Raw genomic sequence first — 288,358 nt, forward strand, 5'->3', positions numbered from 1 at the left:
CTTAGAACTGTTTTGCTGCATCCCATAGGTTTTGGGTCATCGTGTTTTCATTGTCATTTGTTTCTAAGTATTTTTTGATTTCCTCTTTGATTTCTTAAGTGATCTCTTGGTTATTGAGTAGTGTATTGTTTACCCTCCATGTGTTTGTACTTTTTACAGATATTTTCCTGTAATTGATATCTAGTCTTATAGCATTGTGGTCAGAAAAGTTACTTGATACAATTTCAATTTTCTTAAGTTTAGCAAGGCTTGGTTTGTCACCCAAGATATAATCTATCCTGGAGAATGTTCCATGAGCACTTGAGAAGAAAGCGTACTCTGTTGTTTTTGGATTGAATGTCCTATAAATAGCAATTAAGTCCATCTTGTTAATGTATCGTTTAAAGCTTGTGGTTCCTTACTTATTTTTATTTTGGATGATCTGTCCATTGTTGAAAGTGAGGTGTTAAAGTCCCCTACTATGATTGTGTTACTGTTGATTTCTCCTTTTATTGCTGTTAGCATTTGCCTTATTATATACTGAGGTGCTCCCATGTTGGGTGCATAAATATTTATAATTGTTATATCTTTGTCTTGGATTCATCCCTTCATCATTATATAGTTTCCTTCTTTGTCTCTTGTAATAGTCTTTATCTTATAGTCTATTTGATCTGATATGAGAATTGTTACTCCAGCTTTCTTTTGATTTCCATTTGCATGGAATATCTTTTTCCATCCCCTCACTTTCAGTCTGTATGTGTCCCTAGGTCTGAAGTGGGTCTCTTGTAGACAGCATATATATGGGTCTAGTTTTTGTATCCATTCAGCCAGTCTATGTCTTTTGGTTGGAGCATCTAATCCACTTACATTTAACGTAATTATCAATATGTATGTTCTTATACCATTTTCTTAATTGTTTTGGGTTTGTTATTGTAGGTCTTTTCCTTCTCTTGTGTTTCCTGCCTAGAGGAGTTCCTTTAGCATTTGTTGTAAAGCTGGTTTGGTGGTGCTGAATTCTCTTAGCTTTTGCTTGTCTGTAAAGGCTTAATTTCTCCATCAAATCTGAATGAGATCCTTGCTGAGTAGAGTAATCCTGGTCATAGGTTTTTCTCCTTCATCACTTTAAATATATCCTGCCAGTCCCTTCTGGCTTGCCAAGTTTCTGCTGAAAGATTAGCTGTTAACCTTATGGGGATTCCCTTGTGTGTTATTTGTTGTTTTTCCCTTGCTGCTTTTAATATTTTTTCTTTGTATTTAATTATTGATAGTTTGATTAATATATGTCTTGGTGTGTTTCTCCTTGGATTTATCATGTATGGTACTCTCTGCACTTCCTTGACTTGATTGACTATTTCATTTCCCATAATAGGGAAATTTCAACTATAATCACTTCAAATATTTTCTCAGTCCCTTTCTTTTTCTTCTTCTGGGACCCCTATAATTTGATTGTTGGTTCATTTAATGTTGTCCCAGATGTTTCTGAGACTGTCCTTAATTATTTTCATTCTTTTTTCTTTTTTCTGCTCTGCAGTAGTTATTTCCACTATCTTTTCTTCCTGGTCACATATCCGTTCTTCTGCCTCAGTTATTCTGCTGTTGATTCCTTCTAGAGAATCTTTCATTTCATTTATTGTGTTGTTCATCATTGCTTGTTTGCTCTTTAGTTCTTGTAGGTTCTTGTTAAACGTTTCTTGAATTTTCTCCATTCTATTTCCAAGATTTTATATCATCTTTACTATCATTACTCTGAATTCTTTTTCAGGGAGACTGCCTTTTTCCTCTTCATTTTTTTGGTCTGGTATGTTTTTACCTTGCTCCTTTATCTGCTGTGTGTTTCTCTCTCTTCTCATTTTGCTTAACTTACTGTGTTTGGTGTCTCCTTTTTGCAGGCTGCAAGTTCGTAGTTCCCGTTGTTTTTGGTGTCTGTCCCCAGTGAGTAAGGTTGGTTCAGTGGGTTGGGTAGGTTTCATGGTGGAGGGGATTAGTGCCTGTGTTCTGGTGGATGAGGCTGGATCTTGTCTTTCTGGTGGGCAGGACCACATCCGGTGGTGTGTTTTGGGGTGTCTGTAACCTTATTATGATTTTAGGCATCCTCTCTGCTAATGAGTGTGGTTGCATTCCTGTCTTGCTAGTTGTATGGCATATGTTGTCCAGCACTGCAGCTTGCTGGTCATTGAGTGGAGCTGGGTCTTAGCACTGAGGTGGCGATCTCTGGGAGAGCTGTCGCTGTTTGATATTATGTGGAGCCAGGAGGTCTCTGGTGCACCAGTGTCCTGAACTCAGCTTTCCCACCTCAGATGCACTGGCTTGACGCCCAGCCGGAGCACCAAAACTGTCATCCACACAGCTCAGAAGAAAATGGAGAATAAAAGAAAGAAAAAATAAAATAAAATAAAATATTAAAATAAAAAAATTAAAATGTAATTTAAGAAAAGAAAAAAGAAAGAAGAGAGCAACCAAACCAAAAAAGAAATCCACCAATGATAACAAGTGCTAAAAGCTATATTTTAAAAAACGGACAGAGAGAACCCTCGGATAAATCACACAAAGAAGCATACACATCACACTCAGAAAAAGGGAAAAAGGAAAAAAAAAACATATATATATATATATATATATACATTTAAAAAAAAATGGAAGAGAGAAACCAAATCAATAAACAAATCTACCAATGATAATAAACTCTAAATACTAAACTAAGATAAACATAAAAGCAGAAACAAATTAGATGCAGAAAGCAAACCCCAAATCTACAGTTGCTCCCAAAGTTCAAGGCCTCAATTTTCAGATGATGTGTTGTCTATTCAGGTATTCCACAGATGCAGGGTACATCATGTTGATTGTGGAGTTTTAACCCGCTGCTCCTGAGGCTGCTGGGAGAAATTTCCCTTTCTCTTCTTTGTTTGCACAGCTCCTGGGGTTCAGCTTTGGATTTGGCCTCGTCTCTGCATGTAGCTTGCCTGAGGGCGTCTGTTCTTCGTTCAGAAAGGGCGGGATTAAAGTAGCAGCTGATTAGGGAGCTCTGGCTCACTCCGGCCAGGGGGAGGGAGGGTTACAGAACGCAGGGCAAACCTGTGGTGGCTGAGGCTGGCGTGATATTGCAACAGCCTGAGGCGCGTCATGTGTTCTCCCAGGGAAGTTGTCCCTTGATCACAGGACCCTGGCAGTGGCAGTCTGCACAGCTCCCAGGAGGAGAGGTGTGGATAGTGATCTGTGCTTACACACAGGCTTCTTGGTGGCTGCAGCAAGAACCTTAGCATTTCATGCCCGTTTCCGGTGTCCCTGCTGATAACCGTGGCTTGCGCCTGTCTCTGGAGCTCGTTTAGGTGGTGCTCTGAATCCCCTCTCCTCGTGCACCCTGAAACAGTTGTCTCTTGCCTCTTAGGCAGGTCCAGAGTTCTTCCCAGTCTCCCTCCCGGCTAGCTGTGGCACACTAGCCCCCTTCCAGCTGTGTTCACGCAGCCAACCCCAGTCCTCTCTCTGGGATCTGACCTCTGAAGACGGAGCCTCAGCTCTGAGCCACTACCCATCCAGCGGGTGAGCAGACAAGCCTCTCAGGCTGGTGAGTGCTGGTCGGCACTGATCCCCTGTGCGGGTATTTCTCCACTTTGCCCTCTGCACCCCTATTGCTGCACTCTCCTCCATGGCTCTGAAGCTCCCCCCACCACCCCCCATCTCTGCCAGTGAAGGGGCTTCCTGGGGCGTGGAAAACTTTCTCCTTCACAGCTCCCTCCCAGAGGTGCAGGTCTCATCCGTATTCTTTTTTCTCTGTTTTTTCTTTTGCCCAGGTACGTGGGGAGTTTCTTGCCTTTTGGGAAGTCTGAGGTCTTCTGCCAGCATTCAGCAGGCATTCTGTAGTTGTTCCACATGTAGATGTATTTCTGATGTATTTGTGGGGAGGAAGGTGATCTCTGGTTTTTACTCCTCTGCCATTTTGATGGTCTCTGCAAGATATATTTTGAAGGTAGAGGCATTGGGATTTCCTTACAAAATGAATATAGGGTATTAAATGAATAAAACAATCGGTAATGTCTCCAAGGTTTTTTTTTTTTTTTTTTTTTTTTTTTTGCCTGACTAAATGGAGAGATATAATTGCTATCAATTGAGAGGGAGGACACTGAAGTTGGAGCAAGTTTGGGGCATAGAAGTAGCAGTTCATTTGAACAGGTGAAGGGTGAGATGCTATAAATTATCCAAATGGAGATGTTGAGGACACAGTCGGGTATACAGAGTCAGAGCTTGGGAAACAAATTTGGTAACCATCAGCATAAAGTTGGTATTTAAACCTATGAGACTAGACGAGATCATTAAGGGAGTGAGTGAAGATAGAGAAGAGAAGATCAAGGACTGAGCCCTGGGTTCTTCCATGTTATCAGTCTGGAAAAGAGGAAGCCCAGCTAATGACACTAACCAAGAGTAACCTATGAACTACAAGGAAAACCAAGATATAGAAATGTGAGCATTATTAAGGAATATATAGTTAATATTCTCTTTGGGAACATTGACATGCTTTTTTTTCTTTTGCCATTTTGTAAAGATTTTTATTATGAGCAGAGAGCTATGGTTTTTGTTTTACAAGAAAGTACATGAACTGTTAAGAACAAGGTCCTGAATAAAATTGAAAAATTTACCTCTAACCAACTATGTGATGCTGAGCAAGTGCTGTATATGTCTTTAACCCTCCATTTTTCATCTGCAAATATAAATAATGGATATGTAAAATGTGTGCATATAAGAAACTTTACTTTTATCAAGTTGACATAAAATATCTTATATTTTTCATTTCCCCTACATGCTATGAATAATTCCAATGTTTCTTCATATTTTGACTTGCTTGTTGTAGTAGGAAAAATTATATGATTAATATGTTTTATAATTTCATAATACATGTTTAACTTCTAGGGAAACTGTGCTTTCTCTTATTTAACAGAAAAAAGTGTTTTGGTTCTTTACCCAAAGCCTTACATTTTCAGTTCTTACCTGTTCTGGCATATTATAATTTGTATAGTTTGTAACAGGTCTCTCTCTTTTGTTTTGAACGGAAATCAACCGTTGTTGTGAAACATTTACAGACCTAGATTTCTTAGTTTCTCAAAGTCCACTTGTGTACTAACAATCTGTAAATCACTGAGCCTTAGAAGAGAGCTTCCCCAGGAAGGAAAACATAAAACATCAGAGGCATGAGATCTGAAATCTTTTTGTATCAACACCCAGTGTTTAGATCTGGTTCTGTTTAACGTTTGATTGGTAGAATCCTGTATCCTAGAAGAGTAGGTAGTCACCTCCTTCCCTTTTCCTCTCTCTGCCTCCATGCCCTACATAAACAAAACTAATATATTTCCTTCAAATCTCGTATATTGGAGCTTCACCCATCCTTTAATGTCTGACAAAAATACCACTCTTTCTATAAAAATGTTCTTATCTCAATCATTTGGAAATTTCTGATTATCACCATTTTATAATTATTATTATTTTTAATGGGGATATAGGTATAATTATTTTTATAAATAGATTTTCTTGGACCATTTTATTAGATACTCAAAGGTAGAGACTAGGCCTTATGTATACACTTACCTCATATAATTTAAATTTAGTGGTTACTCAAATATATGGGTTGATACAACAATAGCAGAATACACTTTTTTTTTTTTCGGTACGCGGGCCTCTCACTGTTGTGGCCTCTCCCGTTGCAGAACACAGGCTCCGGACACGCAGGCTCAGCGGCCATGGCTCACAGGCGCAGCCGCTCCGTGGCATGTGGGATCTTCCTAGACTGGGGCACGAACCTGCGTCCCCTGCATCGGCAGGCAGACTCTCAACCACTGCGCCACCAGGGAAGCCCAGAATACACTTTTTTTAAAGCACTATGGAATATTCACTAAGATAAACCATATCCTGGGTCATAAAACAAACCTCAACAAATGTAAGATACTTGTAATTTTTATAGTATGTTCTATGAAAATAATAGAATCAAACTAGAAATTAGTCTAGTCTCTATACTTAGAAATAGCCTAAATAATCCTTGGGTCAAGGAAGAAATCTCAAAGTAAATTAAAAATTCATAGAACTAAATAAAAATGAAAATACAACATATTAAAATATGTGAGGTTCACCTAAAGCCTCTAATCAATAACATAAAAAAAATTTTTTAAAGAATGACAAAAAAATAGGAAAAGAATAACAAAATATACCCAAAGCAAGAATAAGGAAGAAATAATAAAGACACAAGTAGAAATCAATGCAATTGAAAACAGGAAAACAATAGAGAAAATCAATGAAAAAGTTGTTTCTTTGGGAAAAAAATAAAATTGATAATGCTCTACTAAGGCTGACAAAGAAAACAACTAGCAAAGACATAAATTACTAATATTAAGAATGAAACAAGAAACATCACTACAGATCTTGTAGTCATTGAAAGCATAAGAGGAGACTACTATAAACAATTCTGCAGTCATAAATTCAATTTAGAAGAAATGGACAAATTCCTCAAAACCCACAAACTACTAAGGCTCAGTAAAGATGAAATAGTCAAATGAAATAATCTTATTACCTTTAAAGAAATTGAATTTGTAGTTTAAAAGCTCTCCAAAATGAAACCAGACCCAGGTGTTTCACTGAAGATTTCTACCAAACAGTTAAAGAATACAACAATTTTACATAATCTCTTCCAGAATATAAAAGTGTGCAAAACATTTTCCAACACATTCTATAAGGCTAGTATCAACATGATATCAAAACCAAACAAGGACAGTACAAAATAAAAAGGAAAGAAAGAGGAAAAACATCTACAGACCAGTATCTCCATGAGCTTACACATAAAAACTGTCAACAAAATATTAGAAAATTGAATCCAGAAAGGTATAAAAAAAACATAATTACCAAGTGAAATCTATAACAGGTATGGAAGACTGCTTCAACATTTGAAAATCAATCAGTTTAATTCACCATATCTATAAGCTGAAAAAGAAAAATCAAATGACATATCAATTGACAAAGAAAAAGCATTTTAGAAAATCCAACATTAATTAATGATAAAAACTCTAAGTATATTAGTAATAAAGTGGAATTACCTCAACCTGATGAAGAGCATCTACCAAAATTTCCAGCTATCACCATGCATCAAGAGTGAAAGACTGTCTCCAGTATAAATCACATGCTGGGCCACAAAGCAAACCTTGGTAGATTTAAGAAAATTGAAATCATATGAAGCATCTTTTATGACCACAACACTATGAGATTAAAAATCAACTACAAGAAAAAAAAAACAAAACAGAAAAAACACAACCACATGGAGGCTGAATAATATGTTACTAAACAGCCAATGGATCACTGAAGAAATCAAAGAGGAAGTTAAAAAAAAAAAACCTAGAGACAAGTGAAAATGAAAACAAGATGATCTAAAACCTATGGGGCACACTAAAAGCAGTTCTAAGAGGGAAGTTTATAGTGATACAAGCTTACCTTAGGAACAAGAAAAATCTCAAATGAACAACTTAAACTTACACCTAAAGCAAGTAGAGAAAGAAGAACAAACAAAACCCCGTTAGTTAAAGGAAAGAAATCATAAAGATCAGAGCAGAAATAAATGAAAGACAGACTAAGAAAAATCAATGAACCCCAAAACTGATTGTTTGCAAAGATAAATAAAATTGATAAACCTTTATCCAGAATCATCAAAAAAAGGGAGAGGGCCCAAATCAATAAAATCAGAACTGAAAAAAAAGTTACTACAACCAGCACCACAGAAATACAGAGAATCATAAGAGACTATTATGATCAACTATACACTGATAGAATGGGAAACCTAAAAGAAATGGACAAATTCTTAGAAAGGTACAATCTCCTAAGACTGAATCAGAAAGAAATAGAAAGTATGAACAGACCAATTACCAGGACTGAAATTGAATCAGTAATTTAAAAAATCCCAACAAGCAAAAGTCCAGGATCAGATATATATATCATATATATATGTATATATATATGATATATATATAACTGAATCACTTTGCTGGACACCTGAAAGTAACACAATACTGTAAATCAAATATACTTCAATAAAATTAAATTAATTAAAAACAGAGTGAGCTACCTGTGTTCTTCAGTTGGGCTAATGGCTGACTCTGGGAGGGCTCATGCTAAGGAGTACTTCCCAGAACTTCTGCTGCCAGTGTCCTTGTCCTCATGGTGAGACAGAGCCACCCACCACCTCTGCAGGAGACCCTCCAATACTAGCAGCCTCAAGACATTCAGAAGACAATATTAAAGGGAATCATTAACAGCCTGTTACAAGAATGGAAAAGTCCATGAACAAAAGGTTATCTTAGAGCATATTTTATACTTTTACAGAGTCCTCAATTTAATAACACATCTACATATGTCATCTATGCTCACTTGCTACAACAGATAGCTACGTTAGTAGAAGCTGACCATCATTTCCTAGTTCACTGGTTTAAAAAATTATCCCAGAAGAGGTTCAAATAATTGGTAGAGAGATTGCTGCAGTTTATTTCTTTACACCTGTTTCCTGCAAAGCCTGAAGAATTTCCACCTATATCAAAGTGTTCCTGGTGGATCCCATCATCATCTAAAGTGTTGGCTTTACTTAATACTGCAAACAATTTGGTTCTTCCTCCCCTTATTCCTTATACTGATTTCTATAATTCTACATTGGATCATATTGATCTCATGGAAGAATACCACACCTGGCAGAGCTTTGGAAATTCTCACAGCAAAGTCTGGTGGATAAAGTATCTAGAAGAGAGAGACCTGATATGAATATGTTATTTCTAAATATGAAAGTAAGGTGGACGTATCTGGTCAGGGATTCTCTTGATGAGTTAACCTGGAAAAGAGCAGACTTGGAAAAAGCAGTTGAAAGTTACCTTTGTAGGGGAAGCTGGTTTGGGTATGGGCGTCTTGACTAAAGAATGGTTCCTTCTTCTAATTCGCCAAATTTTTCATCCAGATTATGGCATGTTTACGTATCATAAGTATTTATACTGCCATTGGTTTAGCAGCTTTAAATGTGACAACTATTCTGAATTCCGATTGGTTGGAATTCTTATGGGACTAGCTGTTTATAACAGCATTGCTTTGGATATTCGTTTCCCCTGCTGCTGCTACAAGAAATTATTGAGCCCTCCCATCGTTCCTAATGACCAAAATATGCCAGTAGGCATCTGCAGTGTTACCACTGACGACCTGAGTCAAATTATGCCTGAGCTGGACCATGGATCAAGTGAACTCCGGTCATATGAAGGCAATGTTGAAGAAGATTTCTATTCAATATTTCAGGTGTTTCAAGAAGAATTCGGAATAATTAAGTCCTATAATTTAAAGCCAGGTGGTGATAAAATTCCAGTTACCAATCAAAATAGGAAAGAATATGTACAGCTTTATATTGACTTTCTTTTCAACAAATCCATCTATAAGCAGTTTGCTGCATTTTGTTATGGATTTCACAGTGTGTTTGCTTCAAATTTCCTAATGCTGCTTCGTCCAGAAGAGGTTGAAATTCTGGTCTGTGGAAGTCCTGAACTGGATATGCACGCCCTGCAGAGAAGTACTCAGTATGATGTCTATGCAAAAACCGACTTGACTATACAATACTTTTGGGATGTTGTGCTTGGATTTCCTCTTGATCTTCAAAAGAAGTTGCTGCATTTTACCACAGGAAGTGACAGAGTACCTGTAGGAGGAATGGCTGACTTGAACTTTAAAATCTCAAAGAATGAAACTTCAACTAACTGGTTGCCTGTGGCCCACACCTGCTTCAATCAACTTTGCCTTCCCCCCTGCAAGAACAAAAAGGACCTGAAACAGAAATTGATTATTGGAATTTCAAATTCAGAAGGTTTTGGACTTGAGTAACCTAGAAGACTTGAAATATATTTTATATGTAGCATTCACTTCCCTCTCATTGTGCCTTTAAGCTTTTCATGTTTCTGTCTCAAAACACCTTGACAAAACTCACCAACTTTAAAATACTGATATTTTAAAAATCAAATATGAAGTATGTTCAGTAGAGGCATGGTTTTCTAAAAATACAACACTGCTTGAGTGAGAAAAAGACCAGATGGCAGAGACAGGTGTGGGTCCAGTCCCTCTTTTTTATAGCACTTTATCATTCTCCATAAGTAGTTTGTCACAGGTGTTCCACTGGGAAAGCATTGTGCAGTAAAGAATGCACTGATGACAGAGTGGAGACCAGTGGCAGCTTGTGTGCTTCTAGCACACCGTAGCAACACAGATAGCTACATTGTCATTAATGTAAGGCATGTAGCCATATTTTCATATAGCTGTTAAACAACAGTATAATTGCAAATGCAATTTACAGAGTTTTTTGATATACTGGCTTTTGTTCTCTAAGATTCTTTTCAACCATTGCTGAAAAGCATGTAAATAACTACATAATAGCCTGAGAATAATGGGATTTTGATAGTGCCATTTATTGCTAAAGATTTATTTTTACAAAGTAAATTCAGGGTTTTAGGTGTGTATACAGCTTTTACAAATCAATAAAGATGATTGTATAAGGGTGTAAAAAAAAAACAGTGAAAAACTGAATATTTTCCCTCTAAAATTGGGATAAGGTGAGGATGTCTGTACTCACTACTCTTATTAAACTAGAAGTTCTAGTCAGTGCAATAGGGTGAGAAAAACATTAAAGAAATAAATTGGCTCTATTTCCATATGATACGATTGTTTACATCGAAAATCTCAAGGAATATACAAAAAATTCTTAGAACTATTAAGAGATTTCAACACAGTTGCAAGATTTATGAGTCACACATAAAAATCAATTATATTTGTATATACTAAGAAGCAATCCCACTACTGGGTATATACCCAGAGAAAACCATAACTCAAAAAGATACATGCACCCCGATGTTCATTGCAGCACTATTTACAATAGTCAGGTCATGGAAGCAACCTAAATGCCCATCGACAGATGAATGGATAAAGAAGATGTGGTACATATATACAGTGGAATATTACTCAGCCATACAAAGGAATGAAACGGAGTCATTTATAGAGACATGGATGGACATAGAGACTGTCATACAGAGTGAAGTAAGTCAGAAAGAGAAAAACAAATATCATATATTAATGCATATATGTGGAATCTAGAAAAATGGTACAGATGAACCTGTTTGCAAGGCAGAAATAGAGACACAGACGTAGAGAACAAACATATGGGCACCAAGGGGGAAAAGGGGTGTGGGATGAATTGGAAAATTGATGACAAATACACACTAATATGTATAAAATAGATAACTAATGAGAACCCACTGTATAGCACAGGGGGCTCCACTTCGTTGTACAGTAGAAACTAATGCAACATTGTAAAACAACTATATCCCAATTAAAAAAAAATAAAAATCAAAAGAAACATGTAGAAATCAAAATTTTTTTTAAAAAATTACAATTGTTTCCCCAAAATAAAATACTCACGTATAACTGTAATAATACATGTAAAGGACTTTTATCCTAAAAATCACAAAATGTTGATGAAAGAAATCAAAGAAGACCCTAATGGATTCATGATTCACAATTCACGTTCATGGATTGTAACACTGGACATTATAAAGATGTCAATTCTCTTTAAATTGTTCTATAGGTTTAACACAATTCTGTAAAAAAAATGTGTCAAAGACATACTTGATCTTAGCCAATTTATACATTGTCCATATATACAGAGATTGACATTTTATCAGTATTTACAGGCATAAATTTTCACAATTTAACTCTCTTAATGTCATTAAATTTCTTCTCCCATTTCACATTGATATGGTCTAAAAATTACTTTTAATTAACCTTTTGCTGGGTAGAAAGTGTTAAATGTCATTTGGGATTAAGAAGCCTATAGATTTTGACTGATTTCCAATTTACAGCATTTTAAAAACTGTTATATAATATTTTCAATGCATAGATTTGTACACTTATTTCTTCAGCTTTTTAATTTAACAATAGTATGATCTACAAAAATGGGAGAAAGTTGTGAGCACTGAGAAGGTTCTTAGTTTTATTCCCAGCTTCAGAGAGCAAATCTTGCAGTCATCTTCATGTGCTTTTATTCCACAGATGCTAAAGCTGTTTATTTTTAAATGTTTAGAATCACGTCTTCTTCTGATCTTTAAAACTCACAATGATTAGGGAATCTAGATTTTGAAATAAAGTACGTCCAAAGATATGTCAATGGCATTAAATAAAATCTGAAACTGAGTTTTTTTAGGATGACATCTCCTTACTCAGATAAGGATTTACTTCATTTTTTTTTTCTCCCTGTATTTGGTAGAATTGAAAGTATTATTTCTTCTTGGCTTGAATGAGGGAATGACTTACATTTATCTAATACAATTTATTCTTACAAATGGTCTCAAAAGTGAGGTAATCAGACATTGAGGCAAAGGAAAAGAGTTATTATCATAATAAATTTACAAATTTATGTGCATTCTTTCTCTCCTTTATAAGTCTGTGAGGTCCTTGATACCATGCCTTACATGTGAGACCTCTCAGTTTCCAGATCAATGTTTTATTTTATGCTTCAATATATCAGAGGATACTTTCATACTCAAACCAGTTCAAGCAAAAATTTTATTATTTTACATAACTGAAAAGTCCAGGGACAAATTTGGCTTTCAGGAAAATTGAATCAAAGATGCCATCATAATTCTGTCTCTGTCCCTTGATTCTGCTTTCCTGTGTTCTGGCTTCATCCTCAGGGAGATTCTCCCCACAGAGCAGTGTGAAAGCTTCACACTTATATTCTATAGCACTTTAAACCTAGTGGAAAGAGTGCTCCTCCCTTTTATATGTCCATTTAAATTTTGAAGATTGAATGATAAGCCTGGAGTAAGTCATGTGTTGATCCCTAAACCATTTATTGTGGACAGCACATGTGCTGCTCTGATCAGATATGTATGCATCAACCCCACCCAAAGTCAGAGATGGAGTGCAGCACTGGGTGTTTTCTTGATGGAAATTGAGAATTTATTATTAGAAAATAGTAAATAGGTGCTGAACTGGCATAAATGAGATATCCAAACAATACACATCCAATACAAATGCCTGAAATAAAATAATTAAAGCAATTAAATAATAAAAGTAAAACACGAATTAAAGAACGCTCTGAGATTTACATTTGAAAGAACAGTGTTGGAAGTATGGTTCTGGCACTTTCAAGTCCTGTGGACTTAAGTAAATGATAAATACTCTGTGGGCTTTACTTTCCTTGTTTTTTTTTAATTTTTGAGGAATAAACAAAATGTTTATAATCCACTAATGAGATAATTGTGTGCAGAGAAAAATTCAAAAGCATTTGAAAAATAAAATAATGTAACAATTCAGCAGGTTTGTTGGAACTTAACAGATATCATAAAAATAAACCCTAACTTTATGCTTTAATAAATGGTTCAACACTGAAATTAAAAAATATACTATCTAAAATGCTAACAAAAATATAAAGCATTCAAGAAAAATGCCCCACAAATACGTATGAGACCTCCATAAAAAAAGAAATTAAAACAATTAAGTCTGGTTTATTAGGCTATAATTTATATGCAATAAATTTTTCTTTTTTCCCGGTACAGTTCTATGATTTTTAACAATGCACGCAGATGTGTAACCACTAGCACACTAAAGATAGTGAACATTTGCATCACCCCCGCAAAATTCTCAAATGTTCCTTTGTCAACCTACTTTTCCCACATCCAGCCCATGGTTACCACTGTTCTTTTTTTGTTAGATAGATATACACATCAAAGCCTTCCAGTATTCCTTACAAGCTTGAAAAGGTGAAATGTTATTTTATCAGCAAGGTATTAAAATGCATTTATAAATTCTTCTTGGCTTCAATCATGAATAAATATTTGCTGTTAGCAATTAAAAAAAAAACTTACAGTTTTGACTTTTCCAGAACATCATGTTAATGGAATAATACAATTTGTGGCTTTTTGAATCTGGCTTCTTTCACTTAGCGTCATGTATTTGCTAGTCATCCATGTATTGCATACATCAGTAAATCCTTCCATTTTATTGCTGCATAGAATTCCTTTCCATGGTGTTCCACAGTTTGTTTATCCATTTAACAGTTGATTGACATTTGCGTTGTTTCTAGTTTTTGGCAATTATCAACATGCAATAAAATTTCCCATACAGTATTTTTTGTGAACACGTATTTTCTTTCTCCTGAGTAAATACACAGGAGTGAGATTTCTGAGTCAAATGATAAGTATCTAACTTTGTGAGAAAACTGATTTCTAACATGTCTATACTAGTTTGCATTCCCACCAACAATGTATAAATATTCCAGCTGCTCCACATTCTTGCCAGTACCTGGTACTGTCTGTTCTACTTTAGTCATTCTAATACATGTGTAATAATATTTCATTGTGATTTTAATTTGCATTTCCTTAATGACTAATGGTAGTGAGCATCTTTTCATGTTTTTGCTTACTACCTATGCATCATCTTTGATGAAGTTTCTGCTCAAATCTTCTGCACATTTTTAATTTAGTTATTTTCTTGTTAAGTTAAAACAGGTCTTTATATATTCTGAATACAAGTCCCTCATCAGAGAATTATTTTGTATATATTGTCTCCTAGTCTTAAGTTATCCTGTCATTTTCTAAAGAGTGCCTTTTGAAATGCAAAAGTTTTAATTTTGAGGAAGTCCAATTTATCAATTTTTTCAAAACATCATGGTTCATGACTTTTATGTTGTAGCTAAGAAAATTCTTGTTTGACCCAAGGCCACAAGGATTTTCTTCTATGTTTTATTCTAATATTTATAATTTTAAGTTTGATATTTATGTTTATCACTCATTTCAACTTAATTAATCTTTGTATAGTGCAAGGTGGGATTGAGAGTTCTTTTGTAGAAAAATATCTCATAGTTTTGGCATTATTTGTTTAAATTACTATCTTGAATTTCCTTGGCTTCCTTGATGAAAATTGGTTAACCATATATGTGATCCTATGTCTGGAATCTATTATTATTTACAGGTCTATCCTTTAACCAATATCATACTGTGGTAGATTAAACAGATAGATAGTAATGATATAAATATATGTATAAGATAATTATATATAAATATATACATATTTATGCTATTTTTATCATTTAGTATTTATATAATTGGTATATATTGTATATAATTATATTATATGTATGCCAGAAAGAGAATATAAATTCTTTTCAAGCATACATGGAGTATATTTGTCAGGATCAATGAAATAATTTTAAAAACTCTTAAATGCTTGCTAGCAGACAAAACACATTCTATAATCAAAACCAAGAAAAACTGAACACAAATGAGCTAAAAATTTGAATCAAGAAGCCAGAAACAGAACCATAGAAGAAGTCTAAAGTACATAGAAGGGAGAACAGATAAAAGCATAAATTAATAAAATAAAATTGTATAATATTTCTTATAGTAAATATTGCAGAGAATCAAAAAAGGGACTTTGTACAACTAATTTTATAAACCTGGTGAACTATGAAATCAGTGATAAGGACAATATAAAAATTATAGAACATTCTTACATATGAACATAAACTATAAATATATTAAATAAGTAAATCTAATACAACTGTGTGTGTGTGTGTGTGTGTGTGTGTGTGTATGTATGAATTATATCATCAATCAGTGGGATTTATCATGAAAGAAATTATACTCAAATAGAAAAGTAATTGATTTACTTATATATTTTAACATTAAATTTGAGAAATATTCAGATTAGCTTAATAAATAAAAAATTAGTAAAATTAAAAATTTGTTGATAACTAAAAATAATAACAATAATGTTTTAGCAAAGTAGGAATCAAGAAAATTCCCTCAAACTGATTAGTGAGATAACTACTAAAAGTCAACCATAATCATCATGTTCTATGATGAAACTTTAGGTGCATTTTTAAAAATTAATTAATTAATTTTTTTTTTTTTGGTATGCGGGCCTCTCACTGTTGTGGCCTCTCCCGTTGCAGAGCACAGGCTCTGGACGCGCAGGCTCAGTGGCCATGGCTCACAGGACCAGTCGCTCCACGGCATGGGGGATCTTCCCAGACCGGGACATGAACCCATGTCCCCTGCATCGGCAGGCGGACTCTTAACCACTGCACCACCAAGGAAGCCCTAGGTGCATTTTAATTAATCTAATTAAGGAGACCTTCAGGATGGTGGGGGAGTAAGACATGGAGATCACCTTCCTCCCCACAACTACATCAGAAATACATCTACATGTGGAACAACTCCTACAAAACAGCTACTGAATGCTGGCAGAAGACCTCAGACTTCCCAAAAGCTGTGTGGCTGACAGGGTCTTTGTGCTCCTGCCAGGTGTCAGGCCTATGCCTCTGAGGTGGGAGAGCCTAGTTCAGGGCTTTAGACCACCAGGGACCTCCCGGCTCCACGTATATAAAAAGGAGAAAGCTCTCCCAGAGATCCCCATCTCAACACTAACACACAGCTCCACACAACGACCAGAATATACTGTGCTGGACACCCTATCTCAGACAATTTGCAAGAAAGGAACACAACCCCACCCATTAGCAGAGAGGATGCCTAAAATCATAATAAGGTCATAGACACCCTGAAACATACCACTGGACGTGGTCCTGCCCACCAGAAAGACAAGATCCAGCCTCATCCACCAGAACACAGGCACTAATCCCCTCCACCAGGAAGCCTACACAACCTACTGAACCAACCTTACCCACTGGGGGCAGACACCAAAAACAACGGAAACTACAAACCTGCAGCCTGCAAAAAGGAGACCTCAAACACAATAAGTTAAGCAGAATGAGAAGACAGAGAAACACACAGAATATGAAGGAGCAAGGTAAAAACCCACCAGACAAAACAAATAAAGAGGAAATAGGCAGTCTACCAGAAAAGAATTGAGAGTAATGATAGTAAAGGTGATACAAAATCTTGGAAATAGAATGGAGAAAATTCAAGAACATTTAACACAGACCTAGAAGAACTAAAGAACAAACAAACAATGATGAGCAACACAATAAGTGAAATGAAAAATTCTCTAGAAGGAATCAATAGCAGAATAACTGAGGCAGAAGAATGGATAAGTGACCAGGAAGGTAAAATAGTGGAAACAACTACTGCAGAACAGAATAAAGAAAAAAGAAGAATGAAGAGAATTGAGGACAGTCTTAGAGACCTCTGGGACAACATTAAATGCATCAACATTTGAATTATAGGGGTCCCAGAAGAAGAAGCAAAAAAAAGGGACTGAGAAAATATTTGAAGAGATTATAGTTGAAAAATTCCCTAATATGGGAAAGGTAAAAGTTAATCAAGTCCGGGAAGAGCAGAGAGTCCTATACAGGATAAGTCCAAGGAGAAACACACAAAGACACAGATTTATCAAACTATCAAAAATTAAATACAAAGAAAAAAATATTAAAAGCAGCAAGGGAAAAACAACAAATAATGTACAAGGGAATCCCTATAACGTTAACAGCTGATGTTTCAGCAGAAACTCTGCAAGCCAGAAGGGAGTGGCAGGACATATTTAAAGTGATGAAAAGGAAAAACCTACAACCAAGATTACTGTACCCAGCAAGGATCTCATTCAGATTGGATGTAAAATTTAAAAACTTTACAGACAAGCAAAGGCTAAGAGAATTCAGCACCACCAAACCAGCTTTACAACAAATGTTAAAGGAACTTCTCTAAGCAGGAAACACAAGAGAAGGAAAAGACCTACAATAACAAACCCAAAACAATTAAGAAAATGGAAATAGGAACATACATATTGATAATCACCTTAAATGTAAATGGATTAAATGCTCCCACCAAAAGGCATAGACTGGCTGAATGGATACAACAACAAGACCTGTATCTATGCTGTCTACAAGAGTCTCACTTCAGACCTAGGGACACATACAGACTGAAAGTGAGGGGTTGGAAAAGATATTCCATGCAAATGGAAATCAAAAGACAGCTGGAGTAGCAATTCTCATAGCAGACTAAATAGACTTTAAAGACTATTACAGGAGACAAAGAAGGACACTACAGAATGATCAAGGGATCAACCCAAGAAGAAGATATGACAATTGTAAATATTTATGCACCCAAAATAGGAGCACCTCAAAACATAAGGCAAATACTGATAGACATAGAAGGGGAAATTGACAGTAACACAATAATAGTAGGGGACTTTAACACCCCACTTTCACCAATGGACAGATCATCCAAAATGCAAATAAATAATGAAAAACAAGCTTTAAATGATACATTAAACAAAATGGACATAATTGATATTTATAGGACATTCCATCAGAAAACAACAGAATACACTTTTTTCTCAAGTGCTCATGAAACATTCTCCAGCATAGATCCTATCTTGGGTCACAAATTCAGCAATGGTAAATTTAAGAAAATTGAAATCATATCAAGTATCTTTTCTGATCACAACACGATGAGACTAGGTATCAATTACAGGAAAAAATCTGTAAAAAAACACAAACACATGGAGACTAAACAATACACTACTTAATGACCAAGATATCACTGAAGAAATCAAAGAGGAAATAAAAAAATATGTAGAAACATATGACAATGAAAATACGATGACCCAAAACCTATGGGGTGCAGCAAAAGCAGTTCTAAGAGGGAAGTTTATAGCAATACAATCCTACCTCAAGAAACAAGAAACATCTCAAATAAACAACCTAAAGCAATTAGAGAAAAAAGAACCAAAAAACCCCCAAAGTTAGCAGAAGGAAAGAAATTATAAATATCAGATCAGAAGTAAATGAAAAAGAGATGAAGGAAACGATAGCAAACATCAATAAAGCTAAAAGCTGGTCTTTGAGAAGATAAACAAAATTGATAAACTATTAGCCAGATTCATGAAGAAAAAAAAGGGAAATCAACAGAACTAGAAATGAAAAATGAGAAGTAACAACGGACACTGCAGAAATACAAAGGATCATGAAAGTTTACTACAAGTAACTATTTGCAATAAAATGGACAGCCTGGAAGAAATGGACAAATTCTTAGAAAAGCACAACTTCCGAGACTGAACCAGGAAGAAATAGAAAATATAAACAGACCAATCAGAAGCACTGAAATTGAGACTGTGATTAAAAATCTTCCAACAAACAAAAGTCCAGGACCAGATGGCTTCTCAGGCGAATTCTATCAAACATTTTGAGAAGAGCTAACACCTATCCTTCTCAAACTCTTCCAAAATATAGCAGAGGAAGGAACACTCCCAAACTCCTTCTATGAGCCCACCATCACACTGATAGCAAAACCGGACAAATATGTCACAAAGAAAGTAAACTACAGGCCAATATCACTGATGAACATAGATGCAAAATCCTCAACAAAATACTGGCAAACAGAATCCAACAGCACATTAAAAGGATCATACACCATGATCAAGTGCAGTTTATCCCAGGAATGCAAGGATCCTTCAATATACAAAAATCAATCAATGTAATAAACCATATTAAAAAATTGAAGAAGAAAAACCATATGATCATCTCAATAGATGCAGAAAAAGCTTTTGAAAAATTCAACACCAATTTATTATAAAAGCTCTCCAGAAAGTATGCATAGAGGGAACTTACCTCAACACAATAAAGGCCATATATGACAAACCTACAGCCAAAATCATTCTCAATGGTTAAAAACTGATATCATTTCTTCTAAGATTAGGAACAAGACAAGGTTATCCACTCTTACCACTATTATTCAACATAGTTTTGAAATTTTTCGCCACAACAATCAGAGAAGAAAAAGAAATTAAAGTATTGCAAAATGGAAAAGAAGAAGTAAAGATGTGACTGTTTGCAGATGACATGATTCCATACATAGAGAAGTCTAAAGGTGCTTCCAGAAAACTACTAGAACTAATCAATTAATTTGGTAAAGTAGCAGGATACAAAATTAATGCACAGAAATCCCTGGCATTCCTATACACTAATGATGAAAAATCTGAAAGAGAAATTAAGGAAACACTCCCATTTACCATTGCAACAAAAAGAATAAAATACCTAGCAATAAACCTACCTAAGGAGACAAAAGACCTGTATGCAGAAAATTATAAGACATTGATGAAAGAAATTAAAGATGATGCAAACAGATGGAGAGATATAGCATGTTCTTGAATTGGAAGAATCAACATTGTGAAAATTACTATACTACCTAAAGCAATCTACAGATTCAGTGCAATCCCTATCAAACTACCAATGGCATTTTTCACAGCACTAGAACAAAAAATTTCACAATTTGCATGGAAACACAAAAGACCCTGAACAGCCAAAGCAATTTTGAGAAAGAAAAATGGAGCTGGAGGAATCAGGCTCCAGGACTTCAGACTATATTACAAAGCTACAGTAATCAAGACAGTCTGGTACAGGCACAAAAACAGAAATATAGATCAATGGAACAGGATAGAAAGCCCAGAGTTAACCATGCACATATTGTTACCTTACTTTTGATAAAAGATGCAAGAATATACAATGAAGAAAAGACAACCTCTTCAATAAGTAGTGCTGGGAAAACTGGACAGCTACCTATAAAACAATGAAATTAGAACACTCCCTAACACCATACACAAAAATAAACTCAAAATGGAATAAAGACCTACATGTAAGGTCAGACAATGTAAAACTCTTAGAGGAAAACATAGGCCAAACACTCTATGGCATAAATCACAGCAAGATCCTTTTTTACCCACCTCCTAGAGAAATGGAAATTTAAAAATAAATAAATAAATAAATGGGACCGAATGAAACTTCAAAGCGTTTGCACAGCAAAGGAAACCATAAACAAGACCAAAAGACAACACTCAGAATGGGAGAAAATATTTGCAAACGAAGCAACTGACAAATGATCAATCTCCAAAATTTACAAGCAGATCATGCTGCTCAATATCAGAAAAACAAACAACCCAATCCAAAAAATGGGCAGAAGACCTAAATAGACATTTCTCCAAAGAAGATATACAAATTACCAACAAACACATGAAAGAATGCTCAACATCTCTTATCATTAGAGATAGGCAAGTCAAAACTGCAATGAGTTATCACCTCACACCAGTCAGAATGGCCATCATCAAAAAAATCTATAAACAATAAATGCTGGAGAGGGTGTGGAAAAAAGAGAACCCTCTTGCACTGCTGGTGGGAATGTAAACTGATACAGCCACTATGCAGAACAGTAGGGACGTTCCTTAAAAAACTAACAATAGAACTACAATACTACCCAGCAATACCACTACTGGGCATATACCCTGAGAAAACCATAATTCAAAAAGTGTCATGTACCACAATGTTCATTGCAGTTCTATTTACAGTAGCCAGGACATGGAAGCAACCTAAGTGTACATCGACAGATGAATGGACAAAGAAGATGTGGCACATATATACAATGGAATATTACTCAGCCATAGAAAGGAACAAAATTGAGTTGTTTGTAGTGAGGTGGATGGACCTAGAGTCTGTAATGTAGAGTGAAGTAAGTCAGAAAGAGGAAAACAGATACCGTATGCTAACATATATATATGGAATCTAAAAAAAAAAAAACAAACTGGTTCTGAAGAACCTAGGGGCAGGATAGGAATAAAGACCCAGACGTAGAGAATGGACTTGAGGATACAGGGAGGGGGAAGGGTAAGCTGGGAAGAAGTGAGAGAGTGGCATGTACTTATATATACAACCAAATGTAAACTAGATAGCTAGTGGAAAGCAGCCACATAGTACAGGGAGATCAGCTCTGTGCTTTGTGACCACCTAGAGGGGTGGGATAGGGAGGGTGGTAGGGAGACACAAGAGGGAGGGAATATGGGGATATATGTATATGTATAGTTGATTCACTTTGTGATACAGCAGAAACTGACACACCATTGTAAAGCAATCATACTCCAATAGAGATGTTAAAAAAATCTTTCAATATTTTCACCATCAAGTAATTGGTAATTATTAGTGAATAACAAACCAGTGACCAACTTACAAGTGCCCAGAAAATATGACAACAACAAAGTGAAGGGACCAGATGGAAGTGGGAGTGTAAATGTGGAGATATGCATGTCTCTTCAATGGTCCACACCAGGCTTAGCTTGCTGTCGACCCTCAGTAAATGTTAAGCAACAATAATAATAATAGGTACCATCTGGATGCCAAATTTAGAGTGGTAGAAACATACAGGCCAGACTTCCCTTACTGATTATTCCCAATGCGTACAGCACTTTTCTTAGCTCAGTTAATAGGGTAAATATTCTTTCAGTCACTCAGGCAAAAAGTCACCTTTATCTTTAACTCTCCCTGCTTCACCATCACTCACAAACCCTCTCAGAAATCTTCCTGTCTTCAGTCTCCTTCTCTTCTAAACCAGACATAGCATTGCTGTCATTGTTTCCATAAAAAATGCAAGTCTATATTACTAGCTCAGAAAACCTCTGATCATGTTCTGTTACCTAAGAGGATAAAATCATAATATTTTAACTTGGTATATAAGACTTTTTAATTTCCTCAACTCATGTTTCCAACATAATATCATGCTACGTCACTTGAAAATCTTCTCTTGCATTCTATTTGCCTCACATATGAGGCTAATGAATATTTTTCAAAAGATACCAAAAAAGAACCCTCATGTATTTCTAAGTACTCACACTTTTCTCATACGGAATGATCTTCTTATCTCTACCTGTTCTTCAAAGGTCAACTTAAAGTCATCTCTTGTGTGAGAACATCACTGTTCATCCCATGAGAATCTAAATTCTCTCTTTCATCTTCCTTTAATATATTGTTTGTGATCTTCATACCATATTATAGTCTGCTTTTTCTTAATAATTATAGCTAAAATTTATTAAACCCTTATCATGCATCATATATTCTTCTAAGTTCTTTTATTATTATAGTAATAATATTATATATTAACACACAATCTTCACAACAATCCTAGAAGAGCATTATTAACCATTTTACAGATGAGAGAATTAAGGTATAGAGCCATCAACTAATTTGAGCAGAGATAGAAAGTGACAGAGCTGAGATTTGAACCCAGAGTGCCTGCTCTCAACTGCTAGACTTGTGTTGAGCTACCTGTCTTGCTACTAGATTCTGAGCTACTTGAGAGCATATGATTCTCTTAACACCACTTCATCAAGTTCTACCTTGATCCCATCCCCCATCCCACATAAATATCCAATTCCTCACAGCACCTAACAGCTTCTTATAGCTGGCAAATAATTATGCTATGGAAAGGAAAAAGAAAAAAATGATTCAACTGGTATCAATTAAAGACGTTATTATCACTATTATTATTATTAAAATATTATTATCTCAGCAAAGAAAAATTAAAGCATCTCTCATTTATTCTACCCTTTACCCTCCAAGAATAGAGACTAAGTAGGCTCTGGAGTTATTTAGCTCTAGGCTATCTTCCCCACTAGGAGTAATTAATAGTATTTTGTGTTTTATGTACTCCAGCTGGAATTGGAGTTGCTCTGAAGACATTCGCAACATGCACAGGTTCTGGAAGGCTTAGGCCCTTGAGGGAATTAGGTCGAATTATTCACAAGGAAGCTCTATGGACTAGACAAGAGGAGAGTGCTATGGATTGAAGGTTTGTGATCCCACCAAAATTCATCTGTTGAAATCCTAACCTTCATTGTGATGGTATTAAGAGGTTGTGTCTTTGGGATGTAATTGGTCATTAGGATGGAGACCACATGAATGGGATTAGTTCTCTTATAAGAAGAGATAGAAGATTTTGCTCCCTCTCTCTCTGCTTTCTACCATATGAGGATACAGCCATCTGCAAATGAGAAAGCAGGATTTTACCAGACACTGGATCTGCCAGCACCTTGATCTTAGACTTCCCAGGCTCCAGAACCATAAGAAATAAGTGTTTGTTGTTTAAACTACCAAGTTTGTTGTAATATGTTATAGCTGCCAGAGCTGACTAAAACAGAGAGTAACCCTGGAAACTGGCTAGGCATGATCTCCCTAAAAACTGGATAGAAAACAGCCATTTAGGTTCCTTTAGCAGCTATGCTCAAACAATTTCAGCTCTAGGGGAATGTTGAGGATCTCTGTGTTCCAGGAACACTAAAACCATGAAACTCGTAGTTCACAACACACTGCCTGAAAAACCAAAGGAAACAATGATACTGATGAAAATAACCAGACTCTTAAGACTTCTCTAAATGTACCTATTTGTTAGGACCATGTAAGTGCCAAAGAAGGAAATCTGTCCTTTAAACATTGATAATCAACTTCTTGACAATCCTACTGAGCTGGGAGTATATAGGAAATTTTAATTTAATTTATAAAAATAAGGAAATGTTGTGGAACAATTAATACCTATTAGAGTTCTTGAGTGAGTTGATCAATCAAACCACAGTTTGGAAGCCACTTGTAAAATAAAGGTTTATTGAGAATAGACAATATTTTTGCTTGGCTTGATTTTGATAGATCATAAAATCCATTGGTAGAGAAATAACAGTGACAATAAACTTTTATGAAATTACATAATTAAATAAGAAATTATAAGAAAATGAATAGACTATCATTTTTCTTTCTTAAAAGAATCACACAAAAATGGAAGAATTTACAATTTATTTTGAAATATCCCTACTTGACTAAATCTTAATCTTGTCAATTCTTCCTACAGGAATAATGCCAGAGAAGTAAAAGCTGTATGTGAAAAGATGTCCATCACAGTATTATTTATAAAATAATAAAGTTAACCAAAATTATATAATTTATTCAAATTGGGCCACTATTTAGAGAGAAAGATAGCACTAAAAATGAACAGGCCCAGTCATTGATCTATAACAGTCATAAATTAGGACTACCTTTTGAAGACTGGAAACTATGGTTACATCAATAATGAATTTAGTTAAGTAAATTACAGTCCACTCATTTAAAATAATGGTTATGGAGACTATGCTTAAAATTCATGTTCAATTCAACTCAATAAATATGTATTACACAATGAGTATATAGCAGTGAACATGTTCCTTGTCCTTATGGAACTGAAATTTTATTGGCTTATGAAACTGTATGTATAGTGTGACTTCCCCATATAAATATTCTTAGCATATATATACTAATAATTAAAAAAATAAGAATTTGTGCCTGACTTTTAAGGTGATGAATAAAATTGTGGGTGTTTTTTTACCTTTTATTTGTGTTATTTCTACAATATTGTTTAGACAATACATTTAGAGATGATGAACTTGAATATTCAATCCACTGGCATTAAAAATTAGAGTTAATTGGTAAATATTTATTGAGCTCTACTAGGTAATAGGTATTGTGATAAATGTTTCACTTATATTTCTTCCTCTAATTCTTACAATAACTGCATGTGATGAGCTTGAGGTTTAGAGGAATTAAGTGATTTGCCAATGGTCAAACACATGATAACTAGCTAAATCCAGCATCAAAAGCTTGATTCTGAAATCTGGGTTCTTAAGCACTATTGCTCACCCACTGGAGAAGGCCCTGTTCTGTGGATGTTCCACACCTCACTTAATTTCCTATTGGTTTCAAGCTTAACATTAAGCACTCAAAATAACAGCCTTAAATCTGGCTGTGACCCAATGCAAGGTCTCCTAGGAGATTGCTGGCCTGGTATCAGAGATCCCAGATGGGAAAGCCATATAAGCCACTTTCCTAAGCTTACTTTGACAACCAGATGGAAACTGCAAGTGAACAAAACCAAACTGTACAGCTCAAATATGCAGGACTGATTCAACTCAAGGTCTTTTATTTTAAGTTAAATTTTTTTTAAAGTTAAAATCATGGGATGGATAACTGTTTAATTAGAATTTTTTAATGTTGTCTTTTGACTATAAAATGTAGCCCTCTTAATCATAGTGAGGAATTGGAAAGATAATGCCTTTCTTCAATACATTTTACCCTTTTGATAAGCAGCTTTCATGGCTTTTCCCTTAGGTCTTTGTGTTTTCCTCATGTTTTTTTATCCAGCTTTCACTTAACCATATTTGATAGATCAGGTACTCATCATCTGATAAGAAGGCAAAAGGTTTCTTCCCTCTCAATAATGGGGTAGGGAATTTTCTGGTGGTCCAGTGGTTAGAACTCGGCGTTTTCACTGCCAGGGACCCAGGTTTGATCCCTGGTCGGGGAGCTAAGATCCCACAAGCTGCAGGGGAAAGCCAAAATAATAATAATAATAATGGGGTAAACCCAGATGCCATTGGAAATAAGATTATTTATAGTTTAACCTTAGTTGTAAAGCTTAGATTCTCCCTCATCCAGCTCTGCTGCTCAAACATTTCTAGGATAAGGTATTAATATCAGCACTTAGAAAATGTTCCCTCTTCCATAAATTCAAAGGACATACTTCTTACCATAAATATGTTCTAGGCTAAATTTTTTTTTTTTTTTTTGCGGTACGCGGGTCTCTCACTGTTGTGGCCTCTCCCGTTGCGGAGCATAGGCTCCGGACGCGCAGGCTCAGCGGCCATGGCTCACGGGCCCTGCCGCTCCGCGGCATGTGGGATCCTCCCGGACCGGGGCACGAACCCGTGTCCCCTGCATCGGCAGGTGGACTCTCAACCACTGCACCACCAGGGAAGCCCTAGGCTAAATCTTTATTCCATCAGTCATCAAGCTGTGTAAGCTTGGACAATTTATGTAATCTCTCTGACTTTCAATATCAGTGAGTAAGGGAACTAAAGGTGAAGATGGTTTGGTGGATAGAAGTCAGCTTATAAATTTTTTCTATTAAGGCAATATCTCAGATTTTATTCTGCAGTAGAAATATAATTTCTGTGGTAGGTATTGTTTTTCTTCTATAAGCCCTGACATTAATGGCTGTGTGTATGTGATGTGTTGTGTCTGCGATGACTATATGAAGTTCTTCGTTTTTCTACCATGAGTTTTCTGTGTCTGTGTCTATGGTCTATATTGTCTTTGGTGATTGCCCACTTTTTTGATACTGAATGATCTCTTTTAGCTCAAAAATGTCTCACTTTGCAGTTTAAATTTTATCAAATGAAAAATGCACCTCTGTTGAACAGAAATTTGAGTATATAATATAAAATGAATTTAAAATCCCCCCTCTATCTCATGGGGCTCCACCCCAAAGTGCAGGATGTCTTCTAGTTTTAATGCAGTTCCATGTAATTACTTTATGTTAGAGATCATGTGTGAATGACTACTGAGTGTGGAAAACAAAAATTACCAAGTATAAAATGGAAGAGTTTATTAGTCATATTTTAAGAAAAGTCACCAAAGGCTACCTTTAAGAGACATTTTTCAAAATATGTAAAAGGCGTACTACTGTTTTTAAAACCTATTTAAGCAATCTTTCCTCCCCTGCACTCCATACTTTTACAGAAAAGATTAGAAGCATCTTACAATAAAAGCCACTTTATGCTGTAAAGCTATATATTAAAATAATTTGGGGGAATGGACTTGGGCTAGGGGAAAAAATAAAGTTATAGAAAGACTAAATTAACAATAGTTACTGTAATTGAACATTAAGTATAGCTCACAAACATTTTATGGGGAAGATATAGAAACTTTTGTGTCAAGTCTTCCATTGAAATTATAATGTCTGATTCTTTTCTACCATTTAGGGAAAATTAATAACTTCTCTGGATTTTAATTGTTGAAGAGCAACCCTATCGGGGTCTCTGAGGAAGAAATTATGCCAAAGTTTCACAAAAGGGGAAGAAAGGGAAGAGACAATTATTTGGTCAGTGAGTGAGATACAGCTAGACCTGGAAGGAAAAGTTGGATTCTCTATGGGTAGAGTGTGGAAGTGTCAGAGGACTCAGGGGTGATGGCAACTTGCACTCTACCCCACATAGAGAATGGGCTGGATATCTGTGAGACGGTCAGGCCAATGTATGTGCAGGATGGCTTTTCAGTACCACTCCTTGTGAGTAACAGTAGTTGTGCCACTGGGCATAGTCTTTGAGCAAAAAAGGGCAAAAGGCTAACATTCAAAAGCTACACCTTATAGCAGAGGGAGCAGAGCTAACCATGTGACCACAGTAGCAGAAGGACCCTGCAGGTTCTCACTATCCTGACACCAAATAAGCTTGATGAACACCATCATGAGTAACACAAGATACTCTGCTAGCATGGGTGATAGGGTCTCAGAGCTGGGTTTAAGTCAATCTGGGAAAAAATGCAAATGTGGTGTTTCTCACACACAGGTTTTATAGAATAAATGCATAATGCTACATGTAAAATGAGTTATATCATCATAAGAATTTCCTACTGAAAATACCATGTGTCATCTATGAAAATGTTAAATCTCTGCCATCTGCAGATCTGTTTAAATATTTTTGAAAACAAGCTTCTTTGAAAGGTTTACAAAGTAAAGGCTTTAAGTAGAGATCTTGTTTCCAAAGATGAGGTATTTTCAGTTTTGGATATTCAGCAAAAGGTATGTGACGTCTTGTGAGGGAAAGATTGAAAAGAATATGGACATTAATTTAAATTCAACAGCTTTTTCAGGTGGATGTATGGATATCTTTGATGCATGGCAAAGCATTTGCAGAACCTCCCACCCACTCAACTACTGGGATTAAATCCCATCATACTTCCAGTTAAACAAATTTTCAGACGACTTTTCTTCAAATCTTGACATCTTGCAGCTGTCAAGACAGTTTGGTACTAGACATCTAAATGGAAAAGATATGAATTCCAGGAATCCCTCAGCTAGTACTTTTGTATAATTCATCATGAATATTAATTATCTCTTTTCAGCTGAAAAGTAGTAGTAAAAAGATTAATGATTTTTTTTTTGGACAAACTAAATGTCTCCTTGATTTTTTTTTCTTTTTGGCAATAATAAAGAGATGTAAATATTTAAGTAGATGTATTTTGAGTGTGCTGCATGTGAAATTTCACCAAAATATTTTTTACACATTTTTATTGTATAGTTAGAAACAAACCCCACAATCAATATCTGTACTTTTGAGACCTATAAAAGATACCTCTTAATGTGCTACTTCAAAGCTTCTTGGCCTCATTTGTTTCCTGTTTTACTCTCTGCTATGAGTACCAGCTTTGCATGGGTTATGACAGCACTGTCCCTGGCACCTATGTCACATATCTCGTTTTCTGCTCCCTGTTAATTGGAAGGCTTGAGTAGCTAAGCACCCATGAAGCACAACTGAGAATTGTCCATCCTTGGGTGAAACATTGATAAATGGGAAACAGAAACTAGTGAGTAATTCTCCTTCCCCACCACCCCCAAGATTGGCTCTCCTGGGATGAAGTTTATGCATCTTACTGGTGGCTGGGATATCAGCAATCAATTGCATTTTGTAGCAGCCAAATCAATAGCATGTCATAGTAATTGGCTTTTTGTTTTTGTCTGCTTCACTCACCTTTTCCCTCGCTGCTGCCACCTGGTATTATACTTCCCAGTAACATGGTTTCAGATAAGCCCTTTAGCTCAGGTTCTTCTTTCTGTGGAACTCAGACTGAAACAAGACTCTCTATATATTTCTCTGTCAGTTTTTAATTCAATTATTATATATTGTTAAAATACAAAATGTATTCAATCTTTTCTTAATTTTGAAAAGAATGCTGTATATTTACTTTGAAAAATAAAAGATTATTTAATTAAAAGTAAATGTGTCATATTTTTTATTTTAAATTTATTCATATATAATCATGATGTGGGCTTCTATAAATAAGGATTCTGTTTTTAAAAAGTGTAATTTTTGAGTGAACTGATGAGGAAGATTATAATTTTTGTGACTGAATAAAAAAAATAAAAAAACAACTATAACAGAAAAAAAAGTGTATAATTTTTTTTAAAGGATTCAATGCAAAAAAATGAACAGCAAAACCTAGGTAAAACATTACAAAATGGAAAATGAGCAGACAATTGATTACTTGTATTAAACGTTATTGATGATTCTAGTCCAAAATTTCAACATAGGAGGCTTCTGAGCTCACCTACTCCCGTGGACACACCAAATCTACAGCTACACAAGGGGCAGTTCCCTCTGAAAAAAATCCAGAAGCTAGCTGAGTGACTTCTATACATTGAGCAACAAGAAAATACTCAAAATGAAATGGAAGGAAAGGCTGAGACACATTCTGGCCATCAACCTCAGTCTTACCACAGCAACATGTAATTGGGAGGGAATTCACAACTCACAGTTTCTCTCTGAGGGGCAATTGGTTTGGACCCAACATCAAGTGCCCCAAGTTTTAAGAATTCCACCTGAAAGATAGAACCCCAAAACACCAATGGGGTTTGAGTCCACAAGATCCACAAGATTACAGCAAATGAAGAAAGAGTTCTTAACAGGCTCAAGAGGACTTGCTGTAGCTATCTCCAAATGCCTTTAGGTCAGCCTTCTAATTTAATTTCTATCTAAGGGCTCTAATGGAAACAGTAGACAACATGTAAGAGCACATGGATAATGTAACCAGAGAGAATTTTCAAGAAAGCATCAAAAAGAAATTTCAGAGATCAAAAATGTTCTTTATTTAGAAATAAAGAAGGTATTTGATGGGCTCTGGACATGACAGTAGACTGGACATGGCTGAGGAAGGAATCTCTGAGCTAGAGAATGTAACAACAGAATCTTCAAAAACATAGAATTCCTTTATTCCTTTTTAATTTCCATGGAATCTGTAGTGATGTTCCTCTTTTCTTCCTAACATTAGTAACTGTATCTATCTCCTTTTTTTCTTAGCTTAGCTATAGGCTTATTCATTTTATCAATCTTTTCAAAGAATCAGCTTTTGATTTCATTGATTCTATTGACTGAGCATTTAATAGGATTCCACTTTCTTTCCTTTCTTAGCATATCAGTTATATCAATACTTTGTTTACTTTCTTTAGTGACTGCCCTTGAGTTTGCAATATACATTTACAGCAAATCTAAGTCCGCTTTCAAATAATATTATATCGCTTCATATGTAGTGCAAGTACATTATTATAACAAATAATTCTAATTCCTCCCTGCCATCCCCTGTAACATTGCTGTCATTCATTTCGGTTACACACAAGCTATAATCATTGAATACATTGTTGTTTTTATTATTTTCAACAGACTCTTTTCTTTGATCAATTAAAAATAAGACAAATAAAAGTTTCTATATTACTTTCACTCTTTTCTTTTTGTAGATCTGAGTTTCCGACCTATATTATTTTCCTTATCTCTAAAGAACTTCTTTTAACATTTCTTGCAAAGCAAGAAATTCCCTCAATTTTTATTTGTCTGAGAAAATCTTTATTTCTCCTTCACTTCTAAAGTATAGTTTTGCAGGGTAAAAATTTGGTTTCAGATTGACCAAATGCAAATTTTTTGTAAACTGTGAAGTATCAGGTAAGTTATTTAAAATAAATCTCTCTCTCCCTCTCCCCCACCACCTTTCTCTCGTCCTCCCTCCCTCTCTCTTGAGCCTACTGGATCTCTTTCTCTGCAGAACTCTAATACAGGGACATATATTAAAAAATCACAGGTGGCCTCTAGAAGCTGGCAAAAACAAGGAAACATATTCTCCTCTGGAGCCTCCAGAAGGAACCAGCTGTGCTGACACATTGAATTTAGCCCAGTGAATCTAACTTTGGACTTCCGGTTACCAGAATTGTGAAAGAATACACTTGTGTTATTATAAGCCACCAAGTTTGTGGTAATTTTTACAGCAGCCCTAGGAAACTAAGGCAGGACCTTATCCTCACTTAATTAGTAAATTATTCCTGTTCTAATGTATGTTCTTTTAGATAACAATACTTCTCCTCTTATCTAAATGACAAGTATAACTGACTCAACATGTGTCTCCCTTTACGTTATTTCAGCTTCCCTTTTTATTTCAGTTTTTGTTGTGTCAACCTACTGTGTGCAAGTGTCATCCAAGTGTAAGTCACTTCACCTCAGCTGTATGGAATAACTCCATTTATTTTCCTGAGCTTTTCTTCCACTGCCTGAGGTATAATGGCCAGCAAATCATCAGCCATTCTGACATGGAAAAAGTCTCAAATTTTGAGGGAGTTAAACCTTGCATAGCTGCTTTTAACCAATGAGGGATGGAAACCAATGGAAAAATACCTTCCTTCTTCTGCAATTCAGCGGAAATAAATAAGTACTCTCCACCTGGTTCCTCCAGGGAACCAGATCTCTCTATCTCTAGCTACTCACCGTGGTGATTAACATGAAAATTTACATCCTTCCCACTACCACTCCTACTTCTTGGGATCACGTTCAAAAATAAACTATTTGCATGGAGGCCCATAATTCATGCCTGCCTTTTGGAGAAACCAGTCTAAGTTGGTTGGTAACAGAAAAGACACTGGAAAGCACACCATCAGATTAGGATTTTAAACTAGAGCACTCACCAGTCAGATAGCAGTGATGACTACATTGCTGGTGGTAAGTGGGATGATGATAACTCTTGCACGCCATAGCCTTATATTTACTAAGAATCTTACCAATGATAGATTAAAGTAAGGTATAGACAGGGCTTCCCTGGTGGCGCAGTGGTTGGGGGTCCACCTGCCGATGCGGGGGACGCGGGTTCGTGCCCCGGTCCGGGAAGATCCCACATGCCGTGGAGCGGCTGGGCCCGTGAGCCATGGCCGCTGAGCCTGCGCTTCCGGAGCCTGTGCTCTGCGGCGGGAGAGGCCGCAGCGGTGAGAGGCCCGCGTACCACACACATACACACACAAAAAGGTATAGACGGAAGAATAAACTTTAGCTTCTGAGGCAGTTTTAAAGGGTTGATATTTAAATATCACATAGGGGCAATAGTAGTTCTAAAGACTGTCATTTGGCTGGCTTTTATTTACAGCTTCAAAAGCTTTAAAATATAAAGTGATAGACTCAGATAGTTGTACTTTGAAACTAAAAAGAAAGCCTCCATGGCAACATATATAAAGACCCTCATCTCCTGCAGCTAAGGCAGAGGCCCAATTTTTAATTATAAAGATAGCCCAGTTACAACTAATTCTATAACCTTAATAGGTCTCTTATGTCAAAGACAAAGTGCTAATAGAAAAACAATGAGACTCGCAGGCCTGTAGTGGGACCATTTGATTGAACGAGCTTAGAACTTCTAACTTCTGGATTCTCCTGAGTAGTCTGACCCAGCAGAGGCAGTTTCCTTTCCCTTGTAACAAAAAAGATGCCTCTCGTTCCCTGGAGTTTCTGTAAAGACATCTGATATTTTTGCTTTGCAACATCATATTTGATTTCATCAAAAATGCCCTTGCTTCCCTTTATTGTCTCCACAATAATAAATACAGTTGGCTTGAACAGGAAAATAAAGCCCTTATTTCAGGAGGAGGTAGACGGAGAGAGAGAGGGAGAGAGAGGATCACCAAGCAAATGGGATAAAATGCTAACAATTGATGAATTGGGGTTAAATTTTTATGGATGTTCTTTGTTCTTCTTTTATTTTTGCAACTCTTTTTAAGTTGAAATTATTTCCAAATAAAAGTTTTAAAAGTGTATATCCTCCAAACTGCGCTTTAAAGAAATGAGAAAAAATAAGGTTTTTCCTCAAGAGATTCCTAAATGCCACATCTCTAAGGAGAGCAAAAGTTAGACAAATATTCTTTGACTTTAAGATATTAAAGGGGGCTAAAATATTTTAAAATTCACACACAATATCCCCAAACACATTTCAGGAATAAGTCTTACATGATTAGTTGGATGAGTAGCTTTTTATATCTAATAAAACCACTTTCCTTAGACATGCCAGAGCAGGAGATTGTGAAATTGGTATGAGTTGGTTCAAAAGTAATCCGAGTCCTTGCTTGCATTCCAAACAAGGAAGATCAAAAAGTAAGCCCAAGGAGCGAGTTGTTCCTTAAATATTTGATTTCTTTGACCCTAAGAAATACCTGAATTTTAAGGGACAAAATAATATCCATGAAATTGAATTTCCTAAGACCTTAAAATGTAAGATGCAATGTAAATGTCCAAAATGAATACCTTCCTAACTTTAGCTAATAACTATTAGAAAAGTATCTTGCATTTTTTTGAGTTTATATTATATGATAGTGAAAATAATTTTAAAAAATCGGTCTGAGATTGTTTTATTATTCCATATGATGAAATATTTTCATGCACTTCTATAATTTAATGTCCAACTTACAAATGGAAAATGCTTCAACTAATATATAATGTCATTGTATTGGAAATATTTAGGATGAGTGATTCTTTATTTCTCTAATCTAACCACTGCTTGTCTGCCTCTTCACTGCAAAATTGGCATTCTACTTATATTGTGAAACAAAAGAGACATTTAAAACCTCTTTTTGTGAGATAAGTATCATAAGGCTTGGCATGCAGAGATGAAAACATGTCTCTCATTGCAGAGATAATAATTCCTAGGGAGAGTCTTAACAGCTCTTTCTCCTTTCTCTCACTTTCCAGAAGCAGCAGTTTAGGGCTTAACTGCTTAATCAGTTCAAGCTCCCATATTTGGTGAGCTACAACAGTAAATTAAGACTTCTAAGTTGTGCTAAAAATATCAGGTGATTCTCTACTCTGGGATAGGCAAACTATATTTGTCCTACAGGTCATACTTTCAATAACTAAATTTTATTTTAACCCACTTACTTTACATCAAAATAAATTGTGGCCTAGACAGGGGAGGTAACTTGTCCAAAGATGAGCTGGAATTAGCACCCAGGCATCCTGTTTCAGTCTAACATTATATGCATCACACCTAGAAAACTGTTTTTGTTTGCTCTGGATTTACCCTACTGATGACTTCAGCCTGAACATAAGGAGAAAGTTCAGACTCCTTGTGTTGACGACGATACTTGAATGATTGTCTATATATTAGTTTTAATGTGGAACAGGATTGTTCCCATGTGAAATCTAACTGGGTCTGCAGAGTTCAAACTGGTTGTAACTTTTTGGGTGGTTGATGCTCGACTTTAGCTTAAGCCTTCAACATATATTGTTTTTGCTTTTAAAAATGGAATTTTAATATTTCAAGGTAAAATAGAGACTAGAAAAACAATAGAAAATATGAACAAAACTAAATGTTGGTTTTTTGAAAAGATGAAGTGCATTGACAACCCTTTAGCTAGCCAAACCCAAAAAAAGAGAAAAAAGACTCAAATAAACAAGATTGTGAATGAAAGAGGAGGCATTACAACTGATACTATAGAAATTCAAAGAATCATACTAATATGAACAATTATATACCAAAAAATTTGGATAACATAGACGAAATGGATGAATTCTTAGAAACATAAACTTACCAAGACTGAATCATAAAGAAACAGACAATCTGAACAGACTAATAGCAAGTAATGATGTTGAAGCAATAATCATAAACCTCCCACCTGTTCATCATAAACATCCTACTTGTGAATTTTACTAAACATTTTAAAAAGAATTAACACCAATCTTTCTCAAACTCTTCCAAAAAATTAGAGAGGAAGGAACACCTTAGGATTGTAAACTCTTGTTCTGAGAAATACCCATGGAAAATTTTGAGGCCTACATTGATGTTGTATTCTTCCAAAGAGAATTTGTGTTTTCTTCTGCCACATGACTGGGTATGCTATCAACTTGGGATCTTTTTAAATAAAATTCTGAGCTTAAGTTTTGTTGGATCAATTAGGTACATAACCCTGAGTTACATAACCATATGAGAATCAGCTTATGTTTGTAGGGCAATTATGGAATCTGAACTGACATTGGATCTAAAACATGGGTTCACAAATGCATTGTATACCCCTTAATAGGATGAGGACTTATGGAAACCAGGTGATAAATGGAATTATGGTTCAAATATATCCTACTATATGTGAAACAGGTCCTTGGACACATCCTCAGGTCATTCCCTGATCCCCAGTACATAACTGAAATGCATATATTCAGGTGATAGTAGAACCCTCATCTTGACTGCAGAGTGAATTGATATTATGGTAAGAAATTCCAAGTGAAAACTGAAACTTCCCCTCACACTGCCAGAATAGTAAGTCATCTGCATTACCACATGCCAGAAGGAATTGCAGAGGTAAATGTAATCATCAAAAATATAAAATATGCTGGGGTGGTGACCCCTCATTCAATTCAGCAATACCATGCCTGAAAACTCTTATGGATAATGACAACTAACAGAAATACGGTAACTCTCACCAAATGACAGTATTCATTGCAGCTCTACCAGCTGTGGATCCTTATTGGAATAGGTCAAGACAGTCTCTGACCCTTGGTATGCAGCTGTTGAGCTGGAGAATGTATTTTTATCAATTCTCATCAGTAAAGGAAAAATGAGTTTGTTTTATATGAGATAGACAGCAGTACGCATTTACCGTTTTGACCCTGAGCTATGTTAATTCTCTTGATCTTTATCACAATAGTTGGCAGGTACTCTGATTATCTTAAAATTCTACATAATATTATACTAGTCCACTACATTGCTCCACCATGCTAATTGGACTTGGTAAGGAGGAAATTTCAAGTACTTTGTGTAATTTTTCTATGACTTCAAAAATTATAAAATATTATGGCTTCAGAAAACTAATTGCATTTTTTTGATGTATCTAACTCTTTAATCTAACCTTATATAACTTTAGTCTATTTTGAGAAGTTAAATTTTTTTTCTAATTTTCTAAACATTTATTTTTCTTATTAAATAAGACCCAAGCTCATTATTGATTTGCAAATGTCTTCAAAATATGTTACATTCATTGGCAGTCTATTCGATTGCCTATTTTCTATTTTGCACATCTATTTTATCAAGTACAATATTTTTTAATTTATAGAAATACTTAAACTATGTCCATTTTTACCTTTAAAATATTCTTTGATATTCTTACCTGTTTATGCTTCCAGATAATGTCTATTGTCTCATTATAGAGGTCCAAGAAAAAACTTGATAGGTTTAGTAGTGAAATTATGTTAACTCTACTAATTAATTTGGGAAAATTGAAATCTTTACAATTATTAGACTTCTTATCCATAATAAAAGTTTCTGCACTTATTTATTCAATACATTGTTACTGTTTTATATAAAATATGCATATTTTCATTGGGTTAGTCACTAAAAGGAAATTTTGTATTATTCCCTTTGTAAACACAATCTACATTAATAAATATTTTATTAAGAAACATCAATGAATAAAGCAAACCAGGAAATAAACCCTGAAAAAAATGTGTTTTACTTTCTGTGTAAATCTAAGCCTTATAAATGTAGATATACTTTAGTGTGTGGAAAAGGAAACAATAATAGTGAAGAGTCCGCGGCATCACATGGAGAATTAATTGAAAAGTAACAGTATTTAACCTATATAGATGAGAAGTTATAAGTTAATTCTATTGGAAAGTTTTTCATGTGGACAGAATAGATACATTTGTCGTCAAAAGAAATATAATTATACCATGGATAGAAATCTCAAGGCAACAGATTTTGACAAAGTATTTTAATAAATTCAGTTATAGATAACTTAGGCTACCCTAGATGGGAATGAGGTAGTTCCCTGCCCTTGCAGAAGCTGATGCCACTTGGAAGGGTACCTGTGAAACAGATAAGATATTAAACAGTGATATTTTGAATTTGTTTCAAATGGTAAGTCTTTGATAGCATGGAACTTACGGTATAGTTTATTCTTCATTCCAATGGTCTTCTAATCCCACGCACAAAATTTATGATCTTAAAAAAAATATGGTAGATCATCATTCCCATGACTATTGCTTCAGTTCTTAGTTCAGTAGGCATTTTTTGGCAGATGTAAAATGGCACCTGTGATGTAGGATATCGTTTAAGGACATAGCTCTTATTTAAATTCCTTCATGGTTCATTTTAAAGTTAATGGTTTCAGCTGATGTGTTGGATTTGATTCACATTGTTAAATGCTTTAATACAAGTTGGAAAAGCCAACTTTACATTCTTTTGCTTGTGAGTAGAATAAATCCTCTAAGACAAAAACCAAGAAGGATGATTGACCTAACTCAGCTTTTGTGCCTTTATTTGTTAAGGAAGTCAAAAGTGCCATGAGATTGATTAAATCAAATAAATAGGTTGGGGTTGACACTTGGGTAATTTGTACAATTCTCTTTGTTTGGTCCCCCTTCTAAGTATTGCCAAGCCTGTTGCCATGTGGGCAAACATGACCGTTTACTGGTAAATTATCACTTTTGGAAACTGAGCTAACAATAATTCTTCATTTAAAAAAAAAAAAAAAAGATTGTTAAGTCTAGTGTAAATACCTAACAGCCCACCCCTGTTTGTGTTTCGGTTGGGTGGCTTAAATGGTTTGTGAATTTTGTGTTCCTCACATACAAAATCAGCTGATTTCTTAGCCCCCAACTCGAAACTGACAACTTCTGCTCCTTTGAACACAAATAGAACAGTTTTGAATCTCTGGGAATAGATTTTAAGAAAACATTTATTTTTATTACCATTAACCTATACATTTTCAAGCATTTCTGAGTGGCACAGTGAGTGAAACAAAGTACTTATCAGCTTTGTTCAGTGAGACTGAGGCATCTGTTGGATCCTACTGTACTCCAGGACCTATGGGGGCTTCTAAGGAAAGAGAATGAACCCAGTTTCTTGCATAGAGTTGCTTATGAAGTAGTAGGGGAGGAAAGAAAGAAGCATAATTCATTATCGCTCAAAACAAAACCTAAGTGGCACGAGAAAGGGATTAAGTGCCATAAGGTTTCCTGCACAAGAATAAGCACCTTCCATTGGGAAAGATTTTGTGAGCTCAAAGGTGAACAGAATTTGAACCAGGAAAACAAAAAAGAAGAGGAATTGAGGCCCAATAATAGGTAAGTAATCTGCTTTCTAAGTGAATCAAATAATTCACTAAAGTATTTTAAAAGGCATATGCTTTAGTCTACGGTAAGGTGAATATTGCCCTTTACGGCAATTATTTTTATAACCAAATTAGGACATCCAGAAAGGCTTGATTTTTCAGGGACATTGGAAGCATACATCACTATAAAACCTCCAGAGAAGCCTGACCTGATACTGCATGTAATTGAGACATTCCTGCTTCCTTCAGGGAGTAAATCAGTTGATTTTCAACTCTTTTATTCACCTCTAATTTAAGTGTCCTCTTTCTAAACGGTAATTTGACCCAGAACATCTCTGAAATGTCTGAGACGTTTAGCAATCCCTCAAGGGGCTATTACACCTGTGAGTTATGATGAATTCAGAAGTTGGAACAAGTTAATGACTTTTGAAAAAAAAAATGTATTTGATGTGGTAGGATTCACTTCCAGGAAATCACTTAGCATAAAACTAAAGGTCAGGAGGATGGAAAGTAGAAACATGATTGCCAAACACCATTTACTTTAATGTTAAATAAGGAAAATTTCTGAGTACTTATCAGAAGAGATGCTTTTATAAACTGACATCAGAAAGGCAGCGTGATATTGTTGAAAGAGGACTGGGGTAGGAATTGGGAGACCTGGAATCAGTTCTGATTTTGATACAAATTTCTTGTGCAACTCTAATCATATACTTCTCCTCCTGGGGCCCCAACTTCCTCCTGTACCTGTCTGATGAAAGAGTTGGAGAAGATCAACTTTAAGGTCATTTCTAGTTCTGACAGTGTTATCTTACCTTATCATGTGTTTGATCCTTTCATACTTTTAAGAGTGAGAATTAAGATGGAGACCTGGTTTGAGTTTACAGGCTTGAAAATTTGGAAACTATTCTAGTAGTGAATTGTACAAAGTCAAATCACACCTAGACTTACGTTAGAAATGAAGCTGAGAAGTTTAGGAATACATCACTTGGCCATAAACCAGTGTCTAAGAATCTGGTGTTAAAAGAAACAGAATATATTAATAAGTAATAGTTTGAGGTTTTGCATTACATTTGAGGCTCAGTTTGAAAGTCTTAAAATAGCAAGTGTTTGCAAAATCTTAGGCCCACCAGTGACTACTAGGAAATTAATTGAACAAAAGGATAGAGTGAACCCTGTCAGTTCAGTGGTTAAGACACTGTGCTTTCACTGCCGAGGGCCTGGGTTCGATCCCTGGTTGGGGAACTAAGATCCCACAAGCCGTACCACACAGCCAAAAAAAATGGAGTGACTAATTTTCTGATTCTAATGATAAAAAAATAGGTTGATTATATTTAAATGGCAGCCTAGAAAACCAGTTCAGAAACTGGAAATATCAGGATTGGATAAGGCTTTTCAGGCTGACACACTCATTTTATAGATAGAGAAACTGAGGCATCAGAGAGATTTGTCTAAGAGAAAGAGAGCAAAGAAAAAATGGAAAATAAAGCACAACTGACTAATGTATATACATATATATCAAATATTTTACATATATATATCCATGCAAGACCCTGTGGGGACTTCCTGGGGAGAGCTCCACCCTCCAAATGTCCCCTGCTTCTTGTTTGTAGAAAACCTTTAGCCTCCTAGGCCTTCCCCAAGTTCCAAAGAGCAGATTTAATCAGCGAAGTGAGAAAGTGTGGAAACAAAGGAAAAATTCAAGGAGGACAAAATAATAAATGTTTAGCCATAAAACAAAGTCAAGGACATTTAGTTCCTCCTCAAGGGCTATAGATAATATTCTGAGCCATATCCTTGAGTTGTTTTGCAGCTACTAAAACCCACACGCCACCAGGTGGAAAAAGTTAACTGTATTCTGACTACCAGCAGGTAGACTCCACACTCCAGACTGGTTGGAACGAGAAGGTTGGTGATTTTAACTCCTGAAACATCACCCTGTTACCTTACCACCAACCAATTAGAGAGATGCCCATGAGCTGATCACACACCCTTTGACCCTCTCCGTCACCTTGCCTTTAAAAACCCTTCCCTGAAAGCCTTTAGGGCATTTGGGTCTTTTGATCATGAGCTGCCCATTCTCCTTGCTTGGCCCTATGTTGGACACCCTGCAGTAAATGCTGTACTTTCCTTCATCACAACCTGGTGTCAGTAGATTGGCTTTACTGCTCAAGGACAAGCAGATCCAAGTTTGGGTTGGTTATATATACATATATAGAGGGGGGGGGAAGAGAGAGTGACACCTTGTACTCAGATATGTAGATCTGACAAATTTAAAAGGTCTAGAAAAACATTTAACAACAGAAAATATCAGAGACTAGCTCTCTGATTTGAATATTATTGAATAGAAATATTTGTCTTCTTGGTTTTAAATTGAGCAAATGTAAATTTATTGTAAACTGTGAAGTGTTAGGTAAATTCCAGGGATGTTGTTAATATATTAGCTCTTCTAAAGTTATCTGTGTTTTAGAAGGAAATTCCTGCAGTTGTAATGACCTTACTTTAAAAGACTGATAGATTCAGAAATATTGGAAATGTCTTCAAAATATGTTACAGAAATATTGGGCTCAGTGGCAAGAACTGGACTTTGAGTCATACTCTGAAATTTTAGAGGGATAATTCAGGGAAGTTTCACAGACGTGATACCGAGAATTGGTTTGCATTCTGATTATGACTTGACTAGGCATAAAAATGAAGAAGGACCTCCCCAGAGAAAAGAGTAGCATGTGGGAAGATACAACTTGTTTAAAGAGCCTGACGTATTTGAAAAAAGAGTGGGGAGAGTGGTTGCAGATGGACCTGGAGATGTAAGTTGAGGCAAAATGAAGAAAGAGCTTCGTTTGCTGAGGTGTTTGGATTTTATCTTGTAAGCAACAGGATGTCAAAAGAGGTTTTTAAGCATGGTAAATAGATATCAAATCTGCTTTTTAGGAAGGTAGTTCTGGAGAAAAAACAGATAGTAAGGAAAAAAAGTATCTGAAATTCAATATAATGTTCTTTGGCAGAAGTACAGGTGAGAAATGATTTTTTTCAAGTGAATCAATGAAAGTAAGAATAAAGAAGAACAGAATTCCTAAAAATATAATAAGTCTGATTCTGTGCCATTTGCAACAAATCTCTTTGGATTTGGATATAGAGCCTGAGAAGAGCAAGCAAATGACCTTGAATTTTCTAGTTTGGAAAACAAGTGGATTAGACACCATTATTCAAGAGTGAGACAACTTGACTTATGATTCTGAACAATCAAATTTGCACAGTACATTATCTGTTTACTTTTATTGGTTTTATTTATCCCTGTTTTATGCCAACAGGTACCTGTATGGCTGCAGATATTTCTCTACCCTTTGAAACTTTCAGTCTACTTAGGGAGTTGGACATGGATCCAGTGACATAAGAAAGAATGTGATAAGAATTATGAGATCATAGTACTAGGTAGTGCCAAAGGAGAAAGACACTGATTCTGACTGCTCATGCACTGGGTCTGTGTCTCTGCAGTTAAATTGCAAGCTCCTTGAGGTCAGGAGCTGGGTATTATTCATCTTTGGATTTGTGAACCTAGCACAGTGTCTTGACCCCTAGTTGACATCCAGAAAATGTTTATTGATTGGAATTGGTTGTAAATATATTAACAGAGAAGTTTTTTGTACACAAAACTTCAGTAAAGAGTACTTGTTAATCTCTCAGTTTCTTATAGTCCAATAGAGAAAAAAGATAAGTGAAAACAAATTCAGTTTTGAAAGAAGCTGGGCAAAACTAATTCAGAAGATATGTATTTTTGTATGGATAAATCTTCTGTGAAATGAAGAGCTGGTTTAACTGGGCACGTCTCTGGGACCTTACCTCAAACTTTTCAGTCAGAGTTTTTAGGGGCAGGGACTTGCCTCCCACCCTTTATTATTTTGTTTCACAGGTAATCCTCATATATCTTACCTAGCTGAAAACAAGGGTCCAATGTAATACGTTGGTGGGTAAGACAGAATCACATTCTCATTTATACAAACAAACAAAACACAATGATAAGATTCACTGTCTCTAGCTACCTGGTCATCTCTTCTCTAGGGTATGTCTCAAGTTTTGATGATTCTGTCTCTCATTAACTTCAAATAAGCAAACATATACTTAGAGTTTTTCTTGTAAAGGTAAACTCCCTACCTCATCGTGACACCTGCAATTTTTATAAGATTGAATTAGCTCATAGGAAAAATACTCCAAAGAACTTGATGAAACCAGAGCAATTCATTTTTCAAAGTGAGATACCCTCTGATACTTTTGCCTACCAGTTATTAGCTGGACTTTTCTTCATCTATATCTTTAAGCTGTCTGTAAAGTTTTCTCTGCCCCCATATTTTTGAGCTGAATTGTAGCTCCTAAACACACAGCATGGACCCCAGTGTGTGTGACTGTCAGCAATGCTTAATCCTGTTAAAGCACTTCTCTAACCACAAACCCTGGAGCACCCAAATATCACCTGCTGCCTCCCAGGCTATCCTTCAGAAGAAAGTTGGAATTCTTTCCTTAATTAATATCTTCAATATCTCTAGTCATTTTCACATTATGTACTCCTCAAGAGTCTTAAATGAAGTCACGCATTTCAGTTGTGATGGTTGCTCATGAAGACAGGCTGCCAAATCCCTGGATTGTGAAGATGTGATTGTTGGGATGTCCAGTCAAGCAACTGACTCACACTCCCTTTGTCTGCACACAATTCAGAAGCATTCAGTTTTGAACAAGTAGCGCTGTAAAAATACTAGCCCTAGAGTTCTAAGGCTCAACTCTAATTCTTGAAATAACGGGATTTCTGAGCAGGTGGTAAAACATAGGTAAAACACTTTAGACTTCTGAGGTAAGTTTCTGTTAGGGGCCATGTTTTCACTGGGCTAGATTCTCCTTTTGAATCTAAAGCAGTTTCCTTTCAAATAAGAAAGGAAACTCTCTCCCTGAATATACATACATTTCTTCCTGACTTCTTCCAACCCAATAGGTATACATTTGTTCTGAGTCACTCTTGATTTCCTTTGCATGAAAAGAATAACTGCTCCATCCTACTTTATAACATCCTCAAGAAAATATGTAGGTAAAAAATATTTCTTACTAGGTAATAAGCAATACTCAGAAAAAAAAATGATTTTATAAGGTTTAAAAAATTTTGCAGGGTGACCATTCTTGAAATATCATAACAACATTATCAAAATTACTATTACTGTCATTGTAATGCTCATGGTAGCAGTTGTAATAGTATTATTAATTTTTTCTCGAGGTGAATAGCTTGCATTCAGATGAATGATTCCTTCTTGGTAAGGGAAAACTGGGTTGAAGTTTCAAGTTTAAGAGAAAGTCCATAAAATTTTGAAGATACTTTATTTCAGAACTGTTGCTGTTTTACTTAGAACACTGTACCATCATCTTTTTAAGAACAAACACCTGAAGGAGTTACTGTATCTCCCTCAAATCATTAGTTTATTCTCTGCAAAGTGTCATTATCATCATCATTCCTTGAATATGAAAATTTTAGTAATGTATATTTTAGATCAATGTTCATTTAACATTCATGAAAACTCTGTTAGGCAGATACTACTATTCTTATTTTACACATGGGGAACTAAGGCCAAAGATGACATGTGATTTGCCCCATACAACAGAGTATTAAGCAGTGGAGGCAGAACTAAGACATTAGATTTCTGACTTGAGTGCATTTATTAAGAAGAACTTATCCAAAGCAAATAAAATTGTACAATGGGGATAGGTAAATAGCATCAAATAAAATCACCCACTTTGACCTAGTTAACTGTCTGACACCAAAGCTGCCAAGACCATTTATCGTACGGTCACTATATGTCTCCTGAGACTCCACAACTCTTTACAACACAAAAGGCTATTTCAACCTTAGACTGTTTTTTTTTATGAACTGGATATTTTCATTCCAGGGCGAGGAACTCTTAGATAGCAATGTAATGTCCCAGGATGAAAGAGAAATCACAGACTTAGGACTGAAGGTAGAAATAAGAATGCAAAACTTGTTTCTTGAAGAATCACAATATGCTATGGTCAGAAGAGACCATATACAGCTATTATTTACTCAAGGTTACACAGAAAGCTGTCAACAGTGTCAGGACTTCTAATCAATTTCAGCTCTCCAGATGAAGAATAGTGCTTCTTCTACCGTCCTGCTCTACAGCATTGTCCTCTTTCCCACTGCCCTAGTATACAACTGAGATCTCCATATTATACTGGTCCATAGCCCCCTGAACTCCAAGAGTTCGACTGAAAACACTCCTGTTAACTTCAAGCTGAAATGAGAAAGTGAACCCTACCAGCAGAAACAGTATTGGGATTGCAATTCTTTTTGGCCATATGAAGTTAGTTTCCACCTTCACTTTTGTGAGAAGGCATCCAAAAAATACCAGTTATTCACCATATGACACTAGTACAAATACATCACTTACTGAAAATGCCAAAGCTCAAAACACGGTCTTTAAGAGAAAGGACTACTTGTGATTTTGCAAATAATAAGCTTGTGCTAGCTGGCTATAGTTCCAGTAATTGTATACATCATTATATTTACATTTCTATAATTGGTTGCAACGATTTGGGTCTCTAGTTTAATGCAGTCATTATTATCAGTTAGTAAATAATAAGCTTGAATTCTACTGATATGTTTGGAAAGCATTAATTTTAAAAGAATACCTTTCAGATGCAGCCCTAATCTCAATCCAACAACAATTACTGAACACCCACTTTTGGCAAGAAAAATGGATGGTAAAGAGGGAGAATTCATAGACCTCACCCTTAAACAGCTTACAGTAAAGTTGAATAAAGTGACATAATAATATAGAGCCCGGTACATAAAAATATAAGATATAATAAAATATGATGGTCCAGGTGAATGGTATAAACTGTAGGAGCTCAGAAAGGGAAGAGATTGCTGTTAACTAAGGGGAGAAAGACTATGAGAACATGTCACTTTCTTTAGTAAAAATAAAGTCCATTACTTATAGCAATATTTTATCTGTAAGAAAGAATATTAGAATTTAAGTGTGGATTTGAACTCGGGCATCTTACTCCTAATTTAGTTACATTTCCCATGACACTTAAGGTCTTATTAGTCATAAATTTAGCAAAACCTTTAGGATCTTATTCTCTCAAAAATCTATTTTCCTCTCTGCTTTCCTCTCAATATTATTTTGTGTTTCCAGAAAGAAATTATGTTTCCTTCAGTATACTACATCTGTTTTACAGAGAATATTTGGAGATAATAAAATATTTGAATTAAAGTTTGGACTCATTGTCATTCATACCCTCATGTCACATCATCATTTTCTCACCTAGAAAAGCAAGAAGCTGAGCACTTTAAAGCCAGTATTACTTCCCAGAGGAGGTTTGTTCTTTTCATTGTGCAGCCATCAGTTTGGCCATTTGCCTCTTCTTAGTGAGGGAGGAACACTTTTAGCAACAGCTTACCTCTTACTAATTAGAGTAGTTCTTTTAGGAAAGAAACTCCAGGAACGTATTGAATGGGAGACCCCTTGGTTCACTCAGTAGTTGAAGTTAAAGGAGTCATAATGAAGAGATCGCTAATGATTCCAGAACGATCCTTGGAGAGGTTATTATGGTGTTAATGGTGTTGGTAGGCCCCTCAATTAGAGAGTAAGCAGCTTTACTACCAAAAGGTAAAATTTTAAGGGCAGAGATTATCTCCATACACTCTGCTAACACCTGCATGTGCAACACAAGGTTTTGCGCATAGCACACTGATTGCCTACTTAGTGAATGAAAGGCAGTAGAGCAAAATATAGTGATTAAGAGCACAGAAATCAAGGCCCATCGCTGCTATAAATCACTGAGTAATTGTGCAGAGAAGCAGAGTCAGTGCAAAGCAGTGGTAAGAGCATGGCTGGGGGAAGACGACAGCAGTATTTCAGTCCCAGTATTATTTCGTTAATAATCCACCTCTTATTAACGGAGACTGAGGAGTATCTTAACCTCTCCATGTCTCTATTTCCTCATCTAAAAACTGAGACTAACAATAATATCTACTGAGTGGATTTTATTGTAGATTAAATGAATTAATATGATTGTGTTCTTAAAACCAGGGTCTGGCAAATAAGCATTGGATAAGCATTTATTATTATCGTTACCAATTTATTTGACTCCCACCTTCCTCATCTGTAAAAGGGAAAGATAGATAATACATTTACCTCATAATATTGATTTGTAATTAAAGGAAATCATGTAGGCAGAGACATAATACAATGACAGTACATAGTGGGTTCACATATTTTATCTATTATTATTATTATTGTTATATGGAACATTGATTTTATTAAAATATGACAATTTAAAATGTGACTAGTTGCCTGATATATTTGAGTGTCCCATTAAATAACATGCATGCCAATAACCTCATAGTTCTCTAAAGGCCATCAGCCTCTTTCTATAAGTAAATCTGATTTGTGGTCATCAGAATTCCTTCTGGTAATTCTCTCTTCTGAGTAGCAAAGGAGCCTGGAGTGTCATTTAGGTGATGAAGTGTTCTTTAATGTAACACCTGGGCAAGAAAAAATAAGTTTACATTAGTCTCAAAAGATTGTCTTCACACATGTTGCCTCATTTTTGAAAAAAAAAAAAAATGACTCTCCTGGGTGACAAATTCATCAAGGAAAGTTCATTGAAACCTTTACTTTTTAGTGGAAATAGGTAAGGAAGTAATCCAGAAGGGAGAAAAGTGTAACAACATGTTTCATAGGAAATGCTGTTTGGATAAATCCACAGCGAATACTCCATTTCCCCTTCAAAGGATCTTTGGACACTAGTAAATATATTCCTAGGAGTAGTCATTTGATGACTTAATTTTTCCTCATCAGCCTTTAGCAGTAGACTTGATATGTATAGAAACAAAATGGGACAGGAGGCAAAGACAAAGTACAGTCTCAGGGGCTACTTTCTGGTATGAAGGCTGAAGGCTATTCTAGGTACCGCCTGCCTTAGATCAAAAACACTAAAATTTAGCTTAATAGAAAGACAACCAGATATTACAAATTTGGTCATCACATCTAAAGAGATGACCCTTGTGCATACAAGTAGCAGAACAAGAAGGAAGAAATGTATTTGTTCTGAAAGGATTTTTGCCACTTAACTGGAGCAGATACACTTGAAACCAGATAGTCACCATGGCTTTCTGACAGATGAGGTCAGACAAAGAAACATAAACCATGTGTTTAAAATGTCCTAATGGATTTTCTTTTTATATGGTTAAATGTGTGTCTAATTCATTCAGAGATTCTTAAAACAATAATAAATAATCAGAGATCCTCTACTTTTTAAGTCATGTAAATGGATTAATTACTCTACTGTGATTTACTGACTGAAAAAGTCGGTAAGATATCCTATTAGGAATATAGATTAGACACTGACTTTTTATAGAAACTCCTCCTATGAGTTCCATTGACAATTAACAAGTGGACTCTTGATCTAGAGAATACCTGTTTTCTCCAACTTAATAAAAATGTGATGACATTTGCAGTGAACCATCTGGGCCTTAGTTAACTAGAAGCTTATACGTGTGCAAATATCGAATGTGGTTTTTCCAGGTAATAAATTTATACCAGTTCACTGACTAGTAGTAGCTTAACAGATGGAAAATTTGTTTACATAATGTTAAAAACAGATTGAGTTTGGCCAAAATGTTGAGTTTCATTTAACATACTCTGTTGGGTTGAAAAGAAATAAATATTATTTTGGATTAATTTAACAGGGAATATGAATTCAGTTAGTGACAAAAGCATACATAGATCCAATTTCCCTTCCACTTCATGGGAGAAGTCAGGAGACAGGTTTCTTAAATGAAGGAATCAAACTGTGGTATCCCTGCAGAAATATTTAGAAGGCTTTTTTAGGAAGTTGAACACATTCCAACATCAAACCCTCAGGTGGAAGAACTGAGGTGATTCAACACCAGAATTGTAATAAATATCACAAGCAGAATGGAAACTTACCTTCTTTTCCTGAGGTAACAAGGCACCAAAACACTAATTTCAAACTGCAATTACTAACTACAGTCAGAGGTCCTCCATGTATCCCAAGATGTCGGATTAAAAGAGGAACTGTTTGCACTTTATTGGCATCTCTTGGTAACATGGCTAGTACTAAATGGTTCAAATGATTATTTCAAAATAATCTTGCAAATTGACTATAAAGATGTCAGTTTTTTCTCCCTCCCTCTTAACCTATAACTTTTCACATCCATGATGAAAATTTGACATAAATAACACAGGAATGCTTACTGTATCTCATAACAAAGGGACTCAGATGACCAAACATTATTAAAAGAAATGCATTAGCTTTCCCAAACAACATTCATCCAACCACAAAGATGTATGCAAACATAGTCAGAGTTGTATCTCATGACAGGGAGATAAATAAACCTGAGATCAAAGAAATTATCTTTGCAATTCTTTAATATTCAGTCAAGAAGTCATAAATCTATAGCATGCTGAGATTCTTTAGTGTGAATGTTCTCTTGCCTCCTTATTTTCCCCATTTCAGGAATCTCAGGGATCAACAACGCCACACTGATAAAGACCACAGTCACAGTATCCATCTGTGTAGGGCTGAGGAGAAACTACCATATTGAATATATTCAGAGAGGAAAACTCAGATGTTCTGTTTTTCCAGAAGTATGAGATAAGAGCATGGCAAAAGAGAAAAAAACCAAAAAACATGAAAAGGCATATTTCAGATGATTGAATCTTCTTAGATAATATGGAGTGAAGTAGATATGAAATTTGTTTTAACTATAAAATATCATAAAGATCTAAAGGATTATTTATTTATTGCTATTTAACGAGCCTTTTCCTTATGGGATCTTTCTATAAGGAACATTTTGAGGGAAAGAATGATTACATAGTCGTGTATGAATTCTCACAACAGACCTGGTACACGGTTAATGTTGAGTAAATGCCTTGGATTAAATAATGTTATTTATCTCTGTTCTATTCTTTAATACAGTATCTGACTATAATAGGTGCTTAATTGCTTAGGGTTATTTTTTAGTGAACAAATGATGACAACATAAATAACTACTGCCTTTCAATTCCATGTGCATCTATTGCACATTCTCCCCCAAGCATTATGATCATCCTTGGGTACGAGTAAGATAAAACCAATCCCAAAGATAGGATAAAACCTCCTTGATTGTCAAAGCCTGCTGCATGCTTTGTTCCTGATACCATAGCTGTTCCAGTCTTACCCTTTCCAGTCATTGAAATATGAGAGAACTCCATCAGAAGAAAGCCTCAGCCATTTAAGCGGGGGAAAAAGCAGTAAATAATGGAGAGTAGTTCTACCATTCCATCTTATACACAGGTTGGGTTAAAGAAATGCAAGACAATAAATGAGGACCAAGTGTCTACAAACACCCTAAGATAAGTGAAATAGCACGCTTGACTCACTCTGGGAGGAGAGCAAATACCAGAGCTCATGCTTGGCTTCTCAAGCATGATGGGGTGTTCTTTCATGGGTTTGTTGTCTTTCTGGTTGTATAGTGTAAAAGAGCAGAAACTCCAGGTGACAACATGACCTCCTTGCTTTAGGCCCCTCTAGCAAAGCTCTTTTTGCTGAGGGAGGTCAAGAGGACAGTCTAGGGAAAGACCTTGTTGGTGAGCATTTTTACTTTAGTCCAATAGGATGTCTCAGTTATAAAAAAGGTTTCATTGAGAAAAGATTAAAATATTTCACTGAGATGTATTCATGAAAATGATGTACCTTAATTGGCCTAATATATAATAAATCCTTACTTACCTATTATGTACTTGGCATGGTGCTTTTAATTGTATATACAATCTCCCTCTTAATCCTAGCAATAATCTTATAGGATACAGGTAAAGAAAACAAGGCTTAGAAAGGAGAAGTAATTTGTCCTATATTATATATTTAGTCAGTGGTGATATGCTTTCCACTGTAACTGAGCTATTGAAACAGTCTCTCTTAGATGGCGATCCTCCCCACTTCTTACTCTAGTTCTCTCTTCCAACACAAATACCACTCTTCTTTCATTATCACCAGAACTTTCATACTAAAGCAAAGATTTAGCTATGCCCTCATTAGTGTTAAAAAACAAAACCAAACCTGTTTAGTGACCCACTGTCACTCCCTTGCTGAATAACCTTCAATAGCTTCCTATTGCTCATGAAAGAAAGTGCTCTGTTAGCCTTTAAGGTGGCTCATAATTGTGCCCCAACACAGAACCTTTCCATTCCATGCATTTTATGTCTCACCCAAACCCATTCCCCCAATATATCTTCAGCAGATTCTTACCTCAGGACTTTGATCTCATGGTTTCTCAATTTGAAACATTTTTCATCCAATTCTACAACTAGCATACACACCCACTTATCTTTTAATACAGTTCAAGTTTCCCTTCATTTAAGACTAAAAGGACTGAGGAAAGATGCAAATATAATACCTCTTTCTTAAGCATTAAAAGACAAAGATAAAACCATGAGGTTGATGCTGTAAAGTCAGTGGAGGTAGTTGCTGTAGATAAAATATAAAACAAAACAAAAGGAAAAAAAAACAACTAAATTATATCATGGTGTACAGACAGGAAGAGCTAAGAAATGAACAAATAAGTCCTAATTTGAGGTTTTTGAGGCTGTTCTCTATCCATGTGAAAAATATGTGTCGTCTATCCATTCTCACATGTATCATAATTGTGCTCAAATAAAGGTATGAGTTCTTTGAAAAGTTCCATTTCTACAGACTTTTATTGATTATTTCTCTTCCTTTCTCCTCCTCAGGAGTTCATCTATAGTTCACTAAAGGCCAAAACATAAAAGAATTTAGATCTTGTCTTTTTCCTTGCATCAACTAGGTAAGGCACCCTGACAACTTACTGCAACTGTTTCTACATATTTTAAATTGTATAATAATACTTCCCTATGTGCCTCACATAGTTTTTTGTGTGAATCAAATTGTTTAATTTATCCAAAATGCCTTTACAGCATATGTACATATGTCAAGCATTATGCTATGAAAAAAATATGATTGAGACATTTTGTACATTATTTAATCTCTCATAATATAGTTAACAATGGATGTAAAAGCCTTTTGAAAATGCTAAAATGCTTGTAAGGTATTAGCATATGTAAGGAATTATCATAAATAAGGGTATATAAGGAATACTTTTACTACATACATTAACTTCTGAGGTTAATGTCATAACAACTCCCTATGTTTTCTAAATACTTGTCCTTTAGACAGCCTTTGTAAAAAAAAAATATCTGCAGAACAAGACCCATTGCTTATTGATATCAATGTGACATGGTTTTCTTAAGTTCTTATAAATTTGCTTAGTCCTAGTTTCAATAGTGAGATTTCTACAAAAGCTATAGTTAGTAACTATCACTAGTGGTCAACATCTAGGCATTTTTGGTTTTGTGAAATACTAAAATCAGTATTATTGTTTTTTATAGTTTCCCAAAGAGCTCTCTGGAGTCATAGTTCAAATGTGATGGATCTGGATCCACTCATAATTTCCTTTGAAGACAGCTTCCTATGGTGGTATGGGGAGAAGAAAGAAGTATTTAACAGATTATAATGAGCAAACACTGTCATCTGACTACCCATAGTACTGTCAATCACTGTAAATTAAAACCTAAACTTTAGGGCTTCCCTGGTGGCGCAGTGGTTGAGCGTCCGCCTGCCGATGCAGGGGGCGCGGGTTCGTGCCCCGGTCTGGGAAGATCCCACATGCCGCAGAGCAGCTGGGCCCGTGAGCCATGGCTGCTGAGCCTGCGCGTCCGGAGCCTGTGATCCGCAACAGGAGAGGCCACAACAGCGAGAGGCCCGCGCACCGCAAAAAAAAAAAAAAGAAAAAGAAAAAAAAAACCCTAAACTTTCTTCACTAGTGTCTTCCTTCAGATTTAAGTGTCCGTATTACAGATAAGGCATTAGGTTAATCAGTAGTTTCCTTTCCAGTCATTAATTTAATATTAGTTTGTAGCCATCTTGGCATCTTCCCCTACACACAGTTACTGGCAATTGCATGTTTAGAAAGCACATATTCTTCTCAGTTTTAGGAGTGTTTCATTTTCAAGTCCTTTCATGATGACTACTAAACAGGTCATACAAGGGACATTTAATTACCATATTTTAATTTTCTGTTCTTTGCTTCCTATGGTACTTTCGGACCACTGCTTCTCTCACAGCAACTGATATTTACTCAGGAAACATCGTTTTTAATTTCAATGTTGGATTGAAATCAAAACAAAAAAAAAATCTTATGAAAGAAAATCCGAGCCTACTCAAGGAAGTTCATCTTATCAAAAATAAAAATTAACACTTCCCTGGTGGCTCAGTGGTTAAGAATCCGCCTGCCAATGCAGGGGACACGGGTTCGAGCCCTGGTCTGGGAAGATCCCACATGCAGCAGAGCAACTAAGCCCATGCACCACAACTACTGAGCCTGCGAGCCACAACTACTGAAGCCCGCATGTCACAACTACTGAAGCCCCGTGCTCCACAGCAAGAGAAGCCACTGCAGTGAGAAGTGTGCCCACCGCAACAAAGAGTAGCCCCCACTCACTGCAACTAGAGGAAGCCCACACATAGCAACGAAGACCCAACACAGCCAAAAATAAATAAATAAATTTATTTAAAAATAAATAAAAAATTTAAAATACATGGTTTAAGGCTTACTCTAAATTTTTGAAAAAATGTGCAGAGCTTTTGGCAATGTTTGAAAATCATTTGAAACCCACATTTTATAATGGAGGGCCATATAATATTAAGCCAGAAGAACCTATATAAATTGTTCCAGTCCCGTCTGTGTACCTCAGAAATAGCTAAAGTCCACTCTTTTTCTATTTGATATGACTAAGGTGACTCATCAACTTGGTAGCAGAGCCCAGGCATCCTGATACTGTCTCTATTCACTTTACTGTCTCATATCATCTGAGTTCTGAAAACCTCATTTTGTGAATTCATAAGAGCACATTGTCATCTGATAATATGCTTCTCAATTTTGTGGTTAGAATTAGATGCAAATACACACAACGAAAGGTATGAATTTTCAGATTCTCTAGGTTATTTTTCTAGTTACCTAAATATTACATGTAGAAAATCTGAAACATTACAAGAAGCATAAAGAACTTAATTGACATGGGGAGTATAGATTTTACCAGACCCCTTGAGGAAGTGATTTAAGATGAGTTCTGAGGAATGATTCTGAGGTAGCCATAATTGGTGGTAATAGGAAGAGCATTCTAGGCATACAGAGTAACATAAATAAAATACCTAAAGTAGGAAATATCTTGGGACTTTCAAGGATTTGAAATAAAACCATTATGGCTGGAGCATAATGAGTAAAATAAAAGCAAGGTTTGGAAAAACAGGTGGAAATCATCCTATGCAGGCCTAGTGGACCATGTTAAGGATTCATATTCTAACTTTTTTGTTATTATGAAAAACCTTTACAACATTTAAGCAGGAAAGGACATGATACATTTGAAAATATTCTTCTAGTTTCTATACGCATTATGTTTAAAAAGTGGACAAGAAGGATGGGAAGTCATCAGGTAGAAAGCTACTGTGCTAACCTAGGAGAACATGAGTGTCTGGAGGGCATAAGAGGACACAAACTTGAATCTTAGTTTGGAGGAAGAATAGATTTAGAATACACTTCTCTTGTTGAAAGGATTGGAAATGTCCAATTAATTATGTATTCAAGTAATATTGTTTCTAACACTGAAATGTTTTTTATATTGATTCTTTCTTCATCCATATATATAGGAACTGTCAGATTCTCATAAACTATCAGAGAAACTGTTTTCTGAGCCACAAGTCTTTAGTACCGTGTCTATGAAATAAGCCTCTTCTGTGTTCAAATCTTGACTTATCCACTCAACAGTTATGAGAACATGGACAACTCATAAAACCCCTTAAACCTCACGTCCACGAGGATAAGATTAACACTCTACACTCACCTAACTCCATCTTAGTTTGCTCTAAGATTTAGTAAGGTAATGGAGACATCCCAGTTTAAAAAAAACACACACACACACACAAAAAAAATACACCAAAAATATGTTTTAAGGCATTAAACACAGAATGACAATATTGAAAGTGTCTTTTCTTCCAATCTGGCCGGCCTAGGGAGAAAGACTAAAATCATGCTGAGAGTCCAGGCAGACTCACCTTACAAGTAACAAGCTCTGCCCAAGTACTCAGAGAATCCAATCCACTCTAGTGTCCCCACTTTTAAACATGAACAGACAACTGCCAGTGGTGGAAGAAAATAAATCCAAACTGAAAAATATATGAGAACTCAGGATACAAAAAGAACATCTTACAAGCTTCTAGAGAGGAGAAAGACACAGCTAGATATTGTACATATGACTGGGATTCAGAATGACGGGACTTCTCAACAAACAACACTTGCAGCAAGAAGAAAACTGAACAATGCCTTCCAAATTCTTAGTTATGTAATAAAAAAACTAAAATTTTAATCCAGCCAAATTGAAAATTAAATCTGAAAATAAGATAAAAATATTTTAATTCACAGAACATTTTCATGAACCATTCTCATAAAGCTTCTGATTTTTTCTTTCACTTTAATACACTATTCAGGTGATCCAACACAGGAGACCAATAAGGGCAATCCCAGGATAACAAATGTACAAGAGACATAAAGAGCAACCAGCCCAGATTTAAGCCAATGAAACAGACACGCTAATGGCTATCATCACTAAAATACCTTCTGCTCTGCTGAGCCTGGATCAGGCTCATGTGCTGATGAAGTTCCCACTCCCACTTCCAGTCACTATTGTCAACTAAGGATGTTCACCCCATTGTACTGAAATTTCCTGAGAACTGGAGTTGGCTATGGTGAGCTCAGGATTCCAGGAAAAAAATTCAAACTATCCCATTCCCCCCAACCATATCCAGTATCCAGCCCATTTTACAGATCTGACAAATGCCAAACCGTGAAACTTTTTATATTTCCCAAGGCTCATTCACTGCCTTTACCACCAAATTCCCCAAAACAAATTTTTATAATAACCTCAAAAGGAATCTGAAAACCAAACGATGATCCAAACTCCAACTAAGTTGTCTTCTGCTATGATTCTTGTTCTTATGACAATATGGCTTTTCTTACAGAGCTGTTCATGCTTCCTAATCAATTTCTATATGTATGTCTTCATATTTATTCAAAAATAATTTTAAAATAAGGAAAAATCATTTAGAAAAATATATGAAGTGTTTAGCATCGTGAATATATATGGTGTTATAGAAAACTCTCAATAAATCACAAGTACAGTTGTTATAATTTTATGTAGTCCTTCCATTCCTTGGTATTAATTATTTTTCTGAAACACTGTTTGGGTGAAAAAATCTTTCAAATTGTCATATGATACATGTGCCCCAAATGCCCTTTCCCTATCACTGATAAACACAAATTCAAACATCCTTGAAATGTTAACAACCATAAAAATCCTCAATTATATTATTATCCATAAATAAGTTATATATTAATTTTAATAAAAATATTTGATGAATGACGTACATAAAGATTTTAGTTCACATTCAAATAATTGTGTTCATGTAGCACATATGCAGATATAAACTAGAAAAAATGTAGTAGGGAAAAAAAAAGAAAACTACTTCAACAATCAAGAGAACTTGAATCTAGTTTGGTAGGATCACTTCCCTCAAGGCAGTAGATTTCTTGTTTGCAAAATTAGAACACTGGACATTGTGCTGGATTGTGCCTTGTCAACTTGACTAAGCCTGGGGACTAAATTTCCCAGAATCCCTTTCTCTATATGGTTTTAGGCTAGAGCTGCCAAAAGAGGAACTTGCCTGAGATTTGGAAGGTAAAGCAGGTACCGTTACTTTTGGGAGACTGTCTCAGTCTGGCCTGATGTTGAACAGATGCAGTGTGTCTAGTAGACCTCAGCTTATGTTCATTTTCTTCTACTTTGCTTATAGCTTACCTTCCCCACTGCCAGGCCCACCAGCAGGGACTTGGCTGCAGAATTGCAAAGATAACAGCTACACAGAAGCATAGCTTCCTGAGAGGTGGCGATTTCCATTCAGCTCCCCTCCAGCTTCCCCCTTTGTGGACCTCATTCACAGACTGAAAATGTCATTATCCTGGATTCCCATGAAAGCTTCTGTTTGTTCACTCTCAACAGTGATTCAGGTGGACTGGTCAGTGACCTTTTCTCAGATCTTCCAACTCCCCTCTAGACTGTCACTTCTTCAGTTCCTCCCATATTTGGGTAAGTTCTAATTCCTATAATAAATCCTTTATTCACATAATACCTAGAGTGGCTCTCTTTCTCTTACTTACAACATGTGATGATGAGCTCTAAAGCCCCGTCCAAATCTAATATGCTAGGATTTTCAGAGTCCATTCTGTATGATATTGTATGATCTGTGCATATCTCAGCAAAGAGCAGGAGCAGGTTCAAGTCCATTCATCTATCTCTAGCAGACAACCGGGAAGCTAGGCCACATTGTGAGTTTTCATGTGACTTCCCAGAACACCAACAGAGTATTGAGTTCTCCAATTTCAGATATATAACCAATAAAAGGATTTACAGTGACTGCATATGGATTAAGTAGACACACAGGCTCACCTGCATAATAGTATATATTTAGAGCACAAGTGCTTAAATAGAAATTAAATAAGAAATAACAAATACTTCTTTTCATGCTTCTTAAGTATACAAAGATAAAATGGAATCTAAAGATTTGTTCAGTGGCCAAGGCCACAGCTGAGCCCTCACCCCCAGCTCCTTCCCATTAGTCCTCAATTGTTGCAAAAGCATTTCACTTGTACCTAAAGGAGAACAATATCTCAGAAACTATTCCAAGACAATAAATCAAGAAAGCTGGTTTGTTCACATTTTTTTCTTTTCTTTCCATTCTTGAGGTAAACCTCCCACAGAGCAAGTTATACCATGAAAAGAATTCAACAAAATGAATGAAAATATATTCATATCACTCATGGATTACTTTTCTATGGCACAGTTTCAATCAACAGCCCTGGAGAAAAATGTGTGTGTGTGTGTCTGTGTGTGTCTGTGTGTCTGTGTGTGTGTGTGTGTGTGTGTTGTATGGTTGCTTAACTTTATAATTGCAGCTGTTCAAACATTTATCATTTCATGTTACAAAATAAGGAATTCACCGAAGCACAGAGAAGCAGCATATTCTTCCATCAGTTTAGCATTTGTTTCGGGATTAAACAAAGTAAATTAAGAATGCACGTGGTTTTCACATAAACTAGTTTGGCTTCTTCAAACCGATTCCAAAATTATCCCTTTTTTGCTACCTTCTTTGGCTGAAAGCATTGCCGATTCATCTTTGCCTGCCACATTAGTTATAAAAGTTAACATTGGCATATTATTTTATAGCCTAGAAAAATGCTTTTATGTACATGAAATAGGTAAGCAAGGTATAGTAGAAAAAGATACTGGCTTTGCAATCCAAAGATCCTTACCACCTGTGCAACAGAGTGAGTGGGGCTGAGGTAGGGGATCACCGCTATTCTGAGCCTCAGGATTCTAATAGAATTTCTGTAAAATTTAGATGAGATCATGTATGTTAAGGTGATTTGTGAAAGGCCTGGAATGAGACAAATAAAGGACGTTAAAATCGATTTGCGTTTTACAGATGAGGAACAGCCATTAAATGATTCACCCAAAATTAAATAGAGGCGTATCAGGACCAGGAATCCAATGTCTTGACTCTGAGTACAATATTCTTTCAACCCCATCTTACTGCCTCTCATTCATTAATTTTGTTTAAAAACAAAAACTAGTTTTCAGTATGAACCACATCATTTTGTGTAGAAATTTCCAAAGAAACAACATATCTTAGAGATGAAGGATTAAGAGCAGGAGATTAGAATCCAAACATTCTGAGTTTAAATCTGAGCTCTCTTCCTCACTAGCTTTGTGACTGAGTACATTAATTAATTTTTCTGTGCCTCAATTTCACTATCCTTAAAATCAGGATACAATTATCATCAACATCATAGGGCAATTTTGAAGATTGTATGAGTCAGTATATTGTAAAGCTCTGAGAATAGTCCTGGTATAAAAGAAGCATTATATAATATTAGCAAATTTTATGTAAAGAGTCATACAGGGTCATTATGTTAATGAGATCTATCATACCTGATATTATACTGAACTTGTCATCAATAGCAAAAGGACTGGTATCCTTAAGAGCATTAGGCATGAAGTGAGGAGGACATGTGATGCTGACTTCATCACCAAAGCCTGAGCAGAGCTTCTAAGGAGAAGCTCCAGATTCAAAATGAACAAAACCATCCATTGCTAGAAAGTTCAGAGCTCATGGAACAACCATATTTAAATAAAGACGTGCATTACTTATTTTATCCCTTTTCAGTAAAACTGTAGGGTCCTTGAAAGGGTTAGCAATGACTAGAAAATGTTCAAGATGGACTGGTTTTGATACTTAGAGTTATTTAGAAGCGTAATTAATAGAAGAATCATTTGATTCAATATATCTATAGTAAATGCTGTACTTGAGAAGCACAAATCTTAGAATGTTAAGGTGGGAAGGGAATTTACAGCACATCTGTTCACATCAATCCCCATACCATTCAATAATTAACTTTCCTTTTCAGCATCACTTATAAGCAATCTTTCAGTCACTAAAAAATTCTCACCTCCTAATAAAGTTCTCCTACCTGACAGTAATAGATTTTCAGAAAGGTTTTTTTTTACTTTGAATGCAAATTTTTTTCATAGCAACTTCCATTAACAAGAACTAATTCCTGGTCCAAAGAGAATAATAATATTTTATAAATAATAAGAACTGTGTAAAGGTACTATAAAGCTTAAGTTGTTGCTATTAGTAACCATTATAAAATAATCAGTATTTGAGTATCTTGAGATGGTCCTGACCATTATGGTCCTGAAAATAGGCATCTGAAGCTTCTAGTCATTATCTTTTACTTTTCACACTAGATATAACCCATGCCTACACCATGTGCCCAATTTACACTTTTCATAAATGAATCCAGTTTACCTTATGTAGACATTTATTTCCTTCTGCTCAAATTCATTTGTTGATGACATATTTGTTTCTATTTTACCCCATTCTGACCTACGTTTTCATTACTATTGGAGGAGGTCATCTAGAGGACATGACCACTGGTTGACCAGCAAGCTGGACCCGGGCAATCGAAGGCTCCTCACCCACTCTCTTGCCCTTGCAATGTTCTCTCTGCTCACTGTTCGCATAGCCAGAGCTATTTCAAGGATACAAACTTGGGAGAGTTATGTGTCTTGAGACTATCAGGATGGTATATGTGACTCAACCCTGTTAAGACTTTCAAGAATTCTGGCAGGTGGGTGTGAAGATTTACTTGTCTTGTGACAGACCAAGACAAACCTCTTATGTAAGTTCCCTTGCTAATTAAAACTGCCACCTACCAATCTGGAGTGGTCTGCTTCTTTCTTCGGTCTCTCCTTGACCTCCATGTATGGGGGCCAGTTTCAAATTTCACCTGGGGAACTTCTAAGATTGAAAGCAAACAACTGGAGAGCCAACCAGGAGACTGAAGAAATGGGTCTTGGGAAAGGGGCACTTGTTGGGGAAATCCTGGGTTGGCCATTGACTTCTATATGTGGAGGGGTGCCCTATAGATTAGATCCTGTGGATTGCTTTGTGAGTGTCAGGATGCCCCAAAAGTGTCAGCTGGTGTGATGTTTGTTTTTTTTTTTGCGAAACTGTGCATAACACACTGTAGCAAATAATGGAAACAAATGGTTGCCTTGGTGGGCTGGCCTCTACTATGGCAATTCAGCTGACCACCAATGCCCAACTAGAAGCTGAACCTGAGTTAGAAAGTTGGAAGAAGTGCTTAGGTTAGAGAAGGATGTGTAGTTGTCCACTACTCTACTAGCTTCTTGGTGAGCCGACAAGGTGGGAGTTCAGGATAATGAGGTGCAGCACATAGTGTGTCATTTTGCAAAGCTAGGAGGGTGCAAACTGCTGCAGATTTAGAGTCTAAGTGCTTGTGACAAAGCCTGATTGAGATACTAAGAAGTGGAACTCTGGAAAAGTGATGAGAGCAAAGAGGAGGATGTTGTGGTGATTGACAGTGAAGAGGACAGAGCATCTCATGCTGTCCAAAACCTAATTCAGAGGGAAATTTTAAATAGTACTTACCCTAGACTTCTGATAATAAAGAAATATACTATAAAACCCCTAAAAGAAAAACTTGCATTCTTTCTCTGTTCCTTGAAGGTTTAAATTTTATCATGTCACTGAAAAAAGGGGGGGGCAATTTTTTAAATATACACTATGCTATAGAAGCTCCCTTGCCCAAAATCTATCTCACAGCCTCCATAAGATTATCCAACAAGAGCAAATACACATCTTAAAAGTCTTCTCCATAAAAATTAGTGAAAAACTTTAGCCATGTGAGTAGCTAAACTTAACTTGACACAATTTGTATTCAACTATTGTTTATAACTAGTGAGTTTTGTATTGTTGTACATGATTAATGGCTAAAATTTTGGAATGAAAACTATAGGGTCTCTATGCCTGTTTGTATGTTTCTGTATGTCTATGGATGTATGCTACGTATATGTGATATGTTTATACCGTTAGATGGTATAGCCAAAATTAATTTGTAAAAGAGCTCATTTAATTGACTGAAAATAAGTGCATGTGTAAATTAAGTATTCCGAAAACTCTCAGAAATATAGAAATTAACGCAAATACTTTTCAAGTTCATGTGATCTGGGCTAATCTTCAGTAAATAAAAGCTAGTTTAAGTTTGTTGGCTTAATTAAAATAAATATGTCTTCAGAGTTATCAGCATTAAATTTAATTCAAGCATACAACTTTTATTCTACCTGGGTTTACTAGTCAAATAAATTCATATTGTCTCTATTACAAAATTTGTTGGCAAGAAAAGCAATTTAATATGATGGCTAGCTATTTAAAGTCTCATGAAATTTTCATGAGTAATCTAAACAAAATTGTTAAGAACAAGCAAATTAAATAGATGTAAATGGTTATAGAGAGCTGGGAAGAGAGATACAGAATCTTACCTTGTATAAATTAACCTTGTGTAATTTTAGCTGACTAAAACTGGATGAATTTGTTATAGTTATTTTAAATAAGCTTTAATATCAATTGTGTATGTATGTAATACTAAAACTTAATTTTCCTTCATCTGCTGAAAGGCAAGCTTTCTTGAACTATCGGTCAGCTCCTGATAAGAGATTACAAAAGGATTTTCTTTACCTTTTAATTAATCTTCCTAGAAAGCAAAGATTTTTTATTTTATCAAAATAATTTCCTGTGCTTCGTGTTGTCTTTGATTACTTTAGAAAACTGAATCATCTCAACATTAAAAGAGCTGTTTTGGGGCTTCCCTGGTGGCGCAGTGGTTGAGAGTCCGCCTGCCGATGCAGGGGACACGGGTTCGTGCCCTGGTCCTGGAAGATCCCACATGCTGTGGAGGGGCTGGGCCGTGAGCCATGGCCGCTGAGCCTGCGCGTCCGGAGCCTGTGCTCCGCAACGGGAGAGGCCACAACAGTGAGAGGCCCAAGTACCTCAAAGAAAAAAAAGAGCTGTTTTGCTCACAACTATGTAAGCTTCTGTATTTGTCTTTAAAATATTTTATTGTCACTTTAGTTAAATTGATAATTAAGTATTGTTGCATAAAAATCTGTGTCCTATTTAGTCAACTTTTGAAATTTCCCAAAATCAAGTTCTAAATGAAATCAATGTCTTTGACTCTCTTTAAGTGTGATTTTTTTCTTTTCTTAAGTTGAAAGCATAGTTAATTTGCTTTTAATCATTTTTATTTTCTAATTAATGTATTTATAGCAAAATAATTTCCTCTAAATACTATTCTGACCTCATCCTGCGTATTTCCATACAGTGCTATCATATATTCAGTAAGTAGGCAGCAGGTCTCGGAGAGATAACCAGCATAGCTATTATACAATTAGTTACTTGTAATTTTAGTTTTCAATTCTTGTTTAACCAAACTTTTGTTTTCCGGTTGTCTTTTTTCATATTTAATTTTTACTATTATTAAATTGTGGTCAACAAATCTGATCTACATCATTTTTCAATTTTTTGAATTATTGAAGTCTTATAAATACTCCAGGGTGTGGTAAAAAATATGCGCTCTTTTTGTTGACTCTATCTTCTAGCTTAGATATACAGTCTTCAGCTGTATTTGTTCTATTTTCGCCTACCTATTTTTTGTTTCTGTAATCCTGTTTTTATTTTTGAAGTCTGATTTTTCTTTTCAAAACAGCCTGTACATTTTCATGAACGAGAATCCTCAAAATTTTCTTTAAGGACATTAATTATACCTAGCTTTCTTCTGGTTCCTAAATTAAGACCTTAGAGTTTAGTTATTTGATTTTTTGATATGCATATTTGAAATCCTGATTAACAGACATGGGGAGGAGATGATTTTTTCACTCCACCAGAAATCTTTATTGCCATGAATGTAAAGGCAGATCTGAGAGAAGGTTTACTGGGAGGCTTATTCCTCTGAGCACAGACACATCTTCACTTAAAGCCTGGAACCACTGCAACTACCTTGCAACCATGGTGGGAGAAGCCATGGAGACAAAGCTAATGAGCCAATGATGCCTGAGTGAAAAGTTTAAAAGGCTCTTGCCCTTAATGTTATTGCTGTAACTGAATAAACACTCCCGGAAATGTCCTATCTATGGATTTTTTAATTTTGAGTTAATATATTTTTTAACTTTTATATCTACTATGAGTTAGGTTTTCTATAATTAGAGCCACAACCATAAAAATCAAAATATCACTTCCTACAATCCATTTCCCCAAAATTAATCAGAGCAGTCTTAACAGCATACAATACATTATGCTACCTGTCTACCTACAATTCTCCAGTTAGCTTTTTGTCCTATTTAAAATAAAATACAAACTCCTCTCTTACATGATCTGACCTCTGCTTCCCTCTGTGACCTACTTTTTTACCATCACCCCACTTGCCTTCTTTCAGGTCCTCAAACATTCTAAGATCATTCATACCTTAGGGCCTTTGCACTAGCTCTTCTGTTTCCCAGGAATTTTTCCCCAGATCTTTAAGCAGTTGGTTCCTTCTCAGTCAGCTCTCAACAAAACATCAGCTTCTTAAAGAGCTCTTCCATAACTATCCAAATTAAAGCGACCAGTCAATAATTTTTCTATCACACTACTTCTTTTAATTATATGCATTGCATTTATCACAATCTGATATATATGTATTTTTATATATATTAAATGCCTGATATCCCTTTCAATAATATAAGCTCCATGAGAACAAAGACGTTTAACATCTTGTTCCTTGCAGCATTCCCATCACCTAGAAGAGTGTCTGGCATATAATAATAAGTCCTCAACAAATACTTGTTGAAAAAGTGAATGAATCTACTCTTTGCCTTCCAGAAATTCTTCACTTCTCTTATCAGCTGGTGGTACTTTTCTCCAATTACTCATATTGCTATGGATCTATTTTCATTTCTGTTACATCACTTCAGTAGGATTTGGGAAGGAAGCATAAATAAAATCATATATTCAGTAGCATTTTTATAGGAATCAGAGGTAAATTTTCTGAATGAAATCATCATTGCCCTTGAACACTTTGGTGACGTGAACACCAAGTTGATTTTAACAAAGTAATATGAATTTCCTTACACTTCCCAAATTACTATAATTTCAATGCCTGAAGATAAACAGAGAGCCAGAAAGGAGCACCAAACATGAGACACATACAGAAGAAGGTGCCCATTTAGTTCTTCCTACCTTAGACTTGTTAATTTGCTTTAAATAAATATAAAAGAAGCAGTCTCTAAAGTCTAAGTATAGACTAGAAGAAAAATATATTAGTGAGAACTCAACCCCAAGGTTCTCTTACCTGAGATGTAATAGATCAGTGATTCCCAGATTTTTCATATTGTAGATCATAGTATTTTTCAAATAGAAGTTAACTTTTTATTTTACCCACTTCAGGCATTTATGAATACTATCATCATTGTTATAAAATAAAGGACACTATAACATCAAATATTGCAAAGAATATATCTAAGAATAAAGAACACTTCTTTAAATGAAAAACTTTCAGGTTTGTGAAAAGTTTACTTCATTGTTCTTATTTTTCTCATTTTCCAGTGGGCCAGTGGAAAACTTATTAGTGTTCAGCACTAGTTCTAAGAGTATTAAAAAATTCCTGGGACTTAAAATCTGAAGATGTGAGTTTCAGGGTTAGAATAAATCACTTAATCTTCTAGAGGTCCAGTTTCTTTATCTTCTTTTTATCTATCCAGGTGAAGAAGGTTGAGAACCAAAGGAAATAATCATCCTTGCAGATATCTTATAAGCTATAAATCTCTTTATAAATATAAATTACGGATTTGATATAAGGTATGAGTGAGGGGGTGGGGTGACTCTTGTCTTTTTCACCTGAGGAAGTGGAAATTGCTTTAAACTGAGACAGGAAAACTACATTTTAGAGGAAAGATCGGGAATTTAGTTTTGAACATGTTAAGTCTGAGGTATCTATTAGACACTCAAGTAGACATGTCAAGTAGGCATTTGGATATAGGAATTTGGAGTGTATGGGAGAGACACAGCCTGGAGCTCTAAATTTAGCAATTGATTGTTAGCCTACAGGTGGTTTTAAAATTCATGAAGCTAGAGGAGATCACAAGGAAATGAGGCAGACACAGAAGAAAATCGGTCCAATGTCTATCCCCTGGGCATTCTGCTGTTCTGAGATCAGAGAGGAGAGGAAAGTAAATGGCAGTGAGGAAGAGCAGTCTTTGATGTCACAGACAGTCCAGGAGAGCACGGTGCTGAAAGCCAAGTGAAAAGTTTTCCAGAAACATGAGGTTAGAATATCTACTTGATGCCCTTCAATGCATATAATGAGCAGGCAGAATTGAAAATTGAAAACAGGGCACAGGCTTTCACAGGGGCACAGCTTCAAGGTGCTCAAGGAAGCATCAGTGGCCCACGAGCAGAATCTGTGGATATGCTAAATGACTGCTTGGGGATTTGGAAATCTAATTTGTGCTTTGCCACTGGTCTAATTGGGTAGTATGCTATTCTACTGAATCAAGTCTCAAGTAACTTAGCAATGTGTTACTCTTTAAATCAATGTAATAAGGAATTCGAAGGTGTGTTCAAGTATTAAAATGATATTTTGCTTTCCTAAAGGAACACTTCCGATTTTGGAAAGACCTGCTTATGCCATCTTTTAATGGTGAAATCACCTATCATCATGAAAACAGGTTTTGATTTTCATAAACTCAATTTATATTAAACTTTTAGGTAACATACCAATGACATGACATGTATCACATACAGCCATAATGCCATAGTCAATTACAACATCTATGTTAACAGTGTGTGGGCTGAGAATAAAATTTGGGGAAGTGCCCACCCCATGTTGACAGCTCTTTTTTTAAACTTCAGTCTCAGTTCCAGCAAAATTTTGCCTTGAGATACTTAGTTATAGCTTAGTTTGCCCTGGTGCTGTCTGACCCTATTGCCACATCTCACCTTTGTTCCTTAACTTTCCCCCAAGGTAAGGGGTGCTGATTACCTCCCTCACTGCTGACTGGCAATGCCCTCCAGTGGTCATTGTGGAAAAAGAGCCCTGAAAATAATGTCCCAACTTGCCAATGGACTGTGAGAATAAGAGCTAATTGATACTGAGAAACTATTGCTAGAGTATTTTAGTTTGTACCAGTTATTTTTTCTTTCATTCTTCTCTATCTGGTTCTTCTGGCAAGCTATTTTTCCTGATACTCTTTCCAAACATTCTTTCTTTCTTGACATTATTTCTAAACATATAAATCTGTATCTAATATCAATGTGATCTTGATACAGATTTATATGCTTAGAAAGAATTTATGGGTATCAGGCAAGCAAAGGCAGATGGTGCAAATGCTATTTTAAGCTTGGATGGATCCTAGAACAAAGAGGAAGATTATCTGAAGAAATTTTTTTTCCTGGAGAATAAATGCAAACACAGTATTCAGTGCATTCTTTTCCTAAAATATGTTGCCTAGTGACCAAATTGAATCAATTGTCAATTGATCTGGTGGAAATCTCAATGGATGGTCTGTTTGACTACCCTTTATGAGGAAGAATAAGGATGAGATTGTGAAGCTCTATCTACCCAGGGGAAAGGAATCTGTGGCAAGAAGGAATTAGAGAGGGGGAGTAGAACTAAGGACAGGAAAGAATAGAAAGAAATGAGAGCAAAAAAAAAAGGTCCAATTTAATTTGTTGAAAAAATGATTATTTTTTATCTAAAAGATAAGAAGGAATAAGATAGAAAATGTATAACAATAATTAAAGAATGCATGTACATTGCCGGGCTTTATATATATTTACATATTTAATCTCTACAACAGTCATATGAGGAAACATGTATTAATATCATTCTCCTTTCATATTTGAGAAAATTGAATCAAAGAAAGTTAAGGAATTTAACCAAAGTAGAAGATAGTCTGGGTTCAGAACCCATTTCCTTAAGAAAGAACATTATGAAAAAATATTTTTTAAAAATAGGAAAGAGAATATAGAAGTTTGGAAATAAAACAGTAAGGACATTTTAAGAAGTTTAATGTACCTACATATATTAGCTCAGGCTGCCACAACGAAATACCATAGCCTGGGTGGCTTAAGCAACTGAAACGTATTTTCTCAGTTTTGGAGGCTAGAAGTATCAGATCAAGGTGCCAACTGATTCGGTTTCCCATGAGAGCTCTCTTCCTGGCTCGTAGACTCCACTTTGTCACTGTGTGCTCACATGGCCTTTCTTCTATGAGCACATAGAGAGAAAGACAGAAATATACAGTTAGACTCTTCCTCTTCTTGTAAGAACACCGGTCTTCTGGGATTAGAGCCCCACCCTCTGACCTCATTTAGCTTTCGGTATCTCCCTAAAAGTGTTTTCTCCAAATACAGCCACATTGGAGGTTAAGGCTTCAATATATGAATTATGGGGGACACAATTCAGTCCACTGCAACATATTTTATCCTATATAAATAAAACAAAAACCTAAAAGAGATATCAAAAAGTTCAGGGGATATGTACAAGAATATTTATTGTAGCATAAGCCATAGTGGTTAAACAAAACAAGACAAAACTGAAAAACAAAGAGAATGTTCTTTAATAGGGCAATAGGTGAATAAATCATGGTTACATCCGTGATGTAGAATATTATGCAACCATTAAAAAGTGTGAATTAGAGCTAGTTGATGTAAAAATTTAAGTTAAATAAGCAAGAAAAAGAGATGTGTATATAACATGATCATATTTTTATATTAAAACAGTAACAAAATAATCCTATATATGTTCCAGTTGCTTTTTATTGAGACATAATTGACACATAACATTATATTACTTTCAGGTGTACAACATAACGATTTGACATATGTATATGTTACAAAATGATCACCACAATACATCTAGTTAACTTCCATTCACTAAAGAAAATATTCTTCAATTCCGTTTGTACAGTACAATTAAATTTCATACAGCATAGGTGGTATAACCCAGAGCTAGTTTAGCATTCAATGAGAGAACAGATTAGATTTCTAAAAGGAGAAATTAGTGAAGAAAAGATGATCAGGTCTTAAATCAAAGCCTCGGAAACTGAGATTCTATATAGAGCCATGTGGCATGACCCCAGGAAGGCCCTCAGAGCTGGATTAAAGTAGAATATAATTTGAGTAGAGTATCTTAGACTCATCTTTCCCAAAAATTGAACTCTTCATTTCCATTCCAACATAAATCACTTTCCAGTAAAGGTGTCCTTTGTGTTTCCCCAAAAACACAGAGGGAGGCAAACATTCAACTGATCCTAGGAAACACAGAGATGCGGGGAAGTAAAACCTGAAATGGAAGAATGCCAAAGAAAGGTGCATTATAAAGCCACTTCCCATTATGGTTAACTGGAGCTAAACCCACCCAGAAACTCTAGAACTCTAGTACAACAGAGTTCATGGGTATATTTCTGAGGGAGAGGAAGTTGGAGTATTGATATGTCAGCTCCCCATATATCATGGGTTGGGGGCAATTCTCATTATTTCTGGGGCAATAACTGTAACACATCCAGGTTCCTCTTGAGTGTAGAGCCAGTATGTTCCCACAGTCAGGAAAAAAAAATCCTCAAGCAAGCAGTAGCATTTGTTCCCAATAAGTTTTTTTTTTTTGTTTAAATTTCCCTTCTTTTTACATTTTTTTTATTGAAGTATAGTTGATTTACAATGCTGTGCCAATCTCTGATGAACAGCAAAATGACTCAGTTTTATACATATATACATTCTTTTTTTAATATTCTTTTCCATTATGGTTTATGCCAGGATATTGGATATAGTTCCCTGTGCTATAGAGTAGGACCTTGTTTATCCATTCTAAATGTAATAGTTTGCAGCTACCAACCCCAAATTCCCAGTCCACCCCTCTCCCTCCCTCCCTCCCCCTTGGCAACTACAAGTCTGATCTCTATGTCTGTGAGTTTCTGTTTTGTAGATAAGTTCATTTGTGCCATATTTTAAATTTCCCTTCTTTTTTTTTAACATCTTTATTGGAGTATAATTGCTTTACAATGGTGTGTTAGTTTCTGCTTTATAACAAAATGAATCAGTTATACATATACATATGTTCCCATATCTCTTCCCTCTTGCGTCTCCCTCCCTCCCACCCTCCCTATCCCACCCCTCTAGGTGGTCACAAAGCACCGATCTGATCTCCCTGTGCTATGCGGCTGCTTCCCACTAGCTATCTATTTTACGTTTGGTAGTGTATATATGTCCATGCCAGTCTCTCACTTTGTCACAGCTTACCCTTCCCCCTCCCCATATCCTCAAGTCCATTCTCTAGTAGGTCTGTATCTTTATTCCCATCTTACCCCTAGGTTCTTCATGATCTTTTTTTTTTTCTTAAATTCCATATATATGTGTTAGCGTACAGTATTTGTTTTTCTCTTTCTGACTTACTTCACTCTGTATGACAGACTCTAGGTCCATCCACCTCACTACAAATAACTCAATTTCGTTTCTTTTTATGGCTGAGTAATATTCCATTGTATATATGTGCCACATCTTCTTTATCCATTCATCTGTCTATGGACACTTAGGTCACTTCCATGTCCTGGCTATTGTAAATAGAGCTGCAATGAACATTGTGGTACATGACTCTTTTTGAATTAATCTACAAACAATAAATGCTGGAGAGGGTGTGGAGAAAAGGGAACCCTCTTACACTGTTGATGGGAATGTAAATTGATACAGCCACTATGGAGAACAGTATGAGGATTCTTTAAAAGACTAAAAATAGAACTACCATATGACCCAGCAATCCCACTACTGGGCATATACCCTAAGAAAACCATAATTCCCAATAAGTTTTAAGGTAAGATAATCTTCTCTAAACTGCGGTTCATCACCACAGATATCTCTGATCTATTTCCAAGTTTTGATGTTTCTACGTCCCTAAAATCTCTTGAATCCAGCCACATCTCAACATCCACAGCACTACCAGGCTAGATCAATCACCATCTCTTGCCTCAGTGGTTGCACACATTTCTAATAGATCTTCCTCCCTTCAGTATGCTTTTTCCAGATTATTCTACACATGGAAGCTTGACTGATACAATATAAATATAATCATGATATTTCTCCACTTAAAACACTGTGATGTTTCCTCAGTGCCATCTGAATAAATTCTGAACGTGTTAGCCTACTTTAGATTTCTTAGCATGGTCAGGAAGGTATATTTCAAGTACCTATCTCCCCTGTACACATACTTACAGACTCACGCCACTTGATGTTATTCCTGCTAAATGTCCATCATGGTTAGCAAACCTTTTCTTGGCCTAAGAAGTGGATCTCTGCAACTTTTTCATGCTTCTCATTCCTCAGGGAAAGTATCTCAAAAAAGATAGGAGCTATAGATACATTATTTTCCTAGATGATCTTTTCCTAGAATGATATTCTAGGAATATCATTTCCTAGAATGATATTCTAGGAATATCATTTCCTAGAATGATATAAATAATCTCAGCCTCCCAATCCCATTGTATAGGATCATTATTTCTTGTGATGCTGGTGATCTATTCCACACTTTCTCTGTTGCTTGAACCCCAACCCAGAGATGATTCTATAATCCTTCTCTTCATTTAAGTCTGATAGAAGTTTCTGCAGAAACTTCCCAGGCAAGCTTAAGGTGGAAAGCTACGTTTTGAGAGGCAATCCCTGGTTTGGAAAAATATTTAAAACTAATTTACAGAAAAAATACCAGTTGGAATTGAGAAAGTTGTGGATTAGTCATACCTCAAAAACAAAATCCCATCCTCTGATTCTCTTTTCTGGCTGGACCTGTAATGACTTCTGTAAGACCACATGCATAGAGGGGCCTTATGTATGGCTGAAGGATAACATAAACCTGTTGTCACAAAATGTCCTCTTCTATAAGGGACAAATTGCTGATGTTGGAGGGACAATTTGCCTGTTTCAACACCAAATAGTAAAATTATTGACAACAAAACTTTCCTCTTATTTTTGCTTAAATCTTAAGTGTGCCACATAGTGTGTGGTACAGAAGATGCTATATAAACTATAATGCTAGGAATAGATAAAGATGCTATATTAAGTAAGTGAAGTAGAGTAGACTTGGCCACTCATCTTTTCTCACACTAGGTACCAGACCTGGTTTTATAGCCTGTCCAAAATTTTAGTTTAAGTCACTCTAAATGTCCTGGTTTCTCAGGTTAAATGATCAGGCAGACTCATCCATAAACCTCACCTTCTTTCCTTCTGAGCCAGATAAGACATGAATTTCATGATGATTTCAAGGAAGAAATGTACAACTGCAGGAAGGTAGTGGTTGGTTTGAAATTTAGTGGAAAATTCCATGGGTCCAAGGACCTGAAATCTTGCATCCTCAACTCTTCCTACTCTTTGGCAGTTATGTTAATTCAATGATCAAACCCTGTCAATTATATTTCAGTAATGTCACTAGAATCTTGTGCTCTCACCACCTTTACTGCTACAGCCCTAGTTCAAGTTCTTTTCTTTTAATCTTTTACCTATAAGATGTTGGTCACAGATTCCTTCTGCCATCCAATCCCCTACACCTCCTTACTTCCCATCCCATGTCATTGCCCACACTGCAGCCAGACTGACCAATTATAAACAAATATTATCAAGTCATTCCCTTTTCAAAATTTTTACGTTATTATCTTTGCTTACAGAAAAGAAAATCCATATAAGGTATTTCAAAATTTGTCTCATGAAAAAAGAATACTAATTAATGAATAACATTTATTGTTTCAAATTATTTCTGTAGTGGTGACTGCTTTTCAGGCATCAAAATTGTTTTTGGTTTTTACAGCAAGAATGTCCTGAAAATTATTCTTGAAAATGTTTGTTGTAATATATTTTGCTGTTACACTGAGCACCTGCAATGTCTGATACTTTGCTAGGACTATCCAGTCGCAAAAGAATTGCGATTCAATGTCAAAGTTGGTTTTTGTTTAGGAGGGGCAAGGAGGTCCACAGCATTGTGAAAAGTTGCTTAAGAACTACTGGGTGGTCTTACGTTTCAGGATCCACCACCAGGTGGCGCTAGATAAAACTTTTTCCAAGCTGTTTCCACACAACATTTATCAAAAAGAAACAGGGTAACACGTATGATGTGATTTTCCTCTTCTGAATTCTTCATTTTGGCTGTTTTTTGATAATTTTAGTAGATTCATCTCAGTAAATGTGGCAGCCTGCCAGATTTAGGGATTCCTCAATTTTCTCAATTTCCCCCAAATCCTCCTACAACACAGGAATGCTACAATTTGACATACACATACATACTGTGTATTTCATAAATTAAGCTAAAGTTTTCTTCCTTGTTATGATAAAACAAACAAACAGACAGAAAACATGCTTAAGAGAGGTAACTTCTTTGTCAAAGATTTTAGTCTAAATTTTCTCTGTCAGAGAGCTAGGGCCAGCCCAGCCCATTAACTGGTCATTCTAGTTAGTGGTTGAGACTGGGTCCCCAGGGAAAAAGCCAACAGGTTTTTTTGTTTTTTTTTTTTTAGCCCAGCCTGGTATCCAGGACCAGAGGAAAAGTCTAAGCCCAAGTCCTGGGAGAAATCTAGGGCTTAAAATTCATTATTCCTCCTATAATTTCTACTTAAGGAAACTGAAGCAGGCCATGTGCAGGACTTCAGTAGGGGAAACTGGAGAATAGGTAGAATAGGTAGGCCATTACACAAAGAGGATCCCAGGAGACTGGGAAATTGGGCACTAGATAGGTTAATATACACTATAAGCCTGACCAGATAGATGTTAATCTTAGACTCACGAGTACCAAAAATTGAAGTGATTTAGAAATCATATTATGTAGTGATTTCAAAACAGATTATAAGGTTATGACTTCAAAGAGCTTACTCAGATAAGCAATTGCATATTGCCAGCCATATCAGTAAACGAAGGATGTCACAGTCATCAACAATTGCAGCCACCGCCCATGGTGAGCCCTGAGGGAACTCAGGAAAGAAAAGAATACCTGCCATCTAGCAGCCATCAGACTGCAGCCACCCCCCATGGTGAGCCGTGAGGAAACCCAGGATATGAAAACACAGGATATTGGCCCCAGATGGCTGAGGTGCATATCAAAGGAATGATTTCAGTGAGTCCAGACTCTTGCATCTTCTTATACACAGAACAGCTCTGAATTCCTTAGCTTGAGTTTTCTGGTTTTCTGTAATTAACAATAATCTTTTGACTTTCAGACTATCTGCCTTTTGTTGCAAAACTCCTATATATCCTGCCTCCACCCTCACCTCCTCTAAGCAGCTCTCTCAGGGTAACTTGAGATGCTGCCTCCCGGGCTTGAAGTCCTAAAAAATTTCAGCAAATAAAACATAACTCTCAACTTTTAGGTTGTGAATATTTTTTTAGTCGACACAGAGAAGTGAGGATAGTGGAGAGAGGGTTGAGTGACTGGGGCTTTGGTAAATTTCTCTAATTCAATTAAGGTGAATTTTCTTCTGTTTCTTTAATTTACTATGTTTTCATGAAAGATTTCCTTGTGCTTTTAGTGGCATATCCAAAAAAAAAGAAATAAGAAATCATTGCCAAGATCAATATCAAAATTTCTCCATATGTTTTATACCAGTAGTTTTATGGTTTCAGGTTTTACATTTAATAAGTGTTTAATCCATTTTGAATCAAGTTGGCATATGGTGCCAGATAAGGGTCCAATTTCATTCTTTTCCATGTGGATATCCAGTTTTCACAAAATCATGTATTAAAAAAACCACCTTTTTCCCATTGCATATTATTGCCTCCCTTGTCAAATATTAATTGATCATATATGCATGGATTTATTTTTAGGCTCTCTATTCTCTTCCACTGGTCTGCTTTTTATGCCAGTACCATATTATTTTGATTACTATAGCTTTGTATATAATTTGAAATCAGAAAGTGTGATGTCTCCAGCTTTATTTTTCTTGTTGAAGACTGCTTTCTTTATTAGAACTCTTGTGGTTCCATACAATTTTTTTAGATTTTTAAAATTTATTTCTGTTGAAAAATGGCTTTGGAATTCTGATAGGGATTTCACTGAATCTTAAGTTGTTTTGGGTAGTATGGACATTTTAACAATATTAACTCTTCCAACCCATGTACAGGAAATACATTTCCATTTATTTGTCTTTTCTTCCATTCCTTTCATCAATATCTTTCTTATAGATTTCAATGTACAGATTTTTCATCTCTTTGGTTAAATTTATTCCTAAGTATTTTCCTCTTTTTGATGCTATTTTAAATGGGATTTTTAGAATTTCCTTTTTGGATAGTTTATTGTTACTATATAGAAATGCAAGTGATTTTTGTATGTTCATTTTATATCTTACAATTTTACTGAATTTATTTATTAATTTTAACAGTTTATTGATTGTGTCTTTAAAATTTTCTACACCTAATGTCATGTCATCTGTAAACAGACAATTTTAGGTCTCCATTTCTGACTTGAAAACCTTTCATTTCTTTTTTTTTGCTTCATTGTTTTGGCTAGAAATCTCAGTGTTATATTGAATAGAAGTTGTGCAAGTGGGACCCTGGTCTTATACCTGAGCGTAAAGAAAAAGTTTTAAGCTTTTCACTCTTGAGTATAATGTTAGCTATGTGCTTGTCATATGCAACCTTTATTGTATTGAGTACATTCCTTCTATACCTGATTTGTTGAGAGTTTTTACCATGAAAGGATATTGGATTTTGTCAAATGCTTTTTCTGTCTCTTTTGAAATGATAAAATTATTTTTATCCTTCATTTTGTTAATGTAGTATGTCACATTTATTGATTTGCAGATGGTGAACCATCCTTGCATCCCAGGGATAAATTCCAATTAGTCATAGTTTATGACCCTTTCAATGTACTGTTGAGTTCAGTTTGCTAGCATTTTGTTGAGAATTTTTTCACCTATGTTAACCACAAATATCGGTCTGTAATTTTCCTTTCTTGTAGTATCCTTGTCTGGCTTTGGTATTAAGGTAATGGAGGCCTCACAAAATGTGTTTGGAAGTGTTCTGTACTCTTTATTTTTTTGAAGAGTTGAGAAGGATTGGTATTAATTCTTCTTTAAATGTTTGTTAATTCACCAATGAATTGGTCTTTCCTCTGTTGGGAGGTCTTTTTTTGATTACTGATTCAATCTTTTTACTTGTAATTGGTCTGTTTATACTTTCTAGTTTTTCATGATTCAGGCTTGGTAGGTGTATGTCCTTAGGAATTTATCCATTTCTTCTAGGTTATCCAATTTGTTGGTATATAACTGTTCATAGTAGTCTCTTATGATCCTTTGTATTTCTGTGGTATCAGTTGTCATGTCTTGCCTTGCATTTCTTATTTAATTTATTTGATTATTCTCTCATTTTTCTTCATAGTCTAGCTAATGGTTTGCCAATTTTGTTCATTTCAAAAAACCAACTCTTAGTTTCATTAATCTTTTCTATTGTTATTCTAATATATATTTCATTTATTTTGGATCTGATCTTTGTTATTTTCTTCCTTTTGCTAACTTTAGCCTTACTTTGGTCCTCTTTTTCTAGTTTCATGAGGTATCCATTCATTCACTCTCTGTCTTTCAACTGGAGAATTTAATCCTTTTACATTTGAAAAAATTATTGATAGGTAAGGACTTACCTATTGCTATTTTATTCATTATTTTCTGGATGTTTTGTGGTTCTTTTGATGCTTTCCTCCTCTCTTGCTGTCTTCTTTTTATAATTTATTTCTTTAGTGGTATATTTTATTTCCTTTATCTTTGTGCATCTACTATAAGTTTTTGCTTTGTGGTTACCATTAGGCATACATAAAATATCTTTTAACTTTCTATTTTAAGGTGATAACAGCTTAACGTCGAATGCACGCAAAAAGTCATCTCTTTTACTCCATCCCATTTTCTGTTTTTTGGTGTCACAATTTTCATCTTTTTATATTATGTAACCATTAACAAATTATTGTAGCTATATTATTTTTAATACTTTGTCTTCTATGCTTTATACCAGAATTACACACCACCATTAGAGTAGTATTAGAGCCTTCTGAATTTCATTATATATAAACTTTTACCAGTGAGTTTTCTACTTTCATTAATGTCTTTTTGTTTCAGCGTGAGGAACTCCCTTCAACGTTTCTTATAAGACAATGTTTTGTTTTGTTTTAGCACTTTGAATGTATTATCCACTTTTTCTTAGTCTGCATGATTGTTGCTGGTAAATTCGCTGATAGCTCTGTAGGGGGTCCCTTGTATATGATTATTTTCTTTTCTTTTACTTCTTTCAAAAATTTCTGTTTGCCTTTGATTTTTGACAGCTTGATTATAATGTGACTTGGTGATGTCTTCATTGGGTTGAATCTAATTGTGGACCTTTGAACTTCTTGTATTGGATATACATATCTCTCCTTAAATTTAGAAAGTTTCTCACCATTATTTCTTTAAATAAGTTTTCTGCCCCTCTTCTCCTGGTATTCCCATGGTGTGTATATTCACTTCTTGATGGAGTCCCATACATTTTATAGCCTTTCTTTACTCTTTATTATTTTTTCATTCCTGTAATTGGGTAATATCAAATGACTTATATTCAAGTTTGTAGATTCTTCTTCTACTTGATCAAGTTTGACATTGACACTCTCTATTGCATTTTTCAATTCATGCATTGCAGTCTTCAGCTCCAGTGTTTGTGTTTGATTCTTTTTTTTAATGATTTCTTTCTTACTGAACTTCCTATTTTGTTCATTTGTTGTTTTTCTGATCTTATTGAGTCATCTATTTGTTTTCTTGTAGCTCACTAAGATTCCTTAAAGTAATTATTTTGAATTATTTGTATATCTCCATTTCTTTGAAGTCAGTTACTGGGAAATCATTGTGTCCCATTGGTGAATCATGTTTCCTTCATTTTTGTGTGTTCCTTATAGTCTTGTATGGATGTCTGCACATTTTATGAACCAGCCACCTCTTCCAAATTTAATGAACTGGTTTTGGAGAAAGATCTTTACCTATAGGTGGGTACGAGTGTGCTGGCAGGGTAGAGTGTGGTAATTATGGCTTTGGGGAGGGTGCAGTTGTGTATCCTCCATGTAGCTCCATCAGCTGAGTTCAGCATCACCAAAGATTGAGGGGGTCCTCAGTAGCCAAGGCTGTGAGTGTCTGTAGTCATGGTGAGGGCTGTTAGGGTCTTTGGTAATGAAGGCTCCTGGGGTCTTCCTGATCTCTTTTTTTCACACAGGGGAAGTCATGGCTGAGTGGATTCCTCTTGGCACTGGGCTGGTTTGTGGGTGCTCTCACATTTGCAATGGCACCAGTGTCTGATGTGTAGGTATCTGTGAAATGGTCATGGAATTGGAGTCTGTAGTATGGGCATACATGGAGAGACTGTGCCTTTAGGGTTTAGAGGCACTAGTGCTCAGGCAAGGTGCCCTCACCTTAGCATTGGTAATGGTGTGAGTGGTGCAGGCACTTATGGAGTGACCACATGAAGCTGAGGTATGGAGCATGAGTGTGCACAGATCTACAGCAGCTCTAGGTTCTGGGATACAGGCACACCTTCTTCAGCAATGGCTCCAGTCCCTAGGTGCAGGCACTTTTGGAGCCAGGGCATGGAGAGTGGGTATGCATGGAGCTACCACGGTTCCAGGGGTTGAGACATGGGAACTACTGCTGTGGTAGTGGCTCCAGTGTCCTTGGTGTGGGCACTTGTGGAGAAGCTATGAAATCAAGGTCTGGAGCACAAGTGTGTGTGTGAGAGTGAACATGTTTCTGGAGCCAGGATCTAGAATGTGAGTGTGCATGGAGTCCAGGATGTGTTGGCTTTGGGGTTGAGGGCAACTCATTACCATGGTGGGCAACAGTGGCTCCTTCTTGGGGGTTTCAGTAATGTCCCTTTCTCAGGGAGGTCTCTAGCAGTGACAGCTGTTGGTTCTTTCAGTGGTGAAAGCTGCCAGTGTCCTCAATGGAGGAGGTCACTGGGGTCTATGCTGACAAACTCTACTGAGTCCTCCATTGAGAAGGTTGCAACGGGTGCTTGACTATCAGAAGGGCTGTTGAGGTCCTCTATGGCAAAGACTGCTGGGGTCCTCTATAGAGCAGGGGACCACAGTGGCACCCTCTGTAGAGCTGATACTGATAGCTTCCACTCTTCTTTGTTCCTAGTCATATTCAGATGGCTTAGCTAAGCTGATCTCCCCAGTGATCTTTTCTGTGTGATTATTCTATTTTTTGCTCTACTGTGTTGTTGTATGTTCTTATTTAGACTCTTGAATCTTCCCAAAGCTATTTTCATGTGAATAGCTATCTGTTTTTTTTGTTTTGTTTTGTTTTGTTTTGTTTTGGTGTGTGAAGAGATGAAGGTTGGTATCACCCACTCCACCATTTTGCTAAAATCACCACTCCTTACTCTGTCTTTAGTTACTGTGATTATTGGATTTGTTTTATCATCCTTACTAGTTTATTTGTTCACTTTTATTTGTGTATTTTCTGCTTATTCTTAACACAGTTCTTGGCTCATGGTAAATCTCATGAATATTTATAGAATATGAAATATCCAGTGCCTGGCATATAGTAGGCACTGAAAAAATGTTTGTATATAATTGGTTTGGATGAAGTATTATAGTGTACAAAAATGCATGTCCTTCTGCCTTTAGCAGTAAGAGTCATTTCTTTTAATCTCCTAAAGCTGGCTCCATGAGGGCAATAGCTTTGCCTAGAGCACCTCACTGACATTTATTCACAGAAGGAAACCACCCTAACATTAGAATGAGCTGAGCAAGCTGTAGGTGTTACAAATAGGATTCCAGTTGGGAAACCCACACAGCACACACCAACAAAAAACCCTGCAGCCAGTCTTAAGCTAAATGCACAGATGTGTGTGGGGGAATTCCTTAAATAGCATGGGTGGGTTGTAAGTTTAGACTGTGATATCTCAACTGTGTGCTATGGGGGTGTGGATATGGAAAGAAAACTAAAACATAAGTGCAGGACATTTTAGGTTGGAATATGACTATAGGAAGAACTGGATACCCAACATTTAGAGAATATCATACTTCTCTTGACAAAACACTTAGATAAATAGAATGATAGGTAAGCGCACACACACACACACACACACACACACACACACACACACACCCTATACCTGTATTATATCATGCTCCTTTCCCTGTTGTAAAAAAACAAGCTGGGTTTATTTGGATTTCCAATGCAAAAAAAAAGGTAAGAAACCACAAAAGTACATACAATTGGAAATTAAAACAATGTTGTCTTTTTTTTTTCTTTCACAGGAATATTTGAAAGTGCTCCATCTGGGAATCAAGATATATATGTATCTAGGAACCAAGGGAAGGAAATAAGATTCTCAACTCTCACCATTCTTCCCTATGTCCCAATTGCATAATTGGTCTTGCTTGTCATTGCACTCTTAAGCATCACCAAATTAGGGTTCCTGGTTCCCCAAAAGGTAAATACTTTTCCAGGAGCCACAGTAAGGTTTCTCATGAACTTGAAACTGAACCTACCACCTGCTTTCTTCTGGCTCCTCATGCCAGTAGATCAATAGGCAAAGTAACTAATTGATGTAATAAGGGTGCAATCAGCCCAGATTATCAGAAGTGATGTTTTCTGTTAGCTAATGTTGGCAGGGAGGAGTATGTTTGGAACTGCCTTGTTGCTTTCATATTGCTGGACAATAGCAGCAACCACAGCCTAGGAAGGCAACTAAGGGACTAGACTTCATGGGGCTAGCAACTCAGACCAGCCAACATTCTGGCCCAAGATGAGGAAACACTACAATGAAGAGTTGGAGAGAAAGAAAATGATGACAAACATCAATCACAGCCTCACTACTGTAGCAAGGACTGAAGTATATTTCAATAACTAACTTGCCTTAAATCTTAACATCTAAGTGGCATTATGTGGCCAACATCTAGAATGAGACTTGGTGACAGATTGGAAAAAAGTGAAGGCAACCTGTTCTCACAAAAAGGGGGACTCCATATTGGGGTGTGGAGACCTGAGTGATATAGAGGGTGGTCTCTATTAGATTTCAATTATGGATCCTCTCAGCCTCACTTTTCTCTTGCTATGGTCATAGCTGCATAGCTTTACAACTTCACACATCTGAAATTCAACAGTACCTTGTCTCATAACCACACTGTACACTTCTTGCCTCCCACCTTGGAACTTTTCTATCATTTGGAAATGAGAAGCTGTGGGGCTCCACTTAAGCCCACATATGTGCACACCAGTGGTGTGGGGAATTTGACAACTTATGGGGCAAATATTTGCCAAATAGGAAAAGAGAGTTGGAGTATAAATGATTCCCTCATTTTCTCCATGCAGAGGCTGTTCTGATGTGTACTTTATATGGCTTCTCAGAGTATAGTACCTAGGGATCAACCCATTAGTCACACTTAGTGGTAAACCACTCAATAATATATCCTTGTATCAGTTCTCCCTCTTTCCTTTTTACTCTCCCCTTGTCCCTCATTCTTATTCCATAAGATCCTTCTCCCTAATAAAGGAATAGTGTACAAGCCTTTTTATATCTGTCTCACTTTCCTGAGGAACCCAGGCTAAGACACCCGGACATTGCTGTTAGTCAATTTCCACAAAAAGTAGTTGGAAGATGTTTCCGTCTCACCTGGAGATGGAGAACCTTGGAGCCCTTCAAAAGTCAGCCCTTATTTTAAAGTTTTTCACTTTTGGTAAATTGAAGTCCTTGATGACATTAACCAATACAATTTTGTTTTTCTTCAAGTCATTTTAGGAAAATCTGCACTGAAATTACATCTGATACAGCACCCCAAAACAAGTTCCTAACCTGGTTCTGTCATTTATTTCAGTTTTAAGGCTGCTCCCACCCTTATATTAAGACAGAAGAACAGAGGCAGATTCAGAAGAAGGAGAAAGATGAGAAGGAGGCCATTGTTAACTGAATAGTCCAAAGAAACTGTACAGGAATAGGTGTATGAAGCAGGGTCATCCCTTCCTGTCTGAGTTACCTGGTTAGGTGAGTAACCAAACTAATTTAGTCATGTCTCAGACTAGACCATCACCATCATCATCACAATGATAAAACCTCATTAGGTTAATGTAGGTAACAAAAGGTATTTGGTAAGAAGGACTTCATGAAATGTAAATCTCTGTGCAGATTAAGTTACTGCTATTATAACTATTCTCAGCCTAGAGATTCTTGGCCTCTCTCTGTGGGATCTCCAGAGAGGCAATATGTGATTATAGGGGAGGTGTGAATTTTGAGAAGACTCGTGTCATGTCCTGTCTCCTGCTTGGTCTATATCCATGTCCCTACATTGCTCAGAGCCTCAGATTCTTCATGAGTAGAATGAGAATAATAATAAAGACTACAGTACATACTCCTGACAGAGATGTTGTGAAAATCAGTAAGATAACATTTGTGAAAGCACTTTATTAACTATCAAGAGCAAGATAAATATTAGTTACTATTAATATTCTCCCCCATCATCCTATTAAGGCATTTTCCTGGTTGAAGAGATGATTATTCCACATTATACTTGGCTAAGCAAATTACAAATATATAATTGCCCCCTTGAATTATCAATATTAAGTTGAAGTGGAAAGTTCATCTTCTTCAGGTTGTCAGACTGAGAAATCTCTCTACATTACCACCATGGGAATTTAAGATGACCAAAACTTGTGGGACATCTCTAGTCCATTGAGAACAGACACACACGGATAGTTATAAGCTATTTCTTCAAGTACTAAATTATTTAATAATAATTTAAATGTCCTTTAATTCAGAGATGGAGTATAGCTGATTTTGAGCTGAGAAAAACGTAAAATTAACTTTTGAGCAAATACTTTTAGCCTCTCTGTGTTTCAGTCTTGATTAGCTTAAAAATATGGGTGAAGAGACTTATCTGTAGAGGCTGAGAGGAGAGAAGAAAGACTGGCGATTTAAAAAATGGAGTGGAAACAGTGAATCTCCCAGTGACATTTTCCCTAAACACCACAGAAAGTAAATTTTTTTGTAAAACCAAAGTACTTACCCTTCCAAAGGAATTTAAAACAAAATATAAATTTATCTAAAATGTGTACTTAAATATCTTCACAGAAACAGCATACAACTTCCAGTTTCCAGTTCTACCTGTAAGGAGCTTGGAAGTCACCACTCCATCCTAACAACAAATGAAAATCTGAACAGATTGAAAAATCAAGAACTCTTCTTAGATCCATAAGAGAGGAGAAGACACCAGGCAAACCCTGCCCCCAAAGACTGTAGAGATCAATAGGTGTACACAGGGAGTTGTGGCTTACCAGAGCAGAGACTCAACAATGGAAACCATGCTAAGAACAAATTTCAGCGGGGGAAAATGTGGCTGTAATTGATGAATTGTTGGAACTCTGACACCTCTGAGTTGTTTCAGTGCAGGGAGCTCTGGGAGTCAAAAACTCCCAGAGGACACAGCCCTGGTGGTGGAGGTGAGAGGGACAGCATAACATTGTGAGATTTATCTCCAGGATCTCGACCAGGTTCTCATAGTAAATATAGGAGAAAAATCCCTTGGGGCTTTTGGCAAGGGAGGAGAAAGAAACCATTTTGAAATATGCCAGTGCAGTCTGTTCTCAACAAGGTCTGCTCTCAGGGAGAATTAGTAAACTAGAGTAACCTGATGGGGTATTATCGAGTCTAACTGACCTGGGCAAGGAAAATACCTAACTGAGCCCACTCCAGCCATACTGTCCCACCTAAGAGGGAGGCAAAAACTGATAAACACTTGTGAAGTTCAACATCCAGAAGCATAGGCTAACTAAAAGACTGAAAGTTAATCTTAAAATTATACAACACTCCCACACACTTCCTCCACCCCCAGCAGCACAACCTCAACACCACATTACTAAAAGCCTATTTACAGCAGTTCTTTTCTTTTGCATTTTTCTTTTTTTTTTAAACATCTTTATTGGAGTAAAATTGCTTTACATTGTTTTGTTAGTGGCTGCTGTATAACAAAGTGAATCAGCTATATGTATACATATATCCCCATATCGCCTCCCTTTTGCATCTCCCTCCCACCCTCCCTATCCCACCCCTCTAGGTGGTCACAAAGCACGGAGCTGATCTCCCTGTGCTATGCGGCTGCTTCCCACTAGCTATCTATTTTACATTTGGTAGTGTATATATGTCCATGCCACTCTCTCACTTCGTCCCAGCTTACCCTTCCCCCACCCCGTGTCCTCAAGTCCATTCTCTGTGTCTGCATCTTTATTCCTGTCTTTACACGGTACATCATGTCAAACCATTAAGAAAAATTACCAAAAGGCAAAAAGACACAATTTGAAGATACAAACCAGAATCAGAACCAGGCATGGCAGGGGTGTTAGAGTTATCAGACTGGAAATTTAAAACAAGTATGATTAATATGCTAAGATCTCTATGAACAAAATAGACAGCATGTAAGAGCACATCTAAAAATGTAAGCAGAGAGATGGAAATCCAGAGAAATAACCAAAAAGAAATGCTATAGTCTAAAAAAAAAACCCAAAACACTGTAACAAAAAATGAAGAATGCCTTTGATGAGCCTATTAGTATATTGGACACAGCTGAGGAAAGAATCTCTGAGTTAGAGAGACTGAAGAAAACAGAGCAGAGCATTCAAGGACTGTGGGAAAAATATAAAAGGTGTAACATGTGCATAACAGGAATATAAGCAGAAGGAAGAAAGAAACAGAGAAATATTTGAAACAATAATGACTGAGAATTTCCCCATTAATGTCAAACAGTCATGAAACCAAGAAGACTGCAGAATACTAAGCATGTTAAATGTCAAAATATCACATATCAGCATATTCAAATGATCAAAAATCAAGAAAAAACCTGAAAAGAGCCAGAGAGCCTATAGAGAAACAAAATAAGAATTACTTTGACTTCTCCTCAGAAATCATGTAAGCAAGAAGTGAGTGAAATGAAATATTTAATGTGTCAAAAGGACAAAATCAGCCACCTAGAATAAGCCTAGCAAAAAGGCAAGAAAAGGAAATAACAGGTATACACATTGAGAAGAAAGACATAAAACTTTCTTTGTTTGCAGATGACATTATTGTCTATGTAGAAAATCTGAGGGAATTGACAAAAAAACTCCTGAAATTAATAAACGACTTATAACAAGTTCACAGAATACAAGGTTAATGCACAAAAGTAATTGTTTACCATATACCAGCAATAAACAAGCGGAAGTTAAAATTAAAAACTCAATACTATTTACATTAGCACTAAAAAAATGAAATACTTAGATATAAATCTAACAAAATATATACTAAATATATTTGAGAAAAGTTACAAAACTCTGATAAATAAAATGAAAAATGACTAAATAAATGGAGAGATATTCCCAGTACATAAATAGGATGACTCTATATTATCAAGATATCAGTTCTTCCCAATTTGATTTATAGATTCAGTGCAATCCCAACAAAAATACAAGCAAGTTTTTCTTATGGATTTTTGATAAACTGATTCTAAAGTTTATATGGAGAGGAAAAAGACACAGAATAGGCAACAAGATATTGAAGGAGAGGAACAAAGTTGGATAAAAGATGTTACCCAAATATATTATTGACTACAGATAGAAATTAAAAGGGTGTGGTATCAGTGAAAGATTAGACAAATAAATCAACGGAGCAGAATAAACAGCCCAGAAATAGACCCACATAAATATAATCAACTGATCTTTGACAAAGGAGCAAAGGCAATACAGTGGAGCAAAGATAGTCTCTTCAACAAATGGTGCTAGAATAACTGGATATCCACATGCAGAAGAAAAGAAAGAAAGAAAGAGCCTGAATTTAGAAAAAGACCTTACACCTTTCACAAAAATTAACTCCAAATGGATCACAGACCTAAACGTAAAACACAAAAGTGTAAAACTTTTAGAAGATAACATAAAAGAAAATCTAGATGACTCTGGGGATGGCAATGATCTTTTTAGATACAACACCAAAGGCATGATCCATGAAATAACTAATTGAGAAGCTGGATTTCATTAAAATTAAAACTTCTGCTCTGTGAAAGACAATATCAAGAAAATGAGAAGACAAGCCACAGACTGGGAAAAAGTATTTGCAAAAGACATATCTAATAAAGGAGGGTTATCCAAAATATACAAAGAACTCTTAAAATTCAACAATAATAGAGCAAACAACCTGATTAAAAAGAGGACCAAAGACTTTAACCTCATCAAAAGAGAAACAGAAATGGCAAATTAGTATACAAAAGTGTGGTTCATGTCATGTCATTAGAGACATGCAAATTAAAACAATGAGATATACCTGTTAAAATGGTCAAAATCTCGAACATTGACAACACCAAAGTGCAGGAGGATGTGGAGCAAGAAACTTTCATTTATTGTTTATGGGAATGCAAGATTGTACAATTAATTTGAGAGACAGTTTGGCAGTTTCTTACAAAATGAAATACACTCTTTCCATATAATACAGCAACTGTACTACTTGGTATCTTTCCAGAAGAGTTAAAAACATTGTCTACACAAGAACCTTCACACTAATGTTTATAGCAGATTTGTTCATAACTGCCGAAACTTAGAAGCAACAAAAATGTCCTTTAGCGGGTGAATGGATACATAAACTGTAGTACATCCAGACAATGGAATATTATTCAGTCTAAAATGAAATGCGCTATCAAAGCATGAAAAGATTTGGAGGAAACTTAAGTGCATATTACTAAGTGACAGAAGCCAATCTGAAAAGATCACCTATATGATATTCTGGAAAAGGCAAAACTGGGAGACAATAAAATGATCAATGGTTACTGGAATTATGGGTGTGAAGAGATGAGTAGGCAGAGCACAGAGGATTTTTAAGGCACTAAAATACTCTGCATGTTATTATAATGATAGATACCTGTCATTACTCATTTGCCCAAATACTTAGAATGTAAAAATTCAAGAGAGAATCCTAAGATAAACTATGGACTTTGGGTGATTATGATGTGTCAATGTAGGTTCATCCTTGATTAAAAAAAAAAGTACCCATCTGTGTTGAGTGTTGTTGGTAATGGGAGAGGCTATTCATGTGTGGGGGCAGGTTGTTTAAGGGAAATCTCTGTACATTTTCTCAATTTCATAGTAAATGTAAGACTGCTTATAAAATAAAATTTTCAAAAAGTTATTATACATGTTTATTTTATTTTTAACCACATTTCCTTTTTGGAAAATAAAATACTCTGAGGTACATAAGAACTGGAGAAAGAGGTGCACATAGGTGTTAGTTATATTGACAGTAAGTTCATACAACTAGACTCAGTAGATGTTTTTCAGTCTTTAATCTACTTGTCTTTAAGCAGCAATCCTTCCTGAAGAAATATCTTTCTTTGGCCTTTGGAATACCACATTCTGTCATTTGTTTTCCTGCTTCTGTTCTGCTTTCTTCTTAATCTTCCTGATTCTTTCTTTCTTTGTTCAACATGTAAAAGGTAGGTTAATTTATGACTTAGTTTGAAGTACTCTTTCTTATCTTCCAACTCTAAAATTTCTTTTTAAGTGAATCCATTTTATCCATGGATTCAGGTACCACCAAGTAAAATGATTCACATTACCTTAACCCAGAGATTTTGCCTGTATTCTAGAATCTTAGAAGTAGCTGCCATCTTGACATTTCTACTTGAATATGTCAAAGCTACCCAAGCTCAACATGCATAACACTGGACTGATGACCCCTCCAACCAAACTAAAACAAAACTACGATGACTCAAAGAAAACCCAGAAGCCCCAAACCCTGTTTTATCAGTTTAACAGTGTCCCTTATCTTGACGAAAGGTAACATCACTCATTCAATTGTCCCTCCTAAATAGGGTTTATATTTTCATTCATTAATTTGATTTATTGTGTGCCAGACATTATTTTACATGTTTAGAATAATATCATTAAATAAAACAGACACAGATTCCTGCCCACCTGAGGAAACAATTTAATCTCATCTACACCCCTATCTATCAAATTCTAAATTTTTGCCACCTAACAGTCTCTTAACTTTGTGCACTTTGTTTCAACATGAGCATGAGCTAGTCTAACTACCATTAATTCTCATTTGTACCATTACTAAAATAGCCTTCTGACTGGCCTTTCTTCTCTATTCTTGTCCCTTTCAATACCTACTCTTTTTCCTGTGGCCAGAATGATCTTTACAAAATACTAATCTCATCATGTCCTCTTCTTGTTCAAAAATTATTCAATAGTTCTCCATTACTCTCAAGCTTAAGACCAAAATATTTCACACAGCCTGTAAGGTTCCACATAATTTGGCCACTATTAATATCTCCAGCCTAAGTTTCTTATTTTGCTTTTCTTAACTCTTTCCACTCTTGCCCACTGACCTTTTCTCATGTGTCCTTGAGAACACAAAAATCTCTCCCACCAAAGCTTTCAAACATGCTCTTCCTCATGTTGGAAATGCAGGTCAACTCCATTCCTACCCATCTTCAACAAGGTGACTTATCATAATTCATAACTGAAGTTAATTATTGCACAGTTAGAGAAGTGGAACTCAGAAATGAGTTCCTACACTAGTGACACTTAATTTTATATAGGACTATGCACTTCCTCTTATGAGTACTCGAGACAATTATAATCATATTATATCATAACAAATCAAAATAAGGATGAAGGGAAATCTGCTTTCAGTAATGAGAAAATAGATTATATTAATCCAATTCTCACATAGTTGACAATTATAAACATTGGACAAAATTAAGAAGAAACAATAGGAAACACTGAAGAGTCACAAAACATAGACAAAATGGAGGTGAATCTACCCTTAAAAGAAGGAAAATATGCTGGGTGAACTTTGCATTAATGCAGTTTTCTGCCTGAGGGAATGCCCCAGTTTGCTCACCATAGTGTGGTTAGAAGTCAGGCACAAAGATACTATTTGAAGAGAAAAGAACAGAGTTTGAGGCTACTGTAGTGGCTGAAAATTAAGTGGGAAATCCTGAGATAGAGGGATCCAGAGCAGGAGAATTACAAAAATCTACAAACTACACCACCCAAGTCCTTGACTGAACTCTGAACTACATATATGCAGGATATAATCCAGATAGCTCAAAGAAAGCAATATGATGAGGATGATTATAATTTTTGTGACTTTCTGTTTGAATAAAAAAAAAAAAATTCTCACCCCCCCCAAAAAAGAAAGAAAGCAATAGATGAAAGGATGAAAGAACTAAGCATAGATTTCACCTGCTGTCAAACACAGGGGAAAAGAGTTTGAACTTTGACTCCAGTCAAGTTAGTTAATTGCTAGAACAAAATTCGTCATGTTTCATTGAAAGGTAAGAACATTCAGTGTCTCCATGATATATTAGGAAAATGTCTAACATAATATAAAAATGATGAAACACATTTAAAAATAAGAAAATATAATTAATATTTTAAAAATATCAATGTAAATAAACTCTAAGATGATCCAGAAGTTGAGACTAACAGATGGGAATTTTAGAGCAAGTATCATATTATAAATATGTTCAAATACTTAAAGGAAAACACAGTTATAAACAATGGAGAGATGATGAATATTGACAGAGATATGGAAACTTAAAAGAAAGAACCAAATGGAAATTCTACACCTAACATTTACAACATCTGAAATGAAATAGTTGCTATATGAACTTAACAGCAAATTAGAGGTGGCAAAATAATGTGTAAGTGAACTTGAAGATAGATCAATAGGAAATTCCAACTCTGAAGAAGTGTGAGAAAAAATGATAGAAAAGAAGGAACAGAATCTCAGCTATCTGTATAAAAACATCAACAATTCTAACATAAAAGTAATTGAAATCTCCTAAAAGGAGGTAAAGGAGAATTGGATACAAAACTATTTTTAAATGATGATGGCTGAAATTTTCATAAATTTGCTAAAAAATATAACTTATAAGTCCAAAACTCAAAAGGCGTCCACAAACCTCAGTAATGCTAGATGACAAGGAAAACATCATTGATACCTCATAGTCAAACGACTGTGTACCGAAGATAAAGACACAACCCCAAATGTCGGCAGAGAAAAACAACCCACTACATACAGCAGAACAATATAAATATTCCCACTCTTTGGCTAATACCACTAAAATAATTATGGCTTCACAATACTGGTGTGAGACTGTGTAAAGAAAAAAGTATTTTCATTACAATACACATCACATGTTGAGGACTTTGTATGTGTGGTATTTTTTAGTTCATCAAGGTTTAATATTCATTTACAGCGAGGAAATATTTACTTACATATAAGGGTAGTCTACAATTACAATATTTAAAACCCCTTGGGAGCATTCCTTCTAGACCTGACCTACTATTAACACAGCCCTGTTAGTGTTCTAACTAGTCAGTTTTCCCCAAAGTGCCACTGCACTGTTCCAGGTGCCCAAAGAAGGAGCAAGACTCTGGCTATAAGAATTAAAACTGAAAATGTGTTTTGAAATTCATAGCATTTTCCTTATGGGAGCTTCATGTTATATTCAGTGGTTTCAACCTTCTCTCTTATTAATTCTCGTCAGAAACATGGAACAGTGGAAAATGATGGAAATAGCATCTCTAAAAAATCTATTAACAAAATTTTATATCCAAAAAGTTTTATATAGAAAAATATATTTCAAAATTAAAGTAAGGGCTTCCCTGGTGGTGCAGTGGTTGAGAGTCCGCCTGCTAATGCATGGGACACGGGTTCGTGCCCCGGTCCGGGAGGATCCCACATGCCACGGAGTGGCTGGGCCCGTGAGACATGGCCGCTGAGCCTGTGCATCTGGAGCCTGTGCGCCACAGTGGGAGAGGCCACAACAGTGAGAGGCCCACGTACCACAAAAAAAAAAGTAAAAAAACAAGTTTTCAATAAACAAAACTAAGAGAATCTGCTTCTATTAAACACACACTACAATAAATGTAGAAGGATTGCTTTTTTTCTGGCTATGGATAACAGACATGAAATTGAAATGTGGATTTAAAGCAAGGAATGGAGAGCATATAAATGGTAAATACGTGAATAAATATAAAAGACTATATTTTTCTTATATAATTTCTTTAAAAAGACATGAATGCATAAAGCAAAATATTATAACACTATCCTGGGGTTTATACAGTAGGTAGTTGTATTAAGTAAGACAAATAGCTCAAAGAATGGAAAATGGTAATAGAACTATACCATTTCAAAGTTATTATCATGAATTTAAAGTATATGATATTAGCTCTAAGTACATGGTGATAATTTAGAAATATATATTGTATTTCTCAGAGTAACCACTAAAAAAAAATGCAAAAATCCCCTCCAAATAAAAAAAAAGGAGGATTAAAATAGGATGATAAAATTTATTTAACTCAAAAGAAATGAAACATGAAAGAAAAGATGACATAGATAACAAACAAATAGAAAATTGTTAGATCTAAGTCCAACCACAAAAATAATTACATTAAAAATAAATGGATAAACCACTCCATTTAAAAGTCAGGCAAGATATAAAGGCAAGACCAAGCTACTAGTTGTCTATAAGAGATGTTAAATACAAAGACACATTTAGTTAAAAGTAAAAGGATAACAAAGAATATATAACATTCAAATAGTAATCATTAAAACCCTGGAATGGCTGTTTTAATATCAGACAAAATCAATTTCAAAAAAAAAGGAAGTATTTCCACAGATAAAGAGGGACATTTCCTCATTATAAAAAAGGTCAATTTATCAGGAAGATATAATAATCCTGAATGACTAAGCATCTAATAATAGAGCCTCAAAATACAGGGATTAAAAACCTGACAGAACTAAGGAAATATGGAGAAGTCTGTAACCATTGCTGGAGAGTTTAAGAACACCTTTTCAGTAACTGATAGAAAACTTAAACAAAAAAATCAGTAAATACATAGAAGTTTTAAAACAACATTATCAACTATATTGGCTCAAATGACATTTATGGAACAATTCACCCAATGAGTACAGAATAAATACCACATTGTGGATCATAAAACAGTGTACTCAATATAATTAAAAATTGAAATATTTTAGAGCATGTTCTTTGACTACAATATTAGAAAGCAATAACAAGTTATCTAGAAAATCTCCAAGTATTGGAAAACTTGACAACTCACTTCTAAATGACCCAAACATCAAAGAATAAATCATATGGGAAATTATAAAATGTTTTGAACTGACTTATAATTAAATACAGCACATTATAATTTGTGAGAAGCTCTAAAATATATATAGGGTCATTTTTAATTTTAAATGCTTATATTAGAAAAAAATAAAGGTAACAGATCAATGGCTTAAGCTTTCATCTTTTGAAGATAGTAAAAATAAATAAATCTAGAAAATCTGTAAAAAGAAGTAATAAAGATGAGAACAGCAATAATCATGTAGGAAAAAAGCACTACAAGCAATTAACATAGGAATATTTGGTTGTTTGCAAAGAATAATATAATAAACTCCTAAAAGAAATAAACAATAAAACAGAGAGCACACAAATTGCCAACATCAGAAATAAAAAAGAGACATCAACACCAATCCTAAGACACTATAAACTAAAAATGGAATATTATAAATAACTTTATACCAACAAATTTAATAACTTAGATTAAATGGACAAATTCCCTGGTGAACCTAATTCACCAGAAGTGGAACAAAATAAAATAGAAAATCTGCAAAGCATAAAATTTATTGAATGTGTTGAATTCATTACCAAAAGCATTTACACAAAGAAAATTTAAGCCATATGGTTTCTAAGGGTTTATTCTAATAAATATTTATGGAAGAAATAACATCAGGATTACATAAACTCTTTCAAGTAATAAAAAACATGGGAGACCATTTCCAAATCACTTTATGAAGCAAGCAACATCCTGATAACAAAACCTGATAAAGATATGCATTGAAATAAGATATTACAGACAAATATCCTCCCATTAACATAAAAGCAAAAATTCTTAATATTGTCAAATTAAGCCCAATAATACAGAGGAAGAATCATACATTATGATTTGTGTGTATATCGCCATCTATCAAACACATCATATTTATTGGCAAAACATCAAAAGATAATCCTCTCCCCTCCAAGATCAAAAACAAAGCAAAGATGTCTACCCTCACCAATTTGATTCATTATTGTACTGAAGGTCCTAGCCAGTGTAATAAGACAAGAAAAATAAATAAAAGGCAGAAAGATGGGAAAGGAAGAAGTAAAACTGTATTCATAGATAGCGTGGTTGCTATATAAAAAGATGAATGACAAAGATTGTACAAACCAACTATTAATATAGATAAACAAGTTTAACAATGTTGACAGATACAAAATCAACTTACCATAAACAACTATATTTCTATATAATAGTAACAAAAATTGGTAAATGCATAGTTTTAAAAAGCAGTTCCATATAAAATAACATCAAATAACAAAAATAATTAGCAATAAATTTAACATAAGAGATGCAAAACTGAGCAGATTTTAAAATACCTAAATAAAAGATACACTACAAACATGGATGGGAAGACAGGATTTTGTTCAGATGTTAATTCTCATATACATACAGTCTCAGTTATCATAGCAACAGACTTTTTAAATTGACATTGACTAGGTGATTCTAAAATTTATATAAAAATATAAAGGGCTTAGAATAGCAAATCTAACTCTTTAAAAAAAATTGAAGAATTTACACAACCTGATATCAAGATTTATTATGAACCTACAGTAATTGAGACAGTGTGGCATTAACACAAAAATAGACAAATAGGTCAATGGAACAGAATGCTAAGCATAGAAATAGATCCACAATTAGACAATTGAAATTCAATTAAGATTTCCCTGGTGGCACAGTGGTTAAGAATCCGCCTGCCAGTACAGGGGACATGGGTTGGAGCCCTGGTCCGGGAAGATCTCACATGCCATGGAACTAAGCCCATGAGTCACAACTACTGGGCCTGCACTCTAAAGCCTGCAAGCCACAACTACTGAGCCCACATGCTGCAACTACTGAAGCCCGCATGCCTAGAGCTCATGCCCAACAAAAAAAAAAAGAAGCCACCGCAATGAGAAACCCATGCACCTCAATGAAGAGTAGCTCCGGCTTGCCACAACTAGAGAAAGCCTGAGAGCAGCAATGAAGACCCAACACAGACAAAAATAAAATAAATTAATTAATTAATTAACTTAAAAAAAAAGAAAATAAATTCAATTTTAAAAAGCACCAAAATAATTCAATTGAGAGACAGTAATCTTTACAACAAATGATGTTGGAACTACTAGATATTCAAAGAGAAATGAACCTCAACCTCTGCCCAAAGTGATATGCAAACATTGTTTCAAATGAACAATAAAACTAAACCTAAAAGCAAGCTAAAAATACATGCTTCTATCATAAGACAGGATAATAATTTTCTGACCGGGGGACAGGCAAATTTTCGTAGGTAAAACACAGAAATTTGTAGGCATAAAAGAAAAAAATATAAATTAGACTTCATTTAAATTAAAATTTCTGCGTATAAGAAGATTACATTAAAAATTAATAGGCAATACTCATACTGGCAGGAAATCTATATGCATGTGTATGTATGTATGTGTTGTATATAAATGTATATATGCATATATGTATATATATATATGAGATGAAGAATTTGTATCCAGACTACATCAAGAACTCCTATAACTCAATAATAAAAAGATTTAACAGAATACAGTGGAACAAGGGAGGCAAAAATCTTGAACAGACATATGCAAACGCCAAAGCCGATAAGCATACAAAAGAGTTTTTATTATCATTACCCATCAAGGAAACACAAATTAAATTCATAATGTAATACCACTGCCCACCTGCTTGAATGGCTAAAATTAACAAGCCTGACAACACCGAATATTGTATGTGAAGCAATAAGAACTTTCATACATTGCTTACCACAATCACTTTTGGAAAAGGTTTAGCAGTTTCTTATATAATTTCAAACATACACCTACCCTATAACCAAGTAATTACACTCTTAGGTATTTATGCAATAGAAATGAAGACATATTTTCTCAGAGAGGCTTGTACAGAATATTCATAGAAGATTTACTCTTAAAAACTCCAAACTGGAAACAATTCAAAAGTTCATGAAGAGTACATGAATTTTTTTTTAATTATGGTGTATTTATTATCACAATAGAATATTATTCAATAACTAAAAAGGAACAAACCACGATTATGCCACAGTATGGATAAATCTCACAGATATTATACTGAGTGAAAGAACATAGATACAAAATCGTATACTTTATGATTATTTATATGAACTTTTAGAGATGGGAACACTTGTCTTATAATAATAATTTTAAAAAAGGTTACCTCGGGCTTCCCTGGTGGTGCAGTGGTTGAGAGTCCGCCTGCCAATGCAGGGGACACGGGTTCATGCCCGGGTCTGGGAAGATCCCACATGCCGCGGAGCGGCTGGGCCCGTGAGCCACGGCCGCTGGGCCTGCGCGTCCGGAGCCTGTGCTCCGCAACGGAAGAGTCCACAACAGTGAGAGGCCCGTGTACCGTGAAAAAAAAAAAGTTACCTCTGGCAGAGGAGGCAGAGAAGAAAATGAGAATTGACTGAAAAGGCGCTCGAGGGAACTTTCTGGAATGATGGAAATATTCTATATCTTGATTAGGATGGTGATTATATGGATATACATATATACCCACATATGTAAAATGTTATTAATACATACATATGTGTACATTTTAATTTATGCAAATTATATCAAAATAAATTTGTTTTTAATACATACATACAATATTTTAAAATAAATTTTTATACATACAATACATATTTCATAGAGAATAACAGCAATACAAATGACTGTTGACTTCTCACCAGAAGTCTTTATGGTGTTAAAGATGACGAAACAAAGCTATCTTGAATTCCATCTTCAGTAAAAATATCCCTCAAGATACTTTTTCAGAGAAACAAAAATCAGAGAATTTGTTTCCAGCTGACCTACACTACTAAAAACTTTTCAAAATGCTAACTGAATTTATTCAGACTGAAAAAAAAAGATACCAGATGGAACTCTGGATGAGCAGGAAGAAATAAAGAACATCAGAATAGATTCATATGTGGGTAAATATAAAAATACTTTTCAAAAAGTGTCTTATTTTTATATGTAGTTTTAAATTTAAAATACAGTTGTCCCTCATCACAAGTGGGGGATTGGTTCCAGGACCCGCCTCAGTTTCCCAAATCCAGGATGCTCAAATCCCATAGTCTGCCCTCCTCTCTATACATGATGCTCCACATCTGTGGATTCAACAAGCTGGGGATCATGTAGTATTGCAATATTTATTGAAGAAAATCTGCCTCTAAGCAGACCTGTATATAAATGTATATACACATTTCAAACTGTGTTGTTCAAGGGTCAACTGTACTATTAGCTACTTAAAATAATAACAATATGTTATGATGTATATTGTATGTGGAAGTAAAATGTATAACAATTGGAGTATAAAGGGTGGGAAAAGGCAAAATGTAATTAATTAAGATTTCATAAAGTAATATCCTATATTATTTGAAGATAAACTGTAAATACTTAAAGATATTTATTGTAATCTCTACAGCACTAGCTAAAAAAATAACACAAAATAATATAGCTAAAAAAACAATCCAGAGGATGAAAAAGAACATTGAAAATAGTGATTCGCTCCCCACGCCCACCCCCAAAAAAGATAGGAAAGAAAGACTAGAGGAACAAAGAATAAATAGGCTAAATGGGAAACGTAAATCACATCTATAATTACATGAAATGAAAATGAACTAACCACATCAATTAAAAGACGAAGATTAAAAAGCTGAATTTAAAAAAGACCAAACCGTAGGCTGTTCACAAGAAACACACTTTAAATGTAGAGCACAGACGGTTGGAAATAATAGGGTAAAAAAAGATACATCATGCAGCCTTAAACATAAGAAAGCTGGTGTGGCTATATTAATATCAGACAAAGTAGACTTTAAAATATAAAGTATTATTGGAGATAAAGAGGGACATTTTACAGTGTAAAATATCCATCAGGAAGACTATAATCCCAAATACATATTCACCTAATAAGAAAGAGACAGAACCCTTCACTTTATCTGGATGTTAATGTGACTGGAAGCAAATGCTGGAAATTCTGTAGCTACATGTCAGTGATGTAGAACTCTTGTCTCAGGCAGAAGAGCAAAGACTTAGGGTAGCAGAGTGAAGGTATAGTAGGAATCTATGCATCTACCCACTTGCTTATACTGTTCAACCATTTGTCTTACCTCCCTGGGTCCTGTCTTACCTCTAAACTTCCAGTTTTAAATAAATTAATATTTGTAGTCCAAAGCATCCTACTCAACACAGTGAAAAATAAACATATAATTGCTAAATTAAATAAGTAAGATAAAAATAATCCTGCAAATAAATTAGAAACTTAGTTCTCATTAGCAGATTCCAAGGAATCTAGGAGTGTCTGAATCACCTACTGCAACAAAGCTAATATTGAGGAAGCATTAAAGATTTTTCTAGGACCCTCAGGGTCATGTAAATCCACTGGGAAGAATGTCAATTTTATGATCTTCAAAGATGATATTTTAGATTTTTCCTTTGGAATATTTTAATTGTAGATAAGCCAGTCTCAGATGTATCTTGAGTCAAACAGAGATACTTTATTAAACCCCAGTTTATTCTTTAAATGACCACTCTGATATCCTTGCCTCTGAGTAAACCTCCCTCACCATGTCCAGTCGGGAAAAACTCTTTCTTCAGGCACCTGCGTCTCTTCTATCCTTCCTTGTATCCGTTACTCTGTATTTAATTCTTTTTTTTGTTTGTTTCTTCTCCTTGAAAATAAGTTTCATGCTTTACATGTCTTCATATTCATCATGTCTGGTTTAGTGCTTATCTGAGTGAATGTTGAAATAAATTGAATCAAATCTGATGAAATCTAATCCAATAAAATTTATATATTTGTGACAACGTTGACCTTTTTTCAAATCTGTTAGTGTATCTTGGACCTATATGTGTATGCATAAAGTTAAGTTTTTCAAATTAAAAGAAATAGACACTCTCTTTAGCTACTTTAAGTCAAGTGAGTTTATTTTAAGGACCTATGTGTCAGTAAATGATGAAAGAGCTCAGATGAACCTGGACTATTTGTTGCTCAGTTTTTTGGAAACTCTAGGTTGGAGTTATTTACTGACATCTAGCAGAAGCAGGAGTTCACGACCTTCACTTTAGTCATTAATATGAATTTAAAATGGAGACACTAAAAAAATTAAAGCACTAACATGGTTAAAAATACTCATGTATGTACTCACCACTCAGACTTGACTACTGATAACATTGTCATATTTGCTTCAAGTCTCTTTTTTTCCTAAAAGAAACAAAACACTACAAGGTTGAACACATTTTCAAGCAGTCTCAGGCCCATTTTTCTTCCTCCTCTCCAGAGGCAGCCACTAATATGAATTTAGAGTATACCATTTTCTTTATTTTTACTTACATATATATAAATATATATTCATAATCCATATATATTTCCTGTATGTTAACAACCATTTTAATTACTCCTCTCCAATCTTCAACATTACTATTCAGTATTTTAATTCCACCTCATTTTTTTACACATGCAAAAAAATGTTATTTTAAAATTTACATTTAATACTTGTGCTTATTTATTTATTTAAATTTTGCTCATATTTGCTTATTACATATTACTGCTTCCTTCTGGGTTTATTTTTTTTCCTGCTTAAGTATATTTCTTATTCATAAATTCCATGGACAATGTTTTCAGTTAGCATTTTTTTGGTAGTGTTTTTATTTCATCCCCAGATTTGAATTATAGTTTAGCTGGGTATATAATTTGAGGGTGACAGTTTTATTTTTCCCTCAGCACTTTGATAATATTATTCCAAAAGTCAGCTAGCCTCAATTTTTGCTGATAAGAACATTTTCAGTGGTCAGTTTCCTAGGCAATCTTGTGCAAATTCTGAGTACTGGAAGTTCCTCTATGGGACAGTTTTCTGGTTGCCTCTGCTTAGGTCCTATGGGTAGGCTGGTTCCAACTATTTTTTAATCAGGTTTCCTACTTGAGGTTCTTCCAAATAGCTCAGGTGGTATAAATTTGGGTTGCACACAGATATAGGACTAAGATCTCAGTCTCTTACAGGTCACTTGATTCATGCCTATGACTTCAGAAGCCATTGCTCAGTGAGAAGAGATTTCAGAGATTTTAAGACGTTACACATATACAGAGCAGCACTTATTTGGCTTCTGGTTTATACTAAGAGCTCAGATACAGTCCTAACTGTATGTGGGGATTAAAGTCTTGACCAATTTTTGCATGTAGCATTAAAAATTCAAGTCACTAAAGCATATAACCTTATTCTCACAGAGGCAACATGTTGCAACTCTTGCTCATAGCTATGGCTCTGGGATTATTTTTTTTATTTCTGGCATCTGGATATTTCCCTTTATTGCTTTATAGGTTATCTAACTGTTTTAAATTTATTTAAAATACATTAGCCAGCATTAGTATGTGTTCAAAGTAAGAGCAAGAACTTCTGCTCTATTAAGTCTGTCCTTTAGACCAGAAGTCTGACTCTTCTGTTCCCTCAGTCTGCTTCTTTTTGAGTTCCTACCTATTTAATAGCCTTTGCCCCTGTGAACAGATATTTTATGCTAGACCACATCATATGTTAGCAGCCAGTTTATGGATTTGCTGCTTTTGGGCCAGTCTATGTTGCTGAGCTGACTCAAAGAACAACCCTAGTCAGCTTCTTTTAGTAGAGGTGATAGATTGGGACTTGGAAAGATATTAGGCCTGGTAGGCACTATTATTAACATATTTTGTATAGTCTGTAATGTAAAGTTCTAACTTATGAAATGAGTAATAGATTGGATATTGCTTAAGAAATAATAGTGTCACATAATAGATATGCTAAATTATTTTTTGAAAGAGTGAGTACATCAATGAATGAATGGTCTATGTTTTCATACAGGCTCTGCAGTCATTTGATTTGAGCAAAAACTTCTCTGTTCCTCAATTTCCTCAACTTTAAAATAGTGAGCATAAAATTGGTTCTGCCTACTTCACAGGTTGTTACAAGAACAGAATCACAAGGAGGCAGAGTATGTGGAAATATTTTGAAACTGTAAAATGCTATATAAATGTGATTTATTGCTATTGCTGTTGTCATAACATAACAGAAAGTTACATTTGGATTCACAAGACCATCTATGTAGTCTTATTATAATCTGTGATCTGTAATGATAAAATAATAAAGCTGATTAATCATTAAGCCATTCTTGATCATATTTCATTATCATAATACGTCATTGGTGCCAAAAATGTAAACAACCATTTAAAAATCGTGCTGATTGAAATGTTAGGAGACAGCCTGATTTGTGAAGAAAACTTAGTCTTTGGAACTAGATTTCTTTGGTTTTCAAATACAAGTTCTGCCATTTGATAGTTGTTGGATCTTGAACAAGTTAGTTTCTCTGAATTTTGGTTATATAACTTTTGAAACGGGGATAATTATACCAGCCTCTGATTGTCGTAGGAATGGCATGATGTCCGTCAGTGAGGGTAGGTAGACCCTACTGTCCTTCGTCTCCTCTCTCCAGCAAGTATCCTGCTGCTTCCCAATACAATCCTGTACAGCAAATTTTAGTCAGAGAGATTGAAAACGTCTACATAGTTGGAAGAAGACATTTCACTCTTCTAAAGGAAAACACTGTCCATAAGCATAACTATTTATAAAGTGTACAGCTGTGGCTTTATTTAGTACAGTTTTATCAATGTAAGCCATCACAAATGTGCTTCAAGAGATGGTCACTATCTGTGGTTAACTGAGCTTTATGGCCAGTTACTATGGACTGTTTCATGCAGTTAATGTAATTCCCTGAATAATTTTGAATGCAGATATACAGCCTAGGATTTTCCAAATGAGGGTGTGTGTAACAAAACACTGTAGTGTGTTATGGACATGCTGTTGACTATGATTCTGTTATACTCCAGAGGAAAATGTTGCTTTTATTTTCTCTCTTTTAACTTTTCAAAAGATAATGTGTTTCACAAAAATAACTTACACTATATGTCTTTGATCTGCTCTTTAAAATTGGAAAGAAATTTTGTATTCTCCAAAATGTATTTGGAGAAGTTCTCTCTGTACCCTTTATGTGTAACCTTACTCTGTTCTGTTCTGGGTTGTTGCGAATTAACAATAATTGATTAGCTAATTTATTTATAGCTCTGAATAAAAATTTGAAACTCCTGAATAAAATATGTTGGAAACTCTTCCTAAGGGTAAGCAGGTTGATAAAATGTAATAGGAAGCAGACTCCTTTGAAATATTTTGGTTTTAAATTTTTCTTTGTTTCCCTCAAGGGCAGGTTTTGTCTTCAGACTATGTGACTTGTGTTGAATATGAGCACTGTCATAATTGAATGAACCTTTAATTGTAGACTTTGGGTGGCTTTCACAAGGAAGAAGAATTTCCCCTTAATTAAATATCTTTTGCTAATTATCTCTGCATTAATGGCCTGACTGCTATTATTCATCCTGTGGGAATCATAAGTAAAAGGTTTAGAGCTGAGGAAAACAGCCCTACATGAGGTCTTTTCTTCCCACTGCCTAAGAGACTCACTGTTTCTGTTCTGGGTCCTAGAAGACCCAATAATTCACAGGAGCTTGGGCTTTGATTACGGGACACAGGACTTCTGACTCTCCATCATATAAAGTAGTTGTATTAGTCATGGTTCTTTTATTTATAAATGGAAGACACGCACTCCAACTGTCTTAAGGGAGAAAAAGGGAAATTTATTACTTTACATGATTGAAAAGTCCAGGGATAGAAAATACTTTAGATATTGCTGGATCCAGGGACTCATGGTACTTCAGGAGTCATTCTCTCTTCATCTCTTGGCTCCTCTGTTGGTTTTATTCAGGTGGTCTCTTCCCACAAAGCAAGGAAGTTCGTAGCAGCTCCTATTCTCTCAGTAACCCCATCAAAATACTATATTTCTTTCTGAAAATTCTAATAGTAACCCCATTTCAATTTCTTTGGATGGATTTGGGCCATGTGACTTTTATAAACTAATTATAGAAGTCAGGGAAATACTACTGATTGGGTGTGCTTAAATCATATACCCTCTTCTGAATCTAATCCTAGCTGTAAAACAAGGATTGAAAGAAGGAAAGAGTTGGATACCCTTAAAAAGTGAGAATTTTATTACTGTGAAATGGGGGAATGGATACCAAGATGTAAAAAAGAAAAAAAATCCGTCATCGTGCATTTGTCAAGAATGTGATATATGTGTTGAGCCTGAAATAATGAATGAACAAAATTTCCATAAGGTGAACAAGTAGCTGTAGGAGATAGAGTAGTGGGCATTTAAGGCAAAGGGGACAGGAAGACATAGGGATGGTTAAAGAGTGTGATAGTTTGGAGAAACGAGAGTAGGTTGCTGTTATGGCTAAATCTCAAAGTAACCACCTCTGTGCAGTTTCACTTCTGGCAGGGACAGGGCACTTGAGATGCTAGGAATTCTAAGGACAAAAAATTTAAAAATTATACTGTACAAATTTAGGTTGATATGTACAATGGAATATAGCTCAGCCATCAAAAAAGAATGAAATAATGCCATTTGCAGCAACATGGGTGGACCTAGTGATGTCATACTGAGTGAAGTCAGACAGAGAAAGGCAAATATCATATGATATCGCTTATATGTGGAATCTTAAATAATGGTATGAATGATCTTATTTACAAAACAGAATTAGAGTCACACATGTAGAAAATAATCTTATGGTTACCAGGGGAGGGGGGGGAGGGATAAGTTGGGAGATTGGGTTTGACATACAAACACTACTGTTTAGAAAACAGATAACTAATAAGGATCTACTGTATGCCACAGGGAACTCTACTCAATACTGTGTAATGGCCTATATGGGAAAAGAATCTAAAATAGAATGGAGATATGTATATGTATACTGATTCACTTTGCTGTACAGCAGAAAGTAACACAACATTGTAAATCAACTATACTCCAATAAAAAAAAAAAAAAAAAAACAGAAAAGTTAGGTTGAAATACAAAAGTTAACGTTCAGTAGTAACTGAGGATGGCTTGATCATCGCTGGACAATGGCTTATAAAGCGTCTACCATGGCTGAGACCTTAGGGAGCACGGAGAAACTATGCAAACGACAATAATCATGCTTTCAAGAAACTCTTATTAGGGCCCTATAAAACATGTAAACAAATCATTATATACGGGACAGGAAGAAAACAGCCTAACCCTTATCCCTCACACTTCCATTAATATGGGTCAGGAGAGGGGCTTCCCTGGTGGCGCAGTGGTTGAGAGTCCGCCTGCTGATGCAGGGCACATGGGTTCGTGCCCTGGTCCAGGAAGATCCCCCATGCCGCGGAGTGGCTGGGCCCATGAGCCACGGCCGCTGGACCTGCGTGTCTGGCTGCTCTGCAATGAGAGAGACCACAACAGTGAGAGGCCCATGTACCGCAAAAAAAAAAAAAAAAAGCCACCTTCTCCTTGTGGCTTTCTATGAACACTATTTAAAATGGAAAGTCCCCTCCCAATACTCCTTATCCCATGTCTCTTCTTTATCTAAATCCTTAGAACTTATCACTATATAACATACTCTGTATCTTACTTACTTTACTTTTTCCCTGTTTCCACTAGAATGTAAGTCTAAAGAGAGAAAGAAATTTGATCTTTTTTGTTTACTGATGTGTTTTGAGTTTTTACAAAAATGCTGGGCACAGAGTAGATGCTCAGTTAATATTGTTGAATGAGTGAACAAATGAAAAAACAGGAAAAATGCAATGAGAGATTTAATAGGAAAGAAAATATTTTCAGCTAATAGTATCAGAAAAATGATATTTGAACTGCACTTTGAGAGTGGACGTGGCTGATGAGTAGAAGGGTTTTCCCAGGAAGTAACAATTGGAACAAAGTCACATTGATGGAAAAGTACTCAAGAAACATTGTCTTTCAGTTGGATTGGAGTGTTGACTGCAGAAGCAGGAAAGAAGTAAGTTGTTGAAGACAGGCTCACGCTAGAGAACAGAGTATCCCAAGTTCAGGGTAAAGCAAACCAAAACAAGTTTTATTTTGTGGGAAAAGAGGTGCAGACTCTTTGGGACTTAGTGAAGTGTCATGGTCCAAGATGTATCCTAGAAAGACTAATTTGGTGGTGGTATACACAAGAGTTTAGAGAAGGGAGAGTAGAGTCATTGAGAGAAACTAGAAAAGCTATTACAAGAGGTGATGAGTCCTGAACCACAGTAGTGGTGATGAACATGGAAAGGAGGGCTGCACGATATATTGTTTTGTAAGAGTTTCTTGACCCCTAGAGTAAACCAATATATTATGCAGGGTGTTTGGAAGAACTTATCTCTTAATTACCAATTAACCCTGAATCAACACAGTACTTTATTCATTTTTCCCATATCATCTGAATTTTAAAATAATAAACAGGTTTAATTTTCTTCTTCTTAAATACATTAGCGAGAAATACTCTATGGTACACTGTAGGTAGAAGATGTTTATCACAGCTTAATGTCCTGTCATTTTGAGCCTATTTAATAACAAGATCACAAATAGAACATCTGCCAATGAGCATGACGCTGATTCCAGCATCAGCTGTAATTGCAAATAGTGTGGAGCAGGGATGGGAGTCCTTTATTTGGGGGTGACAACCAGGACAGGCCTGGTACAGCTGGGAATCTTTTTATCCCTACTTGATCATGGATCATCTGTCTCCAAGCAATGCCAAGGGTAAAATTTAGCGGTGTTGGATGTGGTGCTGGGAGTCCCAGGATTCCAATATTGAAATTCATTTTACACAGTGATGAACAAAATCCTAAAATGGTACCTTTTATAGAACACTGCATCTATAATGGAGTGGAGATGGAAGAAAGAAAGAGGCAAGGCTCTATTACTTTCTTTCCGATGATATTGGTCATAATTAATTTATTTATTTAACAAAACATCAGTGGAAAAATGTTATGTTCTCGTCTTCTTGCTAAGTGCTTAAATTAGAGATTCAGTATATAGTATCTGTCCAGAGACACTTACAGGATAGTAGGTGAAAGAGAAATGCATAAATGCATAATTCAATAACAGAAGTCTTATGAACAATACAACTACAGAGGAAGGAGTATCCAACTCTACCAGGGGAATTTTATAGGTCTGAAAACATTTGGACTGAACTTGAGGCATTGGCAGAGCTCTAACATGAAGGAGGAAAAGAGTGGGCATTCCAAGCAGAAGTAACATTAGCAAAGGCAAATAGAGCATAAAAGTGTATGTCATGTTCAGAAAATAGAGTGCTAGCATGTATGCAGCTCATATTCTTAGAATTCCTGGGGAGAGGAGAAAAATTTTGAAAGAATTTTGGGAAATAGGTGAACAAGAGTTGATGAACAAATGACTCAGGATGAATGGGGAGGAGAGAACTCTGAGATCTTTATTCACTTTGGGCAACTCAACTAGCATTTTATATACTTATGAAGAATCAGTTCCTTAGACATCTGACTTTGGATTACTCGGAAGGAATCATAGATTGTACCTTGAAACACACAGGAAAGTCTTGCTTCATTATTATTATATCAACTCCTAGAATATCAGAGATAGAAAGGCACATAGTGATCCTTGAATTGTATTGATGGGGGAACTATGGCACAGTTAGCGATTTGCTCAGCATCTCACAGTAAAAGAATTATAGTTTGAATTAGAGCTCAGATCTCCTAACTCTATAGATGTTGATGTTTATACACTATATAATTTCAAAAGCAGTTTCCATTTATTTTTTGGCATGGTGAAATATATGGACATATATCACAAGAGAAAGGTCACTTGGATTTTTGTTTGGGTAAAAGATAAGGGCATAAAGCTGTTAAGAAGTCAGAAGGTAACATTCTCTTCAGTCTAATTTACAAAGTAGTGACCTTAGAACTTGAGATTAAAATTGGTTTGGAGAAATTGGAGGCAACAGAGTTGACCTGTGAAGAGGCTCCATGTAAACAATGTATCTTCTCAAAGCTACTGGCACCAAGCAGTGACAGAAAACAGATAAGGGAGGAGAACAGAAGTAAGCTGTTTAGCTTTACATGTGAGAAATGCATGTTAGAGGAACTAGGTCTAAACAGACAGAGGTACTGTTTACTATTTATTATTATTAAGTCTTATTGAGAAGAAGACTTGCGTCTCTTAAATATTCTTCCAGCTATCACTAGACCTTGGATGCTGGTGTGTATGTATATGAGAGGGGAGGGGGTTATTTATGCATTACTAAGTAAACCAAAGAAACATAAAATTATAACATCCTACAGAGTGTCTAGTCCAACTCCATCCATTTGGGGTAGGGGTCTTAGAAGTCTGAGATACAGGGGAGAAATGACTTGATTATTAATATATAATCATTTCATTTCAGAGCTAAGACAAGAACCTGGGTTACTTCAAAGAGAGCAATTACCTGCTCATCCTTCCTCCTGCAGCAGCTGCCTTTTGGAATAAACAGTCACTTCCAATCTCTTTAGAGGCAAGCCCAGAATAAAAGTTCTATTTCAGGACTCAACCCTGGACCAAGAATATGGCTAACCAGCTCCATTTATCTCATCCATCTGCAGTTTTCAGAGCCTGCCTGTCTCTTTGTCGAGTAGAACAGAAAGAGGGGAGGGGAGGAAAAGAAAGAGAGAAAGAAGAGAGAGATAGACAAGAGACAGAAAGAGAGACAGAGACAGAGATACCAGGACTGCAGATGATATAATTCTTCCCCATTCTATAATCTCTCACCAGACAGAAGAAATGCCCTAGCCAGAACAAGGCAGCTCTCATTTGAGTTGTGGCATCACTACAGCTAGTTAGCTTACCAGGTTAGGGAGGCTAACCTCCCTAGGAAGGCCAAGAACCAGTCACTTTCCTTTTCTGGACTTCAATTTAACTGAAAACTAAAGGGCTTTCTATGTTACAGTACTGGCTTTAAAATATGCTCACAGATTCTTTGATAGTCCTCCCTTCAAGAGCTGAATTCCTCTCTTCTTGAGTTTGGGGTGGGCTTAGGGACTCATTTCTAACCAATAGACTATTGCAGAAGTAATGATATAACACTTTGGAGACTGGGTCATAGATGAGACTGAGGCTTTCTCTCTCTCTCTCATCTCTTCCTCTGGGGTAAACCAGCTGATGCATCATGACGATACTCAAGGAACCCTATGACCCTACAGGGAGGTCCATATGGCAAGGGACTGAGGCTTCCTACCAACACTCATGTGCCTACGCTTGGAAGTGGCTCCTCTATCCCCAGTCAAGCCTTCAGATGGCTGCAGCCCTGGCCAACACTCTGACAGTAACTTCATGTGTAACTCTGAGCAGGAACCACCCAGCTAAGCCTCTCCCAAATTCCTGACCCACAGAAAATGTGATGCCGTCAATATTTGTTGTTTTAAGCTGCTATGGGGTAATTTGTTGTATGGCAATGCAAAACAAATACCGTTATTTTTCAACTTCTTATTTTTTCAGAGACTACGATTTTTTTTTGTAGTCTTCAGTGTTTAGAGTCATATGAAATTGTATTATCTATTCCCTAATTTTTAGGTATGAATGATTACAGTTAGACAATGTACTGTGGGAAGTACCCTTAGGATTCAGCAGGTTAAGGAGCTTTTTTTGGACCTCTTCTTTTCCCCTAGCTTTCTTTAATAATATCACCATCATCATTGTCATCGTCCCACTACCAAGCATGTAGTTTACACACTTTACAGGTTCACATTTATTATATAATTTTACCTTTTACAACAATACAATGAGGTAGATATTATATTTTATTCCCACTTTATAGATGAGGAAATTGAGTACTTGAGAGCAAAAGTAACTGGTTGAAAGTCACATAGTTTATAGAATTGTTACTCCAATTCAGGTCTTCTGACTCCAATCTAATATTTTTTGCACTGTATCAAGAGTCCTTATAATAGAAGTGATCATTCAACTTTATTTCCTCATACCTGACATCCACTCCACATGTTAGCTTTCAAGTCTGATATTTGGGAATTTTTACATATAACCCTTCTCTTTTTTATTACTGAGGTTTCTGAATAACTGAGCGGTTTCATTTATTCTCCCTTTTTTTCTCCTGGTACTTCTTAAAAGTCATCTAATTGTTTTGCCTATAGCCAGGTGTTATACTTTAAACACTCTCCTATTCTAGATGACTGATTTCATGTCTTCTGGCTTTCTTTGGCTATTCAGTTAAGTAATTTCATTGGTGATTTCTATAATTTTATCATCTGTATTTGGTTTTTCTCATATTTTATGTAATTTCATAATAAGATATGAAAATAAAAGACTCAAATTTCAGGATTTGGGAATCAGTTTTAAGTTTTGCCCTTTAAGGAAAAGATATTATCTAGAATATTAGGATTTTTTAACCTCTTTACTCCAAATTTGTAATATATCACTATTGATTTTTCACTGAAACATTTGCAGATATTATAAGGATAACTTGAGACACTTATCCTTTACAAGATTATGCATATAAATCATTTTGGTAGATTTAGCAGTCTGGAGTAACCTCAGTTTTTAAAAAGATGATGTCTAATTCTGGTTAAGAACCACTGTCCAGGGTGTGTTTCAAAACATGGTACAAAATTACAAATTAATTGCAAGCATATGACACAGTTTTTGACAATGGAAAAGTAATAAGTTGTTATGTATGCCTTTGTGTCTTAAGTGAAAAATAAATAAATGCATATCAGATTGTATGTTAAGTTTTTTTCAATATGGCAATAGAGTATTAATGGTCGCATCACCTGGGGCAGGATAAAAATAGCTCATGATCTGAATTCAGAGTTTATTTTGAATCTTCCTGCTTTCTTTCCATGAGCTCATTTCAAAGAGAATTCTTCCCTTTTAAATATTTTTAAGTGTTTTGAATTGTCCAAAATGAAAACTTTGTAAATTATTCTCTGAAGAATTTGGAGTGTGTCAACAATCTCCTCACTACACTAGAACATAAAACCTCTTCTTTGTTCAACATTATAACTTATAACCAAATAATATTAAAAACAATTATATACGTATATGTATAACTGAATCACTTTGCTATACAGCAAAAATTAACACAGCATAAGAAATCAACTATACTTCAATTAAAAAAAAAGCTCCTTGAGCACTGATCTTCACCGCCCCAAAGAGAGCTTTTCCTCATGATCAAATGTTATTTCACAGTATTAAAGGAGTCATACAATAATTCAGATTTTAATACAGAGAATCCAAACCATAGAGCAGATGCACAGACAGCAGCAGACTTCATAATGCCCACTCTAGCATTTGTGTCTTCCTTCATCTAAGCTTTAACATTTTCAGTTTGAATTCCCTATTTAGCTCTTCAGATAAATGGATAAGTGATGCTTTCTAATGACCATGTTACATGCTCTGCTGTGTTCTAAATGTCTTCAATTCTTCTGAGGCTCCCTGAAGATTCAAAAATGAAATGGCTCATTGGCAGATAGATTGAGCATCACATTCTTAGAGAGCTAACTAAAGCCACTGAATGGAAATTAACCAAATACAGAAACCTTCCAATTTTTAAGAATGCTTCCTCTTAACCAGAAGCTATATGTATTATGCATTCCTTCAACAATTTTTCATTGGGGAACATTTAAATACAAGGTCTACACTTTTCTGTACACTGCTTTTTTTCACAACTGTCTGATTTGACACTTTGGCAACCTGAGGTGGGGTGTTGGTAGCAAAGTCCTTCTTTCCTTCATTATCAAAATATGTGACATATCTCAATTTGAAGGTCCCTTGACTCTTTAGGCAATCTCAATATCTCATTCTTAGACACAGACAATGCTATGTGTTCTCCCAGTTCTATTTCATTCTCCTCTCCAAGGCACACAGGAAAACTACACTTTCCAGCCTTCTCTATGAACAGATCAGTACTTGTAGCTAGTTCTGGCCAAGAGTAAGAGTATTAAATGTCATAATTAGTCTGAAGTATAGAACAGCAGGAAGTTACACATTTCAGATGGGAATGCTACAAAAAAGTAAGCCCCTATACTGGACATGTAGCATATACAAGAAATAAGTCTTGTTGTATGAAGCCATTGAAATGTTGGAGTTATTTGTTAGCACAGCATAGCTTATGAGATTTTGATTAATGTATATGATAAACTACAGCAATCCCATCAGATTCCAAATGTCAGTGTTCAATGTTTCAAATATTAAAAATATATTCTATTAACTGCTCATCTATTCAAATATCTCCTCGTGCTGAGGCAACTCCAAGGGTTAAACTTGTCCTACATTTTCATGTACTTCCTGTAAACACCTTCTTAAAAGGATGATTCGTAGTCCTCCTTAGCTGGAGAAAATCAGAGCCTACAAGGGTAAAAGAGTAGTTAAAGAAAGATAAAAATTAATGGTTCTTAAACATTTTGTACATCAGAATCACCTGGGAAGTTTATTCCAAGTGCAAATCTGCCCCACTCTCTTGAGTGGGGCAGATTTGTAGACCTTCATTTAGTTAATATTGCATGGGGTCAAGAAATATGCATTTTAGTGTGAAACCAAACTGGTTCTGATGTGGGTGCATCAAGAATACGCCTTGAGAAGGCTTAGTCTGGACTCTAATAAAGGCTCTCTCTTCTTATAGCTTGAATAGTATAAAAATGTAAGACTAGTTTGAAAGAATTCTCATAGGTAGTTGTTTGTTTGACCCATGGAATACCTTATCTGAATTATCAAGGGTACAATGTTAAAATGCAGGCTCCTGGACAATGTCCACTACCTAATAAATCAGTCCCTCTGGATTAGGAGCTTCACCTGAGATCCTCACTTGTAAGATGCCCCCCAAACAATTTTTAGACACAAAAAGTTTGAAACCAGTGCCATAGGGATTGTTTGTCCTTCTGCACACATTTTTATGATTAGTTCAATTTATTATTCATGACTTTTTCATGAACATTAGTTCAGGAACATTAGTTTTACCAACCACCTCAAATCTTCACACTGTAAGTGAATATATTATTACTAGAGTTTTTACTAGTTATAAGAGTAAGTAATTGGAACCCACAGTGTAAATCATAGCTCCTGAAAGATTATATTTGATTTTTAAGATAAATGGTGAACATATTTTTATTTTGCATTAATAAAAATACAAATTATTTATTGGGGGGAAATTATAATATGATCATAGGGTCTAGAAGAAAGAAAAAGATTCTACTTTTTAAATGCTTAGATGTTATAATATTTTTAAATGAAATTATATAAAATCATAAGATGACAAGGCCAGATGACACATCAGACAGTTGATATGACATTTAATTAACTGTGTGTGGGTTTACATTAACTGCCTTTTTGATTTGAATGTATAATGGTTCAAATTAAATAGTTCCAGTTAGGTGGCTTTGTAATAGACGTACTTCCAATTGAATCTTACAAGAGTAGTTCTACAGTTGACACTGGATCAGGTGTCCGAAGCTTAGATTAGAGGCCCAACCCTATCACTAATTGGCTGAGGGTCATTAGGAAAGTCACTTAATCTGGATAATATGTTCCTGCTCTGAACTGCTTTTGTGCTAAAAAATATGATGTAATAAAATTGATTTGTAAGCCGTAAATAATTATGCAAATGGAAATTTATGCAACCACAAGAGTGATTTCACTATGTGTATAAAATTTGTCAACAAATATTGAGCACTTACAGTGTGCCAGACACTGTGCTATGAACTTACATGCATTATATCATTTAATGCTCGCAAAGCCCAATGAGCTTAATAATATTATCTCCATTTTAGCTAGCAGGAGATGGAGGCCCAGAGAGCCCATAGTCAAACAGACAGTTAGGAGAGAAGCAGGACTCACATTCATCTCTACTTGACTTGAAACTTACTCCTAAATAGGCAATTTTCCTATGTAAATGATGTCCATTTAACTTACAATCATATTAATTCAGTTATGAATATGCATGACCCAAGAGGAAATTTCATTCTTCTTATTCACCCACTGAAATATATGGTACTGAATACTGCATTCAATTGTAGCATGTTGGGTCAGGAAATAATGACATAACCTCATCGTTTTTCTCCATACAGTACAAGTATGGTCTATCATCTTTCTGACCCTTGTATAGCTAATGCCAAAAATTATGACTTTATATTGCTTACACTGTACTTATATTGTCAATGGAAATTGATACTGACCAACATTTAGCTTTTGAGAACACCGTGATTATCCAGCTATTCATTCATAATAAGAGCTCAGGTGTAATTTTCCATGCCTCTGCCACTAGTCCTTTCACTTATTTTCTTCACTTAGAAAATAATTTATAAATCATAAAAGTAATGTCTTAATTTCCCCAAAGATATTTTATGGTTTGAGATACTGTGCTAATAAGGAATAAGACTGACTATAGGTAACCGCATTCTATCCCTTTTTGGGATTTGGAGCAACTTACATTACCCACTATTTAACAGATTTAGAGAGAAACTACTCTCTGTCTTCCAAGTGAAGATTCTTGAACATAAATCAAGAATGGATTAATCCCTTCAAGAAGGAATGCAGTGTAGAACACGGGTTGTGCTCAATCATTTTCTGCTGGATATTCAGGTAGATATTCAGGCCTGTCATTTCCTAATTACAAGTCCCATGTTGAATCCCATTTACTCTGGAGGGCCCTACTTCCTCATCTTACTTCAGCAGGAGAAGGATCTAATTGTTTCTGTTTTCATTATAGAATTCTGTATTTCTCTCCAAGAGGAGTAGTGGGATGAAAACTCTGGCTTCTTTCTCCACCTCTCATTCACTATTAATAACTGAGAATGGATGACACCCATTGGGCCATAGCTCACTAGCAGCCAGGGCTCATATACTGAAGGTGAGCGCTCATATCTGGTATGACCTTTGGCTCCTTTTACTCTGCTCCTGGTCAGGAGCAGCAGATTGGGCTTCTAATTTTTTTACAGTAAACCCACCAGGCAGAGGCCCTTTATAGAGTAGATGGAAGGCACACTATTTTCCAGCTTTTTCTCCTTAATGGAGTGTTGGATCAGATCAGCCCTATTCTGAGTGTCCAGATGCCTTCAATTTGGGGAGGAAATAAATGTCTTCCATTATTTCCTTAGGGCCAGTCTGTGTTCTCCAGTCTCAGAATCACCAGGGTTATTTGGATCTTCATTTGACATATGTTTTTTGGGTGAATACCTTCGTTTTGAAATTACAAACTAGTGGCTCTCTGGGTAAATGTATGTTCATGTGTTTTGGTTGGTTCTTTACTTTTTTCTTTTCTTTTCTTTTCTTTTTTTTTAAGTAAAGGTCATTCCATAATTGACAGATTACATAAAAATCTGGATTTTTAGATTCTTTTGAAAAACTGGACAATCTTCCAATACTGGGGCTAAATCAGTGACAGCAATCAAGTGGAGCTGAGTAGAGGATGCTCCCTTTTAAAGGAATATATACTCTTCAATTACCTCCAGGCTTAATCATCTCTATTATCTCCCTGACTTGGAAATCAAATGCCATGTGCCTTTTATGATTGTGTTAAAATGTTTAAAGAAATACTTATCTATACCTATGTCCCTATACACATGGGTACTAGATGGAGAGCATTGTATTATACTTATATCTGGCCCCCTTTTCTCTTACTTTTGATCCTTGTAGGCACTTGAATTGACTATTCTCAGAATTCTGAATGAGAAGAAGGGATTGGTGTACCAAAGTCTACCGTAAACCCTTAATGGTACTGAATTTTTCAGGTGTCATTTCTAAAAATATAATGATATTTTTGTATAAACCTCCTTTTCCTTTGCGACATTTTCTTACTCTCTTTTGGTCTTTCTCGGATCACTTTTATACACATTAGAAAGAAACTAAAGAGACATCTCAGTTTTCCTAGTACCCAAACCAAATTGCAATTTCCTTAAAGGGAATTCTTTTCAGATATGAATTTAAAAGCCATAAAAGGTAAAAGGGAGAGAGAGAGGTAAAAATTTGTTAGTACAAATGAAATCACATAAAAATATAACTTTATTGATGCTAACAACTTTAGGCAGTTTAGAGAACACTAGTTTACAGTGAGACAGAGGACACCGTGCATCCCTGTGTGGGAGTATTTTGTTCTTCCTGGGAAAATGTGCTGTAGGTTTTCTGTTGAGCTTAGTCCTACAGCTTCCATCAAAACCAATTTCTTTCCATAATGCTCCCTCAAGATACACATACCCTGTAAGTGTCATAGCCCTTATGACACTTATATGACTTATATGACTGACTTATAACGAGGTTGGTCAACAAACTCAGAGGAAACCCAAAAAAATTCTTTGCTCCATTGAAAACCATTGGGCAAGAGAAGGGATCAGATTTTAGGCAACTTGCACATACTGACCTTCTAGGGCCCAAGAAGAGTGTGCTCTTCTGAGGCCGTTAGAGGCAATAAGTCTGGATTCGGGTCCTTCGGATCTTTTGTCTCCTAGAAATAAGTAGTTTTTAAAAATCAATAAAGGGGACACAATCTGATAGTCCATTAGATGATAAAAATGTCAATTATTCCCATAGGTTCATGAAACAAAATGGGCTGGTAGAAATAGCAGCCACCCCCCACCACACAGTAATTATAGGATATAAAAGTCATTGTTGTTGGATAAATCCGTGAAATGGTGAAGAGCAAGGGCTGAGATCTGGGGAGCAGGGGGCTCCAATCTGGTGCCATTTTGTATCCATTGAGTTTCTGACTCTTGGGGAACAGGCTTACAGAGATGTGTCTCCCACTGGGGCTGGGTATGAATCTCTGCCCGGCTTTTGCTCCTAAGCTGACTCTCTCCTTCACAGTAGGTGACACAGCAGCGACAGGCTGCAGAGGGCTTCCCTCTGTGCTTGGACATCGTGTCTGGGGCTGGAGAGGCATCTGCAGCCCTCCCTGAGCTCTGGAGTTCTGGGGGCTCTTTCAAACGACTTCTCCTCCTTTGAACGTGGTCCAGACTGATGTCAGACTGGGAAGAGCAGCTCTCATTCCAGCCAGAGCTGGCACTCAGACTTCTCAGAGGAAGAGCCAATCGCAAGGCCTTCCAGAATTTAGAACCAGAATGTTTAGACTTTTCTCCCTTCCAGCTCACAAAAGACACAGACTCTTTCAGCTGCAGGATGCTTGGGTGTGGATGCTCAAGGGGACGATACTCAACCACAATGAGCTTGGTGGCAATGGAGTTCTGACACATGACACCCAGTTTGAACTCCAGCATGCTGATGCTCTTTTCTGTCACATAATCTGGGCTCAGGACAACAATCATCCTCCGGCTCCTTTGAATGAAGTCAAAAACTGCTTCCACTGTATCTATAGGAAAATGGAAAGATAGGACAATGCCTAGTGAAAACTTATATAGGTTTCAGTTCATTGTTGACAATCCTGCAAAGGACAGGCCATGAACACTTGAGAATATAAGATCTAAGTGTTAAATAATCTACCCAGGTAAGGAAGCTCATCTACACTACTGTTATCAATGGTTGCAAAGTATCTGCTACCTTTAAGGATGAGGAACTAACCACCTCTAAAAGCAGCTAATTTCAGCTCCGTTGGTAAATAATTTCCTGTTTTGAAATTCCTTCCACTTTTGTCCAGTGGTCTTGGATCTGACATTTTAAAATATCTGAAATATTTCATAATTCTTGTGATCTCATTGTATTTTCTTCTCTTCTCTAGATTAAATGACTTCATGAATTTTATGTTATTCTCCATATGATGCAGTATCAAGTCTCTTCCCCACTTTTATAATTTTTCTCTTAATAATATTCAGTATATATAAGTGTCTCCTAAAAATAGCACCCTGAACAGGACTGAACATAATGCTCCAGACACAGTCTTATCAGCAAAGGTCAATAGGGCATTACTACCTCCTAAGATCCACAGAGTTATAGTTCTTGCTACTTAAAATGTTTGGATATAGCAGACAGTTCATAGTATTGACCGTGTTGTCAACAAAAATACTCTTTCTTTTTCTCTTGTGTGTATGTGTGAAGGATTGGCCTGGAGATCAATTAAAGGGTCAACAATGATGACAAAAATGACTGGTAAAAATCAGGCAATAAGTTGAGACTTTGCATGAAGCATTCAATTCTAATAGTTATTGAGGTGAATTTGGACAGAACCCACTGGAAAGTTCTTGAGATAAATGGAGTGCTTAACTCACTGTGAGATTTAGGAGCTTAAACAATGTGATTTTCTAAAGGAAAGGAATTCCAAATTTATAAATGGCAGCCACTGACAACTCTGAAAACAGGTACTGTGGACAGACCATGAGGTTGAGTGCCTATGCTTTTGAGGCCAGGGGTAAAACACTGACAGAGAAACTTTTCAGCCTGTGAAGACAAGCTGGAAGTTTTCAGTGAATTGGATCATGAATTTGACAGGGAATGAAGGAACTGTGCTCTTTACCAGATTATTTATTTCCAGTTGATGAACTTAACATGAATTTGAAGGAAAATCAAATGAAACATGCTCAATGTTTAAGAACTTTTGACTGGTTTTATCAAGAGCATTAAGTGTTTTAGACAATTTTTGTTGCACTCTTAAAAGATAAATCTAAATTTTCACTTATCTTCAAAGCCCGCGTGTGTGTGTGTGTGTGTGTGTGTGTGTGTGTGTGTGTGTCTTGGTAACTCCTTTGTCCTCTCTGGTGCTACTCAGAATTTTATGTTGCTGCCTTTCATAAATCTGAGAATGTAAGGGTAGGAACTCTACTGTTTCTCCTGTATCATGATAAATATGATATAACCCTTAGATAACATGGATAGTTTTTCAACAAAAGGAACATGTGCACTCAAATTATGTGTGGGGGGAGTGTAAGTGAGTGTGGGTGTGGGTGTTTCACTTCAAAATAGTCACTTTAGAAAAATGTTTGCTCTGTCCAATGATGGTACCACTGTTGAAAATAAAACATTGTCTTAGATCCTCTCAAGAAAATTGTCTTTAAAGCCTATGGCTTTTTTTGTTTGTTTTTAATTTTGGTACCTCACCCTGAAAATGGAGAATTTGCATTTGAGAGAGGGTAATGCTAAAAAAAAACAAAAAAAAAACCAAATATGAATTGTGGAATTCCAGACATTGAGGAATGGATATAGGATATGCTTCTCAGATAGAAGGGAACTGCCTCCTTTATGGCCTATTTTATTATCTTCCATATTGTCAAACTTCATATTTGAGGATGTTAATTATTACTATTTTTTAATGCTGAGTATTATTTGGCGAGGGCATCTTAAATTAGGTCATTTATTCTGTTTGGCTCAAAAAACAAAACAAAACTGAGGTGTGGCTGTAGATGGATAAGATCAGTTTTCTGGTGTCGTAACTAAATTGGTTTTGAAGTCACAGTTTCTGATCTAGAGCTCTTCACTGTTCCAGAACACTCCGGCGTGTAAAAGTTGTAATCTCCTTGGTATTAACTTGAAAGTAGAAAGAAAACCAAAAGAAAACTAGGGCTGTAAATTTGTTCTTTGTCTAGTTTACTGGTGTATGAAAGAGTAGCAAACCTCTTTGTCTCTCTCTTAAAACTTGAAGTACAGATAAAAAAAATGGGGGCACCTAATTTGGAAGATGAATCTGAATTCAAATATTGGTTTCTCTATTTATCTTAATATTTTATCTTAATAGTATAATCATTTATTTTAATATCTTTAAAAGTTTGAGTTCATCCATCTATAAAATGCACATAATGAGAGCAGAATTGTAGGACTGTTAGACAATTCATTGATACCTATAGGTAAATATCTAGTGCATGATGCACTTTTGAATTAATCACCTTGATTCAATTATTATTCAATAATAATAATACAAAATTGAATAACAACAATATTATTATAGTTAATGGCAATATTATATATTGTTTATAACAATAAAAATAATACATAAAGAACATATAAAAATAATGTATAGACTAATGATTGATTCTAATGGTAACTTTACAGAACCATCTTAAAATGTGGATTTTAATTTTTTAAATTCTGTCTATTCAGTTTAAAAAATACTACTGGAATACTTAATCTGTTAGCCCATGCTAAAAATACCTCATATCCCTTGAGTAGAAACAGAGAAATAGAGAAGTTGCTGAACATGTCTCTTCTGTTATACTGCAAGTTTACTTGTGTCAAAGACTTAGTAGCTTCAGTAAGTGACTGAAAAATACATCTTAAAAGTTTTAATAGGGTCAGTAATAGCCAGGTAGCCATCATATCCAAACTATTGATATTGAAACTGCTGATATTGAAAATAGTCACCACTGTGTTCCAGTAAGTCATTTTCAAAGTTGGAAGCAACTTCAGGATAATCATTACTTATACAATGCAAAAAAACCCTTTACAAAATCTCAATAATATCCATCAAATCTCTGCTTGTACATTTCTAGTAATGGCGGTGGGGCTAATATCTCCAAAGACTGTGAAATACATTATTGTTTAGCTTTGCTTTACAGTTGCTTCTTTTTTTTTTTTTTTTACAGTTGCTTCTTAAATGAGTAGAAATTGTTTTCTTGTAACTTGCATCCATTGATCTTAAGTCTACTCTTTGGAGACTGGTTTGAAACTGGGAAATTCTTCAGTAGGAAAATTTTTACTAAGCTAACCAGCTCAGTTATAGAGATCCAATAAATAATCTTGGAATAAATGAATAAGATTTTTTTTAAAAGAGCAAGAAATCTTTCCTGTCACTACAGACTTAATATTAATTCAAAAGAAAATGCCTTTCCAAATATTTATCACTGATTTGTTTGATATTTGTGATAGAAATGCATATTTGATTCAAATTATCACCTATTAACTAATGGCAAGGCATTAGTTAATTGATCTCCTTTCAAAGCAACTGCCTTAGGGTTGTATTAAAACCTATAAAAGGTAAGAGATTACTGTAAGCTGCCCAAGTTTCAAGTTGAACAAAAAAGGAATAGGCTTGTGTCTTTATTTTAAAACTCTCTCCTCTCTCTCTCTGCCTCTCTGTTATTCTCTCTGTCTCTATTCCCCATCTCTCTCTCTCTCCTTCTCTCTCTCTCTCTCTCCCTGATTCTCTCTCTCTCTCTCAATCCACACACACACACACAGATACGTACACACATACACACACACACACACACACATACACACACACACACATCTGGTATACTAGATCAACCCATTTTAATTAACTCATTTACTCTCATGTAAAAAAAAATGTTCTTGAGTTGAAGTTCCCGGTTTTCTCAGATTTTTCTCAGAAAGAGAAAATTAATGTCTCATAACATTTCTTTTTCTAAGTGTATCAGTAAACTTTGTATTCTCATTTCTTATGCCCAAACATGAAAATAAAGACATAAAACACATGCACAAAATAAAATTCAAAGCTTAAAATAAATGGTTTATTTTTAAAATAAACAAATTTACAAATCATTGGAAAATGGAAAATACAAAAGTTTATGAATAAAATAAAAAAGATAATATATGAAAACCTATGGAAAGAAAATAGATAATTAACAAGTGGAGTAATGCTTTTGTTCCCCAATACAATGAAGTCCTAGTTTATTAGACTCCTAGGGAATCATCTAAATTACAACGCAGAAAAGTATTAAATAATTTTATATGACTGTGTAATTAGACACTCTATATATCATGTTTTTTTGTTAACGGGTGCAGAAGGTCTTTATATCATATATCTAAAACCATTAAGGTTTTTCTTTTTAACATTAGATACTTTTATTTTTAACATTAGAGAGCGATTTCTTCTTGTTCTCCAAATTATGTTTCTCCATCTCACTCAGATAATCTGTATTGGGCATCTTCTGGGACATAAAACAAAAAAATCTTGAAACAAAATTATCTTAATATGAGACATATCATTTAGATTTGAGTTGCTTTAGATTTTAGCATTTGGAAAATTTCAGTACCAAATACAGGAATATAAATAGGACAAGAAGCATCAAGAAGTTTCTAGGGTTACCAAACAGCATTTGGGGTAAATATAAAATCCAAAAGTACAAAAAGAATGCAGCATTGGCAAGAGAACAGCCCCTTGGTAATGGGGCTGTCCTTCATTTACCTAAAATTCATCCTAGAATTGATATTCAAATCTTATCTGAAGTCAGCTCTCCTCTGGTCTTGTGAGTGAAGGGTTAATAAGAGGAGTAATTGTGGTTTCTAATAAAGTAAAGCATTAATAAGGCTAAAAAAGTTAGATCCAAGAGTGACCCCATACCATAGGCTTATGGTCAATGATTCATGAAGGTTTTTTTAAATTTAAAATAATCATTAACTCCTCTGTAGAAAAATGATTTATTAAATAGACTTTAATACCTCAGGAGGACACAAATGTAGTAGATAGTTTTAGAATTGCTTATCAACATTCATACTACTAAGATAAGGATCTCCTTAAATTATGAATTCTCATTTTTCATAGGATACCCAGTCTTATTTATAGGTATTTTTATTTTCTTTTCCTGTATTACTTAACAGTCCAAATAGAGATTTATCTCTCCAGTAGTTGAGCACTAAGATTAATATAGCTTACCTTCTAAGTGTGTGTGCTCAGAACATAGTAGATGATCAGTTAATGCCAGAGGGCTGACTACTGCTTAGCAGTGACCGTGGAAGCTCTGTGCACAAGAGATTCAGTTGCACCCAGATCAACTGTGGCAGTAGTAAGTTATTTATACTAATTTAGGGAGAGCAAAAGCTAACAACAACTACCACCCTGTGAGCTGTAAATTCACAAATATTAATGTACAGAAAACACTGACACAAAAATATTACAGTAAAGAAGGTAATTTAAAAACTGGATAAGAGTTCCAGTAATTCTTAATATTGTGCCAATGACTATTTAAAGTCATATGTCTGTATGTGTATATATAGTGTGAGTATGTGTATATATATATATTTATATATATAATATATACAATTCATGTATGTATATATGTATATATATGTAATTCATGTGTATATATATGCAATATATATACATATATAATTCTTGTGTGTATATACATACATATGTTTTTAAAACTCTATATGTAACATAGATATTCACCACTCTGTAAACTCTGGACTTAGTTTTCACTTTTCCAAGTCTTAAGAACAGTAAAACTTTACTTAAAACAAACTAAAACACGTTTCATTAACAGTGACTATTCAGACTGACTTGTTTGGAGTGAGTGTATTAACTGTACCAGTGAATAAAATATGAAAAATGCTTGGGGTCCAGTTAATGCTCTTAGAATATTCATGCTAAAAGCACTCTCAAGGTCACTAAGTCCAGCTTTCACACTTTACAATGGGGAGACAGAAACAAATGCGAAATGACTTTCCTAATATTCACATTAGCAAGGTTGAGATTAAAAGACAAATTGACAAACACCCTGTTGTGCTTTTCTCATAAGACAGAAAAGGCCCTAAAAGCTTTTTGCTGTTATTTTACTTGGTATTAGCACCATTAAGAGAAGCTTCCTATCCGACTGAACCAAGTGAGGAACCACCTGCAAACTCCCAATGACTGACACAAGATGCAGTAGGTAGGGAGATGGAATGATAAGTATGGGTCAACCTACAGATAATCGGGAGTTTAATAAAAATTACTATACATTTTTCAAGTTGACAAATGTGATATCAATTACCTGAGATAGAGGACATGGGTTGCATAGTAGGAGACAATTCAGGCAAGCCCTTTAAACCAATTGCTGTCTAAGGAACATTTTCAGTTACTCTGCTTTGTATCGTCCTAAGTGGTGTCAGTCTTGCTATGAGGGTGTCTGATACAGCTGAATGAGCAAAAGAGTTTTTATCCTTAGCTAAAATAAATTTAGGCCCTGATTACCTTTTTAATGGATGAGTAAAAATAAAAGAAAAAGAAAACTATACTTGGAAACTCATAATGACCCTGTTAACAGATGACTCATCTTTAAGGGGTCTTTAAATCCACAGCAAAGGCTGCCCCATAATGTTAAGATTATTTCAAAAGAGAGAGAGAGAGGATAGAGATGAATAGGGGCAGGAATGCAGGATGCAGAAGGGGAAATTCGCATCAACCAGGTCTTTGCAAAGAACATAGTGACATCAGACGCTGGTGACAGGAGGTGGCACCAGCATTCTAAGCCTTACTATTGCCTGAGGAAGCAGAACAGCTCTTCCTACAGTCACCCTGAATTTATCTCTATGGGGAGGCTTCCATAGAATTTTTTTCTGTCCATGAAGCAATACATTGGGAATAAAGAAGGGGGAATTCTTCCTTCCTGGAGTACCCTTGGATCTTTTTACCCCTTTCACTGGCCCTTTCATACATTTTTCAAGGATGAATAGGAGAGACCCTGCTCGCCACTTCTAGACCACCTGGAAATTTTCTTCACTGGCATGGCCACCTGCAGTTGCTTCCAAAATCTGCCCTGCGGATATTTGGATTTCTCCCCTTTCCATTTAATGACCGTGAGCACCGTCTTAGCCCTCTTCAGCTCTTTCACCTTCGTTTCCTTCACAGCTTTGTACTGTACTAAAATGACGTTGATGTTGCCCCGAGAGGCCATGTTTTCTAGGCCAGCCTTGAGCTCCAGGAGGGCTTGGGTTCCCTGGAGCACGTAGTTGGGGCTTAGGACAACCAGGAGGCGTCTGCTTTTCTGAATGAAGCTCAAGGTCTCGTCTGTGACAACTGGGAAAGAAAACACCATGGGGATTAGTGTTGGCCAAGAACTCCCCCAAGGTACAGGGCTTGAGGAGCAAGTGAAAAGAAATTAGGGTAACAGACTGAGAACTGAGGTGAAACTTTTTACGAAGAACACGTAGTCCTTAGTCCCAATCACTCTGTTCACAAAATATCACTCTCCTCCGGGGAACAGAATCTATATGTACATATTCCAACCCCAAAAGAGTTCTAAACAAGCCTAAAGCCAAAATGTATTTCTATGACCTTGGTCTTCAAAAGCATTATTCGGGACGTGAAGGATGAGTGGGTTGTACTGAAATCAATTTCTTCAAACCGTGTTACACGTCGTGGCCCAGCAAAATCAGCTTCTGAGCCCTTTCTTCCCCAAGACACCCATGTATTAACTCTCTAGTGCCAGTGAGCAATCAAAAAATATACATTATAGAGTCAAAGTCATAGAAGTTCATTTTTCACTAACACAGGACAGCAAGAGTAGAACTCTTCATTTTTTGAAACCCTCTATTGCCAGACACCTCCCCGACTCAGACTAGTATCACTATGTCATTGGAATAGGAAATTAAGAAAATCTAGTCAACTGAATGGCATTTTGGCTGGTAACACATTCTCAGCTCAGCTTGTTCTGGAGCCTAAATTAGTCCCTGAATCTTTCTCTTTAAACTCCTATCATTACTGTGAAGCCATGTGTTTCGGCAGCTGCCAGCTGATGTGTGTGCCTTCGCTAACAGGCAAACGCTTTCTTCGTGTCCAAAACGAAGAAGAAAACGCAGGGAAAATGGAAGTGCAGTGTAATTTTATTCCGTTGTCAAGGGCTCTGATTAGCTCCTATCACTAAATTCTTGGGAATAATCTATCTCCTTGAGGTTGCTTATCAAGGACTGAATAATCCTTTACCTGGGGTTCAGATAGAAGCCAACTCCAGGGAATGCACCAGTGTTATGGAAAGCTATTTCATGGCTTACAATACTCCCCTAAGCAGTCATTTTGCACCTTAATCTTCGCAGGTACAGAGGCAGTGGGGAAAGATTTGCAATTAAAATAGCATGTGCAGCCTAGAGGAGAATCCAGGAATAAGTAATTGCCTACTCCAAGCAGTATTCCTGGAGGCTGACTGTGTGTAAGCAGGGAGTAATTATGTAGAACCTGAATTCTTCAAAGAACTATCAATCCCTACTGGAGGGTCTTACATTGTTGTTCTACTTTGTATCTTTATATAACTTTTCACACAGTAGTAAATATCTGTTGAATGGCTGTATGAATGAATAAATAGATAAATAAATTATTTAGGATTTTAAGCCTTAAAATGAGTGGAATTTATCCTTTAACTATATAGTCAAGTCACCATTTCCTGGCAAAATTATACTGAAAGAGACATCTGCTGTAGAACAGAAGCATTGATGGACTTTTGGGTGATGAATGGGGAGATACAGTAAGTGATCCAGCTAATTCAAAATAAGAATAAACATTAATGTCTATTCTTTATTTTAATTACCAATGTAACCTTAAAAGACATGTTAAGTGATTAAACAGGATTTTAGGGGGAGAAAATAAATTAGTTTGTTGTAAAGATTAGAGACATTACATGCATTTTTACCAGTATGGAGTTTAACAATGGGTTTAGGAGCGTTACTGTGCATTTATAAAACAGACTCAAATGTACTATCAATCACTTTATGTGTTACTGTTTGGATCTGAAAATTAGAGGTATATTTTTATTTAAAATCATTCAGCATTTCTAACTTTTTAAAAAACCTATTAGAATATACTTGCCTTTGTAAAATGTTAAGCTTATCTCAAATGTGTGATCTGATAGAAAGGAAGAACAGACACAAGGAAAGGGGGGATTTGAGCAGCACTGGTTTGCCAGAAAACAAGGGTGAAGAAAAGGACATTAGCAAATGCCACAGGGAAACATTCTACTTACTATCAGTAAGTAATATAAAGAAGGATTCCATGCACTGTCTTCTGCACCTCATTTTTAGTAAAATTGAGTAAACCTCAGTCTTTATAAAAGTGTTTTGTTTAAACTCAGTCTTTACAAAAAAATTAGAGGCAGATTAATGCAAATTAGCTAAACCTTCTAAAAATCTAAACGTGAGTAAACAAAATGTTTAAAGCTGTGGTACTTAGAGCGCTAATCCACCATGCATCTACACTTTTTTGACACTAAGTTTTTAAAGCTTACCTGGGAAAATATTTTAATGCCATAAACTGTACTTATAGTCTACATCTTACAATGTAGATTTATTCCTAGAGTCTGTCTATTACATCAAAGCATTGGACATTTAAATGTCCAAAGATGCCAACATAGAGCTGTACCATGACTCTTGTACATGACCCAAAGCTAAGGATCTTCTCTGCCTTTAAGTGTAGCATCACCTATATTCATCTGAAATACCTACTTCCCCCAGGCAGACTGTCTCGGTCAAAGATGCACAGCTTGTATCCAAATTCATTCTCCAAGACTCCACGGAGGGTCAGTAATACAAATTCTTCTTCTTCAGCATTCCTTGCATAGGATACATAAATATCATATTCCTTCCCATCTAGTAAAAATTAAAAAACAGAAAACACAGATCCAATATAAATTAGGAATGTTCCTCAATAGTATTGCATTTTTTTCTGAAATCGAACTTTTGAATATTTGACATTTTCATTTTTTACTTATATAAATTAGCTGACAGATTTCAGTATGATTTCCCACCTGTGACAGGTCTCCGGGCAAAATGACTATTTTAAGGTGTAATTGAAAATTTCATCTGATGTGTCTTCTCCTCTCATATCACTGAGTTCAGATTTTGTAGTGGAGAATGAGTGAGGTTTGGCTCATTCAACTATGAATTAACAGAATCAGGAAGCAAATACTCAGTCATATGTGCTGGCAATAATAGCATGCAGAAAATTTCTAGTTCCTGTCCTAGTATGTCACTCAGTAATATGTTAGGATTATAAATTGAGCAAAACCTTGAGAAACTGTCTAAATTATGTACACCTGAAAATATCTACAATTAAGAATATACCTAGATTCAATGAATCAATCTTTCTCAAAATTGCCTAATTATAAAAATCACCTCTCATTAAAAATACAGGTTCTGTGTCTCTTCCACAAACCCACTCAATGAGAATCTTTATGGGATGGGTCTAAGAATCTATAGGTTAAATGTTTCATTCTTGTCACCAGGCACATATGCACTAGAACAGTGCTCCTTAAACTTTAATGTGTATATATGAATCATTTCAGGATACTGTTGAAATATAGCTTCTGATTCAGAGTAGGCTTTAGATTCTCCTTTTAGTAAGCTCCCATGTGATGCTTCTGGTACATGGATCACCTGTGGTTACAAAGAGTGTGGACATGCAGGGTCCAGTACAGTAGCCACAAGCCACAAGTGGTTATTGAGCCCTTGAAATGCAGTTGGTCTGAATTGAGATATGCTATATGTGTAAAATACAATACATACTGAATTTTGAAGATTTTTAGTACCAAAAATAAGACTAAAATATCTCTATTAACTTAATATTAATTACAAGCTAAAATGATAGTATTTGGAATATATTAAATTAGATAAGATATATTATTAAAATTATTTTCACTTTTTCTTTTACTTTTCCTTATGTGACCACTAGAAAAATATTAAATTATGTATGTGGCTTGCATTATATTTCTATTTGAATAGTGCTGATCTAAACTAAATCACATATTGACCCAAGAAAGCAGAATAATATGCATTAGGAAGATTTTCAATAGCAAGGGCTGAAACAAAAGGTAGTCTAATTACATCTTCCAATTAACCTAGGTTTTATCAAGCCAACATGTTTTCTAAAGATGACAGTAGGGAGATTTACAACAAACTTTCATTACTCACCTAAAATGGTTTCATCCGTTCCAAAATGAGCCCGGTAAAATAGGACCATCTCTAGCCAGTAAACATGGTAAACAACAATGAGAATCACCACCAGTAGGACTGTGGCTCCAAAACCACACGCCAGTTCCACTGTGTATCTTGGAGCTAGCATTGGAATGAACAACAAAGAAACAAACTGATTTGTACGTGGTGATTGCGGTGACCCATCATCCTGTAAATAGCTGTTTATGCCAAGCAGCTGAGCCATGAACCTGACTTACATGTGTGAACAAGATAACATGGTAGAGGTTAAGCACTATGTTTTAATACTAGACTGTGGCATATTTATCTTTTTGTTTCCAGAAACTGGCATAGAAGGTGTTTTTTAACTATTAGATGATTTGAATAGAATTTGATGATATACAAATTAAAACAGCATCTTATCATTGAGAAGAATTTAAAAGGTCATCCAATTAAACTCACAAACTGAATCTCCTCAAAAATATTTTTGGAAAGTAACTCCATCCTCTGTTTGTGCATCTCTTACCTGGACCAGCCCATGATGTTGGTAGAATTTTAATTGCTGGAGCAGTTGAATTGAGAAAACATTTTAATGTGTTTATAACAGTCTTAATTTCCTCCTCTTGTCCAGTGCCATATGGAAGAAATTTAATTCCTTTTTCTTTATATTTGACAATAGGCCTCAAAAATCTTATTATCATTGAGCAGAAAATGAGGGTATCCACCAAATGCTGAGTGTGCTTGGCCCTGAAAGTATCTATCAGGTCTACATTACTAGGATACACATTCCACAAGCCTGCTTCTCCACCCTTTCTCACTCCCCATTAAACTATACATTTACAGTCCTCTAGGTAGAGACTATGTCTTCTTCATCCATCTTATCCCGAGAATTTCTAGGATCTGAATAAGCATCTCTTGATATAACACTACACACTTTTGGGATATTTAAAATAAATCTAGTACTATATATACTATGTATTAGTAACTTCATTTGGCTGTTTTATTAGCTTGTGAAAATGAAACTAAAGAGTTTGAGATGGAATAAAATATTTACTGGATCTGAAGCAGAAATGGCTTAAATTATGTATTAGTTGATTTGACAGTTACTTACTGATATCTACTATTTGCTAGAAGCTGTCGAGGTTATAATTGTAGATAAGACAGGAAGGGTCTCTGCCCTCTTAGGGCTAATAGTCTAATGCAGGGAAGTAAATGTGGAAATAAATAAATAAGATAGTTACTTTTAGACAGTGATCAGTGTTATAAAGGAAATAAACCAGGATAATGTGATGGAGTGACCTAGGGGAGGGGTTGGGGCAGGAGAGGTATATCTGGTATGGTGGTGAGAAAAGGTCCCTTTGAGCACCTGAACATCATAGGTGTTAAGTGTTTGCCAGGACTAGGCATAGAAAAATTTTCTTCAAAGCTGGGATTGTTATCAAGCCTTCCTGACTCCAAAGTTCAGAGATCTTTGCACAACACTACAATGAAGTTCAATTATTGATCATACACTAGTGGAAAAATCCCTTTTAAAACAGGTAGCTATTCTAAGGGGAAAATGTTGAGCAGCCTGGAGTGGAGTCTGAAGTTCTCTTATTAAAGGGAATAATCATTAAGTTTCGAGTTCATTATCCTACATTCTGGCTACTAATTCTGATGCAGATACAGCCTAGGACTCAGCAGTGCAGAATTATTAGGTGCTCTTGTACTCATCCCATGAACAATGGTGCTTTAAAATAAGAAAATTCCCATGATAAAATGCCAGAAGCTGTGTCAGTGCAGTGGATGAGAATTTACTAAGATCAATCTGAGTAGCTGGCATGAAAATTGCTGTGTCCTTGGTATTTCTGAGTACATGTTAACAACACACTGGGTTAATTCCCACTGTCATCTTCATTATTTGCTCAGTTATTTTGGCTCCCTCCGGGTGGACATTTCACAATAAGGAAAAATAAAAGAGGTCAGTGGATGCACTAACCTGAAATGGATTTTTTTTAAAATATCAATAGTTACCTTGCTTAGTGATCAAGAGATAAATTATACTCATGACTTTCCCTCTGCCACATTCATTTTACTACTGCCTATTTTATTTCTAGTAGAGCTTTTTAATTTTGTGTCATACAATTATATGCGTCATATTTACAGATTGTATTTTGTTGGACCACCTTGATGATATCAAGAAGTTCCTAATGTTATTTAACTAATGGAACTCTTAAGATAAATAATTCACAAGTCTGAATTCCTAAATGGTTTGAATCACATTCAGGAAGTGCTCTAAAAAGCTTTCATATACAGCTTTGCCGGCTTGTAGGGAAAGTATGACCCTTAGCCCACATTTTCTGTCTGCCCCACATTGATCCTCTGAGCAATCCCAGACCAAAGGGTTTCCAATCAAAAGGGGTGATGTAATTTGACCAAACTGGACTCTTAAACTGCTTCTATCTTTGATCTCACTGATAATCAGATTCAGGAGGGAGTAAAATTTAGCGATTTGCTCTGCTGTTACTCTCTGAATCAGAATTCCCTCCATCCCTTTTGCAGTTCTATAGTAATGGCAGGCTCCAGAGCCCAGATTTCCAGCTAACCACCTGATTTGTTTGGCTATCATAGTGTGTTAAAATTTGTGCATTTTGGACTTCAGCTTCTGATCTTAGAGAAGTGATTGGGGTAGCCTTCTTTCCATAATATCTAAAATAACAACTTTTCAAATTTGGACAACTGGTTGTGTACGAGTGTGATATGTGAGAGATAGGATACAAAAAGGTAAGCTCATGATCTCCCTGGCTTTTTGCCTAATGGCACCTTGGGGACTGTGACACAGACACACAGTATTTACACTGAGCGAGGAAACCAAAAGTAGAGTTCATGACTACTGCATTTGTAGACCTGGGTACTGGAGAGAAGAAAACTATGTAGACAAAGAGCTCTAGAAATCCACAAGTCTTTGGAAAAATACAAAGGGTGACACTTCTCAGAGTCAGGCAAGGAAGAGCTACCAGTGAAAGAAAAACCACCAGGGAAGAAATGACTGCTAAAGAGTTGGGAACTGAAAACTTAGGAGCACATACAGGGCTGAGAGACATTTGAGTTAAGACCACCCAGACTGAAGAAACTTTATTTAGCTCCCCAAGTATTAAGTAGAGACCCCAAATAGTATATGCCTTAGAAATAGGTCCAATCTAGCCTTAGAGAGAAGCCTAGTTTGGACCTACTCTAGAAAGATAAGCAAGATGCTTCAAATAAGCAAGATGTTATGCAAGTAAATTAACTACCTGCTAGAACAAAAATTAACAGGCATTTATAAAATTCAGACAGTCAATAGTGTACCATCTATAATGTCCAGTATAGGATTAAATAAAAAAAAACAACTAGACAGAAAGAAAGCCAAAAAAAAGGACCCATAATCAGAAGAAAGATAGCCAATAAAAATGGCTATCATGTGGAATTAGGAGATAAATACTTTAAAATGAGTATTATAAATATATCTGTTGAATTTTTAAAAAGAACATGAACATTATAAGAGCAAATAGGAAATATCAGTACAGACATTTTGATGGAGAAATATAAATTCAAAAACTGAAAAAGAAAATCCTAAAATTAAAAACACTGCAGATTAGATATCAAGAAAGAAATAGTCAGCAGAAACTATCCTAAGTGAAATACAGAGTGAAAAAAGAATGAAAAAAAAATAACGAGAACCTCAGTGACGTGTGGGACAACGCTGAGGGGTCTATCCTAAATATAACAAGTACTAGAAGAAAAGGAAAGGATGAATAAATGAAAGAATGAGCAAAACATACTTGAAGAAATAATGGCTGGTTTTTTCAAGTTAAATAAAAAATATACTCACAGAACTAAGAAGTATAAAGAACCTTAAAGAAGATATATACAAATAAAACTACAGCAAAGTGTATCATGATGTAAGTTTTGAAAAACAATGAAGAAGAGAAAATCATAAAACCTGCCAAAGAAAAAGAGAGGGAGTGTACATAAAGGGAAACATGATTAAAAAATAACAAGAAAACCCTGCCTGATTCATATTAGAAATAATATTAGCCATAAGACAATGGAATTGCACCTTCAAAGGGCTGAAATAATAAAAAGAAAAAGAACACTTCCAACCTAAAGTTACGTATGCAGTGAAAGGCACCAGAGCAACATAATGAGGAAATAAAAATCTTTCCAACAAGTTGTGCTGGAACTGGATATCCATATAACACAAGATTAAACTTCAATTCCTACCTCACAAAATACATTAAAAATAATAATAATTGGAGATGGATCATAGACCCCCCCCCAAAAAAAAGATGAAGCTTGATGACTTAGGGGTATTTCTTAGAACACAGAACACAATACCATTAAAGGAAACATTAATAAATTACACCTCATCAAGAGTAATAACCTTTGTTCACTAAAATATACCACTGAAGAAAGGAATTGGCAAGACACAGACTGGGAGAAGGTATTTGCAAAGCATCTATCTGACAAAGAACTGGTATCCAGGATAGAAAAAAGAACTGCTAAGATTCAATAATGAAAACACAAACAACTCACTTATAAAATGAACAAAATATTTGAATAGTCATATCACAAAAGAAGATACCAATGACTAATAAGCACATGAAAATGTACGCAGTATCTTAGTCATCAGTGACATGAAAAATACAAACTACAGTGAGCTACCACCATGAACTCACCAAAATGGCTAAAACTAAGATTAACAACACCAAATGGCAAAGATGTGAATACACTGTTGGTGAGAGTGCAGAATGATACTACCACTTGGGAAGAAAGGTCTGACAGTTTCTGATAAAACTAAGCCAGTAATTCCACAGTAGATATTCAGATCAGAGAAGTAAAAATAAAAGTCCATAAAGAGACTTGGATAAGAATATTAACAGAAGCTCTATTCAAAACTGTGAACAACCCAAATGTCCTCCACCCAGAGAATGAATAAATAAGCTGTGATATATTCTTTTAAAAAAACACTCCTTGGCAAACAGAAGGAGCTAATGACTGATACAACGGCATGAATATTAAGAATATTTTCTGAATGAAAGAAGCTTTATACAAGAGTGCATTCTGTATAAGTCTAGGTACACTAAGTTCTAGAAGAGGAAAAAATAATCTATTCTGATAAGGAAAATCAGAATATTGCCTTGTCAGTGGTGGGGAGGTAGGAGTAGCAGGGAGTGACTGATAAGGAGAAGGAATGAAAGGTTATTATCTATGGTGATAACATTCTATATCTTGATTTTAGGTTACACACATACATATATACGCATTTCTTAAAAATTGTCAAATTATACACTTGTGTTTTGCAATTTGTCACTCTATACAAGTTTTACCTCAAAAATAAAATCAAGAGAACTGTAAATAAATATTAAAATTTGGATAATATAAGATGCTTAAAGGTTTAGGTGATAACTTTTACTCATGTCTGTAACTACATTAAAGGCATCAGAAATAAGATGCATTAATGTATGCATACAGGAATGGATAGATGGATAGATATGTGATAAAGCAAAGACAGCAAAATGATAGACTCTAGGTAGGATATATGATTGTTCATTGTATAATTCTTTCAAATCTTCCAAGTATTTGAAAACTTTGTTAATAAAGTGTTGAAATATAAAAATTAAGATGAAATAAGATACTTTCAGATTAAAACAAAGCTGAGAGAATTTGTCACCAGCAGATGTGCACCACCAGAAATACTAAACAGTTTTTCAGACTAAAATGTTACCAAGAATGAATAGTGCCAGAAATGGAAAATATGTAAATAAATATAAAAATCTTTTTTCTCAGTTCTTAATGTATTTAAAGGATACTTATTTAAAGCAAAAAATAATAGCAATGTATTGTGGCATTTATAATAAATGCAGAACTGAAATGTATTATAACAAAACAAAAGACAGGAGAGAAGTAATGGAAGTATGCTACTTTAAGGTTCTTATAAAATATGTAAAGTGATTAATTCAAGGCAGATTGTGATAAGTTCAAGATAAATATTGTAAACACTATAGAAAAAACAAAACAAAACAAAAAAACATGGAGGTAAAGCCAGTAGGCCAAAGAGGTGATAAAATAGAATACTAAGAAATTATCAATTAATCCACAAGAAGGCAGGGAAGGAGAAAAAAGCAAACAATAGATGTAAATGTAGACAACAAATAGTAAGATGGTAGACTTGAAGCCAATAATACTAATAATTACATTAAAGACAAATGGATTAAACATATAAATTAAAAGGCAGAAATTATCATATAGTATTAAAATCAAAACCCAATGATATGCTGTCTATAAGAAATGTACATTAAATATGAAGACATTGATAGATAAAACAAAAGAATGAAAAAAGATATACAATACAAATGCTAACTGTAAGAATTCTTACAGTGGCTAAATTAATATCAGACAAAGAATATTAACCAAAAAAGACATGTCATAATTTAAAAGAGTCCATTCATTGAAAAGACATAAGAATCCTGAATGTGTATGTATCTAAAAACACAATTCCAAAATAATGTGAAGCAAATGGCAGAACTGAACGGAGAATTAGAAAAAAACATAATTCTATGTAAAAATTTAAACACCGCTTTCTCTCAAAAGATGAAATATTAGCAGATTTTAAAAAATCAATAAACATATATAAGACTTGAACATCACTGACACCAATTGCCTTAATTGACATTTATAGAACACCAAAGCTGCAGAATATACATCCTTTTTAAGTGCATGTGAAACATTCACCAAAATAGACAATCTGCTGGGAATTAAAAAAATAAAAGAAGCACCTATAAACTTAAAAGAAATGAAATGATGCAGACTATATTTTTTTGGCCATGAAGGAATTAAATTAGAAATTAGAATCAAATGTGCCACACTGTGCTAAGTACGTGTTACTTGCTCCCTCCAGTCTCACAGACACACTGAGAGTTGGGATCAAAAGAAAGAAAAATGGAAGCTTTGAACCAGTTCATATACACAGTCTGCACCAGAGCCTGAACTTGAACTGAGGTCTGTCTAACACCAAATCCCATGTTCCTTCCACTTCACTGTACAGTCTTCCCAGGTAGTTCTAAGTCAGAGGTACCCTTTCCCTGCCTTTTAATATCCATTGCTGATTTTTTAAAAACTACCTAGACTTAAATGACAATATGAAATATCAAAAATTATCAAGATTGAGAGAAAATAGTCAGTTCTAAAATTCAAATACATTTTAATACATAATGTAATAAAAATGTTATCTAGAAACTTCCCAAATATGTAAATTAAGTAACACGTTTCTAAATAAACAATGGGTCAAAAATAATTAAAAGGATAATTAAAATATTTTGAACTGAATGATAAGGAAACTTCAAGATTTCATCATTTGTTTGTTTCAGCAAAAGTGGTCTTATGAGGGAAATTTATAGCTCTGAATGTTTATATTGGAAAAAAGGATTATTTAAAATCAATGATGTGCTTTCATCTTCAGTTGAGAGAAAAGAAGGGCGTATTAAATGCAAAGTAAGCATAAAGAAAAATCAGAGTAAAATGAATAAAATAAAAAATAGAGAAAAATAAATGAAAACACCTTTGTTCATTGAAAAAAATCAGTAAAATTGGAAAACCTCTTTCTTGAGTCATGAGCAAATTAAGAGAAAACATAAATTGTTAATATCAGGAATGACAGAGGGAGAATCACTACAAATCCTGCAGGCATTAAAAAGATAAAAAATAACGTAAAAAAATTATGCCAAAAATGTGACAACTTAGATGAAACAGAAAAATTTCTCTGAAAGACTAATTCCCAAAATTGTCACATGAAGAAACAATATCCAGATAATTATTAAAGAAACTGAATTCATAATTTACAGCTTTCCCATAAAGAAAACACAGGCCCAGATAGTTTCATGGGTATTCCCTTCAAATATTCGAGTAAGAAGTAATATCAATTTTACACGTAAGTTTTCAGATAATAGCTAAGGAGGGGTCATCAACCGACTCATATCATGAGGCCAACATGACATTTTTACTAGTCAATGGCATTACAAGAAAAGAAAATCACAGACCAATATCCCTCATGAACAAATATATGAGCAAAATCCCTAACATAAACAAAAATCTTCTAAAAATATTAGCAAATAAATACAGGTATATATAAAAAAGGATAATACATCATGATGATGTTGGGGTTTATCTCAGAAATGAAAGGTTGGATCAACATTTTGAAATCAATCAATGTAAAGTATAACAGCGGAATTAAAGAGAAAGATTATATGACCTTCTCAATGGATAAGGAAAGAATTTGACAAATTTCAATAGACATTCATTATAAAAACAATACAAAATGAAACAAAACTCTCAGCAAACCAAAGACAGAAGATTAATCCCTCATGTACATAAAGGTTATCTACAAAAACCTACAAATGACATCATACGTATCATGAAAACTGAATATTTGCCTTGTAAGATAGGGAACAATGCAAAGATGGCTGTTCTCAATTTCTGCTGATTATGCTACTGGAGGTCCAAAAGAGTGAAATAGTCAGGAAAAAGAAATAAAAAGTATGAAGTGTAGAAAAGAAGGAGTAAAAGTCTGTTCATTTGTGGGTGACATGATCAAGTGTGTAGAAAATGCTAAGATGCCAAAAAAACAAAACAAACAGAAACCCTATTTTTTGGTGAATTTAGAAAAGTCAAAGAGCCATAAAAAAATTAATTTCATGTTTATTTTTTATCAATGAGCAATTTGAAAATGAAAAATTTTAAATATCATTATAATAGCATCAACAACAAAATAGTTAGTGATAAATTTAACTATATGTGTACAAGACCTGTACACTCGAAACTAAAAAAAAAAAAGCATTGCTGAGAATATTCAATTAGCCCTAAATAAATTGAGAGCTATATCATGTTAATGGGTTAAAAAACTCAATATTGGTAAAACTTCAGTTCTCCCCAAATCAATTTATAAGTTAATGCAATCCCAATCAAATTGCAGGAGGCTTTATGTAGAAATTGACAAGCTGATATTAAAATCCATATGAAAAAATATTTGGTCCCTAAAATAGTCAAATCAATCTTGGAAAAGAAAAAAATGGAAGGAAGGACATAAAGTATATGATTTCTTGACTTACTTTAAAGCTGTTAATCAAGACAAAGTATTATTGGACTAAAGATACATAAACAGATTAATAGGACACAATAGGGAATGCAGGAATAGACCCACACTCATAGAGCCATTTATTTATTTATTTATTTATTTTTGGCCAAGTTGTCAAAACAATTCAGTACAAAAAGGAGGGATCTTTCAATATGAGGCTAGAACAACTGGTTTCTGTATGGGGAAAAGAAATTGATCATAAGCCTAAGTATAGAAGAAAAGTCTTTATAAATCAAACATTGTTAATATGGGATTTAGAAAGTACTAACTATAATAGAAGAAATTTATTAAATGGACTTCATGAAATTTTTAAAAATTCTGCTCATCAAAAGAAAAAATTCACAAACTGCATAAAAATATTTACATATTAAATATTTAAATATATATTATATATATATAATTAGTATCTGAGAAATGCAAATTAAAAACAATGTGATACCTGTACCTATCTACTAGTATGGCCAAAATTTAGAAGTTTGACAACTCCAAAAGTAGGTGAGGAAGTAGAGCACCTAGAATTTATATACACTGCTAATGGAAATGTAAAATGGTACAACCTCTTTGGCAACAGGTTTGGCAGGTTCTCATAAAGTTCAGCTTACACCGTGCCTGAGTCCCTACAACTCTGCTATTATAAAACTTATGTTTATCGTTTTGACATTAGCTGCCTTTCCTTTAATACTTTGCTTTAACTGACTAGATGAATTTGTGCAGCTGTCAAAAGACGTACCCCTGTTAACTCTTCTCATTCTAGGCTCTAGCCTCTTCCTGTCATCTTGGCGACGTACATAGAATGCTTTGTCAATGAATTCAGAATTCAGAGAAAGACCCCTACATATAGTGTATGAATGTGAACATAGATATCACCTATGAATTTCAGCATTAGCTGGCCCAGAATAGAATCCAAGTAAACAACACCTCTGTTACCACTGGATGTACACAGATCCAACTGGGTTATATGTAATATTAATGCAATTTCAGCACAGATCATCTGGTCCAGTAGCTGCATTTGTCACTCCATATTCCTGATGCCATTCATATTAAACCACTGAGAACACAGCCTTCTGTGAAAGGAGAGTTACTCAAGCAACTCTGGTGGACAGACTTCCACATCACTCCTAGATTAAACATTATTTTAATTGATTGTTTTGATTCTATCCATCTGACAATGTTATTATGTTTTCTTCCATAATGTTTCCCAAAACACATGCCTCAGAAGATGAATCCCACAAAATGCTCCATACTTAAAGAATCTGGAATCAAATATATTTGAAAAAATCCTGCCTACTATATTCCAACCCCTTGCAGATATTCACGTCAAATACTAATATATTCAAGAACCTAAGGGGCCCTGAACTAACCTAACTTGATGACTTTAATGATACTTGAGTATAAAAGACTTTGTCAAATAATACCTGTGAAAATCGTGTGGAAGTAATAATAATGAGCTAACATGCATTGAGCATTTAATATGTTTATACATATATATGCCAGTAACTGTGCCGAGTACTTTAAAACAACCTTATGAGGGAGTGGTATTCTTTTGCCTACTTTAAATAGAAAGAAATTGAAGCTCAGAGAGGTTAAAGTGACTTTTCCAAGGTCACAGAATTAGATTACATAGAAACTAGTATTCCAACATAGGCTATTTGTGCCTGGAGTAAAAATAATGAATGGCAGTACTATAAAGAGTCTTAGTAGTGTTCTTAGGAACTAACTTTGGGAAACACTGCCTTACGTCAAGGGGTTCAGTCTTTTCTCTTTACACTAGCTTCTGAGGAGCAGAAGCAATTAACTATTCAGAACAAATCCACTAAGTCTTCTTAAGAGGCATATACACTTCAGTCCTTTGCTCTTAACTTTCTAAATTGTAATAAAATGTTAAAGTGAAGTCTGTTTTCTCATCAGCTTTAAAAAAGGTTTAACTCCCACTGAAAAATGCAGCAGTTATAATTGAACATTTTTTACTTTTTATATAAACATTATAGGCTCTGACACTGGGATCCAGAATAATCCTGAATGGCTTAACTTCATGTGTGATGAATCATCATCGTTATTATCCAGATCACTGAAAAACATTCATGAGAGAATTAATTATCTGGGGTTCTTTGTTAGGTGAGAGACCCACAGAGGATCTTAGACACAAAATGTTTCAGGAGCAACAGCTCACACAAGAAAGCTTTATCATTTTTATTTATTGTAGGAAAATATAGTAATATCGACATAGAAATCATTTTACAGCCTTTTAAGTCATAGTTTAATTAATTTTCATTTTAGCAATTGTGGCTAGTGGTATATTATAAACCTGCTTCAATATTGGCACACAGTGTTTAAAATTATCATTTTAAAATTATATTTTTTGAGAATATTTTTATATCTTAACTACTTGAATACAATTAGATGGTTGCTATTTATAATGTTTCATTATTATAGATAATGCTTCTAAGAATATAGATGGGGACATAATTCTCTTTCTGTTAAGTTAGTTGTTCAGGAAAAACTCCAAAAGTATTAAGTCATATGGTACGACCATTTTTCGTAATGCCTAAACTCTGCCATCAATGATTTCTAAAAGGGTCTTTACAATTCACCAACAATAAGTGACTCTACCAGTTTTATTAAATCTTTGGTAGCTTTAAATATTTTCTTTATTTTTCATTACTGTATAGATGTAAAACTATGCTTCATTATCATAATCACATGGAATTTTTAAGTCACATTTGGGCATTAAAATACTAAAACTATAAGAAATATAATATTTTGAGTATCTTTATATAAATGGAAACTTTCTCTCAAGATTTTTTCATTCAACTTTAATTCATTACTATGTGTCAGATATGCTAAGTGCTGGAGCTCTCCTGTTCTCAGTTTCTCCTTTTTTCTTATTCACCTCAGTGTTGCATTTGGAGTTCACAGATTCATCTGCTGAGTGCATCCATTACCTTTCTGTTTCACCTTGGCTGGTTTGTCAACCTCCCCTTTGGCATTTCTGGCATGACAGACATAGTTGCGCTTGAGATCCTCAGCAGTAACTTTCTTGATGCTCAGAAGCTGAGTCCTTGTCTCGTCTTCTGTTATACTCAGAGTTACACTAGAAGTAGGGGAAAGAAAATCAAACCATTAGCGAGACTCAGGGGCCAGAGCTCCTAGGTGAGGACATCGATAAGCTGAGTTGCCTGTGATCCAAAAGGAGTTACAAAAAGAGACTAGCTTCTAGATTCCAATGCCATTCTTTACCATCTATACTACACACAATCCCAATATGTAGATCAACTCCCAGAGTTAGCATCATACTACAGATCCGTCTTCAAAGGGAAACGTCTTCTATCCTCAAACATCTGAGGTAGGATGCAGCATCATTTTAGAGAGAAGCTTCTGAGGCCTGACCCCTTTGGAGTTTGATCCAGGCTTTGCCACTTATTGCTTATATACTTTGGGCATGGTAACTAATCTTTCCACATCTTAGTTCCTCCTTTGAAAAGGAGGAAAGTGGCAATGTCTACATATTGCACTGCATGTATTAACTTACTCTAGAATTCTGAGGATTGAGTATGTTAATGCATAAGTGTTAGAACAATGTTTAATTAGGCTATTATTATTATTATCCCACAGTGATAGTTGATACATTTCAGAGATCCCCAAAACTTGGATTTTGAACACAGATGGAACATTTTGGTCAAACATCATGGTTATATCCTAAAAAGAATAAACTTCTCAGAGCAAGTAAACATCGTGAAAATAAATATATCCAATTCTCAGCAAGTTAGAGATCAAGTGCTTTGGGTCTAAGATCAAGATTTAAGATCACTTTGAACTACTTTGCTCAAAAGGAGAAAAAAAAATTCTCTCTCCTTCAGTTGACTGACATCTGGGTTCTTCTGATGCAGTTTACTGTAGGTCATGAGAATTTGGTTAAGGACTGTGATGGATTTAACCTAAGCTTAACTGCACTGCTGAACAATGAACAATGACTTGTGTTTCAAGAGCAACAAGGAAGAACAACATGACTTTCATTACTATTCATTCATTATTATTATGAGGATTGGAAGCACAATGCTCAGAATTCCTGAAATAATAACTCTCCTTCTGTGCCTCCAGCCACATCTTTCATCAATTCCTTCAGCAAAAACTGCTCCAATTTCAGGAAACTCCTTCTGTATCTTTTTTTTTTTTTTTTTTTTTTGCGGTACGCGGCCTCTCACTGTTCTGGCCTCTCCTGTGGCAGAGCACAGGCTCTGGACGCGCAGGCTCAGCGGCCATGGCTCACGGGCCCAGCCACTCCGCGGTATGTGGGATCTTCCCGGACCGGGGCACGAACCCGTGTCCCCTGCATCGGCAGGCGGACTCTCAACCACTGAGCCACCAGGGAAGCCCCCTTCTGTATCTTTAAATATGTTCTGCTTCTCGAAACCTCCACACCTTCTCACATGATGTTCTTTTTACCAGGAACATACTTTTGATTTCTTTATCTAGTTTATTTCTACTCATCCTTCAAATCTTTATTTAGTCTCTGTATCATCTGAGAAGCATTACTGAATCCCCTAAAGCTGACTGGAATCCCCAACTAAATCTTTCTTTAACATTCCATACTTCCCATTCACTGCATTTATCACATTATACTGGCATTTCTGTTCTATCATTGTTACTCCTATAAAATCTACTCAGTTAGGGACTAAGTATCTTGCAGAGTACCTGATGACATTTTATAATTTCTGCATAAAGTCTAAGTTTACTAGTAGGGGATAAATATCTTTTAAATTCTAGAAGTTCAAATAGCCTAAGATATATCCACACACAGATGATAGATAAGGCATAAGTTTTCAGAACTACTTTGTCATGTAATTAGTCAGCTGCTCATTTTAATTAATTGTTGCAGTTCTCCTTGCCAACTCCAGCCACTTCAAAAAAAGTCATGTTTATTTATGAATAAAATGACCCAGCTTGTTACTTTGAGAATGAGCTATATTACCACACCATCCATTTAAAAAATAAAATTTAAAGAACATTAATGTATTTAGTCAATATTAAAAATTATTATTATTTAAAAATGTGACTTGTATGCTATGAAAATTAAGAAAGAGGAGGAAAATAGGAAATATATGCTGACTAAAGGCAAGAAACTAACACAGTTATCTGAGGCACAAAAACATAGGCCCAGACTCCAGACTTGAGAAAGAGAATAGGGCCACACTGGCAGGCTTTCATCTATCCACAACCGTATATCCTGGCCTTTTCATTCATATAGGATATGCATTCCATCTACCTTCAAGTGGGTATCATAAAGATGTAGTCATCAGGTAGCATCTGGGGCTTGGATTGCAAGTCCAATAATCCTGCTTTGGGGTGTAGCCACTAAAGACTTGAAAATCTTGCTGATTTTTGTTAATGATAGGCAAAAATTAGAATTTTAATTTTCATTGATCAGCATACACTGGAAGGCATTAGGTTGAGGGACAAGGGTTAGTCACCCCCTTGCCTGTGTCAATGATACCTTTCATTAACAGCTACGTCAATAGTGGTGTCCTCTGGCTTTTTTCCATCAATGGTCCACCAAACCTCATTGCGAGAGTCCTTCAGGAAAGTAAAAAAGACTTTACAGGGGATGAGTAGCTCCTCTCCTAAAAAAACAAGTTAACTCATCAGTTTGTAACCTTCACATGGTTATACTGGTTCTATTCTGTGATTAATCAAAAGCCATAAAATTTATGTGTGCCTTCAACACTACTTCTGACTGATTTTCAAGTGGGCTACCATAAGGTAACCTTCTTCCTTCACTGCATAAGAAACAAACCGAGAAAAGGACAGCAGCTTTATATAAAACTATTAGACTGCCCATCTTTTAATACAACCTATATATGTTCTAAAATGACAGTATTTATTCAAAAAGGCTCTGACAACATTCCTTTTTTTAGCCCTAAACCTCCATGGGCTACTCTTCTCCTTTGTTATTTCCCTCACAAACAATGGGTGATTGAGGTAAGGTTCTCCAGATCTTTGGACCTTGGCCCAGAAAAGATGGGGCAACGCCATCGCTGAGAGGACTGGCCAGGCAGGATGCATCTGGAAATGCTCAAGCTATCAGGATGCAGTCAATGAGTTTAAAGACAACTTTTAAATAGAAATGCTATGCTACCCTTCTGAGATGGAACATGAGGATGGGGGGATCTCTAGGCAAAACTGGTCATAATAATCATAACAACAACAGCAGCACACTCACTGAGAACTTTGAATAATTCACTGTGCTAAATATTTATTATATTTGGCTACTTATTAATAAGCTTATTTGATTTTAACAAAATAGTATGAAATAGTTTTTAAATTCATGTTTTATAGATATAGAAACTAAAGCTTAAAGATGTTACATGTCATTCCAAGGTCAAATTGTTAATAGTGGCAGACCAGGATTTGACCTAGACTGACTTTACATTTCAGTTTGCCCAGAGCAGTTCTGTTTTACGCTTGCTTTCCTAGTTATTTACTAATATCGACTGCTTTCACTCTCAAAAGGTGTCCAGGTTGAGATGATAAATTATATTGTCATCCTAATTTGAACTCAGGTTTGTCTCACTGAGTGGTCATACTCTATCCTCTTTTCCAACGCATGGTTTTTATGCCTTCCTCTCCAGTTATAAAGTGAATATGGATTCAGGCATGTTATTATAACCATAATATGATAGATAGAGGAAAGATATTTAGAAGATTAATAAGGGTTTACCCTGATAGCAGGAAGAATGTTCATATTAATACATAAAACCACTACTGATTCTAGGAAATCTAGAACCCCATTTGGGGTTGGCAGACTCCCCTTGGTATTATTTTTTCACAAGGCAGATCACTATTTGAAACCTTTTCTTAATTTGAGGGGGGGTATCATTGTTCTCCACCTATGTTGAACACTGCTTCAATTATCTTTAGTACATTTTAAACAAATTTTCTTTTATACTTTTCATTGGGTTTGAAGTGAATTTATTGGTAAGGATGCAATATAGAGAATGTTAAAATTTTCTATGGTTTTTCAAGTTAACTGTGAGAGGCTTTGAGTCAGAAGAATAACAGATTATGCCTTATTTGGTCAGTTCCAAATGATTTTTGTCTAGAATGAAAAATTATGAAAACTAAAAGGAAACCCAGGTAGCCAGCGTACGCATTCGATGGTGTTCTGAATCAAGGTGTACTAGTCCTATTAGTTGTTACCTGTTGAATTCACAGTTCTGACTCCAGGTCTACTCCCTGCTCCTTTGTAGTGGGGTAGAAGTTTAAAGGACATCTGGTGCTCATGTTGAAGTCTCGGTAAACCAAAGCCCTGCACAGGCTAAAGTTTGCATCAAACAGAAATCGCTAATCAGAAGAAAACTGCTCACAGAGGGAGAAGGGAGCATCTGCTGTGAGAGAAGCAGAGAATCCCTGAGCTGCCCACGAGATCAATGAAGCAGCTAATACCCAAAGCTGACTAGGTTTCTGAGAGCACTTCAGTTTCAATTCATGTGTTTCTTTACAATAGCCCTCTATTCTCTTGCGTTAACTTAAGTGACACTTTATTCCTCGTAATTAAGAGAATCTAACTGATATTCCGAGGCACAGCTATAATTACCTGGTTCTTTCTCGTAGACCACAAGATCAGTGGGTGAATAGAACTGGGGAGGCAATGCATCGTTTGGAGAGCCTGTGATAGAGAGGAAGGGACAAAGGGATATGATGTCAAATCATGTAGCCTTTATTCCACATAACCCATTTCAAAATTCTGCTCTTCAGTAAAGCATTGCCCAACTTCCTGGCATAGTTTGTCAATTCTTGAGAGGGCCCACAGTTCAATGGATAGTCAATTACCACACTTCTTTCATTTAAAAGAAGCAAACAAAGGGAAAAAAATATACTGAGGATCCTTCATGCTTCAGATAGAATGTTTATCCAGTGTTTTTGCTTCCCAAAGCCTATATGAGATAAACTTCTTTCTCATACTACTTAATAATTAATCGATTTCAAGTCTTTCTCAATTGTTTCTTTTCTACATATTTCTCTTCAACATGCCCAGAGTGTCTAGTCTGGGAAATGATTAAATAAGTAAGTATTAATTAATGAACAAGCAAATGGAAAATTCAAAATCACAATGTGAGGTCAGTACGTAAGTCTACCTGTTATCTAGTTATCAGTTGAATGTTCATTCATAGGATTGCTGCTTTTTATAACATTATATATTCCTAAACTGAAAGAAAGATGCCCTGAAAGGGTTTAATAATGTAGTATTTAAGTGTAGAAGTTTCAAAGATTTAATGACCAGGGTTCTAACCTTGACCTGACCATATACAAAGCATACAATTTTTTTTTTTTACTTAAACTTTGAAAATCTAATTTAATCAACTCTAAGATGAGAGTAATTAAACTTACCTCACAGGTTTATTATGTGGATTAAATTAAGTAATGCATATTAAAGCATCCTACTGGTGTATAATAAATACTCAATACTTCGGTTTTAGAAAACAAACTTGGGAGTTGGATAAGAAACACACCCCTCACATATGTGTCTGTCAACTTCTATTTCTATAAGTCAAAGTGAACATGCATGCCTGTTCCCAACTCTCCAAAAATGAATACATTGAAGTATATATACATTGGAAACAATTACCAAGGTGTATATATGGTTAGATTATTCATGTGACTTTCAATGTCCATTCATGTTAGGTTCTAAATTTAGTCTGATTTTTCTTCTGAATCCGTCCCCAATTCAGCATGATTCCAAAGGTAAGCAGAGAAAGAGAAGTGATTACAAAATCGTTTGATGCGAATTTTATTTGCACTATGTTAAAGCCCTTTAAAAAAATTGTGCTGAACTTGGTGTCAGACTAGTAGAAAAAGCCCTAAACACAGAGTCAGAAGCCTGGGATTTAGAATTACTTCTTCCACTAACTCAGGGAGCTTCTCTAAGCAGGTTAGTTTCTGTTGTTGGGACTCAATGTTTCCATCTATTAAAAGACGGGGTATGAAAAAATCTCACTCTGATATGCTGTCATTTTATTTTCTTTTTTATAAATTTTTTTATTTTTATTTATTCACTTTTGGCTGCACTGGGTCCTCATTGCTGTTCGCGGGCTTCCTCTAGTTGCAGCGAGCGGGGGCTACTTTTCGTTGCGGTGCACGGGCTTCTCATTGCGCTGGCTTCTCTTGCTGCGGAGCACGGGCTTTAGGCACGCAGGCTCAGTAGTCGTGGCTTGCGGGCTCCACAGTGCAGGCTCAGCAGCTGTGGCACATGGGCCCAGCTGCTCCGTGGCATGTGGGATGTTCCCGGACCAGAGCTCAAACCCACGTCCCCTTCATTGGCAGGCGGGCTCTCAACCACTGCGCCACCAGGGAAGCCCTGTCATTTTTAATACAGTGGGTGCAGTAGTATTTAGGGCTCTCCTCTAAATGCCACCTATCCTGACACTGGTTCTCTTGATTTCTAGGTCTGACGGGAGTCTGTTGACTCTGCCTAGACACTGTCCTTTCCACTTCTCTAGTTTCTCACCCCCAAAGAAAGCAATGGTTGAGCACTACCAGCAAATAGCTTCAGCAATCGCTACAGAAGTTCCAGTACATAAAAGACACATTTTACCTAATTCAAGTAAAATACTTTTTTTTGACAACAATATTAACTAATATTCATTGAGTTTCTACTGCTTGCCTGGAACTGCATTAGCATAATACGTATATTATTTCTAATATTCTGAACTATACTAAATGTTAGGTTTTTGTAGTCCTAGAGTACAGGCAAGTCATAGTGCTAATAAATGGCAATGGTATAATTTGAACACAGATATGTCCGCACTCTTTTCACTCTCCAAGCTGCCTTTACTTCATTCATCCACATATTCATTCAGTAGAACAATAGTTGTTAAATGCCTAGTATCTATGTGGAATTGCTGAGGCCTTGGGAATAGTGCGGTGAAGGTAAAAGATAACCCTCTTTTCTTTCAGAATTTACACACTTGTTTGTAATAAACTCTTAAGAGCCTAAACAAAAGTATTGCATTTTGTTGTGCGCACTTAAAACAAATCATGCTTACCTACTACCTTTACAGTCTGAGTCCTGGTGAGATGGAAGGTACGTCCATTTTCTGGATATGTAACAACACATGTGTAATCTCCATTATTTGAAACCATGGCTATGATAAAACTCAAGTTCATGCCTTCGGGTATTACATTATTAAAGTTGTGTACTTTATAACAGCCCTAAGAAGAAGTAAAGGAAAAGATGTTTACTATTTAGATACATGCATAGAAAGTATCCAAACAAATATATGCATACACACCTAACTTTGCACAGAATGTAGAAATATCTATGCTGGCTATACTTTTTACAAAACTATTTTGGTCATGTATTTGATGATGTTTCTGCAAAGAATGAATGCAGTAATTTTTATTATCATTTCTGCAAGAGGAAAATTAACATTCTTAACTGAAATATAAATTCAAAAGCACAAGCTTCCTGTCTCAAGATCTAGTATTCAAATTCTGGGAATTCCAAGTTAATAGTAAAGCAAGATTAAAGTTTCAAAAAGTGATTAAGGCAACTTAAGTAAATGTATACCCTGCTACTTAAAGAACAATTTTTTTCATTTTTCTGTGTTTTTTCACTGATCATGTTAATTCAGAAATACAGTCACTCTGACAAACTAGGCACTGTTGTAGATGTCTGGTTTTGGCATTCTTGATCATTCTGTGAATCATTGTATCAGTTATTTCCAAACTTCTTTGTTTTTCTTCTACTTATCCCATTTTTTTAGTTGAATAGTACAGACTCCAGAATTTAAAAATAAAATATATTTTATGAGTCTTACCAGAGTTAAGAGTTTATTTGTGTTCCAACTCATATTTTCATATAACTATGTTTTTTTTTTAATTTTGAGGTTAAAATATCTCATTCAACATAACTAGAATCCTGTTTTGAATCTCTCAGCCCCACTAATTGGCTATATCATTTTACTTTTTTCTTTTCAAGAAAAAAATCAATACATCATATTTGACAAAAATATGCATTGAACATTTACTTTTAGAAAAACTTGTGTTTGTCTTTTAAAAATCAATACTTCATCTATGACAAAAAGAATTGGGTCCTCTTGATCTTTAATATTCTGGAAGTCTATTACCAGGTTGTACTTTCAATTTCCTGTGTTCACATATTTAACTTTAATTCTTGTATCCTCAAGGTTTTCTTACTTCAATTCCTGGAGCATGTGTTTTGAAATATGACAGTTACACTAAATGGCACATTTTGTAATTCCTTGTCACAGGAAATAACACCTTTTAGGAATAGTGCTAAACTTTTGATTCATGGAGATGATCATCAAGAGGACAATGACATACACTCAGTTATTTTTCTGAATACAATTTATCCTGTTTTGATAAGCAGTGACTCTAGAAAATTGTCACATCAGCACAATATTTTAATACTCTAAGGTTATTACAAGGTATAAGGCCATAAAGCCCTGTACTCCTCTAATAAATTCATGCCAGATTTGGTTTAACTTGAGTTTAGACTATCTATAGAACTCTATTTGATTTTTCTGGAACCTTTCATTTAAACGGTTCAAAGCTATTTGCCTCTTTCATGTGTTAGCTTAGCTGTTCTTAAGTCCTTGTGAAGTAGACAGATCAGACTAAATATGCCCTAGTTTTCAGGTGGAAAAAAATGAGATAGATAAAGAGATATTCTAGGTAACACAGTGCAGAGCTAAAACTCAGTTTTTTACACATCTGAGTCAAGGTCTTTTACTAGCTTCTTAACCAAGAATGAACACCAGTTTTCATCCATTACTTGAGGCTGAAAAAATTATACTGAGACCTGTGCTTAGGTATACTCCATTATTACATCTAATCCTTATTCCAAACTTAGCAAATTTGGAATGCTCTTATGTCCATTTTATAGATGAAAATACAAAGGACTATAAAGGTTAAGCGATTGCCGTTATCATAGAGCCAAGCAGTGTCAGAGCTGGAATTTAAACCTAGATCTACGTGTTTTGTAGCCCTGGCTCTTAATCCCAACTGACACTGTCTCACACTACACTGTGGTCCTGACCTATCTGGGGCCAGCCCCAGTGTTAATAGTGTGATGTGACTCTTATATGAGGCTGATTCTTACAATTAGTGGTACACTGGAAAAGCATACTTTTCAGTATGAGAAGTTAGCTATTAATACTAAACTTGTCAACAGTACTTCTTAATAAAATGTTAAAAAAACCTTTTTTTTTACTCACCAAATATCATTTATGTAAAAACTATTTCAAACACATCATTTTAGGAGTCATAGTATGTGCTACAAATATAAAGAAATGTTTCTGACTCAAAGTCTTCTCATTCATTCATTCACCCTTGAGTATTAATCAATAAACCACATGCCAGGCACTTTTTGAGGTTCCGAGAGTACAGCACTGAATAGAACAAAGAATCCACCCTCATGGGCTTATCATTAACAGAAAAATGGAATCTGACACATCTAAATAGCAAGGAAAATGTTATAATACAGGTGTGTGTTGATCTCTTGCCAGCTCCCCCTTTCTCTTCACCTTATTCCAGACTCTTGAGGATGAACTTGAAATTTGGGCTGGATGTGCCTAAGACTATCGTTGGGCCTATGTGTCAGTGCTGTAAGTCAGGTTCTGTGGGATTTTCTCTTCTTTCCATAAGGTAGGATAAAAATGTAGGCCAAGGACAGGTTTTGCTTGGAGCTGATTTGTCTAGAAAATTATTTCAAATTGAGGAATATTCCATAAAGAGTAATGGAAAACTTTGGGGTCTAATCTACTATTCAGAAAAATCTGACCATGAAAAATTAAATTAACTAAAAAAAAAAAGAAAAATAATTAAAAGCTATTAGACTTATGTTAGAAAAGGAAACGAAGAAAATATTTTACATTATAAGTGTTTATGTATGTGGTAAGGGTAGCTTCAGGGCATTGTTGAACTATAAATACCCATTAACCTTAGTCTGTAGTATCTGATGAGCTCTCTCTACTTCTTATAAGCAGCTGTTTCTCTAGGCCCTTCATGGGCCTAAGACACAAAGGGCACTTTTAAACATAATAAACTATTCCTGAAAATAAATCCTGCAAACTTTTTGATGATTTGAAAATCATTTACTTGGAATCCAGGAAAAAAAAAAAAAGATATGAACAAAGATCTCAATACCCAAAGAATAATAAAAACATGTTTCCAAATATAAGAAATGGGTTAACAGTAAGTGGGTTCCACTATGAAGCAAACACTTGTTTGACCAGAAGACAAGTCATTCATTTAGTTGAGCCATCAGTTCCTCATTCTGAATTTAAAAGAGAGAAGTTAAATAGGAGAGCAACTTTTCAACCACATAATGGTAGCCATGGCAACCTACCGCAGTATATAGGTAAAGCACAGCATAAGAAATGATTTTGAGATCTTTGAGAGGAAATAAATCATGTGGTGAGGTACGGGGTGTGGGTGAGGGGATGGCATGACTAAATAAGAACAAATATGCCCATTCAGTAAACCTACAACTTTTAAAGAACTATGTTAAGGCACAAGGATGGAAAAGACACAGTTCTTAACCTGTAAGTAAGCAGTCTACTAGAGGATTGCAACAAATGCTGTGAAAGGCATGTTGGGGTGGGGAAGTGGAGGAAGAAGACCAAACAGAAAACATTTAGAAACTCTTCGTGGAGAAAGAAGATCTGCACTGGATCTTAAAGGATGTGTAGATTATTAACAGTTATTCAGGAGGAGGGCAGACACGGAGAAGGACGCTCCAGGGACAGGAAAAAGTGTAAACAACTTCCCTTCACTCTTATAGCGTTTTGCCCTCCATGTTAGTACTTAACTAACTTTATTATAGTGACCTCTTTTCACTTATCTCTTTCTCCAGAACATTTACTTCTATGGGGTAAAGTGGTCGGGCGGGTGGATGAGTACTCTATCTGCATAGCCAGCTACTTGCCCAATACTGGACACATGGTAAATGCTCAATACATTGGTGTTGCATGATTAAAAATATAAACTGAACCAGAGAAGCAAAGACATAGACATGGAGCTGCAAGCTCATGTGGTATGCAAATGATAATGAAAAGGTGAGTATATAGACTTATAAGACATGGGATGGGTGAGTTGTAGGATGGGTGGGGAAAGTGGAAGTAAGGATACAAAGAGTTAAACTGAGATATGAGGTTAAAACAGTTAGAAATATCTATTGACATTTTTGCTTCCAAGATTAAGTTGTTATAAAATACACCACACTTGTTCACAAAGACTCATAAGAGTTTTATACATCAGTCACTTTCAATGAGCAGAACTATGTCATGCATAGACACAGCTGAACTGTATCTATGCGATAGATACTTACGAAATCTCCCCTATGTGTCAGGCACTGTGTTAGAAGCTGGGCATACAGTAAGTAGCCAGTAAAAACAGAAATGGCCCTTATTTCCATGGAATTTTCTAGTCCAGTCTAATTCATTCAATTATTTAATCAATTCCTAAATATAAAGTATATTGGCTCAGTTTTGTGATATGCACTTGATAGTCAAGGGAAAGCAAAGGAGAGAAGTCACTACTTAGTACAGAAGAGAGAAATGCAATCATTATAGTAACAAAGATGCTATGCAATCATTATAGTAACAAAAATGAGATATAAATTAAGTGCTGTCAAAATGTAGAGTGGGTGATTCACTCAGCCTAACTGAACCTCAAGGTTTCACAGATATCTGAACTGAGTTTCAGTTTAAAAGATGAATCTTAGGTCCTCAGAAGCCCTGAAATTACATGTAGAATGCTATGTGTATATATGCATATATACATAATTAAATATGTATAGTTTGGAAAGAAAATATGGAATTAAATATGTATATTAAATTAAATGTGTATAGTTTGGAAAGAAGATATGATACTCACTTCCTTCATACCAAAGGTTAAAAATCATTATATAGGGACTTTAGGAAAAGGGAGGAGATAAAGAACCAAACTAAGCTGTCAGATCAAATTGAAACAAGCACTTTAAAAATAAAGTCTATTAGATAGACCTTGGACTAACTTTCCAACCATATGTGCTATGCCAACAAGAAGGCCAAGCCTGGCACTGTTTCAGAAATGTGCTTTCCTAATGGCACTTTGTCAGAAAAAGCAAAGAATTTCCTATTTTCTGAGAGAGATTTATAAACAATACCTGAACAATTCTGCTTAATTTCACACTGAAAATTAAAGGTGGATGTAAAATACCAATTTCAATGATCACACTGAGGACAAGGACAACCAGCTTTTTGAAAACTGATATCCAGAATGGTATCTACTCTGCTAAAGAGCAATTGAGAGCATTTCAGCAGCTGCTATAAATGCAACATCCAAAGCACCCAATAAAGTGGTCCCTCTGATCCTTAGTAAGAAGGGGAAAACTGACTTTGTTTTTATAAGTGTCTTTAGGAAAAATAATTCCAATACCTAATTATAACAATGAGAAAGAGAAATAATCCAGTAATATGAATGTTAAGATGGCTCGCCATATTTTAAAGCTCAGTTCTTTGAATATATTTCATAATAATAGTAAAAACAACAACAAGATCACGCTTACCTGTGTCCTTACTACTATATATTTGGAAGACCCTGTGAATAAACAGGCAGCCTCCAATTTATATACATGTTGTGTTCCAGAAGCTCTTTTAGAAGCTGGCTATTTGAAATTCAGTAAATCACTTACAAACCATGTTTTGCTTTCCAGGCTGGTTACAAACCCTGGCTTACTCAACAAACATTTACTGAACATCAATTTGACTCACAGGATTGTTGAAGTAGAGAACTGTGAATTCTGGGCGCTGAATGAAGAAAACCATGCCGTGCAGAAGACAGAATGAGAGAAGAGAAGACATGCAGAGGAAGAATGTTCAATCCTGCCCCATTAACCTAAGATTCTAAAATACAAACTTCAGATTTTCTGTTCCCTCCAATCTCAGCTTTTCTGCGCGCCTTATGATTTTTCCAGGGCTCTCTTTTCACAGGTTTCCTTATGTTCCGCAGTCCAGCCTACAACCCAATCTGTGTTCAAAGATTGCTCTGCCCTTCAAAGTGCCCTACCCCCCAGAAGTAAAGACTAGACCACCCTCTCTGTGCCATTTCTGGAGACCATAGGTCTTGGAACCACACAGAACTGGCCTGAAATTCCAGATTCTCCTATTATCAGCTGGATTATTTTGAGCAAATTATATAAGATAATGTAAAAGTCTGGGCTCTTGATACAGATTGCATAGTGCTGAATCTTGGACAAGTCACTCAACCGCTCTACACCTCAGTTTCCTTGACTACAAAACGGAGAAAACAAGAGAGTCCACCTCACGTTGAGATATCGATAATGAGTGAAATTATTAAAGCATTTAGAAGAATTACTGTGCTCAATAAATGTGAACTATTATTGTTTATGTCTCCAAACATCTGTTTCCGAATCTATACAAGGATGATATCTACCTTGAAGGATTGTGATGAGTATTACATATGATAACATTTAAAGTACATAGCACAATGTATTGCACTAGTAAAATGCAAGAAATGTTAGTTTCCTTTTCCTTCTTTCAATTCATCAGTTTTCATCCTTCCGCTAACAGGGAAGCAAATTCTGCTGGAACTGATTAATGTGTCTTTTAACTCTCATAGAGTTATTTGTATTACTAAAAGAGACCATTTCTACAATGTCAAAGTAGGGAAAGAGGACTACTGTAGGAGGGTCAAATACCTTGGTGGATGCAGGGAGTGACTGTAGAAGGTGGAAAGCAAAAAACAATAGCAGCATTGCTACACAGTGATAGGAAAATGCAGCTACCAAGAACCATTATTTTGTTCCCAACATGGAAGCACTCTTAGGAGTAAAGGTGTCAATTACCAAAACGTAAAGAAATGAAAAGCAGTATAACACACATCCATAGCAACCTTTTCATAATCAGAATATAGAAAGGATGGCTGGTTACTGGTTATCCTCTTTAGTCATCTGCACATTGTTGGTTATCTGCCATGGTGATGGTTTTACCACCATGACTTTTTTTTCTTGGTCTTCTTTCCAGGCTTTGTGCTTTCACTCACCCCATAAACATTCTCTCCAGATTTTTATCTTAGCCCTTTCCTCTTCTCACTTTAGTTTGTCTTCTTAAGGGCTTCAACTATCACATAGATGTATCCAATTCTCTGTCTCCAGCTTTGATTTTTTTTTTTTTTTATAAGCTCCGTACCCATACACATGTAGCCACTACTTATTGGTCACTGCCACCTAGATGTCACACAGATAAATCTAACTCAGTATGACATGATCTAAATTCATTACTTGATCCCCAAACCTGTTCCTCCTCTGCTATTTCATACCTTGGTTAATAGCACTGACATCAGTCCAATCAGGAAAACCAGAAGTCTGGGAATCATTGGAGATACAGAGATGGATATGGCATAACTTTGCCCTCAAGATATAGTCAATCTCATAGAATACCTGCATGTAAATGTGTCCCTCTTATTAAAACCAACAATAAATTCTCTTTGACACTCTTGTAGAACTTTGAATTCTACTTTTTGATAAGAACAGGAATTCTTATTTATAAATTTGTTTGAATTAAACTGAGATCCTTTGGGACTATGTTGGGGAGGGCACATATCACATTCATTACCGTGTACCCACCAGACCCCAGATATATTGCATTGAATACAGTTGATCTTCAACAAGTATGTATTGAATATATGCATGAATAAATGGTTATAAAACAATAAAGGAAGTGAAAAGTGACATTGAAACAGTTACAAATAAATAGCTAATTGAGGGTATATGAGGGAAAATTTATTTCAGCTGGAGAGTACAGGGAACATTTTACAAAGGTGTAGAATTTGATTTGTTCTAAAGGAGAAAAAGAGGATGTTCCAGGCAGAGGGAATACATGAGGAAAAAGAGGAGAAAATAATAGAATATGTATAAAAGTAAAATTCTTTTTTCAGACCATAAAGTATTCAAAATATAGAAAAAGTGAATAGGATCTCATTAGAAACGAGAGACCTTGTTGCAGATAAATAGATGAACATAATTTTTTAACCAGAAGACATATTACACTTATTGATGTCAAATTGTTAATATAATTCTTTTAATCCTTTTTACTATGGAAAAGTACAATCATAGAATAAACAATGATCCCTGTACCCATATCTAGAGTCAAAAGTACCAATTCAGGCTATGTCTTATTTCATCTATACCCACTCACTGCATCCCAATATTATTTCAAAGCAAATCACAGACATTATACAATTTAATTTGTAAATATTTCTGTGTGTACTTCTAAATGACAAGACCCCTCCTGAAAACATAACGACATTACCATTATCATGATTTAAAAAGTAATAATAACTTATTGATATCATCAATATTCTGTCTGTGTTCATATTTCCCTGACTTTCTCATAACATGTTTCATAGTTTGTTTGAATAAAACATGATCCACTTAAGGTCCATACATTGCAATTGGTTGTTATATACCTTAAATCAGTCTCCTCTACCTCCCCTTCCTTTCCTACCATCTCCCTTCCTCTTAATCATTTTACTATAGAATGAAGCATATATGAAAAACACTCAAAACATATGTGTGAGTTAATGAATTAGTATAAAGCAAATACTTTTAAAACCACCACTCAGGTCCAGGAATAGAACATTACCAGTCACCCTTGAAAGCCTTCCACATGCCCCATGTCAATCACACCTTCTTTACTATCCCCCAAAGTAGCAACTATCTATACCTTCATAGTGAAGTCACTTCCTTGTTTTCATGTACGATTTTATCACTCATATATGTCCTTAGATACTATATTCTCATCCACTCTAGTGTTTTAAATGTTTTACGATTCTTTTAATCTATACATTCCCACTCTATGCTTTTCTTTTTTTGCAGTTTATCTGTTGACTAACACAAGACATTTGGCCTGTAGTGTGTCTCACAATTTAGATTTTGCTGATTGCAAACTCATGGTGCAGATCAATACATTCCTCTGTTCTCTATATTTTCTGCAAAATGGCAGCAGGATCCAAAGGTTTTATCAGACTCAGATTGAATCCATTTGGCACAATTATAGGTAATACTGTGTTCTTTCATCAGAAGAAAAGTGGCTGTTTCTCTCCTTATGATATTAACAGTCAATGATGCATAATGCTTAGATTTAGTAATTCATTGGGGTTTGCAAAGTGATTATATACTTTTATAAAAATACACTTCCCTGCACTATGTCATTACTCAATATATCAATACATTTCTTATAGAAAAGGCAGAATAAAATCTTGGCTTTTTTTCACCTTTATTTACCGGTTTTCAAGGTAATGTTTTTATTTCCTATTCTCATCCAAATGTGGCCATATTTTGAAATATCATTATGAACTTATGGATTTAAATTTAATTCATGAGATTCGACCTATTGCAATTAATATCCTTACTAAAGTTTAAATTGTTCCATCTTTGGCTGATGGAAAACTCTTAAAGTTGGCTCCCTAGGTCACTTCATTAATGGCTTAAACAGAGACAGATACTAAAATTTTCAACTAGGATTGTAGAATTGTCTATTTCGTCTTTTAATTTTGTCAACTTTTCCTTCATGTATTTTGAAGCACTGTTATTAAGCATATATACTTTTTTATTATTTTCATGCCTTCCTGATGAGTTTACCCTTTTATTATTCTAAAAGTCCTTTCTATCTCTGATAACATTAATCATCTTACAGTCTATTTTATATGATATTGGTATATCCATTCTAACCTTTTTATTTTTATTCATCATTTATTTTTTATCAAAATTTTTTCTCCATTCCACTTTCTTTTAATCTTAAGGCATTATTTGTTGTGTTCATTTTCTGTTTGCTCCTCTTAGTTTAGATTTATTTCTGAAATAATTAATTTTCTTCTAAGTTTTTACTGAGTGGTATAATTTCTGGAATTTTCTAATTTTTATTTGTTATTCTCTCTCATCTTGCATCACTTCTTAATGTCTTTGTGCCAATTTTTGAAACAGTAGGTTGCAATAGGTCGTTCTGGAATGCTTTTTTTTTTTCTATAGAAATGTTATTCTGCTTCTTATTCTTCTTTTTTCTTATAGCTTCGAATGGGATTTTACCTTGATTCTTTTTGTTGCTCATTATTATGTAAAACTAGTTTTTCTGACCTTTATGATTTGGCAGGATTTTCCAATTTCACAGAGATCCTTCTTCAAAACTACAGTCTTGAGATTTCCTGATTCTGTTCGGCTCCTCCATTCTCAGCAGGTTCTCCTTCCTTCGTCTACATTACCCTGATCCTGTTTATTTTGATTCCACTCCTAGCAGTTTTTCCTCAGTGTGGGTGGTTGTTTTTCAGAGTTCCGAGGCACTAGAACTATTCCAATTCCTTCAAAATGTCTTGCTATAGGCTGCTTGGACTCACTCTCTATTAGAGAGCAAAATTTTGGCTGCTATTCTCAAATTGCTTCACCCACTGGCTTTTTGGGGTTTCTCCTCTTCCTGAGCCTGCCAGATGCCATATTATTTCCATCAGCTTCCTTCTCTATAGACTCTGATTCTATATGGGTTGTACTGGTGATTTATCTCTTATTTTACTGAAAGTGATTCTTATGGATAACTTGTCACTGAGTTTTGTTTTAAATGTTTTTCAGGAGTTTTTGGCTTTGGCTCAGGTGGATATTTGAAGAGATTAGAGAACTATGCTGCTGCCCCAAGTGTCATCTTCCAACACTTTCATATTTTGATTAAATACTTTCCAAAGCTCTCAGATGTGTAATAGGCCACAGATCGACCGTGCCCACAAAGGAAGGCAAACGTGAAAACACATACAAATAATCAAATACACTACTTATTAACCAAAGAGCTGAAATTCACCAGATGAATTAGCAGCTTCTGACTTCATTCAGCAGTGAGTAGAAGTGGGCAATATTTCTCAAATTGTATTTCACAGGAAGTTAATAGAAATAAGGTAGTTCTGGTAGTCCAGTGAATGTAATTTAAGACATGGTGGGTTGAGGCAAAGCATCTCCACCACTTCCTTTAAAATGGTACAAAGTGAGGAAGCAGTAAAAGATTTGTATAAAGTTATTAAGGAGGAAATGATGATGAGAAAAATCTCAGTTTCTATATTAACTCAACAAATAATCATTGTCATTTTAGAGAGGGTAAATGCCCTCTAGTTTGCTTACCATATACCAAGTGATGGTTGGCTTGACACTAGAAGGAAAAAATCCATCGATGTTTGGACAAGTGATCTTCTGAACACCATATTCTAAATATAATCTATGCACTGGAAGTTTCATGGGAGAATTGAAGCAGCTATCTTTTTGAACCACTTCCAGAGGAAATGCAACTTTGCTGCAATATGTAGTGTTCCTGAAAAGAAAAATATGCAATGAATGGGCAGTCTCATTTGCATTTGTTTTGATGCAGCAAACACATTAAAGTGAGCTAAGTGAAGTACTGCTGTGTATTGAGACTTTATGTATATATTAAGTTCATGTAACAATTAAACGTGTTATGGAGGTATTTTCTATAACAACTGACACAACAGAATAAAAACAGACACAGTTAGCTACTATTGATAAACTATTTAGATTTTTAGATATGTTCCTAAACATACATGTGTATGTGTGTGTGTATATTCATATATATAATGTTTAATTTTACCCTTAAAACATTCTTAATAACACTCAGTACTGGTAAGGCACAGGTAAGAACAGCATATAAACTCATGGTTGGTAATGGTGTAAACGAGTTCTGGAAAATTAAATATGTTTCCGAAAACATTTTTAAAAGCCTTAGCCTTTGCCCTTGTAATCTTATTTCTGGAGATTTTTTCACATGATAGATGTAGGAAAAGTGAGAATAGAGAGAGCACATGATCAAAACTGCCCATCCTGTGCTATATCAGCAAGGAAGATATTGGAATCAGTAGAAAAACCTATGAAAAGGAAGACTGTAAAAAAAAAATCATGGTACAACCATCCAAAGTTATTGTACACATATATAAAAAAATCAAGCATGAAGGAAAAAACTAACAAACACATAAAACATGTTAAGATGGCTGGGGAGGGACTTCCCTGGTGGTCCAGTGGTTAAGACTTCGCCTTCCAGTGCAGGGGTTGCGGGTTTGATCCCTGATCGGGGAGCTAAGATCCCACGTGTCTTGTGGCCAAAAAAACAAAATATAAAACAAAAGACATTGTCAATAAAGACTTTACAAATGGTCCACATCAAAAAAAAAAAATCTTTAGAAAAAGAAAAAAAAAAGATGGCGGGGAACTGTATTTATACCTTTAATGTTTGTGTAAGTCATTTCATCTGCCTGGAGGGTTCTTCTTTTCCCATCACCCTACCTTTCACATGGAGGTCTATGTCATTCTCTACACACCCCATATCTAAATTAGGACTCTTATCGTCTCAGCACCTTGGACAATTCCTTGACTGAATTTATCATAGTTCAAACAAAGTCACGACCATATGTGTTTTCTTTTATTTCTGGCATCTAGTGCAGTGCCTAAACTTTCAGTAGGCACTGAATAAATATTTGTTGGATACATGGAATATATATAAAACTGTATTACATATAGGAAAACAATAAAGGGAGTATAGATAATAAAAATAAGTGATTTTTTAGGGTGATATGTAAATGGGTCATTCATTGTCCACCCCTTTTTGTGATTTCTATTTAAGACATATTATATACTCAATAACTCATGAATTAAGACTAAATCCAATGGAAAGTGTGGGAGAATTCATTACCCTCCCCAGGATGGGAGGAGAGAGTGTTTAAGGATGACTTATGACAATGGTAATAAGGTGGAAAGGGAGAGTGGCAGGCACAATCTTTACCTACAGATAACAAAAGGTCTTCCAAGTAGAAGTATCCTATAGGTGGAAGTTATAGAAGGTAAATTTCAGCTTAATAAGATACATTTCCTGACTATAAAATCAAGTGATGAACAATGAATGGACTGACATTTCCAGCTCTGTAAGTCAAATCTGGATGTTATCTTAATAGAGGTACTGAAGCAAGAATACAAGCAGTAAAATCCTAGAGGATGAATCTTAACTTTATTTTCTTAATGACATCAGGCCTATGATTTCACATGGTTCAGTTTAAGGTCATTCTCAGTTTAGGAATCACCATAGGACAATGGGAAGCTTCTGGTACCCCCACCAGATAAGTTTAATTCAAATTTTCTTTAGAAGATAGGCAGACAGGTAAACTGAAGAGATGGCAATCTGGAAATTGATAAATAATACTAAAGGTATACTCAGGCCTAGACAGTCATGAGCCCTGTTCCTGTAATATAAAAGAAGGCTGGAAAAGTTTGGAGGAGAGCTCTAAAGAAGTAGTGGGTTGCTAAGGAAAAAAAAAAAAAAGAGAGATACTGAAGCACTAGAATGCATAGTAGAGACCAAGGTCAACCAGAAAGCTACTGATGACCCTTCCCCAGGTATTTGCCAAGGTGTATGTGTGAAATGTTACTAGATTAACAATTGCCAAAGATGAAAAGGAGCTCAAAGAACATTTAGGCCAGCTTTCTCATTGTGTGGGTATAGATACCAAAGCTGTATTAGGGCATAAACAATGGACACATGCGTATTGCAGGCTCCTTGGAAGCTCACATCCCAGTCTAGAGTTCACTCCAACAAAATTAAATAGAAGGGGTAAAAGCCTCAGAAGGGACTTAAAAGGTTACAAGGGACTCCCAAAGCCACAGTGATCAATATGCTTTTTTCTGTGATAGAGAAGTCCTTTCTCACTAAATCGGAACATTGTTTAAATTTATCAAAACATAGTCATAGTTCTCCATCAGAGAACAGTTATAACATCCATGAGAGACAAGGAGCATTCAGAAGAAGGTCTGGGCTTACTTATTATTCTGTTATGTTCTTCTGTTATTGTTATGTCATCCAGCTCTATCACTATGGGCTGAATTGTGTCCCCCACGCCAAATTCATACGTCGAAGTTGAATACCTTAGAATGCGACTGTATTTGGAGATAGGTCTTGAAAGAGGTAATTAAGGTAAAATGAGGTAATATGGGTGGGCCTTAATCCAATATAACTGATGCTCTTATAGGAAGAGGAGATTAGGACACAGAAGACACAGAGGTGAAATGATGTGAAGACATGGAGAGAAGATGTCTATCTACAAGCCAAGGAGAGAGGAATGAAACTAACCCTGTTGACACCTTAATCTTGGAATTCTAGCCTCCAGAATTATTAGAAAACATATTTCCATTGTTTAAGCCACCCAGTCTCTGGTATTTTGTTATGGAAGACCTAGGAAAGCCAATGTACTATTAAATAGTAGGAAACTATCTTTAAAAAAAAAATTCACAACCCAGATGGGAGTTTAAAAAATAAAATAAAGCCTGGAAGCTAAAAAGGGACCTCAGGAAAAAAAGTAGCCAAAGTACTAAGCCTTAAAATGGTTATTTTTCAGAAGGACCCTCAATTTTTTCAAGGTTTTTTTTTTTTTTTCCAGAGGAAAAATAAAATTAATCTGTTGTAAAAGGAAAGTTGGTATATTGTGAAGTAAAATGCAAAATGTACATGAACTTTCAGAAAAAAAGTGGATTTGAAAGAAATTTTGCAGTAATGGTAGGGTGCTTTGGATTATACTCTTAGATTCCCAGAGATCTGGTATTCATTTGCTTTTTAGGGGAATTTTGGTGGAAAAGTTTGAAAAGCACTGTTCTAAGTATATTTAATGCCTCTCAGATATTCTTTCTTTGATATGGCATCCTGAGGCTTTATTTGTGCTAGGTACTTAAAAAGTTGCCAAGAATAACAGATATGAATGGGTTCTACTGCCTACCCTGTTCATTGTCCAGGGAAACGGATATACCTTCAGGTGAGGCAGACTTGGAGGCAGATTCATGTCAGGCAAAGGGAAGAAACGAACAAGCCTCCACCTCTAGACAACCCCGATGTATGTCAGGTTTGAAAAGGAACCACCTATTGACAATGTTCTCAGAAGCTCAACCATTTTCTCTGCACATCTCTTTCAGCTAACCTCAGCTAAGCCAATGAGGTGAAGTGTAAATCTCTCTACATGCTTCCTTCTTCCCCTTCCCGCCTTCACAGCCCATGCATCGTTTGGAAAACGGTTCAGGAACGAAAGGGAAAAGAGAAAGTCACCATAAGGGTCAGGCTACCTTAACATGCAGGTATAGTTGCCTGTGTCATTGAGGAGTGTGGGCCGGAACCAGAGCACATCTTTCTCCTTACTAATGCGGTTCTCAGGGAGGCGGAAGTTAATCGGCTCCTCAAGGTCCCGGTCCTGCCTTGTCCAATACCAGATCAGAGTAAGGCCTGCTGAATGGGCTGTACTGTAGTTATATTTCAAGAAGTGTTCAAAGAGTGGGCACTTGATACGAGCTGGCTCATCTTCGTACACTTGGATCTGCCTCATGGTATCTAGTCCCCAGTCATCACAGCGTTCTGGAACAGTCAAAAAGAAAGAAAAGGCAGAGGAGTCATCTCATCTCCAGAGAACACACCTTCTCTTTAGGATACCGCAGTATTTTCCGGACCCTCCTCTCGGGCCATATTCATTAGCCTCTTTCTAATAAATGCATGTAATAGACAGCTGTGGTGTGAGGAGAATTCCCCTCATTCATTTATTAGCTTTTGACTATCCATTGGATAACAGTGTGATCTGATAGCTTGATCCTGTTGAACCCTACAAGGTATGGGGTAGAATCTCACCTGGAAAAGAAATCATGTACTCTTTCACTCCTCCGGGGACAAAAGAGGTTCTGAGGAGAAGATTATAACTGAAATGGCAACCCTCTAAGATTCCCAGTTCTCCCCTGGTCTTCACTGTCCAATAGCAATAAAATGCAAGCCACATAGTTAATTTTAGGTGTCCTAGTTGCCACATTAAAGAAATAAAAAGCAGGTAAAATTAATTTTTATAATGTATTTTGTTAAACTCGATATATCCCAAACATCCCAAATATTGATAAGCTATTTTACACTTATATTCTTTTTTTTTTTTTTTTTGCGGTACGCGGGCCTCTCACTGTTGTGGCCTCCTCCGTTGCGGAGCACAGGATCCGGACATGCAGGCTCAGCGGCCATGGCTCACGGGCCCAGCCACCCCGCGGCATGTGGGATCTTCCCGGACCGGGGCACGAACCCGCGTCCCCTGCATCGGCAGGTGGACTCTCAACCACTGCGCCACCAGGGAAGCCCCTATATTCTTTTTTTGTAATAACCCTTCAAAATTCAGTGTATTTTACACTTACTGCACATATCAATTTGGATTAGTCATGTGCGTCTACTGGTATTAGATTAGACAGCCAAACTGACTACAATACACAAGAAAGCTTCCTAGTAAATAAGAGACCACATGTAGTAGAGCTGAGGCACCCTTGCTGACAGCTGCACCCTCCAGAAGCACAGCTGTCAGACGTCTCTACAGCTGACCAAAGACATAAGAGCAAGCTCAGCCTGTATCACCAGAACCACCCAGAAAACCTATAGACTCATGAGCAATAATACATGTGTAATAAATTAAATGAAGTTTATGATCGTTTGCTAGGCAACATTTTGGGCATAAGCAGAGAGCTAACAGAATAACTAAATTAGTGACTAATTTTGATAAAAGCAAAGCATTTGAAGCTTTATGACTTACAAAATGTTTTGTAAGTAAGTAATACATTTCTAAGTAAGTAATAGACCTCTGGGAAAGCTAACAAACTGACTTTTCCAAGAATCAACAAATTTCCATTGTTTACAATTTCTGTGCTTCATTCAGAAACATGTTTTAAAATCCAATACACAAGAAAGAACTGGAAAGATCAAAGTGTTGTTCACATTAATACGAATTGATAATAAAATAGTTTTTATTAAACATCTATCATAACGTTCTTTAAATATATTTTCATTAAAACTGCATAGTTGCAGAATTAGCTCCTTCAGTTAACAGCAAGTTATAACCATAGTTTTTTCAGTTAAACATGTCAGATTGAATACATGCATCCAATTTCACTCCTTTATGAAACTCCACTAAAGCTAAAATAATTTTCAAGACGTAAACCCAAGTAATAGCAATAACAAGAGGAAAGATAATAGCAACATCAAATGGACAAGTGGTGACCAGCTTAGCACATTTAAAACGAAAAATCCTAAATGAAGAGGGGAGAGCTGGAGAACAAACCAATCTGCAATGCAGAATGCAGAGAAAACCCAGGAGGAGAAACTGTCAGTATCAAGATAAGTAATCACTAGTACCATACACTCCATATTTCTGGGTTCTCTTACTAGGCATATTGTAAGATTGTACTTTTATGCCCCTCTGAAATAAGGGGATGCCATGTGACTCACTTTGGCCAAAATGATGTACTGAGCATCACCTGTGTTGAGTGTTTTAAGGGCCAGAGTATATTTCACCATGCTTCCTTTTCTTCTGCCTTAGCAAATATGAAAGCACAGACTTGGAGACTCCTTTAGCTTGGTTCCCTTGGTATGGATGACACACAGCAAAGCTTTGCTATTTTAAGTCATAGAGAATTGGGATTTGCTTACTACCAATATGAATAATCTATCCTATCCTGGCAAATGCAATCAGATACCTTAAAAATAAGCACATAGGTGGGACAGTAAAATAAGGAGAACTGGATGAACGCTATGTCAAAAAGTGACATCTTTGGTTCCAACCCCACCCTCCTAGCACTCAGGAACATTTCCCACTGCACTCTAAGGATAGGAGCAGCCAGACCTTTACTCTCCAGGCAGGAGAATGAATGAATCTTCTCTAGAAAATCTGACTACTTTCAGAAGAAAGATCTAACAATCTTAGTATCAGGATTGTTTTTTTTTTTTAAACAACTTGTACAGCCATATCATCATATCATCCAATAGAAAAGCTCAAGGTTAACAAGTCCCACATTCACATTTAGAATTTTTAATCAGCTTCTTAGTCACTTCTTCTTAAATATGAACAAACAGCCCCAGGAGACATCTGAGAAAAATCTCTACTATAAAAGGTAACATCCAAAGAAACATTGTAAAAGAAAATTTGATAAAACCAAGATTATTCAAGGAAAAGTAATCTTTTAAAAGAAAAACAAACAACTATCATTAACATACTCAGAGAGATAAGGAAACTTTTATATTCATGAAGCAAGAACAGAATGATATAGGAATACTCAGAGAAAGAAGAAGCTTATAAAATTAAAAACATGATTGAAGAAAGGTAAAATTTAATAAATGGTTTATTTAGAAGTTAAATTTGAGAATTTTCTAAAAAGTAGAGTAGAAAGAAAAACAGAAAATAGAGAAGAAAGTTAGACCAGTCCACGAGTCTCAACATCTCAACAGTAGGATCCCCAAAAGAAAGAAAATAAAAAGAAAACTCTCCATTAAATAATTCAAAGCAAAAACAAATCTCAGAACTGAAGTCATAACCTTCTAAATTAAAAAGATCTGTCAATTACCCCAACACAGTGGATGAAAACAGACTTACACCACAAAAATATTTTTTAAAACTGTGGAAAAAGAAAAGATTATATAAACTACCAGCGAGTAAGAAAGAGGAAAAAAATAGTCACATACAAAAGACTAGGAATCAGAATGGCTTTGCAACTCTCAAAAACAAGCCTGGAAACTAGAAGATAATGAAGCAATGCATCTAAAGGAAATTTATTTGCAATCTTGAACCTTAAACCCAACAAAACAATAACGTGCGAGTGACATTTTCAGACACATAAAGACTCAGTAATTTTAAATCCTATGTGCTATTTTTTCAAGAAGCTTCTGGGAGATTTGTGCCAACAAAATGAGAGAAAAAACAAGAAGAAGGAAAACAGGAGATCAAGGAATAGGGGATGCAATTAAAGAGAGAGGGGAAGGGATTCCCAGAATAACAATGCAGGATATCCCAGGAAAGCAGCTATGCAGTAGGGCTTGGTGGTAAATCAGTGTAGATAGAAAAAAAAATGGAAACCCCCAATAAAGAAAAATTAATTGTAACTGATGGATTATCTGATTAGATTTGCACTGTGAAAAATGATGCTGAAGGGTAATTGAAAAGTATGAAAATGGTTACCAAAGGATACTAATTAGAGTAAGCATATGAAAGCAAGGCAATTCATAACTTCAAAAAATAAGAAAGGTAACATAATCATAGTTCGTTAATATTTGAAGATATATTAATTGAATGATTATTGATTCAACCAAATATTGCAATAATATTATACAGAGAGGTATGAGTAAGGAAAGCAAAGGGGATAGCACTTTAGAGAGTCCTTATTTACTATAATTTTAAAAAGTGAAGAGATAACACATAGGGTTGACCAAATGAAAAAATAACGATATACACAAATTGGTTAGCAAACTGTAGATAGGAAATGCCAGAAAAAATAAATAAAATCCTCAAAAGTGGTTGTCTCTGAAGAAGTGAACTTGTAGGAGCAGAGGAAAATTATGACAGAAAGAATACAATTATTTTGGTATCCCCGTTAATATATCGGCCTTAAAATACCTCCGTGCATGACTTGCTTTGAAAATAATTAAAATATTAATTAGAGAAAAACAAAGGAAGGAAGGAAGGAAATATCCACTGTGCAATACAATTGGCAAAGTCCCTCTCAGTGTCAAACCATCCTAATCATACCTACTTTCTGTGAGAAAGAAGTACTGATTTCGTTTTTTAATTCCAAAATTTGTATTAATATGCATTGGCAGGACATTCATTCACTTTTAAATTATAAGATATAGTTGAAAGAGACAGAGAGAGACAGTTGGCAGCTAATGGAGTCTGGAACTGCAATATATTAAGTTTGTTGTCTGGATGAAGTAAGATGCTACTGCCTTCTGTATTTCATAAAAATATTCTTTATGCTGTTCCTAAAGGCCTCTCTGTCAAGAACTTTAAACTATTTGCTCAAATTTGAATGATTTTAGAGGCAAGGCTATAAAATGAAAAGTATCATTCTCCTTGCAACCCCACTCAACAATATATCTCAATTCAGATCACCCCAACTTGGGTCAGTAGAACACAGTTCTGATATCATGGCTCGCTTTTAACAGGAACACTGGTAACTTGGAGAGAAGGAGGAAGCCATTCTGGGGGTTCATGTTACCTTGATTAAAGGAGACTTTCGGATACCAGTGATAAAAATTCTTACTTTGGCCCTGGGAAGTCTTTATGGCCCTGAACAATAATTAACACCAAGACAGATGATAAGTGACAGTTGTGTTTTTCTTTTGTAAAGTAGGAGAATGCTAATTGTGAGAAGGGAGATGGAAAAAGAGAGCTAGTGTAACATAACAAGCATGTACTCAAGCAGACCCATTTAGGAAGAAGTATGAAATGGAATTTTGGTGATCACTGGGGTAGACTGTGGCAGAGACTGGCCAAATGTTCATTAGTCCTGTTTTCTTTTCCTCGGCCCATATGAAACCTACATATCCTTAGCAGTTGGGTTGGGGCCATGTGATTTGGTTCCGGCCAATGAGTATGGCCAGAGATGCTGTACAACTTGAAACTCCCAGCATAATCTTTGGTGCTTTCTCTTTCCCTTCCATGGAGTCCTTGAAGACCAGAAATTTTTGAAATGTGCAGCATCACGAGATGGAAGGAGCCCGGATTCCTGCCATCAGTCAAAGCAGAGCTTCTCAGGAAAGCCATCTCACTTTCAAAGAGCTGTGACTGTGTTAAGACAAGTCTCTATCGTTTAAGCCATTGAGATTTGGTGGACATAATTTGTTATAGCGACTAGTATTGACTAATAAAGGAAGCCAGAACTTTCCTTTCATAGCATAACAATAAATCAAGAGCAGACAAGAGTTATTTTTAAAATAGCATATGTTAAAGGCCCTTACACACTAAAAATTAAATACAGGTCAATCAATATTTTTGGCTAACTCCATAGACTTAATATTTTTTCAACCAAATTAAATGCAATACAGGGTCAAGGGAAAATACATCATTATACCCGCTACGTATCTCCCTTACAGAATGTTTCATGGGCCAAATGCATATATCTATAAAGTGAATCAGACTCCTCTATAATAGGGACCAAAACCACACATATTAGTATTCATGAACATTAACAAAAACGATATGATTTTTATTGAGTTTTTTCTTTGCCCATTTGAAATTAATTCTGTGGGTTTTTTAACTTTCTCTAGCCAGCCACATGAGGGCATTTTGTCAGAGCTTTTTAAATTATTCAATGAACAAATAAAAATAAAATCTATGGCAACGGGCTGGAGTGTCACGTAATACCAAATTAATTATATGATCCACTGCAGGCACTAGCCGAAGAAAAGACTGGGGAAAAGGCTGTTATGCAAATAGATTTGTCTCTAATAACAGCAAAGGGAATTTAGTGAATTACTGGCACAATGAATTACTTTTTTGTTTAAAATGTCCCTTCTTAACCAGTTTACTCCATAGTGGAAATCCTCTCTAAATTGGCCCCTCATCACGGGAGAACTACAAAGTCATCATTTCCCTTAGCCAAAGGATTTCTTAAGGCCGGGGCTTGGTGCTACAGAGGACTAATGGAAATGTGCAAAGCCGTCGCAAAGCCAAGTCACTGGAAAATCCAACCCACGCTCCTGACAGCAATTAGCATTTATATAGCAGGGTATACATTTTAACTAATTAATCTCACAGCACCCTCTTGGGCTTTCATGCCCATTCCCACATTACATGCCAGGAAATGAAGACAGAGAGATTAATTGACTTACTTTTGCCTGAGTGGTAGCACAAATAAAAGCTGCCTGGACATAGATCTGGGAGGCTTGTCCCAAACCTATGTTCACACATTCAAAGCAAGATATTTCCCACAGGAAAGCTACTTATATTTTTGTATTTATTAAATATTTACTGAAAACCTGTGTGTTGTGTGCTATGGTAGAGAGACATGCAGATATAAGAACTCAAGAAGCTCAGGTATAGGAAAAAAAAAGAAGAGGAAATTTTTAAATATTGGAAGACCTAGGTGGAATTAATTTCTGTATGTTATTATTTTCCCTGTGCCACTTACTTGCCATATGACTTCGGAGAAAATGCTTCCCTTCTCAGACTCAGATTCTCCATGTGTCATATGCCTATCTTACAGGGCTGTATGTCTCGAAAGCAAAGGGCCAGACATATGAAAGGAGCTCAGTACGTATTAGCTGGATCTGCATGGGTCCCTGTCCATCAAGAGGTTAACAATCTTGGAAAAACAAAGACATAGATGCAAAATTAACTAAATGAAAATAGCTGGTAGAATGAATGAATCAAGTGTTAAAGCAGGATTCTAGGCAGGATTATAGTCATTACATTAGTATAGTATAGATAGTATAGTATAGTATAGTATAGTATAGTATATACAGGTGTGGGTAGAGAGGGTAGTCCTGAGATTGGGTTGAGATGAGAACCAGGCCCTTTTAATATCCCACCTTAGAACCCCATGTGGATGACGTCACCTTAACACCCATCAGCACATTCTATCTAAGGCTGAGGGCAGAGACTAAGTCTAATGGAAGGGCAGAGACTAAGCCTGAGGGTGATTTCCTCTCTCCAGGTCTATGGCAAAGACTGTTAAACATGTCCCATATACCATGTCCCCACACCCTTCTTTTTCTAGTGTATGGGAATTTTCAGCTGGGCACATAGCCATTCAGAATAAAGGCTATATTCTGCAGCTTTCCTCTCACCTGGATATAGTCAGGTGACAGTTCTGGGCAATGGGATATGTTTGAAATTGTCATGTGGTAGATTCCAGAAACTTTCCTTGAGAAACACTGACATATCCTATGTCTCCTGTGCTCTTGCTACCATCCCACTTCTTCCATCTTGCTGCTGGGAACTTGGATGTGACAGCTGGAGCTACCTTATGGACTATAAGAATGAAGACCACACCCTAAAGATGGAGGAATGTGAAAGTGAATGGAGATGGGACCTTGAATAAGTATGGAGCTGGCTTATCAGCCCTGAATTTTCTACCTCTAGATTTTACATAGGAAATATGTATTTTTTTAATATCCTGGCTACTGAACGTGTGATCCATGACCCACTACCATCAGCAGCATCCCTTGGGAGCTTGTCAGAACTGCAGACTTCCAGGCCCCACCCAGACCTACCAAATCAGAATCTACAGTTTAACAAGATTCCTATGCACATCAACATTGGGGAAGTATTAATGTATTGTTGTCTCCTTATTCAAAGCTGATCATCATTCTAATTGATAAAAACGTCTTATTTCATCTCTTATAACAAGTGGGTTGTTGAACTATTTGTGAGGTTTTATCCACCCCATGATTCTAGTTTTTTGATTAATATTTACATTGAAAAATATATTCCTTTTTGTTCCTCAGTGGAAAAAATACTAAAACTATCCAGATATTTTTCTAGCAGTGTCCTATTAATTAATCACCAGTTTTTAAAAACAAAAGAAAAAAAAATCTACGAACTACATTTCCTAGAGTATGATTTCCGTGGAAAAAAAGATGACTAAAACCTAGATATTTTTTTATTCAGAGGAGAGCTACTCAAAGGTCTAGAAAATGTTGCTGAAATTGAATAGTTGTCAACTAAGCCATCAAGAGGAGAGAGAGAAGTTCCTGGTGGGGGAGGAAAGCTGGAGTGGCTGTGAGCACCCATCAGACATCCTCAGGCTGCTTGTACTGTTCAACAATACTGAGCTAATAACTGGCAGATGGCTTTCCTGGAGCAGATAATTAGACATACCTTACTCCCACCAAAGAAGGGAGTTTTCTTGATTGAGTAATTTGAAAAAAAATAAGAACTACCTCTGAGCAGGTGATAAGATTTGCCAGATAAGGAAAGAATGCCAAACTCAGAAAGTGGGTTGGGGGAGGGTGAAGATCCACAAGTTACAGCTTCAGCTTTGCAGAGGTTGTTAGGGTCTTGTTGCTACAACAAGTTTTACTCCAGATAGTGTACAATGCCCCCCTGTGACACTGGGCACTTATCTTTACACTGACCTAAAGACCGTTATTTTATATCAATTAGAAGTGGCAGTCCCCACAATGGAAAAAAAAAAAAAAAAAGTAGAGAAAGTCATTACCAGGCAAACATGAAAATAAAGATGAGAAGAGGTGAAAAGGGACAATGAAACCTCATAGATGAAAACAACCAAACTTATGAAGTTTAAATCCAAAACATATACCAAAGTAGGTGATATTTAAAGTTACAAAATCAAATCTTCTGAAGGATGATGTAGAGTTGAGATCTTTCAAAGTCTAATTATTGTTATAGGACCAGCACTCTAGGGTCTATGAACAGTTTGGTTTTCATTCATTCCTGCCATGTAGCTGTTCCTTTCTTAGTCTGTGAACATGAGTGTCACTTTCTACAAAGTTTTCCCTGTGGCAGAGGACTTGAGAAAAAACCATGTGTGCTCTAGAAATGTTTACAGTTCTCAGGTCTACAGGAGCTGCTGAAGGTCTTCAGGCTCACTCTTCGTCTCCATCAAGTCATTTCCCAACTGGTTCTTGCAGCACCAACAAAGAGACCCTTCATCATCATGAGTTAAGGTCCAAGAAAGGTCCAACAACCACCCTTCCTGTTGCTGTGCATAATAAGGAGGAACATGGAAGAGCATCGTCTAATAGCTACCTAGAAAAGGGTTCGCTTCTCTCACCAAAGTGGCAGTAGGGGTTAGCAGGCTAAAGAATGGATTATGGGTAGGCTGCCTCTTTTCCTTAAAAAAATCACTGTAATGAGCATCCTCATGTGGCTGAAGGGAAAGATTTTCTTTGCAGGGCTGTTGTGACAGTAAGTAAACGGGCTTATGTCAAGTGTGGCACAGTGCTCTAGGGAAACTCTAAGCAGTCATTAGCTGGTTTTTATGTTATTTTCCCCAAGCAATTTTTTTCTAATCCATGATTAAGACGTAAATATCCAATTACTATTCTCATATAATAATCAAGCAACTTTCACTCTCTTCATTTTCATTATTACACAATATTTACTCAGGGTCCTATGAGTGCTAGGGCTATAAACAAAATGTAGCAAAAAACAAGGTCTCTGCCTTCAAATTTCCACGCTAGAAACAGATCGTCAGCATTGGAAGTAAAGGTATTTTGGGCAGCATCACAGAATCCCAGAACACAAGGGTCTTAGATCTGGTGGTAGCCTTCTGTTCCAGTACGATAGCTGGTAATACCCCCATTTTACAGATGAGGTGAATGAAGCCAAGAGAAGATAAAAGACAGGTCTGAGAAATGGGCTAACAATATACGATAGAGGTGGGGAGTGACCAAACCTGAAACTCATATCCTGAAACTACTTTCTCTATGGAGTCTCTGGAGTCTGACAACCCCAGTTCAAATCATTCTGCTACTTGCTAACCATGTGAGTATGGGCAAGTACAGTAAATATTCCTCTGTCAAAGAAAGCTGGTTTGAAGACTTAAGAGACAATGTTCTTTAATGTGTTTAACAGAGAGCTATTCAGTAGTCCTCACTATTCTTAATATTATATTCCTCTCTTTCTTGATTCCAAACTGAGAATGGACAATTTCAAACTAAATGTGGCCCAACAAATGTTATCATTTAACTTATGAGGACTCACCTCTAACACAGTGTTTGAGGGTGTTAGACTAGAGGGGAGTTTTTAAAATATTTAGAACCATCTTCTCATTTTACAAATGGGGTAACTAAGCTCAGAGAGCTAACTTGATGAATGGCATAGAGCTCATGAATGGCAAGCATAGAATCACTTCTTTTCGGTCCAAATGTCACGTTCTGTCCACTCTAACATTCCAGTAAAATGCATATCTACACAAACATTCCCAGTTGGTATTGGGAATGTAAATAGCATAATAGTATATTCTCCTTCAAAACAGAGGTTGAAATAGGCAAAAAAAAGCAAATCCAGGAAGATTGAAACCGATAACAGTAATACTGGAGCATAGGAGGTAACTCTACATGCGTTCTACATAATCAAGCCACCCAATTCTCCTCCTTTTCTTTTTACAGGTGAAGAAGCTGATATATGGGATATGGGTCTTATCCTTGAGGCTGATACTCAAGTAAAGTAGGTGGCAATGCTGCCCATAAGTATGGCACTTGGAAAGAAAGATCCCATACCCCAGCTTCCTCACATGTAATAATACATGAAGCAAAATATGAAGCTAATGTAAGTACCTACCTAGCAGACCTCTTGACAGGGGTAAAGAAGATCGTATATGTGGTATTATACGCTTGGGTGCATAGTAAGAACGTAATACATTTTAGCTACAATTATTATTTTGATTTTCACAGATGAGGGAATTAAGACCTGGAAAGATAGCAGGAAAAATTATTATGTGCATTTGTTTTTGAGTTTTTATTGCACTTTACCAGATCCAGGACAGAAAATCCAAAATTAAATTTGAGTCCTAAAATGTAGAAAGCAGGCTAAGCATAAACTAACTTCTTAATTAGTAAAGACAGCCAAGCAATCACTTTTCTCCATGATGAAAATTTAAAGCCCTCCACATACTCAAAATGTCTCTATAACCCTCCATCCCCACATCTCATGTCCCAGATGGAGGGTGAAGGGGGCTTGTTCAGTGAAAGTACATCAGGGGCCTTCAACTTTCAATTAAAAGCTATATGATTCCCATGCCTCAAGATTTGCAATCATATTCTATAAGCAACTACAAAGTCAAAAAAAGAGAGCATTTTGTGAGCCTTGCCAGCAACCTCCTCAGAAATTCTCAGGAAATTGCCTGGAGTAAAAGGGCGTTTGAGATCTTCATCACCTGCCAGGGGAAGAGACAGGGGCTACAATCCTGCCAGTGCATTTAAGAGAGGCATCACCTGTGAAATGCCAGTGCAGTCTCATTCAATTTTAATAATGTGTCAAGCACGTAGATTTTTCTTGAAGGCTGGTAGTGACAAGCAGAAAACAAAAGATTCTGAGAGAAAATCAGGTGAAGCAAGCAACAAAAGCTGAGCATTCGAAATGGGGTCTGGGAAACATCTGTCTGTGAATGACAGTGGGGCAGTAGGAAGAATTCACGAGGTAGGGGTTCCAAGTGGCTGGGCTTTCAGTGGTCCCTCGGGAAGAGAACAGCATCAGCTCCCAAGGGGAGAAGCAAGGTCTTGGGAAGATAAATGCCAAGATTAAATCACGGTCCAAGTTTCTGAATGTTTAAGCCACCTGTAATCCACTATGCATCTGAAAAAAACCACTGTGGGTTGGAGCTGGAAGGGGGCCTTACAAATCATCCAGTTCCAGGACACATTATACTGATTAGGCTTTGAGACCAGAGGGGTGAAGGAATGCCTGAGTGAAACGCTGGGTTAGTACCAGAGGCAGGATGAAACCTTCCAGATTCCTGGCTACTTTTCCCATATCACACATGACTTCTGCCTATAAAACCAATTACAGAAGAGAGTTTATACCACACTTACATCAGTTTCTGTTTTTCTTTTCTCCTGGCATATCAAAGGTTGAATTTTTATGCTTATATTTATGGTCAGCTTCTTGAGTCACTATAGGGTTGAGAACATTTGCCTCTTACATATTTATTGCTGAAGAGAAAGCAGAAAACACAAACCAAGTTTCCTGAACTCCAGAGCTCTTGAAACATAGGAAGCAAAATGGGAGAATAAATTTTCAACATAGGAAGCAAAAGCAAACACTCCAAAGAAACCAAACGTAGAAGATTTTAGCTAATAACCCTACTATTATCAGCCCTCTTTCATGTGATACACACATCACGAGGGGATACATGTCAGTGTTCTGACGCTGAAAAAAAGCAAATAATTACCATAAAGTAGAAAAAATGAAAATAAGAGAAACAGGTGCTAGATCAGGAAAAGGGTCTGCAGTCATACCAAGAAGGCTTTTAGGAGCTTCAACATACAACTTTAACTGTCCGTGTATATATCTCTGTTTTGTGTGTGTATGTGTCTACCCAAGGTACACATCCCAAGGCAAAACTGTCAAGTCAGGACACTCTTCTCTGGGTATTTTTAGCCTCCCAATGCTGTGGCTCCCTGCCTCGTGGAGAAGGTGATAATGGAGGTGGTTGATTAGAAATGGCTTTTTATTTTCATACTCTTTAAGTCAGTAAAATGTCCCAAACTTATTACTCAGGAATCAGTGCCTACTTCCCCGCCCTCACCACATCCCGCCAAAGATTATAAATCTGTAATTGTTAACAGAGTCCACAATAATTTATACTTGACACTGCAGTTTCAGACACACTGTATTCTTTGATCACGGAGGTAGGGGTTGTTGCCTCGTTTGGGGGTTTGGAGAGGCTCAGAGAGTGACATGGGAAGCCCACAGTGCTACTGGGCAGTAGAAGTTTCTGATTCCAGAACCAGTCCTCTCTCTACTGATCCTCTAAGACTCTGGTATCATACTCAGTCCTTTGGCTTCTAGTTTAGAGGCTATATACAATCTTCCCTCAAATACTCCATTCACATTGATTTTTTTTTTTTTTTTTTCTGCTGTACGTGGGCCTCTCACTGTTGTGGCCTCTCCCATTGTGGAGCACAGGCTCCGGACGTGCAGGCTCCGGATGCGCAGGCTCAGCGGCCGTGGCTCACGGGCCCAGCTGCTCCGCGGCATGTGGGATCTTCCCGGACCGGGGCACGAACCCGTGTCCCCTGCATCGGCAGGCGGACTCTCAACCACTGCGCCACCAGGAAAGCCCCACGTTGATTCTTGAGCCTCTTAAACCATGTTCTTTCTGTCTTACAGCTAACTGCTGAGACTTTTCTTTGACCATAAAATTCATCGTCAGACAGATATCTTTAAACTTTCTTGCCATTAAACAGAGTTCCTGAGGTACATCTAGTAGTATTCTTTATGGAGAATAACAACATAGGATCAGGAGACCTGATTTCTTGCACTAACTCTGCCAGTGAGACCGCCATTATTATCATAATTACCACCTAATACTGAATGCTTTCCATATGCCAGGTATTAAGTGCTTTACATTTATTGTCTCTTTTAATTCTCATAACAACTCTTTCAGATGGTTTTATTATTGTCCGCATTTAACAAATGAGGAACAGGGGCCTTAGATAAGTAAAAGAGTATCTGCAGGATTACACAGTGTTAAATTAACTAAACAAAGAGGCCATTAGACTGAGGTGGCTGTAATGTCCTGGAAGCCTACTTAAGCAAGCCAAAACCTAAGCTGGAATGCTTCAAGGTCAAGAAAATTGAAACCTAAGGACAATCACTCACAAACAGCCAACTGGACTTTCTCAACTAATGCAACCACTTAAGCTGTAGCCAATCAAATACTTTCCTTGTCTTGCTTCCACCTCTTCTCCACAGAAGTCTTGGCCCTGGCTCCCCTCTGTGGAGTGCTAACTATGTCCAGTTTGATGCTGCCCAATTTGCATCGATTTTTGCTCAAATACCCTCTTAAAATTTAAAAATTTTAATATGCCCCAGTTTATCATTTAACAACAGCAAGTAAGTGAGAGAGAAGGATTCTAACACAGATCAGCCTCATTCCAGGATCTAAAATTTAACCATGAATGTGGCCAAGTAGCTTCCCTTTTCTTGGATTTTATTTTTTCATGTATAATACAAGGAAGTAAAACCAGACGATCTCTAACCCTTTCCATCTCTATAATATGATGGGTTTATAATCAGTGCTAACTTCAACCGTGTTTTCTAGCCTGAAACTTAAAAATATAAAATCAAGTCAGTTTTTCAAGGACAAGAGTGGGAGTGGGTGGGCACTTGTTAATAGAAAGTGGAACAAACTGAATGAGTCTCTTTAATAAGGAGCATAAAATCCATGATTAGCAGTTTCCAGCATCAGAAGACACATATCACAGCCAAGAGGCAGTGGGGCAGATCACATCTGTCTGAATTAGAGTGTCATCATGTAGTCTTGTTTCCAGTGGAGACTCTGAAGCTATCTTCATGCTCAAGTTTCTCTCACAACACCCACTTTTAAAAAGCAGAGGAGTCAGAAAAGTCAGCTTGTCCTCAAAGGCAGCTCCCTCAGGTATTAGCTTCCTCTCTCTTATTAAATGTGGTCAGGCATGACTCAGCTCGTCTATCAACTGTCTGGGAAGGAGAACATTTCATGCTGGTAGAAAATCACCTTAAGCAGAACAATGGAAGGCACTTACGGTACACAGTTAGAACTGGGTTGCTTATTACTCAAAATCAAATCACCCTTTTCTTATTCTAGACAGGAGAGCATAATCACAGCCACGAGGGAAACAAGACTCCACTTGCTTAGGACACATCAGATCACCCTGTCACCTCCAGTTACAACTATCAGCCACTCAGACACCTCTTCTGTCTGGTTCACAAAGCAAGGGGGAACGGTGGGTTATGCCATGTCTTTCAACCAATAAACCCTCGGTGAGAACCTACTACATTCAACAGCTTATAATCAGCTCCAATGGGGGGATAAAGACACAGGGAAGACATGGTTTCTGCCCTCAAAGGTCTCACTATCTAGAGAGGGTAGACAGCCAAATAATTCATCTCAACGCAAAGCAAAATAAAGTAAATGCGAAAAAGAAGAAGATACAATGTGACATAAGAAGGCAGAAGGAGCTCTTAATTCTGACTGCAGGGGAGGGTGGGGAGTTCAGTGAAGCCTTCACAGAAGAGATAGCATCTGATTTAAGCCTGAAAAATGAATAAAATGTGTGCTGACAGATACAGAGGGAGGAATCCAGGCTGATGGAACCTTGTAAGTAAAGGCAGGGAGGGCAAGGGAGCCATAACTGGTCTGTCAATCACCTGGGGTCAGATTACAGAGTGTGGGGTGGTTTAGTTAAGCATGAGGGTGGGAGACTAGGATTATACAGGGTAAGACACTCTGACTTATGAGTGACACATATGAATGATAATGATGGCACAGATGAAGACTGGATTGGGAAATACGTTTGTGTTCCCTGAGGCTGTCTGATGGTTCACACACACATGCACCTCCACAAGTGTCAAGAATGAAATTTCTTTATCCACTTGTTATCTCTGCTTTTACTTATACAAACCACAAATGATGACAAAAGAGACAATTACAGTAACCTGGTCTCCAGGGATGTGGAGGCAGTGAAGCTAATCACTTCTGAGGTGGTCCTCTAGCTCCACAAGTGTTGGATTAGACGACTGTGATTTACCAAGATGAGAAAGACATTGCCTAGCGCCTGTTCCTTTTCCATCCCCCAGCCCCCCTATCATCACTGATCATACATGGGGTTGTAGGGGGGGCAGCCACTTTATGTCAGTTTCTGGAATTTAATTATCCAGAACTTTCATTGCTTCTCTCTCGTGGAGTCTGTGCTCAAAATATTTTAATAACCAGAAACCTCAATGAATGGCAATGCTCTGTAGTATAGCACACTGTCTATACATCCCTTATGGTACTCAGAACATCAGCCCGTGAGTTATAGACGATTAGATATCTGGACTCTCTTTCCAACTACCTAAAGTTTCCTTGCTAATAGGACAATTGTCCTTTTCATCTTCATATCCCACCCCACCCCCACCCCCCCACCGTGCCTGAAAAAGCCAAGAATCTCTGTAAACATGCAGAGTGAAAAAGAGAATAGTGGTAGATTCAGTGACAGGCCGAAGAATAGGACTTGAAAATAACTGGAAAAATTAAAGTTTAGCAAAATACAAGCCACAGATGAGAAAAAAAATTAAAAATTTACACATCTGATGGGACTTCCCTGGTGGCGCAGTGGTTGAGAATCTGCCTGCCAATGCAGGGGACAGGGGTTCCACCCCTGGTCTGGGAAGATCCCACATGCAACAGAGCAACTAATTACTGAAGCTCTAGTACTGAACTACTGAAGCCCTAGTACTCTAGAGCCCACGTGCTGCAACTACTGAAGTCCGCATGCCTAGAGCCCATGCTCTGCAACAAGAGAAGCCACTGCAGTCAGAAGCCTGTGCCCCGCAGCGAAGAGTAGCCCCCACTCGCTGCAACTAGAGAAAGCCTGAGTGCAGCAACGAAGACCCAATACGGCCAAAAAAAAAAAAAAAAAAAAAAAGAAGCTAATAATAAATTAAATAAAATAAAGCTGCCTCTTTAAAAAAAAATTACACATCTGATAAAGGACATATCCAGGATATATAAAGAACTCTCAAAATTCAATATGAAAACAAATAACTTAAAAAGGGATAAAAGATTTCAACAGACATTTTATTAAAGAAGATATACAAAGAGTGAATAAGCATATGAAAAGATGCCCCAAATCATTAGTCATTAGATAAATGCCAATTAAAAATCACAGAGGAGGGCTTCCCTGGTGGCGCAGTGGTTGAGAGTCCGCTTGCCAATGCAGGGGACGCGAGCTCGTGCCCCGGTGCGGGAGGATCTCACATGCCGCGGGGCGGCTGGGCCCGTGAGCCGTGGCCGCTGAGCCTGCGCGTCCGGAGCCTGTGCTCCGCAACGGGAGAGGCCACAGCGGTGAGAGGCCCGCGTACCACAAAAAAAAAAAAAAAAAAAAATCACAGAGGATACTACTACACACCCACTAGAATGGCTAAAATTTTTAAAGTGGAAAATACCAAGTGTTCACAAGGATATGCAACAGCTGGAACTCTCGTTTGTTGCTGATGGAAATGCAAAATGAAGTACAGTCGCTTTAGAAAACAGTTTGACATTTTCCTATTAAGCTAAATATATACTTACAATGCAACCTAGCAATATTAGTTATAGGTATTTACCAAAGATAAATGAAAACTCGTGTTCAAACAAAAGCCTATACACAGACGTTTATAGCAGACTTAATCATTATCACCAGAACCTTGACGCACCCAAATGAACTTCAACTTGCTGATGAATAAACAAACTGTGGTATTATCTTTACGATGGAACACTACTCGGCAATAAAGAATGAATTTCTGATATGCTCAACAATGTGGATGTATCTCAAATGCATCATACTAAGTGAAAGAAGCCCAGTCTCATATGATTCTGTCTGTATAAAATTCTGGAAAAGGCAGAATTATAGAAACAGAAAACAGATCAGTGATTGGCTAGGGACTTTGACAAGAGATTAATTGCATTTGGAAATGTAGATTCTTATGGGCAAACACCCACCTTCAAGTACAAAAATCTCAATCCTAATCTCATAATAAAGGAAACCAGTTGGTGCTTACCCATGTGCCAGTGCATGGTGTCAGTTTTCAAGTTTATTCAACTGAGTACCTGATTCCCCTACTTGCTTTTGCTGGTTACAGGGAAACTTTGAAGTGTACATCTCACTGATTCTCCAGAACAACTCTGCGAGGTAGGTACGGCCTATAGTATCATCTTCATTTTATAAAGACAGAGAGTCACATGGAGCCAAATTTGACTCTAGTCCAGGATTTCTTTTTCTCTACATTACATATTGTGAATTATCCAGGGCATTTTCTGAGCTCCCATAGCACTGAGATTTAAATTTGCTACACTAACAATAAAGGAACTGCTCAAATGTTCCCCTCCTAGATCCCAGATTAGGGGGGGTGAGTCCTGGGAAGACCTCTGAATTCACCATGATCTCTTCTTTTATGATGCAATGTAGTTAACCTTAAGGAACCATCCTGGAATGCGGCTGTGGTATCTATCATACACAGCCTGAGACGCATCTGCTATTCCATACTTCAAAAGACATTTACAGTGGCACAGTCACTTTGGAAAATACTTTGGTAGTCCTTCAAAATGTTACACAAGGAGTTCCCATGTGACCCAGCAATTCCACTTCTAGGTATATACCCAAGAGAAATGAAAACATATGTCCACACAAAACTTGTACACAAATGTTCACAGTAGCATTATTCATAATAGATGAAAAGTAAAAACAATCCAAATGCCCATCAGTGATGAATGGATAAACAACAGAATTATTCATCACTAGAAGACAGTGAAGTACTGATACATGCTACACATGGACGCGCCTTTAAAACATTAAGTGAAAACATTATTCTAAGCCAGTCACAAAAAGCTACATATGATTCCATTTCTAGGAAATGTCCAGAATAGACAAATCTATGGAGAAAGAAAGTAGATTAGTGGTTGTTTAGGATTGAGGGAAGGGGGAAAGAAGTCATGTGGAATGGCAGCTAATGGATACAAAGTTTCTATTTTGAGTGATGAATATGTTCTTAACACAGATGTAGTGATGACTGCTAACATGACTGGTTGCTACTGTTTTCGACACATGGAGTCTTTAGAAAAAATATAAAATAAATAATGTCCTTAGTAGTGAAAGGGTTGGAATCCCCTGGGTATACCAGGAAAAAGAATAATAGGTTGGGAGTACAAGACAACGGTTTGTGTCCTGGTTCTCTGGTTCTTCTGTTTACTGTTTTATGGCTATGGCTAAGTCGCCTAGTCTCTCCAAGTCTCTGTTTCCTTATCTGCAAAACAAGAATAATGATATGATTTATCATTTTCCCGATGATCATAGAATGCAAGCATTTTTAAACTATAAAACACTATATGATGTTGTTCATCACTATAATGATTAGTTGATATAATGATAATATGAACAATATTTGGCACATACTATAAGCCCAATAGTATGTGTGTTTATTGCATAGAGAAATGAAGGAATGCTGACAGGTGAAGGAAGAAGTACTCATTTGTTTAACATATGTATAACCATGTCTACAGATACTGAAATATTGGCAATTGGCTGAGTATACTTTGTAGCACTGATTGTCTTTAAAACAAAAAAAAAGAAGGAAAAGAAAACTGCCTATAATCAATTGAAATGTTTAAATGAGCAGATACAACAGGCAAGAATTAGGGTACATAACTACTTTTTGGGCTGAGTATCCAGTATTGGAAAACTTTGAAGTGGAGAAGCGAGAACTCACTGATTTCAGCTTCCAAAAATTGGGGTGGCTAATTGTCATCTTATGACATTACATATCTAACTAATACACAAATAGTAGCCACACTTATAATGCAGGAAATTCAAGAGTAATATCACTTTTCCCTCACAGATCATCTAACTTGATAGTTTACCAAGGGCATTTCCTGAATATTGAAATTATCTCTGTTCTATGCAAGTTATTAACGTATCATTTTAAATATAGAAACAAAGAACCAATGTTTAAACAAGAATATCTCACAATTGCCCCTTGCTTACCATCCCAAGCACTCCAAAGGTTCAGGTCTTCATTCCTTCTTACTTCCAAAAATTGTTACTCTATATTTCTAGTTATACATATAATTAGATCGTAATATATTCAGATGATACAAAATTATTTTTAAATGGCGGAAATAAACTCAAACATAATTCCACTTTCTAAAGATAATCACCAGTAAGATTTGGGTGTATTCTATGGAAGGTTTTCTATATGTGCGCACGTATGTAATTACACACACATGCACACAGTGGTGTGTGGTAAACCAGGGTTGGGGCAGGGCGGGGGTTGATTTTCAGCATCTGTTTATTAATTTCCATAGGGTAAATACTCTCACCAAGGCCAGTTTCAAACTAGCAATGATTTAATAGCTGGTTCACATAACTCCTGAAAATTGAACAAATGGCTCTCATAAACCACTGCAATCTAGCTTCAGCAAACAACTGCCACTGTTTTTAAGGGTTTCAGACTTTAAAAAACTGCTGTATGGTACCTGTTTTTAAACAGAAATATCTATCATAAAGTCATTTCTTTATCAACAAATATAAATATATATTTTTGAAGACTCAACAATATTCTCCTTTTTTTTTTTGGTATCCTCTATCAATGGATATTTACGTTGCTTTGCCCAATGTTACCTATTTGAACAACTGTATGAGAAAAAAAGTTGTGAATACAGCTTGACGCACTTCTCTGATTATTTCTTTAGGATATATGTGTGCAACGTTCATTACAAGGTCAATGGGAGGCACTTTGGTGTCTTTGAAACGAACAAAGTGCCCTTCACAAAGCCTATTCAAGGGACACTCTTACCCACGTGGTATGATAACACCACACTTGGTCATTAGATCACCACATCCTGCCTAATGCTAGGTAGGACTGTTCTCCTTAATTGTTGCTAATATAATGGGTGAAAAATGACATCTCATTGTTGCTTTAATTTGCATCTATCTTCCTACTCATGAACTTGACTTCTTTTTAGTATGATCCATTTGTTTTTCTCTTCTTGAACTGCCTGAACTTCTAGTTAAAAATCTTTTCTCATTTTTTTCAAAGAGTATACTTTACATTGGAAGGATTTCTTTTGTGAGCAAGAGCTCCTTGTGTTGTACTGACTTAACCATTTGCCATATACCTGTATCTTCCCAAGTTTTCATTCATTCTTTAACTTATAATATTTTGATGCTCCACTAATTTTGTCAATCTTTATGTAGTCAAATATATCTAATTTTCTTTAATGGCCCCTACCCTTGATGATATATCTAGAAAGGCTTTCTCTACCTCCACATTATAAAAACACTTGCATATATTTTCTTCAAGTACTTTTAGGCTTTAATTTATTTTTTTACATTTAAATATTTAATTCAAGTGAGATTTGTTTGGGGGTAAGGAATAAGGTAAGAATTTAACTTTATTTTTATAGAAATTACGCAAATGTCCTAGCATTTAAATACATCTTTTTCCACCGACTCTGGATGCTACCTTGGGTAACCGCCAGCTGCAGAGCTGGCTTCCTTTCTTTCTGGATTCGTGTTTTCACTTCAATTTTGTCCTCCGAGAATTTCTTACCAACTCAGCAAGACACTTATTTTTAAATGCAGCATTTCTAGCTGCTTTACAGGAAAAGGGTTGTTTAGGGGACCTTGTCCACCATACTGAGAGAAATTGAAATCTTCTCCAAGCTATTTCCGACATGGTGGGTAGCGTGAACATTCAATAACTAGATAGTGTCAGGGACCTGCTCAAGTCCTTTCAGTGACCTTTTGTGGCATGAAGGTAAATGAAATAACACCCGTAATAGGCCCTGGACTCTGACTACCTCTTCCTCCTCATCTCAGGCCCCTTCCCCCAGAGTTTTCTTTTTTCTTTTTTTTTTGTGTGTGTGTGCGAATTTTAAAAATATTTTTATCGAGGTATAATTGACATATAACATTATGTTAGTTTCAGGCATACAGCATAACGATTTGATATTTGTGTATACTGTGAAATGATTGCCACTGTAAGTCTAGTTAACATCTGTCATCATACATAGTTACAATTTTTTTTCTTATGATGAGGACTTTCAAGATTTATACATGGACATATATGCACTACCAAATGTAAAACAGATGGCTAGTGGGAAGCAGCCGCATAGCACAGGGAGATCAGCTCGGTGCTTTGTGACCACCTAGAGGGGTGGGATAGGGAGGGTGGGAGGGAGACGCAAGAGGGAGGGGATATGGGGATATATGTATACGTATAGCCGATTCACTTTGTTATACAGCAGAAACTAACACACCATTGTAAAGCAATTATACTCCAATAAAGATGTTTAAAAAAATAATAAAAAATAAAAATAAAGCAGAAACTAACACACCATTGTAAAGCAGTTATACTCCAATAAAGATGTTAAAAAAATAAAAATAAAGTAGAAACTAACACACCATTGTAAAGCAATTATACTCCAATAAAGATATTAAAAAAAAAAAGATTTACTCACTTAGCAATTTCAATGGATGAATTGATAAAAAAGATATAATATTATTATTGCATTATTCACCCATGAAAAAAGAATGAAGTCTTGCCATTTGTGACAACATGGATGGACCTTGAGGGCATTATGCTAAGTGAAATAAGTCAGACAAAGAAAAACATCACATGATCTCACTTATATGTGGAAAAATAAAATAAAATAAACAAAAACCTGAGTCTATAGATACAGAGAACAGATTGGTGGTTGCCAGAGGTGGGAGATGGAGGGGTGGGTGAAATGGGGAAGGGAGTCAAAAGGTACAAACTTCCAGTTACAAAATAAGTAAGTCATGGGGATATAATGTATAGCATGGGGACTATAATTGATAACACTGAATTGTATATTTGAAAGCTTCCCCCAGTTCTTGAAGCTCCAGAGATACTGGTGTCATGATCCTTATGGCTCAGGGCCTTCACACATGCCGTCCACTGCCTTCTCTCTGCTTTGCATGGTGGTCCTTCTTTCCTTCACTTCTCAATAGAATATGTCATCTTCTCAAATAGACTTTCTCAACCACCCAACAATGGGAGTATTGTCCTATTATTTTCCATCAGTATAATGCCCTATAGATAATCTTCACTTTTTAAAAATGTGCTTATTTATTTATTTTCTTCTGTCCTACAGCCTCCCCAAGACTAAGCTCCATGATGGCAGATACCATTTCTGTCTTGTTTACCAATAAATACAGGCAAGCACAGTGTATATCACATACTGATAGACAATGAATGAATGCAAAGTGTCTTAATCTTCTTTACATCCCCTGTGGTACAGATGCCCAGGAAACATCTGCTGAGCTGGGTTCCACATCTAGTCATGAAGGACCACCTACCCTAGATATGGACGTCATGTAGATGTTTGACCTGTTTCTATTACGTCACAAAGGTACATTTTCAAAACAGGAGGGAAATACTTATCCTTCTGTGATAAAAGTATTGCATGCTTTAAAATGGATAACTAGCCTATGAAAACACAGATTTCCCTGGGATTAAAGAGGACTTGTGCATTAAACCTGAACACTTTTTCAGGTTTGTGATTCTGGAGAGTTTGCACTGGGTATGGATCAGGGATAATGCCCCCTGTCCAAACTTTTGCACACTTGCTGAATCCAGATAACAGTTATTCTAGCAGTTTTATTGCCACAGTGTTTGGCTGTTAGCATAACTGACGCCATTCTGGCCCTTACAGGTTCTCCTGTCCTTCGCTGACCCTACCCAGGACTGTACTGTACAGTGAGTCACTTCTCTGTAGTCAAAGGCTTTGTAGTTAATAGATATTGCTTCATAATTATTAGGATCAGGTGGCCTCTATGCTCTGTTAGTCCCCACACAATGATGAAAACCTTTGCTGACGTATTCATGGAACCCACAAGACTAGTTACCCATTCATGAATTTTGACTTAGGAATGCATGTCCTGTTTCCAATGACCTAACTCCTTACCCTAGGTTAACTATAACCCCTCGGTGGTGCAGAGAGCAGCTGTGAATGCTTCTGAATACTTGTCCACCCAAACCTGATCCCACCTTGTAAGTTACTTATAAGAAACGGATCCATTGATTATATGGAGCTGCCTGCCTCAGTTTTCAGCCTCAAGATGCCTTCTCAGTTCAGTGGGTATGTTTGTTCCCTCTGTCCTCCAACACACACACACACACACACACACGCACACACACACACACACACACACACACACACACAGAAACGATAGTTTCTGAAAAAGATGAAACATTCCAGCCCCACCAGAAATAAAATGGAACGTGCAGTAAATCCACCATCAAATTTCAAAATTCACACCCAATCACCACCAAAGGCTAGCAAAAAAACCCAAAAACCTGGCATTTTTTGACTGAAAATAATTTTCTAAAGCTATACACTGTTGGGTACCAAAAAATTTCTGAGCCACAGGTAAACATCATTTACAAAGTCCCTAGACACCTAGCAAGAGGGACGGAACCTCTGTAGTTGGAGAAGAAGGAGAAGACAGGGAGTTACAGTCAATATCTCTGAGTTAGCCACAGGGGAAGCCAAATGAATAACGCCAAAGCAAACTTGCCACATACTAAAGTTAACAGCTTCCCATTCCACTCAAACCCGCTGCATCTGCACTGAACCACTGTTCCTTCATCCATCTGCAGTCTTGTTAAGAACTGCTTTCCCTTAAGAAATTTTTTATAACCTTGGAAAAATGTATATTATCTAATGTACACAATTGTAGTACACTGTATATGTTTCAGGAAGCTTGGAACAAATCAATTTGAAATAGTATTTGCAACATGAAAAATTACATCCTATGTTCTCTGTTTTTTTAATCGTTGAATGTTTCCTTTCAAATGTGTGTGCTCCGTATCATCAATTACTGATAGCTTTGGTTGGCATATTTAGAAAGGGAAGAGTTTTAATCATAAAGAATTCAGTGGCAGCGTGGTATTGAGCGAATAGCATGCATTTTAAAGTCAATCAGGTAGACAAGTTTTACTACTTATAATAGCTATAGTAAGCTGTTAATTTAGCTTTTTAATTCACCTTTCTGAATGTGGAGTTCCTCACTGGTAAAGACAGATGAAAACATCTATTTCTATCTTATGAGGCTCTTCAGAAATTTATGCAATATTTTATATTAATACACACACAGAGACACACACACGCACACAAACACTACTCCCTGATTCAATTAATGCTATTTCATTCACCTCCTTCTTTTTTTATTATACACACACACACACACACACACACACACACACACACATTCCACTATATAGTTATTACCAATTTAAAGAGAATTCGAATAAAAGATATTTAAAGCCATGCTTAGCTTAACATGATCTTCCTTTAGTCATTAAAAAAATTCAGTATTGTATAATGCTTCATGGCTATTTTGCAGTCATCAACTATCACTGCATTGTAGATAAGAGGAAGAACATTTTTTTAATAACAGGATATTTAGAGTAATAAAGGTGAGATAACTAAGAGCTTGCTTTAATAAAGCAACCAGGAACAAAGACCCTGTCTTCACTTTCTTCCTGAAATCCTGCTTAGCATCTCATGAAGAATATTGTATGTAGTGGGAGGGACTCCTCCAACACTTCCATTTATTAATTGCTATATTCACACTTTCCATTATTTCAATTATCCTCCAAACAAAGCTACACCCTCCTCTTAGACCTAAATACGAGCTGGGTTTCTACTGAGCCTCCAGCAATACATTGCTAAAAGGAAAGACATTTTACAGCTCAGTGTCAGTTGCAACCAGCATAATGCTTCTGCCCTAGACCTTATGTATGCAGAGTGCATAAGGGTGCACTCTTGCCTGCCATCGCCTCTCCCTTCAGTATCATGAAGGCCATGCACAGCTCTACGCCTCCACCATCTCTGCTGTATACTTCCTTCATGATACAAGTATCCTGAAGATGCTGATGGCTCTCTTGGCTAGAGGTACACTAGATACAAGGAAACTTCTATAATACTTAAGGCTTCTATTTCAGCTCATCATTTTAACATACTAGGAAGAAAGGAAAGAGTCGGAAGGTAAACAAAACAAAACCGAACTCTTCTAAAAGGATACCATCCAATGCAAAGTTCAGTTAAAAAAAGAGAGTATTTAACTGTGGTACTTAAAAAAGTTTTTTTTTTAATGATCTGAAAAAGTATATTCCGGGGTTTGCATCAAATGCAGCAAAGTCCCTCTGTGGAAAGACTCTCTCTGTATCTCCTCTATCTTTCTCTTTGTATCTCCCTCTCTCTCACCCTGTCTCTATCTCTATCACTATCTCTTCTCTTTCTTCCTCTCTCCTTTTTCTTTCTTCTTCTCTCCTCACCCCCACTCCTTCTCTTTATTTTCCTTTACCTTGAGTGGACAATTTAAAAGTGCTGAAAAGACATTTAGAAGCAAGCCATGGATGTGAAAAAGTCTTGCATAAGAGAAATTCTGTTTTCCTCAGGGGACCAAATAGATCAAAGAGTCCAAAGCAAATTAGAAAACTATGAAGATAAAAGTAATGCTTTCTATCTGAAAAGCAAAAATTAGTTCATTAAGAGACCTTTGGGGCAGTCTGAAGTCCCAGAGGATCTAGGGAAGGACAGAATTAACTCAGGTGCATCAATTTAAGCTATTAGGTGTAATGTGTTTAAACAGCAAACAAGTCCATGGTGAAGGATTAAAGGTTTCTTCCCAAAGTAAAAAAGAGCAAACAAAGCTATGTTAAATAATGGCTGATAATGGTTGAGATCTGCTTGGGAAAAACAATTTGTATATCTGTGTTTGCTTTAACAATAATAGAGTCCTATATTTCAACTATAGTTGTATGCAAGCAATTAAGAATCAAATAAAATCCACGGTATTACATTAATAAAGAGTTACGTTTATATAGAAAAGCTACGAGTAACTGATGGATGGCCTCTCTGTTTCCTTCCCCTTGAATATCTACACAGGTTCCACGGAGGAAGCATAGTTGGCAAATACTCTTCGGTTGGTCCTTCTCGCTGGCATGGAAAGCCCAGACTTTAAAAGGCCCACAATGTTCTGTTATATAAGTTATGGGAAAAATGCAAACATCAGTACCTTGGTTTATATATCAAAATGGACACTCCTGCATACCTCAAGGAGTACTTCAAAAAATGTGAAAGCATCTCGGAAGTAAACAAAACAAAACAATGAGATGATGGGCAAAGAGCCTTAAACTATTATTCCAGACACTACTGACAAACACCGTAGGAAAGTGGTATTTATTTCTCAATAATGTACAGCTTTACCAAGAGTTTTGATTCTGGTGGCAGAAGGAGAAATGAAATTCATGAAAACAACAGGACTCAGCCAAGTCTAGATTATCAAGTGTGTGATTACTTTGTCTCTTTTCTCTTATTTTCTCAGTCACCTTGTATTTTCATTATTCCTACTGCCTCTAAAACTGAGAAAGACAAAGGAAGGCAATTCTGTATATTGCTTTTATAGGTTTGGATGGCAGGTACTTGAAGTTATTGACTGAGGGTCTCATATTATGTGTAAAATGTGTCCATTTTCTCTGTCCCTCAAAAATAAATGATTGCAGCACCGAGTGGATTTTAGAATAAAGTCATTATTGTGTTGTTATCTCAAGGGTAGATATAATTTTATTTTTTAAAGAAGTTCATCAACTAAATAGAAAAGGAATTTTTAAAGTAGTGAAATAAAAGGAGTGAGAACTAGCCCAGGAGTGAGTCACTGATAATCAGATTGTCATCTGGTTCTATGAAGCTCATCTCAATATGGCAGAAACAAATATTGGGGAGGGGGGAACGCAGAAACAAAGGCGATTCAAAGTGCAGAAGACTGTCTTATAAGCCAGATATTGTCACTTATAACCATATACACCCATGTATTCCCTGCAAAGATAGCGGCTTCTCTTAACTCACACATGTTATGGAAGAATCAGGTCATTTTTCTAAACATAGAATTATCGCTGTGATACAAGAAGCCTCTCTAGAGAATTTATAACTGCAAAGCTAGCATCAGGCCAATAAATTGTGGTACTCAAATCTCTTTTCAATACCCACCCTTGGGAAGTACAAGTAACTTAAAAATAAACATCAGTGTCTTTCAATGCAGCTCAAAAAAAAAAAAAAAAAAGTGAAGATACCTGCTCCGAAGAAGAAACATAGAAACATTTATAGGACATCAGGGTGAATGTTATAATTCCAATGACCTTTAGGTCTAAGAATAAAATGAAACTATATTCTTCACACATTCTTCAAATGTTTGGACTAAATTGCATAGAAAGGAAGTGTGTTCAGGATGGCCAGCCATGAGCAACAGAGACAGGACTGAATGTCACAAGTAGATCCAAGTATGGAGTTTTTCAAAGAGCATATTCAAATAACATGAGGCCACTGGTGCTGGCAACAAATTGAATCTTTACCAAAAGCTGAAAGAACCATTTCACAGCATTAAAATATTATAGATCCTTGTAGAAGAAAGACCAAAAAAAAAAAAAAAAAGAGCTGGCCAACTATGTCTAAAATACATTAAACACAAATATTCCCTTCACCTGCAAGGATTCCTGTCCTCCACAATCTGTTCCTAACTTACCTTTCCAGCTTGGCTTCTAAACGCCTTCACCCTAACCCTGAATTCAGCTGAACTGAACTATTCTGTTCCCAAATAAGAGATATATTTTCTCCTAGAAAAGAGCAGTCGTTGTTTGATTAAGAAGTTGTCCTCAGTACCACCCTACAAGACTCATAACTTTCTCTGCCGTCTTATGCAATTTTGTTTGGTATTTATTTTCTCTTCTTTCTCTCAAATTTTACTGTAAGATACTCACAATAAGAATCTTCCTTTATTCACCCTGGTTTCTACAGTATGAAATGGTCAAACACATGACCTTTAGAATAAAGTGAAATCATTGTAAGATAAACACTTGTCATTAGAAATGATTAAATAATAGGAAGAGTGTACCCTGAGTATGTCCATGGTGTATAAGACAACCCATAATGCTCTTTAATAAAAAAGCAAGAAGGAAGAATTGGTTGAGGTTTTGCTGTTGTTGGTTTAGCTGGTTGGATGGTTATTTTGCTGTTGTTAGTTGGTTGGTTGTTTTGGTTTATATGCAGCGACACAGTGAAACAGAATGATTAAATGACTTTAATGTCATTAAACAGCTCACGAAGTGAAACAGTCAGAACTTGAACCAGTGTCTCTTGATTCCTGGTAAGCCACAATGTTTTTATTTATTTTACATAGTGTAATTCACTCTCAATAAGCCACACGATTATTTCCACCCTCTGCAAATTTCTTAAAAATAATGATAAAGAAATAAGGGGATCTTACCTCCGTTAGTAGAAGAAAGCCCTAAGGGTAGGTAATGCTGTATAAAAGAAAGAGCTCTGCTTTTGGAGGGAAGGCAGCCTTCGAAACCTTATCATGAGTACTGTTAACTGAGACCACTCCCTGGCTTTACATTTCCTAAACTATAAGACGGGTATAATACCTACACCCCATCCGCATCACAGTGTTTTCTGTGAAGTTAATGATAATGTGAGTGAAATCTAGCCCTGCACCTGGCACACAGTCAACTGTTTGTTGACTTTGAAATAAAAAGCTGTATTCAAAGATCTGTGTGTGTGTGTGTGTGTGTGTGTGTGTATGTGTGTGCGCGCATGCCTTTGGGAAAGAAAATTCATTGCTATCATTTTTTATGTGGACTGTGTAGCAAATAATTTTGATATGGCAGTGTTTTTTAAATTCACCATATTATATGTGGTGCCATTCTAACTACCTCCCCAACTTGGAATCACAAGTTCCAAATGTTTATTTCTACTCTAAAGGCAGCTTAAACAATTCAACTTTTTAACATGTTGCCAATGAAACACACCAAAAGAGAAATGTGTGACAAGTCAAAGTTTGCTTTTGGGATTCTTGCAAAGGAGCACTTCTTTGAGTTTAGTATTAGAAATGTTTAGTTCTATAATAAGCAAAAACAGGAATATTGACTTTTGAGCTTACACTACAGTGATTTGCTTCCTGGGGGAAAATCACTGCAATGGGGGGGGGGGTGCACCTTAAGTGAGGGGGCAGGGCGAGTAAAGATACTTCTTATCTAGAAAACACAGAAATATATTACTGAGTGGTTCTTTAACAGTTAGCAAAACCCGTGACCCCTTGGATCTTAATATTTTTTTCTGAATTATTTATCTGCCAGTAGAGTACAAGGGGAATGCATTTAGTAAAAGTAACATGCATCTTGGGAACTGAGGAACTAGTTGAAGTCACAGATGTGTTAAGTATTAGCTGTTTAACTTTGGGTAGCTCACTTAGCCACTTTGATCCTAATTTTCTTATCCAAATAAGAAATATCCTGACTGCTCTGTTTTGGGTGTGAGAACTAAATGACACAGAACATGTAAAATTCAAAGAGAATTTTATTTCAGCAAAGGAAGCTTTATTATCACCACTATACCACATTATAATTATATTATCACTATTATAATTATCCAAGCTTTAATTCCTTAAAAGAAAGTAAATGTTGGTTTTTGATTATCTGCTTTTATCACCACTGGAGATGAAGTGTTGCTGCCACGTTCCTGAGTGAAGATGGAAATCACTGTACTGCTATAGAAAGACTATGTTCTCTAGTCAGAATTGTGTGCCTTGAAGCCCAGTTCACTGCACTTGAATGCACCACATAGAAATAAAGCTCTTATGTTGTTATGATTCTTTTTTAAAATTGTGGGCTTTCCTTAAGAGAAGGGTCCACATGGAGGGGTCCAGAGCAACAAGACAAAACTCTTACTAATATCATATGTGTGTACAGAGCTTTAAGGTTTTAAAGCTATTTCTCCTTTGTCCCTCACATCAATCTTGTGGTTCCATTAACATGGGTACCTAAAGCACAAAAAGAGCCTCATGAAAGACCAACCAGTCTACTGTCATCTACCTCGTTGTAAGATGCATGATGCACGAGAGGTTGGTTGATCCCCCAGTATGTGCATTGATCCCTTTTTCCTCTCATAGCCCAGAGCCAGTTGCCCCTTTTATTTTTGTCAACAACACTTCCTTTTTGTTCCTCTCCCTCCAACTAGGAAGTACATCACTGACACAGACACAATATACCTTTTCATAAGGAAGGCAAATAAACATGGGCCAGATGGGCTGAGGGCATTACAACATGTTTCCTGCTCCCATGGTGACTCAATGGGGCTGGTATGAGAACTTATCTTATTCAAGAAATCAGCTTCCCTGGCAGAATTATGAGTCAGTTCCTGGGTAGAAAGCTCATTTTCCAACAACATTTGAGGGGGTGGGGTGGGGGCCCGTTGGATGGATTACAGTAAAGGTCATTCAGAAAACAACGTGGCCAGGACCAGTAGGGAGGCACCAGCACTAACCAACCACTAACTTCTGAAACTTCATTGATCTCTAACAAGAGTAACAAGGTCATCTCCCCCTTTTCCTTCAAGGTGGGAACATAAAACCACATTGACGAATTGCTGGCATGAATCCAAACAAGTTCCATTATAAAATTAACCAATTTGGGCAAAAAAGGATGTGAAGGGACACTTTTTTCATCCATTTTACATATATGTGTTTGTAGATATATGTATATATATGTATAAATATAAAAGTTGAGTTCCTACTCTGTGTCTATATGTCAATCTTTACTCCAAGTGTTTGGGTAACAAACCAAATGGACAAGTCCCTGTCCTTAGGGAGCTTAAAAACAGAGAAATAGGGAGGGATGGAGGAAAAGGAGGGAAAGAGAAAGAAAGAAAGGAGAGGAGGATGGGGTTGGGGAGGAAAAAGAAAAGGAAGAAGGTGGAAGGGAAGGAAGAAAAGGAGGAGGAGAAAAAAGAAAGAGTTAATATAGCGTCAAGAAATAATGAGTGTTATGAAGACAACTAAAGCAGGATAGAGGAATAGAGAGTGATTGGCCGGGCTATTTTAGTTAAGATGGTTAAGGAAGGCCTCTGTAAGAAGATACCAGTGAAGGATAGAACTAAATCAAATAAGAACAAACAACAATCAGGCATCATATTCAGCATATTTAAAAATCAGGACATCAGGACACCGGCCAGTCAAATGGGACACTCACTCAAACAGGACAGATGCTGGTCTAAACAGCCAGTAGAGTTGTACACTAGTGCATCCCAGCTGAATATCAGCTCTGCTTATAATATATCCTTTCCTCTGTGAAGCCTCCAAGGGCCTACAAGGTTAGAAGTTATCGCTCCTTCTCTTGGCTTTGAGCTGTACTCTGTCCTAATTATACCCCTCCTTTAGTGCTATTATTGGTTTCCAATAAAATGCCTTAAGTGGTGTAGCAAAACTGAAACACACCCAGAAAAGATCTTCAGGATGGTAGGAGGGCTCAAATCCATGCCATGTGAAGAACAGTTGAAGGCATGTATTGGACAACATGGTCATGGTTTTATGACCACTGTTTTAACATCTCTGACAGCCTGTCACATAGAAGAGGAAATAAAGCAATGATATTCAAAGTATGGTCCATGGTCTTCAGGGAAATTATACATGGCAAGCTTTTATTTAAATGAAGATACCTTAGTTCCCTGAATTAAAATTAGAGAATCATGGGATTAGGTATTTTCTATTTAAATCCAGTAGTTGAACCAAAGAAATATATGGATATGATGAGACAAATTACAGTTATATGTACTAAAAAATTTCTAAGAATTTGATCAGTCCAAAGACATAATGGGTTAAAATTCGATGATCACTAGTTAGAGGTACCATAGAATGGTTCTGAGCAGTACCTCTGAAGATGAGACGAGACCTGCAAGGACAGACTTTCAAGTCCCCTGTAACTCTGAGGTCATATGATCCAAGTCCATGATAACTGAGTTTGGTTATTTAAACTCAGTAAAGATTTTGGCTGACTCTTCTTATGCTTATGAAGCAACATCCAAAGAAAGAATGAGCCTAATGACCGGTTATTTCTTTCATATATGGAAGCAGTAGACAAAAACCCATCTTTATCTACTTGTTTCTATAAGGTATCAGTGGACTGGTACCACTGAGGCTTTCTCCACCACTGGCTCAAGTTTGGAAAACAGAGTCATACTACCATCACTGTCATTTCTTTTCCCATAGGACCTGAGGTAAGGGGAAGAAATAGGATTCTAGTTGGCTTGGATGTGAAGGTGATGGAAAATTCCTATAATTAGAAAGTGCACTCCCCCCAGTGCACTTTGTCCCATGACGACGAAAGATATCAGTGGTTCCTCCTGGCACCAAAATTCTATAATTCTGTCAAATATAAGATTCCATGTTACCAAAGAAGTCAGTGGAAATAAACAACGTTATGTTCTCTTAACTCATTTTCAGAAAGACTTGAGACATTACCCTATGTGTGAGTTGCAGTTTAATAGATTGTCAAAAGACATTCACTTACCTGAGGCATCACTTTGCAGGATCCCATAGAAGTAGAGACTCATTACACACCACAGAAGTCCCATCCTGTCAATATAAATACAAAGGTAAGGAGAGTACTTATTACTCTCAAGTGCTTAAATAATATTCGTACATATGCATGCTGACTATTGACTAGGAACTGTTATAAGAATTTTACAATATTAACACACTTAATTGTCAGAACCAACCAGTAAGATAGGCTTTTTTCATCCCCATATTGCAGATAAGAAAACTGAGACACGTGTAAATAACATACCCAAGAAGCTGTAGCTAGAAAGTGGTAGAGTAATGATCAAATTCCAGTAGCCTGGCTCTAGAACGGCCTCTTAATCACTGAACTCTAACTGCCTACTAAAAAAATATTTTTTTGGATTTTTTTTATCAGAGTTGAATTTCTGGTAGATGAGTTTGTTCTCATTACCCTTCATCATATTCTCTTGTTTATTCCCAATTGGAAATATTTTATAATCCAGACAGTTTTCCTTCTTAGTGATGAATAGAAAGTCTACAAATACTGGATTCAGACTTGGTTTGCAGTCCACCATACTCTGAATTTATAGTAAGGGGAAATGTATAATCCTCATGCCCTGCTGTGCCTGCTCTTATCTTCTCATTCGCAGGGACGAATGATGAGGCTGAATTCCAATTTCTGTGATCTTTAGCCTTTCTGTTGATAACCAGCTGAAACAGCCAACTAGAAAGAACAATGCCCTTATATTTGGTTGTGTGATCTTTAATGCAGAAGGGCTGGAGATTTAACAACTCGGTGAAATATTTCTTTCCCTACTACTCTAGACATATCTGGCCCCTGATAAAACTGCTGTGGGGTTATAAATACTGAAACCTGAATATTACTGATAAATTCCATACTTAAGACTTCCACTCTCTGTTTTGAACACAACAGCCATACTGGGTGCTTACATTGGTCTTGGTAACTTGTCCAGACCATATTTATAGTAGGTGACAGAGATGAGATTTATATCCACACCTGGAAAACTACAAGTCTGTTATCCTAAACATTAGCCTATGTCACAAGTTTCACAACCACAGGAGCCCAGTAGTCTAAAAAGGTCAAAGACATATTTAATAAGTAGGGTAACGTTAACAGCAGTTGAAATGGGACATTTTGAGGAGCACTACACTGAAACAAAAGGTACCTTTTGGACAGTACCAAAAGGTACGGTCCAAAACGGTACTGTCCAAGCAATCCAGAGTGTGTGGTCACTTTAAAGGACAATGCAAGTTTCCAACATCTGTCACCTCTCTTGACCACACATCACCAAAAATCTCTACTGTTCTTCTTCTTTAGCATGATTGTACACAAATCACAGGAGAGTATGTTATATCTTAAACAACTATTTTATCTCAGAAATTAAATGTCTCTTTCTTAACGCTACCATTCCCTTCCAGTTCTTATACCATTAACCTAGGGAGTTCTCTCCATTAGTCATTCATTAATTCAATAAAACATGTATTGAACACTTTCTGTTCACAAGTCACTATGATATAATCACAGGGGTCACTGGCAAGCAAGATGCAGGGCTGTTATCCCCAGTAGAGGAGATAAACCACATGCAAACCACTGCAGCAACAGCAACTTTGAATAATACACACGCAGAGGCACTCTAGGATATTCAAAGATTTATTGGAAGTTCTAGCACTAAGCAGACTCTAGCAGGGACTTAAAATGTGTACAAGAAATAACTGCAACACAAAGTAATGTGGTAAAAATAGTCAGAGAGGGGCCAATAAGCGCTATTGAAGATTAGCCAAAGAAAGAGATTACTCCAGCTAAGGCAGTCAAAGAAGACTAAACCCAAGAGGTAGCTTTGAACTGAGCAAGAACTGGTTGGGAAATTTAGAATTGAGGCAGAAGAAAAATGTGGGGAAAAGAAACTCAGTGGAGAATAATGCTCAAAGAGGAAAGCATGGAACATAAATAGGAAATAGTCTATAAATAATTCAGCTTGACTCAAGCACAGGGTATTAGAAAAAGAACTATAGAAGATTTTGTTGGAAAGCAGGGGGTTTTAGGATCAGAATATTGCAAGGCCTTGAACAGTAGCCTAAGAACTTAGGATTTCATTTAAACAGAAAATAGGGAATCACTGAAAGTTTCTGATTAGAGGAATGATATGATCTTCAAATTATGCCTTATGGAGAGCATTCTTCCGGGCACATATTGGATGGATGGCCACTAAATTCTGTCTTATAATCACTGTGGCTCCTGAGTCATCACAATAATTGTTACCCTCATAGTTTTGTGTCATCTAAGAACTTGATCGACATTCCACCTATGTCCTCATCCAAGTCATTAATAAAAGTAATTAATCATTCTGTATAATCCTTGTCAACAGAGAGCAACCGGACATTTAACTGCCGATTCAGGGCAGGGTAATCTCAGTTCCAGTACTCAGCTATGCTAAAGCACTCCAGCCTTCCAAATTGCTTTTGGCTATTAAAAAAAAGACTCACACCTCTAGATTTTCCCAATTTGCCTGTTTATAAGCTTCTGAGTTCCTATGGCAACACTTAGAAGACATTCTAATTAATGTGATTGAGAGTCTTAATTGATAATTCCATGAGTAACTGGACTATTCTTGAGGCAGCAAGGAGTCAGGTCACCAAGATAAAGCTGATCTAACTTGTGTGCAAACACAAATCCAGGGTCAGTCCTGCCCTGTGATGAATTAGAATAAAGCAGACTGAAAAGAAAATGTGATTGTGCAGGCTGGTTTTGACAGACTGAAGGTATCAATGTTAGTGTCTGGTCTGAAACCTCTCTGGGAAGACTGATTCATTTAACCTTTTTCTTTTCTTTTTTTGGCTGCACGGCAAAGCACGCAGAACTTCCCCGACCAGGGATAGAAGCCATCGTACCCCCTGCAGTGGAAGCACGGAATCTTAACCACTGGACCACCAGGGAAGTCCAGTAATACACTTTTGATTCTTATTTCTTGTGGGGATGGGGTGCTGGGTATTTTCAGACATGAAGAAACTGTCAGAAAAGCAAGGGAATCTGTCTAATAATGCATGGTTTCTCATGGTCTGAAGTACTACCTAGTTTTAGATTATTGTGATGGGGTTTAACAGCCCCTGCCCTTGCTTCAGATGATTGGACCCTACACATAATAAATTCCCAAGTCAGCCCTCCCTGCATTATCCATTTTATTTACTATATGATCATTTTTGCACTTCCCCTTAGATATTAGTACTTCTCTCATATTTAATGCCGTTGTTTCCTAGTATAATGTCTGTACCATCTAGCAAGAAGTTTCAAATACATAATTAGTTCTATGCAATCAACATAATGTTGGGACTTCCCTGGCGGTCCAGTGGTTAAGACTTTGCCTTCCAATGCAGGGGGTACGGGTTCGATCCCTGGTCAGGGATCTAAGATCCCACATGCCTTGCGGCCAAAAAACCAAAAAACATAAAAGAGAAGCAATAATTTAATAAATTCAGTAAAGACTTTAAAAATGGTCCACATGAAAAAAACCTTTAAAAAAAAACCATGATGTTAATAATGATTGTTATCATATACTTTAACATCTATCCTAGCAAATCAATATTTCTAGTGTCTGTATTCTCTAGGGTTATTAAGCTTCAAGATTTCCTTACCCCTGGGTCAGCCCTGACCACTAGATTTTCTCACTGAGCCAGGAGATAACAGGCTGAAACTAGGTTTGCTACCCCAAGGCTAGTATTACCTCTGAATCACCATTTGCTCAGCCTTCCTTCTGTACAACAGCATTCACAAGGCCACAAGACTGGATTCATCCATCAGTTTCCTAATTCCACATGCAGCTCCACAATCAGATCATAGGCACTCTTTGAAGCCCAGCAACCTGGTTGGAGCTTGGCCCTTCAACCTGGTGCTTATCAGCACTCTGTTCCAAGAGCCTGCATTTTTTTCCCTATAAGGTCCTACTCCAAGCTGGATTAACCTCCTACAACCATGAAGCTTTACCTGCTTCATTCTTGGTTGACAGATACCCTTTGCTTTTACCTGCTCACTGAATACCTGGACATAAACACCAAGGCACAAACCCTAAATGGTCATTCCCAAATTGGCCCTGCAGCCAAATTACTTCCTTGCGTCCTAATTCCATCTAGGTCTTTCCTTTACCTTTCTCTAACTTTCTGATAAAGTTTGAGTGGGTCTTGCTTCTATGCCGACCTAAGGTATGACAAACAAGCTTTTGAAGGACACAGGAGAAGTTATTAATTACTCCATTTTACAGAAAAAGAGATAGAATAAATCAGAGTTATTTCCTTCATCAATCTTTTAACTAATTTATAGCTTTTGAACCATAAAAGGATTCTTGTGCAGAATATTTCAGAATCTAATATTTATTAATAAACCAAAGTTTCAGCAAAGTGACACAGAATGCTCTGAATCTGGGTAAAATGAAGTAAGCATACGGCACTTTGTCTTAATGAATGTAACTATAAACCTGGGCAGAGTGCATGGAGCAACTTTTTGAGGATTCTAAAAAGGAAAAATTAGCACATTCTTTTCAAGTATACATAAGCATTCACCACAATATTTTGCACCATAGATAAAACCTTAACAAATGTTAAAGAATTCAAAGTACATTCTCTGAGCATAGAATTAAACTATAAATATACATAAATAAATAAATAACAGGAAAATTCTCCAAACACTTAGAAATTAAGGGATATACTTCTAAATAATCCATGAGACAAAGACATAATCTCAAGGGAGATTAGATAACATTTTGTATTGAACAAAATGGAAAATCCAACATACCAAAATGCATGGGATGCAATTAAAGCAGTGCTTAGAGAAAAATTTGTTGTATTAAAAGCTCCCAAAAAAAAAAAAAAAAAAGCTCACAATATAAAAAGAAGAAAGATCTCAAGAAAATCATCTAATCTTTCACCTTAAGAACCTACAAAAAGAGGAGAAAATTAAATCAAGCAAGCAAAATGAGGGAAATAATGAAGAGTAGAGATCAAAGATTTTAAAATCAGAAATAATATAAGCATAGAAAAAAATAATAAAACCAAAAGTTGGTTCTTTGAAAAGAACAATAAAATTGCTAAACCTTTAACCAGGAGAACCAACAAGGAAAGAATAACACATATCACTAGTATCAGTAATAAAAGAGGGTACTTCACTACACAGGCATTATAACTGTCATAAGGCAATACTAAAAATTCTAGGCACATAAATTCCACAATTTAGATGAAATGGACCAACATCTTAAAAACCACAAATTACCAAAATTCACCCAAAATTAAATGGACAATCTAAATGGCCCTATATTATTAGAAGAAATTGTATTTGCAGGTAGAAACCTTCTAAAAAGTAAATATCTAAGCTCCAGATGGTTTCACTGGTGAATTCTACCAAACATTTTAAGGATTAATAATGTCACTTCTACATAATTTCTTCCAGAAAATAAAAGAGGACATAACGGTTCTCAATTTACGTAATGAGATCAATATTGCTCTGATTACAAAACCTACCACAGACAGCACAAGAAAACAAATTGACAGATATCCCACAACCAAGCAGAGTTTCTCCCAGGAATTCAAGGTTGGTTTCAGTATTTTTAAAGTCTGAAGAAGAAAAACCCCATGATCGTATCAATTGATGCAGGAACAATATCTGACAAAATTCAATATCCATTCACGATAAAAACTCTCAGCAAACTAAGAATAGAAGGGAACTTCCTCAAATAGATAAAAAACATCTACAAAAAACCTACAGCTGGGCTTCCCTGGTGGCGCAGTGGTTGAGAGTCCGCCTGCCGATGCAGAGGACACAGGTTCGTGCCCCGGTCCGGGAAGATCCCACATGCCGCGGAGCAGCTAGGCCTGTGAGCCATGGCCGCTGAGCCTGCGCGTCCGGAGCCCGTGCTCCACAACGGGAGAGGCCACAACAGTGAGAGGCCCGCGTACCACAAAACAAAAACAAAAACAAAAACCTACAGCTAACATTACATCTAATATTGAAAGACTGAATGTTTTTCCACTAACATGAGGAGCAAGGCAAGGAAGTCCATTCTCAGGACTATTCAACATGATTCTAGAAGTCTTACCCAGTGCAATAAGGCTATTCACAGATGACATGATTTTCAACATAGAAAATCCTAAGAAATCTATTAAAAAATGGAACTAAATAAGTATGTTTAGTAAAGTCACATCATGTGTAGTCAACACACAAAAATTAAACATATTACTATAGACTAGCAATGAGCAATTGGAAAGAATCTTCTTTTAAAAATACTGGTTACAAGGCTTCCCTGGTGGCGCAGTGGTTGGGAGTCTGCCTGCCGATGCAGGGGACACGGGTTCGTGCCCCTGTCCGGGAGGATCCCATGTGCCGTGGAGCGGCTGGGCCCGTGAGCCATGGCCGCTGAGCCTGCGCGTCCGGAGCCTGTGCTCCACAATGGGAGAGGCTGCAGCAGTGAGAGGCCCGCGTACAGCAAAAAAAAAAAAAAAAAAAAAAAAAATACTGGTTACAATAACTCAAAGAAAATATAAAATGCTTAGCTAAAAAGCCTAACCAAACATGTGCAAAATCGGTTGAAATTTACAAAACGTTGATAAAGAAATGAAAGAACCTAAATAAATGGAAATATGTGGTTGGCAGGATGGCTCCCAATGCTAACCATGTCCTAATCCCTGGAAACTGTTATGTTACCTTACTTGGCAAAATAACTTTAATTAAGGTTATGGACCTTAAAATAGGGAGATTATACTGGATTATTCACATGGGCTTAATTTAACCACTATGAGCCTTTAAAAGCAGAGAACTTTCTCTGGCTAAAGTCAGAGAGATGCAGCAGAAGGATGAGCCAAAGAAATGGGAAGCTATAGGCTTTTGATGTTAAAAGATAAATGTAGCAACATATTTTGATGTTAAAAGATAAATGTACAACATATCATGGAATGTCGGTGACCTTAGAGAACTGAGAGAATTCTCCAGCGAACAACCAGTAAGGAAACAGGAACCTCAGGCCTATAGCCACAGGGCATAAATTCTGTCCACAGCTTTGGAAGTGTGTTCTTCCCCAGAGCCTCCAGAAAGGAACACAACCTTGCTGACAATTTGATCACTTTGACTTTAGCCTTGTAAGGCCCTAAGCAGAGAACCAGCTAAACTACACTGTACCTGGACATGTGATTCACAGAAACTCTGATGTAATAAATGGATGTTGCTTTAAGCCACTAAGTGTCTGGTATTTATTACATTGGTAATAGAAAATAATACAAGAGACATACCAGCCTCATGGATTGTAAGACTCCACATAGAAAACATGTCAACTCTCCCCCAAATTACTTGACAGACTTAATGAAATTCCAGTCAAAAATCCTAGCAAGATCTGTTTATAGATATAGACAATTTGATTCTAAAATTTGTATGGAAAGAGAAATGCCTTAAATATTGAAAACCATTTTGACAAAGAAGAATAAAGTTGTAGGAATCATACTACAAACAACCCAATTTTAAAATGTCAAAACTCTTAAAGAGACACTTTACCAAAAAAGGATATTTAGAAGGCAAATTAATACAAGAAAGGATGTTCAACGTTATTAACCATAGGGCAGTGAAAATTAAAGCCACACAATGAGATACAACTAAACGCCTTTCAGCATAACTAAAGTAAGAAATATTGACAATACCAAGTGCTGAAGGGAATACAGAACAACTGGAACTCTCCTACTGCTGAGACTACAAAATGGTACAGCCTCTCTGGAAAACAATTTGTCAGTTTCTTATTAAGTTAGGCACACACATACCATAGGATCTAGCAATCCCATTCCTAGCTATTTACTCAAGAGAAAGGGAAACTTATGTTCACACAAAAACCTGTACGTGAATGTTTATAGTAGCTCCATTATTAATTGTCAAAAACTAGAAACAACTCAAATGGCCTTCAAGAGGGAAACGGATAAACAAACCCTGGTACATCCAAAAAATAGATGCTTGCCAGCAGTACATAGCGATGAGCTGTTCATACCAACTGGGATGAACCTCAAAGATACTATGCTGAGTGAAAAAAAAGTCAGTTTCAGTAGGTTACCACCATCCAGGTCCATTTAAATGACATTTCCAAAAAGACAAACCTAAAGTGACAAAGAACAGATCAGGGGCTAGAGGTAGTACAAGGGTGACTGCAAAGGGACAGCACAAGGGCATCGTTTGGGAGACAGTTCTCTGTCCTGATTGGGGCAGTGATTAAATAAATGAGTCTATCCATAAGTTAAAATTCATAGAATTGTACTTCCAGAAAAGTCAATTTTATTTCATGTTAATTAAAGAAAATGTTTAAGTGTCATGATTTTTCTTTTTAAAAACTCCACAAATGATTTGTGAACCCCTTTAGACAGTTTAAATAAATGAAAGCTGTTTTAACCCAAATTTGGCTTCTATTTTCAAAGGTCACTTTGAAAATAACACAGTCCTATCGTTAAGTACGAAATGTTCCAAAAAAGTCTAGCAGTAGAGGAACATGGAGAGATCAATGAAGCTGTTCTAACTTGTGGCACATCAAGCCAGTGTTGCTAACCTCGATACGACAGGGGACTCAGAGTTTAGAAAACACGAGCACACTCCTCTTAGATACTGCCTTCCCCTTTCTTCTTAAATAGCTTCAAAGTGTTTGGAACTCTGAGAGGACATATGTAACATAATATGCCACCTGCCACCTTTAGAAGCTTGCAATAGAATGTGAGCAGGTTGATTTCCTTTTGTCCTTTAATATTTTGAATAGCAACATGCTCAGTGGGGTGAGGGAAGAAATGTCATCATTAAGTCTCACCCTTCACAAGAGGGAACTAGAACTAGGTTTTCAGTGGAAAGTGCAATGAACTTGGAGTTCTAAGTTTCACTGTATGATCTTGGACAGCCTGGCAGAAGAGGAGAGAGCTATTCACAGCAACCACTTACAGTTATAACCTGGTTACTGTCTTGATGACTAATTTAAAACTGATGTGCTAAGCATTTGTGGACACTTCTTAGTTAGGGCAGGAAGAGTGTTCCAATGTACCTTCTCCCTAGTAGGTGGACAATTTGATGACTAAGTATTCTGTACTTATGGATACTGAGGCTGGAGTTTGCATGGGGTGAAAGAAACTAATACCTACCTCATCAGTTTGTTAGGAGGAGTGTACTTGATAATTCCTGTAGAGTACTTAGCACTGTCCAGGAACATAAATAGCTCTCAGCAAATTCTGGTTATCATTAACTCTTATTAAATGAGGTCATATATGAGAAACACTTCAGAAACTGTGGAGCTGTAGGCAGATGTGAGCTACCATTAATATCATGTACAAAGAATAGACTAAGTTACTGGGTTCAAGTTGACCATTGACCATTGACCATTGGGCCAAATGTGCCATGTCCTACACTTTGCAGGTACTAGGTCCAAGTTCAGTACTCTGTTCCCAAAATATTTCAGAAAAGACAGTCGTGGTTTTAAGTCGGGCCTCTGTACCTTACAGAAAAGCCAAGATGGTTATGATACACTCTACAAAAAACTTGAACTTGGAAAAATCATGGTCCAGATGGTCTCACTTCTCTAGTCCTCAAATCCCTCATTTACAAAATGAAGTGAAAACCTCTGGCCTGATATCGCATAGGGCAGCTGTAGAGGATCAAATGACGTGACACATGGAAGAATTTAATTATAAAGTGTTACACTGACATAAAGTGCCATGACATTGGTTTTTATTACGAAATGAGATGGGCTGTTTTGTTTTGTTTAGATTTTAAAGAATTTGAAGAAGTGGAGATCTTAAAGTCAAAAAGAAAATAATGTTACAAATTGCTTAATTCAGATCACAACATGGATTACCTTTGGTGACATTGCCAGGGAGAAGCAAGAATGAGGCTTCTAAGGTCTGGTAATGTTCTATTCCTTAGTCAGGTGATGGTTACATGATGATGCATTTGTAAAAATTCAGCAATTTGTACATGCAATATTTATGTACTTTAGTGTTAATATTCTATGCTTCTGTAAAAAATATGGAAAAACTTTTGCTTGATTGAAGTTAAAAGGTGGTTTAAAACAACAAGGAGAGGTTAGAGAAAGGTATAGGATAACAGTATAGCTTTTTAAATCAAGAAAGCAGCTTAAAATCCAACACAGAGTGAGAGAGAGATCTCAGAGCTCTTCAAAGCTGTGGGGGGAATTTTTAGGATGAACCTCACATTCCTTCTAATTCATTCAGCAAATATTTATTAAGCTGTGGACGCAGTCTGAAGGAGGAAGAAAGGTGGAAACTTCCCCTGTTCTCATGGAGATCTTGCAGTCCTGAGGCATATAAACGTCTAGAGTCTAAAGAACGGGGCTGCAGCAGAAGCATTTCACAGCATGTGAGTATAGAGGAGGGAGGGGCTCGCTGGGGAAATGTGATGTTATTTGAAGTTAAAGTAGAGAATTAGGAGAAATGTAAACCACCACGGACACAAAACAGTCCTATCACCTGAAAGACTCAGATCTAGTCACCTCCAGGTTAGGAAATTCATTACTTTTCCCAACATAGGAAAGCTTCCTAACCATCTGAGGTTTTCTCCCCTTAAATTTAATACAACGACGTTGCCACCAATAACCTCTTTAATTCAAACGGATAGTCTGAAGATCACGATCCTGTCTGGGAGGCTGTCTAGAGAGAGACACCATCTACACAGTTAGAGAGGCCACAGGAACAAAACTGTAGCCAAGTTTTCATAGATTTCTCCATAAAGACTGTATGCTCTAGCTTTTGAGTATACAGAATCGAGTTTTGTTCAAATCAAGAAGTATTTATTGAACCCCTATTTCATACACTTTAATAGAAACTGTGCGGTATACAGAAATAAACACACAGCTCTTATAATCATGGATCTCATAGTTTGGGAGCAAAGTCAGACATAAACACAAAATAAATAGACAGAAAGAAAGTAGAGGGAAAAGAACAAGTAAATGGCCGAGGACAATACAATCACACCAAAATACATGATGAAAACTATCACATCCCATGGTGAGCATTCTGCCAAAGGACCATGTGACCAAATGATTTGGAAAAGTAATATGTCACAAAGCTCCTTCTTGGAGATTCACAATGTACATTAGTATTTTAAAGGCTCAGGTCATCTACCAAGCAAATATTGTGGTTGACTTCTTTTAACCCAGCATTAAACCAAGTTATCTGGCCGTGAACCCAGCATTAAGACTCTTAGGGTTCCACTGGAAATACTGAAGTAAATAGTGAAAGCCCTAATTAGGGAAGAAAGAGCCCCAGCCCTAATTCCCAGATCAATCTTCAGTCCATAAGATGCTGATGCTTTTCAAAATCATCCAACTCCACTTGAGACTAAACCAGGGAAAGAAATGAGTCCTAGCTTTCCCACAGCTTCACCTCCCCTCTGCAGCCTTTCCTGGTTCTCTGTTGTCTGGCCGCTGGCTGGAAATATACTATGCTTTCTCTGAAAACTCAGTTCAGTTATCTGTATCTCCCTTAGAGCCCTGAGAAATTTTTGTCCTAATCTGTTTTATTTAGGTTTTTCTCTTTTTACCTCCCTTTTTGGGCTAGGACTCCAAGTTTGTGCCCACGTTACATAGTCCAACGCCGTTACATAATAAATATATATAATTATAGGGCAACTACTGGGTGGTAGAAAGAACATCTCCCCAGGATACAGTCAACCTCTGTTCTAATTTGGTGTTGGTCACTTTGTAACTTTGCTCCCTTGGATAATTTACTGAATTCCTGTGGAGCCTGGTATCCTCATCAATAAAATAGACTAACAAATACTTACTTCATAGGCTGTTATAAGGATCCAATTAGATGATATTTATGAAAAAACTTTATAAATGGTGAAGTATGATGCAAATATGAAGCACTGATGTTTTTATTTTGCACACGTATTCACATGAACCCTAGATTCTTTAGCAAAGCTGAAGGCCATGCAGAGGATGCAGTCTCCTCCAGGAGTGGGTCTTAACAGATATCACTGTGAGTTCTATGACTCCCATCAAAATCCACTGTGTAAAAAGTGGACCTGTTTTCAGAAATTAGACTTGAATGGGTCTAAGTCATCCTCGGTCGGTCTCACAACACCAAGTCAGTTGTCCTTTCACAAGAGCATTTCCCTGTGCCATCCCCCTGCTTCCATCAGAGAGAAAGAGATTGGTTTGCTAGAGATCATCTATCAGAATGGAACTTCACCTGCTCCCCTATTTAGGGACCTGGAAGTTTCAGTAGCTTCAGCTATTCAAACAGACCCTGCAGGGGCTTCCCTGGTGGCACAGTGGTTGAGAGTCCGCCTGCCGATGCAGGGCACACGGGTTCGTGCCCCAGTCCGGGAAGATCCCACATGCCACGGAGCGGCTAGGCCCACGAGCCATGGCCGCTGAGCCTGCGCGTCCGGAGCCTGTGCTCCGCAACAGGAGAGGCCACAACAGTGAGAGGCCCGCGTACCGCAAAAAAAAACAAAAACAAAAACAAAACAGACCCTGCAGCACTCAGGGGCTCCTCATTCTCACTTACACAGAGAAACAGGAGGGAAGAGCCCCAGGTCCTAGTCCTGCTTCTTGCATGAATTAGTTGTGTGACTTTGCCTATGTACTTTACTGTCCTGGTGCCACAGTTCCCACAACTGGCTTTGTTAAGAAGAGTTCAAATCACAAGTTAAAGCAGAACTTTCACAAAAGACTTCCCATGTACCAGACCGACACTGTGCCGATCGTGAGAAAGCACAGGGGCTTCAGGACAGCCTCTACCTTGAGGCATTCAGTCTACTGGAGAACACAGCCCGTCACACTTCCTTCCCATCCCCAACCTTGTCCCTGAAACACAAAGATAACATCCCAAGTCTTCCTGGGAACCCACGTAAGACAAAGCTAGAGAGCGTTAAGGAAAATATTATCTCTCTGTCTATAAAGTGTTAAAGAAAATCCCCTTATGAACTAACACTGAGGAGGTCTGTGTGAGCCTGTGTCCCTGTTGAGAAAATTCTATGGCCTCTTTCACTGATTTTTGGGCACCGGGATCATCCTGACAGATGGCAATGTGTACCCACCAGTCCCATAGTCTGGGATGTGACCTCAGTCAACCAGATCACTCTGGATGGAGGGAAGAGGCGGGGGTTCTGGTAGCAATTCTTTACATATGCATCTGACATTCGGTGACTTTGTGGCAAGTAAAGTAAGACCACGAAATCCCCCTTTAATCAGAATGAGAATGAGCTGGAATTTTATAGTGCTGTTATCTACTGATCCATAAACCACTAAAGACTCAAGTGACCCTAATTTCAACAAGTATGCCTTATCTTCACTATACAGCAACTTAGGAAAAAAAAACAAAAAGCCTGTGCCCTCACAGAGAGGTGCTCAAGCAGTGCTTAATATGAGGCTTTAAAATGCTTTGACAAGAAAATTGAGCAGGATGGCAGAACATATACTAAAAACAATATGGACAGAGTACAAGGGGGGGGCATTTTGTGGCTGCACCTTACGCTTTTTAGGGGCATTCTTTTCCAATACAAAGCTAATGAATAGTAACTGAGTACCCACTATGTGGACCCTCTGTGCTAAATGCTAAAAGATGAAACAGATTTTAACATGCCGCAGGCATCTAGGACCTCACAACCAAGCAGGGATCTCCAGCATGCACTTTGCTAATGTAACTTTGTAGTTAAAAGCCTATTATTTTAGTTAAATGTTCCAATCCTTGGCTCTGCCACTTAGTACCTGTGGAATATTGGTCAAGTTATTTAATCTATCTGTGACTTAGTTTTCTCAACTGTAAAATGGGGAGAATAACAGTATCAATTATTTCTTTAACTATACAGAAGTTTAGCTGTGTATACTCATACTATTATGAATCATGTAAGTCCAAGGAACATGCTCTAAGGAAGGAATTACTTATGCTTTAATGGGGGTGGGGGGATGGGTTGGGTGGAGGCAGGGGTGTCGGCGGCTGGACTGGATGGCTTTACAGCTGGATTCTGAAGACAGGTAACACTCTGAAAGGCAGCCATGAATACAGAGAAAGGCATTTAGGGCAAAATTAAAATAAAACAAGCCTTACATTTTACCACTGAGCATAGAACAGGAAGGAAAACTTGTTGAAAGATTCTAATTAGATGAATATTATCTTGCAGTTATGAAGTCCCTAAAACCACGTACTAGGAACAGTGATTCAGAATAGGAATTTTATTCTGCACATCATTTCAACGGCTCCTTGGAGCCACTAATCATATCAACACGTGGTTACCACATTCTGCCCTAGGTAGCAATACTAATGATTATAGGAGTTAGTCGGACATTACCCAAGCACTGTGGGCACAAAAAGCATGTCTGATTTCACCGATACTGCCAGTGCAAGAATGGAAGTCTTTCTCATCAGCACAGAAAATATTTTTAAAACACTTTTCCATTCACAAAGTTTTGTTCACACATATGTATTCATTTAAACCTCTGAAGACTACCTAGAGTTTGATATTTAATATCAATCCCATTTTACAGAAGGAGTAGTGATTTCTCCAAAGTTCAACAGATAATAAATGGTGAAGCCAGTATTTAAACTGAGATACCATGACACCAAATCTCATGGTCTTTCCACTACATGCTCCCTCTCTGCTCTTGTCATTATTTTAAAAGTTTGTGTTAGAGACATGGGACCAAAGAAACATGATTTTTTATTGGAGTCTGAATGTCTACCTTCTGCTTAGCAAACTGTCACAGCATTCATCGTGTCCTAAAGAAAATCCCATGTTGCTCATGCCATCGATCTGTAGCTATCTCCGACAAAAGGACCTGAATACCTGCTGTGGCCCTGGGAATTTTAAATAGGAAGTCAATGAGAGATGCTGGTAAGTGGTTCTGTAATTGTCTAGGAGCGGATAAAACCTTGGTGGAATAATAATCATATCAATATGCTGGCTACATGAATGATCCTGCAGTGAATTACAACAGGGTACTTCAACTCCAAAGCCTAGGATGGTACATCTGCATAATTAATCTTGCCCTGCAATAACCCTGCAGGGTCAGCAACACTGGCATTCTGCAGCCGAAATTAATGTCTTATTATTTTAGTCCCCTTTGGTGTTTCCTTGGATTCAGGAAAATAATGTTAGATGCAGCAGCTCTGTTGACACAGACAGGGTTTTAAAGGATCACCAAGTTATAAAAAGAAAACCCCTCACGTGAATCCTGGTAGGTAGACAGGATGAATTTGACACATAGTCCTCATACACCTACTAAATTCAAGGTTCTTGATACTTTTTATTCTTGGATTAACTTAGACCCTCTAAAGACCACATATTGATCCATATTGTCCAGCTTAGGCTTCTACAAAGTGATTTCAAGAAATTACACTTTGGTACTGTGCCCTCATTTTGGAGAAATGTTAAGTTGTTAGTATTAGGTGAAGTATCAGGTTAAAAAGTTATCTTTTTCTACATGACTTCTCAGGGTCTTTAGAATGCATACTGTGAAACTAAATTACTTAGGAATCATTAACAGTGCCCCTCCAACTCAATTGACTTTAGCAATCCTTGTTTAAAATATCTCTAAACATTAGGATTCTCGGCACAGTTTAGAAATGCTGACTGAAGTTCTTTCAGGAAAAAAAAAAGGGGGTTCATCTGTATAAGGCATCCCAGCAATAGACTAAGCTTTGAGAAATTCCTGGCAATTCTCTCAGGAGGTGTGTTAGAGAAAACTCTTAAGTGAGGTAAGGGTCATGAATTCTTAACTGGAGAAAAAAGTTGGAAATTCAAATCAATTTTCTAATCTGTGAAGCCATCCCTGTGGCAAAAGCTGATGGAGAAACAGAAGCATAATGACTATAGCTAACGTGAGACATAGGACATGCCGGGGGGGGGGGAGTGGGGGAGGGAAGCATGATAGTGCTATGCTCGGCCAGTACTGCTAATTGGCATTGATTATGATCTCACTTTTTCTAGCATTTTTGAGGCTGTTGCCAAATCAGAACATAAGACACCATAGAGAAAGAGTCAGAAAACAGAGGACAGCTCTTATTTCTCCAATTATAAAAGGAGTCAGCATACATGAGGAGACCCGGAAAATAACCTCTGTGACCTGAATACATGCTAGATACATTAAAAGTGCTATTATTTTTAATTGGTCTGCCTTACTCTGAAAAAGAGAAAGATGTGAAAATGTGTATTCATTAGGCTGACCTAAAAACCAGTGGCTTTTTGCATGTAAATATTCTTTTTATCCACTGATGCTTGGAAAACAGACTGAAATCTTGTTCTCCAAAGCCAAAAGAAGAGATGTTTACCACATCACAAACAAGAAGGCTGTAAAAGCCTTAGTTAAGTTTTGGGTGCCATGAGGACACCTGTAAAGGCTGACTAATGACAAGGACCAAACCAATTTTCCCACACAGCACATCTTAATTCTGTTTCCCTGATGTCCTTCATAGGACATTCTGGTTCCTCCAAGATCTGGCGGCAAACTCCTCTAGACAATGTTTTTCCAGATCACTCTTCATATACCCCAGCCTTTGGCCACAGGTACACACACAGATGGGGTTATAAGTCACCCCCGCTCCTCCCTTCCCTTTTAATCATTCCTTCTGCCTGGAATGTCCTGCATTCCCCTCTTCACATGTACAAACACTGCCCATCCTTCAAGATCTACTTCCAAAAACATTTCCTCATGAAACCCCCCTGCTTCCTTTAGCCAGATGTAATTTATTCCTTCTCCCCTACAACTTTCCCGTCTAGTTGCAGTAATGAAATCCTTTGCCTTGTACTACAGTTAGGTGTGTATGTCTTCTCTCTTGAGACCCTTGAGAACAGGGTCTACCTCTGATGAATATCTGTCTTGCAGGGCCTCGCAGGAAGCCTGGCCCATGAAAGTGCCCCACACTGTGGACTGAATGATTATGGTCTTCTACACACAGTGATTCTACAAGCTGTTTCTCAGTCCAGGAATCTGCTGTAACTCTTTCATTTGTTTTTCACACCTCTGGCCTCTCAACAGTCATTTCTTTCTCCAGATCATCTTTAGGGAGGTGTTTCCTCACTAAAATCTGTCAGACAGTTTACAAGAATACCCCGGGACTGGCATCTGTCTCATCGGTATAAGACCTGGTTATGCCTTTTAATACATATATTTGCATTTATTCTGTGCATGATTACACGGAGAAAGAGAGACCCAGAGTGAGCTCCTGCCCACCTGTCCACAGAGGGAACTCCTGGGACTAACCTTGGAATATTGTTTAATTTAGATTCACAGTGTCTGATTCAACATTACTGCAGCTTATTATTTTTTGGCCTGGGTGAAATCCCCTGATCGTGCTGGTGCTGAGCAGGAAGAAAATCCCCTTCTTCCTAACTGTATATGTTCCGGCAGATGACCGTGTTTCTACCTGCCATTTCTAACACCTCAAAAGCTTTGAGGTAGCATCTAGACTTAGAAAGGAAGAGCTGATGCGAGGATGTAACAGACTTTCCTTGACCTCTTCCTATCACTCCCCAAATCCTGCACTCTGGAATTTTTAAACCTGAAGCATGATTTTGGTCAGGAGAGAGGGGTGTGATCAGAAACCAGAGGAAAGCAGGGAGTAGAGAGGTTATAAGCCGAGCCAGGAGTACATGTGGAGATAAGGGAGCCCTAGGAAATTTAACTTTGAGAACAGTAACTTTTCATTCATTCAAGAAATATTTTCCAAATCCCTCTATATGTAGGTACCTTATTCCACTGAAATAATTCATGCTTTGACAGTATACACAGCGCTTCTTTCCATGTCTTAACTTTATTTGACATTCACAAGCTTTATTGAGAAAGGAATATAATTTTTCTGTTTTACAGATGAACAAATTAGGTGCAAAAAAGTGATGTGTCGGGATCCCCTGGTGGCGTAGTGGTTGAGAGTCCGCCTGCCGATGCAGGGGACACAGGTTCGTGCCCCGGTCCAGGAAGATCCCACATGCCGCAGAGCGGCTGGGCCCGTGAGCCATGGCCGCTGAGCCTGCGCGTCCGGAGCCTGTGCTCCGCAATGGGAGAGGCCACAACAGTGAGAGGCCCGCGTACCAAAAAAAAAAAGGGAAGTGTCTTACTCAAGATACCACAGCAACCAAAGAGCAGAGTTTGGTTTTAAATAAGATCCTCTGATTACAGCAGAGTGTCTCTCCCGATTCTTTTACATTATCCTCCACCCAATGCCCATGGCAGGCTATAAACAAAACATATGAAGGAACTGTTCAATATTTAGTTTGGTATGCTTCACAAAATAACCCAAAAGATCAATTTAAAAAGATAAAGATTCACTGAAGCAAAGGTTGTGAAAAATGCCAATCTACATTAGTAAAATCCTTGAATTATAAGCAAAAAATATTCTCACTGGGAAAATGATTTTTATTACTTTGAAAGTAATGGAGTGGCACAAATGAGACGTTTCTGGGAACTGCACAGACTCAGATTATTTGTAATTAGTGTAGCATCACTTGTATAAATGAGGGCATCACATTCAAAGGTTTTAAACTTGTTTCTGCCAGTCAGTTTCCCAAGGAAACACCTTTGTGTTTCAAATCCTGGGCAAACAGAGCTCCACTTATTGCCCATAGGCAGGATATTGAAATTTCATGGGTAGTTTTTAATAGGTAGGTTAAAATGCTAATGATGATGGTTGCCAGGGGCTGGAGGAGGAGGGAATAGGGGGTCAGTGTTTAAAGGGTACGATCTCTGTTGAGGAAGATGAAAAAGTTCTGGAGATGAATAATGGTGACAGCTGCACAAAAATATGAATGTACTTAATCCTACAGAACTGTACACTTTCAAAATGGTTAAAATGGTAAATTTTATGTATATTTTACCACAATATAAAAATTTTTAAAATGCGAATGAATTTTCAAATCAAATTCCATTAGGAAGGGATATAATTTGTTACACAAGGTTAAAGACAAACTTCAGCTGAATCTCTAGTTGATCACAAACTCCGAAAAAAATAAGACTTTAATTCTAAACTGAATTAGCTAAACATACTAAAATATGTCCTAGCCTCTGTAAGACCAAATATAAGTTAAAAATAAGAGGCTTTATTCTCCTTGTTGAAAATAAGGAAGAGATTTCCTTCCTTTCTTTTCTTAATTTTTATTTTCTATCGGGGTATAGTTGATTAACAATGTTGTGATAATTTCAGGTGCACAGCAAAGAGACTCAGCCATACATATACATGTACCCATTCTCCTCCCCCAAACTCCCACGTCTTCTTTATCCATTCATATGTTGATGGACATTTAGGTTGCGTCCATGTCTTGGCTATTGTAAACAGTGCCATAATGAACATTAAGGTACATGTGACCTTTCAAACCATGGTTTTCTCAGAATATATGCCCAGTAGCGGGATTGTTGGATCATATGGTAGCTCTACTTTTTGTTTTTTAAGGAACCTACATACTGTTCTCCATAGTGGCTGTATCAATTTACATTCCCACCAACAACGTAGGAGGGTTCCCTTTTCTCCACACCCTCTCCAGCATTTATTGTATGTAGAGTTTTTGATGATGGCCATTCTGACTCCCGTAAGATGATATCTCGTAGTTTTGATTTGCATTTCTCTAATAATTAGCGATGTTGAGCATCTTTTCATGTGCCTCTTGGCCATCTGTATGTCTTCTTTGGAGAAATGTCTATTTAGGTCTTCTGCCCATTTTTTGATTGGGTTATTTGTTTTTCTGATATTGAGCTGCATGAGCTGTTTGTAGATTTTAGAGATTAATCCTTCGTCGCTTGCATTGTGGTTGCAAAACCACTCCTTGTCAGACCCAGCAATTCCACTTCTGGGTCTTGATCCAAAAAAATTGAAATCAGGATATCTTCACTCCCATATTCACTGCAGCACTATTCACAATAGCCAAGATGTGGAAAAAAACTAAATGTCCATCTACAGATGAATGGATAAAGAAAATTGTTGCATAAACATAAACAATGTAATCCTATTCTTTCTTAAAAAAGAAGAGAATTCTGCAAGGCGACAACTTGGATGAACTTTGAGGACATTATGTCAAGTGACAAATACTGCATGATTGCACTTATGTGGAATGTGGAATGGTGGTTGCCATGGCCTTGGGGGATGGGGAAATGGGAGTTTGTAATCAATGGCCTAGACTTTTAGTTAAGAGAGATGCATCAGCTCTAGAGGTCTGCCGTACAATATTGTACTTATAGTGTACTGTAGACTTAAAATTTTGCTGAGAGTGTAGATCTTGTGTTAAGTCTTCTTACCACAATAAATTATAATTAAAAAAATTAAAGATATGAGAAGTTTTTCCTTTGGATAAAGCCAATTAACTAACACAGATGGTCACCTCCATTACCAAATAATGTCAGGATAAACTATGTATGACAAATGATACTATGAAGTCCTCTTACTTGAGAACAAGTTATTGTTTATCTTGAAAACATGTATGCAGTGGGCCGCTTGGTTATATAAAGGTTTGAGATTTCTTTCTGTTTTTACAGTCTCTTAGTGGACAGCCTGTGATTGGCGCCACATTCTATTTTAACGCTTATTCAATAATAGAAGTGTTTTATTTCTCTCTTACCTTTGTGAAGAGGATTTCTGGGTTGAGAGGTTTTGTTTTTAATTATATTTCCCCAACATCTCCTAAACCAGTAACATACAATTTTCACCAAAATAAGAAGGAAAAAACCCCTAAAACACAGATGCACAAGAGAAAGGCTAATTTTTATTATTACAAACTGGCAGGAAAACCAGAAGAAAGGGCCAAATTAACTTCTGGAAGAAAAGGCAAAACAAATTTTAAAATGACAAGCGAGTATTGGTATCTATGAAAACAAATCAATGGTTAATTGTACAGCCAAGACAGCCTGTAGACAGGCTCATGAAAAGGGGCTGTAGAATGACTTCTAAAAAGAGAATTCTGTGACTTCGGAGGCTTTCAGCTTCATAACAGACATCATGCAAACACTGGTCCACCAAAGACAAAAAATTGTAAGGACAGAAAGGAAGAAAGGTAAAAAGAGACCTTGAGAAGGAGGAAGAAATGGAGTGTTGGAAGGAGAAAGGGAGATAGAAAAGAGAGAAAGAGAGAGAGAGAGAAGGAGAATGAGAATGTTACTGTGAATAACAGTAATCATAATTCACAGAAACTAGTCCCTCATTAGTCTAAAAAATTTCCTGCCATTTCTGCAAACTGAATACCTCCTGTATTTCTCTAAATAAAACTTCTATGACAATTTTGTTAAACATTTGTTAGTATCTATCCTATTGTACATTGTATTATGGTTATTCCTCAACATTTCTCATCTCTTCTATTTATCGTGAGCACTTTAAAGACTTGAAGGAAAAGCAAATTTTGTTTTGTCTTCTATAATTCATTTTTTCATTCATTACAATGCCACATGGAGAGCACAGACCTAGAAAATATCCCCTAAATAAATTAATGACTATAAGTAGAAAGAAGTATTCAAACAATTTCACCTTAATAATCTAAAAGAAATGGATTTAACAGGCATGACATAGTCAAGATGAGTTTTTAATAACAGGAAAAAGAAGCAAGTCTCCACTGGGCTTGTACTTACTTAAGTCAAAAAGTCTACTGTTTGGTTTTTTATTTTATTTTTACTTTATTTTATTTAATTTACAGTCATATTATTTATATTTATTTTATTTATAACTACATTATTTGTATCTATTTTATTATACTTATTTTACTTATTGCTATTACATATATTTTTTAAACAGAGAACAGGAGTATTTATTTATTTATTTTTAAATTTATTTATTTAATTTATTTATTTTGGGCTGTGTTGGGTCTTTGTTTCTGTGCGAGGGCTTTCTCTAGTTGTGGCAAGCGGGGGCCACTCCTCATTGCGGTGTGCGGGCCTCTCACTATCGCGGCCTCTCTTGTTGCGGAGCACAAGCTCCAGACGCGCAGGCTCAGTAGTTGTGGCTCATGGGCCTGGTTGCTCCGCGGATGTGGGATCTTCCCAGACCAGGGCTCAAACCCGTGTCCCCTGCATTAGCAGGTGGATTCTCAACCACTGAGCCACCAGGGAAGCCCCGCTATTAGATATTTATTATTTTTATCTGACTTACTTATTTTGTTGTATATGTTTATTTTATTTATTTATATTTATTGTAATTTTACACTCAGCATTTTTGTGAAGGATCAGAGACATCATCAGAGTTATACAATTCAGAGGTTCTGAGTATGGGACTAATGAGTAGAATGAATAAGAAAACTACACAACAAATACGTTGTGACTAGAAGAGAAGACAGAAGGGACAGACAAGAAAAATAATAACTCCAGGCAAAGTGGGAAGGATGGAGATGATGGGAGAAAGAATCTGAAGATAATCTATAACAGGAGATAGAAAAAAGCCCTTTTGAAGTTATGAAGCTTCTCCCTTTTTGAATTTTCAAAAAGCAAATCTAACCAACTAACATTATTTTCCTGAGATCAGATGCACCAAAATCTGATTCTGAACCTTACTCTGACTTGTGATCAGGCTTCGAATTTTTGAAACAAATACACAATTATGTCAGTTGTACAGATACAACTCTATTAATAAAATACAGATACAAAGTGTTCCTCTGTGCCTTAAATGTAATTCCTTGAACAGTGAATTCAGATGAGCTTCTGAAAGCTCCAATACCCCACGTCAATTGTGGCACTTCTCAAAGAAGTGAGTGGAGGAAACAGATTTGATAATGGGGTAAGCCCCTTTGACCAGGAGCTGTAAAACCCAACCATGGCAATGACAAGAATGAGGCAGTTTAAAAGATATCTCACTGAAAGAATCATGAAAATACCCTGCATTCACATATATATTTCCCTCACATACCCTCCTCATTGAAAGCACAGGCTTTCATTCAGCAACACACACTAAAGGGCCACTGCTGCATGCAAAGCCATTCTCGGGGCCCTGCAGGTAAAAGAGGAAGAAGACACAGTCCCTGATCACAAGACACGGTCTATCAGAATCCATTACACGAAAGCAATCAAGTGAAAGGCAAAGCTGGATATCTGTTCTAAGATGCTATTTCGCAAATGTGTATAAAGACGATCTAAAGATTTTGGTAAAATGGAGATTCTTAGTCAGCAAGTTTAGGTTAGGACTCAAGATTCTATCTTTCTAGTCCACCCCCAGAGGCTGCTATTGCTTCTGTTTCACAGACCATAGATTGACAAGCAACAGCCTAAGGGATAAAGTGTATTTGTAAATAAAGGACTATGGGAATGTAAAGTTAGATGTGATTCCTTCTAGCCCATAGGTTTAGAGAGGTTTCCTAGAGAAGACCCTGTACTGAAACAGGTGGAGATGCAGAGGTAATAGATGTGTAGGTCTGTGTAGGTGGTGGGTATCAGAGAGATCGCACAGAGGAGAATGGGGGAGTGAAAAGGAAGGGGGAGAAGGAACGAGGAGGAGGAACTGCAAAAGGGGAAAATAAGTTGAGCCAAGTTCTGAAAGCAAAAAAGTGCATGAGCTATTTAGACCAATGCAAGATATCTGGTAAGACTAGAGTGTAGTCTGCAAGGAGCAGACAAGGGATTATGGGAAATGGGCCTAGAACGACAAGCCAGGGAAAAATGATGGAGATATTATATGGATTTGACCCCTGTTTTTTTTTGGGGGGGGTGTACATTTGATCCCCAACAAGATAGGCAAATTCTACCTGTTAAAATAAATTATGCAGAATGATACATTCTAGAAATTAGGTCTGATCTAAAGTTATTCATATTCCACACATTTTTTTTTTTTTTTTTTGCGGTATGCGGGCCTCTCACTGCTGTGACCTCTCCCGTTGCGGAGCACAGACTCCGGACGCGCAGGCCCAGCGGCCATGGCTCACGGGCCCAGCCGCTCCACAGCATGTGGGATCCTCCCGTACCGGGGCACGAACCCGCGTCCCCTGCATCAGCAGGCGGACTCCCAACCACTGCACCACCAAGGAAGCCCCATATTCCACAATTTTATATTTATAACTAAGTACCTAAATCATTATTGTTCTTTAACGTAACAGCCTTCTGCAAATCATAGCCCATCCTCAGCTGAATACCCTTTCTTCAAATGAGTTTGCGTAGGACCAAAACAAAATATGGTCTGTCCCAGGCTTCTTACAGTTCAGGCATTCAGAACCCTAAAATCAAGCAGCGGTTCAGTGGAATCACTAATAATTTGTATTTGTTTCTCCAAAACTGATAATTTCCAGAAACATTTCATAATGTAATATACTGGAAAAGGAAGCTAATGAGGCTTGTAGGGTTTGCACAGCTGCCTGCAAGAAAAGGCACGGCACAGGGTCAATGCATGGTAGCAGAGGTCAAGGGAACTCACAGGATGCCTAGGAAATTCAAGCAAGTCGCCAGCCCTAATGGACAAGTTCCTTGACTCCTCGGCCAACATTGTTACTTGTGAAAAAGAAGATAAAACGTATCTAAGGTAAGGATGTCTAAAAAGCCTGTCAGTATTTGTTTCTGGGTCTGTCCAAATCAGTGAAATCTGTGAATATGGCATTATGGTTCTTTGGGATAGGCTATGAATCTCATTTAGCAAGTGGCTCCAGGTCAATTCCTTAAATAAGTCTGAAAATACTGAAAAACATAAATATCACCCATAAATACATAAACGGATACATAAGTAATAAAGCAAGTATCATAGGATATTAATGGTAGAATCTAGGCGGTGGTTATATGGGTGTTTACTGTAACACATTTGCAACGGTACTGTATGCCTTTACAGTTTCATAAAACAATGTTGAGGAGGAAATTATCTATAATCCTACTTCTCCTTTAAAAAAAAATTGTATTAGGTAGGAAGTGAAAACATGTGCCCTTCCCTTTCTTTTCAGCCTTCATTAATCCCACTGCCACCATAATCCTATGTAACTCCTAGATTCAGATTTTTCCATTTTTTCATACATAATTTTTTTCTTTCTTTTTCTTTTTTACAAAAATCAAATCATGTGTAGGTCTACAAATTGCTTTTTTTTAATTTAATAATATATCATTCCCATTTTGCCAGATCAGTTCACAAAATTATACTAATACTTTTTTTGGGGGGGGGCGCCTCTCACTGCTGTGGCCTCTCCCGTTGCGGAGCACAGGCTCCGGACGCGCGGGCTCAGCGGCCATGGCTCACGGGCCCAGCCGCTCCACAGCATGTGGGATCTTCCCGGACCAGGGCACGAACCCGTGTCCCCTGCATCGGCAGGCAGACTCTCAACCACTGAGCCACCAGGGAAGCCCCTACTAATACTTTCTAATGGCTAAATACAAGTCCATTAACCAACTATACCATAGTGTATTTAACCATTTCCCTATTGATGCCTTTTTGATTTCTTTTAAAAATTTGCTCTTTTTATACCATACTTAGGCTTATGGTGAATTTAGTATTAATTAAAAAGTCCGTAAGGTCCCTAGCATCTACCCAGAAAACCACAGTAAAACTCTGAAGTGATCCTAGTGGCTAAGAAGCATAACATCTACAAATAAAAGAGGAGGAAAGCAAAACACACAGAATCAAAGGCATACGGTTATACCTCAACAGTTGGTAACTCAATTACTAGATAGTGTCAATCACCAAATCAATACTCAGTAGCCAATAACAGTGCTCTTAACAGCAGCCAGAATGAGTTCTACATCAACCTAAAAACATTAATCAACTTTGCTTACACTGCATTCCTCATACCTCCATTCTAACAACTTGGTTATCTGAGTTTTTATGCCAAAGCACAGAAGAGTAGCAAATTTGGACGTTAGACAAATCTTTTATAAGTAGGCATGTTGATGGCAGTGGGAAAGTTGAGCTATTAAAAGCAAACAAGAGGAATTCCCTGGCAGTCCAGTGGTTAAGACTCAGTGCTTTCACTGCTAAGGGCACGTGGGTTCAATCCCTGATCAGGTTACTAAGATCCTGCAATCCACATGGCGTGGCCAAAAAAATCAATCAATAAAAGAGTTTCCCTTCAAAGTGTTACCATTAAATTACCAAAGGATTAAAAAAAAAAAAAAAAAAAAAAGCCAAACAAGAAAACTAAAAAGCAAGAAGAAAAATAAAAAAACAGCGATATGGAGGTCTGGGGTCACACAGTGTTGGAGTCTTACATATTTCAGTAGGTCCTGGGCACATCATTATGCACAGTGAAAAGTAATTGATGCTCAAAATAATGGCCTTGAATTATTAATTAAAGATATAATTTCTCAGGATACTCACTATAAGAAAGCTGTGTGGTATGGAATACACTTTAGAAAGACATACTATTGAAACAGTTACAACGAGATCCTTGATCCTAGAAGACCTGTGGAAGGCCTTGGGTCAACTACCTCACTTAATAGACAGAAAAACAAAAGTACAAAGATAACATGACTGATCCAAGGTCAGCTGGTTGTTAGAAATAGTCAGACCTATAATCCAGGATAGGTTGAATCTTATCCCGTGTTTGTGGCTACCCCATGATTACAAAGTTGGTACTTAGGAACTGAAACCTTAACTTTTCATAATGCTCTATATCCCAGAAAGAACTGAGTCATTTCAGAGAGCTGAGGTTTTACCATAAGAAATACTATAATCAGAATTGTCAGAGTGAGTGGCCCTGGTAGGGAACTGAGAATGAGTTGTAAGTTTTCCATGGAGAAGAGACCTCCTAAACCTAAGAGAAAGGAAGGTGTTATATGTTGGCCAGAAAGAGAGCTGCACAAAAGGGAACTTATGTCCAAAACATTTACCATGGGGGAAAATAAGTCACATACATAAATCAAATCTTCTTGCTAGCATGATCTTATAGTCACTAAAATATGGTTTAGAAGCCATCAACTTTGAGAATCTGGCCTGATTCTTTCTCTAAAGGCTCATTACTGTTAAATAAACTGAACAGGCGATGCATTAGAAAGAGAACTGCCCAAGAAGGCAGGCGATGAGTTCAAGGCTCTGTGTAACTCTGGGTAAGGGCCTTGGGTTTATTTATGTGGAAAATGAGTGAATTAAACATGATGATTTCTAAGCTTCCTTGTGGCTGTGATTCATATTTCTAGTCAGGTCTTAGCAAATAGAAATGACAGGGGAAATCCAAACACCCTGTATTATACAATACAGATGAAGTTTCATATATTTGCAATATAAGCTTGCTGCAACAAAGGCTTCCTCTATTTAAAATAGAGAACATATTTTCCTCAGCCTTATCCTACAATTAGTTGTTTTTTTAATTGTCTCCCTGCCCCCTTTATCTATCTTCTTATCAAGATGATCTCTAGAAAATCAGAAAGGGCCTCAGAAGTCAAACAATGTTATTTGGGACACTATTCAGGAAGCAGAAGCCCAGGAAGGAGAGGTGACTTTCATGAGGTCAATAGCTTGCTTGTGAAATGTGAAAAGATGGCTTTTGATTCCCTATTCAAGCTTTTCTCTCGTGAAGCCATGCTGCCTCCCAACTCTGAAAAACTACTAAGAAATATAACTGTCCCATAAAAATAACACACCATTTATATCCCAGGAAAGAGTCATGTCTAAACAGGCAATGGTCCTGTGTCACAGGAGGACGGCTACTTGGGCCCAGGAACAATGAGCCAGCTGCCAGAGGAGCTGAAGCTGTTGTTCTCTTCCCAAGATATTGTGAAGATGTATGGTGTATGCATGAAATCTTGGTCAAACTACCTTCAGGCAGTGTGGAACCAGATCCCTAAAGAAATTCCTGCACCTATGAAGTTTCTCACGTGTTTATTTCCTAAGAACAGTGGGGTTGACCTGACCAGATAGCTGTGAGTTCCTGAAGCATCCCTGTAAGGGACTTCACAGTTTGAGATATCCAAACGTGACAGATTTGAGCAAAGTATACTTAGCTATAGCATTTCATTAAAAAAAAAAAAAAGTTGAACTGGCTTGGAGATTGGTAAAGTCTTTATAAGTCCTGAAGGGAAAGAGAACCACATTTAATTGAAAAGCACTGTCCATTCTGACACGCAGTACTGGTCTGAATGACCCACTGCCAGTTTGGGTAACTTTGTATTCTTTCAAATCCAAGATGTTAATCAACTCCTGGACACTTTCTATCATTCCAACACGCCTTCCTTCAAGAACAGAAGTATTGTCTCACTTTCCTTCAAGAACAGAAGTATTGTCTCACTTTCCTTCAAGAACAGAAGTATTGTCTCACTTCTGACATTAAGTCAAAGGATTATCATTTTTGAACAGCACAGCTTTCAGATTAGTAGTAAGCCAATTCAAAATTAAAAAAAAAAAAAAAAGAAAATAGGAAAAGAAAAAAAACAGGAGCTTTGCACTGCTGACATCCTGGCCCGTAAGCGGCTCTCCTTTGAAATGGCAAGAAGAAACTGGTCTCAAAGGCACTTTCTCATAGGCTGCCAACTGCAGAGGGATTATTTTGCAGGGGATGCTTAACTGGTCTGACTCGGACTTGTTTCAGGGTGTGTCTTCATTCCTCCAAGAGGTCTGCCCTGGGCAAGACTGCATTCATTAGTAATTACAAAACAAAAATCCAGAGCTGGCAGCCAGTGGGAGATTTTTCTACACGGATGTGCACCTCCCACGTGCTCTGGTCACAGACACGACTGGGCTGGTAAGAGGGCCCGACGGATCCGTGCCAGGCGCAGACACAAGTCTTCCATTCTGACACGGAGTTGCTGCCAAGCGGGAAGAAGCCACATCCTTCCTCATCCTGAGTCCCCGTCCTAAATCGAGTGGTTGTTCAGACGGGGGAAGCACAGTGGGGAGGGAGGAGGCGATATCACTAGTTGGTGTTAATTGTAACAAGGGCAAACCTTTATTCCCAAGATAAAGTTTCTAAGTGAATTCAAGACAGAATCTCAAGGCCGGAAAGGCCCTCAAGTGTCACTTTGATTCAAACTTCTTTTTGCGATATTCAATTCTCCCTGTAAGATCCTTGCCAAGTGGACGTACGGGGCCTCTTTAAATATCTCTAGCGATGGTGAAATCATTACCAGTTTACTTTTCATATGACCCGAACTGTGTAAGTATCTCGTTATGTTGAGCAGGACTCTGACCCCCTGGAATTTCTACCTACTTGTCCTGGTTGAGGTCTCTGGAACCATGTCAGGAACGTGCCTCTCTCTTCTACGGACACCTTTGGACATTTAACCCAGTGGTTCCGGTATTTGAGACATCATTTCCATGTCTCCATAGAGCTCTCTACTCACCTCTCCAAACCTCATAGTGAGAAAAGCATACTAAGAAAATGAAAATGCCATTAAAATGGGAAGAACTGGCATCTGTTGGTTAATGCAGCTCCTATGCTAGCTAGGCTTAAGAGGAAACTGAAAAAGGAGAATGGAAAGCAATAAGAGGCCAGAAACTCCAATGACCATGGGCTAGCTCACCCAAGCTGGGTTTCTGGGGAACTGTCGGACAGATCAGTGTAGTAACTAAAGATTGTTTACAAGATTCTCATGTGCGTGTAAGCTATGGGATGGGTCCCTGACATAGAGGGGACACCGCAACACAGTGAATCAAAACACATGGCTTCAGCATACGCTTTGGAGTCACACAGACCTAGCCTCGAATCCTCTATAGCTGTGCAAGCTTCTTTACCATGCTGAGTCTCAGTTTCCTTATTCATGGATGGGGTCAGTAAGACATCTTATGGAATTAGAGGTATGAGGATCATGTGAGATAATTTTATAAGGCACCTGGCACGTAGAAACCACTCCAGTTTCTTGGATATTATTATCTTTTATTACTAGAAGTCTAGCCTTCAATTCTCCTCAGCTTTCCCCTACACACTGTAGCAAATTCAGGAAACAGAAAACCCACCTGTTTGGTGGAGAGAAATGAGGGCAGTTCTCACGGGGGAGAACCAAAGCAGGAGAAGCAGCATATTATAGTAGAAAGTACACTGTACTAGAACTTGGAAGGCCAGGTATAGACAGGTTTGACTGACTAAACCACGGACATCCTCTTCTAGCCTATTTGCAAAGCCAGCAATTTAGTCTTTTCAACCCTACGATTCAGTATTCTCAGAGAACCATTAAAAGTACTCCTTTTTTCCGTCTTACCCCTAGGTTCTTTATGACCTTTTTTTTTTTTTAACCTTAGTTTCCATATATATGTGTTAGCATACGATATTTGTTTTTCTCTTTCTGACTTACTTCACTCTGTATGACAGACTCTAGGTCCATCCACCTCACTACAAATAACTCAATTTTGTTTCTTTTTATGGCTGAGTAATATTCCACTGTATATATGTGCCACATCTTCTTTATCCACTCATCCGATGATGGACACTTAGGTTGCTTCCATCTCCTGGCTATTGTAAATAGAGCTGTATCTGAGCAGCTCTATTGTAAATAGAGCTGCAATGAATACAGACCTACTAGAGAATGGACTTGAGGATATGGGGAGGGGGAAGGGTAAGTTGGGACGAAGTGAGAGAGGAGTGGCATGGACATATATACACTACCAAATGTAAAATAGATAGCTAGTGGGAAGCAGCCGCATAGCACAGGGAGATCAGCTCGGTGCTTTGTGTCCACCTAGAGTGGTGGAATAGGGAGGGTGGGAGGGAGACACAAGAGGGAGGAGATATGGGGATATATGTATATGTGTAGCTGATTCACTTTGTTATACAGCAGAAACTAACACACCATTGTAAAGCAATTATACTCCAATAAAGATGTTAAAAGAAAAAAAAAAGGTACTCCTTTTAATGGCAACTAGAAAGCTTGATTCCTGTATGCCCCTTCCTGCTCTCCTGAGCCGTGTCTCTACATTAATAACAGCAACAGTTCTAGACGTCCCAAAGTATAGCACCTGAAGTTGTCACCCTAACTTGCTATGCCATAGGGACCCCCTAAGTGGACAAAACACTGCAGGGGTGCATTGAATGGAGGTTATAGCTTTCTTATTCACTTGCTGTTCACTGTTGAAATCTCAGCGATACAGCACTGGGTATAAGTGTGTTTTGAATAAGTCAAGACAAGTGAATGAGCTGCTGCCTTTTGACAAGTAGAAAGCCAGGAGATATGATTTTCAAACATTCAGGAGTATGTGCTTGGAAGCACTGTCAGGGAAGACTTATGGAATGGTCTAATTCAAAGATTGTGTGGCTCTCCCGGGGATGCTAATGTACCTGCTCAGGTATGCTCTTGTAAAGAAGGCTTTCCTCTTTGCCCTGTGTTTGGTGTTCTGCACTTTGAGGGAAGGCAGTAAAAATCCTGCAAGAGGGTGAGGAATCAGACAGCTGGAACTGTAACACCTGGGTTACAAGGGGCCTGCTCTCTGGGTGGGAACAGACCTTAAAGGTAATGAAGTCCAAAAACTAAGGACAGATTTAGAATAGGGACACAGCAGAACCAGAGATGTGTCCCAAGAAAATTATCAGACAGTGGCGCATCGAGTGAGATGAAGGGATGAGTGATAGAAAGGTGTCCACTGAATGAATCTATGGAACTGCAGTGAGCGCTCTTGAGTCATCAGGAGCTAAGTGGTCGCTTGATGGTTATCACCTCTGAACTTCAGTTTTCTCACTTATACTAATTCAGACCAAACTGACCTTGCAGAGCTGTTGTCAAATCAAATGCAATAATGGACATGCGAGTAATTTGCAGGTTATTAGGCACTGGACCGACATATGGGGACACTCCTATTACCACTCAGCAAAACCAAAAAGCATTATTTTACTAAGTGAAACAAGTAATATTTATTTTATAGGATCTTCCTCTCAAAATGATACTGACGTGGTTCATAAGCCAATTTCATTTCAGTCAGTGTTCCAATTACATATACACTTTCTCTTCCTCTTCACATACCACAGGCAGAAGCATCAGGGGATTTTAAAGAACAGTGATCTAGGTATGCCATAAGGATATTATAGCTGACAATATTAGCCCTAGATCAAATCATCTTGGCTTGCAATGTACACAAATATTTTTTATTCCCAGGATGGTCCTGAACAACCTCTTATGATGATTCTGAGTCACCTCCCTCGTGGGAATAGCAAAGAGCTCTGGGAATGCAAATTTTCTTCCTTGGATTATTATAATGCTCATTAATTGCCCCACCTATTCCCATTCGAAGCTCCAATGCTTTGCATTGCCAGACCTGTCTAAAACACAGGTCTGATTATACCCTTCCCTTGCTCAAGAATATTCAGTGCTTCTCCCTGTCTTACAGGACTAAACACAAATTGCTCAACAGAGTACGGAAAGTCCTTAAAATACAGCCTCTGCTCACCTTTTTAAAGTCTGATCTTCAATGACCCCAGTGCTCATATACCATCTCCTGGTCAAACTGGGCTCTGCCCCAGCAAGACACCCGATTCCCTCCTTCCCTTTATGTTTTCACCCTGTTCCCTTTATCTGTCGTATCACTTGTGGTTTTTAACTGTGTCAATTTAGTTCAACTGGAATTATGCTTTCCAGAATCCCCTTCTCTGCATTGTTCTAAGTTAGGGTTGACCACAGGGAAATGTGCATGAGATTTGGAGGGAAGAAGTGAAGCAGTAGCAATCGCTTTGGGAGGGTCTGTCTAGGCACCTGGGTGCTATTGCAGCTCATGCCCCTTATTGCTGATCTGATGGCTCACCTCCTAGGTGGGGGCAGCAGCCAGGCCCACGGCTCCTTCAGCTCCTGATAGATCCCCTCCTTCAACTTCTTCATGCCCAAAGCCAGGTAAGTATGAAGCTCCATGGCTAAGAGCACTGGCTCCTTCTGCGGGCCACCCATACAGTATGGTTAGATCCAGACAGAGATACTTAAGGGCTGCAGTTTGTCCCCAGGTTGATCTCTTGCATTTCACTTCCAGCATTTCTTTTCTTTTTTTTTTTTTTTCGGTACGTGGGCCTCTCACTGTTGCGGACTCTCCCGTTGCGGAGCACACACTCCGGACACGCAGGCCCAGCGGCCATGGCTCATGGGCCCAGCCGCTCCGCGGCATGTGGGATCTTCCCAGACCGGGGCACGAACCCGTGTCCCCTGCATTGACAGGAGGACTCTCAGCCACTGCGCCACCAGGGAAGCCCCACCACTTCCAGCATTTCTTCCTGACTCCCTGCCTAACACAGGCAGGGGCAACAGACTTCCTCACTGGCTCCTTCTCAGGGTCCTTAGTGATTCCCAACTGCCCCTTTTGGGGTTTTCTTTGCCCACCTTCTCCCACAATTGTAAGACTAATCCCTATGATAAATTCCACATTCCATATCATTCATCCATATCATTTCTGCTTCCCTGGTCGGACCCTAGCTCATACATCACTCCTCCCCACCAATCTATGTCCAAAACCTGCCTGTCCATCATTTCAAGATTCACTTCAAATACCACTTCCTCATAAACCCCTTCCTGAGTGACACAGTTGCCTCTTCCTTTGAAACGTCAAAATATTTTACCACATATCTTTTAAAAGTTCTGTCATATACTCTTAGACTAATCCAAATATTATATAAGTTGTATTACAACCTCTGGTGCATCTTATCTTTCACAATGATCTATAAATTCTTATTCTTCTGGAGTTGTGTTAGTGTGATTGCATTTTAATCTCCAAATCTCACCAGTGTCTTAACTACAGAAGAATCTCAAAAAATGCTTAGTGTCCAAAAGAGTAAATGAATTCTCCATGCAACTACTCCCTTTTTAATAACACAGGTAAGGAAAACCCAATGCTTCTGTGTATGGTGTAGCCTCACTTATATGGAGACTATTTCTAGAGCCACTTTACTTTTCCATTCTCTTCCCTTGGAGAAGAGCCTCTCCAATCCGAATCCAATGCTTTTTATTATCTTATACATGGTTCTAATAAAACTCGTTAGCTGGCTCCATAGTCCACAATAAAGCAGAAACAGCTAATTGTATGGAGAATAGATAACTGCTAGAGCAAGACATGCTGAAAGCAAGAAGTAATGGCAGACAATGAAAGAGAAAGCAGACAGAAAATTTATGAAAATCCGATTACACAAATTTAAAGTATACCAGTTTGGGGCCATTTAGTATATAGGTAAATGATCTCATCTTAATAAATTCTAAAGGAATTACAGCCCATTCCAATAAACTGTCCTGAGTCACCAACATTTAGTAATGCTACATATTTTAGAATAATCTCCCTCTGAAACTAATTTTTTAAACAAAAAATTTAAAAGAAAGTTACATATTGAAATTTCACCATTAAAAAATCCCATAGTAGCTCCCATTCTCAGAAAAAAAGAGGATTTTTATTTTTTATTATGCATTTATTCAACAAATAAGTAGTGAGAGTCAACTACGATTAAGGCACTGTTCTCGTGTGTGTGTGTGTGTGTGTGTGTGTGTGTGTACTTTACCTCCAAGGAAATCATCAAACTTAGGAGAAGTGGGACAATAAAAATTACAACTTTTAAATATCTCATAAAGCAAAAAAATAAATAAATAAATAGCAGTCATTGTAAATCAGCACCACATTGGTTTCTTACAAAAACGCAAGTAAATGCAGCCAACAAAATAGGACTGAGTTCATAGTTGCCAGCTTCTTCCAGGGCAAAATAAACTGTCAACTAGAATGAAGCTGCTTGCCTTCCCCACACAGCCTTTGCCTCATTTCTCTGCCAAGCATCTCTTCCCGGCAGGGAAGGTCCCCGGAGACTCTACAGGTGTTACAACCCTGTACAGTTTGCTTTGGAAGAAAAATCTGGAGAAAAACACACATAAGAAATACTTGTTTTCATCATCACAGCCCCCAATACACACAAGGAGGCAACTGTGGCACTTTCTAATTTTTCCCCCTGGTTTAATTCACATCGGTTGGAAATAGGATTGAATGAGATAATGAAAATAAAGCACTCAGCACAGCTCCTAGCACACAAGAAACACTGGATCAATATCAGTGATTATGATTAGAAGGGGTCCTAAACGTCCTGCAAGCTGTGTAAATTAGCCTTAAGTGTTATCTGGGACAAAATCTGAGTCTTCGGCTGTTTTCTCTTTGTCACCCAGAATGCTCTGGGGCCACCACCAGAATATAAAATAATTTTTCAGCAAGCCAGCTTTGGCTGGGGAGAAGGATGGGCAGTGCTGCCTGCAGGGATGTTTGGAGTAGAGAAACAGGGCGGTCCTACAGCACCTTTGCCCCCATGCAGTTCCCCAGGAGTGCCATGCTGAGGGCAAGGTACCAGAATGGATCCTGGAACAAAATTAACATCACTGATTATATGATTGGATTTTTGGCTTTGATTTTTAAAGGAAGTGAATAAAACTAGCACAACTGAAAAACTAAGGAGCATGTAAGTGTAAGCATGTTTGGGGAGGTTGTTTTAGTTCAAAAAATAAAAATAGCTTAAATGGACTAAGCACTAATTAAATTGCAGGCACTCTGCTAAGTACTCTATAAACGTATTTAATCCAAAAACAGTTCTATATCCTTATGCCAATAACACAAACAAGGAAACAGGTTTAGAGATGTGAAGTAATTTTACTATAGCCCAGGGGTAGTAAGTAGCATTACCCTGCCCAGGTTATCTCAGTCTAAAACCCACACGTTTACTACTATATGCTAATGAAATAATGCAATTTAAAAGGTCACGCATTCATTCACTGATTCAATACGTTTATTGAACGATTCCTTCACAGGAGGCACCGTGAAGTGGGACTAGTAGAGATAAATAAAATATTCAGGGTCACTTCTTACAATCACAGGGCAGTATGGTATAGTGGTTAAGCTTGCCCAAGTTCAAGTACTGACTCTACTGTCAACTAAGTCTGTGAGCTTGGGCTCAGTTTTCTCTTCTGTAAAATGGTGATTATAATAGTACCTGCCTCTCTTAAACTTATTCTGAGATTTTGATAAGCTAATATTTGTAAAGCTTGTATTATTACGAGGCATGTATGAGCCTGCATATGCATGTGTGTCAGTAAAGACTTCATGGAGGAGTTCTACCTCTTGAGAGAAGAGTTAGGCGCCTTTTAGACTTTTAGAGCCAGAAAGAAGAAATTGATCTAATATGGAATTAAATTTGCCTTTCACACACTCACTCTTCAGGAGAGCAGATTTCAGAAACTGGTACCTAAAATCTCATAAAGAAATAGCTCTAGGTCCAGTGTTTTGAGGGACTGATTGCATAAAACACCTACACAAGAACTGTAAAATTTCCAGCTGAATTGAATTGATCAACAGCACTTAACATATCCATCTATTACTTAGTGCATTCGGAAAAAATCATGATACCATTTGAGAAAAGGAATCTGATTTTGCCTATTTAGCCTGCTTTTTTCTGTTGTTTTGTTGGACATTCTAATGGGAAAGAAAGGCCATGAATGACAGATCAGTGAGACTGAACTGTCTTCTCATTTGTCCTTAGGAACCTACATGAGGTCAGCACAGTTTACTTCTTCATCTTAGAAATGAATTCTTCCATTCTCCTTCACACTCTGCTTGAGGTTCCAAATATGTCAGACCTGGTCATCATTCTACTTGAGTCCTTTCAGTGACTTCCTGCTGCATTTTGCATAAAATCCAAACTCCTTACCTTGGCTTGTAAGGCCAGCCTGATCTAGCCCCTGCTTACCTTAGAACCTCAGTTCCAGCCCTTCTCTCCCTCTTACCAGGCCCTGCCACCTCAACCATGAAAAGATCGACCCTGGCTCTTTCTCAGGCTTTTTTTTTCTTAGCTCAGACATCACCTTCTCAGAGGTGTCATCCCTGACTACCCTATTTAAAATTGCCTCTCCTCCACAGCCCTCCAACATTGTTGCTGTTGTCACTGTTTTAATCTCAGCCCCTTATTTCTTACCCTGAAATCACTTGTATGTCTTCTGTTTATTTGTTTGTTGTCTGTTCACATATATATATATATATATATATATATATATATATTTTTTTTTTTTTTTGTATCTCTCCCAAACTATTCTTAGTAATGCTAACAGCAAGGAATTACCTTAACACCTCTGCCTCCCAAGGCAATTTTGGATAACTTCTAAATGTATGTACACACTTACATCTACACACATACATATGCATACACATAAATTTATACTTCAATATTCTAAATATATGGTCAATATTCTAAATATATATGCCCACATATATATGTATATGTGTATAAGTGTATATACATATATATGTGTGTATATATAACAAATTTTTTATTTCATTATTATATATCTATATAATTCATTTCCTTATCTATTTTTTCTACTCGTTGAGGATAAATAATACTAACATCTATACTTTTATTTATTCATCATTTACTCATGATGCTATTTGCGTCATTTAGGCAGATACGATTTGCTAAGACACTATTTTAGGCACCCAGGATACAGCAGTGAGGAAAACAAAGGTCCCTGCCCTTGTAGATTTGACATTCTAGTGGGGCTAAACTAAACAGTTGACAGGCTAAACAAATTAATTAAATAGTATGTGGAAGCTGATAAGGTGACAACCACTATGGACAAGGAAAAAGTTGAGCAGGGTAAGTGAGATCAGGAATGGCAGGAGTGGAGATGGGAATAGATATAGATATAGAGGTCTATCTAACCAGGAGATAGCTAGAGCAGGCTTATTACCATTTTACAGAAAAGGAAACTAAGTCTGGACAGGCTAAGCAAGCAGTACTTAGGATTCAAACCGAACTCTGACTTCAAAGCCAGCCAACTTTTCACCACCCACTTTATCCATTCAACCCCCAAACCCTGCTACTGTCTCACACTGTAATTGGCAAACTGAAGTCTAATCTTCCAGAAAAGAGCTATTGAGTGTGTATTATCGTTCTCAAGTGTCCATCATTTCTTTAAGTGGAAAAACCCCCTACATCTATTTCAATGAGAGTCTAGCTTCTTCCATGGGCACTAAATTAGCTCAAAAGAAGAAAGCAGAAAATATGCACTCATAATGCTACAGTCCAATTAAAGCTAAATATTTTATCCCTTTACTGCTTTGTAGAAGATTATGGTAATTAATGGTGATAGAGAGCTTGCTTTATATTTTTTTTAAAAAGCTCTTTTTATTTCCCAAACAAAAAATGTCACTGTGCCTAACCCAGGTGTCTGTGTACTCCTCCCACACCCAAACCTGGATCCAGAGGGAGAAAAGTTTGCAGGTTGTGGGAATGTAGCAGAATCACATCCTTAAGGACATAGAAAGTGTCTTTATGGATGTGACTCCTAACGCAGTGGTCACTTGTGATTCTCATTGAGGCCAAGGAGGCTGCCGGGTATCTGGATTTGATGATGCTCCACATGCCTGACATGTGGATGCCTCTGTGGAACTAAGAGTATGGATCTACTCTTTGCTTTTCATGGTGTCTCCTAAGTCATTACCTTCCAGGCACAGATTCATAGAACAACATGCCTTAGACAGGACCTTGTCCAAGTTCCTCACTCTGGAGGTTAGAAAAAGGACTCTTAGAGAAGGAAAAGCCACTAACCAGTATCAGGGCTGTTGCACTGAATGATTGAGGGGGAAAGAGCATAACCTTGGAGTTAGAAATCTAGGGTGCAAGTCCCAACTCCACTATTTGCTGGCTGTGTGACCTTAGAAAATATTTAGCCTCTCAGACTCGGGATGTAGAATGGTGTTGAGAACAATTACTTTGATTACCTCAGATTATTGTAAGAAAAAAACACTTGTGTGCATGTGCGTATATAATAACAAGCATTTTGAGGGCTTAAAATTCTATAAAAAAAAAACCTGTTAATTTGAATCTAGGTCTTCTACTTTCTAATCCAATATTGATTTGGGCATGCAGTTGAATATCTCTGTAGTTGTTAATCATAATGAAGGTTAAAATCCCCATGTGCCAGGCTCTTAACAAATGTTTTGGCACCTGACTGACACCTACCAAAAGCTGGATGAAAGGGGGTCTATCAACCCCTTTTTACAGATGACGGGAATAAAGTAGGGATAGACGAAATAACTTGTCTAAGGTCAAATCCAGGGAAGGTGGTCTGATGCCAAAGCCCATGATGTAACACAACCACAATTTTAGGTCACCATAGCACCTAACCATAACTGGCGTAAGGAACTATGTTATCTATGAAAAGAACATTTTCAGAAATGACGGGTTCTCTTTTCTGTTGCCTTTAGCACTGATTGGGAAAAGAGGAAGCCGGTGTAATGATAAGGACTTATGTGTCAGACAGGAAGAAACTACAGGCATCTCCTACATACAAACTAGACATAAAAGGTCACCTGCCTTCATGTCCAATTATATCAAATAATAGCTGGACTGGTATGAATTCTTCACTGCTTTTAGAAAGTGAGATCAAAGCTCACTGCAGCTGCCCACTTCCCTGGAAACTTCCTACTTTCTTTCAGGTAATCTATTTAGGACACTTGACATTGGCCTTGCTGTCAGTATATGCAAGCATGAACTTCAGTGTCATCCTTCATTGTGCTTGCTGCAAAATGTCCTGTATTATTGGGATAAAAATGTCTTTTTCCATGATTGAGCCAGTGATGTTCAATCTTATTAGAGTCTGTGACTCCTTATCATTTGTCTGATTTTGTGACCACAAAATTTAAAAAAAATAAAATAAAGTTACCTTATTAGTCTGTAGAGATGGCCTTTGAAATAATTAATGATATGATAAAGTATGAGAAAACTAGAAAGCCAATGCTGGGTGTACCTGACGCAGCATGAATCCATCATCTATTTAACTCAACCTTTTGAGTACAGGGCACTGTGCTAGGCATGGGGCAGGATAAACCATGCCCTCAGCTGCTTGGGTGCTAATCAGGGACTTGGACAAGAATACAAAGGGACAAATTACTGGCCCACAGTTAAAAAAGAAACTTAAAAAAAAATTTTTTTAACTATAATAGAGAGAGAAAGAATATGTTACAAGCATTTAAAGGGTTCTCCAAAACTGGGAAGAATCAAGAAGGGATTTGAGTAGTAGGTTTGGGAAGGAAAGCAGGGGAAAGGAGATGGCACCTGAGGTGGCGTGAGGACACAGGGAGGGGACATTTATGGATCTAGTTATACGAGTCCTCAGCTCTTACGCTGTGGTGTCTAGTAAACATGGGATAGTAGACCGAAGAGCTTTGTGCTCAGGCACGCACATTCTAATTCTCACTAATTGGATAACTGTGGGCAATTCTCTAAGTCTCTCAGAACCTCAGTTCTTTCATCTGTAAAAGGTAGACAATAATATGGACCTGAGAGTTATTTTTATGCTTAAATGAAATGACAGAAATACATGCACCAATGAATGCTGATTTCCCTTGCCCTTCTCTGTTTAACCAGAAAATAGATTTCTTGGCATAATACAATCAGGGTATTTTCTCTTTATTCCCCTTTCAATCTTTAGCCTTGACTTTTACAAAGAGATACGGCAATAGAATTTCAGAGTTGAAAGGAATCTTAAAAAAAAATAACAATGTATTGTGGCCGAAGAGCCTTAGAGATGAACTAGACCAGCTGTCTCATACTTTAGGCCCAAAGGTAAAGCGACTTCCCAGGCACAGGCAAGATAATATCAGGATCAGAAAGACAGGATGGGGATGGGTGGGTCACGGGTCCTAATTCAGGTCCTCAGTTCTAGTCCAGAGGCTGCACAATTTCAGGTCTTTCCTAGCTCTGAAATGAAATGCAGAGATGAGTCTCAGCATTGGAGCTTGCTTTGTGCTATGCGATAAGGTCCTGCTACTTAACCTCTCTGAGTCTCAGGTGCCTCAAAAAATACACAGGATTACTGCCAGGACTGAATGAGATGACAGACGTAAAACACTCAGTACAAGCCATGATGGAGTTCACTAAAGGGCGGCTATTAAATTTTGATTTTCACAACTGAACAGACTAATAAACTGAAAGAACTCATGGCAGAAGAAAGAATTCATGTTCATTAAACGCCTCCTACGGAAAAGGCACTGAGAAAGAGACTCAAGCTTCTAGGTAGGCATCAGTGTTCCTGTTTCCCAGCTGAGGAGACCGAGGCACATCTCAACATAATAACTTGCCTGAGGTACCCTCCAGATGCTAAGACTCCACACTGCCACAGCTGCTAGAGCTAGGCAGAACATGGTCAGGCTAGAAGGAGGTCTCCTAACAACCTCGTCAGTGTAAACCGTGCATTCTCACTTTCAAAAAGGAGAAAAAAAAAAAAAAAGAGCAAATCAGTAGCTAACCTGATTTAATCCCCCAAAATATAAGATACCAAATGTTCTGTAACCTTCCTGTTCTTTGGGGTTTTTATTTCTCCCACAGATCAATTTCCAAAATGAGCAAAGAGCACAGTAGGTGGCTCTCTTTAATATTTCACGGACAAGACAATAGTGACTCAACAGATCCTACATCTGTGTCACCAGCAAAAGCCTGACCAAGTTGAGCAACAAATGAAACTGTGTGTATATTGGAAATAACCTTTACTTTTTTCTTCTGCTTCTTCCTCTGATTTTCTCCAGCTACATTCTGCTTTTCTAACTGTGCCAGGTAAGATGCCGCTGACTGCCTACCTTTTGGCAAAAGCAAACATATGCTTCCAAAGGCCAAACTCAAGGAGCACAGCGTTTCTCCCCAAACTGCCTTTGCAAGCCTGTCTGCTTGCTGCAAAGCAAAGAAACCTAAAGGCCTGTGGGAAGTCTCAACTGATAAATGGCCCCATTGCCTGGGCCAGAAACAGATCTGTTCATTTTCCTACATAAGCCTGCAGCCGTCAGTTTCCACAGGGAGGATTGAAACTCCAGACCAATGATCAGCATCACCAGCCAGCAGTGGCCTTTCCTGCGAATGCTGCCTCTGTACACTGTTCACTATATTCCATCCTTTTCGACTTCGGAATTGGCAAAAGAAGAGAAAAATGGTATGGTCACTCATGGTATTCGTTCCTCAATCTTCTTAACAGCCTGTGTATTAGCACGAGGATGGCAGAAACAAGAAACCACTCAGAACAGGAAGAAAAACATGACACAATTCTAAGCTTTGTGTCTTCATAGTACGCTTACTCCTAGGAATTGAAGGTACATTACTTCAAACACATGTGAGTAGGCAGGCTGCCTTAGAGAGCATCACCCTGAAACTTCCTCTCCTGAGAGCTGGCCCCGCTATAGTTCTCTTAGCAAGGAAATATCCTCTTGGGGACAAAAAGGATACCCTGAAATCACCAAACAAATAAGGTCAACCCAACAACTGAAGTAAATTGTTAAAGATCTCATTGGAGAGACGACAGGGTGTGATGGAAAAGCCCTTAACTAGAAGTCAAAAGCTGTGATCTGTATTCCCAAGGCTGAAACTTATGAACCATGTGACCCTGGGCAACTTCTCATTTCTCTGACTCTTATTCAATTGTTTTCTCAATAAACTGAGATCAACTAAGAAGAAATATCATTTAATGAGCACTTACTCACTACATGTACTTTACATTATTCTACTTAATTTAATCCTCACACGCATCCTTGGGGTAAGCATTTTTTTTTCACTTTAGAATTGGATAAAACAGAAACTCTAAATGGTGAAATAAATTGCTTAGTATTACCCAGCTACATAGGAATTAGAGCTGAAATCTGAATTTGATGACAAAACCAGCTTTTTTCATACTTATCATATCATTATATTATCCTTCCACTATTAATATGTCTGCCATGCCCTTCTCTCAAGGCTACTGCAAGTAACAAGGAAGATAATATATATGGAATACACTGTGGAAATTTTAAAGTTTTATATATATATATTTGGTAACAAATAATCTCTATAAGGAGAAAGGGTATAACTGAGTATCCTTTCTTTAAAAAACCAGAACTAAAAGGAATTAGCTTTCAATCTCCCATCCCCTTGTTCTGACCTTATTTTGAACATTCTCCTCTTCCCTACAAGTCCCCAGTCTCTCAGGCACGCGTTCAGATGTATCCTGGCCAGCTCATCACAATGCATGCACACGGAACAGGCTGACGGAAGCAAGCGATCCAATCCTCTGCAAATGTCTGGTGCGGGAGCTACCTAAGAGGGTACCACCAAACTCTTTCCTTTCCTCAAGGTGTATCACACCCCTGCTCTGCATACATCAATAACACAGGCATATGTGATGGACCGTGGAGCAGGTAGCCAACTATAAATACTGGATGCTCAGTTCAGGGACTTATGGCATAGCCAGAAGATGATAGTAAAAACTGTATGAAGTCAATCAGAATAAAATCAATTGTTATGAGCCAGGTGGGGGGTATGTAAAGGACACTATTTCACTTTAAAATACCAATAATGCCAATAATAAAGGAAGCCTGGTGAGGGCACATGTGGATGTTTGTGTTTATATGAGGTAAGTTTGTGTCCAAAAGGGACTGAATTTAGCAGCATCACTGTATAATCCAAAAGAAATACACGGGGATCTTGTTGTTTGCCTATATTAGCTGAGAAATATAAAGCTGCTTGTCTGACCTGACACAGGGGGAATAAAAGGCTTAGAACAGTCTGTGACATAGATGAAACTTGCAACTTCTCCTCTTGTCTTTCTACCTCTCATCAAATTCAAGACCCTCTTTGCCGGTAAAGGATGCCTCAGATCAAAGTTTCACAGACCTGAGGCTTGGCCTAAAAACTAGCAGGGCATTGGCATCACTGGGAAACCTTTTATACACCAAGTCAAGCATCTACGATCAAAGTCACATGTAGAGGGCATTCAGAAAACACTATAAAAGAGCTGTTCAAACTCCAAAGAAGAAAAAAAACACAACATCTAGATTAAAAAAAAAAAAAAAAGTCACTCTATCTGAAAATTCAGCTTCCTAAAAACCCACTGTCTCCAAGGTTACTATGCAGTAACATTTATAATTGTTGCCATCAATGTCAAACTGAACAGGTGCCAAGCCAGGCACTGTGCTAAGCATGTTATTTGAATTATCCCGTTTCATCCTCCCAAGTGCCCTAAGGGCTCATTGTGACCGTGAAAATCTCCATTTTATGGCTGGAAAAAAAACAAAAACCAAAACAAAACTGAGTATCAGAAAGATTGGATAACTTGCCCAAGTTCACACGGCTAATAGGTGGCAGAGCTGGAGTGAAGGCCAGGTAAATCCTTCTCCTCAGCTGGTAGCTAACCTTAGCGGTGTTTGATAATTTCACAACCAGCGAGCGGAGGCAAGACAGACTGGGAACTGGTTCTTAAAGGAAACGGCAGAAGTTTGCTTTTGTGTTTGTGATTTTTCTCTTTAACTCAGCTTCCTTGTTCCCTCCCAGGACTTAGAAGTGACAGGGGCTATGGCTCCGTGAGGTCAGCTATTCCTGTAGGAGAAGCATCCTATTTCCCACAGGACGACCGGCCCCGCTTCCCCTGGGGCTGGAGAGAGCACTGTACCAAACGAGGTGACTGACGCCCAGACGTCCCTCACCTCTCCACGGACTCTACCAGGAGTCTGACAGACACCCTCGGCGGGGCATCTTTCTGAGAAAACAGGTCAGCGGAAGAGAAAGAGAGGCTGCAAGCAGGCTTTACCCAGGCTGTCACAGGTCCAAGCTGGAAACGACGTGATACCCAGTGGCAACGCTGGGACACACTGCCCCCTTCTATCCTCACCGTTCACAGCAGCACTCCAGAGAAACCAAGGCCGGGGGTATACTGGGGTACATCCCTTAAAGAGCTGGGAGAGGGCTGCAGTGACGCGCAGCACTCACACAACTGCGTTACTTAAATGCCTACAAAGCGAAGACGGGACTCTGGACAGTGGGTTCGAGTCCTGCCCACGGCACTAACTTAGCTGTGATCTATCCCAGCCGCTGCCTTGCTCTGTGCCTCAGTTTGCCCTTCTGTAAAATAGGGTTGAAGAGACGATGCGTAAGAATCCTTCCACCTTGAGATTCTCTAGATCGGTGATCCCCCGAGCCTCATCACCGCGCGAGACTCACCTTTCCTGGGAGGCAGAGCGGAAGCAGCGAAGGCGGCGGGGATGGGTGCAGGATCGCCCAGCACCACGTCTTTCGGTGCGCTTGGCCAAAGCAGAGTCCCGGGGACCCGGATCCGGCCAGTCTTCCAGCAACGAGCCTCTTACTTTCCGCCGCACTTTCTTTTTTCCCCCTTTGGGGCTCCTCCCCTGCCGCTGCGCGATTGGCCGGCGCTGCGCGGCTCCCGCTCCACCCGGCGCCTCGCCAGCCACCAGCGCTTCCCAGAGCGGAGGCCGCGGGGCGGCACCGAGAGCGGCCCCGCCCGCGGCGAGGAGGAGCGGCTCCAGGCCCGCGGACGGCAAGAGGCTGCGCTAGGCCCTTCGGCCACCGCCTGTGCCGGCTGGAGCGCGCAGGAAGGGACAGCGTGGGTCCTGCAGCTTGGCACCATGCCAGGCGCTCTGGGGAGATGCGTCCCCGGCTATACACATAGACTCACACTTGCGCTCATTGCAACATCCTGGTCTCACAATCGAGATCGCCTTTTCTTTCCTGCTCTGTGTATTTAGCTCTCGTGCTGCACCAAGGCCATAAATCAATTCAGGCCGCAGGATTTGAGCCCCCATCGTGTGCCAAGCCCAGAGCGCGACGGGAAGAAACAGACTCAATCTCGGTGGTCTGGCGCTCCGCTCCGCTACAAAAGTGACAGTCATGGGAACAAACTACTGCTCAGGACAGCCAAACGGAACCTGTATTTTCCACTGGGTATACCCAATGTGCCTAGGAAGGTGCCTGGCACAAAGTAGGCACTCAGTACATGTGCACTGAATGAGTGAATGAATGAAATAATCATTATAGAAGCAAACAATCTCAAAAGAATTACTCCCTTTCATGCACTCCCGTTTCTCCAGATTTCTGAGAGAGCCCTCAGCCACCCTCTAACACTCTAGATGGTAGTCTGTATAGTCATCCTGAGAAGCTTTACAATGACTGTCAACTCCTTTGCTCAAGAACCTTCTCTTGTTCTCTATCGCTAGTCCATCACGATTTCTTCCTGACTGGCAAGGCCCTTCATCACTTTTCCCCATTTCTGGGACTCCCTAACAAAAGCTATCTACCAAGTTGACTTGTCTCTTCACACATGCTTTACTCCACCACCTCCATGACTTTTCTTCTGCTCTTAGAGTTACCTAACTGAATCGTATTTATTTATTTATCCAAGAAATTGAGATCCAAAGAAAGCAATTAAAGAGACGGGGGGAAAAAGACAGGAAAGAAGAAAAGGTCCTCATGAACTAGTAGGTGGAAGTAGGAGGTGCCAGTCTCTAGGTACCAGCTAAAGATGGACAGCAGTGCAAAACTTACACACTGCCCCTGCCCTCAAAGGGTTTAACTCCCCAAGGGAAAATCGCAGTATAATTGAAACTGTAGCAATGTTCATGTTGTTTCATTTATTGATATCGCTTATGGAAATTAATCCTGAGAAATTATTTGTCTCTGGTTATCTGGCACACAGTGCATGCTCACAACATTGTTATTAAGCCAAAAAGGAAACAATATAAAATTTTAAAAGTTTATTGTATGAAGCAGAAGTAAAACTGCTCTTCAGGGCTTCCCTGGTGGCGCAGTGGTTGAGAGTCCGCCTGCCGATGTAGGGGACACGGGTTCGTGCCCCGGTCCGGGAAGATCCCACATGCCGCGGAGCGGCTGGGCCTGTGAGCCATGGCTGCTGAGCCTGCGCGTCCGGAGCCTGTGCTCCACAATGGGAGAGGCCACAACAGTGAGAGGCCCGCATAATACAAAAAAAAAAACAAAAAACTGCTCTTTGATGTTTTATTCACTCATTAAATATATTTCAGGGCATCCAATTTTTTTTCTTATATAATACACTCATTGAACACTCTTATAACATGTGCTTACAAAGTAGCAGGCACTTTGCGTGTATCAGCTAATTCTCACGATAATTTATAAGGTACTGTTATTATCTACAATTTATAGATGAGATATAGAGAAGTTGTATCTTGTCCAAGGCCACAAGCCTACAAGAAGAGAATGCAAAATGAGAACTGAGGCAGTCTCCTTGCTCTTAACTACCCAACTAGACAGTCTCATGTGCTTTCTAGAAGTCCTTACTCTGTGCCAGGCACACGTTGGTGATTCAGAATTGAACCAGATATAGTCTTTCACTTTGAGGAGCTACTCATAGTTTAATGAGGATGACGTCATATAGACAAATCATCACAGTATTAAATATTGTAATTTTAAGACAACATAAGTGACTGGGAATGAAAATGGTTAGAAAACCAATGCTGTATATTCACACAATAAAGTATTTGCTGTCATAATTAACAGATTACGAAACTGTGTCTACAAAGGAAAAGGCTTACAATATAGTTAGTCAGGTTGTATAAAAGGTATGAAGGGGCTTCCCTGGTGGCGCGGTGGTTGAGAGTCCGCCTGCCGATGCAGGGGACGCGGGTTCATGCCCCGGTCCGGGAGGATCCCGCGTGCCGCGGAGCGGCTGGGTCCGTGGGCTATGGCTGCTGGGCCTGCGCGTCCAGGGCCTGTGCTCCGCAGCGGGAGAGGCCACAGCAGTAAGAGGCCCGCGTACCGCAAAAAAAAAAAAAAAAAGGTATGAAAACATGGACAGTAATTGAAACAAATGTGGAAAGTGTTAATGTGTCAGAATTATGGGAGTATTTTTCTTTTTCAAATTTGCTTAACGGCAAAATTTTATTGTAACAGTTAATAAATGTTTGAAAACTCACATACTAGGCATTCAATGAACAATTGTGGCCTGAGTGAATGAATGAATGAGGCTGCAAGCTCATTGGTGTCAGTGCCTAACAGTATTGGGTGCGTAAGAAATGCTCAGAAAAATATTTTGAAATTGACTGAGTATTTGGAAAAGCATCTTACTCTCTTCTTGCCTCGGCTACTAACCTCTACTTCTTTTTTCAGGTTGTTTCTAATCATTTTGCAGTAGTTGTAAGGGGGCCTCAGAATTTTGCTTTTCCCTTGAACCCAGTCCAGTCAGACTTTTGTCCCTAATACTCCATAGTTAAGGTATCTAATGACTTTCACTTTGCCAAATTCAGTGGTCAATTTGTGGTCTTCATCTTACTTGACCTATTTAACAGCACCAGACACAGTTATTCAGTTTCTCCTTCAAACTCCTTTTTATTTGACTCCTTGTTTTCTATCAATTTTTTCTGCTGCTCCTTTTTCATTGGATCCTTTACCTCTTGGTGACCTCTGAGAGTTAGAATGTCCCAGAGCTCAATCCTTGGTGTACTTAGTCCCTCCCTAGGGGATCTTATCTCAAACATCTATGTGATAAAAACTTGCAAACTTAAATCTACAGTAGGAAACCACTACTATTGTTTCCTATCTCTTCTTAGATGTTTCATACATATTTCAAATTTCACTTGTTCAAAACAAACTCTTTATGTTTACATAAAGCGCCCCAACTTCCCAGTTGCTTCTCCTTTAAGACTGGCTTCCCCTCCCTTAGAATGCTTGTCTTCACAATGATGCTCCTCCAGCACCTCCAGGGGACCGGATCTAGTTGAGTGACAGGGTGAGGGACAAAGACATGTTTTCCAAACGACAGCCTGAGTCTTCTTGGCCTATGGCCCAAAGCTCCTGGAGACTGTTAGAAAAGACCTAATTTTCTCTCCTTACTTTTCTCCTTCCAAACAGAAGCTTTGAAGCAAAGGTCAGGATTTTAATAAAGTCTTGGAGGATGGTTATTATGCAATGTTGACACTTCACTACAGCAGGAAATTTCAAGACAAGAACTTTGCACGTAAACAGGAGAAACTTATCTTTATGTTTCTAACTTAGCCTTGTAAGTAGTTAACAACACATTTACCAGCTTCCAGCCTCCAAAAATCTAATCAAAATGGAAGGCATACTCTTCACATAGATACCATAACCTGTATTATCCCATAAGCCAAACCCCTGCAATATTCTTTTGGGCAGACTCAATCTAAATTGGTCACCATCTGGTGAATAACAACCAGTCCATTTCAGTTAAAATCATGCTAATATTTGCTTGCTCTCAGCAATATGAGAGGGCTGTGCCATTCAGCCCTATTTTTTTTTCTGTGCAGCAATAGGAAGCTTGAATGATCCCCTAACAGTCAGGCACTTGTTATATTACTCATCTCCAGAGAGGGATTTTCAACTAGTCATCTGAGATTCAGAGACTGTGTATAGGATTCTTTCTCTGCCACCAGCATTGGGTAATTTGTTTTATCTTTTTTTCATTCATTTATTCAAACATGTGTTGAATATTTGCTCTACATGAGCACTGTGAGCAATGCTGACATAGGGCCGACGTGGATCTTTCATAATAGAAAAAGACACAATGTCTACATAGATTATACAAAACAAGGTTGAAATAATATCTCCCCTCCAAAGAACAACTATTATGTGGCATGTCCTTCGAACATGCATTATTTCTAAACTTTACAATAGCCTTCAGAAATAGACATAGTTTTCCCTTCTTTTACTGGTGAGATAAGAGAGTGAGAGAAGCTTACTTACCTAAGAACACACAGCTAGTTAAGGTTGAACCCAACAGCAAACCCCAGGTTTAACAAATTCTCAAGGTCGCATTTTCCCATACTACCCTGAGGTCCCCCAAAAAGTTCAAATAAAGTATTCTTGGAGTATTGAGGAACAAAAATTTCTTCTGTTTGGAGGGGATCAAGGAAAGAAACAGAGAAGGTGTCATAGCAGGGACTGGAAGAAGAGGTGAAATAAAGATGTATGGTGACAAAGGAGGAAGCAGTAAGACACTACAGGACAAAGGAAAAGCATTCATTCGTCCATCCAACTATTGCTTGACGTATAAATAAAATAACTTCAACGTGACGTGGTAAGTGCTTTTGGAAACAGAGTGCAGTCCTCTGTATGAACCCAGAGGAAGGTGTTTGCACGTGGTCCCAAGAGGTGGGAAAGGGGAAGAGTCAGACTCCCCTGACGCTAGCTAGAAAACACGTGGGAGGTAATGGGAAAAAAAAAGTGGAAAAAATGTACTTTAATTGGATATTGGAATAAAAATGGGGAAAATATTATTGAAATTGCTCATTACAGAGCAAGAACTGTGACTTATTGGCTTTTATATCACAGAATGGTGCTTGACACAAAAAGTGAACAAATGAATCAGTTACTGACATCTCTTGAGGGCCAGGTGCTCTCTAAGCCTGGTGCTTCTTACAAATATTATATTATCATCACAGCATCTCCATGAGGTAGGTATTTTATTTTATTTAATTTTATTTATTTACTTTTTATACAGCAGGTTCTTATTAGTTATCTGTTTTACACATATTAGTGTATACATGTCAATCCCAGTCTCCCAATTCATCCCACCCACTTTCCCGCCTTGGTGTCCATGTGTTTGTTCTCTATATCTGTGTCTCTATTTCTGCCTTGCAAACCAGTTCACCTATACCATTTTTCTAGATTCCACATATATGTGTTAATATACGATATTTGTTTTTCTCTTTCTGAATTACTTCACTTTGTATGACAGTCTCTAAGTCCATCCACGTCTCTGCAAATCACCCAATTTCGTTCATTTTATGGCTGAGTAATATTCCATTGTATATATGCACCACATCTTCTTTATCCATTCGTCTGTCAATGGGCATTTAGGTTGCTTCCATGACCTGGCTATTGTAAATAGTGCTACAATGAACATTGAGGTGCATGTGTCTTTTTGAATTATGGTTTTCATAGGGTATATATGCCCAGTAGTTAGATTGCTGAGTCATATGGTAATTCTATTTTTAGATTTTTAAGGAGCCTCCATACTGTTCTGCATAGTGGCTGTATCAATTTACATTCCCACCAACAGTGCAAGAGGGTTCCCTTTTCTCCACACCCTCTCCAGCATTTGTTGTTTGTACATTTTCTGTTGATGCCCATTCTAACCAGTGTGAGATGCCTCATTGTAGTTTTGATTTGCATTTCTCTAATAATTAGCGATGTTGACCAGCTTTTCATGTGCCTCTTGGCCATCTGTATGTATTCTTTGGAGAAATGTCTATTTAAGTCTGCCCATTTTTTTGATTGGGTTGTTCAGTTTTTTTAATATTGAGCTGCATGGGCTGTTTATATATTTTGAAAATTGATCTTTTTTCCGTTGATTCATTTGCAAATATTTTCTCCCATTCTGAAGGCTGTCTTTTCATCTTGTTTATAGTTTCCTTTGCTGTGCAAAAGCTTTGAAGTTTCATTAGGTCCCATTTGTTTATTTTTGTTTTTTATTTCCAATACTCTAGGAGGTGGGTCAAAAAAGATCTTGCTGTGATTTATGTCAAAGAGTGTTCTTCCTATGTTTTCCTCTAAGAGTTTTATAGTGTCTGGTCTTACATTTAGGTCTTTAATCCATTTTGAGCTTATTTTTGTGTGTGGTGTTATGGAGTGTTCTAATGTCATTATTTTACATGTATCTGTCTAGTTTTCCCAGCACCACTTATTGAAGAGACTGTCTTTTCTCCATTGTATATCCTTGCCTCCTATGTCATAGATTAGTTGACTATACGGGCTTGGGTTTATCTTTGGGCTTTCTATCTTGTTCAGTTGAACTATATCTCTGTTTCTGTGCCAGTATCATATTGTCTTAATTACTGTAGCTTTGTAATATAGCCTGAAGTCAGCAAGTCTGATTCCTCCAGCTCCGTTTTTTTCCGTCAAGATTGCTTTGGCTATTTGACGTCTTTTCTGTTTCCATACAAATTTTAATTTTTGTTCTAGTTCTGTAAAAAATGTCATTCATCATTTGATAGGGATTGCATTGAATCTGTAGATTGCTTTGGTAGATTGCTTTAAGAGTATACTTCCCTCTTAAAACTGCTTTTATTAACACGATGATCCAAAACTTGTGGGATGCAGCAAAAGCAGTTCTAAGAGGGAAGTTTATAGCTATACAAGCCTACCTCAAGAAACAAGAAAAATCTCAAGTAAACAATCTAACCTTACACATAAAGGAACTAGAGAAAGAAGAACAAACAAAACCCAAAGTTAGCAGAAGGAAAGAAATCATAAAATCAGAGCAGAAATAAATGAAATAGAAACAAAGAAAAAAATAGCAAAGATCAATAAAACTAAAAGCTGGTTCTTTGAGAAGATAAACAAAATTGATAAACCATTAGCCAGACTCATCAAGAAAAAGAGGGAGAGGACTCAAATCAATAAAATTAGAAATGAAAAAGGAGAAGTTACAACAGACACCGCAGAAATACAAAGCATCCTAAGAGACTACTACAAGCAAATCTATGCCAATAAAATGGACAACCTGGAAGAAATGAACCAATTCTTAGAAAGGTATAACCTTCCAAGACTGAACCAGGAAGAAACAGAAAATATGAACAGACCAATCACAAGTAATGAAATTGAAACTGTGATTAAAAATCTTCCAACAAACAAAAGTCCAGGACCAGATGGCTTCACAGGTGAATTCTATCAAACATTTAGAGAAGAGCTAACACCCATCCTTCTCACACTCTTCCAAAAAATTGCAGAGGAAGGAACACTCCAAAACTCATTCTATGAGGCCACCATCACCCTGATACCAAAACCAGACAAAGATACTACAAAAAAAGAAAATTAGAGACAAATACCACTGATGAATATAGATGCAAAAATCCTCAACAAAATACTAGCAAACAGAATCCAACAACACATTAAAATGATCATACACCATGATCAAGTGGGATTTATCTCAGGGATGCAAGGATTCTTCAATATGTGCAAATCAATCAATATGATACATCATATTAACAAACTGAAGAATAAAAACCATATGATCATCTCAATATATGGGGGAAAATCTTTTGACAAAATTCAACACCCATTTATGATAAAAACTCTCCAGAAAGTGGGTATAGAGGGAAACTACCTCAACATAATAAAGACCATATACAACAAACCCACAGCAAACATCATTCTCAATGGTGAAAAACTGAAATCATTTCCTCTATGATCAGGAACGAGACAAGGATGTCCACTCTCACCACTATTTTCAACATAGTTTTGGAAGTCCTAGCCATGGCAATCAGAGAAGAAAAAGAAATAAAAGGAATGCAAATTGGAAAAGAAGAAGTAAGACTGTCCACAAAGACTCAGATGCAAAAATATACAAAATAATTTTCACTGCAAAGTAAAGGAGTTGTTACAGTGGAGGATTACTGGACTGAATGTCAATATTATGACATTTTATGAGTGTGTTTCATGTTTGGTAATTGCAATCATTGTTACTTTTCTTGTGGTCATCCATTTACAATGCTTGGTGACAGTTTATTTATCTCTTGAAAAATTAAATACAGTGTGAGTGTGTGAAAAATTAAAAAATAAAAATGGGTAAACAGAAAAATAAATTACAAAAAACCCCACAAAAAACCCTGCTTTTACTGCATTCCATAGGTTTTGGATCATCATGTTTTCATTGTAATTTGTCTCTAGGTATTTTTTTATTTCCTTTTTGATTTCTTCAGTGATCTCTTGGTTCTTTAGTAGTGTATTGTTTAGCCTCCATGTGTTTGTGTTTTTTACATTTTTCCCCTGTAATTGATTTCTAATCTAATAGCATTGTGGTCGGAAAAGATGCTTGATATCATTACAGTTTTCTTAAATTTACCAAGGCTTGATTTGTGATTTGTGACCCAAGATGTGATCTATCCTGGGGAATGTTCCATGTGCACTTGAGAAGAAAGTGTAATCTGCTGTTTTTGGATGGAATGTCCTATAAATATCAACTAAATTGATCTGGTCTATTGTGTCATTTAAAGCTTGTGTTTCCTTATTAATTTTCTGTCTGGATGATCTATCCATTGGTGTAAGTGAGGTGTTAAAGTCCCCCACTATTATTATGTTACTGTTGATTTCCTCTTTTATAGCTGTTAGCATTTGACTTATGTATTGAAGTACTCCTATGTTGGGTGCATATATGTTTATAATTGTTATATCTTCTTCTTGGATTGATCCCTTGATCATTATGCAGTGTCCTTCATTGTCTCTTGTAACATTCTTTATTTTAAAGTCATTTTATCTGATATGAGTATTGCTACTCCAGCTTTCTTTTGATTTCCATTAGCATGGAATATCTTTTTCCATCCCCTCACTTTCAGTCTGTATGCACCCCTAGGTCTGAAGTGGGTCTCTTGTAGACAGCATATATATGGGTCTTGTTTTTGTATCCATTCAGCGGGCCTGTATCTTTTTGTTGGAGCATTTAATCCATTCACGTTTAAGGTAATTATCGATATGCATGTCCTTTTACCACTTTCTTAACCTTTTTTGGTTTGTTTTTGTAGGTCCTTTTCTTCTTTTGTGTCTCTCACTTAGAGACGTTCCTTTAGCATTTGTGGAGCTGGTCTGGTGGTGCTGAATTCTCTTAGCTTTTGCTTGTCTGTAAAGCTTTTGATTTCTCCATTGAATGTGAATGTGATCCTTGCCAGGTAGAGAAATCTTGGTTGTAGGTTCTTCCCTTTCATCACTTTAAATATGTCATGCCACTCCCTTCTGGCTTGTAGAGTTTCTGCTGAGAAATCAGCTGTTAACCTTATGGGAGTTTCCTTGTATGTTATTTGTCGTTTTTCCCTTGCTGCTTTCAATAATTTTTCTTTGTCTTTAATTTTTGCCAACTTGATTACTATGTGTCTTGGCGTGTTTCTCCTTGGGTTTATCCTGTATGGGACTCTCTGTGCTTCCTGGCCTTGGGTGGCCATTTCCTTTCCCATGTTAGGGAAGTTTTCGACTATAATCTCTTCAAATATTTTCTCGGGTTCTCTCTTTCTCTCTTCTCCTTCTGGGACCCCTATAATGCAAATGTTGTTGTGTTTCATGTTGTCCCAGAGGTCTCTTATGCTGTCTTCGTTTCTTTTCATTCTTTTTTCTTCATTCTGTTATGCAGCAGTGAATTCCACCATTCTGTCTTCCAGGTCACTTATCCATTCTTTTGCCTCAGTTATTCTGCTATTGATTCCTTCTAGTGTAGTTTTCATTTCAGTTATTGTATTGTTCATCTCTGTTTGTTTGTTCTTTAATTCTCCTAGGTCTTTGTTAAACATTTCTTAGATCTTCTTGATTTTTGCCTCCATTCTTTTTCTGAGGTCCTGGATCATCTTCACTATCATTATTCTGAATTTTTTTTCTGGAAGGTTGCCTATCTCCACTCATTTAGTTGTTTTTCTGGGGTTTTATCTTGTTGCTTCATCTGGTACATAGTCCTCTGTCTTTTCATTTTGTCTATCTTTCTGTGAATGTGGTTTTCATTCCACAGGCTGCAGGATTGTTGGTACGTATTTATTTTTCTTATTTAAGAGATATGAAAAATTCTGAGGCTCAGGGAGGTAAAGAGTTGCCCAACATCACAGAGCTAGGAAGATATAAAGCTACGTTTTACAGTTTTACTCTAGAACTTGTAGTTTTTTCTCATTCTTTGCCTTGCTCTAAATGCAAGGCTAGGGCAGTGTTGTTTTGTTAGTATTGTTTTTATTATTTACAATAAACATTTTATGGAAGCATAACATCAATGCATAAAATTGCACTAATCATATGTGTAGAGCATGATCAATTTTCACAAAGTAAACACAACCAAGGAAAACACATTATCACAGGTGACAGAGTTTGACTTACTATGGTGTCAATATCTTCATTTCTGTTGGGGTAAAATACTCCCTTTGTAGTTTTATTCACACACACACTCTTCATGAGAACTGAAGCACTACAGAGTTATAACCTACCTGAAGAATGAATTAGTTGGTACATGATAGCTCCCTTTAGGGAGCATGTTTGTTCCATTACATCAGAGGTTATCTCCATTAAACAATAGCACCAGAGCCATTATCGCACCTGGATAGACCTGGATGGATCTGAATCCCAAGCAGCAGAAAGAGAAGAGACGGTGAGACTTCTGCATCTAATTTTGAAAATGATCAATGATTAACATGCTGCTATGTTGTATTTCTACAGTTGTAACCTGTAAAATTTAACATTGTCAGAGAGTTATCCTGGATACAGAAAAATCTTGCAAAAGATAAGGAAGAGTGAAGATGTTGGAGAGTAAAGAGGCAAAATAATGCACTTGACAGATGCCAGGTGACCTGAGCTCCAGTCTAGGTTTGGCTTCTCATTTTCTGTGTGATCTGGACACAGTAACTTCTGTTTTCTGAGCTTCTGGTTCCTTTCCTTTAAGATGGTTATGGACTTGGCAATATTATACTGGAATAGTCATCATTAGCCCTTATAACTAAGCAGGTAAATCACCCATGGCTTTTTAATTTTGTTTTATTATTTTCTGAATGATTTTGCAAATAATTAGAGACGCCCAGTTCTTTCACTAACCTGTGGGTTATGGGCTTTGTGTGAGATGAATCACCTCACTCCAGAAGTGATTCTAAAAACTGAAATTTGATATAGACAACAACTGGATTTGCTGATTTCTCAGTTATCTTCCAGGGCTAAATTTCTAAGATTACATATTAGTTCCAATATAAATTTGGAAAAGTTCCTAAATGGTCACTAAACCAGACTCCAAAAGAAGCTGCATTAAAAAACTATATATTTAAACTGTATTCATCTGAGAGTATGACCGCACAGTTTTTTTCATGAGGTAATTACCTTTAAAATACATTTGGTAAAATTTACACATTGCTAGTGATTGAAATCACATAAAGTCCACAAGAAGGAAGAGATTATTTGGTTGTGTATACTTATTAACCTCGAATGAACTATACTATAATTTGCTTATTTGAGATCTGCTTTGTTATTTAGAAAGTTATCACATGAAAATGAAGATTAAAACAGAGATTTTAAACAATTAGTAAATGTAAAATCCAGTATTATGTTCCACAGGAAGTGCACAATAAACTTAAGAAGATAAATTTCTAGTATGAAAGCTATGACAGCTATGTACACTCACATTCATACTATGGAATAACAAGATGGCTTCTGGCTGAGAAATCAGGCAAGGTTTTATGGAGATGGTATTTGAGATTCATCTTGAAAGATGGATAGGATTTGTCAGAAAGAGCGGGAGGCAGGAGGCATTCAGGCAAGAGAAATTTAGGTAACAGCAGGGACAGAGGCATAGTGGTCTGAACGTGCACAGCAAGAAGAAAAGAAATGGTCCAGTTTTCCTGTCTATAATCTCTATCCTTAGGAGGATGTAGGAATAAGGTAGGAAAGGTTAGTTAGAGAGACTAGTCATGGCAGGCCTGGCCACATTAAGGCATTGTTTTCTGCAACCTTGGGAAAGTTGAAGAGTAAGGGAGTGAGTTGCCTAAGGTCACACATGTAATGAGAGTCAGAGGCGTTAGACTGGAATTCAGACTACCAGATATGAAGTCTAAAGATCTTTTTGACTGACCCCAATCTACTGAAATGGGGTCGGTAGGGTCATGGGAGAATAACCATGCCAAATGCACTACACTTCAAGACCTCCAGAATTTTCTATAACAGCCTAAACGTTTGGAAGTGAGATTCTTCAGAAATGAAAGACCACAATGACATGTATAATGACTGTTCCCCTGGTGGCTTCAAGGCCTTCTCCAGGGTAGAGGTTACCAGTTACTTATTGATGCAGAGCAGCAACATGCAGTGTGCTGGCATCAGGAAGCACAGAAGGGCATTACATTAGAAACTGTGGAGGGAATTTAAAATTGACCGGATGCAATTATCCAAGTTGGAATTTGGCCAAGGTCTCAAGATTTAATATCACTACTTATCCTACATCCTTGTAAAGACCCTCTGTGGTCAGAGACCTTAATTTTATTGTTCCTGTAAAATTCATGGGACAGCATGTCTCAGCCTTTCCCCCCCAAAACCAGGACTCTTCACTTTCTTTTCTTGGCCACAGTGCTTCCAATATGGCTTTGATTGCTGCTACTGACACCAAGACACTTTCTTTGGCCCTGAAGGCCCTTTTATTTATTGGTGCTATGTTTCCAAAAGATGCGTTTCCTTCCACAAATATGTTCAGCTGTCCACATAATAGCATAGGCTGACATTTTGGTCACAACTCAGGAAAGCCAGCAGATTGTGTAAATTCCACAGCTCCGGCAAATCAGCTGTGAGGTACCTTGAAAAAATTTGTACAGGTTGACCTTGCTTTAAGAAAGAATCATAGAAAATATACAATAAAAAACATAGCAGGAAGTGGAATCTAGTATCACATTTCAAATGTCAGAAAGATTTAGTTAACTATTATGCATACACACATAACTTTTTTACAATGAAAACTAAAGCATGACTAAACTAAAAAATATGTATAGGGACAATATTGCAAAATATTTGAAAAGTCATAAGACAAACACCTAAATTACAATAGTCAAATAAGCAAATACGTGATCTAACTATTAATAAAAAAGGGAATGGTAAAATATGGAACAGTATTCAACTTTACTAGTAATCAAAGAAATGCAGATGTAGAAAATGAGGAACATTTTTATGCTTACTATTGGAAAAAAACTTAAACCTAATTTTGCTAGTGAAATTTTGGCATTACTGGTACAGTGCTGAATTTCCATGATTCTAAGCTTAATAAGCACAACTCTTACAAGAAGCAATTTGGCAATTAAAGTCAAGACCTTAAAAATGTTATATTCTTCAAGACAAAATTTCAATCCTGAAAATTTACCTAAAGAAATAATTCAAGCAAAGAGAAAAATATATCCACATAAGTATTCGTTGCAAGATTGAATGGTAACCTGAGGTTTATATCCAGAAATATATAAAGAACTCCTACGACTCAGGAACAAAAGCAAATATCCCAACTAGGAAACAGGCAAAAACCTTGAATAGTCATTTGTCCAAAGAGGGTATACAAATGGCCAATAAGCACGTGAAAAGATGGTAAGCATCACTAATCATCAGAGAAATGCCAATCAAAACCACTAGGATAGGGAAGCAGCCGGATAGCACAGGAAGATCAGCTCGGTGCTTTGTGACCACCTAGAGGGGTGGGACAGGGAGGGTGGGAGGGAGGGAGACGCAAGAGGGAAGAGATATGGGAACATATGTATATGTATAACTGATTCACTTTGTTATAAAGCAGAAACTAACACACCATTGTAAAGCAATTATACTCCAATAAAGATGTTAATAAATAAATAAATAAATAAAAGATGATGGAGCAGATACAATACAGACATTTTGCTTTTACCAGGAGATTTTAAATAAAACAATGTGAAATGCTCTGGCTAATCTGACAATTATTAGGTCTAGTGTTTTGCAAAACAGTTGATGTTAACCCTCCCTTTTAAATAGCATAATTGAAGGGTTTTATTGGATAAGACTCAAAATATATTCAAGTCCTGGGATGCTGTGGGTAAAGGGCTGAGTACTAACAGTTCATCGAAAATCCTTCAAAGGAGGGCTAAAAGTATAATTTAAATGTTTGAGGATCAACAGATTAAAAAAATGTAGCTGTACCAACTTCTATTCCAATAAATATAAGTTTCCTATCTTAAAAAAAAAAAAAAAACCCGCTACGATATACCACCCATATCCATTAGGACGGCTACTCTAAAAACAAACAAAACAAAAAGCTCCCCCAAGCCCCAGAAATTAACAGGTGTTGGCAAGGATATGGAGAATTTGGAATGCTTGTGCACTGCTGGTAGAATGTAAAATGGTGCAGCCTCCATGGAAAGTGGTATGATGATTCCTCAAAAAAATTGAAAATAGAATTCCATATGATGCATCAACTCCACTTTGGGGTATATACCCAAAAGAATTGAAAGCAGGATCTTGAACAGATATTTGTACACCATATTCATAGCAGCATTATTCACAGCAGTCAAAAGGTAGAAGCAACCCAAGTGTTCATTGACTGACGAATGGATAAACAAAATGTGGTATAGACATACAGTGGAATGTTTCCAGCCTTAAACATTAAGAACATTATGGAACACGCTACAATGTGGATGAACCTTCCAGATAGAATGCTAAGTGAAATAAGCTAGTCACAAAAAGCTAAATACTGTAATTCCATTTACGTGTCATACTTAGGGTAGTCAAATTCATAGAGGCAGAAAGTAGAAAGGTGGTTACCAGGGGCTGGGGGCATGTGGGAAAGAGTAGTTTTTGTTTAGTGGGTACAGGATTTCAGTTTTGCAAGAGATAAAACAGTTCTGGATATTGGTTGCATAAGAATACAAATATAGGGCTTCCCTGGTGGCACAGTGGTTGAGAGTCCGCCTGCCGATGCAGGGGACACGGGTTCGTGCCCCGATCCGGGAGGATCCCACATGCCGCGGAGCAGCTAGGCCTGTGAGCCATGGCCGCTGAGCCTGCGCATCCGGAGCCTGTGCTCCGCAACGGAAGAGGCCACAACAATGAGAGGCCCGCGTATCGCAAAAAAAAAAACAAAACAAACAAACAAAAAAACAAATATAATTAACATTTCCAAACTGTAAAGTTAAAAATGCTTAAGATGATAAATTTTATGCTATATATATTTTTACCACAATTTAAAAAATGATAACCTAGTTTTGTTAAAAAAATTGGAAAATGATTTTGTCAATTTTGAAATGTCATGTGATAGAGTATTATATAGCCATTAGTCATTATAATTATACACAGTATAAATTTTTTATGATATTTAAATTTTAAAACACAGACTTCAAAACATATTTATAGGCTTGCAGCCTAATATGAAAATGAAAACAATTGAAGTGTTAAGATGATAGGACTGTATTTAAACTTCATGATGGTTTATTTAAATTATTCTACAACAGTGTTATTTGTGAAAGAAATAAAATTGGTACTACTCCTCTAAAAGGGGGTGTCAATATATTTTCCTCTATGGCAAATAACTAAAAATAAATGTTCTTTCTCCCCATGGAGAAGTGAACAAATAAGTAATTTGGACACAGAGAGACCCCTTTTGAAAGAAAAATCAAAGCAAAATATTTAGTTTGGGATAAAAGCAAAAAAAAAAAAAAATGTGGGGGAACTTTCTTGGTGGTGCAGTGGTTAAGAATCTGCCTGCCAATGTAGGGGATATGGGTTCGATTCCTGAAGAAACCACATGCTGCTGAGCAACTAAGCCCGTGTGCCACAACTACTGAGCCTGCCCTCTAGAGCTCATGAGCCACAACTACTGAGCCCCTGCACCACAACTACTGAAGTCTGTGTGTCCTAGAGCCCGCATGCCACAACTACTGAGCCCACGTGCTGCAACTACTGAAGCCCACGTCCCTAGAGCCCATGCTCCACTACAAGAGAAGCCACCGCAGTGAGAAGCCTGCGCACCGCAACAAAGAGTAGCCCCCGCTTGCCACAACTAGAAACAGCCCACACCCAGCAAAGAAGACCCAACGCAGCCAAAAATTTTTTTTAAAAAAATTTAAAAAGAAACAAAAAAACCCAAAAAACAAAAACAAGGAAAGAAACCTGAAATTTAAATCATGAACTATAGAAAATTCCAAAGATACAAATAAACTGAGAATATTATTTAACATTTTATGTTTTAGCATATCTAATTTGTGATTCATTTTTAAAATTCTTATTGTTGTTTTACTGAAAAGTTTTTTTGTTTTAGATATATGGTTTTAAGAGTTTAGTACTATTCCTTTGTATTTGTTCATACCTAATGCTGCAAAAAACAATTCTCTATTGGAATATGTCTCCAATTTTATAATGGACATCAACAGAAAAGTATGATTTGATTTGATATTTGATATCATATTTGATATGATTTGATATTCTTTGTAATAAATAATTTTTAGAGGTAACAATGCTAGCTTTATGTGTTTATTCATTCAATAAATGTACATTTGTTTTTCTTCACGAAATAATTTGTGATAACTGATATTTAAATCATATATTCACAAAACATGTCAGATGTTATTTAACATGTCACAATTTCTACCTGTAAAAATGAGGTAAAGCCCTCATCTCCTTTGTGATAATCAAGCATTTTGTGGAGATAAATGAAATCATATGATACCATCATATATGAAACAATTAACACTTAAATGAAGAGTTCATTGTGAAGCCGAATCCTGGAGAGAAAGAGAGAGATAGAAAACAAGAGAGGTAAGGACACTCCCATCAGGCCCCACCATACTTGGCCAGGATTTCCTATTATTTGCCAAGGCCCCAGTTTGGGTCGAATTTCCAACTTTCTGACTGATTGGTGGCATATTCTTGAATAAGTTGTCTGACATAAAGTCAGAAAGCCTCAGTGTTTACACATGAAAAATGAGGATTAAAAACCCCTCTATCTCCAAAGGTAAATTACTACAAGGATTAAATGGGGTAATGCTTTTAAAGTGCCTACCACAGTGGCTAGTGCATTATGTGTGTACAGAAAATGGAAGTTCCTGCCCCAGGGCTTGACTTAAAAGGAATTAATAATTTGTCTCCTGTTACCTAGAAACCACAGGTACCCTAAGGGAACCATAGCTGATACTAATTCTTATTCTCCCCGAAGTCTAACACAATTCCTTACGGGTGATAGATATTTGATACACATTTATTGACTAATAGAAGCATTCAATAAACACTTTTTCTCGATTGACACTGCAGCAAGGATGTTTTACGTTTTTAAAATGCTTTCCTGATTTATTGTGAGAAGCAGAGGTACCAAATGGGGAGTAGCTGGAGAGTCAGCTCCTACATAATTTAAGAAGAGGGAGAGGTCCTTCCCTGGAATTGTTGTAATAATTATCATTCTTTATGTTTATGTACTTTATGTACCTTACAAGTCATTATCATCTATAACTTGATCCACAAAACAATTATGTAAGAAAGCTAAGAAGCAGGAATTGTTACTCCCATTTTAACATGAGGCTCAAATTGGTTGATGTGATTGTAAACACGTAGTAAATATCAGCAAAGGGTCCTGAATCCAGGTCTGCCACCGTGTCCTCTTTATGATGCTGTTTGGTGTGGTCTTGTTCAGTCACAAGCCCCCACTCAGCCTGCAGTCCTGTCTTTATTATTTGCCTATGCCCAAGGAACACAGGGTGAGTCAGTCTCTTCATCACTAGGATTCAGTGTTAACTCTGAGGCTCCACCTAGTATTGCATTGTGGTTTCATGAGACAGTTGACTTCCCCATGAGAAAGACACAAGAAGACAATTTTATTAAAATTACTGTAACCATCATTATTATTTCATATGGACCACTCAATGCTTTTCATACTCCATTCACATACAATAATCATCACTCTTTGGAGTTCTTTACCTTTGAAAACCCATAACTCAGAGCTGAGGTTTTGAAAAGAACCTCAGTGTAAAACGACCGGGTGAAATTACATAGTCTGCAAACTATTTAAATGAAATCGGCATCTCAAGAGGGAGATCGCCAGCATCTTTCCCAGGCGTTTGACGGCAGCTGCCTGACATGAACACAAATGCCATGTGGTTTGGCTTCATCAAGTCAGCCTGGCTGATAAAACAAAACAATGTCTTGCCATCTAAGAAGCCCTGATGTATTAGCCAATGTTAAATCACGTGGCTGTCTTTCTCATCCCATTGACATCTTTTACTCTAAGGTATAGGGAGCAAAAATGATTCTGTAGAACTGATTGATGACACAATGCAGGGATACAGAAACCACACACTGTAATCCACATGCCCTTAATATCATCCTTGCATTCCTTCTCACGCCTGCAGCCGATCAATCATTGTTTACCGTGCACCTACTATGTACAAAGTACTGTGCAAGGTATTTTGGAGAAGGATGTTCTGAATCACATCCATTCTCTCCACTCAACAAAACCTTGGCATCTCAGAGGAGGTAAGAATACACAAATAGATATCACACCAGGAAGATGAGATGAGAGCTATAGACAGTTATAAAGTACAAAGGAGTTCAGAGAAATTAAAGATAAATCCCTCCAATTGTTTCCATCTGGCAAATTGTCTCCTTTGTGTATATTCCTTTGTTTTAAACAATTCCATTACGACCTAACATCTCACACTCTTACTTTATATCCTATGTTGGTTCTTCATGAATTAACCACCATTAAAAATTTAAAGATCTCTTTTTGCCTATCCTATTCCCACTCCTGGCTTTAAGGTTAGTTCTGCTCATTAATTGGTTTTAAATATTATGTTTTACTTTCTGCTGACGGAAGTCTTGGCATTGATAGAGTTAAAATTTCAAAGGAGCCGGAAAAAGGGATTTGCCCAATTGTCTGGATTCCAGCTCATGACTTCTTACTTAGGACCATCTCTTGCAAATGACAATGGAGAAGAGACAACATCTGACAAGCAAAAGGTGCAGCCCATTACTGAGAGTTTTAAAGGTCAGACTGCAAGTGACCTGCTCTTATATGTGAATTTCACAATGACTAAAGAAAAAATGTTCTGAAGAGATTAGCTGGATAAAATGACTATTATAAACTCACCATTTATGTATGTCAGGACAAATGGAGCATCACAAGAACATTTTTTTTCTGAATTTCTTTGAGTTATGACAGAAAATTAATTTGAGACTGGAGAATAGAAAAGGACAGTGAGTTATAAATTTGGAATTTGACAAATAAGGCATGCTTATACAATGTGCCAAGTCTGAAATAAAAAAAATGAACTTATTAGAAAATCCCAAGTCCTTGTGAAGAAGTTCCTTTTCTTAACACTTTGTGCCAGTCAGGCTTTTTTCTATTTTTTTTCTTTTATGTTATTATTCCTGTTTTTATCGTGTTTCCAAAATCTTGAGCCACGATCAGATCATCACCATGAAAAAAAACACATAAAATGCAGGTGTAAATTTTTTCTGTGTTATGTATAAACTAGCAAATAAACACCTTAAGCTGCACTTTAAGCTTTAAGCCCCGGGGCGTAAAATAAAGAACCTACTGAAACAAAACAGTAGCGTTCATATGCATCTACTTACACATATACAATATGTATGTAGGGCAAGTATAAATTTGCGGAATTGATTTTTCATATGCATATATACGCGAGTGCACACACACACACACATCCCACACACAGCAGGAAGTACCCTTGCTATATATGTACTTGTACACAAAAACACACATGTGCAACACTTTATTTAGCACTTTGTCCATCTGTTTAAGAAGTTTCCATATATTCCCTTCAATTCCAGTTAAGTGTGAGCATGTGTTTCCTATTTAGGATCAGGTGAATCCGTCCTTTTTATTTGCCCTGAACGTGGTATAGAGTGCCCAAAACACAGGAGGCACTTAGTAAATATTGTTTGAACTAAATTGGATTGAATGGTGAATACTACAAATAATCAACTAAATCAATACAACTTTGATATGATGTATAACATAGGCATAATGAGACTTGGTTTAAATCTATAATCAGAATAGTTCAAGTCCTGGCGTTTTAAGTACTATGATATAGACAAAGGGCATATCCAGATGTAGAAGTCACAGAACCCAGGTGTGAATTTCAGCTCTGTCATTAATAGCTGTGTGACTGGGGGTGATTTGTTTAACATCTCATAACAGTACTTACCTTGTTGTTTGAAACATCAAGCCACATAATCTGTACAGGCAACTAGTACATGGTAAGTACTCAGTATATGTTGCTTTCTTTCCCCTTTTCTATTCTGACCAAATTTTAGCTGTCTAATATTTGGAAATAATAACTTTGTCTTTTGTGGATTTTAAATGTGTACTCTCTCTCCCTCTTTCAAGATTATTAAATGCTTAAAAATATTAGACCTTTAAATTAGTTCAGTTACACTATCTGTTGTTTTATTCAGCAGATGTGTGTTTTCCAGTGTAATAAGTATCTAAAATATACGCTTATATCGCAATGATGTCAGTTTTGGTGGAGACCTCCTGGTAGAGCAGTCATAAGGCTGGCATGGCATTTTGGAGACCGAGATCCATACGTCAAGCCTATGTGACCATGGAAAAATCATTTCTCCGTTCTCTGGGCCTTAGTTTCTCCAGCTTGAAAATGAGGATGTTATACCATATCTGAGGGTTATACTAAGAATTTTGTGATTCTGCATGCGCAAAAAGACTCTTGCTTATTGGAATTTATGGGAAATGACAGATAGAAGGGGAAAAAGACAGTTATTTAGCCTACTGAAGAATGGCTACATTTTTTTGAACTTCCTCTGTCCCGTAAGTGTTCAAAACTGAAGTGCACCCTTTTTCAGACAATTGTCCCACAGCTAAAATCTTAGATCTTTGATTATGCTTGCTTTGTAATTTGAATTATTATTGACGCCAGCAATGACAGTTAATCTTATCCTCATATTCTCTCTTTGTGTAGCCCATCCATTCTAACCACGTGCTGAGAGTTTCCTGTGTGTCAGCTGCCTTGGTTCTATGTACACTGCACAGAATAAGACACAGTCCCCTTCATCGAGCTGTTCACAGCCTAGTGAGGGACTGCAAGAGAGACAAGACAACTGAGGGAGAATAAAATCAGTTCTCTAATCAGGGCATGAGAAGGTGGGGAATACTGAGGGGAGAGTACTTAATTCTGACTGAAGGAAGCAATGCTTAGTAATTTAAAGTAAATGAATTGTACATTTCTAGACACTTTTCTTAGGATGACCATTTCCTTAAAAAATAATAACGTTTGAGAAGACAGCAAATCTAGATTCTGCAATTCTGCCAATAGAAGGTTTCATGCCAAAGTGCTGGATCCCACTGGTCTTGATGAGATAAGAGTCTGATGTTAGGAGGGGATTCTGACCATAACTGCCCTATCCCTTAATGCTGCTTTCAATTCATTCATTCATTCACTCAACAAATATGGAGCAACTCCTCTGTGCTAGGTACTGTTCTGGGTGCTGGGGATATAGAAATAACTGAACTGACAAAGATTCACCTTGGTTCCTTGGAAGAATGGCTAATTCTAAGACAGGAACAGAAAATACACAGGGTAATCCTGGACCATCTTGTAATGCCAGAAATGAAGAAAGTGCTAAAAACGATTGATGGCAATATGTCAAATGGGTACAGGAGCAACAGAAAGCACTCCGAATGGACAGAGATATAACAACTTGAGCGACAAAATAAAGTAGTATTGGACTGTAATGCAAAACATAAAATAAAATCAGTGTACGTTTATACCAATAAAGCTAAATGATGGAATAAATTAATAAATGGGTGAGGGCTTCCCTGGTGGCGCAGTGGTTGAGAGTCTGCCTGCCGATGCAGGGGACATGGGTTCGTGCCCCAGTCCGGGAAGATTCCACATGCTGCGGAGCGGCTGGACCCGTGAGCCATGGCCGCTGAGCCTGCGCGTCCGGAGCCTGTGCTCCGCAACGGGAGAGGCCACAACAGTGAGAGGCCCGCGTACTGCAAGAAAAATAAATATAAATAAATAAATAAGTGGGTGAGAAGAGACAAATCTCCCACGCAGAAAAATTCCAATAATTTACATAGATGCTCTGCCCTCAAGGAGTTGGACTGTGTGGACTCACTAAGTGTGGACTGTGCACAGTGACTTCCTTCCAAAGATTACAATATGGAAATTGGGTGAAGGAGAGTCACAGTATGGTAGAGAAACCTGACAAACTCTACGTCAGCCAGGTGATCAAGGTCAACGCCATCAGTCATAAGTCATGTTGATATTATGCACTCTTGATATGATGTGATGAAAATGGCAGTTTACCTCTATGATCTTCCTTTCCAAAACCATAACCTCAGTCTAATCATGAGAAAAACATCAGAAATTTTCCAATATAGGGACATCCTACAGTATATCAGACCATTACTCTTCAAAACTGTCAAAAACATCAAAAACAAGGAAAGTCTGAATAACTGTCCTAGCCAAGAAGAGGCTAAGGAGACTTGACAACTTAATACTGTAATACAGTATACAGGATGGGATTCTGGATTAGAAAAAGGACATTAAAGAAAAACTAAGAAAATCTGAATAAACTATGGACTTTAGTTAATAATGTTTCAATATCAGTTCATTAATTGTGACAAATGTACCATACTAAAGTAAGATGTTGATAACAAGAGAAACTGGGTACCAGGTATACAGGAAGTCTCTGTACTATCTTCTTAATTTTTTCTGAAAATATAAAGCTGTTCTAAAAATTAAAGTCTATTTTTAAAATTTCACCACTTAATGGAGCTTAATCATTTATGTAAAATAAATTATAAAATGCATAGTATGTCAGATGAAATAAATCCTATGAAAAACAATAAAACAAAAAAAGAGAATGTTGTTTATAATATAATTTTACCTGGAGTGGTTAGAGAAGGTTTACTTGAGAAGGTGGCATTTGAACAAAGACTTAAAAGGTAAGATAGTGAATCACATAGCTAACTGGAGAAAGAGATTCCAAGAAGATGGAATAGCAAGTGCAAAGGCCCTGAGGTGGGAGCAAACTTGACATGTTTGAGGAATAGCAAAGATACCAGTGTGGCTGTAATGGAGTGGAAGGTAAAGTAAGAGATATAATGTTTGGCCAGATCATGTAGGGCCTTTTAACCATTGCAAGGTATTTATCTCTTATTCAAAGTGAGATGTGAAGCTGTGGTAGATTTTGAGCAGAGGATTAACATGATCTGATCTAATTTTTAATGGAATTTCTGAATGTTGTAGGACCATAGACTGCAGGAGGAAAGGCAAAAAAGCAGGCAAGGTTATTGCAATAATCTAAGTGAGAGATGATGGTCGCTTTGGATAGACATTTAGAGGTAGAATTGGTGCAGGTGGTTGATTCTGGATACATTTTTAATGTAGAGCCAAAAGATTGCTTAGTATTTGCATGAAGGATGTGAGGAATAAATTTCAAAGAGCAGCAAAAAGGATGGAGTGGCCATCAACTAAATTTGGGAAGATTGTAAATGGAGCAGGTTTATGGTAGAAGTCCAGAAGCTTATCACTAAGTTTCTTTTCTTCTACTTCCCAAATGTATTTCAGATTTGCCTTTGTGCTATCTCCACTGCCTCTCACCAATCATCTATCATTCTTTCTCCTGGACCTCTGCCATAGCCTCCTAAATGGACTGTTTCATTCCCTTCCTCCTACTACCAGTTCCTCTCCAGAAAATAAATATAATCCTGTAAAAATGTAAATGGATCAAAGCATTCACTGCATAAAGTCCTCCCAATGATTTCCATTCACTTGGTGAAGCTAAAATCCAAATCCCTGTCTGTAATATCAACCTCATCTCCTTACTTACTAACGTCTAGTTGCCCTGGTCTTTTCTCAGTTCCTCATGGCTAGCTCTTTCCTTGCCTACCCCACTCTCCACTTCTCATCCCACCTCCCACCCTGACACTGCCTCTCCCAGGACATTTGCACAAGCTGTTCCTTCCGCCTGGAATACATTTCACATGAATGGTGCCTTCTTAGTCTTTGCATCACAGCCTCAGAAAGCCCTCTTCTTTGTTCTCTGTTTAAACAAACTCCCCTTCTCCTTGTTATTCTGTCTCAGCAGCATGTTGATTTCTTATCATAATTTGTCATTTGGTGCTTTTGTTTGTCTACCTCTCTTTCCATTTAATCTATAAACTCTAATCAGGGGCCAAATCTATTTAATTCCATAATTTTTCCCCAGTGCCTAATACAGAACCATAAACTGTATTAGGAGCTCAATAAATTCTTGAAGTATTGAGATATTTTGAGGGTTTTCCAATTATTTTATTAATACAATCCTGGAGCAGGTCCTTGGCCTCAGTTTTACACTCTCATCCTGGATGCCAAATTATGGAGTTCATAGTTTCATAGAAAAACAGCAATAAATGCTTAACCTACAAAAGCAGCTTGGTAGCTAGCCTCAGTGATAGAATCTCATTGAGTGGGCCTCTATTCTGTTCAAGTGGAGTAAAAATAGGCACTGCTTAGCAACCAGCGATTTGTATTGAGCTCTCTCCTCCAAGGAAGGCAGAGTGATGCTAGGGCTAAAACAGTGAGGGGATTAGGAACTGGTAAGTATATTAAATAATCAGTAAGAAATGCTTTTGAGAAAAGGCTCCAAACAATTGCTCCAGAAAGAACATGAATGTGACATGCTAATGATGAAAGGACCCCTTTTCATAGGAAACCTTCACATCTCCTAAATTAGGGAGAACACTCTGGTCAGATTACAGAAGGTTCTTCACATACACCAGAATAGACTCACACAATAGACTACACAAATCTTCCCTACCCCTCCTGTTTAGCTGGATTCATTGCTCTTATTACCACACTCACTGACCATGGAAATAAAGTGAAAACCAAATTAGAAACTGGGTTTTGTTTGTTAGTTTGGAGTTTTGGTTTTGATTTTTAACTCCAAGCTGTCAGCTAGTATATACAAGTCTCAATTTTCTCAACTGTCAAAGAAGGTGATTCAGTGACCTCCAAAGCCTCTTTTAGACCTAAAAGTAAGTGATGGGATTGTCTTATTTTTGTCAACAATCTAGCTTCCAGATGCAACTGTTAGCATGCAATTTATAAACAATGTAATGATTTCAAGAGACATAGACTAAATAAAATACACTTAGATTTTCAGTACCAAGAATTCTCATTTATATATCTCATTTAATTCTCCCCAAAATCTTCTGAGGAAGGTCATATGAATATTTTACGGACAAGAAAACTAAAGCTCAGGAAAGCAAAATATATAGCCCCAAATCACATACAGGCAACTAAGTAATATTAGTAAGTAACATTAATATTTTAATCCTGATTGTCTGATTCTTAAGTATAGAGAATTTCCCAATATATCAGAGCCAAGCTATGGTAAAATTACACAAGTAAATTAACAACATATTGTCTTTCTGCTCCCAATGCATCCTTCAATACATACTCGGTGATCAACAATGGAATTCCTACAATCATTTTTCCTTAAAAGTAAGCACCAAGCTTTCTCATGAGAGGGCACTAGAGGGACATTGCAGAAGGAAGAGGTTTCCTCTGCAGACTAGGTGTCAACAATGTGGGTGTGAGAACATCTGGTGGAGCCTGCCTCAGCCATGGGCTCAGAACGCAGTCTCTCTAGGATCTTTCAGTCTCTTGTCAGGTGATATCTTCCTGCAGTCACCTAGAGTTTTTGGGTGAGCCCAAACCCCCTGTGGCTCAAAGGGTCATACATCTGCAGTTGGCTTCATACGCAAGCCTCTCCAACACCCATCTTCCACCCCCAACCCCCAGAAGGGCAGAAACCCTTCTGCCCTGTCAATGCCAGGTCTCTCACTGCACTCCTACACCACAGTTTGCTGACCCCCTGCAGCTCATCTGCAATCAGAGGGCTGCCTACTGTTTGTCCTGCAACTCCAGACCAACTCCAGCCATCTCTGCTATAGTGTGGCTGAACCACACCTTCTCCAGTGAAGTCTGAACCACTTCCAAGTTTGTGCTTTCTTGGGCACTCCATCAGCTCTAGGGTACCATATAGAGTTTCCTTATATCTTACAGTTATTCTTTCATCATGGCTAATAGTTCTTTATATTTAACTTCCCCAGTTTAATCTAAGTGTTTTCTATTTATCTTTTAACTGGGCCCAGACTGATACATCAATAGAACTAAATTTGTGACATATTTCAACAGAGTATTATATTTATTAGAGGGAAGGTGAAGCTCTCAATCATTAAAAAGAATAACATTTTAGAGGATATTGTATTTTGGAGAAATAACTTTCAATAGACATTGATCTCAGTTTCATCCTGATTGACTTAATGGAGCAAGGAGGGAGGAAGGATTGTCAAAGAGAGGTCTAGCAACCAAACCTAAGGGAGGACTGAGGAGAAATTTGGGTCATTGAAAAAACTGCATATTCAATTTTGGTTCCAAATATCTATCCTTTCCTCCCCTATTCTTAATATTGTGAAACCGTTTTGAACAGCAGGAAACAGCAATATAATTGAGAGTGAAATTGACCTCTCACAATACCTAGGAGGTTTTTGTCTGGACAGTTCTATCCTTTAGGAGCTTGTAGGGTATCCGTCCCAACTTGGAGGAAACATTCTAATGGAGTGACACAGGAATCCATCTTGTGTCTAATTTGGTTCAATGCTTCTGCTACTGGATAAAAACAAAGTAGGGAGATTCATTAAACTTTCAAATAACAGATGCTAGGAGGAATAACAAATATATAGGTATAGGATAAAGAACCACAAAGATCCATAGAGGGTTGAGGCTAAACACTCTATAATTTAACAAAGCTGGGTCTTCAGTAGATTTATATTTTAAGGCAGTTCCTAAAATTTTACAGCTCTCCCCAAAGGAGAGAAAGTTTACTATTTCCTCAATCAGAAATTATGTGCATTGCCTGTCTCTGCTGATTTCTCTTGGTAAAAGTGGAATCCCTGATGAATTTTCAGAAAGATTCATAAATATAAAGAAGTCACTTATTTGATCTTGTTTTTTCTTAACAGTGGCTAAGGATCAGACACGGGCTATGCCTACACAAAACCATAAATCTGGTCATTTCAGGTTGAAAAGAAAAGAGAGGCAAATGAGTGAGAAATAAATCAAGGAGATGTCAGCTGCAAAACAGCTCCTTACATGACTCAGTTTTTCAGTTTCCACGTCCCTATGAGGATCTTATGCAGTATACATAACCACTGATAACGTGAGGTGGATTTATGGTAGCTATAAGCAGACAATATCAGCCCATAACCAAAAATGAGCTGCCATATATTATGCCTTAGATAAAGTCACCCTAAAGGATTTATAATAATCAACAATACTATAATAATAAAAATATCTAATAATTATTGAGAGCATCCTATTTTCCGGGTACCGTGGTAAGCACTTTATTTGTCTTAGATAGTAAGTAACTTGATAAATTCATGCTGGAAAATTAGAGATGTCAGATTTGAATCCTGCTGTGATGACTCCAAAGCCAGTTTTTTGCACTGCCAGAGATGAAAGGAGCCTGGAGATCATTTAGCGCACACTGTTTTGTAAGAGAAAGAGGCCTGAGAAATGTACATAGTATGGACTCACAGAATCAGACCTCAAACCTTTGCCTCCTGCTTCCTTGTCTGTTATGTTTTCCATCACACAAAGTTTGTAAAGGATATTAGATTCTCTCTGGTGATGTAGAGTGTGTTTCTGAGTGTCTTTGTAAAGAGGGTAGAGTATGGTGAAGGCGGGGTGGGGAGAGGGTGAGGCAATAGTTGAATGCATTTAAATCAGACTGTATGGAGTGGTAATGTTCAGATATGGATAGTCAGTTCAATACATATTTTTTGATGCTTACTATGGGACAGTCAGTGTGCCAGGTGCTATAGGAGAGCAATAAATCAATCAGATATAGATCTTCCATTCAAAAGAATTATAGTAAAGTATGTGTCTATAAACTAATCTAATAAAAAGCAGCCCTGTTTAAGTTCATAGCAGTTTTTTTTTTGAAGAGTATTGGCTTGCATAATTTACTAGTGTCTTCACTGTGTTGTAAGTTCCATGGCATAGTGTTTAAAAGCTCAGTCATTGGATTATACTGCCCTCTGAGTTTGAATCATAGATATCAAACTAGTCAGAGGAAAGCAGGAAGGAAGGAAGGAGAAGGCAGGGAAGGGAGGAGATGGGAGGGATGGAGGATGCAAAACTCTGTAGGGTATAGAGGAGATACCAATCAATTTCATCGCATAAAGTAATCTGTGCTACCTTCAGGAAAGTCACGGAAGGCATCTGACCTAAGTTTAGAAGACTTCATGGGGTTTCAGTATGTGTAACAAAGTAATCTATTCAACTTCAAATTCTGTGTTACGCTCAGAGTTGTAAGAAATGTATAAAGATGAAAACCCAATTTAAAATCCTCTGTTTTCACTGTTCTAAGTAGATGGCTAAGAATTTGTATTCTACGGTCTAAGACAAAGGTCACCAACTTGTAGCCTGCGGGCTGAATTTGGCCGCAGATACCTTTTGACTGGTCCGTGGGGGATTTTTAGACATGTAAAATTATCTGTCAACTTTTAAAAATCAAGAAAATTCACATAAAAATGGGATTTTCTGTATATTTATCCCTGGTAGAAACAGCCATGGATGCCTAAGGTCCAAAAACTATTTTCCACGTTTTCTGGCCTCCATAAGTCTTCCAGATTCGTACATGATTCTGAGGGAGGGAAGAAACCCTTCCACCCTTCGAAAAATAATAACTGTGATAAATTTCCTGCCAATCCTTCTGCGTAGAGGCAAATCCAGATATATTTGATTTAGGATAATAAATATATGGGAGGTTTTTGGCATATGAACAAAAATTTATCTTTTCACAAGGATAGGTGTAATTAGAAGGGAGCATCTAAGTTGACAGAAAAGGCAACTCAAGTGTATTCAGGGGAAATAAATAGGAGAAGGAATAATTATGTGGGGTGGGTTAAGGTGATGGTGAAGGGAGGAATAAAGTGAGAGATGTGGAAAGGTGGGTATGTTGTGTCCCATCATAGAAGTTTTTGAATGAATGCCATACTAAGGGGTATCCATTAAGCTCTTTTCCCCTCCTTATTCTTTTTTTGGAGAGAAAATATTCAATCATAATGCCATTCAATGAGAATGGCTTCTTTTTCCCCCATTTTCTCCTGAAATTCTTATCCATCATTTATCGTAGTCCTTGAATATTTTCTAAAATATATCTGTAAGAAGGATTCAGCGTGGATAAGTAATTTGGTCCCATAATTACTGCTCAGTCAATATCATTCTGTACATATCATTATTCAAACCTTACAACAATCTCTGAGACAGATGAAATTATATTTTCTACTACATGAAGCTAAATCCCATGTTTTGTGTCCTCAGGTCCCTGCTATGTACAATATCCCCCAACTATCACTGCAGTTCACTTGGTCTTGGTGCTCTGGACCCTATGGGCACAAAAGGGTATACTTTACAGTATGGGGCTGATGAGGACAGGCTGACCTAGAGCCAGGTATGTTAACCAAGATGAAGCAGGTGGTGAGCAAGTTAGCGAAGCTAAGGAGTGACCAGCCTGCAGGTGTAAACCCTGTATTTTAGGAGGGGAAAATGGAACATGCATGAGATGCTTGAGTGCCAGCAGGCAGGCAGAGAGGTAACTCTGTGGTGGGTTCCAGGTTAAGGAGTGGAACTACAGTCTATGTAGGAAGAGTGTGCAAAGGATAAGGAAAAGTCTACATCCACAGCCTCCTAGGCCTGTTAGGAAGACAGGATTCTGGAATTATAATGAGGCTTCCAGGAGAAAGCCAGAGTCAGAGCATTATAAATGGCAATGCTTCTCAAGCTTTCAGGTGCATTTGAATCACCTGGGGGTCTTCTCAAAAATGCAGATTCTGATTGAGTAGGTCTGGGGTAGGACCTTAGATTCTACATCTCTAACAAGCTCTCAGGTGTGTGGATGCTGGTGGTCCTCTCCTGAGTAGCAAAGCTCTACAGCAAAGCAACGAGTCAGGACAAATTAGCTGCCAGGGGCCACAGAGCTACCTTAGGTAAGGAGCCATCCTGAAGACAACAAGTCTGAACTAGCAGGTGGGGATCACTCAACATTTACAGTGTAGAATGAGAGGGTGAAAGAGCTCAAAAGAGCTCAATACAAGCTAAGCTTGACCTACCTCCCCAGGCACTGGTTGATGACAGGTGGGATGGAGAAGACTCTCAATTCAGCAAGTAAGAACTCCTCCAAGACCCACAAGCCATAGAGGGCCATGTGAAGCAATCAAATGATATATAAATACTTTTAAAAAATGGGCTTTCAAATCTTTGCAGAAGAATCAGAGTCAGTGCTTTTAGACCCTGCCTTCAGTCAGTGGGAAATAATAAGTACTGGATTTTGTTTGTTTCTTTGTTTGTGGTACACGGGCCTCTCACTGTTGTGGCCTCTCCCGTTGCGGAGCACAGGCTCCAGACGCGCAGGCCCAGCGGCCATGGCTCACGGGCCCAGCCGCTCCGCAGCATGTGGGATCTTCCCGGACCGGGGCACGAGCCTGCGTCCCCTGCATCGGCAGGCGGACTCTCAACCACTGCGCCACCAGGGAAGCCCAGTACTAGATTTTTATTGTTTTAAAACTGGCAGTAAATTGGGAGCATGGCTCAGCTTCCGTAGCTTGCTCAAGAGAGCTGAAAATAGGACTCATTGGCAGAGAATGTCATCTGCTGTGTTTGAGATTAAAACAAAAGCCAGATGGGCCCCAAAGACAGCAGAAGAGGTGGGGCAGTTGGAAAATGCCCACCACGGGCTATATAAAACACAGGATGAGAAACTTGCTTGTATTTTACTCTTTTGAACCCAAAGGATGTTAGGGAAGTATGGAGGGCAGCCGTCTAATGTCAAAGATAATGCTGGACACTAGTTAGAGTGGTCAGGACAGGTTTTAATCAGTAGTATATTATCGCAATAGGGAAAAGAGTCCAGCGTGAACTGAATTCAATTTAGATTTGTACAGAGGTGACTGGGCATTTAAAGGGAGAATGGGGAAATAAGGAAGGGAGAGAACGAGGGCTCAGTAGAGTCAGGGAAGTGAAAAATTACAAAAAGCAGGAAAGGGGGGTCCCATCTGTGTTTGTTAACTGGCACTTATCAAAGTCAGGCTTCTGGTCTCCCACAGAGCTGGGAGACAGGGGCCCTATCCTTAGGTGTGGACTGGAACAAACAAAAAATTCTTTTGGCAGCCCTGAGTTTTCTCAGGCAGGTGTTTTCAGAGTCATCCTAGGGATGCAGCCTTAAGCTGTTAGAAATAAAGTTAGCGTTCTGTTCAGGTCTTTATAGGCCAAGGGTAAGGTCTAGTCCAGAAGAAGCACAGAGAAGAAAGTCTTTGTCACTCGGTGACGAAGTGTGACATTGAAGGTGCTTGGAATTTCCCAGGTTGCTTCACCTTTAGGAAATTCTGGAGGCTGAAAACTATGCCCATGGATTCAGGCTTTTGATATGATGCAATCACAGCACTAAGGCAATCATTTAAAAAATTACCAGCTATATTAATAGTGTTGAATAACAAAGGAAATCTATAAAAGATAAGTTCAAGAAGGGCTTAAAGAGTTCACCTAGACAGCCCCATCTTTACCATCCCCATCTCAGATCCATTTCATAAATGTGCACAAAATAATTCAAGAAAAGGTAACTGTCTTTCTTAAGATCATGTTAGGAAAAGTTAGGGAAAGAATCAGATATATGTCAGATACATGTTTTGGGAAAGCAAGAAAGGAAGTTGCTGAAGCAATGAGGGGAATTTAATTTCACAAAGAGTGGGATTTTCCCTCCTAAATGGAGTTTGCAATGCCTTCCCAACCCTACCCCCAGCCACATCCATACCCACTTTTCTGCAGCATCCGTAGCCTCAGGATTAGCAGGAGGCAGTGATTCCCCATGCCATCTGCGCTGCTAGGATGCCCTGGTATTTCCACGCCCCGCCCCTATGTCTCATCTCCACCCTATATTTCTTCTTTAGGAAAATCTGTACCAGAAGCAAAGAACTGTTTGAGCTCATTCCTCTCCCCCTTACCACTCCTCCCCTACACACATAAACACACATTTCTCCCTTGAGTCAGTTTGTCAAGTCTTTTGTTATTTACCCTTTAGCGTCACAAATAAGTCTGGTCTTGCCAACATGAACCACACTGCAGTATTATTTATATAGCAGCAATTGCTTCCTGCATCTGTGATTATGACCTTAGGGGAAAGAACTAGACCACTGGCTGGTCTTTCAAGTGTTTCCTTTTTGCTTAAGTCATTTATGTTCCAACATTCAGTGCAGGTTTTCTGCCACGGCTTTTAGTCACTAAACTAATGTTACATTAAAGTGATAAATGATGCTATAAAAATGAGGAACCCCAGCTGAGGGATTAATGTGAGTTGCCCTTTGAAAAGGATTTAGATTGTGTATTTTGAATGTATTTGTTATGAGATTATTTGAACACTTTAGTAATACACTAGCTTTAAACCCTTCCATTCTGATGTTGTCTGTTTAAACAATGTCAGATCAACTCTCGCTTCATAGACACCAAAGATAAATCTTCTCATTAAATGAAGCCCTTTTGATCCTATCCAGATAGAAGCCCATGGTAGAAAAACGATTAAGGGGCTCCTCTGAACTCATTACCATTCATTCAGTCTACTGCCTTCCTCTTCCGGATCTCTTCCTTTCTCTTTCCCTACGCAAGAGTCATCCTGCCTTTTCCCACCAAATGGGTGAAGCCACACAACCACACAAAGGTGGTTGCCAGAGGATAAAAAATCTTCATCGCTAAGAACTCTGCTATTGAGTCTTTCTCCTAAAACACGGCTGTTTTATATGATCATTAAGTTGTTCCAGACCACTTAGGGGATAAAGAAAAGCTCAAACATTCCCCAGTTTTATTATAGATAGATTTATTGTATTTTACTTTTTACATTTGTGAGAAAATTTTAAACTCTTTCCTGATCAGTCCCTCAAGTACCAGCTCTTAAAGTCATCACATCATAAGACATATGTGCTATTATTTGCTATGAAGATAATTAGGTTTCCATTAGATAGAATACTGACATTAAATTATTTCTTAATGTCACCTTTAGTGAGTAGATCTTTTTCTCTTATTCCTTTAATCTTATGTCACTATCCTCTCTTCTACTAACACTCAAAAACACTTGTGATAAAGGATGACGTAGGTATAAGAGGAGTTATAGCAACCAGAAGAAGCTGTAATTATTCTGCATTGCTGTCAATTTGGTTTTGTTCTTTAAAAACATTTATGTTCTTTAAAAAAGTATACTGTCTTTTTAAAAGAGAAAAATAAATACCATATGCTAACACATATATATGAAATCTAAAAAAAAAAAAAATCTAAAAAAAAAATCTAAAAAAAAAAAATGGTTCTGATGAACCTAGGGGCAAGACAGGAATAAAGATGCAGACATAGAGAATGAACTTGAGGACATGGGGAGGGGGAAGGGTAAACTGGGACAAAATGAAAGAGTGGCATGGACATATATACACTACCAAATATAAAATAGCTAGCTAGTGGGAAGCAGCCACATAGCACAGGGAGATCAGCTCAGTGCTTTGTGTCCACCTAGAGGGGTGGGATAGGGAGGGTGGGAGGGAGACACAAGAGGGAGGAGATATGGAGATATATGTATACATAGAGCTGATTCACTTTGTTATACAGCAGTAACTCACACACCATTGTAAAGCAATTACACTCCAATAAAGATGTTTAAAAAAAAGTATACTTCCTTTTTAAGTTAAGGCAATTAGAAGTCTGTGTAGATTGGCTATTACATGGAACCTTCAAAAGCACATCTGAGCCTAGTTACTCAGCTTCTTATATGCAACACAGATAATGTAGAAGGATGTAAAGAAGAGTGGGGAACTCAGGAAATTATATTGCTAATTTGAGCCAGAAATGCTCTGGGGGATTCCTCTGTGTCTTCTATTTTATCATTGTCTTCTATTTTATCATTAAAGTCCTAATTGCAGAGCTAAAAGTCTTTTCAAATTTATCAGGTCTTCCTACTTCTCTAGTTCCCTTTCTGCCCTTTTGGATTAGAAATGATTCACAACCTGGTAGTTTACGTGACTTTGGGCACATTCAGAGATACAGAAGAACTACTCGAGTTCTTAAAAATTGAATCCCCAAAGTAAATCATAATGATAATTCAAAGATCACTTTCTGTCAGTGACTCATCAGTAAAATCAATTTCTTGTATTAAAGAGCCCAATTTGAAAGTCCATTTAATAAGTAGGGGTATAGCATAAATACTGGAGTCTGAGCTTTGCATTTTGTGGATGACCATTTTCAACTCCCTCTTATCGGTCAATCACCAAAATCATGCTTTAGTTTACTGCTACGTAAAACTGAAAGGATCTCTCTCTACTCTAAGTAAATCCGTACTATGCAATTACCTGTGCCTAGATTTTATGTTTCCTACTTTAAAAAATATTTTTTTACCACATAAATTTTCACCTCTTTTTTTCCATTCCCTACCTTAAAAGACTTGAATCCCTTAATTGTATAAATGTTTTCTCAGCATTAAGATTTAGCCTTTTATACTATGAGGCTGAGCTAGTTTTGGTTAGATCACTAGATCCTGGGAATCAGATGTACCAATCCTCACATCCATCTATAGAATTATGCTCAATACCCCTGGAATAGATAAGTCACAGATAGAAAATAATGGAGTGAGATAAACGGAGCATATGAGAGACTGAGATAGTATAGAGAAAACTTATGAAAGATTATTTATTGTATCAACAGCCACTTTTTCCCACAACTGCTTATCTCCCATCTAGAATATTCAGTAGCTTACTTCCTGGTCTCACTCCTTGGCCTGTGTCCCACAAAATAAAATATAAATTATTATGGGAGTTCCCTACTTAAAAAAAAAATCTACATCAGAGTTTTTCAAGGTATGGTCCATAAACACTGATTCAGAATCCCCAGGGGAATTTAGGAAAAAAGGTAGATTCCTAGTATCATCCTCAATCTGGTGAGTCAGAACTTGTGTACCTTTCTAATGAAACTTTTTGGTAATTCTTAAACCAGCAGCTATTAATATACAAAGTACAGTCTAAAATACTCAGCTTGCCATAAGAAGTACTCTAAAATGTGGCCCAATTCCTCACTGGTATTCTTTGTCTCTGGATTAGCCAGGTTCTTTTGGTTTGAGAAACAGACTCCTTCCAGTTTCGGTTTATAAGAAGGACTTATCAAAAAGAGGGAACTCTGGGGACAAACTGCTTTCTGACTCTCAAGAACCCCATGGGTTCTCTTCACGGAGCTTCTAAGCCCTCACAATTACAATTCTTCATAGCCCTGATTCTATCTTACAGTTTTTCTCTCTGTATCTTTTCTTCCAGAAGATATCCAGAATATCTTCTATATCTTTATCTTCCATTGAAACTTTGTGTTTTTAAATTCAAATAATCAAATATGGCACGTGATTGGCCTCATTCATCTTTTTGGTCAGGTCAACATATATATTTTTGATGAGCCTGTGGATGGAGTATCTTACCTCTAATCCAATGAGGGGCATTTGGAGACAAGGTCACATGGTAAAATTCATGGCCACCTAAGAGAAAGTCCTGAGTGATGTTTGGATACACGGGTGGCCTCAAAGAACAGGCTGTGTATGGGCAAGCATTGCAGTCAGTAAGCCAACTGTACTCTCTTTCCCCTACCCTAAATACACACAGCCAGTATACTTGTCTTTGCTAAAAAGCACACTAGACATTCTTACCTCTCTGCCTTTGTGGGTATATTCCTTTTGATCTGAAATGACCTTCTTTCTCAATCTATGTCCACTGAAGTCTTATTATTCCTTCAAGGTTTGTTCTCAATTTAATTTCACAAAGGCTTCCCAAATTCTAAATAGAATTAAACTCTCCATGACCTATTCTCTCAAAACTCCTTTAAAAAATTTTTTGGTCTATAAATTTTGTATTTTTTGCCTATAATTAATCTCATTTGGATAACTGTAAACCACTGGAGGTCAGGAACCTTGTTGAATTAATTTATGGTTTCTCTGCAGAGTGAAGAATAGTACCTGTAAGCATTAAACGTCAAAACAGTGTTTTTGAATTTTATTTAATTATGTGGCTAATGCAAAATTATAAGTTCGAATCATTATGTTAGGCTTTGGTTTTGACTTAGGGTGGTGTTGCCTTCACTTACTATTGTTCTATCAGTTTATAAAATGTTAAAATATTTAAACATTGTTATGTGAAAAAGAAAGTATAACAAAACAATATAATATGTCCTCCTTTAAAAAAAGTGGAGATTCTGAGAGGTATTATGTATCTTGTAGTTTGATGATAAATAAATTAATAACATTATAAACATCAAGTCCTTTTATTTTATCTACTCTGGGCATTATTTCCTCCATATAAAAAATAAAGTCATTGGTTTGAGTGGTCTGGATGGTCTGTAAAATACCTTCCAGTTCTGACATCCAGTAATCTATTTCTGACATCTGGTAATCTAGTTCTGACATCCGATAATCTAAGGCACTTCATGTGTCATTACCAATACCACTCACGTTCCCCATCATTCCTTTTATTTCTTCAGCCATTAAATTGTGGGTTTATTTTTTTTTGCACCATTTCTGCTTCCTCATCACTAAAGATATAATTTATGCTTCCAAATTCATTGCATTTTCATTAGTCAAATGCTACTTGCTCTCCACCTTCCTTAGGTTTATAACGAGTCTTTCACATGGACCCTCTTCTCTCTCATTTCAAGCTACATTGGAAGAAATGCTCCATACCTCAGATCCTTTTTAGTTTAGTTTCCTTCAAACTAACTTAATTAAGATAATGAGACTATTTTGTGCGGATACACAGACTAACTGTCACAACAAAATGTGCAGGGACTTCCAGGAAGTTTGTTGGAGCACATGTGCTGGGAATTCTCTCCCCTCCTGCCCCTCCTTAGGGAGCCTCAGCTGGTGAGTCAGGACTGAGCAGGCAGAAACCTTGAAAGATCCAGAAAATAAAATTCTTGAGGAGGGCAGATTATTCTTGGTGGAAAATGCCAGGTTGTAAAAACAGAGGCTGAATGACTGAATTTACAGCAGTAGTTGTCTCAGAATGATAATTAACTATCTTCAAGTTTTCGGAGATTTAAATGCCTTGTACTTTGCTGTAACTGTGTCTGTTTTAGTATGAGTGTGTTTGGATCTTCTGTTTAGATTCCATAGAATGATGGAAAACCGTTGTTTACTTTTCTTCCTAGGATTTTTGACCTCATTCCCCACTTGGTCTCATAGTCTATGACGGGAATTTCCTTTGTGTAACCAGTTTTTTGTTTTTTGGTTTTTCTCCAATTTAAATAAACATGAGTGAGTATACCAAGTTTTAGACCTTAGTACCAACATAATTCTTTAACATGCTGTGACATGTCAGCTTTTGTCCATCAGATGGATTTGGGTCTAATTTGGTCTCAGTCACACGGTGGTATACAAATGATGGGGTGGTGAGAGGGGTCTACCCCAGGCATAGGCAATAAGAGGGTGCATTGTTGATAGAGAATTTATAAACCATAATAAAACTGACAAAAAGTCAGTCTTATTTTTATTATCATCATATGCAGGCACTTCTAAGAAGTGTCAATAGTAAAATAATCCTCCTTGAAAAAATTCTTTTTTGGTCCAAGTTCTAAACCAGTGGTTCTCAAAGTATAAACCTCTGGGAATACTAGAGATCCTTTCAGGGAGGCCATGAGGTCAAAACTATTTTCATAATAAAACTAAAAGTTTACTTGTTTTTTTTCTCTCGTATTCTTTCGAGTGTGCAATGATGTTTCCAGAAGCCGTAATGTGATAGTACAGCACATTGGATGCTGAAGCAAATAGGAGTGTTTTACATTAGCTAAAATGTAAAGCAATGTACTTTCATGTTAATTTTAGTGTAGTTTTTTTTATGAAAAATGGAATATGTTTATCATTGTTATTTTTAAATGAGCCTTAAATGCATATTTAAAATTTTTCCCATTCTAAATTCTAATATGGTAAATATCACTAGATATAACCCAGAAAAATAAAAAATAAAGGTTGAGATCTTCAATGAATCTTAATTGTTTACAGAACCCTGAGAACAAAAAGTCTGAAAACCACTGTTCTTAATAACTGCTGGGTTTAATTTTCTTTTTTATAGATGCAGAGTATTCCTCTGAAAAGATGGACTAGATATTTAATATATTATATTATGTATACATACATATTTAACAAGTAATCAATTGATGGACATTATTTCCAATCTTTGTTATTATAAACAGACCCACAGTTAATATCCTTATGTATAATTACTTTCACACTTAACTGTAAGGTGCCTATATAACATCCAAATCAGGGCATCTTTGAGACTAAAAGGTCAGGGGTATTTCTGTTTATACTAGGACAGGACAGGTGTAAACCAGGACTATATGCCAGGCAAACTGAGATGCACGATCACTCCACTTATATTGCACCTGTTATGTGCTGAGCATTTTACATATATTACCATGTTTAACAATCATGGAAACCCTATGAGGTACTTGCTATTATTATCCCCATTCTACAAATCAGAAAACTCTGACATAAGAGGTATTAAATAATTTGCCCAAGGCCACACAATTAGTAAATGCAAAATCAGGATTCAAACCCAAACAGTGTGGCTCCAGCATCTGTGCTCTTAATCATTTCATTATAACATCTCTCTTTGAGAGATGTGGAAGATTACTAAAGGATAAATTCCTAGAATTATAATTGCAAGTAAAATGTATGTGAATTGTTATGTTGATAGATATTGCCAAATACCTATCTGTACAGTTGAACCAATATTCTCTAACCGAAAATGCATCAGATTATCTATTCCCCTATATTCTTACCCATGCTGAATACTATCAATCTTTTTCAAGGAAATAATTGCCATTCTGACAGGTGAAAAATTGTATTTCAACGTATTTCTATTGCTCCTCTTCTGATGGTAGTTAAGCATATTTTCAGGTGTTTGAGTCGTATGTAGTGATAGTTAACTTTATGTGTCGAATTGACTGGGCTGAGGGATGCCCAGATAGTTGGTAAAACATTATTCTTGGGTGTGTCTGTGAGAGTATCTCTTGAAATGATTACCATTTGAGTCAGCAGAGATCACCATCCAATCCACAGAGGGCCTGAATAGGACAAAAGGAGGAGGAAGGGTGAATTCGCTCTCTGCTTAAGCTGACACATTCATCTTCTGCCCTCAGATAACAGTGTTCCTGATTCTCAGGCTTTGAAATTCAGGCCAGAACTTACACTACTGGCCCAATGATTCTCAGGGCTTCACACTCAGACTGAATTACACCATCAGCTTTCTTGGTCCCCGGTTTGCAGACAGCCAACCGTGGGCCTTTTTGGCCCCCAAAACTATGTGAGCCATTTCCTATAAGTCTCCTCTAATCTCTAATACCTATCTATCTATCTATCATCTATCTATCATCTACCTATCATCTATCTATCTCCAACTGATTCTGTTTCTCTGGAGAACTTTGACTAATGCATATGTACTTGCACTTCTGTTTATAATTGTTGCCCCTTTTCAGTTGCACTGTTCGATTTTTGCTTACTGATTTATGGGAGCCCTGTATTAAGGAAATTGGATCAATTATCCGTCATATATGTTCCAAATAACTTTCCTCTTCTTTTCACTATGTTTATACTACTTTGCCATGCAGATTAAAACCTATTTTAAAATTAATTCAATAATCTTTTATTTTTTTCATGGCTTTTGAATTTTCTTTCATACTAAGAAAGGACAGCTTCATGCCATTTATGGGTGTGTTTTTTTACATGTGTGTTTAACTCTCAGAATCTCTTCTTGGTTCTTTTATGGCTTAATTTTCACATTTTACTCCATGAATTACATTTATGTCATTTATTTTAGTATAGAAGGTGAGGTAGGATGTCACCTTTATTTTTACATTTTAATATACATTTTGAATGATTATATTGTCATAATACACTTCATGTATGGTAGTGTTACCTCTCATTTCTCTACTCTTTCAAAAATATCCTGGGTATTTTGCTTGTCTAGTTTTCCATGTGAATATTAGAAACAGTTAATATAATTATAAAACCAAAATTCCATTCATATTATTAATTTCTATATTATTGTAATTTATATAGATATAATTTTTTATAATAGTTCCCTTGAAAAACTGACATTTTTTGTCACTCTTTCAAGTCTTATTTGAGTTGTTGGATAGTTTTAAACTTGTATTCACATGGAACTTGTTTGAATATAGGAAATATTTATTTTTATATATAATTTTGTACAAAGGAAACTTACTGAATTCTAGTGTCACAACCTTAATATAAATACACAAATAGTGATCAGACATAAAATAAATCTTTCAAAATGAAAGAATAGAACAAAATAAATAAGCAGAGAAAATATACCACTGGGGCTAATACAGAGAATTCAAAAAAACTAAGCTCCATATAAAAATGTATAACTGTTAGCATAACTGACTCCATTTTGGACATTTACAGGTTCTCCTGTCCTTTTGCTGACCCTACGCAGGGCTGTACTGTGCAGTGAATCACTTCTTTGTCATCAAGGGCTTTGTAGTTAATAGATATTGTTTAATAATTGTTAGGATCAGGTGGAGTCTATGCTCTGTTAGTCCCCAAACAATGATGAAAACCTTCCCTGACTTATTCCAGGTGCCCAGGAGGCCAGTTACCCATTCATGAATTTTGACTTAGGAATGCAGGTTCCATTTCCAAGCCTCTACCCTCAGACCCTAGGTTAACTGTAAAATTGTCCCAGTGACCCCTTGGTGGTGAGAAGTGTGGCTGCAAATGCTTCCAGATTGTTGTCTGCCCAATCATGATCTCACCCTTTGAGTAAGTTACCCAGTAATAAACTGATCCATTAATTATAAACTGATCCATTGATTATATGGAGCTGTCCACCTCGTTTTTCAGTCTCAAGATGTCTTCTCTGGGGCTTCCTGGTGGCACAGTGGTTAAGAATCCGCCTGCCAACACAGGGGACACGGGTTCGGGCCCTGGTCCAGGAAGATCCCACATGCCGCGGAGCAACTAAGCCCGTGTGCCACAACTACTGAACCTGTGCTCTACAGCCCGTGAGCCACAACTACTGAGCCCACGTGCTGCAACCACTGAAGCCCGTGCTCCTAGAGCCCGTGCTCCGCAACAAGGGAAGCCACCTCAATGAGAAGCCCGCGCGCCGCAACAAAGAGTAGCCCCCACTCTCCACAACTAGAGAAAAGCCCGCGCACAGTAACAAAGACCCAACGCAGCCAAAATAAATACATTTATTTTTTTAAAAAAAAGATGTCTTCTCTGTTTGGTGGGCAACTTTCATTCCCTCCATCTTCCAACAAAAACAACACTCCAATCAGGCTTCAGAGAGATTATAGAAAATATTTCATAAATAAAGCAAAAATAGATTGCCATGGAAAAGGTAAAAGTGAATACAAGGAACAGTTCTTGGAATTTAGAATAATTACTCAGGTAAACAATTCAAGAGAAATGCTGAAAGATGAGTTCAAGGAAATCTCTCACTTTTATGCAAACCTAATAAAATTCTCTATTTTGGTAGAAAATAATCTTGTTAATGTTACTTTTGGTTTTTTTTTTCGGTACGCGGGCCTCTCACTGCTGTGGCCTCTGCCGCCGCGGAGCACAGGCTCCGGACGCGCAGGTTCAGCGGCCACGGCCCACGGGCCCAGCCAATCCATGGCATGTGGGATCCTCCCGGACCGGGGCACGAACCCGCGTCCCCTGCCTCGGCAGGCGGACTCCCAACTACTGCGCCACCAGGGAAGCCCCAATGTTACATTTTTAAATCTTGCCTTTTGTTTTCTAATTCTAGTTTACCTAACCAAAATAGTCCACACAACTGTCTAGTATTGTTATAGACCAAATAGGCTCTAGTTTGTTTTGATTTACTGTATGAAATCTCCTTCGTTTTTCCAAGCCAAATAAAAATAGTCCTCTAAAGCACTGTGCAGTATGTAAACAGAGGGTATCAGTTATTTGGTTTTGTTACTCACTGTGATATTTAATTTTATATGATAACCTGACTGGGCCACATGGTATCCAGACATTGGATTAAACATTATTCTGGGTGTCTCTGTGCGGATGTTTCTGGATGAAATTAACATTTGAATTCAGAGACTGAGTAAAGCAAATTGCCCTCCTTAATGAAAATGGCCCTCCAGTCAATTGAACCTGAATAGAACAAAATTCTGAATAAGAAGGACTTCCTCTACCTGACTGCTTAGCTGGGGCATCAGTTTTTTGGTTCTTTTCCTTCCTTCAGACTCAGAAATAACACATCTGCTCTTTCTGGATCTCAAGCCTGCCAACTTTAGTACTAAAGATACACCATCAGCTCTCCTGGATCTCCAGCCTGCCAACTGCAGAGCTCAGACCTTGTCTAACCTCCATAATTGTGTGAGTCAAATACTTTATGGTGTGTGTGTGTGTGTGTGTGTGTGTGTGTGTGTGTGTAACAGAACCTTATTTGTTCTGTTTCTGTTTCTCTGTAGAACCCTGACTAATACACTGGCTAAATTACCATGGCAAAATAGCCATCTCACATCTCCATAATTTGGTGAATATATGCTGTTCCTTGGACATTAGGTGAAGGATAGCAATGGGTTATAATAGAAAGAATGAACAGATAGAAATCAGGAGACCTGAGGCCTGGGTCAGTCTCTGCTAGAAACTCTCTGAGACACTATTAATCACTTCACCTATCTAGAATTCAGTTTCCAATATCTATAAAATTGGGGGTTTGAGTAGATGAACTCTACGATCATTTCCAGCTTTGCAATTCTATGGCTTTTTTAAACAATTACTCCATCCATTGTTTTTTTTTATTTTAATTTTTATTGGTGTATACTTGATTTAGAATGTTGTATTAGTTTCTGCTGTACAGAAAAATGAGTCAGTTATAGATATACATATGTCAACTCTTTTTTTAGCTTCTTTCCCCATATAGGTCATTACAGAGTACTGAGTAGAGTTCCCAGTGCTTTAGAGTAGGTCCTTATTAGTTATCTATTTTATGTATAGTAGTGTGTATATGTCGATCCCAATCTCCCAATCATCCATTGTTTTTCTCAGTAGATTGGTTATAGAAGTGCTAGAATAGAATCATTTGCTCATCTACCCATCACAAGTTGTCTCATTCACTTCTCTATTTTTTTTTTGAAATTCTTTTCCTTAATCAAACTCCAACTCACTGCGGTTTTATAGCTAAAGTTTTCTCCTCTAAGCAGAGTTAGCCTCAGCTTATTTTCGTTTCCCACTGCATATTTTCCCTCATATTTTTGTTGAAGTACATACTGTATTGTATTATAAATTATCGATTTCTATTTCTCTTTCAGTATTAAGTTCAGAATTCCTAGATGATAAAGACTACCTACTTAGACTCTTTTAAACAAACTCTGAGGAGAGCCTGAGACATAAGGGACACTAGGGATTGTTGTTGAATGAAAATTCCATTTAACAAATGTCCACTTACCATGTAACAGACACAAAAACTACATGTTATACGGAATCCAAGTGAGTAATACACCACCCACCATGCTTATAATGTAACTGAAAGCAGAGAAGGTGGAAAATCAAATGAATATACTGCAAATTAAAACCAGGTTCCTTATTGTCAACCTCAGCACCGTTGATAGTTTGGGCCAAATAATTCCTATCGTGGGGAACTGTCCTGTGCACTGTAGGATGTTTAGCTTCATTTCTGGCCTTTACCCACAATAATACTCCTGAGTTGTGACAACCAAAAATGTCTCCAGACACTGTCAAATGTCCCCGGTGGGCAAAGTTGCCCCTGGTGAGGACCACCGAGTTAAATTAAGACAGGTACCTTAAAGCAATATAAACACAGTGCTTTGGAGATTCAAAATAGGGAGAGAAATACCTAGTGGGGAAAATCAGGAAAGTTTTCATGGAAAAGTTAAGATGAGCAATTATTAACACTATGTCCAAAACATGTTTGAAATTTTGGCTAAAATATTCATCTCTTGAGCTCTCAACAAGTTTGATTTGTTGAGTGTCAGTAAAGGGCATTTGTGAAACTAGAGAAAAATTATACTGTGAATATTTTCTAATATGTAAATTTCAAGGAGAGATTACTATTCTTTAGCTGATTTTTTGTATATTTTCCAAAAAATCTTTAGAATTGCACATTTTTTTTGCTTTCATCTTGAAAATGCAATTTAATAGTATTGTCTATTTTCTTGATGAATTTTTCCTGTTTCCTCATATAATGAGCCTCTTAATTCCTAATGAGACATTTTTGCATTAGTGTCTATTTTTTCTGTCATTAATATAGATAATCTAAATATTCCTTTCATTAGACATTTTTTGGTATTTTTCTCACTCTGATACTTTCATTATTAATCATTTTATTATTTATTATGTCAAGCTTTTTGTTGTCACTGTTCTTTTAATCCATTCTGAGAGTCTTTTAATAGGCAACATTATACCATTTATATTTAACTGGAAAGTATAGCTCTTTTACATTTACTATCATTATTGATAAATTTAGAATTATTTCACCATCTTAATTTTTGTATATAAAACAATTATAGTGGTGAGAGAATGGACTCCAGAGCCAGACTCTCTAAGTTCTACTATTTATTAGCTATGCAAGTTTGAAAAAACTATTTAAATCATGTGCATGCCAACTTCATAATCTTTAAAATGACATGCTTCGTATACTTATTGCCTGACATCAGTGTAAGGATTAAATGAGAAAACACATCTGACACACTTATAATGCTACCTAATTTTACCATATGCACTCAAAATTTTATTTGTGTATACAATTTAGGCTTTCCATATCATGCTTTCTTCTTTGCTCTTTTTCTCTTTTCTATTCTTCTACTGGATTAATCTTAGTGTTATATAATTTATTTCCTTTTTTTGGTCACTACTAGCTTCAAGGTTTTACATTTTCATTTGTATTCTTTTTGTGGTTACTTTTAACTTCAGATTTGACTTAAAGTTTAATTAAAATCTTTACCTTCCACACAAACAATGCAAAGTCTATAAGAATACTTTAACATATTTCTCAATATTTTGCTCACCATTGCTCTTGTATCCCAATTCTTCCAGGATTTAAAATTCTTCTTCCTGAAGGAAGAGTCTGTCAGGGACTCTCAGTCTTTGTTTATTTGAAATTTGATTCATATAATGCTCATTCTTGATAGATTATCTGGGCAGAGTATTATAGGTTGACAGTTATTTTTGTTCCATGTTATGAAGACGTTACACCATAATCGTGATTGCTATTGTTTTTGTTGAGCTATCTATAGTCATTCTAATTATAGTTCTTTTGTGTGTAATTTGTCTTTTCTATTTAGTTGGATTTTACATATTCTCTTTGATTTCATGTTCTGAAGTTTCACTAAAATATGTCTAACTGTGGAATTATTTATTTTTTATAGAACTTATGCTTCTTGAAAATGAAGAATTTTAATTCAAAAAATTTTCAACCATGCTTTCTTCAAATATAGATGTCCTTCTTTTCTGTATTTTCTTTTTCTGGAACACCTATCAAACATAATTGGACATTCTTATTCTATTTTCCTTGTCTCTAAACGTGTCTTCCGTGTTTCTATCTCATTGTCTTTGTGCTGCATTACAAATGATATTCTCCAATTTATCTTTCAACTCTCTAATTCACTTTTCAGTTCTTATAACTTCCTGTAAACTACTTCTATTGTGATATCATTTCAAGAGGCCTTCCTCTGTGAGATTTTCTTGTGACTGGGACTGTGGAATATCTCTTTAGGTTGGTTTTATATTTGCCTTTGTTAGGAACACACTGGTTTGAGACTAACATTTATCTTAATTATTGAAATGGAGGTTCCTACATCTTGCAGTCATTGGTAATTTAGATTCCAATTTTCAAAGACTTGGGTCCAAGTTTACAAGTTCCCCCCTGCCTTTTTTTTTTTTTTTTCCATTCAAACACCAGGCAGAGAGAAGATGAGAAGATTCATTGTTGTCTATCTGCTTCCTATGTCAACAAATAGATTTTATTCTAGTTTACCATTTGACTGAGGTTTCAATTCTTTTAGGGCCCCAGCTACATGCATCAGTCTCTTTCCAACTTCTTACCAAAGTAAGGTTATTAAAATCCAAGCACTAGGAGACTTGCCTGGTGGTCCAGTGGTTAAGACAAATGCAGGGGGTGCCGGTTCAATCCCTGGTTGGGGAGCTAAGATACCACGTGCCTCGTGGCCAAAAAACCAAAACATGAAGCAGAAGCAATATTGTAACAAATTCAATAAAGACTTTAAAAATGGAAGAAAAAAAAATCCAAGCACTAGACATACTAAGTCTTATACTCAATGTTTCTATCTACTGTAACCTATGGTTTCTATCACATGAACTTTTCAGTTTTAATTTCTATCACCTGGGTATTCTCATTTCATTTTGTTAATTCAACTACGCATTTTATATATTGTTTGATTATATCTAGAGTCTCGAGTTGTTCATAATGGGAGGAATTTTATACCATTTTAATATACCATTTTACCAGAATCAGATGGGTTAGCACTGTCAATTTCAGTACTTTATATATTGAAAGTTTCCCATGCACAGGACACCTTAGGAGAATAAAACAACACTTTACAAAGAGTTTTTAATTCAAACCTCTGTTATGGTGATGGTAACAGGATTTCTCCATTTACAAGTGGTAGGAAGCCAGAAGGTTACTTGGTTTATCAAAAATCATTTAGCAAAATTTAGAACCACCCAGAAACTTCTTCTGATTTCACTTATAGGATCTTCTTATATGTCACACAATTTCAAAGAGCAGAAATGATTATCGAGGTCATAATAATACAAAAATCATGCATTGTAGATCTAGAGATGTTACTAGTACAAGAATTATGAGTGAAAAATAAAGTGGTGGAATTATATTAAAGTGAGAATTTTGAACAAGTTCTTTGAAAATCTGAAATAAATAATAAAATAAATTATTCACAGCCATTGGAATTCAAAGGTTCTCAGCAATTATTTTTGGTATTTCTCATGCTGCATTCATATATGCCACCCAAATATGAAATTTCAAATATGGTATGCATGAATTAGCTGATAAAATACCTTAAAGCAGAATATATTTCAGTATTCATGGCTAAATGATTTTGCCAAGGCAATTGACTTGATAATGCTTCATGAAAAGTGTCAGCTATTATCATGTAATTTCCTCAAATAGTGTCAGTATTTCAAAAGTGGAATAAAAAATATAACTTTTATATTTTAAAAAGTCATTATTTCCATTCTGTCCTTTCCTTCCCAGGATTAAGTAAAATTTAAGACTTGAAATCACAAAGAAATTATTTTTGTCATAGCTTTTTACCTATATGCCAGTTATAAGTAATATCTGGATACAAATTCTAATGAACAAATGGGTATGTTGTGAGGAGGCAGAAATAAAAGTAACTGCATGAAGGACCAAACGTAATTTAAAAATTACTCCTCATTCATTTCCTGAAGAGTAAAAAGCTTATTAAAATAAAAAATTATAGTCACAGTGGTTTAAGTCTTAAATCCATAAATTTCAGATGTATTTTATTGCATAGCTATTCTTCTAAGTGATGAGGACTGTAAAGAGCTTTCAGACAGCCTCTCCTACTGTGGGCTCATCATATTCTTTTATTTTTTATTTTTTTTGCAGTACGCGGGCCTCTCACTGTTGTGGCCTCTCGCGTTGCGGAGCACAGGCTCCGGACGCGCAGTTTCAGCGGCCCTGGCTCACGGGCCCAGCCGCTCCGTGGCATGTGGGATCTTCCCGGACCAGGGCACGAACCCGCGTCCCCTGCATCGGCAGGCGGACTCTCAACCACTGCGCCACCAGGGAAGCCCTCATCATATTCTTAATTGCTTTCTTTAAAAAATGAAACCAATATGTGTTAGTAAGCAGATAGGATAATTTCTAATTTAGGTCCCTAATTCCAAGACTGCCTGAAAACTAGGCAAAGAAAAATATGCTTAGGATCAACAGATTATGATTATTTCAGCCTCAACTAACAAGGGCAGCAATAATGTAGATTAAGTCACAGATCAAAACCCAATCTCTGCAGGCTTCTTAGATTTCTCTTTTACTTTGACAAAATAGGTGCATTAATGCTAAAATGCTTCTTAATAACCAAAAATAATAAACAAAGTTATCTACTAAAATAGCTGTGTCAGAATTTTGATTATAACAACTCCTATTTTCTGTAGAAATATGGAGTTTTTAAAGAATTTCTACACCAAGGTCTGGTAATATATTCCTAAGTAAATTGAGGCTCTAAGAAGCAAAGCTACTTTCTCAAGCAGGAACAGCCAATTAATTTCAAATAGGAAAAAACACAGGTTTTCTTTCCTCTCTAGCATGAGCTACATCATACACTGAAGGTGTAGGATAAGTAATTGAATACGGCTCCTTTTGTCAAACCCCTTCTCTTCCCCTATAATCTAAAGTATAATTCCCTCTGGAATATATGATAAAATAATGGAAGAGAACACTTTACAAAGGAAACAGTGTGAGTTCCAGTTCTTGTTTGGTTGTGTGAAGCCCCAGTAACCCAACCCTCCTGCTGACAAGAGCTACAAACTCTACAAAATACAAAAAAGACAACTACATTTTGTTTGCTAAGGAGAGTTAGCAAATGTAAGTAGCTATGAAGAGGAGTCAAAATATGGAAAAGTATGGGAGTGGATTTTCAGGACTTTTCCCCCCTTTGGCCATATTTGAAAGTGAACCTCAGCTGCAGAGTGATGCAGTGTGGGCAACTGAAATACCAACATCTCAACATTTTTTCTGGCCATAGGAAACAAGGAAAGGATCATAAGTGGACTGGGAGGTGTGGGAAGATGGAAAAGAGCTAGGGAAAGAAGCCTTAATTCTGGGAATGAATCTCACACAAGTCTTAGCCTAATTGCATGGACAGGACTGACTCAAACAATGGCGTGAAGTTTTAAAAAACGAAACTGAGACTTGAGACACCATCCTCAGAAAGTGAGCTGGAAATTACACTCTAAATAGAACCAAATTGATTGACTGCTGAAAGAAAAATAAGAATGTTTTCCATAGAATTATAGCAGAATAATATATACATAGTATAAACAAAAAAAGAATTCACAATTTCACTGACATGATCCAAAATTAATTGACATACAAGGAATTAGGAAAGGTAATCCATTCTAAGAGTAAAGACAGTCAGAAGATGCCAAACCAAGATGATATATGTTGTTTAAATGATCAGATAGTACTTTAAAGAAGCTATTACACTATGCTTCCCCAGCTTTGCAGGACGCTGCCCAGGAGGCCCACGTCTGGCTCACCCCACCTGAATGCTGAGAGGACTGCCATGGCTGTAGTCTGGGGATAAGTAAGAGCAGAAAAAAAAGGGGCAGGGACTCACAGCAAATAGCATGCTGATCTCAACAACTGGCCACAGATCCTATCGACTGCTCGTGGACTCCAAGAGCCCAGACCACCAACCCTGAGGAACAGCCCATCTGCAGACCCACACAGCTAGCTGACACGTGCTCCCAACAATCTGCTTTTGGCTTCTCCCTTTTGGCTGGTGCTGCACACACCCCACAGACAAAATACATGAGCCCCGACAGATGGCACACACAGATGTTTTATGTGTTTGTAATAAATTTTTGCCTCAATTTCACAAAGACATATTCTTATTTTTTAATTTTTATTTATTTATTTTTTTGCAGTACGTGGTCCTCTCACTGCTGTGGCCTCTCCCGTTGCGGAGCACAGGCTCTGGGCGCGCAGGCTCAGCGGCCATGGCTCCCGGGCCCAGCCGCTCCACGGCATGTGGGATCTTCCCAGACCGGGGCACGAACCTGTGTCCCCTGCATCA

The 288,358-nt window shown here is 37.0% G+C and overlaps 1 protein-coding gene and 1 pseudogene across 2 annotated transcripts; one reads left to right on the forward strand and one right to left on the reverse strand.

Annotated features, from left to right (window-relative positions):
- The first annotated feature begins 8,724 nt into the window (after window positions 1-8,724).
- LOC111172692 (putative E3 ubiquitin-protein ligase HECTD2 pseudogene) lies at window positions 8,725-10,419 on the forward strand (annotated as a pseudogene).
- A 102,928-nt stretch (window positions 10,420-113,347) lies between these two features.
- Window positions 113,348-238,410, reverse strand: IL1RAP (interleukin 1 receptor accessory protein). 2 transcript variants are annotated; one of them, XM_022569595.2, is made up of 11 exons: window positions 238,194-238,410; window positions 193,443-193,507; window positions 160,165-160,450; window positions 156,181-156,367; window positions 145,043-145,208; window positions 142,594-142,665; window positions 140,494-140,620; window positions 137,945-138,093; window positions 125,852-125,995; window positions 124,388-124,531; window positions 113,348-114,659 (listed from the first exon to the last, which is right to left on the reverse strand). In XM_022569595.2, exons 2-11 carry the CDS (start codon window positions 193,504-193,506, stop codon window positions 113,941-113,943), a joined length of 2,058 nt encoding a protein of 685 aa, XP_022425303.1. In that variant the 5' UTR covers window position 193,507; window positions 238,194-238,410; the 3' UTR covers window positions 113,348-113,940. The 2 variants fall into 2 exon arrangements, with proteins under 2 accessions (XP_022425303.1, XP_022425293.1); XM_022569585.2 differs by lacking the exon at window positions 113,348-114,659 and adding an exon at window positions 118,683-121,973 and having other exon boundaries at window positions 238,194-238,402.
- Window positions 238,411-288,358: the final 49,948 nt, after the last annotated feature.

The sequence above is a fragment of the Delphinapterus leucas genome, chromosome 4 (genome assembly GCF_059928025.1).
Source record: "Delphinapterus leucas isolate spDelLeu-1000000601 "Yukka" chromosome 4, BTC_Dleu_Yukka2, whole genome shotgun sequence".
Lineage (NCBI taxonomy): Eukaryota > Metazoa > Chordata > Mammalia > Artiodactyla > Monodontidae > Delphinapterus > Delphinapterus leucas.

Bases quoted from the DNA above. Each gene is read 5' to 3' on its own strand.
- IL1RAP (XM_022569595.2), bottom strand. From the start codon at position 193,506: ATGGGACTTCTGTGGTGTGTAATGAGTCTCTACTTCTATGGGATCCTG. The intron at 156,368-160,164 runs GTAGCCTGACCC...TTTTCTTTTCAG, and splicing joins AACTATACCTGCATGTTAAG to GAACACTACATATTGCAGCA. The intron at 114,660-124,387 runs GTAGGTATTTCA...ATTTTCCTATAG, and splicing joins AGACAGTCTGCCTGGGGGAA to ATACAGTGGAAGCAGTTTTT.